General features: G+C 43.7%; 2 protein-coding genes across 3 annotated transcripts; one reads left to right on the forward strand and one right to left on the reverse strand.

Moving 5' to 3' along the window:
* Window positions 1-26,662: 26,662 nt before the first annotated feature.
* GEMIN5 (gem nuclear organelle associated protein 5) lies at window positions 26,663-194,909 on the reverse strand. 2 transcript variants are annotated; one of them, XM_077468384.1, is made up of 29 exons: window positions 194,853-194,909; window positions 187,037-187,192; window positions 177,880-178,034; window positions 166,647-166,828; window positions 159,203-159,354; window positions 152,603-152,719; window positions 147,555-147,687; window positions 144,022-144,184; window positions 141,909-142,121; window positions 137,920-138,005; window positions 135,202-135,284; window positions 134,989-135,125; window positions 132,784-132,857; window positions 121,905-122,086; window positions 116,728-116,867; window positions 95,304-95,475; window positions 94,104-94,322; window positions 81,914-82,084; window positions 75,124-75,249; window positions 73,162-73,251; window positions 71,580-71,717; window positions 71,271-71,418; window positions 58,669-58,788; window positions 57,260-57,470; window positions 56,008-56,265; window positions 48,274-48,436; window positions 46,052-46,472; window positions 36,415-36,505; window positions 26,663-30,091 (listed from the first exon to the last, which is right to left on the reverse strand). In XM_077468384.1, exons 2-29 carry the CDS (start codon window positions 187,179-187,181, stop codon window positions 29,906-29,908), a joined length of 4,476 nt encoding a protein of 1,491 aa, XP_077324510.1. In that variant the 5' UTR covers window positions 187,182-187,192; window positions 194,853-194,909; the 3' UTR covers window positions 26,663-29,905. The 2 variants fall into 2 exon arrangements, with proteins under 2 accessions (XP_077324510.1, XP_077324508.1); XM_077468382.1 differs by having other exon boundaries at window positions 152,603-152,722.
* On the forward strand, window positions 194,868-229,991 carry MRPL22 (mitochondrial ribosomal protein L22). Its single transcript, XM_077468385.1, has 7 exons — window positions 194,868-194,979; window positions 207,902-207,935; window positions 208,908-209,040; window positions 211,785-211,850; window positions 221,019-221,096; window positions 228,027-228,096; window positions 229,664-229,991. Exons 1-7 carry the CDS (start codon window positions 194,958-194,960, stop codon window positions 229,873-229,875), a joined length of 615 nt encoding a protein of 204 aa, XP_077324511.1. The 5' UTR covers window positions 194,868-194,957; the 3' UTR covers window positions 229,876-229,991.
* Window positions 229,992-288,358: the final 58,367 nt, after the last annotated feature.

Genomic DNA, 288,358 nt, shown 5'->3' on the forward strand with positions numbered 1-288,358 from the left:
TTTGGTGAGGCGCTTGACCAATTCATCAAAAAACGTCTTTATTGGAAAAGGATGTGTGTGAGGGGGAGCCTTTTGAAGGCAACTTCAGCTGTTTAGGCTTTTACCCATAGACATCTATGAATGTGAATGGAGATTGCAGACATTCTTAAAAACTAGTTGAGTTACATATTCTAGATCAGGGATGTCCAACTTTGTGACCTTCCTAGGCCACATTGTAAGAAAAGGAAGTGTCTTGGGCCACACATAAAATACACCAACAATAGGGATAGCAGAAAAAGTCAGGCAGATCACAAGTTAACGATCACTGATACAGAAAATGTACCTATCTGAATAACAAAACTTTATTTTTTTGTACTATTATTTTTTATTATAAAAAGGTAAAAGAGGGAAACATAAAACTAGTGTTATGTTTTTTATAAACACATCACTATATAGTTCAATGGATGTAGTAGCAATTATCAAAGAATTTTCAAGGTGCTCATCAGGTATTTTGGTTTTAATTTTGTCCTTTGTGCGCTTCATCCTTGAAAACAGTTGCTCACAAATATAAGTGCTGCCGCAAACCGATGAAATTAATAATTGGATATTTTTCTTTGAGACGATAAAACTTCTAAAAGTCCAGTAAAGAAACACTGTCATATTTTTCTTTGGCAGATTGTGTTCACAAATGGTAAACGGTAAACGCAAAAAAGTTCAAAACATTTTTAGGTTTACAATATTGTGTTGGGTCACATTCATAGCCATCATGGGCTACAGGTTGGACACCCTGTTCTAGGGCATCTACATAGAAAAGCAATGCAGAAGTCAACTGCTGTAATAAAGCACAATCCTGAAACACAGGGTGACATTGCTTATTTATTGTCCTAGTCCAGGTATCTGCAGTTTGAGATACTGAAATTGCAACAAGAGCCGGTTGCAAGGCTGGGCCTGCAAGATTAAGCCTTAAAGTGATTGTAAAGGCTTGTTAAAAAAAATAAACATGTTATACTTACCTTCTCTATGCAGTTGGTTTTGCACAGAGCAACCTGGATCCTACTCTTCTCTGATCCCCTTTTGCTGCTCCTGGCCCCTCCCTCCTATCGAGTGCCCCCACAGCAAGCAGCTCCCTTTGGGGGCACTGGAGCAGAGTCAGAGCTGTGTGTGTCCATTCACACACAGAGCCTTGTCCTGGCCCTGCCCTCTCTCCCCTAATTGGCTGACTGATCAACAGCGACAGGAGCCAATGGCACCGCTGCTGTGTCTCAGCCAATCGGGAGGAGTGTCATGGACTCCTTGGACATCACTGGAGAACTGGGGCTAAAGGTAAGTAATTAGGGGGTGTTGGGATGGCTGCTACACACATAAGGTCTTTTATCTTAAAGCGGAGGTCCACCCTAAAGTGGACCTTCCGCTCATTGGAATCCTCCCCGCCTCCGGCGCCACAATTGGCACCTTTCAGGGGGGAGGGGGGTGCAGGTACCTGTACAGTACAGGTATCTGCACCCACTTCCGGGATAGCTCTCTGCGGAAAGGGGCATAGATTACGCCCCTTTCCGAAAGTCCCCCGCTGCCTGCTGGGAAACACACAGATCCCAGAGACAGCGGGTCCATCCTTATTGCGCAGCGCGACTCGCGCATGCGCAGTAGGGAACCTGGAAATGAAGCCGAAAGGCTCCACTTCCTGATTCCCATACCCAAGATGGCGGCGGCAGCACCCGAGAGACGATCGAGAGATCGGCTTCGGGTGCCGTCATCGCGGGCGCGCTGGACAGGTAAGTGTCACTATTTTAAAAGTCAGCAGCTGCAGTATTTGTAGCTGCTGGCTTTTTATAAAAACGCGGACTCCCGCTTTAATGTAAAAACCTTCTGCCTTTACAACTCGTTTAACCACTTGTCACCCAGGCCAATTCTGACATTTCTCACCTACATGTAAAAAATCATAATTTTTTGGCTAGAAAATTATATAGAACCCCCAAACATTATATATGTTTTTTTTTTAGCAGACACCCTAGAGAATAAAATGGCAGTTGTTGCAATTTTTCGAAAGCATTTCATGCTTTAAAAATAAATAAATAAACAGTAAATTTAGCCCAATTCTTTGCATAATGTGAAAGATGTTATACCGAGTAAACAGATACTTAACATGTCACACTTCAAAATTGCAGACACTCGTCGTGAAAAGGCGCCAAACTTCGGTACTTACAAAAACCCTGTAGGTGACGCTTTAAATTTTTTTTTACAGAGGAGGTCTAGGGCTAGGATTATTGCTCAAACATTCGCAGCGTACCTCACATGTGTGATTTGAACACCGTTTACATATGTGGGCGCGACTTACGTATGCGTTTGCTTCTGTAAACATCCCTTGTAATAGGAATAAGCATGACAGGTCCTCTTTACAGTGAGATTTGGTGTCACCAAGACCCCACATCTCACCTCTAGGCTGGGAAGCCTGAAATAAAAAAAACAATCTCAGCTTCCCAGCCGAGGTGGCACTTTTTTTTTCGAATGCAAAGGCCGGACGTGACATCATAACATCGTACCTGGCCTTTGAACTATCATAGGGACTCCAGGGACCATCTGGTCTGCCCAAAATCTCTATTGTCAGCCTCTGGGCCCGGCAGATCCATTCTCTGACTCACCGATGGTGAGGGCGAGTAGGTAGGAGCAACGGAGGGTGGCGGGGGGGACGTCCCCTCTTGCCGCCTGTAAGAATGATCAAGCGTCTGAACAGCCGCTATGATCATTCTTATGATGTAAGGAATCGCAGGCTCTAAAAGGCGATATCAAACTCAAGGACATCATACAACAGTCGGGAAGAGGTTGAAGTGAAATTAATGGCAAAACTTTTTAAGTTTTGGACAGAGTGGAGATGGATTAGAACACCTATTAGGTTATTATTGCTGTCTGTGCCCTCTTGAGGGAGATTTACCCTCTCTTCTTTGTCCTGTTTACCATTATCATCGAAAGTGAAAGTAAAAGCAAATCTCAAATTTTGTGTTGCCCCAGAAAAGTAATAGAAGGGAAATCATCCAATGGTAACACTAGTTCAAGTGACCTGGGGGCCCCAATGGATTCCCTTATTTTTCAGGGATTTCCTCTGCTTTACTGTTTCGCTTTGGGACAGGAAGCAAAGGTAAATCTCCACAATGGAACACAGATGGTGGAAAAATATCTAAAAGGGGTTATAACCTTCCCTTACTCTATCAAAAAAGATAAAAAGTTATGCCTATTGTTCTACTTTAACCACTTGCTTACTGGGCACTTAAACCCCCCTCAGTCCCAGACCAATTTTCAGCTTTCAGCGCTGATGCACTTTGAATGACAATTGCGCGGGCATACAACACTGTACCCAAATGAAATTTTTATCATTTTTTCCCCACAAATAGAGCTTTCTTTTGGTGGTATTTAGTTACAGCTCGGAGTTTTATTTTTTGCTAAACAAACAAAAAAAGATGCAAAAAAAAAAAATCATGTTTAATAGTTTGTTATAAAATTTTGCAAACGGGTCATTTTTCTCCTTCATTGAAGTGCGCTGATTAGGCGGCACTGATAGGCTGCACTGGTGGGCACTGATGGGCTGCATTGGTGGGCACTGATAGGCTGCACTGGTGGGCACTGATAGGCATAGTTAAGGCGGCACTAATAGGCACAGATAAGGCGGCACTGATGGGCAAAGATGGGTACAGATAAGATGGCACGGATGGGTGGCACGGATGGGCACTGATAGGTACCACTGATGGGCACTGATAGGTGGCTCTGATAGGTGGCACTGCTGGGTGGCACTGCTGGGCACTGGTAGATGACACTGATGGGCACGGATAAGTGGCACTGGGGTGCAGCACCTTTGAGGCAGATTGTGGGCACTGTGGGTGGCACTGCTGGGTGGTACTGTGGGTGGCACTGCTGGGTGGCACTGCTGGGTGGCACTATGGGCACTTCTGGGTGGCACTGACGGGGGGCACTTATATTTTATTATTGTGGCACTTGGAGGGGGCAGGTGGGCACTGGCAGGGGGCAGGTGGGCACAAGCAGGCCTGGCTGTGATCGGGACTGATGTCCCGATCACGACCGCCGGTGATCGGCTTTTTTTCTCTCCTCGCGCTGACAGCGCGAGGAGGAATAATAGCCGATTACCGGCTCCGTTATATCACATGATCAGCTGTCATTGGCTGACAGCTGATCACGTGATAAGGGGTCGGGATCGACCCCTTGCACGGATCGGTGATCAGGCGAGTCTCACGGACTCGCTGATCACAGAGCGCGCCGCGCGCGCCCCTCAGGGGGCGCGCAGGCCGCTCGTGCACGGGACGACGTCGTCCCGGCAAAGGAGATCCGCGCTGTAGCTGTCATTTGGCTATAGCGCAGATCTCAAGTGGTTAAGGAGTGTTTCAAATCATCTTTCTTCAGAATCTTTGAAAGAAGGAACATCTTCAGTAAGAACAGTGAGATGATTATTTAGGACAGGAAGGGCAGGATCAACTACATGAGTTTTCCACCAGATAGAGTTCAGTAAGAATTTTAGGGGGCGTGAAAATCCTTTCAGGAGTGATCCACTCATTATAAACTGCACATTCTATCTGTTTCTGAACAGGAGATGTTTTACAGGAGATTTTAGGTCTCTTTGTACCAAAAAGGGCATATAAAAACAGGAGAGGCAGGTTGCACAATGCCAAGGCTTTTATGGACAGAAGCAATGACTTTTCAATGCCATCAAACACACTCCCTCTTCAATATAGTAACAATCTGGAAAAAAAAAAAAATAGGATTTTTTCACCATACTTACCTGTACAATCCTTTTCTTTAAGTACATAACGGGACACGGCCTCAGGCTAATATTCATTACTTGGTTATACTCCATCTCCAGGTGAATGGACACTGGTAGACCAAAGGTCTTTAGACAAGAAGTGATCCCCTATATAACCCCTCTCACACAGGAAGAACTTCAGTTTTGTAGCAAGCACTGAATCCTCAAAAAAGAGGGGAGGGATCTCTGTGTCCCATGATGTACTCAAAGAAAAGGATTTTACAGGTAAGTAAAAAAAAATCAAAATTTCTTCTTTTTCATACATCATGGGACACAGAGTCAGGCTAATTTTCATTACCTGTTGGGACGTCCCAGAGCAATATCCTTGAGGGGAGGGAAACACCCTGCCAAACAATAGCCATCAGAACTTATACGGCAGCCCGCAGTACACTGTGGCCGAAAGCTGAATTTTGTGAACGTATGCACTTAAGACCAGGTAGCAGCCTTACAAATCTGAGCCACAGATACCCGATGGCGAAAAGCCCAGGAGGTTCCTACACCCCTGGTAGAATGAGCTCTCACCCTAAAGGGAGGAGCTTTATGTTTCAGACCGTAGGCATGAATGATCAATTGACGGACCCTATTGGCAATGGAAGACTTGGAAGCAGCCTGCCCATTCTTGGGTGCTTTTGGTAAAACAAAAAAGGAGCCTGATCTTCGGATCTACACAAATAAACCTCGACTTCCTGGACAACGTCCAATGAATGCAATCATCTCTCTTCCGCTGAGTGAGGCTGAGAGAGAAAAAAGCAGGCAAAATAATGTCCTGATTTAAATGAAAGGCCGACACCACTTTTGGCAAAAAGGGGGGAACAGGTCGTAACATAACCCTGTCATGGTGAAGGAACAAGTATGGTTGCCTGCATGAAAGGACCCCCAACTCTGACACCCTTCTAGCCGAGGTGATGGCCATCAGGAAGGCGAGCTTGCATGACAGCTAGTCTAATGGTATTTCCTTGATAGGCTCAAATGGTTGTTTCTGTAACACAGACAGCACAAAGTTTAAGTCCCAAGGACACATAGGTCACCTAATGGGGGGAAGCAAGCGAGTTGCTCCCTGTATAAAGGTTTGGATCAGTGAAGGGGAGGCTAAAGGCCTTTGGAAGAAGGCTGATAGGGCCGAAATGTGACCTCTGATTGTATTCAAAGCCAATTTGATTTCCACTGCTGACTGTAGAAAAGAGAGAATTCTCCATCACACCAAGCAGTATAAGTATTGCAGACCTTATGATAGATCTTCCTAGTGACAGTGTTTCTAGCATTCACTAAGATAGACCAGAGGTGGGGGACTTGAGTCACATGACTTGACTGAAGTCAGACTTGAGTCACCTGTTTGAGGACTTGCGATTTGCTTGACTGAGTTCAATAAATTACTCGACTTGACTTTGACTTGTCACTACTGACTTGCGACTTGACTTTGACTTGGGCTATATGACTTGGCAAGGTGGCACCATAACACTACCACCCCTAATCGTAACTCCCACTAACACACTAACCACAAGCCGCCGTCTGCCTACCTGATCAGTGTGTCATGCAGACAGACGGCGGACATTGCAGTGTTCAAAAGCCGCGCCTCCTCGTCTGTGATAGGCGGAACACTCAATTTCACAGCAGGCAGTGTTCAGCCTATCACGGACATCCTCATCTGTGTTATGAGGATGGGTGGATGTCCGTGATATGCAGAACACTGAATGCTGGGAAATTAAGTGTTCCGCCTATCACAGACGAGGAGGCAGCGTGGCTTTTGAATACTGGAATGGCCGCCGCCCCCCGGGACGCTGTCGATCAGGTACACGGCTGCCTGAACATAAAGTTTATACTATAATATACTGTATAATTTAATATAAAGTAATAAATATATATAATGTGAAAAATGGACCCTCGCGCCACTAAGTGCTAAACGTGAAATAAATCTAAATACATAAAAAATGGAAAATATATCAATATATAATAAAACAACCAGTGGGGTGAAGAAAGTGCAAGTGCTGCTAAATAATACAAAATGCAGCGAGACAAAAATAGTAAACACAAACTATCGCATCAAATTAATAAAATAAAGAGTCCTTTCGTGCCACTGAAAAAATGGATGATAAATATAAATTATATGAAAAGCAAGAGTCAATAAAAAATCATATAAGTAGACACACCGATGAGTGAAGGTATATGGTGAAAAACAAGAGAAAGAACGGGACCCAATGTTCCAAAATATATAAATCCAGGCTCTCAGAACTCTCACCTCAAGATGGAATAATCAGGCAAAATGAAGATAACCCCAAAAAACTTCTCCTTTACTTCTCTGTGTACAATAACCAAGGAATTGTAGATTAAGCATGTAGTATACACTTCTGCCACTAGAGGGCCATTTCCACCTCTTGTATATAATACTGCAGCTGTAGACTTGTATTTCCGTGGTATAAAACTTAAAAAGAACACAGAGGGGAGGAGAGAAGGGAGAGAGAGAGGGGACTCCAATCGTGTAGTGGTTTCAATAACTAAACAAGTTTATTAAGAGAAAGCAATAGACTCTCACATTTAAAAAAGAAATTCAAACAGATAGAGATCTGGCGTGTACCACCAGTCTTACGCTACTTCCGGTTTGTCCTACGGCCACTCCCTACGCGTTACGTCATACCACGTGACTTCTTCATGGGGATAACGATAGACCGTTCGTAATATACTTATATACGAAGAAACCGGAAACGAACGGAACCGGAAGTGTCCGAACGACCATTTTGAAAGAGGTAAAAAATAATAATATAGGCCGGATGTAGTAACTCCGCCATCTTGCTCCTCCTAGATGGTAAAAAGGAAGTGTATATACCACCATTTTAGACCGGAAATAATTCCACGGCCATCTTAATACTCATAAATGATGTAGAAGGAAATACATATTCTCCCATTAAGGAACAATAGATCCGAACGGAATATTAAATACCAGTAATTTAAAAACACCACATAAAAATAGAAAAAATGAAAAGAAGAAATATATGTATCTGACAGTTAATAGCCTATATTAAAATATACGAAAAAAGGCAGTAAATGTGAATGTCATGATACACAAATAGAGGTATAATGGCAATATGGATAAAAAAAAAAAATTATAGATATATCCGAGCCATTTAAAGTGCTACGTCACTATAATAAAAAAATATAGAATATAAATAGCAACAGTACCAACTCAACAGAAAAATGATTAAAATATATAAAAATATTATTAAAAGATATAAAAAATTGTAGATATGATAAAATATAAAAATAAAACCACCAAAATATTCACCAAATAGAATCACTAAAAAATTATGACATACCGGAAATAGAGCAGGACTTTACATCAATATATCCTATCATAGTAATTCCCACAAGGGGATAAGATATGTAAACAATATAATGCATAAAATTCAAAATTAAAAAATTATTTAAAAAACAATTAAGATCAAGAATTGATTTTACTAGTACCATTACTGGAGAAACGCACGTGATACGTGATTTTATTGGATGCCATACGGAAGGCGTGGTATATTGTCTACAATGTAGTTGCAAATTACAGTATATTGGAAGAACAAAAAGAGCACTCAGGCTGGGTTCACACTGCTGCGGGGGGAGATCCGGATGTGATTCGCACCGCAAATCACATCCGATCTCCGTAGCGCTGCGAGTTCAGCCATACAGATAGTATGGCTGAACTCGCAGCGGTCCCGCAGCAAACTCGCACGGGACCCTTTTTTTCGTCCGCAACAGAATCGGATCGCATGGGCGTTCACACCATGCGATCCGATTCTTGTGCGAGTCGGCAGATCGCACTGCGATATGCGATCGGATCTGGGGGTGTCATTAACATATCATTGACACTCCCAGCCGTTCGCATAGGGCAGTGTGAACTGCCGGCGGGAGTCGTGCGATGCGGGAAAACGCCGCGGATTCGCGGCGTTCCCGCATCGCAGCGGTGTGAACCCGGCCTTAAAGTAAGACTAAGGCCGGGTTCACACCGCTGCAATGCGGGAACGCCGCGAATCCGCGGCGTTTTCCCGCATCGCACGACTCCCGCCGGCAGTTCACACTGCCCTATGCGAACGGCTGGGAGTGTCAATGATATGTTAATGACACCCCCAGATCCGATCGCATATCGCAGTGCGATCTGCCGACTCGCACAAGAATCGGATCGCATGGTGTGAACGCCCATGCAATCCGATTCTGTTGCGGACGAAAAAAAGGGTCCCGTGCGAGTTTGCTGCGGGACCGCTGCGAGTTCAGCCATACTATCTGTATGGCTGAACTCGCAGCGCTACGGAGATCGGATGTGATTTGCGGTGCGAATCACATCCGGATCTCCCCCCGCAGCAGTGTGAACCCAGCCTAAAAGAACATATACAGAATATTTTAAAGGGCTTTCCACAACACAGTGTCTCCAGAGATTTTGATCAAGTCCATAATAGGGACCCCTCCCATCTAGAATTTTGGGGTATCGAAAGATTTAATCCTTCATGGAGGGGTAGCCACAAAATTAGAACCATTAGTCAGAAGGAATCTAGATGGATTTTTACTATGAGATCTTTTTATCCTGATGGTTTAAATGTCGATTTTGATCTTAATTGTTTTTTAAATAATTTTTAAATTTTGAATTTTATGCATTATATTGTTTACATATCTTATCCCCTTGTGGGAATTACTATGATAGGATATATTGATGTAAAGTCCTGCTCTATTTCCGGTATGTCCTCATTTTTTAGTGATTCTATTTGGTGAATATTTTGGTGGTTTTATTTTTATATTTTATCATATCTACTATTTTTTATATCTTTTAACCACTTTCAGACCGGACCATTTTGCTGGTAAATGACCAGAGGTCTTTTTACACTTTGGCACTGCGCTGCTTTAACTGGTAATTGCGCGGTCATGCAATGTTGTACCCAAACAAAATTTGCGTCCTTTTCTTCCCACAAATAGAGCTTTCTTTTGATGGTATTTGATTGCCTCTGCGATTTTTATTTTTTGCGATATAAACGTAAAAAGACCGCAAATTTTGAAAAAAAATGATATTTTCTACTTTTTGTTATTAGAAAAATCCAATAAACTCAATTTTAGTCATACATTTAGGCCAAAATGTATTCAGCCACATGTCTTTGGTAAAAAAAAAGTCAATAATTGTATATTTATTGGTTTGCGCAAAAGTTGTCACATCTACAAACTAAGGTACGTTTTCTGCAATTTACGCAGCTTTTAGTTTACGACTGCCTATCTCATTTCTTGAGGTGCTAAAATGGCAGGGCAGTACAAAACCCCCCCAAATGACCCCATTTTGGAAAGTAGACCCCCTAAGGAAATTGATAAGAGGCATGTTGAGCCCATTGAATATTTTATTTTTTTGCCTCAAGCGATTGAATAATGACAAAAAAAAAAATTTTTTTTTTTTTTACACAAAGTTGTCACTAAATGATATATTGCTCACACATGCTATGGGCGTATGTGAAATAACACCCCAAAATAAATTCTGCTGCTTCTCCTGAGTACGGGGATACCACATATGTGGGACTTTTTGGGAGCCTAGCCGCGTACGGGGCCCCGAAAACCAAGCACCGCCTTCAGGCTTTCTAAGGGCGTACATTTTTGAGTTCACTTCTCACTACCTATTACAGTTTTGAAGGCCATAAAATGCCAAGATGGCACAAAACCCCCACAAATGACCCCATTTTAGAAAGTAGACACCCCAAGCTATTTGCTGAGAGGCATGTTGAGTTCATGGAATATTTTATATTTTGCCACAAGTTGCGGGAAAATTACAAACTTTTTTTTTTTTTTTTTTTTTTTCACAAAGTTGTCACTAAATGATATATTGCTCACACATGCCATGGGCATATGTGAAATGACACCCCAAAATAAATTCTGCTGCTTCTCCTGAGTACGGGGATACCACATATGTGGGACTTTTTGGGAGCCTAGCCGCGTACGGGGCCCCGAAAACCAAGCACCGCCTTCAGGCTTTCTAAGGGCGTAAATTTTTGAGTTCACTTCTCACTACCTATTACAGTTTTGAAGGCCATAAAATGCCAAGATGGCACAAAACCCCCACAAATGACCCCATTTTAGAAAGTAGACACCCCAAGCTATTTGCTGAGAGGCATGTTGAGTCCATGGAATATTTTATATTTTGCCACAAGTTGCGGAAAAATTACAAACTTTTTTTTTTTTTTTTTTTTTTTTCACAAAGTTGTCACTAAATGATATATTGCTCACGCATGCCATGGGCATATGTGAAATGACACCCCAAAATAAATTCTGCTGCTTCTCCTGAGTACGGGGATACCACATATGTGGGACTTTTTGGGAGCCTAGCCGCGTACGGGGCCCCGAAAACCAAGCACCGCCTTCAGGCTTTCTAAGGGCGTTACAGTTTTGAAGGCCATAAAATGCCAAGATGGCACAAACCCCCCCCAAATGACCCCATTTTGGAAAGTAGACACCCCTAAATTTAGGGGTACACTAGTGAGACTAGGTAATAAATGGCGGGTGCCCTGAAACTATAAAAAAATAACTAACCAACCAGCGTCACCTGTAACAGTTATATGGTGATCACTGGTGAAAGGGTTAACTAGGGGGCAATCAGGGGGCTTTATGCGGTAGTATATGGGGGTCCCTGGCGCTATAAAAAGCTGCGGCGAACCTAAATACCTACCTGCCTAACTAGCGTCACCTGTGACACTAATACAGCGATCAGAAAAACGATCGCTTATTAGGCTGGGTTCACACTGGAGCGATGCGGGAACGCCACGAATGCGCGGCGGGTTCCCGCATCGCATGCCTCCCGGCGGCAGTTCACACTGCCCTATGCGAACTGCTGGGAGTGTCAGTGAAATGTTACTGACACCCCCAGATCAGTTCGCATATCGCAGTGCGATCTGCAAACTCGGATCGCATGGTGTGAACACCCATGCGATCCGATTCTGCTGCGGGCCAAAAAAAGGGTCCCGTGCGAATTTGCGGCGGGTGCGGCGGGTGTGGCGGGTGCGGCGGGTGCGGCGAATGGCTGAACTCGAATCGCACAGAGATCGGATGTGATTTGCACTGCAGTGCGGTGCGAATCACATCCGTTCTCATAAACCGCTGCAATGTGAACCCAGCCTTAGTGACACTGGCGACGGGGGGTGATCACGGGGTTAAACCTTTATTGGGGGGGTTAGGGGGGTACCTTAGAACTAAAGGGGGCTAACCCTAACTGCCCTAACAGTTATTAGTCACAAATGACACCCGCCGGGTGATCAGGGGGTTAAACCTTTATTAGGTAATAAATGGCGGGTGCCCTGAAACTATAAAAAATAACTAACCAACGAGCGTCACCTGTAACAGTTATATGGTGATCACTGGTGAAAGGGTTAACTAGGGGGCAATCAGGGGGCTTTATGCGGTAGTATATGGGGGTCCCTGGCGCTATAAAAAGCTGCGGCGAACCTAAATACCTACCTGCCTAACTAGCGTCACCTGTGACACTAATACGGCGATCAGAAAAATGATCGCTTATTAGGCTGGGTTCACACTGGAGCGATGCGGAAACGCCGCAAATCCGCGGCGGGTTCCCGCATCGCATGCCTCCCGGCGGCAGTTCACACTGCCCTATGCGAACTGCTGGGAGTGTCAGTGAAATGTTACTGACACCCCCAGATCAGTTCGCATATCGCAGTGCGATCTGCAAACTCGGATCGCATGGTGTGAACACCCATGCGATCCGATTCTGCTGCGGGCCAAAAAAAGGGTCCCGTGCGAATTTGCGGTGGGTGCGGCGGGTGTGGCGGGTGCGGCGGGTGCGGCGAATGGCTGAACTCGAATCGCACAGAGATCGGATGTGATTTGCACTGCAGTGCGGTGCGAATCACATTCGTTCTCATAAACCGCTGCAATGTGAACCCAGCCTTAGTGACACTGGCGACGGGGGGTGATCACGGGGTTAAACCTTTATTGGGGGGGTTAGGGGGGTACATTAGAACTAAAGGGGGCTAACTCTAACTGCCCTAACAGTTATTACAGTCACAAATGACACCAATGCAAAAAAAAAAAAAAAAAAAAAAAAAAATGACATTGGTGTCACTGTGACTGGGGGGCAGGGGTAATTGGGGGGGTGATCGGGGGGTAAAGGGGGGGTGTGAGTGTGCCTGGCATGTTCTACTGTGTGTGTAGAGTGTTGGTGCAACTCACCGATCCGCTCTCCTCCGTGTCGGAACGAAAAATACCGACACGGAGGAGAGAATACATCACTTCCTCTCCTGTGTTTACATTACAGGAGAGGAAGTGATGTCACGGGGGATTCCTATTCGTCGGGAGCGATCGCGAGGGGGTGGCCATGAACGAATGGCCGTCCCCTCGTCCGGGATCGCTCCCGCACGAATACCGACCGCCGCAGGCACCGGGCGGGGGCCCGATCGGGCCCCCGACCCGCGGGAGGCAAGGGACGTACATGTACGCCAATATGCCTGCCCGTGCCATGCTATCGACGTACATCGTCGTGCGGCGGTCGGCAACTGGTTAATAATATTTTTATATATTTTAATCATTTTTCTGTTGAGTTGGTACTGTCGCTATTTATATTCTATATTTTTTTATTATAGTGACGTAGCACTTTAAATGGCTAGGATATATCTATAATTTTTTTTTTTATCCATATTGCCATTATACCTCTATTTGTGTATCATGACATTCACACATTGATATTTACTGCCTTTTTTCGTATATTTTAATATAGGCTATTAACTGTCAGATACATATATTTCTTATTTTTTCATTTTTTCTATTTTTATGTGTTGTTTTTAAATTACTGGTATTTAATATTCCGTTCGGATCTATTGTTCCTTAATGGGAGAATATGTATTTCCTTCTACATCATTTATGAGTATTAAGATGGCCGTGGAATTATTTCCGGTCTAAAATGGTGGTATATACACTTCCTTTTTACCATCTAGGAGGAGCAAGATGGCGGAGTTACTACATCCGGCCTATATTATTATTTTTTACCTCTTTCAAAATGGTAGTTCGGACACTTCCGGTTCCGTTCGTTTCCGGTTTCTTCGTATATAAGTATATTACAAACGGTCTATCGTTATCCCCATGAAGAAATCACGTGGTATGACGTAACGCGTAGGGAGTGGCCGTAGGACAAACCGGAAGTAGCGCAAGACTGGCGGTACACGCCAGATCTCTATCTGTTTGAATTTCTTTTTTAAATGTGAGAGTCTATTGCTTTCTCTTAATAAACTTGTTTAGTTATTGAAACCACTACACGATTGGAGTCCCCTCTCTCTCTCCCTTCTCTCCTCCCCTCTGTGTTCTTTTTAAGTTTTATACCACGGAAATACAAGTCTACAGCTGCAGTATTACATACAAGAGGTGGAAATGGCCCTCTAGTGGCAGAAGTGTATACTACATGCTTAATCTACAATTCCTTGGTTATTGTACACAGAGAAGTAAAGGAGAAGTTTTTTGGGGTTATCTTCATTTTGCCTGATTATTCCATCTTGAGGTGAGAGTTCTGAGAGCCTGGATTTATATATTTTGGAACATTGGGTCCCGTTCTTTCTCTTGTTTTTCACCATATACCTTCATTTTATGAATAAATATATATAGTAATTTAATATATATATATATAAAAAAAAAAAATATATATATATATATACTAGTGAGAAGTAATTTATTATATAAATAATATATATACTAGTAAGAAGTAATTTCCTTGTTCCTCATCCCTGCCATTTTTATATGGACAACCACCTCTACATATCCTCTTCTTTAACCACTTGCTTACTGGGCACTTAAACCCCCCTCAGTCCCAGACCAATTTTCAGCTTTCAGCGCTGATGCACTTTGAATGACAATTGCGCGGTTATACAACACTGTACCCAAATGAAATTTTTATCATTTTTTTCCCACAAATAGAGCTTTCTTTTGGTGGTATTTAGTTACAGCTCGGAGTTTTATTTTTTGCTAAACAAACAAAAAAAGATGCAAAAAAAAAAAATCATGTTTTAATAGTTTGTTATAAAATTTTGCAAACGGGTCATTTTTCTCCTTCATTGAAGTGCGCTGATTAGGCGGCACTGATAGGCTGCATTGGTGGGCACTGATAGGCTGCACTGGTGGGCACTGATGGGCATAGTTAAGGCGGCACTAATAGGCACAGATAAGGCGGCACCGATGGGCACAGATAAGGCGGCACTGATGGGCAAAGATGGGCACAGATAAGATGGCACAGATGGGTGGCACGGATGGGCACTGATAGGTACCACTGATAGATGGGACTGATGGGCACTGATAGGTGGCACTGCTGGGCGGCACTGGGGTGCAGCACCTTTGAGGCAGATTGTGGGCACTGTGGGTGGCACTGCTGGGTGGCACTGTGGGCACTGCTGGGTGGCACTGACGGGGGGCACTTTTATTCAGGATGGCACTGCAGGGGGCAGGTGGGCACTGGCAGGTGGCAGGTGGTCGCTTGTATTGCTGGCCGTGATCGGGACTGATGTCCCGATCACGGCCGCCGGTGATCGGCTTTTTTTTTTCTCCTCGCGCTGTCAGCGCGAGGAGGAATACTAGCCGATTACCGGCTCCGTTATATCACATGATCAGCTGTCATTGGCTGACAGCTGATCACGTGATAAGGGGTCGGGATCGACCCCTTGCACGGATCGGTGATCAGGCGAGTCTCATGGACTCGCCGATCACAGAGCGTGCCGCGTGCGCCCCTCAGGGGGCGCGCAGGCCGCTCGTACACGGGACTACGTCTATTGACGTCGTCCCGGAAAGGAGATCCGCGCTGTAGCTGTCATTTGGCTATAGCGCGGATCTCAAGTGGTTAATAGAGAGGATATCTTGTCAATACTAGGTTTAGTATATTGTATATGCATAGTATATTTTTATATAGTATCTTTATTAATTCAGCTGTAGTACAATGCACAATCAAAAATTAAAGCCCACATCTTTGGTTCAAAAAGAATCTCACTCAGAATTGTCCATTAGGTCACTTGTTTTACATATGTTAAAAATTGTGTTTTTATATGAAACGTGTACATAAGTACTAGCTGATGCAATCACCACCCTGACCTGCACTGTAAGTAAATGTTATTTTATCAGGGCATAATGCAGAGGATACAACTACCACTGACTATAAATGTATAGGGTGCTATTTACAAAGTATATTAAAACCCTAAAACTGATCCATTGCACGACCCCATATCTGGCATTTTAACCACTTCAGCCCCGGACCAATTGTCAGCCTAAGGACCAGAGGTCTTTTTACAATTTCATACTGCACTGCTTTAACTGGTAATTGCGCGGTCATGCAATGTTGTATCCAAACAAAATTTGCGTCCTTTTCTTCCCACAAATAGAGCTTTCTTTTGATGGTATTTGATTGCCTCTGTGATTTTTATTTTTTGCGATATAAATGGAAAAAGACCGAAAATTTCGAGAAAAAAAAAGATATTTTCTACTTTTTGTTATAAGAAAAATCGAATAAACTCAATTTTAGTCATACATTTAGGGCAAAATTTATTCAGCCACATGTCTTTAGTAAAAAAAATGTCAATAAGCGTATAATTATTGGTTTGCTCAAAAGTTATAGCGTCTACAAACTAGAGTACATTTTCTGAAATTTACACAGCTTTTAATTTATGACTGCCTATCTAATTTCGTGCTAAAATGGCAGGGCAGTACAACCCCCCCCCCCCCCATGACCCCATTTTGGAAAGTAGACACCCCAAGGAAATTGCTGAGGGGCATGTTGAGCCCATTGAATATTTTTTTTTTTGTCCCAAGTGATTGAATAATGACACAAAAAAAAGTTTACAAAAAGTTGTCACTAAATGATATATCGCTCACACATGCCATAGTTATATGTGAAATTACACCCCAAAATATATTCTGCTGCTTCTCCCGAGTACGGGGATACCACATATGTGGGACTTTTTAGGAGTCTAGCCGCGTACGGCACCCCGAAAACCAATCACTGCCTTCAGGATTTCTAAGGGTGCAAATTTTCGATTTCACTCCTCACTACCTATCACAGTTTCGAAGGCCATAAAATGCCAAAATAACACAAACCCCCCCCCCCCCCCCCCCAAATGACCCCATTTTGGAAAGTAGACACCCCAAGAAAATTGCTGAGGGGCATGTTGAGCCCATTGAATATTTTTTTTTTTTGTCCCAAGTGATTGAATAATGACACACACAAAAAAAAAAAAGTTTACAAAAAGTTGTCACTAAATGATATATTGCTCACACATGCCATAGTTATATGTGGAATTGCACCCCAAAATATATTCTGCTGCTTCTCCTGAGTACGGGGATACCACATATGTGGGACTTTTTGGGAGCCTAGCTGCGTACGGCACCCTGAAAACCAATCACTGCCTTCAGGATTTCTAAGGGTGCAAATTTTTGATTTCACTCCTCACTACCTATCACAGTTTCGAAGGCCATAAAATGCCAAAATAGCACAACCCCCCCCCCCCCCCCCCAAATGACCCCATTTTGGAAAGTAGACACCCCAAGCTATTTACTGAGAGGCATGTTGAGTCCATGAAATATTTTATATTTTGCAGGAATATTACAATTTTTTATTTATTTTTTGCACAAAATTGACACTAAATGATATATTGCTCACACATGCTAAGGGCATAAGTGAAATTACACCCCAAAATAAATTCTGCTGCTTCTCCCGAGTACGGGGATACCACATGTGGGGGACTTTTTGGGAGCCTAGCCACGTACGGGACCCCGAAAACCAAGCACTGCCTTCAGGATTTAAATATAAAACGCTACCAAAAAAACCTGTTAACGATCGCAGGGATCAGGCCTGACTCTGCGAATGCAGCAGTTATGTGTTTAGTGTTTTGTAAGTGACAGTGATCGATCGATACTGCACTTGGGTGGGCTGGGCGGAGGGGCAAAACGCAGGTGCTAGCAGGTATCTGGGCTGATCCCGCTAACAATGTGTTTTTTTGGCACCCTAAACTGCTGGGGATGCTAGTATAGATCTGATCAGTCAGATATTGATCTGTTCAGATTCTATACCACTACGGGAGGTTTATGCTTTGCGCGTGGGTGTTAGCGGTACTGGCACTAACCTAGCGCTGCCTGGGGCGACGCAGACCGTGACCCTAAAACCTAATTGATATCACCCGCCGGGTGATCAGGGGGTTAAACCTTTATTGGGTAATAAATGGTGGGTGCCCTGATACTATAAAAAGCAAACTAACCAGAGTCACCCGTAACACTTATACGGTGATCACTGGTGAAAGGGTTAACTAGGGGCAATCAGGGGAACCTAAATAACTAACTGGCTAACCAGCGTCACCAGTGACACTTATACGGTGATCGCTGGTGAAAGGGTTAACTAGGGGGCAATCAGGGGGTTAAAACCATTATTGGGTAGTATATCGGGGTACCTAGCGCTATAAAAACCTGGCGGTGAACCTAAAAAAATAACTAGCTACCTAGCGACACCAGTGACACTAATGCAGCAATCAGAAAAATGATCGCTTAGTGACACTAGCAAAAGGGGGTGAAAGGGTTAAAACCATTATTGGGTAGTATATCGGGGTACCTAGCGCTATAAAAACCTGGCGGTGAACCTAAAAAAATAACTAGCTACCAAACGGCACCAGTGACACTAATGCAGCGATCAGAAAAACGATCGCTTAGTGATACTGGCAAAAGGGGGTGAAAGGGTTAACTAGGGGCAATCAGAGGGTTAAACCTTTATTGGGGGGGGTAGGGGGCTACCCTGGACCTAACACTAACTGCCCTGACAGTTTTTACTGTCACAACTGACACTGAATGCAGTGATCAGTAAATAAATGATCACTGAAATCAGTGACACTGTGACTGGGAGGGGGGATCGGGCGCGATCGGGGGGGGGGGGGGGGGCTGGGGTGTGCCTACATGTCAGTGTAGTGTTGGTGCACACTTACTTTCACTGTTCTCCTCGTAGTCCGGTCAAAAAGACCACCCCGAGGAGAATGACATCACTTCCTCCCTGCCTGTGTATACTTTACACAGCGGGGGAAGCTTCTCATTCGCTAGGAGCGATCGAGAGGGGATGGCCAGAAACCAACGGCCATCCCCTCACCCCGGATCGCTCCTGCAGCGAAACGGACCGCCGCATCCAGTGGGAGGGGGTCCGATCAAACCCCCCACCCGCTGGAAGGAGAGCATGTACATGTACGTGCTTGTGCCTGTCGGTGCCATTGCACCGACGTACATTGCCATGCGGCGGATCTTAAGTGGTTAAGTGGCTATTCTCATCACCATTCAAGTGTCCAAATGTTGGCACTTTGTTGGCATTGTGTCCACTGATTTAGATGTTAAAATACTTTATTAGTTTGAAGTTCAAACTTTGAACTTAGTTATTTTGCCCCTCAGCAAGGACTACATTTTTTCCGGCTTGTTTGCAAATTGCTGAGTGTTCTGCTCCTTATCTGCTGCTTGGGCATTCAAAGGGTTACTTTAATATGCCAAGAAAAAAGCACAAAGCAGTTTTGTTAATGTTGAAAATAAAACAAAACCTTTCCTGGACACTGACTTAACTCATTTAAAAGGTGGAAATGGGGTAGATCAGTATTTTGGCTTGACCAAAATAAATGACTTGACTTGCTTGACTTCTAGCAGGGACTCAACTTGCTTGCTTGCTTTTCGCCACAGTAACTTGGGACTTGCTTGAGACTTGAAGGTTAAGACTTGAGACTTGCACATGTCAACATCAAAGGTCCGACGGAACGATTCCGGCAGACCATTCGATCGTGCTTGGGCTGCAGCAGACTTGATTTGCAAAAGTCTGACAGACTTTAGAAATGGAACATGTTTCAAATTTTTCCGCCGGAACTCCGCCAGGCCCAGTTCCTACCGAGAAATCCGCTAGTGTGTATGCTAGTCCAATGGACAAAAACCGACGCGAGGGCAGCTATTGGCTACTGGCTATGAACTTCCTTATTCTAGTCCGGTCGTACGTCATCACGTTCAAATCCGTTGGACTTTGGTGTGATTGTGTGTGGCCAAGTCCGTTCATTCGGAAAGTCCGTCAGAACTCTGTCGAAAGTCTGTCGGACCTAGTCCCTCGAAAAGTCCGGTCGTGTGTACGCGGCATTACTCCCATGTCTGGGGTAGACACCACTGGTCCTTTAACACCCTGGCTTCAATAGCCATGCCGCCAAATTTAAAGACTGTAAATTGGGGTGGAATATAGGACCTTGAGACAGTAGATCGGGGCGACGTGGAAGCGCCCATGGCCAGTCTATTGTCAGTCTCACAATCTCCGGGAACCAGGGCTTTCTGGGCCAGGCTGGTACCACCAGAATGACTGGAACCCCTCTCTCTGAATCCTGTGCAACAAATTTGGAAAGAGAGGGATCAGAGGGAAAGCATAAACCAGGAAGTACTGGCTCCACGGAACTATCAGAGCATCTGCTCTGATTGCCAGAGGATCCCTTGTTCGGGACACAAATCGCTGTAGCTTGTTGTTGAACCTGGATGCCAATAGGTCAACCTCTGGCCACCCCCAACGCTGGCAAATTTCCGGGAACACCCCTGGGTGTAGGGACCATTCCCCCGGGCAGATCTGCTGGTGGTAAGATAATCTGCCTTCCAGTTCTCTACTCCCGGGATATGGACTGCCAATAGAATCGGCACATGTTCCTTTGCACAGGCTAGGATGTGGTTCACCTCCTTCAGAGCTGAACAACAACTGGTACTGCCTTGGTGGTTTATATGGGCCACTGCAGTGGCATTGTCGGATTGAACCCTGATAGGGCAGTCCTGAAGCTCCACTGTCAAGGACCATAGGGCCAGACTTACTGCCCATAATTCCAAGAGGTTGATGGGCAGGATCTGTTCTGTCCCTGACCATTTCCCCTGAGCTGTGAGCCCTTCTGGGGTCGCTCCCCAGCCTGAGAGACTGGCATCTTTAGTCCTACTCTCCAAGTTACTGGGAGAAAGGATTTTCCCTTTCGCAGGTTCTGATCCTGCAACCACCAGTTTAGGCTTAAGCATGCCCAAAGAGATAAGCACATTGGATAATCCAGGGCTTGTACTCTTCTGTTCCAAGCCAACAAGATGTCTTGTTGTAAAGGCCTGGAATGGAACTGAGCACAGGGCACTGCCTTGAAGGAGGATACCATCCTCCCTAGAAGTCTCATACAGAGCCGAATGGAGGCTTGTCTGGTGCCTCTTATCTGATGCACCTGAACCTTCAGGGCACAGATCCTTACAGGTGGCAAGAATACTCGTGCTTGAACCCCATCTAGGATCAGACCTAAATACTTTAGACCTCGAGCTGGATTCAAGACCGACTTTTCGGTATTTCTGATCTAGCCTAAACTTTTCAAATACTGCACTGTGCATGTTATGCTCTGTTCTAGAGCCTGTAATGAGTGATCTCTAAAGAGGAGGTCATCCAGACACCCAAGCACCAGGATCCCTTGGGCACTTAAAAGACCCAGTACTTGTATTAGGACCTTTGTGAACATACAGGGAGCTGTAGCAAGCCCGAAGGGTAGAGCCACAAACAGAAAATTATATTCCTCTACTGCAAAATCGCAGGAACCTCTGATGAGGCTGAAAGACAGGTACGTGTAAATAGGCATCTTTCATATAGATGGAGGCTAAAAAGTCTTCCATCTGGAGCGAGGCTACAACTCAGTGGACAGACTCCATCCAAAGGGACTGGATTAGTAGATACTGGTTCTGGGATATTAGGTCCAAAAATGGGCTTTGTGACCCCGTTCAGTTTTTAAACCGTAAAACAGGTGCGGATACAGGAACCTGTACAATCACTCCTTGATGCACTAAATGATGTAGGGCCCAAAGAAATAAGTCTCTTTTTGGAGGCTCAGAGGGAACGCTGGTTCTTAAAAACCTCTGAGGGGGAACCCCCACAACTCCAGCTTGTAACCGCGGGATATAATTGAAGTGACCCACTCGTCCTGAATTATCGTTCTCCAAATGTCCACGAAGTGCAGCAACCTTCCCCCCACCCAATGGAGTGGGGGCGTCCCCTCAAAAAAAGGGCTTTGTGCTGGGCTTAGAAGAATCTTGAACCCAGGGCTTTTTCTGGCCCTGTCCTTGTTGCTTGCCCCTGGCCCTAGAGCCCTGTTGGCAGCGGAACTGCCTTGGTGCGGAGGCATTTGAGGAAGCAGTCCCTGAAGTTTTAAACGAGGGACGTCTGGTGATTTTCTTCACAGGAAGTAGAGAACTCTTCCCTCCGGAAATCTTTCGGATATATTTGTCCAAATTATCACCAAATAAACATTCCCCCGAAAAGGGAAACCTGCCACTAACTATTCACAAGGAAGCTCGGCTGACCAGTTTAAGCCAAAAAAGTCTGCGCATATGTACAGACAAGAGAGCTAAACAAAAAACCTGCTGTATTGAATCATTTTAAGGTGTCAACAGCAAAATTACACGCTTGAGGAATACCCATCTTTTTTTTTCACACAGATCTTTATCCTTGTTAGGCCTATCAGGCCATTTGACCTGATCCTTTACTAGCTAGCTGAATAGCTGAACTGGCCAAAGAACAGGAAGCCTTCAATAATGACTCCAATTTCTTGTCAACAGGGTCTTTCAAGCCCTGTGCATTACCTACCAGTCAAGTTCAATTCTTGTTTAAGGAAGAGACTGCAGCATCTAGGGCTGGCGTGCTGCATTTTTTTAAACAAACTTTTCATGGGATATAAAAGGGAAAACCTCTTAAGAGGAACAAAATCCTGTCAGGATGTTCCCAATCAGCATACACCGCCTGTTCCAGCAGGGGGTGTAAGGGGAAAGCCTTTGTGGCCTCAGGGATCCCAAGAGGACCAGGGGGCTCAGTCACCTCTGCAATAGGCAACTTAAAGGCAGAACAAAGAATTTAGGTTAGAGTCAGGATAAAAAGCCTCTGCAACTGAGAGGCAGATATCAACTGGATATCTTTTTGTCCAGATTGCTCGGAAGCAGACTCATCCGCCAGGCCCTGCACAGAATCCTGAGATTTCAGCTTTTCCCCATTCTCAACCCATTCCTGTTTCAAACTAGGAGGCTCCAGGGAGGGATATCTGTCACGCTTCTTGCCACTGTGCAGGATGGAGGCAATCCTGTACTCTAACCCAGCTAGGGCCAGACATAGATTATCCTTGCTGATAAAGGGTGAAGCAGCAGCGTTGACTATAGGTACAATACCAGATAGGCGCAGCTGCTCAGATTGCTTGGAAGCCTCTGGGCCTTCAGGGGATACAACACTAGGGATACGACTAGGCTCATCAGGAACTTCTGCCGACATAGGTGTGACCTTCCCTGTAGTGTTAGTCCCACTCTTTTTTTTTTTTAACACATTTACTAGCCATAAAAAGAGAGTACCTTGGGTGTAGTATTAAAAGCCCTCAGAAGGGAGACCCTTTAAAAGGAGTCACCCAGCCCCTATGCAACAATCCTGCTAAGCACCTTAGCCTGCCAAGCAACACTTGGTAACTAATGTGACCCGGGTAAGGGGATATGAATCGTTGCAAGTGCCTGTTCGGTTTGCTCTGTACCCCACAGCTGCCTTCTGGAAGCACCACATGCTTGGCATATACAGCTTAAATAAGCTGAATGTGCGCCGAAACGTCCTGTGCATGCGCGTGCATGTACGTGCGTGGTCCCGGCGAACAGGCGTGGCTGTATTCGCATATGACGGAAATCTTCGTACGCCCAGATAAAGGATACTGCGCATGTGCAGCGAAGCCGCGTGTGCCATGGCTGCCAAACAACTGCTGAGCCCAGCGGCGCTCTTGTGAACATACGTACACCACGGTGAACCAAGGCAAATTGGCGCACCGTCATGCTCCATCATACAGGTAAAAAAACAGCCAGACACAAGCAAAAAAGGTACACTTTGCAAACACCCACAGCCCAAAACCCCTCCGTATGGTCACCACACACAGTTGTCCAGCCTCCAGCTAGTTTTACTGATTGTTACAGTCACTGGGACATCCCACAATAATAAGTAAAGGGGTTTCACTTACCCATCAGCATAGAAACTAAGAGTCAAAACTTCACCCAATAAGGCGGGTTCCTGTCACTCGAGGACCTTCAAGGACTGGGTACCCTTTTCATGTTTAGGGTGCACTCACTTGGACCTGTACAGCACCCTGCAGGAATGACTTAGTGCTATAGTGTGCAGGATTCCACCACTGCAGGGTCCAGCACCCGGAGGCCGCATTACAGGCAAAACCTTGCAGGATGTTGAGTCATCTTTGTGAGGCTCGGGTACCATTTATCTAAGCATATAAAGCCTCTGTCAAATGGATCCGATTGGTCAATCTCTTGATTCATTTAAGAACTGTTTGTGGGACTAGAGACCTGGAGCTCAGAGAGCTCAAACCAACCTTGCCATCCACCTTGCAGACACTGGTAAAAAATAAAAACTGAAGTGCTTCCTTTGTGGGAGGGGTTATATAGGGGATCACTTCCTGTCTAAAGACCTTCGGTTTACCAGTGTCCATTCACCTGGAGAAGGAATATAACCCATCAGGTAATGAATAGTAGCCTGACTCTGTGTCCCATGATGCATGAAAAATAAATCTTCCATAACTTCCACAAATACTGCCTCAATATCCTCTTCTTTTGTGTTTGGGTCCTTCAGGATTGGCATATCAGGATCCGATCATTGTGGAGAGGTAGGAGAAGCGTGGGGCTTTTGATCCCTGGACAAAAATGGCTGTATTTAGGCCATAATCTTTCCAAGGAAATGTGACAGATGCAGAGAATTATGGTTTAATCAAAAATGCTGTGTGTTGTGTGCCTGAAATAGAGCAATAATCAGATGCTGAGACCAGTGTTAGAACCGGTTCTTGCTCTGGTGCAAGAGATCTATCCTCACTCTGGGGTGGAGTGCTGTGTGGGCCTTCGACTAAGTGAACAGGTGCCTGAGATTTTCCTTTGGCTCTCTTTCACCTGGTTTCCGCCATAGCTACAAGTTAGGGTATTCCCCTATGGGGTACTCACAAGATGAGTTATGGAAAATAAATTTCTTTAAGGCCTCATGTACACTGCTGCTGCTAAGCGGATGTTTAGGAGCAGGTGGGCCTTTTTTTTTTTCAACTGCTCCTGAACGCTTCTCTATTTTATCTTATCAGTACATGTACACAGGGTCATTAACATTAGTTTCTAGGCAGTTGAGTTTAGAGGCTTTTTTTGGAATGTAAAAAATGGGTTCAGAAGCTGAGTTTAGAGGCATTTCAAGCGCCAAACACTTCTAAACGCGGTAACTTGGATTTAGCCATGTTTCGTTGTACAGGTGTTTTTAATTTTTGACCTTTAAAAAAAAGAAGAAAAAAAAAAAAAAAATATATATATATATATATATATATATATATATATATATATATATTTTTTTTTTTAAAACGCTTCTAAATTGCAAACACGGCATGTAAATGCGGCAAAACAGATTTTTTAAACATGGGTTACTATCTGTCAAGTTAAATCATTCAGGAGAGGTCGTAAAAGCGCCCCGCGTACATGAAGCCAAAGGAGTAAGCAGGAAGCAGTGTAGACCATCCTGCAACTAATTCTCATGGCGAAAGGGCAGGGGGTAGTAGCTGAATTCCTTATAAAGGCTCTAGGCAGAAGTGCTGGTAAAAATGTGTGACAAATGGTGTTATGTAGCACTGGATCATCTACCTGAGTTTAAACTGCGAGATGAATACATTCCAAACAAACCATTTTACCCCTCCCCAAAGGGATTTTTAGGGGCAGGCTTCCATAGCTACGGACCACAACCATGGACCTGTATAGCACCCAGCGGCTTGCTCAATGTGTTGCACCAAGTTCCCGAAAATAAAAATAATAAAATGGTTAAAGTGGTTGAAAAAAATCTGACATGAAATGTGAGCAAAGTATATCCCTCCATAATGTGTACTCGTCTCAATTAGGATTACCAAGTGCCATTACTGTCTACTGCTTCGTTCCTTTGACATCAGCATGAATCACTTCTGACAAGTTTCCCTCCAATCAGCTCTCAGAGCTCTCCTCACTGAGCTCTGCAGAGTGTGACTTCAGCTCTCCACCCCCTATTTTCTCATAGCTCAATATTTATACCTTCTGCACTTTGAATGGATATATAGAGAAGCGGATAAACAAATACAACTTATGTAGGCAGATTCCAGAGTCCAGTGGGTTTACACTATATCACTAAACGTATTGGGATGCCTGCCTTTACATGAACATGAATGTCATCCCAGACTTAGTCCGTAGGGTTCAATATTGAGTTGGCCCACTCTTTGCAGCTATAACAGCTTCAACTCTTCTGGGAAGGCCGTCCACAAGATTTAGGAGTGTGTCTATGGAAATGTTTGACCATTCTTCCAGAAGCACATTTGTGAGGTCAGGGACTGATATGGATAAGAAGTCCTGGCTCACAGTCTCCGCTCGACCTCATCCCAAAGTATTCCATCGGGTTGAGGTCAGGACTCTGTGCAGGCCAGTCAAGTTCCTCCACTCGATAAAACACCCTTGGGATGAATTAGAGCGGAGACTGCGAGCCAGGCCTTCTCATCCACATCAGTGCCTGACCTCACAAATGCGCTTCTGAAAGAATAGTCAAACAGTCCCATAGACACACGCCTGAATACTCCACCTTTGTCCTGTACTGTAGAATTAAGATATGTGGCTACCCCTAGCAACCAGCCAAATCATCTTTGACATATATCACGTCCCCAAAATAAAATATGGTTGTGAAGGAATATAGCACCTTGCAACTTATTAAAATCCTGGATCCTGTGTTGATATATGGGGGTGACACCTAACCTGGACAGAACACTAGGAGGGCTCAACTGTATGGCCTTCAAATTGACTTTTTCTCTCCTAGAAAAGGGAACGAGGACAACAAATGAGAAATAATAATGTACAAAGTGCAAAACACACTTATTTTTATAATCTAGTATAATAAAAAAAGAGCAGGTGGTTGTAACCTTAGCATTAGCAAATGAAAGAAAAACATTACAGCAGACATACACTGTACATATATCCTGGATGAAATAATGATATTCTGGCAGCTCTAAATTACAATATATACAATTTTCTGTTACAATAAAGTAATGACTGCAATAAAAGAACTCCAGGAAGAACAATTCAGAGTTAAGTTTTCTGTTCAAAATGACCATCCCTACGACCTACACCACCAAAGTCCCTCTGAGCCCATATTCACATCTTCACATTACAATCGGCAGAAAAAAAAAAACATACTTTTCAACTTGTTTTTACAAAAAACTTTTTTATTTTTTTTTTATTTAAATGGAGTGGTGAAAGGTGGAAACTACTTTTATTGCTCATACATACAAATTCAATGAGTGTGTCAACAAAAACTTACAAGAGTCCAAGGTTTTTAATGATAACATTGATTCATAGCAGAAAAACAAAACACCACGTGTTGGCTTTTTTTCCCAGGTATAGATCAAGTTTATAATTAAAAACCTTGGAAGTTTATTTGCCGCTCTGATTGTATTGTATGTATGTGGATTTAAAAAAATTTTTTCACTGTTCTTGGGGGGGGGCTGTGTTCTCATATTACCCATAGTAATAAAGTGCAAAAACAGTGTTGAGCTATTGGAATTGCAAAATTCATAAACGTAAAAAAATAAATGTAAAAAATTGAAATATATGTGCAAATTCATAAATCCCAAAAAAAAAAAAAAAAAAAAAAAAAAAACACACAATGATATAAAAAGGCACCAAATGCGAATCCAAAAAGAGATTGAATAAAGTCCCTTTAATAGATATTGTTAGGTGTTAATGTGACTTCAGTTACATTTTTTGTATATTGAGACTTGTTTTATACATTATTTTTTTCCTATTTTTAATTTAGTAATCCAATAAGGGTCCGGTCCCTCTGGTAAGGAGATTTAAACTAGCCAGAATATCGCTGTTTTGTTAATGGTGATTTTCCGATGTATGCAAATGTCCTCTTTTATATGAGGCCTTATACCAAGGCTTGGTTTACTTGCTCTATATGTATTCAGAATGAGGCTTGGCCAATTCAATAGCTTTATTACATTGGGATCCAAAATGGGGCTTGGCTTGCGCTACCTATATATAGATCGATGGCCCCTATGCCCCAGAAGACCTCATATATGACAAAACGTGTAGAGAGGAGCCATTTCCAGACATCATTGTGTAACCTGAAGTTAGTTTACTGGTTTTCTGGCTGGACTCTATTCTTTTCAACGTGCAATTGCTTATGGATACATGTAAGTGCAATATTCTATTAAATAAAAGGTACTTGATAATTGAAAACTATATGGGGCATCTGCCTGGAGGAGATGATCCAGGTTAAAATCAGGTGCCTGCTGATTCTGTGGAGGAGTGGAAAGACACAATAGATGCTAATACCATCTAATATGCCATTGTGCAATTTTGCCAGTATTGGTGATGGCTGTCACAACTTTCAAGAACCTTTAGGCGTTTAGTGTTATGTTTACACTTTGTGGAATAAATTTTATTTAATCTATTGTGGAGACTTAATTTATTCACCCATTCTTGTTTTCGTATTTGGTGCATTTTTATTTATTTGGGATATAAACTTATGAATTAGAGGTTTTGCAAAATTTTTTTACATTTATGAATTTTGCGATTAGTTATTTATTGCGGTCTGTGTCCCCGTTAGAGAGACTTCACTTCGTCCTATTGAACTGATCACCAATGTAAGTGGTAATGAAAACAAGGCTAAATCCAAAATTATGAGTTGCAATCAGAACAGGAATAGGAGGGAAAATCTTGTTCCCATGACAACTGCCAAGAGATATCCCTAACATTAGAAAGATATCCTCTCACCATCTGGTGAGTCAACAGGACGAGAAGTGAAGGGAAATCTCCCCAATGAGACATAAGGAAACCTTCCCTACTCTAGCCAAAATGAAAATGCTTTGACTTTAAATATACTTTAATTCTGATTGGCACCCAGAACACTATTACAGTAGCATGGAATGTACCCACAGTGCAGTTGTGTACATGCTTTCGTGTTGGTGCACTGTGTTAATTTAGCACACCCTAATGCACTATGTAGGCATTTTGTTTACAAAGCCAAGATCAGGGGTTACCAAATTCATGATACTGGGCCTTCTGTGTCAACAACCAATTCTATCCCTCCTTGAATGCTCTACTCTCTGTACTAATCAAATGGCATCTGGAACATGATTGGTTGCTACAGTCATGAAAGATAGTTTTCTTTCAGACATTCGGCATTGGAGGCCCATCTCGTTCAATCATTTCATTAGAAACCACTAAAAACTATACAAAATGGAGTAAATTCTGTCTTGATAGGCTGTATTCTGATTTCTAAATAAATTGATGTCTACGGATGGTGGGCACTTTCAATGGAAATCAATACAAGAGAAACATGCTGCCATTGTCAACCTCTCCTGCTCAAAATGGTAGCTACCTGACTGCCATTCCGACCCTCAGATAAGGACTTCCATCTTCACTGATGCTAATCCGCATACCTTTTACAGGTCATTGAGATAAAGTAAGAAAGAATAACAGCCAGGCAGTCGGCATTTTTATAAGGTCAGCAATTGCCAGCATGTATTTCTCACATGACAAGTGTAATTTAAATATGCCAAAAAACTTCACATACCATGTGGGGTTTATGTCCTCACATTACAAAACCAAAGTACAAAAACAAATATGTCTACAAAACAGCAACATAAAGCAATTTCCTTGGCATTATACTGCAGTGCAAACAGCAGAGCTGGCAGATCGCAGGAGCCAGATATCTACAGAAATAAGCTAATGCAAACAGTTCAGCTTTCAAGAATGTGGATTCCATGCACCCCTTGGGCATCATTTATCAATGCTTTAACAGGTAAGAATTGACTCAGAGCTTCTGTGTTGCCATTTGCAACTAGATTCTTCCTTTCAATACACTGAGAGAAGAGATGGGAGAATCTGATTAGTTGCAAAGGAAAACTTAGCCTTCTGCTTAGATGTTGATAAGAGACCCAGCGCGTGTAATATTGTTTCATAATAGCATTTTGCAGCTTCTGGTAGAAATGAAGGCAGCTGTTGGCCAATGGCACTAGTGTGGCGGTTATTGCAGAGCTGGAAGCTGAGGACAGCCCTGATCTAGGCTGTAGGCCTTGGTCTTTATGATGAGGAGGATGATGATGATGAAGATAGGAACTTGCTGGCTACTTTGTAGTGATCAATTGACCCTGAGCTGTGTCTCTGTAGGAGTCCTAATGCTTGGGCTTGTAACTCAGAGGTCAGTTTTGAAGAAGGAAAATGAAGTAGCACCAGACAGCTCTCCAGTACATCGGGAAATGGCAAGACCTGTGAGGGAAAAGATGGCAACTATAACACATAATCAATAATGAACCTGAAAATAAAACCAATTTGTAATGAGGCTTATAGTTCATGCAAAAACTAAAATAACGTGGTTGTACAAGTGTTCACACCCTCTTAAAACTGAGGATGTAGCTGTGTTCAAAATTAAACAATCACATTCAAACTCATGTTAAATAGGAGTCAGTACACACCTGCCATCATTTGACCCCACATAAAAGTTCAGTTATTCTAGTAGTTCTTTCCTGACATTTTCTAAGCCGCATCCTACAGCAAAATTCTTCTGAATAACTCTCTTAAATCTGTTCAAACCAGAGTCTAGCAGACATCCCGGGTATGATAAAGTTTATAATATAATAAATAATAAAAATTATTCAATAATGTAATCAAATCCTAAAACACTGAAAAAGGGACACTTTCTAGTTGCTATGGACAATCTCCAAATTCCAGGCAGAAAAAACAGTATTTATAATATAAAAGTGCATGCAGGGCACTGCACAGACCACTAGGGACAAAGGGGGTGTGTATTTTTTTATACAGTGCTGTGTGCGTTGTGTACTTTTACTTTTTTGAATTGGGCGCCGATCTCCGCTCCTGTGCGCCGTAATGTTGCAGGGAACGGAGCTCGGCCGCATTCGGCACTGTGTGAATCGAGCTGAGGACAACTCGATCACACAGCACGGAGGACATCGCTGGATCCAGGGGACAAGGTAAATAACTTCTCCGTGTCCTCCCTGTATCCAGCGATGCGATCCCGAGTCTGGCTCGGGGTTACCACTTATGATAGTAAAATCCCAACCCGAGCCAGACTCAGGATCACCGCCAGGGAGGTTAAAGGAGCTGCAGGAATATCTGGCAAGTACTGGCTGTGTGGTACATGTGACAACAATCTCCCGTATTCTTCATATGTCTGGGCTATCAGGGAGGGTGGCAAGACGGAAGCCTTTTCTTACAAAGAAAAACATCCAAGTCTGACTAAATTTTGCAAAAACACATCTGAAGTCTCCCAAAAGCACGTGGGGAAAATGGGTTATAGTCTGATGAAGCCAAGGTTGAACTTTTAGGCCATAATGCCAAAGATATTTTTGCTGCAAAAACAACACTGCACATCACCAAAAGAAAACCATACCCACAGTGAAGCATGGTGGTGGCAGCATCATGCTTTGGGGCTGTTTTTCTTCAGCTGGAACTGATACCAGTCAATATTGGCACAAAACATTCAGGCTTCTGCTAGAAAGCTGAACATGAAGAGGGACTTCATCTTTCAGCATACATCTAAATCAAGAAAGAAATTACTTCACCAGAAAATTCACATTTTGGAATGCCCACCCAGAGCCCAGACCTGAAACCCATTGAAAATCTGTGGGGTGATCTGAAGAGGGCTGTGCACCGGAGACGCCCCCACAATCTGACAGATTTGGAGTGTTTTTACAAAGAAGAGTACGCAAATATTGCCAAGTCAAGTTGTGCCATGCTGATAGACTCCTACCCAAAAAGACTGAGTGCTGTAATAAAATCAAAAGGTGCTTTAACAAAGTATTAGTTTAAGTGTTTGCACACCTATGCAACCATATGATTTTAGTCTTATTTTTATTTCCCTCCACCTAAAAGTTTTCAGTTTGTTGTTCAGCTGAGTTGTACAGTTTATAGGTCACATGGAAAAAGGTGGAAAAAGTGCTGAAATGATTTATCTTTGTCTCATTTGTGTACATCACAGGAGGTACCAGGGGTGTTTAGACTTTTTATATCCACTATGCGTGGAGAGATATATGTATACATCTCCACACACATACATATATACATACACAAGTACATAGGTATCGCACAAAAGTGAGTACACCCCCACATTTTTGTAAATATTTTATTATATCTTTTCATGTGACAACACTGAAGAAAAGACACTTTGCTACAATGTAAAGTAGTAAGCGTACATATGTAAATTTGCTGTCCCCTCAAAATATCTCAACACACAGCCATTAATGTCTAAACCGCTGGCAACAAAAGTACACCCCCAAGTCCAAATTGAGCCCAATTAGCCATTTTCTCTCCCGGTGACTCGTTAGTGTTACAAGGTCTCAGGTGTGAATGGGGAGCAGGTGTGTTAAATTTGGTGTTATCACTCTCTCATACTGGTCAATGGAAGTTTAACATGGTACCTCATGGCAAAGAACTGAGGATCTGAAAAAAAAAAAAAAAAAAAAGAATTGTTGTTCTACATAAAGCTGGCCTAGGCCAGGGGTAGGCAACCACGGCACTCCAGCTGTTTTCGAACTACAAATCCCATCATGCCTCTGCCACTAGGAGTCATACCTGTGATTGTCAGGGTCTTGCAATGTCTCATGGGACTTGTAGTTTCACCACAGCTGGTGGGTCGAGGTTGTCTACCCCTGGCCAAGGCTCTAAGAAGATTGCCAAGGCCCTGGAACTGAGCGGCAGCACAGTGGCCAAGACCATACAGTGGTTTAACAGGACAGGTGCCACTCAGAACAGGCCTCTCCATGGTTAACCAAAAAAGTTGAGTGCATGTGCTCAGCGTCATATCCAGAGGTTTTCTTTGAGAAATAGACGCATGAGTACTGGCAGCATTGCTGCAGAGGATGAAGGTGTGAGGGGGTCAGCCTGTTAGTTCTCAGACAATACGTTGCACACTGCATCAAATTGGTCTGCATGTGCCCTGTGCCGGCAGCACTCATGCAGCCCCAGACCACGACACTCCCACTACCATGCTTAACTGCAGGCAAGGCATTCACTTCTGCATGTGAGCACGGAGGGATGGGGGCGCTTTAAATTTTTTTAATCACTTTTATTCCTATTACAAGGAATTTAAACATCCCTTGTAATATAAATAAGAATGGCCTTTCCTCTTTATGGAGAGATCTCTCCTTTACCTCTAAAATCCCTTTTTCTTTTTTAATGCAAAATATATAAAAAAAAACAAAAAACGTTTACTTCCACCCTGGACTGGAAGTGACCTAATGAGTCGCTCCGGTCCTCGAAGGCCATAGAGGTGATCAACGATGATCTGGTACTTTATCACCTCTGTGACCAGCTAGCCGCACCAGTATCTAGCCCTTGGTGCACTAGTCCTCCCAACGGGTGATGGTGCACGCTTCCTCCCACCGACGCCATTGATATGGCTCTGTTCCTCCCACTAACACCGATGTTTACTGACATTGAGGCCGGGGATGTTTCTCCCACTGGCCACATCAAAGCCCCCCCCCCCCCCCAACCCCTGAAGGACACGTGAAAAGATATAATAAAAATATTTACATAAATGTGAGGGGTGTGCTCACTTTTGTGAGATACTCTATATAGGTACAATGAACACCAAGAAGTCATATAGCAGTTGAGGTTCAGAAATACATACAGGAAATCAGAATACAACCCCAATTCCAAAAAAGTTAGGACGCTGTTTAAAATCTACATAAAAACATAATGCAATGCTTTTCAAATCTCATACACCCATATTTTGTTGGCAACAGAAAACATATCAAATGTTTAAACTGAGAAAATGAAAAAAAAAAAAAAAGGGGGCGGGGTTACAGGTACCCGTTTTTCCGCGGTGAACTCAGCTGGAGGTTTGGGCCCCCTCCTCCTTTCACTGCAGCTGGTAGGGAACCGGCTGTAAAGCCGCAAGGCTACACTGCTGGTTTCCCGTAGTGGAAATAGCTAGGGTGAAAACACCGCTGGATTTCTGGACAGGTAAGTATCCCAATATTAAAACAATTCTGTAGTTGCTCTGACTCTTAATTTTTTCTGCAGGAGCCTGGTGCTCCTCTTTATGCTAAATGACAAGAAGTCGGTAACATGACTGGGTATAAAAAGAGAGAGTCAAATTGTATCAGTAGTAAAGATGGGCAGAGGTTTATCAATCTGTGAAAAGCTGCATCAAAAAATTGTCAAACAGTTTCAGAATATTGTTCCTCAGCATAAAATCGCAAAGACTTTAAACATATCATCATCTACAGTACATATCAATAAATGATTCTAAGAATCCTCATCTATAAACCTCTGTGTGTGCAAGGGACAAGGCCAAACTGAAACATTGAATGCCCGTGATCTACAGGCTCTCAGACGGCACTGAATTAAAAAACAAAAACACATGATTCTGTGATGGACATCGCTGCATGCTCTCTGGAATATTTCCAAAAATCACCTCCTGTGAACACAGTTCGCTGTGCCATCAAAAAATGCAAATTAAAACTCTATCTTGCACAAAAGAAGCCATATCTGAACTGGCGTCTTTCCTGGGCCAAAGCTCATTTAAAATGGTCTGTTGCAAAGTGGAAATGTGTTCTGTGGTCAGACCCATTGAAATTAGACATCCTTTTTGGCAACCATGGGCACCACATTCTTCGGACTAAAGAGGAGAGGGACCTTCCAGCTTCTTATCAGCGGTCAGATCAAAAGCCTTCCTCTCTGATAGTATGGGGGTGCATTAGTGCATATTGGATGGGCAGCTTGCACATCTGATAGGTACCATCAATGCTGAAAGATTTATCCAGGTTTTAAAGCAGCATATGCTCCTCCCAAGATGACGTCTTTTTCAGAGAAAGCCTTGTACTGCATATTGCATCTATGACAACAGCATGGCTTCATAGTAGAAGTGTCCGGGTGCTTAACTGGCCTGCCTGCAGTCTAAACCTTTCACCAACTGAAAATATTTGACATGTCTTGAAATGAAAAAAAAAAAAAAAAGACAAATACGACTCAGGACTGTTGAGCAGTTAAGCCCCATACACACTATTAGATTTTCTGCAGATTTTTGTCTTCAGAGTTACCAAAACCATAAAATAGGAGGTCAAACCTTAATAGTTTAAATTTGTATGCAATCAGGAAGGCCCTTGCACTACATGGTTTTGGTAACTCTGAAGACAAAAATCTGCAGAAAATCGAATAGTGTGTATTAGGCCTTAGGCTGGTTTCACACGGATGTCCCTTTTATTTGTCCAGTTTAGTCACTATTTTTTTTTTGTAAAAACAGATACGGATGTAAATTTTTACACCCATTTTTATATTCGCTGACATCTGTTTTTTACCCCCCCCCCCCCAAAAAAAAGTGACTTAGCAACCAGCTATATATATAGTGTTTAAAGTTCAGTTAAGTCACTTTTTTTGGGGGTAAAAAACAGATGTCAGCGAATATAAGAAAAATATAAGAAAAACTGTCCCAAAATAGTAAAAAAATATATTTTTTTTAATTGAACTGTATATTTCTTGCTACTACCATGACCTACCACCAAAAAACAACCCAAAATAAATTCTTCTGCTCCTAACAATCTCAGCAATATCTCATATATGTATGTTAGTTGTTGTATGTACCCATAGTACAGCCCAGAAGCAATACTGCACATTTTTATTTTATTTTTTAACCCTACCTAAAACACACTGACACTAATTAAAATAAATAAATCTTGTCCAAAAAATACACACCCTGGCCTTTGACCTTGACCCAAACACTAACCCTCACACTGACCTAAATCAAACCTTGATCTAGGTATTTTATTTATTATAATTTTTTTCTTCACACTTTTTTTCTCCTCTCCCTGCAATTAGAAATGATACAATGTATCTAGCTTGTCCATTCACAGAGAGAGAAGACACGGGGACGGGCTTGACAGTGACCGATCACTGTGATAGCCAACCAGAGGCGATCACAGTGGTCAGGTGACCTGGAATTGGCCGGTCCCCTGTTCCCTACCTTTAGAACGGGCTCTCAGTGAAACTCCCTGTCTCTGTGCTGGGAGCAGTCCCTTGGAAAAAAGCTTGAAGGGGTTAAACATTTTATATGTTTTCTATTGTGAATAAAATATGGGTTTATGAGATTTACAAATCAATGCTGTCTGTTTTTATGTCGATTTTACACAGCGTCCCAACTTTTTGGGAATTGGGGTTGTAAACTAGTTACGCTAAGATTGTTTTTTAAGTAGGGGGCATGAGGTCCATTACCTTAGGACAATAGCAACAAACAACTTACGGTGTGGGGTAGGTTACTGGGATGGCATCCAGGGGGCATGCCTTTAAAAGCTTTGGCAGTCTCCAATCATCTGAAGGTGAGTCTACAAATACTCAGCCTATATCCTGTACTGTACGATTAAGATACTAAACTAATGTAGCCACTTCATCTAAGGACTGGAAAGCAGTAATATACAGTATTACATTTTTGTTCATTGGTTTAGACTTTAGATACACTGTATTTTTGTAACAGAGTCCCATTAAACTGTTCATTCATTCGTTTGAACTTTAAACATGCATATCCTTTTTTTTTTTTTGTGCTACCATTAACATTCGTGTTGCAACACAGATCTCACCTTTAAATACTCTGGATATTCCGCTAACTTATGGTTTGCAGAGGAAAGTTTCTTCATCAGTTCAGCCAGGGAGACAGGACTTGGGGCAGAGCTAAAGGAACAGACAGTGATCAGTGAAAGCAATGACTATGAATCACTCGACTCAGAACAATCAACCCTTAAGGTTACAAAAAGGATTAAAAGGAGATACTGTATATATACAGTCATGGCTAAAAATATTGTCACCCCCGCATTTCTGTCAGATAATGTACCACTTCGCCCAGAAAAGTACTGCAATTATAAATGTTTAGGCTCTGTTCACATCTTTGTGTTCCGAATCGCATACAGAATCGTTGTGATTCGCCGGGTGCCAATCACAGTAAAATTGCGCAAACAATTGTGGGATGCCTGTCACCCAAAATAAGCTCTTGTACACAGGCATGCCGCGATTTGCCACCATTTCAAATCGTGGGCAGAATTGCAGTGATTTCAGAATGCCAAGATGTGAACAGAGCCTTAGGCATTCGCATGTTTATTTCTTTTGTTTTGTATCGGTATAACATAAAAAAAGTGGAGAAACAAAAAGCCAAATCTGACACATTCCACGCAAAAAAATGGACAGGATAAAAATGGCCACCTTCACAAAATTCGAAGACATATTTATAGGGATGCACCGAAATTTCGGCCGCCGAAACATATCGGCCGAAAATGGTGTTTTCGGCAAAATGCCGAAAGGAAAATCTTGCCGATAATGGGTCCGAAAATGGGGGCGGGGCCTGTGCGGGGCTCCACCCCCTGGTGCTGCCCATTGCACGGGTGTTTTCCTGGCTTGTCCCCAGTCCTCTGTCCTCCGTCCTCCCTCCTCCTTTCCTCCCGCCCCCGACAGTGCGGTGATCTCCGTGTGTCACGGAGCTGTGCATTGAATTGCCCGGGCGGCTGCAGTAACAATGTCCCGCCTCCTGTGACAGACGGTACACTGATCCAATGGCGGGACATTGAATCAGCGTGACGTGATTACAGGAGGCGGGACATTGTTACTGCAGCCGCCCGGGAAATTCAATGCACAGCTCCGTGACACACGGAGATCACCGCACAGATCTGGGCATGGGTAAGGCTGCATTTAGACACTGCATAAGGGGGAAAGAGTGTGCCCAGGGCAAGCATCGCAGAGTTTTGTCCGCAGCTAAATCAAGTTTTTTGTGCCCACAGTGCTGCTGCATCCAAAAGTAATTTGTTTGCCTCTGAGACTATCTACCTCTGGCCACTAGTGTGAATGGAGCCATGCTATATAAACCAGGTCACAGGACAAAGGCTGTACTCACTTGACCATATAAAAAATAATAATAATCTTGATTTTGACCCAGCTAGTTTTTTATCGCCATGTGATAGAATGGGGAAGGGTTAAGTTATTGCTAGTAGAGGTAACGATATGAGCATTCCCAATAGAAGTCTGTTGGAACGGAACCAGGTAGCTTGCTTGGGGCCAGTTCACACCAGATGCAGTTCCGTGTGCTTTTTTTTTTTGCACAAAATGCATGCACAGTGTTTTCCATGTATTCCAATGGCTCTAGTTCACACCATGCAGTCAGTTTCCACACCGGAAACTGACTGCAGGGTGTGAACTAAAGCCATTGGAATACATGGAAAACACCGTGCATGTATTTTTATCAGGCAGGCTGCATCTGAGGGGGAACTGGTGAGGCTGCTTTGATCTCCTGTACCATGCCTGCAGTCTCTGACTATCTCCTGTACCATATCCCCAGTCTCTGACCAGCTCCTGTACCATGTCTGCAGTCTCTGACCATCTCCTGTACCATGCCTGCAGTCTCTGACCATCTCCTGTACCATGCCTGCAGTCTCTGACCATCTCCTGTACCATGTCTGCAGTCTCTGACCATCTCCTGTACCATGTCTGCAGTCTCTGACCATCTCCTGTACCATGTCTGCAGTCTCTGACCATCTCCTGTACCATGTCTGCAGTCTCTGACCATCTCCTGTACCATGTCTGCAGTCTCTGACCATCTCCTGTACCATGTCTGCAGTCTCTGACCATCTCCTGTACCATGTCTGCAGTCTCTGACCATCTCCTGTACCATGTCTGCAGTCTCTGACCATCTCCTGTACCATGTCTGCAGTCTCTGACCATCTCCTGTACCATGTCTGCAGTCTCTGACCATCTCCTGTACCATGTCTGCAGTCTCTGACCATCTCCTGTACCATGTCTGCAGTCTCTGACCATCTCCTGTACCATGCCTGCAGTCTCTGATCATCTCCTGTACCATGCCTGCAGTCTCTGACCAGCTCCTGTACCATGCCTGCAGTCTCTGACCAGCTCCTGTACCATGCCTGCAGTCTCTGACCATCTCCTGTACCATGTCTGCAGTCTCTGACCATCTCCTGTACCATGTCTGCAGTCTCTGACCATCTCCTGTACCATGTCTGCAGTCTCTGACCATCTCCTGTACCATGTCTGCAGTCTCTGACCATCTCCTGTACCATGTCTGCAGTCTCTGACCATCTCCTGTACCATGTCTGCAGTCTCTGACCATCTCCTGTACCATGTCTGCAGTCTCTGACCATCTCCTGTACCATGCCTGCAGTCTCTGATCATCTCCTGTACCATGCCTGCAGTCTCTGACCATCTCCTGTATCATATCTGCAGTCTCTGACCAGCTCCTGTACCATGCCTGCAGTCTCTGACCAGCTCCTGTACCATGCCTGCAGTCTCTGACCATCTCCTGTAATATGTCCCCAGTCTCTGACCATCTGCTGTATGAAAATATTTTTTAAAAACAGTCATTTTCGGTATCGGTGCTGTTTCGGTATCGGTTTCGGCCTAGTGTATTTTTCATTTTCGGTATTGGTTTCGGCACCAAAAAACCCATTCGGTGCACCCCTACATATTTATATATTTATTGGCGTATAAAACTCACTTTTTCAACATATCAGGTGCAAATAGCTGTGCGTGTTATACGCCAATACTTCAATCTTAGCTGCCTCGTAGGCGACAGGGAGGGGGACGGGACGAGCACTGCCATATTACATACAGTGAGAACCTCCTGTTTACTTGGTGGCCTCTGTAATAGGACGTCTTGTCTCCTGGGCTGCCATTGGACCACTGTTCTATCATAGGAGATTTTCACTGTATGTAATCTGTCGGCGCGTGTCCAGCCCCCCTCCCTGTCCCCTCTAGGCTTCAGACGGACATCGATCAGGTTGCACCGATCGCAACGGCGAGGCTGCGGCATTGAAGGCAGCGGCGAGGCTGCGGCATTGAAAGCAACGGTTATAAATTAATTTGCATTTTAATGAGTGAAATAAGCATTTGATCCCCTATCAACAAGATCTCTGGCTCCCAGGTATCTTCTATACAGGTAAGGAGCTGAGATTAGGAGCACTCTCTTAAAGGAAATGCTTCTAATCTCAGCTTGTTACCTGTATAAAGGGCACCTGTCCACAGAATCAATCAATCAGATTCCAATCTCTCCACCATAGCCAAGACCAAAGAGCTGTCCAAGGTTGTCAGGGACAAGATTGTAGACCTACACAAGACAAAAATGCAAATGGAAGAAACACAAAATAACTGTCAATCTCTCTCGGTCTTGGGTTCCATGCAAGATCGCACCTCGTGGAGTTTCAAGAATCATGAGGAATCAGCCCAGAACTACAGGGGAGAATCTTGTCAATGATCTCAAGGCAGCTGGGACCATATTCACCAAACAATTCGTAACACTACGCCATTAATGACTAAAAACCTGCAGAGTCCACAAGGTCCCCCTGCTGAAGAAACATGTACAGGCCCAACTGAAGTTTGCTAATGAACATCTGAATGATTCAGAGGAGAACTGGGAGAAAGTGTTGTGGTCAGATGAGACCAAAATCGAGCTCTTCGGCATCAACTATACTCGTCGTGTTTGCCTATGGCCCCAAGAACACCATCCCCACTGTCAAACATGGAGGTGGAAACATTATGCTTTGGGGGTATTTTTCTGCTAAGGGGACAGGACAACTTCACTGCATCAAAGAGACGATGGATGGGGCCATGAACCAACAAATCTTGGGTGAGAACCTCCTTCCCTCAGCCAGGGCATTGAAAATGGGTCGCGGATGGGTATTCCAGCATGAGAATGACCCAAAACACATGACCAAGGCAACAAAGGAGTGGCTCAAGAAGAAGCACATTAAGTGCCTGGAGTGGCCTAGCCAGTCTACAGACCTTAATCCCCCAAAAAATATGTGGGGGGAGATGAAGGTTTAAGTTACCAAACAACGTAAAACAAAACAAGATAAAGTTGGCGCACAAATGAATGGTCTCTTTAAGAGCGTTTGACTATCTCGTGGGATGTTTGTTTATTTAAATAAATGTCCTGTAGATGGTCTCAATGTGCGGCTGTTAACCCATTATGGACTTGGCAAAAAATGGATGCAGCAGAAAAAATGATCAAAAACAGCGCATCAAAGGGACTAGTAGATTGATGTAAAAAAGACTTTAAAATGTCATTTATTAAATGTAAAAAATAAACACAGACATCTGATCCCTGCAGGATCTCAAACACATAAAAAACACCAATCATAAAACGGACAGATGTTTGATAATGAAAAGCTCCTCAGATCTCTCAATTATAACTTTGGAAAGGTCAAAACCAACGACCAATGTGCACAGCTTTCGAATGCCTAATGAATGCAATCAATCATCTGAAAGAACCCAAAAAGTCAGTGTAAACGAATGGAACAACGTTTCTAGGGACACTCACTTCATAGGTGTTCAATGGGCTGCAGAGCTGATGAGTCCAGTCTAATGACCGAGGGGGAGGTGTTTATTTCAGCTCCATCTGAAGCGTTCGGCTTGGAGGCAGAGGTGTAATGCTGCACGCTAGGTGGTAAGGATCAAGCTTAGTCACCAGATGATATCAGCTGTACACATAGGCAGCTTGGAGAACGCTGCACTGCCTGCAGTGCGGCTTGTCCGAGCGGCTGTGGATCACATGAGAGGCTTGTCACGTGGAAGGCTGTGAAGGGGAAGGTTGCTATGCCGACTCTCCTGCTTACATGTTTCGCGCTCCTGCGCTTTGACAAAGCGCAGGAGCGCGAAACATGTAAGCAGGAGAGTCGGCATAGCAACCTTCCCCTTCACAGCCTTCCACGTGACAAGCCTCTCATGTGATCCACAGCCGCTCGGACAAGCCGCACTGCAGGCAGTGCAGCGTTCTCCAAGCTGCCTATGTGTACAGCTGATATCATCTGGTGACTAAGCTTGATCCTTACCACCTAGCGTGCAGCATTACACCTCTGCCTCCAAGCCGAACGCTTCAGATGGAGCTGAAATAAACACCTCCCCCTCGGTCATTAGACTGGACTCATCAGCTCTGCAGCCCATTGAACACCTATGAAGTGAGTGTCCCTAGAAACGTTGTTCCATTCGTTTACACTGACTTTTTGGGTTCTTTCAGATGATTGATTGCATTCATTAGGCATTCGAAAGCTGTGCACATTGGTCGTTGGTTTTGACCTTTCCAAAGTTATAATTGAGAGATCTGAGGAGCTTTTCATTATCAAACATCTGTCCGTTTTATGATTGGTGTTTTTTATGTGTTTGAGATCCTGCAGGGATCAGATGTCTGTGTTTATTTTTTACATTTAATAAATGACATTTTAAAGTCTTTTTTACATCAATCTACTAGTCCCTTTGATGCGCTGTTTTTGATCGTTTTTTTTAAGTTACCAAACGTCAGCCCCGAAACCCTATTGACTTGGAGACAAAGTCTGCAAAGACAAATCCCTCTTGAAATGTGTGAAAACCTGGGGCCAACTACAAGAAACATTTGGCCTTTGTGATTGCTACAAGGGTTTTGTCACCAAGTACTAGGTAATGTTTGGCAAAGGGGTTGAATACTTATTTCACTCATTAAAATGCAAATCGATTTATAACTTTTTTGAAATGTGCTTTTCTTGATTATTTTGTTGTTATTCTGTGTCTCACTATTAAAATAAACCTACCCTTAAAATTATTAGACTGATCATTTTTTTTGTCAGTGGGTAAATGTACAAAATCAGCCGGGGATCAAATACTTTTTTCCCCTCACTGTACATATACATTGTACATTCACATCAGTCCCTGCCCTTAGGGGGCTTACAATTGAAGGACCCCAACTCACATTTATACATACACATACTAGGGCCAATTTAGACAGGCACCAATTAACCTACTAGCATGTCTTTGGAGTGTGGGAGGAAACCCATGCAGGCACAGGGAGAACATACAAACTCCAGGCAGGTAGTGTCATGGTTGGGATTCGAACCAGCAACCCTTTTGCTACTAGGCAGAAGTGCTAACCTCTACACCACTGTGCTGCCGTATGTATACACACACGCACGCACATTTAAAGTTCATCTCTAACCAAAGACATGGTTAAAACTAATTTCAGTTTTTTGTTGTTGACGGTGTCCCATTGGGTAGATTTCTTGAAACCTCCTGCCCAGTGCCACAACAGAAATAAGAAAATCTTTTCCAAGTGCGGCTACATCCCATCTTAGCAGTTGTCATCAGAACACTTGACCGATTTCTCCTCACTTGTATCAGTGGCAACAGTAAAGTTTCTGTCTGGGAGACGATGGTCACCAGGGCAAACAGGGTGGTGTGAATCTCCCTAGTATGGATACAAACAGCAGTAAATACTTGACGGGTTCTAACCCTGCCCAGCTTATCCAAAACAAAAGGCCAGAGATGCACTTTGAGGATAGTGGGTGTGGAGACATGCAAATCATTTGTTTGTCCTTCTCTACCCAGCTTGGCATCTACTGTATAATTGCTAGTTTACACCACAGACATGACATTATAAAAGGAACAAGTTACCAATTTTACATTCTTATGACCATGGCTTCTATGCAGAAGGGTTTGGAAAATAAAAAGACAGTACCACCAGTATGTTTATAAACTGGATAAAAATGAACAGAATTGAAAGTAAGAAAATACTTCAATATTACCAGGAGCTCTGTGTGCTTTGCTGGTCAGAGATAGAAAAGAAAATTCTGCTTGCGTATAGATCATAATCAAGGTAGAATTATTTTTTGGGTTTGTGACCGACATAAATTTACTAAAACTGAAGCGTGCAAAATCTAGTGCAGCTCTGCATAGAAACCAATCAGTTTCCAGGTTTCATGGCCGAAGCTTAATTGAACAAGTTGAAGTTAGAAACTGATTGGCTACCATGCAAAGCTGCATCAGATTCTGAGTGCTCCAGTTTTAGTAAATCCACCCCATAATTTGATCATTTATACAGTGCAAAAGATTTTCTTCAAAGCTTAAACACTAAAGTTAAAATCACCGTACATCAATTTCTACTTCCAAAAGGAGAATATAATCGTTATACAGACACACAATCACACACAGTTGGCTAAGTTCTGAGTGAAAGGCATCAATAAGAAATGTCACATGAACATGGGGGAAAAACAGAGTTGCTAGTGGCACTGTGTATATACCTTATATTTTATGTGCAGAATTTGCCATATTTGCATAGCCCCAGACAAATGCATAATGAGAAATTGCTTTTATCCTTTTAAAGACTTCACTACGTATGCGTAAAGGAGGGAGAGCCTGTTCATTAAATATCACATGACCAGAGCAGCGGGAACTTTAACTTCTCTTAAAATCGTTATAGAGCTTTACAGCATAGCACTTTAGGCTGCATTCACATCTGAGTGTTTTCAGCTCGTAAAACGCAAGAAAAAATGCCTGAAAAACACCCAACAAGCAAAATCCCATTCATTTAAATAGCCCTTGTTCACATCGTTTGTATCCTGAAGCAAAATGCCCAGAGCTCAAAAAAGTACATGAGCTTCTTTTTGGGCAGATTACAGGTGTTTTTCTGCTTTTTACATTGGTGACCTTTTGACCTGTGCAAAATTGCGTCAAAAAACGCGTTAAGGTCCATTTTACCAATGCAAGACTATAGTAGTAGTCAGTTGCAATGAACTAGACTTTTCTGTATTTTGAAGACATTTCATAGCTCATCCACACCCTCGTCAGGTCTAATGAGTGTCAGGAAAATACCTCAGCATTTGCATCTACACAGATCACACCGACATATTGGTCAATCACCATGGAACGGCAGATGTTATTGTCTAAGGACAGAATGGGAGATATGAAAATTGGGGAACCACCCTGTTCTAATTACATAACCTTACCCTTGGTGTAGGAAGGCTTCAAAATTGTTAATACTTCAATTTACATGGCATTATATGTGAAACACAGACCATATTGAAGGCCCCCACATTTGTTTAAGAACTGTTCCAGTGTGATGCAGATGGGCCTCTTTCATGCCTCTTGTGAACCTGCTGTCCATAATGGACACCTCACTATCCATGAAGGAATGTCCTTTTCGCTTAAGATGTAGGGAAACTGCTGACTCCTGATCTGTAGAATTTGAACTCTTAAGTTAAGCCACTAGTTTGCTGTGAAGTTCCTTCATATTAAAAAAAAAATAATAATTCACAATTTCAGCCTTATAAATAGAAATATTAGGCCCCTTTCACACTGACAAACCAATCAAGACCGCCTGTCATTTTTTCCAGGTGGACCATCCATTGCTCTCTATGGAGCAGCGGGTATCAGACACCCGCCGGCATCCGATCCATTAAAAACAGACCGATCTGTTCCCCACCTGTCCAGTGGATCGAATCAGATGACCGTCTGATGGAAACAGACAGGTGGTCTGTTTCCATCTGACCGCCCCATAGAGCACAGTGGGCTGTCTGTGTCCACTCTGCATAGCGAGCACGGACATGTCATCTGCCTTCTCAGCTGAGCAGACGGATCTGATTGACTGAGTCCACTCCTTCTGAAGGGGGCCTAAAATTTATGAAGCCTTCTTGACACCAAAATGATTTAACTACAACGGGGTGGTTCCGAAATCGTCATACGTCCCATACTGTTCTTTGACAATAGCATCTGACTTTCCATAGTAATTAGATCAAGATGTTTATGTTACCAGTGTGGATAAAAAGCAGGAGTATTTTCCTGAAACAGATTAAGCCTTGCACACCACATTCCTGTGAAAATCACATGCGATACTGTGCGGTGTGATTTCAATCTATTAATTTTGAATAGCTCAAATCGCACCACATCCACATGGAAAAAAAGGTGCGGACAGCTTTATTTTTGTTCACAGTGAAATCTGGTTCAGGCAAACACTGCATTCTGCAATCTGTTTTTGGGGTGTTGTTAACTTTTAATTGACAACTGCAACAGATCGCATGAACACAGTGCGATTGCTATGCAGTGCAGGAAACGGACAGGAATTGAGTTTCCCCACACCACATCAGTGTGAACCAGGGCTAAAACTGAAGAGGCTTGGAGAAGCTAAGAAGAGTCTTTAAATTTAAATAACAAGTCCAGTTTGATGTGAATATTTCCTACTACAAGGGTCTCCAAAACTATGGCCCTCCAGTTGTTCACAAACTACAATTCCCATCATGCCAAGTCATGTCTGCGAATGTCAGGATTTTACAATGCCTCATGGGATGTGTAGTTTCGAACAGCTGGAGTTTGAAGATCCCTGTACTAGTAGATATACCATGACCTCGGTAGATGAGAACCTTCATAGACGGTACAAGACTGTGCTTTTTATTTTTCTCAATAATAAAAAAGGCTTCTACTCACATTTGGCTCCTGCTGTCAGGGCATTCCTCTGGAGATGGGACTGAGCTTGTGTCAGGGTCCTGTTCTAACTCAAGAGAGTTATTTTGGATCTGCTGGCTCCTCTGATGCTGCTGTATCATCTCTCGCAGGGCCTTTTGAACATCTGCAATTTCTCGCTGTGCATTCTGGAAGCCAGCATGCAGTTCTGAAAATAGCACCCCAAAATCAGACATTTTGTCAGGAATGTCCTCTACTGATCCTGAGATGTCCTCCTCTATTCCAGTACAGGTCTCCATCTTGGTCTCCTGCGATTTGCAGCCTGGGTTCCAACTCCACCATAGCTCATACAGCTTCATATAAGCCAAGTACGCCTGTAGACTGTCAAAAGCAGCAGAACTGTGTTTATTGTCTGGATTGAGGTTACTCCTTAGCTCCTCACATCCTGCATATAAAAAAAAAAAAGCATATGCCTGGTGTTAGAACTGCCATTGAGAAAGTCTAAAAGAGAACACCACACAAAATGGTAAAATAAGTACCGTTAAAGCCCTACAAGGCAAACCTGGGTCATAAAGGAGCTGGATGGAGTCTTACGAAATCTAGTGAACTTTCTTGGACTCCTGTATATGTCCACCGCTACCGGCTCTGTTGCAAACTGCCATTGTTATTTTTTTTTCCAGTGATATAAGGAGGACTTGAAGTACAATACCAGAATGTATCATGTAGTGATCAGCTTAGTTGTACTGTGTAAATTCACCTAAAATGTTTCAAAGCCTCCAGTTCACAGTAGGACACCATTTAGTAAGTGCCACATTTTAACATAGCCATGTAATCCTGAGAAAACCTTGGCCCTGCCTAAACTTATTATGCTGTTGGTGTCCATAGTTTTAAGCCCATCCTTCTGGAGACTATTCTAGCACAGACAGCAAATACTATTCCTCTTCCTTAGGAGCCAGTTCAACTTGAATTGCACTGTGCAGCCCATTCATGTCAGAGGGTTTAAATTGCACAAAAAGTCATGCATTCCCAATGCCTTTTGAACACAATGCAGAAAAAAAATGCATGTAAGCCAAGTTTCCTGTCCCTCGTTCTGGTGTGAACCAGCCCTTAAGCTAAAATTTAGGGATTTACATGTTTTTTTTAAATCCGCACCAGTCACAGTACTTACAGTGCCTTGCAAAAGTATTCACCCTTTTGGCTTTTTACCTATTTTGTTACATTACAGCCTTTAGTTCAATTTTTTTAAATCTGAATTATATATGACGGATAAGAATACAATAGTCTAAGTTGGTGAAGTAAAACTAGAAAAATATACACATAAAATTTTTTTCAGAAAAAAAAAAAAAAGATAATTGGCATGTGCGTATGTATTCCCCCCCCTTTGTTATGAAGCCCATAAAAAGCTCTGGTGCAACCAATAACAAAACAATAATAATCTTCCAGGCTTGGGTGCTTAGTCCATGAATAGGAGATGCGACCAACCCTTTAAATTAAACAGTGCCTCTCTTTTTTGCAACTAATTAATTACCTTCAGAAGTCCCATAATTGATTCGGGCAGCCCGACTAGCTCACCAATATTTTAATGATGTCTGAAATTTTAGATTTTCCCTCACCAGGACAGGAAGCAAGGGTGAATTATTACTGGGGCAGCAGCACCTGCAAGAGAAACCTTGTGGTGCTGGCCTTTAAAGTACAGCTATACTTTTAATAGAGAGACCACAATAACCCACCCTCTAGCCCTCCTAAACTAATCTGCACTAAACCTCTACCTAAGCTGCTTACTTATCTCAGTTGGATTGGAGTAGCCTGCTCTAATCTTCCTTACCACTGGCTACATCTGCCCTGGGAAGCAGTGGAGAAAATTTTGGCCTGGAAAGGATGGAGACAAGGAGTGTGACATGGTTGTCCTACAAAGGTAAGCAGCTAGAATCAAATTTTGATATATAGCTGTTCTATACGATAAAATAATTTTAATTGCAAAAAGAGGGTGACCAAAGCAGTTATTACAGCAATCTTCTCTGTTTCTACATGGACCGTACTGTAAAAGAAAAGCAAAAGGTGGGAGGCACCTGTAGTATGTAAATAAAAACCCTGAGATCTCCAAAACGTTTCACTGTCATATTAGGTGCCCATGTTTTCAGTTTTGGATGGAATTTTAGGGTTCTTTTAGGAATCACTGAACACATCCCCATGTCAAGAACAAGATTTCACACTTCAATGTGGATATCCTTTTTTCTGGTCCTTACCATCTGGAAGCAAAAGTCGAGCAAGATCTTGCATTAAAGTAAAATGTCCAGATTGCTGACATCTGTTGAGGCTGCGAAGTAAGGCAGGTGCAGCCTCATCCCAGTTCTTCATTAGATAACTGAGAGCGGACAGTGCCACCTCCTGGGAGATGTGGAGTAGCAGCTAAATGGAAGAAAAAAAAACAGATAAGCAACAAAAATGGCAACATTTTTTCTTTTACATGTTTAAATAATTTACTAAATTTTAGGTGCATTAATCCACTTGCAACAAACTCATCACTGCATATTTCAGAGAAGGCCTATGATTTAATGTGAAACCTGGACATATAATTTGTCAAGCATTTTGATGTTAAGAGATTAAGAGATTTAAGAGATTTTTTAAACAGTTTGCTCAACCTCCTGTTAGAGAAGAAAAGCTAATTTGCAATCCAGAATCAGTCCTGTCTGTGCCCATGTCTGTCCATCCACTCAACTACCTCACAGTAATTGACTGCATATTCTAACAGAGGGCGAAAAAAAAGCAAATTCAATGGCATCATGGGAGAAGAGCTTCTTCCTGCTCAGCTATGAGATGTAGTATTGTAGTGACCACATAAACATCAGGCCGACATTCAGCCTGTGTGTGCCACAACTGGTCCGACAGAAGCTGGCAAAGTGTCCGGCTGTCAAACGGGCATGACCAAAAAAGGTCTGCCGATCGGGCATCCAATCAGCGCATACAGCTAATGGCTGAGAGCGATGACCGGTGTGTTCTGGCAGGGAAGTGGTACGCAATAGCTCAGTGGGGAAATTGATGTACTAACATCGAACTGTTAGTACTGGATATCCTCCCAAGCTTTTTTCATTTTTTTCCCGTTCAGTCCGCTGGGTTAAAAACTGGAAAAAAAGCTGATAGCGTGTACCAGGCTTTAGACGTGTTAAGATACACTCAACAAGATTCCTTTTCCACAAGTGACTTTACATCAGGTAATTATACGGCTGTGATATTATGTCTCTGTTGCCACCTAAATATAATAAAGAAAAGAGAGGTTTAATACTTGTGCTACAACCATGTTGCTGGTCTTTTTGCTTCAGTGTCATTGCATCCTGCTGTAGTGTCCAGTGGGTAGATCTGCAGTGCACATTGAGGGATGCAAACATCCAACACTCTCAGAAGTGGTAACAGTCCCTAAAGCCCAGTTTTGTAGATCCTGGGGGGTTCCATGGATGTTGTGGATCTCTGCATTTCCTACAGAGTTGCCAAAAAGTCTGTTCTGGATTTCCTTCTGACCAATTTCCCCCTTACCTAGCCACTGTGTTTTGGTGGCCAGGCTTCTTCACGCAGAATTTTTTTCAATAAAAGCAGTGAATGTTCCTGAATGTGTCATGGTATCAGGCTGTTGCAGCCCAATGTACAGCAGAGCTCAGGAAGGGGAATGGAAAAACACCAGCAGCCAATCTTGTGCTGTCGTTCAAGTAGTACGCTGGCATGAGGAGAGAGCAGAGTGACTAGAGCTGTGCTCGACAGTCTGCTGCTTCTCCTTTCATTGTTCAGTCACATGGTGTGGGAGGGGAAGGGATTTTTAAGTGAAAGTGAAAATGCAGCAGAAAGAAATTAGCATTATTTTGTTTACTTGTAAAATCCTTTTCCTGGAATACATGACAGAACACAGAGGACTTTATTTTCATGACTATTTGGGTTAGCTACCACCTTAAGGTGAATGAACGAACACCACCAATTAAAAAAAATAAAATAAAAAAAATCCCCACCCAGGCATAACCCCTCCCATCTAAGGTAAGCTTTGGTTTTGTAGCAAGCAGTAAGCTGACTATTCCATCTAGAAACAGTGGATCGAGAAGCAGCCTGACTCTTGAGAGCACCCGCAAGAAAAACACTTTAGGGAATCAGACTGCCAAAATTAATCTATAGACTACATATAAACTAGAGCAGCGAGAACAACAAGAGTGAAGCACCTTTTCTGTAGGATGATTAGGATTGGGAAAAAAGGGCAACAAATTGATTTATTTCGAATACTAACCCACCGTAGGTAACAAGGAGGACCAAAGCCTCGATACCACCTTATCCTGGTGAAGAACCAAAAAAGGTTATTTGCAGATAAGCACAATCAACCCTTGCGACCTTGCAAGCTAAGGTACTGGCTACCAGAAATACAACCTCGTGGATAAGTTGCAAAAAAGGAATCTTTCAAAGAGGTTCTAAAAGGAGGCCAACATCTGTCCCTCATGCTGCGTACACACGATCAAACAAGCGGGTGGAAAAGTCCGGCAAACTGAAGTCCGCCGGACAATCCCCCCCTGTGTGTAGCCTCCGGCATACTTTTTTTGACCCGAAAGTACGGCGGACTTAGAAAGTAGTTTTGCACTCCAATCTTCCCGCCGGACTCGCATTTCGGCGGACAATCCGGCCGTGTGTATGCCAGTCCGCCGTACTTTTGAAATGAGCGGACTTTTCCCGGGTCTCCAGGGCCCGCGAAGGAGACGTCGCTGGCCCCGCCACCTGGTATGGACTTAATAAACGAATAAAATCGGCGTGGGGGTCCCCCCAGGTCCACATCAGACCCTTGTCCGAGCACGCTACCCGGCCGGCCAGGAAAGGGGGGGACGAGTGAGCGAGAGCCGTACCAGGCCGCGTGCCCTCAACATGGGGGGTGCCTTGGGAAAGGGGGGTGCGCCCCCCCACCCCAAAGCACCTTGTCCCCATGTTGATGAGAACAAGGGCCTCTTCCCGACAACCCTGGCCGTTGGTTGTCGGGGTCTGCGGGCGGGGGGCTTATCGGAATTCGGGAGCCCCTTTAATAAGGGGGCCCCCGGATACCGGCCCCCCCCACCCTATGCGAATGAGTATGAGGTACAATGTACCCCTACCCATTCACCTGTAAATAAAGTACAAAAAAAAAAACACAACACACAAGATAAAATAGTTTATTGCACAGCTCCGGGGGTCTTCCGTCTTCGGGGGTCTTCTCGCCGGACTCCTCCGCTATCTTCTTCTAGCTCTTTTGCTAGCGGAGGAGCCCGGCTTTCTTCCTCGCCGCGCCCTCTTCTTCCGACTTCAGGGGTCTTGTCCCCCTCTTCGGTTCTTCTGCCGCCGTCGCCTTCCGTTCTTCTTCTTCTCCTGGAGATGTTGACTCGACGCTCTCTCCGGCCGCAATGCCAGGGACGTGCTGCGCGGCGACTTATATAGGGACAAGGGACGATATCACAGTCCCGGAGGATGCTGGGACTGTCGCCATGTGACATCAACTGATGACCCCACCCCTTGTCCCTATATAAGTCGCCGCGCAGCGCGTCCCTGGCATTGCGGCCGGAGAGAGCGTCGAGTCAACATCTCCAGGAGAAGAAGAAGACGAACGGAAGGCGACAGAAGACCGGGCCACCGCCTGTAAAAGAGCTATAAGAAGGCGCGGTGGCGCGGCAGAAGAACCGAAGAGGGGGACAAGACCCCCAAAGTCGGAAGAAGAGGGCAGCGGCGAGGAAGAAAGCCGGGCTCCTCCGCTAGCAAAAGAGCTAGAAGAAGATAGCGGAGGAGTCCAGCGAGAAGACCCCCGGAGCAGTGCAATAAACTATTTTATCTTGTTTGTTGTGTTTTTTTGGTACTTTATTTTACAGGTGAATGGGTAGGGGTACATTGTACCCCATACTCATTCACATAGGGTGGGGGGCCGGTATTCGGGGGCCCCCTTATTAAAGGGGGCTCCCGGATTCCGATAAGCCCCCCGCCCGCAGACCCTGACAACCAACGGCCAGGGTTGTTGGGAAGAGGCCCTTGTCCTCATCAACATGGGGACAAGGTACTTTGGGGTGGGGGGGCACCCCCCATGTTGAGGGCACGCGGCCTGGTACGGCTCGCTCGTCCCCCCCCTTTCCTGGCTGGCCGGGTAGCGTGCTCGGACAAGGGTCTGATGTGGACCTGGGGGGACCCCCACGCCGATTTTTTTCGGCGTTGGGGTTCCCCTTTAAGTCCATACCAGGTGGCGGGGCCTGCAACGTCTCCTTCGCGGGCCCCGTCTACCTGGAGACGCGCTCGAAATGAGCGGACTTTCCTCCGCGTGTGTGGGCGAGTTCGTTCATTTCAAAAGTAGGGCGGATAGTACGGCGGACTTAGTACGCCGTATTAGTCTGCTGAAAAAGTGCCGTGTGTGGGCAAGTAGCTTCTTCGGAAAGTCCGACGGACAGTCTGGCGGTAAGTCCGCCAGACTAAGTCCGTTGGATAGTCTGCTACGCGTGTACGCGGCATCAGTGGTACTAAGAGCCAGGAACAATACCAAAAGCCAAAATACACCAATGAAAGCCAATGAAACACGCATGTTTTACACCTGGCAAAATAAGTCTTCAATGTACCATGGTACACATTCCTGGAGGTTGACTTTTTTTGCCTTGAGGAAGGTAGGAATGATAGAATCAGAAACACTCCAGACCATTAAAACTTGGCCTTCCACAGCCATGCTGTCAAAGCCAGCAACCACAAAGCAGGATGGAAGATTGGATCCTGCAGCATTAAATATAGCCGATCTGGAAGAGTGCACAGCTTGTATGCCAAGAGGTTTATGACATCACCATACCACGTTCTTCTTGGCCAAGCTGGTGCAATCAGAACCACTGGAATGCCCTCCACCTTTATGTTATGTAAAATAGGAGGAAGAAGTTAAGGTAAAGGGAAAGCATAGATCAGGAAAAACTGGTCCCAAGGAATCACCAGGGCATCTAACACAAACACCGGACCTCCAGGTGAAGTGCCCATTCTCCTATACACAGCTGAGAAAGTTTGCTTGCCAATTTTCCACAAAAGGAATGTGCACAGTGGAAAGAGGCCAGAATGTGAATTCCCACCCAGGATAAGATCAAAGATTCACTTTGCAACATCTTGACCCTCCTTCATGTATGTATAACACAGCCATGGCATTGTCCCATACTGACAGGACACTGAGCTGCAGAGCTCTGGAGTGAAACTGGGCATAGGTGATATTATCAAAAGGTGGCTACAATCTTCCCCAGCTCTTTAATGCATGCCTAAATTGAGGTACTCCGACTTGAGAAATTCCACCTTGGCTTGAAGAGACAGGCATTTATTCGGAGGGAACAGTACTTTTAACCTCAGACATTTCGAGGTTTAAGTCCAAATACTACTCCAGGTGTTGGGTCCAAACCAAGGCCGAATTCTGAAGGTTTAGTATCCTCTCAAGCCTCTCCAGGATTTGTATCATTGGCTGGACATTGGACACCATATTCTGAGCCCATTGCTGCCTACAGAAGCGGGAGCTCCAGAACAGTGATAAACACAATGGGGACCATACACAGGCCAAAGAAGTAACACCACAAACTGATAGTGAAGGGCTTCTGCTCAGAGCCAGAGGCTAGCTTTTACAAAAGGGATTCTTTTTGGATGCCAAAGAATCACTGGTTTCTGACCCATCACCTTCACCTTATTCTTAAAGCAGTTACTACCGTAAAAAAAAAAAAAAAAAAAAAAAAAAAAAAAAGATCCTGTTCCATTAAAGCATGAATAACAGCTCAGCGCTTGTGCTGTGTAATGTGTCATTTTCTATCATCAAACACCTGGCTGATCCTGCCTGGTGCTGCCCTCCCCTCTGTAAACTGACCACGTTTGTCATGGCTGCTGAGCCATGATACCATGGTCAGTTTAGGTGCCTCTGTCCTCTGCTGTATCTCCTCTGTCCACTCTCTCCCCCCCACCTGTCAGCTAGTGTCAGTGCCCGCCCCTCTCCTCCTGCTGCTAAAATAACTTTGTTCTCTTCATACAATCCCCTGTGTTAGATAAAGTTATGTGTCCAAATGTATGTGCTTTATAAAAAAAAAAATTCAGTTTTATACCTTATTTCAGAGCGCCGCTTGGCGATTACGTAACCACCCACCTCTCTCCTCCTGGCTGATGTCAGCAGGGAATTCTCAGCCCCTTCATCAGGAGAGGCCAGAATGGGGTAGTAGAGTGGTGGGCAGTCACATGAGCTCTGAAATAAGGTATAAAACTGCATATATATTTTTTTGTAAAGCACATGCACAGGGTGTTGTATAAAGAGAACAAATTGGCTTTACAACCACTTTAAAGATATGAGCGTGCTCTTCTCCACAATCACCTTCTGGATTAAAGCTTCCAAGCATGGTTCAAACAAGCATTTGGCCTCAAAGGGCAGCCTCCCAATTTGCTTCTTGCAGTAAACATCTTCTCATATGGACATAGTGCCCACCTATCAAAGCTTGTTATGAAGTCTTCCAAAGCATTAACTGAGAAAGTTAAGGCTCTTGGAAAGTCTTTCCAGGAGGTGCCAAATGGCAGGATTTTCAGGGTCTGATTCTCAAAATGGAACATATTCCTCACACTTAAAGGGCTTGGCAAATTCTCACCACAGGCAGAACAGCAGCTCTTACCAGAGAGGATGATGCCTTAAAAAGGACTCTAAACTCTTATCCACAACATCCTTAAAGAATGGGACCTCATGCACGGAGATAATCAGGGTATTTTTTAAGTAGAAAAAAGCCAGGGCAACAGCCAAAATGCCCCACTTCTTGTAAAATTACTTCAAGGGGATATCAACAATCACAATGCTTTGGCAGTGAGAACTTTTTTTCTAGGTGAGCCCAATCAGTATGGACGCACTGGAAGTGACTTTAGAAGAAGAGGGCTCTGGCAGCCATAACTTCAGATTAGTGCAAACCACATCTGTCAGGAAGCCCATTGTCATCTTCTGTGTCTGAAAAAGCCCTGAACCTTAAGATTTGACCTCTTTTCAAACTCGAGGATTTTCCTACAACTTTCTCATCCTCACTCAAAAGGGCAGAAAAGAGAAGAGAACACCCTTGTTTGTTTCTCAGGCATTCCTAACCAGTGAGAACCTCTCATCACACAACCCAGAAATGGCCGCAAAGAAATTCCCCCTTTGGACACAAAAGAACCAGAGGATTGTACTCTTAAGGAGGTGGAAATAGCATATAAGGGCAGGGAATTTGAGATAATCTGATTCCTAGGTTAGCCATTTCAGGGAAAACTGTAGAGGTCCTGCCAGGAGACCTGACAGGGATTTGGGGGTCCAGCCCATTTTCTTTCCTCCCATCTCTCTACCTGTGAGAGGCCATGGCTTGCTTAGGATACGAGACCTTTTGTACCCAAAGGAAGCAGCCCCCAACCTTGAAACCAGCCAAATGCCTCAGTGGCAGTCATTCCTTCAGAACAGCTAAGGCACAGTTATTTTTAAGCAGCTCTGTTCCTGCTGTGGTGTACCGAGGGCACGCACACCATCGTGCTTACACGCAACGCCAGTCTGCTCCTTCTGCAAACTGCCGCAGTGCTCACCTAAGCACACTAGTTAAAAACTGGGGCTTAGCTGGGGAAGTTACACCTGGGCAGGGATTGCTGCCTCTTTTTGGTCAATTTTCATTCATCTGAAGTGGGCAGCATAACCCAAGTAGCCATAAATATCAAGTCCTCTGTGTCCTGTGATGTGTGATTATGAAATCATGTCACCTCCCCTGCTAGACTGGGCTGTACTGTATTTTCCAGAGCTGTATAAATCTCAGGACTTGATGGAGAAAAATATAAATCCTTTGGCAGGTAAAAACCAATCTCATATATGCATTTTATCCGGGTATTTACCCATTTTTCTGGAATTTGGCTTTAAAGACAGTAATTACATTCTTTATAGGCAGAATACATAGAGTAATTAACAAAAGGTTCATTAGCACCATATTATGGCCTGCTGAAAATAAGCCATCCATTACCTGCTTAGGGATGGTATTAGCAGTGCTTGGAGGGGTTTCAGATGAACACAGTTGCTGATAGGCCTCAGTATACTGATCTGCTGTACATACGCCATACTCCTGCCACACTCCAGTGAGTTTACTCATAAAAGTGTCCTCACTGCCGCTGCCAGCCCATTCATGAAAACATGGGGTGGCCTGTGTCTTCCAGTCTATCCCAGTCTTCTCTGCAACGTGACTGTAAAGAAGTTCGCTGGTACACAGTAACAGCCTTTGCCCCTGTAAAATAGGTTATGTGTTTTAAATATTTCCATCTTGAACAATAATCAATCCAATATAAGGGTCTGATTTGCCAATAAATGTTAAAGTGAACGTAGCCTCAGAGATGGGTATTCATTAAATCTTACAGGTGATATCACAAACCTTTTAACAATTCTTTCTGCCTAGAAGGCTGGCACCATCTTTGTTCAGCAGTTATCGGTCAGCATCTACAACCTGGACTGAGGTGCTGCCCCACGGTTAAAACAATCATACAAATTACAGAGCCAAAGCAGTAGTTTTTCGTTCTGGGCTATGCGTTTGCTTTGTCTCTTAAAAACAAAATTCCTGATATTGCTTCTCACCAGGGCATGTCTGAAACATGTTATACCCTAAATATGGGTGTAATGTGTAACATGCTTCAGAACACAAACTTGTCATTTGAGGAGTTGCCACAAACAACTTGGTTTCCACTCCACTAATGCTTTACTTACTATGTAACTGGGTGATAAACTATTGATGGTGGGCATAGAAAATTGATTTATAGAACAAGCCAAATATTTATTCAAGTTAAATCCTAAAAGAACAGTTACTTTCACATGAACCAGTTGCAGATTCTGGGTGTGCTACATGCCCAAAAATATAAAAAAAAGTTATTACTGACTTTTTTTATAGCGTTATAGACTCTCCAGTCAAATACACACTGGAAGCACTGGACATTTTGACCTGCCTTAAGCCAGTCTATATTTCTGGTGAGTTGCTGTGCCTTAAAAGGAGGGTGGAGCCAACCTGACGGTAAACCTGCTCTCAAGGTGTCTTGGCATGACAGTATGACTTCACATACATGTTTGCCAATGTATGTGACAAAAAGCTTGACATTTAATCTAAATATTAGATGGACGTCAAGTTGATTTTCTGTGCCGACTAGATGAATCAAGTGTTGGCAAATGCATGTATAGTTTAAGAACTAGAGAAGAAGGTATAATAAACATTATATATTTCTGGTGGCATTTACCAGCAGGCTGGCATGAGGCTGTAGACACTGCTGGGCCCCAACCCAGTTCTTCACAGTGACATGTTCCTGTGTACAGCGCAGGGCGAAAGAGGCAGCTAGGTCCTTCTCTCCTGCCAGTAATGCTAGTTCAGCTGCAGTGCTCAGAGACAGCAGGTCCCCTTTCTTGGCCAGGACTTTAGCTGCATCATAGTGGGAGGATGCCCCTAAGTAACTGCAAGAGAGGGAGAATGAGAAACAAAATAAAAAAAAAACCTCAAACAATAAGCCCCTTTTTAAAAGGCAACTATACACAAATTACATTTTCAAAAACTGGTGTACAGTATGTAAAAGTTTTCCTTGTAAATGTTTCAGTAGATGATCAAAAACAAAAATATTTGAAATAGCACAGTCATATTTTTAAACATATAACTCAACTTGTCCAGTAATGAAATGGAAAAACTTTATAGCTCAAATGCTTTACTTTTTTTCGTTTTGGACAGAGCTGCCTAGGGTTAGAGTGTTGCTATCTGTGTACCTATTAGGGAGATGTCCCTTAACTTCAGTACAAAAATTTCTTCCACATTAAAAATAACTAAAACCCATTTTTAATGGAGTGGGAAAAGGGTTTTAACTGACAATTTTAATATCTGTTCCTTCTTGTCACAGACAACGAGGGCTCCTTCGATTTCTTCTATGAGCGTAACAGGAATGTGAAGTGAGGAACCTCCCCAATGAGATCACAGACAGAAATAAAAACGTGACAGAAAAAATAAATCTTCCCCACAAATTCTTAAAAAAAAAAAAAAAAAAAAAAAAACATTGGCTAGAGTAAGTGTATTTCTGGGAAAAATAATATAAAACAAACCTATGCAATGTGCATCTCTACAATGCATGCATATTTTCCATGATTTTTCTCTTTAAAAATGCTACAGGTACAGAGAAATACCTGTTGATCTGCCAGAAATCCAGGAAGCTCATAATTTCCTGTGGTGAGCCGACAACGCTGCCTCTGATTGAATAAAATCCCAGGCAATGTTATCAGCCCTGTCTAATACTCCCCTGCCAAACTACAAAAAACAATTCCCTTGAGATTCCCTGGATGAGTGTCATTTGAAAACTCAGCTCGCTTATTGCTGACTCCAGGCGTCTAGCTGTGAGTATATGCCTATGTCCAGATAAGAGTCAAAGTTCTCCCAAGGAAGATATGTTAACTAGTATTCTTAAGAGCTGTGTGTGTCTAAAAACTTGCACTAGTCTATGAATGAAATTTACAGAAAAGGAGTCAAAATATATATAAGCCGTTAGAATTGTTTTACCAAAGCCTTGAGTTTTCGTACACTTCCAACTGATGTTTACCTTATTTAACAGACCTCAGTTCTTTGCCTAGAATTCAACTACGCCCATATCCTTAGGTAGAGTCAGGTACTTACCACTTGGCAGCCATGGCGTAGTGTCCATCCTGCTCCAGCACTGCAGCCCAGCTGGTGTACAGCTCCCGTAACACGGGGTCATCTGAGGGTAGGCGTGCTTTAGCCACAACAATAGCTTCCCTGAAATAAATCAGTAGGGAAATTAGGATCTTTCAGCTTTTGTGCCATTACATGTAAACATATTCCTCGTCTCACTAACAGTCCCTCCATAATCTTATGGGGACAGTAAAAAATCTCTGAGACAGTGGGCTAAAACATGATATTAAAATAAACTCATCAACTGCACAGAACAAGAATGATTAAATTAATAAATTCCCCTTGCTTGTGCAGGGAAAAGCAAAATGGTAATTTAATCCACCTCCTCCCCAGCAGCACCCATGTATATCACTTGCTCTTGCGTCACTCCATTCAGCCACTGGGAGCAAAGTAAAATAGCAGGCACTTTCAGGTATGGGTAAGGCTTCATGTACATGGCTGTGGGTAAACAGGTGTTTAGGAGCAGTTGCCTCTGAAACTCTCTTATCAGTACATGTACACATTATCGTTTATAGTCATTTCTAGGCAGTTGAGTTTAGAAGCATTTTTTGGAACGCAAAAAAATGCGTTCAGGACGGATGTTCAGAGGCATTTTTCATTTTTGGCTATTTGAAAAAATAAATAAAAACTATATACATTTATAAAATTATAATAATAATATAATATATTTTATTTTTTAAAAAAAGCTTCTAAAAATGCAAAACACGGCTAATCGTGGCATATAAACGTGGCAAAACAGACGTTTTAAATGTCGGTTACTATCTGTCAAGTTAAATCATTCGGGAGAGGTTGTAGAAATGTACCATGTATATGAAGCCTAAAATTTCAGCATATTTCATAACTCCTGATATTATAATAGCACAGTCTAGAATATGAACATATTTCATTTCCTCAGGTAATTTGTAATGTTTCAAGTCCAGATACTCCTATGTCAGACCATATGGAGAACCACTGGCACCCCTTATCCCTCCAAGGGAAAGTAGACCTCTGAAACCAGTCACATTTATATTTATTTTGAAGCAAATCTCACGCTAGACAATCTGCTGGTTTGTAAACTGTAGACATTCAGAGATATGAATACTTATCAAAAATTGTATCCAAGACAGGGTCATAAACGTACTTGCCTCCCAGCAACCACCCCTTAGACCAAATAATTGGTCAAATGGTCTGTCAATTCCCCTTTGATCCCAAAGAAAATGGAGATGCCAGAACAGTTTGACAGTTGCATGGTCATTATGAGGTAGCTACCACCCCATTTCCTTTACCAATATTGATATACTGTACATCTTTATTCCAAAATTATCGCCAACAGCTCCACATCCTTTCTTCCAGACTTGATACAAGTGACCATGTTGGGCTCACACCAGATCGGGAAGCCCAAGATAACACCCTCCAAACCATCTATTTAATCGAATATGCCCAAAAGGGCAATATCCAGGCTTGCCTTATATCAGTAGATACTGAAAATGCATTCGACTGGATCCTTTGGGACCCAACATTCTACAAAAAATGTTGGCCCTATACACCAAACCTTCCATGAGAATATGCTCTAATGGCTTTCTCTCAGATCCAATTGAAATGCAAAATCGAATCCACCATGGATGCCCTTTTTCCTTCCATTCTTCACCATTCTTGATTTCTTATCTGGAAAAAATTGGATTTTTGACTTACCGTAAAATCCATTTGAGTTCATTGACAGACAGCGCTGCATTATTCAGAACCATAAGATTATATCGCCCCCTACAGGAGTATGAGACTAGGCAAAAAAATGACTTGGCTACGCCTATGGGCAGTCCTATGCGATATACACCCGCCTCTCTGCTATAGGTCTTTAGTTTAGTAACAAGCAGTGTCAGAAGCATCAAAACTCCTTAGAGGGGCGGGTGCTGTGTGTCAATGAACTCAGAGAAATGGATTTTACAATAAGTCAAAAATCCCATTTTTTCTTTCGTTCATTGACAGACACAGAGCTCCATTATTCAGAACCATAGGGACGTCCTAAAGCAGTGCCAAACATGAGGGGAGGGACAACGAAAAATCCCAAGGCTAAAACAAGAACCAACCAGGTAACAGGAGCTCAACACAGAATAAACTGGAGCCCAACCTGAACAATACCCCTACAAGAGGGACTAGACCCTCTAAACAGCAGCCTGCAACAGCCTGTGGCCAAAAGAAGCATTCTCAGATGCCAGCACATCCACGTTGTAGAATTTTGTGAAAGTGTACACCAACGTCACTGCCCCCATGGCCGCCTAAGTGTCTCTCCCCCCGGTGAGAACTAATAAAGCTCAAGTACCTGGGTGTGCAATGCTCTCGATCCTTTAAAGATTACACATACCTGAATTTAGAGCTCATGTACAACCTCCATAAAAACAAAACTCAAGTCTGGTTCAGACTCCCTCTTGTAGTCATAGGTCGCATCAACTTAGTAAAGATGATTCTCCTCCCCAAGCTGCTTTACTTTTTTGGCATGGCCCCCTGTACATCCCAGCTCACGTTTTTAAATTAATGGAATCTATACTTGACACATTTGTGTGGGGCTCCTCTAGACACAAACTGTCGTGGCAAACCCTGAAACGGCCTGTCCACCTGGGGGGTACAGCTCTTCCCGACCTGGAACTCTACTACATAGCCTCCCAACTGTCCCACTTCTACTACTTCAATCTGGATGATAGACATTGATACTCCACTTTGGTGTGTATGTCTGTCGCCGACGTGGTGACCCACCCCTTTCAGGTACTTTTCTGCAACCACCATGGTCTTCCCCGCCTCTGCGACAGACATCACATGTTACTACACCACTATAAAATATGGCAATTGGTATTAGCTGACTCTGGGACCCCCCCCCCCCCCCCATGCCCACACACCACTTTGGGACTGCCCTCAATTGCCCGAATGAATGACCATCCCCTACCATAATATATGGGTTGTCAAGGGCATTATATACCTGTCCCAGCTTGTTGCCGATGGCATGGTGAGGTCATTTCAGGCCCTTAATGCGGTTGTATACGTTTTTTTTTTTTTTACTTAAAGGTAAGCCTTATTATAGGCTTACCTTTAGGTAAAAAAAATATATCTCCTAAACCTGTATGGTTTAGGAGATACTCCACTCGCAATGAGCCGCTGACTGAATGAGCAGCGGTGCATGCGCACAGGGGATTTTCGGTTGAAAGCCCGGCAGACGACGGACTTTGCTGGAAAGATGCATGCGTGGGAGTGACGATGTGGCGGCTCCGGCCACTCACAGCGCCGGAGCCGCAATACCTGGAAGACGGCGATCGTTCTAAGGTATTTCAAAATGAGCTAGTATGCGGTGCATACTAGCTCATTATGCCTTTTCCCTTGCAAGTCAAAAAATAAATAAAATAAAAGATGTCAGCGGGTTAACTCCCGCTTTAAGGACAAATTTAACCTTCCCAACCATATGCTCTTCCACTACCTCTAGGTCCGGCACGCTCTCCAGTGCCAATTCAGTGCCTCCACCCCCAAGCTTGAGTCGGTGGCCCCGGCAGACTTGGTCCTTGGCAGGGACCCCAAGAAATGAATCTCCTTCCTGTACAATCACCTATTTCCCTCGGCCACCACTCATACTTACCAGCTGAAAACTAAGTGGGAGACGGACCTGTGGGAGATAGAGGATGGGAAAATACTGGAGACTACAGCTGCACGATTAATCGCCAAGAATCCTTATCGCAATTTTTTTCCCCGTTGTGATCTTGATAAAAGTGGTTTCACGATTCTTGCTATGCAAACAATTATCTCTGCTTTTCTGAGGCCACAGTCATTAAAAGAAAGGAAGAAAAACCGGGGCAGTCTGCCAACTATCACAACATTCTTTATCAGTTGAACCAAGTCTAAACATTGTAACAATTCATCAATGGAATAGACTGTGTGTAAATGAATTAAGTTTAACCACTTTTTCTGACATTTGTTAGTTTCAAGTTCAAATTATTTTTTTTTTTTGCTAGAAAATTACTTAAAACCCCCATACATTATATATTTTAGTAGAGACCCTAGAGAATAAAATGGTGATTGTTGCAATATTTTATGTCCCACTATTTGCGGTCTTTCAAATGCAATTTTTTTTTTTTAATTACTTTAATGAATTAAAAAAGCAAAACAAAAAAATAAATAAACTGTTAGCCCAATTTTTTCTGTGAAAGATTTTACGTTGCGAGAATCGTGATCTTTTTATCCTAAGCAAAGAAAAATCGTGATTCTTATTTTGGCCAGAATCGTGCAGCTCTATTGGAGACCTGTTAGAAAGTATCCCCTAAATTATCAGACCGACTCACACACCTATACATCCTCCATAGATCTTGCCTCACCCCCTCTCGCCTCTCTAAATACAAACCAGCCCAACATGCTCCAGATGTGCAATCTCTATCACCCAATATGGTCCTGTCCACCCCTCCAGCAAATACTGGACACAAATTGTCAAATTCCTCCACGACCGCATGGGCTCCCCGTATCACTCTGCCCATGCCAGTGCCTACTAGGCCTCCTCCTTCTTCCAGAGGAAGAGAAGTACTTAACGACATTCTTGCAGGAAACTGTTCATGGCCAGAATGCAGATTGCCCAGCTATGGCTTAGAGCCCCCCCACTATCCAGCAATGGAAAAGGACGTTGAGCGCCACCCTCCCGTATCAAAAAGTTTTGTATTCCCACCGGGGCTGCCCAGGCAAGTTTAATAAAATCTGGGCAAGTGAGTGGATGACTCCTCCACCTGTGCAGATTAGGCATAAACCACCGCTCCTGCACTGGGCTCTGAACATACCCCACGATCCCATTCTTCAACTCCCCCTACACTTTCATGGTACGCATATTATACCGCAGGGTGACTACCTTCCTTCAGCCACATTAAATATGGCTGTTCCTTAAACACAACCACCCACACCTGTTATAACCCTGAGAACTCATGATTATAATTGTACAATAATGACTGCGACTACCTCAACTGTATGTATGACGTGTCAAATGTTTTACCTCTGTTTTACCTCTGATTGGTGCTTGTTGCACCCCATATTTTTTCTGTAAACCCCGTATTGACTTTTATGCTCAAACTTTATTGATTAAAAAAAATTAAATAAAGTATATACCGACGACCAAGTGGCCGTCTTGCAAACCAGCACAGCCGACGCCTGATGATGGAAGGCCCAAGAATCAGCAGGCAGCCCAGTAGAATGCGCCGTAACAGGGAAAGGAGGAACCCAACCCCTGATAGAATAGACCAGAGTCATCATCTGTCTGATCCATCTAGAAAGGTCACAGAAGAAGCAGAGAGCACCTTTTTTGACCCGTCCATGATCACAGAGTCTGATCTCTGAAAAGGCCGGTGACTGCCAAATACACCCGAATTGCCCGAACACATCCAGGGAATGCAAAGTAAATAAATCCCTTAGGACATTTTGACCTGGGACACATGGAAGGCCATACAACGGCCTTAGTCAAAAGGAATCAGAGGAGGGAACCATGGACAAGGGCGAAGAACCACTTCATCTTTGTGGATCACCAGGTAGGAAGTATTACATGGTAACGCCTACAGTTCCAACATTCTGCGAGCAGAGGTGATAGCAACCAAAAAAGCCACCTTCTGGGACAGAGCAAGCAGAGGAACCTCCTGAATATTTCCAACGGGAGGCTCCTGTAGAACCGAACGCACCAAGAGTAGATCCCACGATGGTAGAAGCGACCGCACCGCTGGAGGCAGATGTCGAACTCCTTGATTAAGAGTATGCACCAGGGAGTGCGAGGCCAGGGGACGCCGAAGAAAACCACAAAGGCCGACACCTGGCCCTTGATGGTACTTAAGGCCATGTTCTGCTCAACAATGCTCATGAAGGAAGGTCGAAAATCTCAGCCACCGAGAAAGAACAAGGATAAATGGCAAGCGCCTAACACCAGGTTATGTATGCTATCCATGTCCGGTGGTAAATCTTCCCAGAAGAAGGCTTCCTAGCCTTCAGCAGTGTAGTTAACTTCCGCACCTGGCTCATAACAGCCAGGCCTTCAAAACCAGCAACTGAAGGAAGATCAGCCCTTAGGACAGTAGAACCTCCCTGAGAGCAGTCGTGAAGGGATGTCAGTGACCACGCGCACCAGGTCAATGTACCAAGACCGACAAGACCATCCGGGCCCACTAGAATGACAGGAATCTCTTCGGCCTCGATTCTGTGCAAAGTCACAGCAGAATCTTGAGATGAGGAGAGGAGTAGATCCGACTATACCGGCCCCATGGGGTCACCAGAACGTCTACAGTGTCCACCAGAGGAGCCCGTGACCTTGCCAGAAACCTCAGTACCTTTAAGCCAGGATGCCACCAGGTCTACTTCGGGGGTGCCCCATCGGAGACATATCTGATGAAACATGTCCTGGTGAAGGGACCACTCTGTGGACCAACACTAGCCGACTGAGGAAACCACCTGACATTTTTCCCTTCCTAGAATTCATACGGCGGTGATGGCCGGAACAATGCGCTCTGCCCACCGGAGGATGCTGGCTACTGTTGGGGCTGCCAACACTCTTCGCTCTGCCCTGGTGATTGACATAGACCACCACCACCATGGCATCATCCGACTGGATCTGTACCAGGAGCCCAAAAAGTCGATGTCCATGATCCACACATAGTCTGATCACTCAAAGTCCCAGGATATTGATTGACAGTCCAGATTCCTCCAGCGTCCAACAACCCTGAGCAGAACCCAGTCCCAGGACACTTCCCTAACTGGGCAGACTGGCATTGGCGGTGACCACTGTCCAATACATGGGGAGAAAGGATGTGCCCTGCTGAAATCCCGGAGAGTGAAGCCACCAGACCAGGGACCCCCGGTTTTCTGGCTCAGCCGAATCTGATAACCCAGAGACTTTGGGCACTTAAACGGCAGGATCTCACTTGAAAGGAGCTTGTATGGAACTGTGCAAATGGAACCGCCTCGAAGGTAGATACCATCAGGCCTAACATCCACATGCAGGACCGCAGGGAGGCCCACCTGTGAGACAACAGTAGTTGAAACGCAGCATGCAACTTCTGGAGTTTGTCCAGAGGAAGAAACACTCTGACCAGAGATTAAACCAGAGTCAGGCCCAGATAATAAAATTTTCTGGAAGGAGCTGGAGCAGGCTTCAGGTAATATAGAAGCCAACTGAAAACTGAGATCTGTATAGCGAGCTACAACCCCCTTCAGGGTAGCCAAGGGCTCTGCTCGCAGAAGATCATCCAGGAGCACAATCCCCCGCTGATGTAACCATGCCAGAACTGGGGCCAACACCTTTGTGAGTACGTGAGGGGTGGAGGCGAGACCAAAAGTCAACAACACAAGCTGAAAATGCTTTTCCTGCTGTAAAATGGAAGAAGTGTTGGTGTTGGGCACATATTGGAGTGAATAATCGGCATCCGTGATGTCGACAGAAGCCTGAAAGTCCCCATGATGATGAGGATGGACTCCATTCTGATCTTCTGTACCCACTGGAACTGGGACAAGCACACCCTAAAGCAACAGGGCTTGCACAGCCCCAAGGAGAACTGCCAACTGTCCGGTGACAGATGCCAATTGGGAGGAAAAAACCCTTTTCAGGGTTCAAGGCCGGAACATTAGGACATAAGTGAGGGCACGCCTTCATGCTGAAGGGGCCTTGTCTATGGGCTCGCCAGACCAGGTCCATTGCGTGCTGAGAACAAGGAATGCATCCGCTACAATGCCCTTTTCCTCATTTTAGACTGTGGAAGACATGTACACTTCCCATCTGTGAGACTAGCAACAATGTCATCCAGGGTAGCCCCCAACAGACACTGCTTTGAAATGGTAAATTTACTAGCCTATATGCTTAAGCACCACCTGTGAAAAACGGAAAGAACACAGGGAGGCTGCCGACTGAAACCTGCGACTAGCAGGCCAAAACCTAAATTTTTGGTCACGAGTGTACATGTCCGCAGGGATACCGGACCAGGCTAGAGCGGAGGAAGGAGGGCGGATGCCCGCAAAGGAAAGCGGTGGCCTTGCCGCCAGCTCTAGGGCCGCCACACTCCTGGTCGGTAGGCCACAAAAGGCACGGCTTAAGTTTTCAGCGGCCCGCCACGGGTGCTCGGTAGGCCATGGCCTAAATTAGTGGAGCGCCGTTGCAGGGGGCGTGGATTTGCAGATGCCTGGTCACCCATCCAACAGGTGCCAAGGTGTTACCCCCCCCATAGTGACAACCCTGGGGGGAGGGGGGTATACAGAGTATCTGAAGCACTTAAGCCAGAGGTCTGGGCCTCACCCGGGGAAGGGGGGGTGTGGAGGAGAACCCCAGGAGGCATCAAACACCTCAGGGGAGTACCTGCGCCCCACACCACTCCAGGGAAGTGCATGAGTAACGCTCCCAGACAGATCCTCCTCGTCATTGATGTGGGGGGGCTGTCAGCCATGAGGAATGCTGTGACTCAGGCTGAGACCTGGTCATATGCGACCTCGCAAGATGTTTAACTCGCAGGGCCAGCCCCTGTACAGTGGGGTTGCGGTCTACATGCACTCGCTGGTCAGACTGGGGAGACCACTGGATCTTAGTGTCCAGCCCATCGCCCAGTCCGGTAGTTGATTGTAGATCTCACAGGAAAAAATCCAAGAGAAAAAAAAGTAGTTTAAAAAGCAAAAACAAAAAATTGCCAGGACCAAAGATCCCAGCAGGGAACTAGGTCCTTACTCCTGACTAGGTAGAAAAAAACTGAAGGCATATAGCAGAGAGGGGGGTGTATATCCCCTAGGACTGCCCATAGGTGTAGCCAAGTCTTTTTTCTGCCTAGTGTCCTACTCTTGTAGGGGAGTAACCTTATGGTTCTGAATAATGGAGCTCTGTGTCTGTCAATGAACGAAAGACAAATGAAGATAAACGGCTGCTTTGCCATACCTTGCGGAATGGTACACGGCTTCCCTTGTAGCAGCTGTTAGCTTCCTGTCATAACCAGGTCAGAGCTTGATTGGAATACTCCCAACTCCGACATCACCTCACCACCAACATGTCTACGACTGCCCTGACTGAGATCTTACTGTCGCAGTCTGCAGGCTGGAACACCCCTCATCTCACATATACCAAATATTGCTAAAGGCCTCCCTACCGTATACCCCACAGTTTATCAACAAATGGGAGCAGGAACTTAATATCCCCAGTGAAGACTTGACTGGGACAAAATATGTTTACTTATAAGACTTGCATATCTTCTAGAGCAGAGAGCTTAAAGTGGTTGTAAACCCTCCCCCACAACTTTGTCCCATGTAAATCAGCAAACCTCCTTCGCTACTCTCATGATCCCCAGTTGAGAGCAATCACTACCCTTCAACGAACTTAGAGCCATACACAACCTCCCCTGTACGGCTTTCTTCAGGTACCTTCAGATACGGCACTACGCTTTTACTATCGCCCCGTCTCTACAGTTTTCCATACCTTCCCCATTTGAAAGAGTAGTCCTGTCTGGTCCCTCACAGAGAGGGCTGACCTCAGACATATATAAAATTCTAAATTCTGCTGACAGACTCTCATTGGGAAAACATAGCTACATGTGTATATCGGAAGAAAATCTTGGGGAGGAACGGTCTTCTGAACAATGGAGAGCTGTATGGTTTAAAAGCTCTATATATACACTTTATAAAGAAAACACTTATAAGGTGATATTTGATTGGTACCTAACACTATCTTGCTTACACACTATAGCTGCCATGACACGTTGACGTGATCGACTACGTCGACCCGCGTGCAGGGCGTCGATGCGTCACAGTGGTGGCAGTGCTTAGTATCTACCGCTGCCCTCCGTGCCACCGTCCCCCTCTCTTCTCCCCCTCCGTGCCGCCGTCCCTAGGGGTGCAACGGATCATCACCGATCCGTGATCCGAGCACACATGCCGCGGTCTCGGCCTTAGGAGAGGCCGCGGCTTCGGCCTAGCTCCGAAGAGGCGGCCATCTTTCTACACCCAGGCGTTTACAATGTGATCGCTCCGATGGAGCGATCACTTGTAAACAGACCGGCGTCATGACATGACGCCGGTTTCTCTTTCCCCTCTCTGTACTGATCTGTGCAGTGGAGGGGAGAGGTGGGATGGAAGCAGCCATCCCTCCATACCCTGCCAATACTCTGCCCATACAATACTCTGCCCATACAATACTCTCAAGGTTATACAAAGGATTAATTAACTAATCAAAAAAAAAAAAACACTAGATTCATAAAAAAATAATTGGATAGTAGTTGACTAATCGAAAAAATAATCGATAGATTAGTCGACAGACAAATCGTTAGTTGCAGCTCTATTACACGCCATATACCCATCGACCTTGCATCGCTGTTGGCGATGTCTTCAAGACCAGGCACGCCACTCTATATCTATTGGAACCGCCCAGCTCTCCAGACCTACTGGCGCTCGGTACAGGGGCTTCTCCATCAGCTGTTTGGAGGTACATATTCCCCTCTCCCCTAAGCTATTCCTACTCGGCCTTCTCCCTCCTAAACTCCCCGATTAGCAAACAAACTCATCACACATATACTCACAGCGGCAAGGTGCTTGTTGGTGCTACACTGGAAAAACCGACATCACCCAACACTTTCGGACCTCTTTGCCAGAATTAAAGACCTAGAGCTCATGGAGTCCATGTTGGTCCGCTTAGAAGATCGTATGGCTCGACATACAGCAATATGGGAGGGCTGGTACCTCCGGGTGGAACCCCCTTATTTTCTCTGGGCACAACCCGCCATGTGGGCTGAGTCTGCGCGGGATCCTTGAGTGACAAGTCTACCTGGTTGGAATTACTCTCCTATACACGTTTCCTCCTCCTCCCCTTCCCCCCCTTTTTTTTCCTTTTATCTTTGGAAATGCAGACCACTCAATTATAGGATAATTTTTGTCCTGATAGTACGTTTAACGATTGATCGAGATCCGCTTATAGGTATTACTATTGTGTTATGTTCAGACTCTTCTAGAGCCGTATTTCAACCTCCTTTTATTAATCGGCTATGCCTTATGTTTCATATTTGCAGGATGCATCCACGCCACCTACAGAAGTCTGTTGCTCCATCATTTTCCATTTCTCTCCCCATCTTTATTTTATTTCATTACCTCCTCTTGTACTTGTGCCTTATATTTTTGTATTGAAATGATCAAAAGTTAATAAAAATTGTCAAAAAAAAAACAAAAAAAAAAAAAAAAAAAACTTTGGGATAATGCCCAAAAGATATTAAACAGATGGTACCTTACACCATATATAAACGTTCCAAAATCTAACCATGACTCTCCCCAACTTAGTGGCGATGCAATGAACAGACTAGATCTCTTCTTCATATTTTATGGAATTGCAAAAAATATTAGTCGTTTCTGGAAATCAGTTTCAACATTTATTGCTCACCTCACTGGTAATTTACTTCCCCTTACTACCCCATTGGCCCTTTGAGGAATAAATCTGGATCTTTACACTTTAGAGAGTAGAACAGTAGTAGCAAATGTATTAATAGCAGCACGGTTGACTACAACAAAACTATGGAAATTCAATGAAGCACCGAATTTATCTGATGTGGTTATACAGTTGAATACACAAGCTCAATATCATGTTTGCGTATAAGTTTGAGAAACTATGGCAAATCTGGACTAGTCATCCTAGAGCTTCTACCTCACTCAAAAACATGATCTGCAGTTCTTAAACCATATTTCAGTAATATTCCAGGAGTAATATCAAGGTTTCACAGTTCCCTTTTTCTAATTTCGTGAAATGTCCATGTTGTCATTATATTAGCACCTGTTTACAGTTAGACCCCAATGGGGTAAACAGGGATGTTACTATACTATGTATGCTTTATTTGATCATTTGTATGACTATCGTCCATTACTTTGATTGAGATTCGTATTAAAATGTTTTACTCCTATACTCAATTGTTATATACCAGAACTAGCTTAATATTTCTGTTATTTGTATGGAAATTTCAATAAAAATTCTTTAATGATAAAAATAAATAAAATAAAAAATAAATTCCATATACTTGTCTGTTCACAATCATATTATTGTTACCTTTATGCCTGAAAGAGTTATCCCTATTGCTTACATTGTAGAAAGCCCCTCCGTGTAAATGACGTTTGAGGTTACCCATGTTTTTGGTCTGAGGTATATTTGTGAGACTTAACTCTGTATATTTGTCAGACGATTGACTGCCTCACCACCCTCTTACTAGGGTAGTTACGTTCCTTTGTTATTTACCTATTGGGGATATATCCTGTAATCTTTTGATATGCTTACATACCAGCACGTAAACTTAATTTCACTGAGATGGTGTATTGTGATGAATATGGATACATGTCAGAGCTTTATGTTCCCTTTTTTTCACGTGAACTTGTTATAACAGAAAAAACTGTAATAAACAAAGATTAAACATAAATGGTCCTGTTAAATCAGGATGGATACTCTTGCATGTGGATGGATACTCTTAATCGACCCAGGCAATGCAAATAGGACAACAAAGGTTCACTCTATTTGTCCTGACAAATGACTTGGTCATAAAGGAAAGGCCACAATCATGCCTAAGTCCTACTGTAAAAATGATTTCCAGCACACATACCTATAGAAATGGTTTCCTTGCAGTAGTTGAACAGCCTCATATACTTTGTTAATAGACAGCAGGTGGGAAGCAGCTTTCGTGTATTGTTCCTGGAAACACAGTTGCTTCACGTAGGATTCAACCGCCCAAACCCAGACCTTGTATCCAGCTACAGACAGAATATAAAAGCCATTAGTTTAATGCAGTCCTTTCAAAGTCCAGAATTCAGGACTGCTTAGAGGTAGCTATCTACTGTGAAAAAGGAACCATGTGCTTTTTCAACCGTGGTCAGAAAAGATTGAGTATATTCATTCTGACCCTCTTACCTACCCATGGGAGACAGTGCCACCAGTTGGTCTGTGAGCTCTCCCCTCTCTGCAGCTAGTTGCAATGTACCCTTCAGGTCCCCTTTCCACAACATGATGTGGTGCTGCAGCTCAGGGTGTCCACCCTCTAGATGTGCTTTTCCTATCAGAAAAATATTAAGCAAAATTAATTAAAAAAGGCAATGCATAGTTATACAGAGAACTACAACAGTTAGCATTAAGAACATAATCTATAATGCATTTGTTTAACTGTTGTCAAAATTTCCCTGCCAGCTTCCGGCAAAAGTGACTCGAGTTTAAATGCTTTAAACTGTTTTTTTCTTTTTTGATAGAATTCCACTCACACTTTACATTGTTGCCCGTCTTCCTGTAGTGAATCTTTCTTCATGGTGAATGGGCTGGAGGAAGCATAGGAGTACTTTATAAGGCCTCAAGGCGGAGGTGGTGTTAAAGTGTGTGACCAGTGGTGCGATGTAACAACCTGGTCATCTACTTGAGAGCTCCCAATGGATGAATTTAGTGCCAAATTTTAAAGGTTTGCACCATCAAGTGAATACATTCCAAACATAGCCCCCTAATATACTGTATTGGTCAATTATACAGGGTGACCCTTTTTATCTGTTCATGACTCTGAACTGTATATACAGTGGGTAAAATAATTATTGAATACGTCACCATTTTTCTAGGTAGATTTCTAAAGGGGCTATTGACATAACATTTTCAGCACATTTCAGTAACAACCTATGCAATTCATACTTACAAGTAAACCAAAACAAAAACGTTCAGAAATGAAGTTATGTGTAATAAAATGGAATGACACAGGGAAAAGTAATAAACACGCTAACTGAAATGTATTTATCGACAAAGGATTTTGTACTATGTATTAATGACAGCTTCAGGACCACTCCTGCATGGAGAAACTAGTTGCATGCATTGCTCAGGTGTGATTTTGGCCCATTCTTCCACACAGTCTTTAAATCTTGAAGATTTCCATGGGCCTTTGATCTTTAGTTCTTTACACAGATTTTCTGTTGGATTCAAGTCAGGTAATTGGCTGATGTTCCCATCTCCAAACATCACTGCTGGTATGGTGTTTTTTGGATGGTGTGCAGTGTCATTTTACCTCCAAACATGATGTGTATTGCATCAAGGCATCCAAAGAGTTCAATTTTGGTCTGAGGAGACTATATTCTCCCAGTATTTCACAGGCTTGCCTAAATGTTGTGCAGAAAACTTTAAATGAGCTTCAACATGCTTTTACATCAGCAATGGAGTCTTGCGTGGTGAGTGTGCATACAGGCCATGGTGGTTGACTGCATTACTTATTTTGTTTGAAACAATTGACCTAATTCCAGGTCTTTCTGAAACTCTCCACAAGTACTTCTTGGCTCTTGGACAACTCTTCTGATAATTATTTTCACTCCTCTGTCAGAAATCTTGCGAGAAGCACCTGGTCATGGCCGTTATATGGTGAAATGTTATTCCTGCACTGTAAGCTAAGAAGTTTATACAATGAACCCGCCTATTGCTCAAATAGTATGTGGTCAGATAAAAAAAAAAAAAAAAAAAAAAACTGTTGTACAAACCCTCTTCTTCCATGAGCCGATGCAGAGTACCTCGATCACTGTACAGGCCAAGGTGAACAGAATCTTCCAGCAGGGCATGGGATCCCTCAGCTACAGGAAATAAATAGCAATACACAGGAATATTTTATAAAATCTCAGACTGAGTGCCAGCATTCAATAGTGAATTTGGGAGTTGCCACTGAAATACCCATTAGCCTTATATATTATGCTTAATGCAAGTCTAGTTTTGGATGCATGGGAAGGTTTAGAACATGTCAGGTTTTTATTGCCAGGTCAGTTTGTGCTTTCTTATTTCCTTATTGCTGTGTGATATTATTGCTATTTGTATGCCTATTGGATAGGAAGGACCAACTTCCCTAAATGTTCTGGTAAACAATTTTCTGAAAAACAAAATATGACCATCATTGAAACAGGAACAGGAGGGGCAATCTCTCCAATAAGAAATACCTGTTCTAGTGACAACTGTTGCTTTAGGAAGACGTTTACTCACTTCCTGCTGCATCTCTTGGACAGGAAATGAGAGCAAATTTCCCCAATGGGGGCACAAAACAGCAACGATAAAAGCTGGCAGAGATTGAAGTTTACGTAAACACTGAAAAACTGATTTTATCTACTCCTTGGTCTGAACAGCTACTTTTTTTTTGTCAGACTGAAATATCAAACAGCCAGAAATCTTGTGAGCTGATGGCTTCCTGCATGCTCTGCCTCTGGAATGCTTTCAGTTAGCATTTTCCCTACCATCTCTATGAAAAAAATAAAAATAAAATTGATGCCCTGTTACAGAGAAGATGGAGAAGTGTTATGTAGTCTTTACAGTGCACTATATTAATGCAGTCCTATGACACTATCTGTCCTAGGATGACAACACAGCTCAGTACATTTTTCCACCTAGGGCAGGTGGTCAGTTGATAGCACAACTAGGTAAAAGGACAAGGTGTGATAAAAGAAAACAAATGCAACCACAACATCTAAGAAGAGGTGACAGGGAGAGAAGGCTACTAGGGAGATGGTGGATTTTTAGATTTAAAAACTAGATTGCCTCAGGGGTTAAACCCGAGGTGGGATCTTGACTTGCACTTACATTAAGAATGCCTCTCCCCAGAGCCTCCTCCTGCGGTTAATTAAGACAATCAATGGGTGGGGCCTGTGATCTTTATAACTACTATTTATGTCAAAGTTTTATGTCTGTAATGTGGTTATGACTAAGGCCTTATAGGCTGAAACGCATCAACTGACTTAATCTGCGTTTGTTCACTGTGGCTATTCAATAAAATTATGAAATTTTCAGAGCAACAACCAGAGTGCGGATCATTTTTTCCACATCTACTCAGCCAGCAACTGTGGATCGGGCACCTGGGAGCTCTGCTAACTATGTTTTGTATGAGTAGTAGCACTGGCTTTTCTGTTTATACTTACAACATCTAAGGACCAGTAAGCTGCAACACTATCAAGTTTTGTTCATGCATCTAGATACGCTTTAATTAATGCTTCTGAACTCTTAAAGTTTTGGGAAAATTATCAGCCATAATACTGTAACAATGAAAATGTCCCATGTTAAAAGTTTAGTGCCTATTTACAATTATTCAAATATTTAGCAAACAAAAAAAAAAACTTTCCTCAAAAGCTCCATGCCTAGCTGAAATTTTCCAACTGCCCCAGGATAAATCTGCAGACACCTTTACCTGCACATCTCTGGCCACCCCCTTTAAACATCCATGGTTCTCTCTGATGTCATTTAGGATTCCAGGTAACAAACACACAAGACTGCATGACTGCCAGAGATTTTAAAAAGTGTCTGATGGAGCCGTTTAGTGTCTGCTGTCTAACAAAACAGACCTCTGTCTACACTTTCTGACTTTCACACAAATAGAAATTTTCCAAGCTAGCATCAGAAGCTCAGTGACTTTTGAGCTTTACTGCCTGGTGTTCCTCTGTAATTCAATGGCAAAAGCATCCTCTCACCTCCTTTGGCACAAACCACTGCTGCCAGTTTCACACAATCTCGATGCTGTTCTTCCTTAGACCGATGATCCTTACTGGTACTAATAGGAAGAAGAGACTGAGGTTTTTTCTTTCTTCCACGTGTGTCTGATGAGGAAAGCAAACAGAGAAAACAGAAACTGATATGCCAAGACATTCCAGTAAAAAAAGAGCTTATTCGGTTTTACAAAAATACATATAGAAAGTACAATAAATAACACTGTACAGTAGTACAGAGAAATAACAATGGGGTTACAGAGCAACAAGATAAACAACGTGAAAGAAGAAGAAAGTTAGGGTGGCAACCCATCGAACACGGGCAGGTGACAGGTAGACCACGTCCCTTCCTTGCCGACTGCAGAACCTGGACAGGATCGGGGGTGGCAATTTACTGGAACCAATCCATTGCATTTTCTTCCTGCAGAAGCTGAAAGACAGCAGGAAGGGGAGGAGAAGTTGTCCTCCTGTCGGGTTTACTCTTCCTTCTGCTGTCTGGGGCCCCTGTGTACTTGCCCCCACCCCCGCTGGCTGCTGTGGAGCAGGGAAAGAGGGCAGTAAATATGTCATTTACTGGCCCATTCCTTTTCTAAAATGAGCACAGTGAGTGATTGGATCACTCAGTGTGTTCATTCATAACTGAAGCATAGTAAACAGTTTATTATGCTTCAGCTTGTGAACGAACAGCAAGCTCTGTAGAGAGCTATTCCTGTTCATTCATTCTGTGCAGCTGTGTCCTCAATCTTCTTTTTATGTCTCAAAAGTGAGACATTGGGGGTCTGTTTGGAACCCTAATATTCCAACAAAGCCCCCCCAAAAATTGTAAAAAAATAAATAAAACCACTGACACCGTCCACTGCTCTGACAGACCGTGCCCACTGCCCTCGCTAGTTAATTTCTTAAAAACAAAACAAAAGGGGTGCCGAACCAGTGATCTTTGATCTCTCATGTTGTTCAGGTAATCTCGACCTCTCAAAGTTTCAAAGTGAGAGAGAAGAATGATCCAGAGTTATATGATTATATTCTAGCCACAGGGACCACGTTCCAGAGAAATTCTGGGTATCATTAAGAAATACAATGAAACCACATAGAATTAAAATTGCTCCAGGTAAGTATTAAGCAGCCATCTACTAACCACCCAGGGTGAAGGTGCTAGAACACAAATTTAAAAGATGGATCTCAAACTACTGTTGACTTTACTTTGGGGGTAAAAAAGAAACCAATTGGTCTAGTATAGACAGGGTACCTCCACAACTTAGGTAATTAGTTCAAAAATAATTGGGGAAAGAAACTGGGAAAGGGGCAAGTAGTTAAATGGAGGACAAAACCATGCTATTCATATGCCATATAAACTTTATTAAAGCAAAAAAAATAGGATTTTTATAACAGCTTACCTGTAAAAATCCTTTTCTTTGAAGTACATCACAGGACACAGAGCCATAGTAGTTACTATGTGGGTTATGGGCCACCTTCAGGTGATGGACACTGGCACGCCCTAAATTAAAAAGTGCACTCCCTATATAACCCCTCCCACTGGTGGGAGTACCTCCGTTTTGTAGCAAAGCAATACATGTGTATACCAAAGAAGGGAGGGACCTCTGTGTCCCGTGATGTACTTCAAAGAAAAGGATTTTTACAGGTAAGCGGTTATGAAAATCCTATTTTCTTATCGTACATCATGGGACACAGGGCCATAGTAGTTACTATGTGGGATGTCCCACAGCAATGCCAACTGAAGGGAGGGAGACGCAACAAAAGTAGGGCACCAAGAAACTAGAGGACTCATACTGCAGCCTGCAGTACACTGCGCCCAAAGGCGATATATCCTCATGATCTTTTACATCTACTTGATAGAATCTGGTAAATGTATGGACTGAAGACCAGGTTGCGGCCTTGCAGATCTGAGCCATAGAGGCTTGGTGATGCACTGCCCAAGAAGCACTAACAGCCCTGGTGAAGTGCGCTTTAATATGAAAAGGAGGAATTTTCCGTTTTAAACCATAAGTTTGAACAATCACTTGACGAATCCATTTGGAAATGGTAGATTTCTACGCTGCCTGTCCTCCTTTAGGACCATCTGGCAACACAAACAAAACATCTGTTTTATGAATCTGAGCGGTCACTTTCAATAGACCTTGACCGCCCTCACTACATCAAGAGAATGTAGTGACCTTTCATCCACAGAAACGAAGTTCTGGAAAAAAAAAAAAATGAAGGCAGAACAATATCCTGGTTTAAATGAAAACCCGATACTACCTTCAGCAGAAATTCAGGAAGAGGCTGCAATACAACCTCATCCTTATGAATAAACCAATATGGCTCTTTACAAGAAAAAGCAGCCCACTCTGATATTCTTTTTGCAGAATATATGGAAACCAAGAAAATTATTTTTCCACCATCAAGAGGACCAAGTGAACATCTCGTATAGGCCGTTTCTGTAAGCCGACAGGACTAAAATGAAGTCCCAAGGGTTCAGGGGTGAACAAACTGGAGGATTAATCCGCGTTACCCCCTAAACAAAGTTACGAACCAGAGAGAGTGAAGCAAGTGGTCGTTGAAAAAAAGACCGATAAGGCCGACATCTGGCCTTTGATAGTATTCAAGGCCAGCTTCATTCCTAATCCTATCTGTAGGAATTCAAGGATCCTACCCATTTCCTGGGCTGTCAACCCCTGGAGTCACACTAGGAGACGCATGCTTTCCAGATTCTATAGTATAGGACTCTGGAGGCCAGCTTCCCAGCATTAACCAAGTAGAAACTACTGAAGCTAACAGCCCACAATCTTTCAGAATGTGGGTCCCAATAGTCAAACTGTTAAATGTAGCATTTGTAAGGTAGGATGGAATACCGGACATTGCGAGAGGAGGTCTGGCCATAGCGGTAAGCTCCAAGGGTCCCCTACCACCATCTTTATGATCTCGGCAAACCAAGATCTCCTGGGCCACAAGAATCATCTCCTTCCCTACTTGCTTGATCCGGCGCGAAGGCGCGGAAGCAGCAGAACAGGAGGGAATGCATAGATTAGTGAAAAACTGATCCCACGGAAAAACCAAGGCATCTGTTCCATATGCCATCGGATCCCTTGTCCTTGACACAAAGTTGTCGATCTTGTTGTTCAACTTGGACGCAAATAGATCCACATTCGGAATTCCCCATCTTTGACACACCTGACAGAAAGATGTTGGGGTGAAAGGACCATTCTCCCGGGAACAATTGTTTGGCGACTAAAGTAGCCCGCCTGTCAATTCTCTATCCCTGGAATGAAAAATTTCTGATAGACAAGGAATGTTGTTTTCTGCCCAAGATCAAATATGATTCACCTCTTTCTGGGCCATACAACTTCTCGTGCTCCCTTGGCGATTGATATAGGCCACTACTGTGGCATTTTCAGATTGGATCCTGACAGGACAATTCTGTAGTCTGGGCATCCAGGCTTCGAGAGCCAGGCGTACTTGCCGAATCTCTCGAATATCGATGGGCAAGGTCATCTCTGATTTGGACCATTTCCTTTGGACAGATGCTTCTTCCGGAACTGTTCCTCAGCCCAGAAGGCTGGCATCTGTTGTTACCACTTTCCAGGTAACTGGCAGAAAGGATTTTTCCATTTTGAAGATTCTTGGATATCAACCACCAATTGAGGCACTGACACACATCGAGGGATAAATGCATTGGAAAGTCCAGAGCTTGGATCCTTTTGTTCCAAGTTGACAGGATACTGTTTTGCAGCCTTGAATGAAACTGCGCATAAGGAACGTTTTTTTGTTTTGACCAACTGAATCAGTTCCCTTATGGAACCGATCCTTTCCCGGGGGAAAAAAAACAAACACTCTTCTGAGCTGTGATCAGCCCCAAGTACTGCAATCTCCTTAATGGTTTTAAGGAGGATTTCTCCAGGTTGAGAACCAACCTAGGTATCCCAGTTAGCTGACTGCGGTGACCAAAGTTTGGTTTAAGCGGGCTACCGATTGATCTATTAAGAGAAAATCGTCTAAGTAGGCTAGTATTGTTATACCTTGAGCCCTTAACCCGGCCAAAGGTGAAGTCAGGACCTTTGTAAACACTTGAGGTGCAGTAGCTAAGGCAGATAAAAGCAGCTAAGGCAGTCAGCGGCGCATTGCGAGGGGAATATCTCCTAAACCGTACAGGTTTAGGAGATTTTTTTTACCTACAGGTAAGCCTTATTATAAGCTTTCCTGTAGGTAAAAGTTCCAAAAATGATTATACAACCACTTTAAGTGCAAATATTTTTCCTCTGTGCCCACGTAGGTGTGTCCAGAAAAACACATTAATGGCTTAATAGTTCATTCCCGAGTGTTGAGAGGTCTAAGAGCACTTAAAGATACGCCAAGGACACACACAAATGCAAAACCAGGGACAAATCTGCCACAATGCTCTCAGCTGGAGTTATTCAGACTGCACCAAATATGAGGGGGAACCACAGGGACTTTACTGTGCAGTATTTAAAATAATGCCAATTAATAATAAAAAGAAAGGTACTAAAAAGCAACTCATATATAGACAAGCCTGTAAATTAGCTGTGCTCCCCTGCATTTAGTCACAAGGGACAACATTAAGGGGCTGGTGAATAGCTGCCGACTCACACAGATGCCATATAAAGGCTACACGGGAAAACATCTAGAGAGGCCAGTTTCTTGAATCATTATTCAGCGGAGCATGAAATGCAAGCAGTAAAATTGCTGGAAAGTACAAATACATTTCTCAAGGTTAGGTCATAACCATATAACTGCTTAATCACTATGTATGAATAATTCAGTTATGAATTGGCACTTGACTGAATTACCTGCAAACTTCCTTGCAGTATTGTCACTCTATTAGCCTTGGCTTTACATGTGTTACCAGGGCTTTTTTTCCCCTCAGAGAATAGGTGCTGGAACTCGCCCTGCCCACCCCAACTCCGTCTACAATCCTGCCTCCAGTCAAATCACACGGTCACTAAATAGTGGGTGTGATCATGACTTAGAACGGCGTATCACAGAAGGCGCAAGGTTTATAAAAGTGAAGCACACAGAGTACTGTGCAATGTGCAGTCCAACGTACAAAGTGCAGGGCTCAGGAGTATGCAACATAAAAGCAATTGTACAGAGTGCAGAATTCACAAATCCCCCCCCCCCCCCCCCCAACTCTCTCACCTATTCTCAAATCCCCCCCCCCCCCCCCCAACTCTCTCACCTATTCACAAATCCCACCACCCTCAACTCTCTCACCTATTCAACCCCCCCAGCTCTCTCACCTATTCACAAATCCCCCCCCCCTCCCAGATCTCTCACCTATTCACAAATCCTGACCTTCCCGAAGCTCTCTCAACTATTCACAATCCCCCCCCAGCTCTCCCCTCTTCACAAATCCCCCCCCCCCCCCCAAGCTCTCTCACCTATTCAAAAATCTCCCCTCCCCCAGCTCTCTCACCTATTCAAAAATCTCCCCTCCACCCCAGCTCTCATCTATTCACAATTCCCCCCCCCTCCCCCCAGCTCTCACCCATTTAAAAATCCTCTCCTCTGCACCCCAGCTCTCTCACCTATTCACAAATTCCCCCAGCTCACTCGACTATTCACAAATCCTCCCCTCCCCCCAGCTCTCTCACCTATACACAAATCCCCCCCACCCATTCACAAATCCTCCCCCCCAGCTATCATCTTTTTGTAAATCCCCTCCCCCCAGCTCTCACCTGTTCACAAATCCTCCCCTTACCCACACAAAAAGCTCCCTTACCTATTCAAAGTCTCCTCCTCCCCCACAGCTCTTTCACCTCTTGCAGAATGCAGCAGACACTGCTCTGTGTTTTTTCAAAGCCAGTGATGTTTCCTGCAGCTCTGCCTATATGGAATGTAGCACGGGGCTGAGGAGGCGTTTCACAGCACTGCAGTTCACTGGGCTCCGTGCTACACAGTGGTGACAGGTGGAAAAAGAAGCAGTCTCTCCAAGCCCCAGCCATATCTACAAAAGAATGTAGGCACGTGCAGCGTCAGGACCCAGGACATCCATTCAGCATCATGTGTCCTGGGTGCAGTGCCGACACTAGCATACAGAAGCTGGTGGAGAAAGTACGTCTTCTACCAGCTTGTGTTACAAGACAAGTGGGAGAGGACAGGGCTGCCAAAGGTGGTGGAACTCCGTTCCGGCAGAAAAATTCCCCTGTGTGTTACCATTTAACTCTATATAATGTATGTTTTGATAAAAGCACATGAAAGATACAGCAAACTGGATCTTTTTAACACACTGCATGCCAAGCACACCTAAAATGCATGGGTGTGAGCAATTTATTTGTTTACTGTGTATTGTAGAAGTGTTATTTTGCCATAAAAGATACAATTAGCCAGAAAGTGATTAAACTTGCCAATAAACACACTAAAACAGTACAACAGGAATTTAACTCTTGGTGAAAATGTATTATTCTATACAAGGATAAACTGGGCATAACAAAACTGGAATCCAGGCATGGCTATGCCATCTTTGTTAAGTGGACTTCTCTGTTTACAGCACATGCAGTGCAACCTATGATAGTGTCAGGTCTTCTAACAGAGGTCCTTCGTTGCCAGTCTAGTGGTGAACCACTTTGTAACCATTATGATCCTCTTGTCATAACCAGTAAGAGTGTTATGACAACTACGACTGAATCAAGATCAAGCTATGGAACGTGTTGGAACTCCACAGAACTAACATTTTCACACCTCAATGATTTTGCCAAGCTCTGTAGAGAAGAGTGAGTCATAAGCAGAATATTTAGTGTCTATTCCAATTCTATCACGTTACCTGTCTTTTCTTTTACATGTTCCTTCTTAACAGGCACTCTTTTTATGGTTGGACTCAGACTACGTCCCTCCATTGTGGGCACTCTTTTTATGGTTGGACTCAGACTACGTCCCTCCATTGTGGGCAATGACGGCAAATCTTGCACAGTTTCAGACTCTGTTGTAGCTGTAACTGTAGAGAAACGCATACAGTATGTTATGCCATTACAAATAAAAATTAAATATTTAAAAGATGCATAGATAGGCCCTTGCTCTAAAGTGGAATCCTGCAGTCATGAAAATGACTGCAGGGTTCCTCTTTAGAGGAAATGAAGGCAAATTAGATAATGAAGTGCACAACTTTTCTATCAGCAAAACCTTTTTTTTTTTTTTTTTTATTCCATAGTTTTAATAGGTTTTATACAATATACAAGAACACATTTTAGCAAAGGACATATGGTGACACATAAAACAATTAATAAAAGGCATATGTAGCAATATTGTGTTGTTTTTGGAAAAAGTTAAACATCAGTATCCTGAAAAGTCAGGAAATAGAAACATTTGGTCCCATATGGATATAAAGTAAACCATGTCTTTGCTAGTGCAACTATTGAAAAGACAGCCAATAATCTGGATTGATATATGCAAATCCAGAAAGAACTATAAAGATTCAATTGCAGCACCTACAAACAACAAAAGAATCATATGAGTAGAGAGAGAGGGGAGAGAGAGAGAGGGGAGAGAGAGAGAGGGGAGAGAGAGAGAGGGGAGAGAGAGAGAGGGGAGAGAGAGAGAGGGGAGAGAGAGAGGAACCTCCTGTATGTGATTCGGGATAACCTGTGGTGTCTCCAGAAGTCGGTCCGGGCACATGTTTGCATATGGGGCAGGGACATGAGAGCACATGTGTCAGGGTGCAATAAAACGTATCCTTCCTGTCACTGGACTCACCCTGTTCCCCATGTTCATCAGATCGCCTTCACTATCGGCAGCCTTTGCATTGGCTCTGGGTGAAATCACAACACATGGGGGCGGGCTTCATCTACCAGTCAACACGGCATCCTGCAGTTCATTGGACCAACCATTAAGATGGTTTCCACACATCATCGCTGGTGCGGATCTTATTACTGGCATTACAGTGGCTCGAGGGGCATTGGCTTAACCCGGTTCTCCCTCCATGCAGCCTGGGATAAAGATGAGAGGGAGAAGGCAGTCCGGCAGATATTAGTGCAGAGTCCTGGCATGGGGGACTGGTCCTGCAAATCCGCAGGCAGTGCCATCATTCTTCCCGATGCTGGGTTCTCCCTTTCCTCCATCAGGCAAATTAGGCGGCCGCGAGGCCTTATGCGACCGCCTAATTTGCCTAATTTAAGAGCCGCCTCTGGATACAGCTCACATAATTCAAGTCATGCGTCCTAAATTGTGTAACTTGTGTAGATATAATTCTTGCAAAACACCAGCGTGCTTCAAATTATTCAGTTATTTTCCTCCAGTGAAGACCTGTCACCAGTAGATATTACGTTTATAATAGACATAATACCACCCCCACACAAATTTATACCATGCTCAGTTTAATCATTTGGGGCTGTGTTAGAGCTAAGTCCCCTGGCAAGTACTCAGCAAAGGAACAACTTCATGTATTGGAATGACCAACGGACAAGTGGCTCTCACTTGTGGATCATAGCTCCGATACATCCTCTGCTGGCAGTCCCAGCAATGTTGGGGTGGGATGGAGATTATAGGTCAGAAAAGAGAAAAAGGAAGAAAGAGTGAAGAGGAAGTGAAGGAATAAGGTGGTAAGAGGACAAAGGGCATTGTAGGGACATACAGCCAGACTCCGATGCACTATAGAGCCCACTAGGAATTAGAAGCATTATTATAGTATGTGGTCAAAGCTATAATGATACATAGGTAGATATGGATTTAAATTCTTGGTAGGCTGGAGTATTAGCAAAGTAAATTCAGGAAGCTCAACTGGTTCTAAAGTTTATCTCCGTATGTTTCAAGGAAACGGTTAGGTCTTTTTATATTTGTTTTATGTCCTGTACTTTTTTTGAACCAGAGTGAAATAGTCTGAAATTTTTGTTTTCACAGGGTGGGTATACAGGTGAAAGGAGAGTCGATCAATATCAGGAAAATACAGCATATGTTGGCAAGTTCACAGTGCAATCTTGAATGTAGCCTTTCACAAAGAGGTATCGATTTTAGACAAATTCAGTGCGCCCACTACCACTAAAACCACAGCCTCTTACCAGATCATTATACCCCAAATTGTAGGTGGTCAAACAAGGCATGAAGTTGCATGTATCTTGCTTCAATGATCTTATGGCATAGAAAACACAGGCGGAATTCTGATGTGAGACTCCACTCCAGCCCTCCTTCCTATTCTATGTTAAACTTGACCAGCGAAAACGAGATTCCAATAGTGTGATACAGTCAAATGTTTAAAGAGAAAAACAACCGAAAACTAAACTACTTACAATACTCTGGATGAATAAGTGCATGTAATATTAAAAATGCCGCTGGTGTCGGCTTCAGACAGGTGTGGTTAATATCAACATAGGCTCCACCTCGCCCGGACGTAAGTTTCATCTCAATAGACATTGTCAAGGGGATTGGAATGGATACCAATCCCCTTGATGTCTATTGAGAAATAAATATTAAGCTGACGTTGTTGAGCATTTGTATTTTTATGCTTTCTGAGGCCGCTGTGCAAATTTGATGTTTTGTTTATAGCATTAAGTGCAGTTTTCATATATTGACATTATATGGAAGTAGTAAATGTGAAACTTGGGAGTTGCATCCCGTTTAAAGTGAGTTAATATGGAAAAAGTGTCCCCAGTGGTTCTCCAGCAGGTGCAGTACCATTTCTTGACTCACGTCCAAGAAGTCAGTTATTCTCCCAAAGGCAAAAGTGTAAATGGGTTAAAGTGATTTAAAAAAAAATAACATACATGTTATATATGCATGCTCTGTGTAATGGTTTTGGACAGAGTAGCCACGATCAACTTTTTTGGGTCCCCCATCAATGGTCCTGGCTCCTCCCACATGCTGAGTGCCCCCAATAGCAACACACTTGCTATGGAGGCACTCGAGTAACGTGCCATGTATCCATTCACAAACAAGCATGGCTCGGCCCTGCCACCGCGCTCTCTTTATTGACAGCAGCGGGAGCCATTGGCTCCCGCTGCTGTGAGAGCCAATGAGTGAGAGACCTGGGAGAGACACTACTTTCATATACATCGCTGGATCGAGATGGGGCTCAGGTAAGTATAAGGGGGGCTGGGAGGGAAGCTGCATCCAGTAGCTTTTTTTTTTTACCTTAAAAAATATAAAAAAAACAACCTTTAGAACCACTTTAGATAAATTGCAAGAGACAATTCTTTTGCAGGGGTGTCTGCTTGTAGAGAACATCCCCAGTCAGGTCCTGGATATAGTGATTCAGTTCCTTCCCCCCAGGTGGGCATAAATTATGGGGATAATTTAAAGTACACATCTTGGGGGGAGATACAGGGATAATGGGTGTTATGGGCCTGTAGCAAGACCCTGTACCCAGTGATGAGACCTACCTGAATCTTGTTTTAGATTTGAAGTTGCCCCCAGTAAATGGTTAAAGCATGAGTGATGTGTTTGTCTAGATGTAATGTTTATAGAATAGGAACTATGTGCTATTAGACAAATTATTGCAAGGGAACCCCGAGTCTGAGCACAGGCAGTGGTGATGGCTCATCCTGGAAGTACCTGGAAGAGATGGCCCCATTTGTATGTGATGCCAACAGTACAGATAAGCTGTAGAAGCGGTCTGAGCAGACGTCTTACACTAAGTCTGGCAAGATGTTGAGCAAAACTTCAATACGAGCTCTGTCAAATTCATACACTGTCATTGTAGGCACAGGCTTCCCTTAAACCTTTCTTTTAGAAATAAGAAATGTACATGACACAGGATGTTCCTCAGTGAATTCCAGGTCTGGTTGAACTCTCTGAACCCTGTCTGGCAATGAAATGCTCTGTCGACACAGGCCCTATCCTATAGCCATCAGATTCCACTTTAATGAAGACTCAAAGAGGTAAATTCTGATTGGTTACTTTGTTAGAATTAACGTTTGCACATCCCTATGACACAAGTCCATTTCTGTAAAGACTTCTACAAAAGACTGCTTGTTCATTCTTATACAGAAGCACCAATTAAACACAATTAATTACTAAATAATACATTGTGTTCTTTGATTAATGAACAACCCAACAAGGGACTAAAACAAAGAAAATATAAATATAATTTTTAAATTAATAAACACGGACATCTGTAGACAATAAAACAGAAGTGAGTGGATCCCCCGACAACTTTCTAAAACTTTCAGTCCAGAAACAGGATGTACATCGATTAACAGGCAGAGGTCAGCAGGGGTCCCAAGTACCTGGGGTGTTCTAAATTATTCACAAGTATGCATCATTTATGGGCTAGAAATCATCACAGAAAACTCATTTTGCATTTTGACAGTTCACATACTTATCTTTTTTTTTTTTAACCATACTAAATTATTTATACAAGAAAAGAGCGTCATAAGACATCTCATTAAAATGCAGAACAACATTTCTAAAGTCTATCTGTAGTATCCCTTATCTTCACTGTGAGTTCTTAGTTTCTTGGGAAGAAAACCCGAATATGAGAAGCCCTGGGGACTGGATTGGAGAGCTCTAGCAAAAGAGTTATCAAATAATAGCTTGTAATTGGATTGCTCCTGTCCAATTAAAAGCCACATTCAATATACAACTGTGATCAAGTATGTGTCACCTATATCAAACCTCTAAATTTTTTCAAGATGTGATTAGTTTTGTTGGGACAAGTAAGCTGCTATACAGAGAACCAGTTATTTTTCACCAACCTGCAGAGTATATAGCAGCTGTACTTAGACAGTCCAACCAATATTCACAGCACCTTTTTCAAGTAGGAGGCTGTGAAATCCTGACCATACTGTAAGACCCCATTCACACTGAGGCACTTTTCATGTTTAAAAAAAAAAGTGGCTAAAAAGCTCATGAAATACTATTTCCATTAAAATCAATGAATGCTTTCACACTGGGGCAGTGCGCTGGCAGGCCGGTGAAAAAACACCCCTCTCCATTGAAATGAATGGAAAGCTCTTCAAAGGCGCCTGAAAAGCTCTTCAAAAGCGCTCCGTGTTTTACTGGCAGTTTAAAAGCGCCTCAAGTGTAAAAGGGGCCTATATATTTGCATATGAGGCATCACAATGCTTGCAGGGCATGTAGCAGAGATGAATCAGTATTACAGCCCTAAAAGCATCATGGAGGCCAGCTAAACTCAGTGTAGTATTCTGGTTAGTAAGAACCTAGTTGGATTTAAAGTAACTTTAAATCTTTTTTTTTTTTTTTTATTAAAATAATAAATGTTTTATACTTGCCTGCTCTGTGCAATGGTTTTGCAAATCCCTGATCCTTCTCTTCAGGGGTGCCCTGCCGACGTTCCAGGCTGCTCCTCTTTGGCGAGTGCCCCCATACAAAGCCACTTTGCAAGGGGAGACTTGTGTGGGCTCGGTGCCATCGATCAGCCCAGTGAGGAGGGAGACAGGGGCAAGAGCTGCTCCTGCCATGCACATCGCTGCATCGGGATTGGGTTCAGGTAATTATTACAGGAGAAGTCAAGCCTGAGCTTTTTAGACTGGGCTTCTCATAGGTCACAGGAGTGCAATTTGTTTTGCGCTCCTGTGATCTGTTTTCAGCAGATAGCGGTCTGACGTCACTGGAATCAGTCCAGGCAGCACGTCATGCCGACTTAGGAAGACTGGATCCGCCAGCTGGACCGATGGCAGTCTCAGCCTCTCAGTGAGCCACTGAGACGGCCGCTCCCGCCCCTACACAGCTCAGCGCTCCAATGAGCGTGGAGGAGCAGAGCAGGAGAGAGGCTGACTGACAGGCAGCATTTCTCTGCTTGGGGAGGCGAGAGAACTGAGCCATCGGCGATGTTCGGTGGCTCTGTTCTCAGTGAATCGGTCAGGGGACAGATGCAGCATCGGTCTGATGCTGCATCCACCTAGGTAAGTATGAATAGGCACACACAAAAAAAAAAAAAAACTTTTCTTTTAAAGTGGGGCTTGGGGATGCAGCAGCTCAGAAGGTAAAACAATCTTAAGGCTTTAGAACCACTTTAAAGTGGAGCTGAACTCAAAAAGTAAAGATTTACCATGTTAAACAGATAATTTTGAAGTGTTTACTGTGCCTAAGAAGTATCCTAAAAAAAAATGTACATTTGTCTGGAATTTGTCCTGAGAAATAGCAGTGCAGTTCCTGGTATGAGAGGGTGTCCAGACATGCCTGTACCAACAGCCTCATTGCTATTTAGCTGCAGAATGAGATTAAAGCCCGTACACATGATTAGAATATCGTACAAAAAAAAATACAGCTTTCGAATCGATCATACGATATCTGTAATGACTAAGTGCTAACTTTTGAGCGAAACGTGTCTACCTCTTTGTCCCGTTTCATCTGTCAGCCACTTGTCAACAAAAAGGATTATTGGACGTGCAACCCTCCAGAATCCTTTATAATAAGTTGATCGTTCGTACAAAGCTTTCAACCAAAATTTTCCAAAGGGACAAACACGAACATTTTTCTCGTACGATACCAGATTTTTGTTATGTTAGTACAATTTTTGTACAAAAATACATCACTTCCAAATTTTTATTCTGTCCTACAAGAATTTTCGTACTTTAGTTTTCGATATGAGACTATCATGCAAAAAAACAAAAAACCAAAAAAAAAAAAACAGAAGATCATTCGTCCGATAATCTGATTGAGTATAATTGGCTTAAGGCACTGCTGCTTTTGATTGCTAGTCTCATGAGATCTGGAGTGAGATTTCATGATGTCACTACAGTTCTGTTAACTATTGTTTTTTCTGGAGGCTTTGACATTAAAGTGATACTAAAGTCTAATTCTCTTTTATTTAAAGATAACAAACATGCTCTACTTACCTGCTCTGTGTATTAGTTTAGCACAGAGCAGACCAGATCTCCTCTTCTCGGGTTCCTCACCAGCACTCCTTGCCCCTCCCTGCTGCCGAGTGCCACGCAAACAGCTTGCTATGGGAGCACCTGAGCCGATGCTCTGTGTGTCCATTCAGACATGGTTCGGCACCCGTTCCCTCACTCTTCTCATTGGCTCACTGACTTTGATAGACAGCAGCAGGGGCCAATAGTGCCCCGCTGCTGTCTCAGCCAATGAGATGGGCTCAAGTAAAATATTAGAGGGGCTGAGGGGAGCTACTGCACACATAGAAATGCATTAAGCTAAAAAAAAACTTCTGCCTTTACAACCACTTTAAAGTGGTTGAAAAGGCAGAAGTTTAAAAAAAAAAACTTAATGCATTGTAGGCACTAGGATAAAAGCATTCTATGTGCTGCAAATGTGAATTCTGACTGTACAACTTCTAGGACTGCTGTATTGTGGGGAATTGTACAATTCCCCACAATCTTTTTAGAGTCAGTTAAAGTGGTTGTAAACCTTAGACATGAAACATGAACAAAGCAGCGGATTGACAGCCTTAACTCTGTTTGTGTGCTGTGTGAAGGGAGTGTGTCCCTTCCCTCCAATAAGCTGTTCAAACTTCCCACAGTGTAATTTCAGCTCTCCGCCCCCTTTTTTCTGACCGCTCGAACAAGGCTTACAAATTCTGGACTTTGAATGAATGAAAAGAAGAGAGGGCTGCAGATACACAGTACAAACTATGTGGGAGGATTTGTTTCATCTCTATGTCTGACCTGAGGCCAGTCACTTCACTGGGTGTAAGAGTTTACAACCACTTTAAGGATACATTCACACTACAGTAGTGAGTGAATGTGCAAACCAAAATCATGCGATTTTGTGCACGTTCATAAAGAGACAAACAAGATGCTTGTTTTTGAGAGTGAAAATGTGCGACAAATGCAGCAATACACACTGCAAAAAAAATAAAAAGAGCACAAAAATAAAAAAAGGTACTTGAGTTTCTTTGCCACATTTGTCACATGCAGGGCAGCCCACTGAAATAATCAAGCTGTCCTATGCGCGAAGCACTATCTGCTACAATGTGCTGATACTAAGCATTTGCATGAGTACTCATGCAAATGCTCTGTTACCTGAAACCGATACCTTTGCGGTGTGATATGAGCCCATACAAAAAGAATGGGCTCAAATCACACTGCACAGAATCGCATGCGTTTTTGTACAGGTGAACTCAGGAGCGGTGGGGGAAACAGGACAGAAATCGCACCGCATTATCATTCAAATCGCATGAGATTCTCTGCAGTGCAATTTGAGCCAATTTATTTTGTATGGGTTTAAATCGCACTACACAGGTATCAGTGTTTAGTATCAGTGAGTACTTGACCGAGCGTATGGTACTCGCTGATAAAGACGGTATCGGTGTAACTCTACAAGTTATGAATGGGAGATAAAGCAAAGGAAATTTCAACCAATCGAATGATATTTTATGTAACCAATTTCATTTTTTAGGATGGGACTTTCCACAATCTGACACATAATGTGATTTGTATGCCAATCAACCTAGACTGCAGACTGTATATTAGTAAAGCACATGTAGTAAGCTTTCAGGTGACCCTTCACCACTGACAGGACAAAGTAGTATGATAAGGGTTTATTGAAGAACCAATACCGCCAAGCAGGCGACATGCTGACAAACTTGGAAGTATATATGACAGCATCAGTGATCAGAGTTCTTCAAAATTGTTAATATTTGCAGGTGCAACACATACACCTGCCAGAAAAATATAAAAGCTGTCTTTTTTCCCAATATGCTTTTGCTGTATTTATCGTCAGTGATTTACAGTGTAACTTTAGAGGAAACTTGTTAAAAAAAAAAAAAAAAAAAAAAAGAGAGAATTTAGACTTTCCTGTAAATTCCATATCTTGGAGTACAGTACAGGAGAGGTGATCTATAGTCCTTGACCATGGGTTCTATCTTGCTACCTTCAGGTGATTGGACATTGGCAAAAAAATCTGCTGGGAATGCCTCCTCAGTGTATCTTCATATAACCAGACCAACTCTGGTTATATGAAAGAATAAGGAGAAACACAGAATGGAGGGGAGGGACCCGACTCCAAGATATGGAATTTACAGGCAAGTCAAAATGTACATTATCTTACACGGTTTCACACTGGACAATGTATATCTGTGTATGAGGATAAATATGGAAGTAACTATGATGGTGAGATTTATGCCTTTTGTTGCGCTTTGCACTGTATGGCATGTACCTCCCTTACCGTTAAAGAATTTTCCCCAAAAAATTCCCATTATCTTAATCATACAAGTAAAACGCGTATGAAGCCAATGATTTTTGAAGAAAATGGATAGGGCAGAAATCTGTCCCTTAGGCCCCATTCACACCTGAGCATAGCGTTTTCAGTCAGAAAATCCATGATTTTTGCTGCGTTTTTACCTGTAATTGTGCCACGACTTTGTACAGGTCAAGAGGTCACCAATGTAAAAAGCATAAAAATGCCCAAATCTGACTTAAAAAAAGTTCCAGAACTTGTTTGAGCTTCAGACGTTTTGGAGCTTCTGGCTTCAGGCGTTTTGAAGTGGGGATGTGAACCATTTCTATAGAGAATAATTGATTTTTTTTCCCCTCCAGCATTTTGTATCTTGAGGCTTCAAGCTACAAAACACTCAGGTGTGAATGGGGCCTTAGAGTACCAAGAGAAATATGCTAGAGGAAGGCCAGGATGCGAGCAAGAGAGTATTCCTGAGTGTTGTGGTGCATGTTTTCGCACAGACCAAATTAGGCCTTCCAAGTGTGATGGTAGATTTTATGAGAAGTAGATTTTCTCCCTTTGAGCAATGTGGGAAAGACAGAATCAGCAATGACCCTATCATTTAGGATCATTTTAGCCATGCTTTTAAAGCCAGGATCTGAAACACAGAGTGGAATAAAAGGCCCTGTAACTGGAAGTTTAGCCTACAACAAAATGTCTCCCATCTGCACACTGTCTCAACATATAATGAGCCCCTCTTAGTAAAAAAAAATGCATTCAGCATGGTCTCCTACCCTTTGGAGAACCCTTCTCTAACATGTTTCACCCTCTCTGAGAGTACGTGTTTGCGACTCTAGAAAGCCAAGAGTGTTGGCGCGTAGTTCATTGTTTAAGAGAGAACCAACCTTGCCTCCTTCAGAGCTGCCTGACTTCTAGTTCCCCCTTGGTGGTTTGTGTAGGCCATGTTCATGTTGTTCTTACAGAATGACCATGTGGTAGACCCAGTAGGGTCTACTGGGTAGTAGGGTCCAGTCTAGGAGAACCAGTCGTATGGTTCTCAACTCCAAAGAATTGATGGGGAGTGTTTACTCCTTTGAGGACTAGGTGGTCTGGACAGTTAAATCCCAAATCATTCTGACAGGCTAGCATCTGTCATGCCCATTTCCCAAGGAGAGGGGAGGAATGAATTCCAGGATTCTAGGAATTTCTAGAGTTGGAAATCCACCGTTTGTTACAACATTGTGAGAATGCTGAGCTGCATAGGTCGGGGTGGATGCAAGGCCACCTCCCTTACAGCAGCAGGCATTCTTGTTCTAAACTACAGTAAGTTCCAATTTTCATAAATCTAAGCCATTCTATGAATAGGCCAATCATTGGCAAAGCAAGGAGTGTTGAATATCCACCACCACAAAAAATATTGTATTTTCATAACTTTATTTGGCTAAAACAAATTATAATAATGGAAAAATATGGTATATTACTCTTTTTTTTGTTCCAGGAGCCCCTATTTATATTTTTCTCCATAGTTACTCGCAGACCAAGTTGTCCAGAAACAGTGATAGGAGTTGAGAATATTGCCATAGAGCAGGGCTCGACAAAACCCGGGCGCCAGGTCGCATTTGCGACTAGAATTAGCGAACTGGCGCCTGGGGCAGCACAGCTGGGGGTATGCTGTCTCTGCGGACCCCCCCGGCGCGATCGCGTCGGGCCGCGCCGCCGGCAGCCGGTAATTTAGCCCCCGGCTTTGAGGCCTTCTACGATCCTTTGGTTCCTTCTGGAATCTGGCGCCATCTTGTGGTGACCGTTGGAATTACAACCAGCAATGCTAATGGATGCAATGCTAATTTTCCCTGCCTGCCAGCCTATCTTCCTTCCCTTTACTCAGAACCCCTAAAAATTATATATATATTTTATTCTAACACCCTAAAGAATAAAATGGTGGTCGTTGCAATACTGTCTGTCACACCGTATTTGCATAGCGGACTTACAAGCGCACTTTTTTGGGGAAAATGTATTTAATAAAAAAAAAATAAAAAATAAGACAACAGTAAAGTTAGCCCAATTTTTTTTAATATTGTGAAAGATAATGTTGCGTCGAGTAAATCGATAACAAACATGTCATGCTTCAAAATTGCGCCCGCTCATGGAATGGCGACAAACTTTTACCCTTTAAAATCTCCATAGGCGACATTTAAAAAATTCTACAGGTTGCACTTTTTAAGTTACAGAGGAGGTCTGGGGCTAGAATTATTACTATCGCAGTGATACCTCACATGTGTGATTTGAACACCGCTTTCATATATGCGTTCGCTTCTGCACGCAAGCTTGGCGGGACAGGGCGCGTTTAAAATATTTTTTTATTTTTATTTTAACTTTTATTTTTTTCACTGTTCTTTAAAAAAAAAAAAAAAAAAAAAAAATGTGTGTCACTTTTATTCCTATTACAAGGAATGTAAAAATCCCTTGTAATAGAAAAAAGCATGACAGGTCCTCTTATATATGAGATCTGGGGTCAGAGAGACCTCACATCTCATATTTACACTAAAATGCAATTTAAAAAAAAATTGTCATTTGAAAAAAATAAATAAAATGTCCCTCTAAGAGCTATGGGCAATGACTTGGAGACAGGTGAGGGGCTTGGGGCTATCTTCCCCTCACTCGTCTCCATGTCAGGCCAGGGACAGGTCCAGATCGCCGTCACGGACCCGGCTCCTAACTTTTTTAGCTGGCTCCTAGATTCCAAGCAAATTTGTCAACCCCTGCCATAGAGACTTACAATGGTTACTGCAACTACTAAAGCTGGGTGTGTTTGTGCCAACCCATGTAGCTCTTGCTAGACAGTTTGGTCTGATGTCAATTTATCTTTGGCATCTATGAGCCACAAGCACTGACACTTCCAGGTCTTCTCTAACCATCCAAACACTCTACCAATCCACATCAAACATTACCTTCCTGTGGTGTAATCTTTTCGGTCACCATTTCAACAGAGCCCTGTTCCTCATCTTGATCCGATGTCCCATTTTGTGCTGGAGTGAGAGGTCTTTCACTCTCTTCTCTAACTGCATCACCTCCAGAGTCCTGATTAGGACTGTCTATCTTCTTCTTTTTCTTTGCCTTTGGTTTGGGCTGCAAGCATCTTTTCTTTTCCAGGTCAACAGCTTTCTTTCCTATCGAAAAAAAAAAATGTAAAAGAAGCCCATCAGGGCTCTTTGCACAGGCTTGGGTAGTGAGGTTTATTTTGCTTAGCTAACCCACTCTACTACTACTACTGCTTTCCTAGGCTACCTCTTTTCTGCTATATTTTCTTTTCTCTCAACACATGGAATGACTTGAATCCTGCTGAATCAGGTTGCAAGATAGGTAATGACCCCCCATAGGCTCTTGGGGTAGTCTGGCGGTTATCAACTAATACATCATAAGTGACATTATGATGTTCCATAACTACAACCGTTACTCCTCTGATTGTAAAATTTGCAATTTACCTTTACTAACTAAATAAATAAAAAAATAAAAAAACTTTGTACTTTTACATTGATTCCTGTAATCAACCACAGAAAAGCATTCAGATTCAAAATAGGTGGGACAGCACTCAGAGCTAGTCAGGGCTCTATTGCTTTGCACAGTGCTGTTAGTCAAACACAGAAAAATACTTACAGGGGGGTGCCATACAGGATGACTAATGCGCTGATGCTCCCTCACTGACCAGTCATAGGCTATGGTGCATCCCAGATCAGGTTAGTACTATTAAGCTAAGCTGCAGGGCCAAAGTATACTGCCTGGACTGGGTACCTGGATCAGAAGAACTGGCTGAACAGATTTACTAATACTTTGGCAGGTACAACAGTTCACAAATATATGATTCAAACATGTATTTAAGTGCTGGTCTGATGTTCAGCTTTAAAGTAAACTTGTCATAACAGAAATAGGGTTGGTGCCATTGTGGACCCATTGACTTTTATGCTTTCATAATCACTGCTCAAGAACAAATATGCAGGTCAGGAAAGTCAGATACAAGTCACAAGTTCATATCTGCATAACAGTTCTGGGGAAGTGGCTCAAAGTATTGAGGAAACATGCTGAGAAAGAAGTTAAATGAAACCTACATGAATCTCTAAACAGATAAACAGGCCTGGAGAATGGTTACTGACCTTTCGGTGGTCGGCTGTGCTGCTGCTTGGATATGGACCAACTGTGCAAGCAGAAGTCATCTGCTCCCGTCCACACCTGGTCTGGCTCTACTGGAGACCATTGGACACAGAGAAGCCTCCCCTTGTGCCCACGATAGTTACTGAGCGGTTCTTCCTGTAGAACATCCCAAATCTAGAACAGAACATGATCAGTTCTTTAGCAATTCCTGCACTGATAAGACTGGTTATGTTTTTAAAGCCCTCTTTTCTCCAGCTTTTATAATTAAAACTCTGATGTCCCAAATTCACATTAGTCTTTTAAATAAACATGCTCTATGTTACACTATTAAGACGGACAACAAAAGATGCTTGAATATAACCTTATTAGCTTGAAATTACAGATTGCAGGTCTATGTGCTACTAACGGTCACCCCCTTTGCAATGAGAGGACTTTTTTGACTTTTGAGGCACTTTCCTTGGACAGTGGAATGGCAGATGGTAGTGCTTAGACATGAGGTTAGACTCCATTAATTTCAAATCAGAGGGGTACAGATAATGCTTTTGTGCCTGGCTACTAGTAGTTCGTCAAATTCAACAATACTTGTTCTGTAATTACAGTTTGCAGCGTATCCAGACCACTTCTTCAGTTCTTTAAAAAGAGAAAATAAAAAGCTAACTTTATTAGCTTTTTTTTGGCTGACAGGTTTGTTATATTGCACTTCTATTACCAACTACAGTATATAAGAAACAAGTATTTGTTTTTAAACATTCTTCAGAGATTATTTTAAGTGTTTATAAAAGCATAAACTTATTTTTACCTTAACCACTTCAATACCAGGCACTTTCCCCTCTTCTTGCCCAAGCCAATTTTCAGCTTTCATCGCTGTCGCTTTTTAAATGACAATTGCGTGGTCATGCAACACTGTACCCAAACTAAATAGAGCTTTCTTTTGGTGGTATTTGATCACCTCCTGGAGGTTTTTATTTTTTGTTAAAAATGTTATAAATAATAAGATTGATTTTACAGGTAAGCTGTTATAAACATTTTCTTGGAGTACACCACGGGACACAGTGCAGCATAGTAATTACTACGTGGGTTATAGGCCAACTTCAGGTGATGGACACTGGCACACCCTAAACAGGAAGTTGCCTCCCTATATAACCCCTCCCATATTGGGAGTACCTCAGTTTTTGTCGCAAAGCAATATACATAAATCTTAAAAGAGGGGAGGGACCTCCATGTCCCATGATGTACTCCAAGAAAAGGATTTTACAGGTAAACTGTTATAAAAATTATATTTTCTTTATCGTACAACACGGGACACAGAGCAGCATGGTAATTACTGTGTGGGACGTCCCAAAGCAATGCTTTGTGAGGGGAGGGAGACACAAATAAAAGCAGGTAGCCATCAGACATGAGGACCTATACTGCTGCTTGCAGTATACTGTGCCCCAAGCGTGGTATCCCTTTGCCGTCTTACATCCACCTGGTAGAATCTAGTGAATGTATGTACCGATTACCAAGTTGCGGCCTTGCAATCTGAGTCCTAGAGGCTTGGTGATGCACTGCCCATGAAGCACTCACTGCCCTGGTAGAGTGCGCTCTAACTTGAAAAAGGCAGAACCCTTCTTTTCAACCATAAGCCTGAACAACCACCTGATGTATACATTTTGAAAAAAAAATTTATATCAACACTGCCTGTCCTTTCCTACGGCTTTCTGGTAGCACAACAGAGCATCAGTTTTCTGTATTTCTGTATCTGAACTCTTCAGATAGACCTTAACTGCTTTCACTATAAGGAGAGAATGTAATTACTTTGCTTCGACAGAACGATATTCTGAAAAAAAGGAAGGCAGGCAAACATGTTGATTCAGATGACATTAGTTATCTTAGGCAACAAAAAGGTTGGGTGTGGACTCGACACCACTTTATCCTTCTGAATAATTAAGAATGGCTCTTTACAAAAAGGAAATTGCCAAACTCTGAAACTCTCTTGCGGAGGTTACCACAACCAAGAACACCAATTTCCCTGTCAGAAGGAACAAGGGAAAAAGGCCGGCTAAAAAGTTGTCTTTGTAATGCCGACAAAACTAAATTCAAATCCCACGGGCACAAGGGTGACCTAACTGGCAGATTTATACGCGTTACCCCTTGTATACAGGCCCAGTGCAAAGCAAGCGGCCTTCGGGGGGGGGGGGGGGGGGGACACTGACAAGGCCGAGACCCTTGATAGAACTCAAGGCTAGCTTTATTTCCTGTCCTAATTGTTAAAAAGGCAAGAACTCAACCTATGACATTACTTCTGAGGATGTCATCCTTGGTTTCCAGAAGGAACATAGGCCCACTAAACCCTATAGTAAATGGTCCTAGAGGCCAGCCCTCTTGCATTAATCAGAGTAAATACCAATGACCCTGAAAGCCCCCGATTCTTTTAGAATGTAGACTAAATAGTCAAACTGCTAAATTCAGTGTTTGCAAGGCAGGATGGAATCCCGACCCCTGCGAATGTAGGTCTGGACGAAAAGGAAGAGAGTCCATGGAACCCCTACTGACACCCTCATGATCTCTGCACACTAGGATTGTCTGGGTAATGCCGGATCTTCTAGGATTACCGGCTTCAGTCTTTGATCCTACATAGAAGCCGTGGAAGAAGCGGCACTGGGGGGAATTAATAAATTAGTGAAAACTGAACCTGCGGAAATACTAAACACATCTCCAATATGCGGACAAATGCTTTGCCTTTAACGAAAAGTTGTCTAACCTGGTGTTAAACTGGACACCAATCGATCTATGATCGAGACACCCCATTTCTGGCTTATGGCCAGAAAATGTTGGGCTGCTGAAGTTGAATAGCAAAGTATTGAACCAGGCAGAACTTAAAGAGGAGCTGCACCTAAAAAAAAAATATTAAAAGCCAGCAGCTACTAATATTGCAGCTGCTGACTTTTAATAATATCACACTTACCTGTCCCAGCGATGTCGGCGGCAGATAACGAGCGATCGCTCGTCTCGCTGCAGCCACCGCCGCCATCCTCTGTCAGGGAATCGGGAAGTGAAGCATGAGGGCTTCACTGCCCGGTTCCCTACTGCGCATGCGCGAGTTGCGCTGCGCTTCTCTTATGGTCCCCCGCTGTGTCTCTGGGAACTGTGTGGGTGCCATGCGGGGGTGGGCGGAGCCATGCGGCGGTCTGGCCGGAAGTGGGTGCAGATACCTGGATTATCCAGGTAACTGCACCCCCCTCCCCCCCGAAAGGTGCCGATTGTGGCACCGGAGGGGGGGAGGGATAATACTAGCGGAACTTCCCCTTTAGGGTGAAGAACCGCTTTAAGCAATGCAGGTTTATTAACAGCTGGTAACATACTGGTTTATGTTCAAAGTATTACAAGATACAGGTCTAATTTATACAGTTTCTTACAATGCAAGCATATGAGATATAGACATTCTTATCCTCCAACCAAATTGAAACAATTGTGAATTGTTCTCACCTTGAACCAGAATGGGTCTTTTCTGACAATTCTTGGGAACCCATCACCTGATAGGGACCAGTCGATCGACCAGTGGTCCAGTCCCCTCACGGAGTTCTGGGTTCCAGCTCGACAAAGTTCATGAGGGAAATTCACCTGAGACCACACTCTGGAACAAGTTAAGAAGTCTTTTCTGACTTGTACATGGAGACAAGTTACGGACAGATATTTGGCCATTGGTTCTGACCTCTATGACCCTTGCAATAGGGCAGCATATACAGAGTTCAGCCATTTGAGCTCCTATCTGACTTGTCTGACTAACAATTGTAGGACTTGCATTTACATACCCTTTTTACAAGCCTTATCTGAATCATCTCTCCTACATGTGATTGGTCGCTAAGATCTACGTCAATGAAACTAACCATAAATCGGATACCTGTTCTATAACCAGATAAACTTAATTCTTCTCAGAATTCCTATATGTTCATTAAAGTGATTTATAACTGGTTTTGTCCAATTAAAAAAAACACCTGTGTAGAGACAGTCTGGCACCCAGCTGTTTTATCAAACTCTCCTCATCTTGATAAGGTTTATCTTCAAGAATAACAGATTTACGACTCTGGAACAATGAACTTTCAATAACCCCACCAGATGCGTGTCTTTTCATACATCAGGGGACACAGAGCCATAGTAGTTACTATGTGGGTTAATACGCCACCTTTAGGTGATGGACACTGGCACGCCCTGAAACCAGAAGTGCACTCCCTATATAACCCCTCCCATTACTGGGAGTACCTCAGTTTTTTTGAGGGCGTCTTAAGTGTTGGTAACGAGTAAAGATATGATGCACTGAGCTCCATTGGAGTAATCCTTGCTGGGGCTAGCCATGCTGACCGGATCCATTCAGTGTCCTTTAATGGGCCTAAGGAATGGTACCAGGGCCTCGTGTCCGAAAAAACAAGGTTTTTCTTGCGAATGCTTCTCTTTTTAGAGAGCTGGACCCTGGAATCCAGTACTTTTTGGTAGTAAGGCCATAAAGGTTTTACTGGCAGGGTACTATTGCAGGTCCAGGATTGTGGGTAACTTCTAGGTTCCCCTGGTCGTGAAGGTTTCGGAGCCCACCGTGAAGGGGGAAGATTGGGTTTATCTCAGATAACCCTGCGGCGGGAAGGTAAATGGAGTTTTATAAGAAATATCTTTGCATTTTCTTACGAATTTCTCCTTTAAGTATATAATGTTGTCATGCCTATGTGTCACCACTGGGGGCTGTATTGAGCTCTCCCCGCCTTATGCTGGGAACAGCGCTGTGTAAGGAGCCATCACTTCCTCCTTCTCCAGCCAAAAAGCAGCAGATCCTCCGGTAAGCAAAGGGGGGACTAGGTCTCTCCTCCTGCGCCCCCCTATGTTGAAATGACCCCTTCGGAGGAATTGTATGCCCGGAATCACGGTTTAAAAAAATAAAATAAAAAATGCGGCCGCTCAGCGGTGCTTTTTACCCCCCGCCGTCATATAAGATGTTCGCTGGACACTCAGTCTGCCGCTCGCATGGGAAAGCTCTTTCTTTTGAAACCGGGGGGGGGGGGGGGGGGTTGGGGGGTTCAGGTTTGGTGACACAGGCATTCCCTTTTTGACACATTATTACTTTACCAGGCTAGGCATTAATAGCAGCTTTGTAGTGCTGAAATATAACCTAGCAGTGTACATTCTTTATGCTAGTGCCTCTGCTTTGTGTTTCAGACTATGAGTGGAAGAGGGACCAGGAACTCCTCAAAGGGTTCTAAGGGCTTGATGGTTTCACGACAAGCTAAATCCATCTCCAAAAGAATGTCATCCTCCGAGAGTGATGCGGCCGGTCAGAGTGAGCTGTCAGAGGAGACTGATGTTGCACCGGCGCTAGACACTTCAGCCCCTTTATATATATAATCACACAGGAGGTATTTTCTTCTGCCATTTCTAATTTGGAAAAGAAGATTGATGCTACGATCACTCTCCATAGTGGGTCTAAACGTAGCAGATCCCCATCCAGTGCTCAGGACCCTCATATTGAGGTGCAAGGGGCAGGGGATTAGGAAGATCTTCCAAGAGATTTGGAAGATACGAATGTATCCTCTTCCGAGGATCCTAATATAGAGGGAACAGCATCACAAGACAGGTTGCTTGTACACGCTTACTAAATTGGTTTGTTCAACCTTTTTGCTGTCTGCAGCGCAGGCTCTTGAGGAACCCACCTCTGGTTTGGGATCACCAAAACCGCCCCCATCTGAGGATGCATTTACTATTCATTCACGGCTAAAAAAAAGCTTATTTATTCTGAATGGGAACATCCGGATAAACAGTATTGGCCGCCTAGAAAGTTTTCTACACTATATCCTATGGAGGAAAATTTCTATAAGAAAATGGGGGGTTCCAGCAATTGATGCGGAAATCTCCTCAGTGAACAAGTGTCTCTCGTGTCCGGTGGATAATGCGCTGACGTTAAAAGATGTCCATTAAGGAACAGTTTGTGGAGATACTTAAGATTCTGCCTGATCAGCAAGCCCAGCAATGGGCTGGCGTATCAGACTTACTATGTTTCACAGTAGATGCTATGAAAGATTCGATCATCCAAACCAAACGGCTTATGCTAAGACTAGTGCATTCTCGCAGAGTTCTGTGGCTGAAAAATTGGTAGGGATCCAGAGAAAAAGAAGTCTCTCTTTCTAGCTCTGGATCATCTCTTATCCCAGCTGGTGATATCAGAGGTTTCCTTGGAGGAACAGGGCACAGGTTTTTATTCAAACCTTTTCACGGTTCCAAAACCAAATGGAGAGGTAAGACCCATTCTAGATCTCAAGGATCTGAATCGGCACTTAAATATCCAGTCCTTTCGCATGGAATCAATCCGACCAGTTGTTTCCATCTTGCAAGGAGGGGAGTTTTTGGCATTGATCGTTATCAAGGATGCACAATGGTCCTAACCTTTTTAGACTATCTACTTTTAATAGATCATTCAGTCTCTGGTCTAAATCAAAGATAATCACAGCTGTAAACTACCTGGAATCTCTGGGTTGGATACCCAACCTAGAAAAATCCTCCTTAAAACCATCAAGGAGATTACAGTACTTGGGGGCTGGTCATAGATACCATACAGAAAAATGTATTCTTTCCCCAGACAAGAATCAGTTCCATTATAGGACTAATTCAACTTGTCCAAGCAAATAAAAATCCTTCCATTCGGCTGTGCATGAGATCGTTAGGGAAAATGGTGGCCTCCTTCGAGCCTAATTGGCGGTTACTATCCAGCAACCTCCAAGAGGGGAAATCCTTTCTGCCAGTATCCTGGGAAGTGGCAACAGATTCCAGCCTCCTAGGCTGGGGAGCAGTCCTGGAAGAGGATTCTGTCCAGGGGAGATGGTCCAAGTCAGAAAGGACCTTGCCCATCTTTATTTTGGAGATTCGGGCAGTACGTCCGGCCCTAGAGTCGTGGACGCTCAGGCTATGGGATTGTCCTGTCAGGATTCAATCCGAAAATGCCACGGCTGTGGCTTACAATCACCAGGGGGGCACGAGAAGTCGTGCAGCCCAAAAAGAGGTGAATCATGTTCTAGCCTGGGCAGAAAACAACATTCCTTGCCTATCTGAGATTTTCATTCCAGGAATAGAAAATTGGCAGGCGGACTACTTGAGTCGCAAACAGTTATTTCCGGGGGAATGGTCTCTTCACCCCATCTTCCTAGCGATATGTCAGAAATGGGGTATTCTGGACGTGGACCTGTTCACGTCCAGATTCAACAACAAAGTCCACAACTTTGTGTCAAGAATGAGGGAGGAGGACAGGAGCAGGAGGACCGCTAGCATGTGGAACAGAAGCATTAGTCTTCCCATGGGATCAGTTTTCACTGATCTATGCATTTCTTCCCGTTCTGCTACTTCCGTGCCTTCGCCGCAGGATCAAGCAGGAACGAAAAGGAGGCGATTCTGGTGGCCCAGAAGATCTTGGTTTGCCGAGATCATAAAGATGGCGGTAGGAGTCCCTTGGACTCTGCCATTATGGCCAGACCTTCTCGCACAAGGTGCTGTATTCCATCCTACCTTACTGATACTAAATTTACTGGTTTGGCTATTGAAACCCACATTCTAAAGGACCATGGGTTATCCCCCTCAGTAGTGTCTAGTAGAATCATTTACTACAGAATCTGGAAGGCATAGGTTTCTTGGCATTGATCCAGGGGTTAGCACCCCAGGAAGTATGTCATAGGTAGGATCCTTGATTTCCTGCAAATGGGATTATAAATTAAGCTGGCCTTGAGTACTATCAAGGGCCATATCTCGGCCTTGTCAGTGTTTTTTCAATGGCCGCTTGCTTCTCACTCTCTGGTGCATAGTTTTATTTAGGTAGTAACATGGATTAATCCCCCTATCAAGGCACCTCTAAATCCTTGGGATTTAAATTTGGTCTTATCGGCTTTACAGAATCAGCCTTATAAGCCTTTACAGGATATTCACTTGGTTCTTTTGACAAGAAAAATAATCTTTTTGGTTGCCATTTCTTCTGCTAGAAGAGTATCAGAGCTAGTGGCTCTGTCTTGTAAAGAGCCATATTTGATTATGCATAAGGATAAGGTGGTTCAGCGTCCTCATCCTGAATTCCTACCGAAAGCGGTGACAGGCTTTCATTTAAACCAGGATATTATTCTACCCTCTTTCTTCCCAGAGCCTCAATCTAGGGAAGAGAAGGCACTACATTCCTTTGATGTAGTAAGAGCGATCAGAGTCTATTTAAAAGCGACCACTCAGGTTCGCAAAACAGATGTTTTGTTTGTACTGCCAGAAGGTCCAAAAAGGGGACAGGCAGCATCAAAATCTACTATTTCCAAATGGATTTGTCAAGTGATTGTTCAAGCTTATGGCTTAAGGAAGAAAACTCCTCTTTTTCATGTTAAAGCATGCTCAACCAGGGCAGTTAGTGCCTCTTGGTCGGTGCATTATCAGGCCTCTATGGCTCAGATCTGTAAGGCCGCAACTTGGTCTTCAGTAGGGATGGCCGAACTGTTCACCCGGCGGTCGGTTTGTGGCGAATTTCGCATGTTCGCGATTCGCCCAATCGGCGGACTATTAACGCTGTTCGCCCAGAGGACATATGGACAATTGGACATTTCCCCTACTTTATAAATAGACCTGATCTGGCGGCCATTTTACATTATGTCAATTTAGGGACAGGATGCTGTATGGAGCAGGGAGAGACTGTAGTGACACAAATCGCTAGCTATTAGGTCCACAAAAGTCCTTTTAAGGACTAGTATAGGTGTAGTACAGTATATAGGGTTCAGTGCACTGCTGTGCTGGTGATTGCAGCAGCCTGTCTTTTGTCAGTGTAGGGAGGGATAGGACGCTGTGTGCAGCATGGACAGTCAGTTTAATCACTAGCTATTACTATTAGGTCCACAAAGGTCCTTTTAAGGACTGGTACAGGTGTACAGTATATAGGGTTCTGGTGCACTGCTGTGCTGGTGATTGCTGAGTGCACTGCTGACTGATTCTGCAGCTGTCTTTTGTCAGTGTTGGGACAGGACGCTGTGTGGAGCAGGGACAGTCAGTTTAATCACTAGCTATTACTGTTAGGTCCACAAAGGTCCTTTTAAGGACTGGTATAGGTGTACAGTTTATAGGGTTGTACACGTATAATATACTTTCTTCCAAATATAGAAAGAATATTATACTTAACTACTGCCCAATTCTGCAGCTGTCTTATCAGTGTAGGGACTGAGGGACAGTCTGCAAATCACTATCTACTAGGTCCACAAATGTCCTTTTAAGGACTGGTATAGGTGTACAATATATAGGGTGCTGGTGCAGGGCTGTGTTGCAGATTACTGCCCTATTCTGCAGCAGTCCTTTATCAGTGTAGGGACTGAGGGACAGTCTGCAAATCACTAGCGACTAGGTCCACAAAGGTCCTTTTAAGGACTGGTATAGGTGTAGTACAGTATATAGGGTTCGGTGCACTGCTGTGCTGGTGATTACAGCTGTCTTTTGTCATTGTAGGGACAGGACGCTGTGTGGTGCAGGGACAGTCAGTTTAATCACTAGCTAGCTATTACTACTAGGTCCACAAAGGTCCTAGTAAGGACTGGTATGGGTGTACTATTTGGTGTGCAGTATATAGTGGTGTAATACACGTATAAAATACTTGCACATATAGAAAGCATAGTATAGTGCATTTCCACTGTGCAGCATTGTGACTGCTGAGCGTTTCTGCAGCTATGCTACAAAGAGTGACAAACGTAATAAAAAAAAAAAAATTATAACTGGTGTGATAGACCAGTGGCCCCCAAAAATGACAGATTGAAGCGGGTGTTATATACCTTCTTCCACATACATACTGCACTTCTCTAGAGACTTTTGTCACAGGGTCACTTAAAAAATGACAGGCAGAGGAAGAGGCAGGCCCTTCCACAGGGGTGGTAGAGGTAGGGCAGGAGCAACAGGCTTGAGCCAAAGTGGGAAGTTGCAGAAGGTGCGATTACGACAAAGAACGCACCAGACTTGGTTGAGCGGCTCACTCAGCCTTACTCTTCTGCACCCTCCTCATCCTCTCGATCTGCACCCTCTTCTTCACTCTCTGCTGTGTGCGCCCCCCAAAGACACTATCACCAACACCACCACCATATACCTTCCGCTTGAGTCACAGGAATTATTTTCTGATCCATATCAAGACATTTCCGATGCGCAGCCACTCTTAGCATTGGATCAGGAGGAGGAGGTAGCAACAACCGCCACTCAGCAGTCTTATGACAGTACCCAGATCAGTAAGGAGGAGGTTGGTCCCCGCTTTTGCTGCCTACTCCGAGATCTCTAATTATAGCGGTCGGGAAGTTGACTTCGATGATGACGTGTCTAGTGATGTCACGTGGGTGCCCACAAGAGAGGAAGAGGAGGGGGAGTTCAGAGGGAGATATGGACCAGCAGATAGGGAGGAGAAGCAGGAAGAACTTACATTGCACAGGAGGGACAAAGCAGACTGCTAATGTATCAGGAGCGAGGCATCAACCATGTACGGTCACATCTGGCGCTCCCAGGATGCCGGCACATGGCTCCGCAGTGTGGTCTTTTTTTTTTAACATGTCCGCTGCTGACAATAGTGTTGCCATCTACAATCTTTGCAGTCAACGCATAAGTCGCGGTAAGCCCAACACCCACCTAGGGACGACCGCCTTAAGGCAGCACATGAGCTGCCATCACCGAGCCCAGTGGGAGCAACAGAACGCACAAAGTCACACTCCAGGCTCTCACCATCCAGCCTTGTCTTCTACTTCTCCTTCTCCTCACAATTGTCCTCCACTCCACCTTCCATCACGCCATCCTCACGTTTTTCTGCAAAAAGGCAGGCTTCCGTGGGCCAAATGTTTGAGTGTAAAAAAATGATGACCCCGGATAACCCTCTTGCCCAACGGTTGACGGCTGGCTTGTCAGAACTGATAGCCCAACTACTGCCATATAAACTGGTGGACTCGGAGGCCTTTCGAAAATTTGTGGCAATTGGAACACCACAATGGAAGGTCCCAGGAAGGAAGTATTTCTCACAGAAGGGCATCCCAGAGCTATATGACCATGTTCAGCGGCAAGTGAATGTATCTCTGGCACACAGCGTCGGTGCCAAGATACATCTGACCACAGACACGTGGTCTAGCAAACACGGGCAGGGAAGGTATATCACTTTTACTGCCCACTGGGTGAACCTTCTGACGGCCGTCAAGCATGTAACCCGTGGCACCCGTGTAGATTTGGTTTTACTGCCACGGATTGCATGCAGGCCTGCCTCCTCTTCTCCTCCTCCCTCTCCTCTTTGGCTGACTCCTCCTTTTCCGCTGCTAGCGTCTCTTCAGCTGTGCCGCCCAAGCTTTCCAGAACCTATTCGACATGCCAGGTGAGACGTTGCCATGCTGTGCTGTGTCTGTTGTGCCTGGAAGCCAAGAGCCACACTGGCCCTGCACTCCTTTCAGCTTTGCGTTCACAGGCAGATCAGTGGCTAACACCGCTCAATTTGACAGTTGGTAAAGTGGTGTGCGACAACGGTGCCAATCTGCTTAGCACATTGAAACAGGGCAAAATTACACACGTCAATCTTTGTCGTGCAGCGATTCGTTGTCAAATACCCTGGGGTCCAGGACATCTTGCGGCAGGCAAGGAAAATCTCGGCCCATTTCAGAAGATCTTACACGGCCATGGCTTGCCTTGCTGACATTCAGCGGCGACACAATCTGCCGGTCAGGCGTCTTATTTGCGATTGCCCGATGCGATGGAACTCAACCTTCTATATGCTCGATAGGCTGCTCCAGAAGAAACGTGCAGTTAACATCTACCTGTACGAACTCTGCGGCAGAACAGGTTCTGGGGAGCTGGCTTTTTTTTCACTGCGCCAGTGGCTGCTAATACGCGATGCATGCAGACTTCTGCAGCCATTTGATGAGATCACCAAACTGGTCTGTCGCAGCCATGGCGTCATCAGTGACATGGTACATTATGCCTTCTTTATGGAGCATGCATTGCGTCGTGTCATTGATCAAGCTGTGGATGAGCAGGTGCGGGAAGATGAGGAAGTCGCAATGCTGGATGAATTCCCAGGGGGCTACTCTGAGACAAGTCAACAACAGGAGTCTGAAGAGGAGTCAGAGGAGGATGATGCCGGGGAGGATGAGGAGGAGCAAGAAGAGCATGCTTTAAACCATTCTGGGATCCCTGTTGTTGTGCGTGGATGGGGAGAGGAGAACAAGGACGACATTATCCTGGATGATGAGCAGGAGCCTGGCCACCACACCGCTTCCAGTTTAGTGCAAATGGGGGCCTTCATGCTCCAGTGTTTTAACAGGGACCCCCGTATAAAAAGTATAAGGGTCAAGGACCAGTACTGGGTGGCAACGTACTTAGACCCCTGGTACAAACACAAAATGGCGGAAATGTTACCACCGTCACAGAGAGCTGTCAGAATGGAGCACTTCCAGGCCTTGCTTCGAGAAATGCTGCATTCTGCTTTTGCATGAGCTGGCAGAGGAGGAATTCCCACTCCCAGAGAAAGCGTTGCGGGTACCAATCCAACAGCGCCTGCAAGAAGAGGGCGGTTTGAAGATGTGTTGGTGACTTCTGATATGAGGTCATTCTTTCAGCCGACCCATTGACAGGTCTAATCCGGATCCAGCATCAGGGAACGCCTAGACCGACAGGTGTCCGACTACATGAACCCCTGGACTACTGGGTAGGCAGGCTTGACCTCTGGCCAGAGCTTGCCCAATGTGCAATGGAACTGTTGGCTTGCCCCTCGTCCAGTGTCCTGTCCGAAAGGACGTTCAGCGCAGCAGGGGGGATCGTGACCGATAAGAGCACTCGCCTAGCTCACGACAGTGTTGACTACCTCACATTTCTAAAAATGAATGAGGCATGGATCTCGGAGGAATACATGTGACCAGTAGACCATGTATAGCTCTATAAAAACGATTTATTTAATCGAGCACACAGAACTTTTTACTACATTTGACTCACTTCCTTGTACAAAAAAAAAGCACACCGTACTATATGCCCATACCCTCCTGTTTGAAGAGGTTGAGCGGTGTCATATTTTTGGGGCCCAGAAGCGAGTTGCTGGTATCGGTGCTGGTGTCAGTGCACTCTATCACGGTGCTGGTGTCAGTGCACTCTATCATGGTTTCTCCTTCACTGATGGGCACCATTTTTGGGCACAGAGTGGCATCCCTGGTGGCCTTGGGTGGTCAGTGTGGGCAACCCTGGTGGTATCCTGGGGGGTGGGGGGGTCTGCGCTGATAATCAGTGCATACCCACCTGTCAGGAGAGCAGCTGATCAGGTCACCTCAACTCGCGACACGAGTGAGTGAAAACCGATACACGTTTCTTCCTGTTTACACCGTGATCAGCTCTGATTGGACACAGTTGATCACATGGTAAGAGTCTCCATCAGAGACTCTTTACCAAGATCAGTGTTGCGGTGTTGTCATACTGACATGCCGCACCACAATCGCCCGTGCTGGCTGTTCTCCTCCAAACACAGTGAGTTGAGTTGATGCCAAAGAGCTTGATTTTGGTCTCATTTGACCACAGCACTTTCATCCAGTTCTCCTCTGAAATATTCAGGTGTTCATTAGCAAAATTCAGACAGGCCTGTATATGTGCTTTCTTGAGCAGGGGGACCTTGCAGGCACTACAGGATTTCAATCCTTCACGGCGTAGTGTTTTACCAATTGTTTCTTGGCGACTACGGTCCCAGCTGCCTTGAGATCATTAACAAGATCCTTCCATGTAGTTCTGGGCTAATTCCGCACCATTCTCGTTATCAATAAAACTACACGAGGTGAGATCTTGCATGGAGCCCTAGATCAAGGGAGATTGACAGTATTGTGTTTCTACTATTTGCGAATAATCACACCAACTGTTGTCACCCTCTCACCAAGCTGCTTGGCGATGGTCTTGTATCCCATTGCAGCCTTCTGTAGGTCTACAATCTTGTCCCTGACATCCTTGGAAAACTCTTTGGTCTTGGCCCTGATGGAGAGATCGGAATCTGATTGATTGAGTCTATGGACAGGTTTCTTTTATATAGATAACAAGCTGAGACTAGAAAATGCATTTCCTGGAGAAAATGCGTGGGAATAATGAATAGCATCAAAACTGCCTATCATATTACTCTATTATAAATCAGTACATGGTGTGTCTGTGCTCTCCCTCACTGTCCATCACTGTCCATCACTGTGTATAAGAAGCTTTGGTAGCCATGAAAACAAAACAGACAACAAAAACCTGGATGCCCTAAATTTTCTGAAATGGTCACCAAACTTAAACAGTTTTTTCACAAAAACTGTCAAAGATATCAAACTGAAAAGATATAGCCAGAGTTCAATATTTTGTGAACATTTTAAAGTTTGTTTGGCGTCTGTGGGTGAAAGTATGAAGGAGCTGAAACTTTTGGTAGCAGAAGAAGATTTTACGGATTTTAAGCATGCTCTCATTGACTTCAATGTTAATAAAAGTGTGAAAAAGCTTAATATTGTAAAAAGTATAAATAGTAGAAAAAAAAGTTGAAGGAGAGCACACATCAGCTGAAAGAACTGAACATTTAATTTAAAAGTTGAATGGCTTTAATAGCTGAAAGTATGCATAAGTTACACAGAGCCAAAAAACGTACAGAATAATAAAATTAAAAAGATGATGATGATTAACCACTACAGCCCCGGACCACTAAACACCTTAAGGACCAGAGGTCTTTTTCCAATTTCGCACTGCGCTGCTTTAACTGGTAATTGCGCGGTCATGCAATATTGCACCCAAACGAAATTTGCGTCCTTTTCTTCCCACAAATAGAGCTTTCTTTAGATGGTATTTGATTGCCTCTGCGATTTTTATTTTTTGCGATATAAATGGAAAAAGAGCGAAAATTTTGAAAAAAATATATATTTTCTTCTTTTTGTTATAAGAAAAATTGAATAAACTAAATTTTAGTCATACATTGAGGGCAAAATTTATTCAGCCACATGTCTTTAGTAAAAAAAATGTCAATAAGCGTATATTTTTTGGTTTGCGCAAAAGTTATAGCTTCTACAAACTAGAGTACATTTTCTGGAATTTACACAGCTTTTAATTTATGACTGCCTATCTCATTTCTTGAGGTGCTAAAATGGCAGGGCAGTACAACCCCCCCCCAAATGACCCCATTTTGGAAAGTAGACACCCCAAGGAAATTGCTGATGGGTATGTTGAGCCCATTGAATATTTATTTTTTTTGTCCTAAGGGATTGAATAATGACAAAAAAATTTTTTTTACAAAAAGTTGTCACTAAATGATATATTACTCACACATGCCATGGTTATATGTGGAATTGCACCCCAAAATATATTCCGCTACTTCTCCTGAGTATGGGGATACCACATGTGTGGGACTTTTTGGGAGTCTAGTCGCGCACGGCACCCCGAAAACCAATCACCACCTTCAGGATTTCTAAGGGTGCAAATTTTTGATTTCACTCCTCACTACCTATCACAGTTTCGAAGGACATAAAATGCCAAAATAGCACAAAACCCCCCAAAATGACCCCATTTTGGAAAGTAAACACCCCAAGCTATTTACTGAGAGGCATGTTGAGTCCATGGAATATTTTATATTTTGCCACAAGTTGCGGGAATATTACAAACTTTTTTTTTTTTGCACAAAGTTGTCACTAAATGATATATTGCTCACACATGCTATGGGCATATGTGAAATGACACCCCAAAATACATTCTGCTGCTTCTCCTGAGTACAGGGATACCACATGTGGGACTTTTTGGGAGCCTAGCCGCGTACGGGACCCCGAAATCCAAGCGCCGCCTTCAGGATTTCTAAGGGCATACATTTTTTATTTTACTCCTCACTACCTATCACTACCTATCACAGTTTTGAAGGCCATAAAATGCCAAGATGGCACAAAACCCCCCCAAATGACCCCATTTTGAAAAGTAGACACCCCAAGCTATTTGCTGAGGGCCATGTTGAGACCATTGAATATTTTTTTTTTTTTTGTCCCAAGGGATTGAATAATGACAAAAAATAAAAAAATATGTTTTTTTTTACAAAAAGTTGTCACTAAATGATATATTGCTCACACATGCCATGGTTATATGTGGAATTGCACCCCAAAATATATTCCGCTACTTCTCCCGAGTATGGGGATACCACATGTGTGGGACTTTTTGGGAGTCTAGTTGCGCACGGCACCCCGAAAACCAATCACCACCTTCAGGATTTCTAAGGGTGCAAAACCCCCCAAAATGACCCCATTTTGGAAAGTAGACACCCCAAGCTATTTACTGAGAGGCATGTTGAGTCCATGGAATATTTTATATTTTGCCACAAGTTGCGGGAATATTACAAACTTTTTTTTTTTGCACAAAGTTGTCACTAAATGATATATTGCTCACACATGCTATGGGCATAAGTCAAATTACACCCCAAAATAAATTCTGCTGCTTCTCCCGAGTACGGGGATACCACATGTGGGGGACTTTTTGGGAGCCTAGCCATGCACGGGACCCCGAAAACCAAGCACTGCCTTCCGGATTTAAATATAAAATGCTACCAAAAAAACTGTTAGCGATCGCAGGGATCAGGCCCGACTCTGCGATCGCTGCAGTTATGCGTTTAGTGTTTTGTAAGTGACAGTGATCGATCGATACTGCACTTGGGTGGGCTGGGCAGAGGGGCAAAACGCAGGTGCCAGCAGGTATCTGGGCTGATCCCGCTAACAATGCGTTTTTTTGGAACCCTGAACTGCTGGGGACGCTAGTATAGATCTGATCAGATCAGATATTGATCTGTTCAGATTCTATACCACTACAGGAGGTTTATGCTTTGCGTGTGGGTGTTAGCGGTACTGGCACTAACCTAGCGCTGCCTGGGGCGATGCAGACCCTGACCCTAAAACCTAATTGATATCACCCGCCGGGTGATCAGGGGGTTAAACCTTTATTGGGTAATAAATGGTGGGTGCCCTGATGCTATAAAAAGCAAACTAACCAGAGTCACCCGTAACACTTATACGGTGATCAGTGGTGAAAGGGTTAACTAGGGGCAATCAGGGGGTTAAAATTTTTATTAGGTAGTATATGGGGGTCCCTGGCGCTATATAAAAACCTGATGGGGAACCTAAATAACTAACTGGCTAACCAGTGTCACCAGTGACACTTATACTGTGATCGCTGGTGAAAGGGTTAACTAGGGGCAATCAGGGGGTTAAAACCATTATTGGGTAGTATATGGGGGTAAATAACGCTATAAAAACCTGGCGGTGAACCTAAAAAAATAACTAGCTACCTAACGACACTAGTGACACTAATGCAGCGATCAGAAAAACGATCGCTTAGTGACACTGGCAAAAGGGGGTGAAAGGGTTAACTAGGGGCAATCAGGGGGTTAAAACCATTATTGGGTAGTATATCGGGGTACCTAGCGCTATAAAAACCTGGCGGTGAACCTAAAAAAATAACTAGCTACCTAGCGACAGTAGCGACACTGATGCAGCGATCAGAAAAATGATCGCTTAGGGACACTGGCAAAAGGGGGTGAAAGGGTTAACTAGGGGCAATCAGGGGGTTAAAACCATTATTGGGTAGTATATCGGGGTACCTAGCGCTATAAAAACCTGGCGGTGAACCTAAAAAAATAACTAGCTACCTAGCGACAGTAGCGACACTGATGCAGCGATCAGAAAAATGATCGCTTAGGGACACTGGCAAAAGGGGGTGAAAGGGTTAACTCTAGGGGCAATCAGGGGGTTAAATCTTTATTGGGGGGTGATAGGGGGCTACCCTGGACCTAACACTAACTGCCCTGACAGTTTTAACTGTTACAACTGACACTGAATGCATTGATCAGTAAAGAAATGATCAATGCAATCAGTGACACTGTGACTGGGGGGGGGGGGGGGTTTGTGTGCCTGTGTGTACCTACATGTCAGTGTAGTGTTGGTGCACACTTACTTTTAGTCTTCTCCTCGTAGTCCGGTCAAAAAGACCGCCCCCCGAGGAGAATGACATCACTTCCTCCTTCATGTGTAAACAATACATAGTGGGAGGAAGTTCGTCATTGGCCAGGAGCGATCCAGAGGGGGTGGCCAGAAACCAACGGCCATCCCCTCATCACGGATCTATTCTGCAGCGAACCGGACCGCCGTATCCAGTGGGAGGGGGTCCGATCGGACCCCCCACCCGCTGGAAGGCAGGCACGTACATGTACGTGCTTGTGCCTGCCTGTGCCATTGTAATGACGTACATTGGCAATACGGCGGTCCTTAAGTGGTTAATAAATAAAAAAAACAAACAACAATAGTGGGACTGCTAAAGCATTCCCACTAATAAATTAAAAACGAATAACAATAGTGGGACTGCTGAAGCATTCCCACTAATAAATAAAAAAACGAATAGCGGGACTGCTTAAGCATTTCCACGAAAAAGATTAACTAGAAAAATGCATTTCCTGGAGAAAATGCATGGGAATGCTGAATAGCAGCAAAACTGCCCCATCATATTGCCCCCATCAAAAATGGCCCCATAATATTGCCCCATCAAATCTGCCCCCATCAAAATTGCCCCATCATATTCCTCTATTATAAATCAGTACATGGTGTATCTGTGCTCTCCCCCACTGCCCATCACTGTGTATAAGAAGCTTTGTAACCATGGCAACAAAAGCCTTTAAAATTAAGTTTTCTGAAATGATCACTAAACTTAACCACTTTCAGACCGGACCATTTTGCTGGTAAATGACCAGAGGTCTTTTTACAATTTGGCACTGCGCTGCTTTAACTGGTAATTGCGCGGTCATGCAATGTTGTACCCAAACAAAATTTGCGTCCTTTTCTTCCCACAAATAGAGCTTTCTTTTGATGGTATTTGATTGCCTCTGCGATTTTTTGCGATATAGACGTAAAAATACCGCAAATTTTGAAAAAAAATGATATTTTCTACTTTTTGTTATTAGAAAAATCCAATAAACTCAATTTTAGTCATACATTTAGGCCAAAATGTATTCAGCCACATGTCTTTGGTAAAAAAAAAAAAGTCAATAATTGTATATTTATTGGTTTGCGCAAAAGTTGTCACATCTACAAACTAAGGTACGTTTTCTGGAATTTACGCAGCTTTTAGTTTACGACTGCCTATCTCATTTCTTGAGGTGCTAAAATGGCAGGGAAGTACAAAACCCCCCCAAATGACCCCATTTTGGAAAGTAGACACCCTAAGGAAATTGATAAGTGGCATGTTGAGCCCATTGAATATTTTATTTTTTTGCCTCAAGCGATTGAATAATGACAAAAAAAAAATTTTTTTTTTTTTTTTTACACAAAGTTGTCACTAAATTATATATTGCTCACACATGCTATGGGCATATGTGAAATGACACCCCAAAATAAATTCTGCTGCTTCTCCTGAGTACGGGGATACCACATATGTGGGACTTTTTGGGAGCCTAGCTGCGTACGGGGCCCCGAAAACCAAGAACCGCCTTCAGGTTTTCTAAGGGCGTAAATATTTGACTTCACTCCTCACTACCTATTACAGTTTTGAAGGCCATAAAATGCCAAGATGGCACAAAACCCCCACAAATGACCCCATTTTAGAAAGTAGACACCCCAAGCTATTTGCTGAGAGGCATTTTGAGTCCATGGAATATTTTATATTTTGCCACAAGTTGCGGGAAAATTACAAACTTTAATTTTTATTTTTTTTTCACAAAGTTGTCACTAAATGATATATTGCTCACGCATGCCATGGGCATATGTGAAATGACACCCCAAAATAAATTCTGCTGCTTCTCCTGAGTACTGGGATACCACATATGTGGGACTTTTTGGGAGCCTAGCCGCGTACGGGGCCCCGAAAACCAAGCACCGCCTTCAGGCTTTCTAAGGGCGTTACAGTTTTGAAGGCCATAAAATGCCAAGATGGCACAAACCCCCCGCAAATGACCCCATTTTGGAAAGTAGACACCCCTAAATTTAGGGGTACACTAGTGAGACTAGGTAATAAATGGCGGGTGCCCTGAAACTATAAAAAAATAACTAACCAACCAGCGTTACCTGTAACAGTTATATGGTGATCACTGGTGAAAGGGTTAACTAGGGGTCAATCAGGGGGCTTTATGCGGTAGTATATGGGGGTCCCTGGCGCTATAAAAAGCTGCGGCGAACCTAAATACCTACCTGCCTAACTAGCGTCACCTGTGACACTAATACAGCGATCAGAAAAACGATCGCTTATTAAGCTGGGTTCACACTGGAGCGATGCGGGAACGCCACGAATCCGCGGCGGGTTCCCGCATCACATGCCTCCCGGCGGCAGTTCACACTGCCCTATGCGAACTGCTGGGAGTGTCAGTGAAATGTTAATGACACCCCCAGATCAGTTCGCATATCGCAGTGCGATCTGCAAACTCGGATCGCATGGTGTGAACACCCATGCGATCCGATTCTGCTGCGGACCAAAAAAAGGGTCCCGTGCGAGTTTGCCGCGGGTGCGGCACGAATTCAGCCATACTATCTGTATGGCTGAACTCGAATCGCACAGAGATCGGATGTGATTTGCACTGCTAAAGCAGTCCCACTAATAAATAAAAAACGAACAATAGTTATACATAAAAAGATGATTAATAAAAACAAATAATAGTGGGACTGCTAAAGAATTCCCACTAATAAAAAGATTAATAAATAATTAAAAAAAAATGAACAATAGTGGGACTGCTAAAGCATTCCCACTAATTAGCAGCACTCCCTTTAAGAGAAAGCTGCTAACCTCAGCTCGTAATCTGTATAGAAGACACCTGGGAGCCAGAAATCTTACTGATTGATAGGGGATCAAATACTTATTTCACTCATTAAAATGCAAATCAATTTATAACTTTTTTGAAATGCATTTTTCTGGATATTTTTGTTGTTTTTCTATCTCTCGCTGTTAAAATAAACCTACCATTAAAATTATATCATACTGATCATTTCTTTTTCAGTGGATTAACGTACAAAATCAGCAGGGGAGCAAATACTTTTTTCCCCTCCCTGTAACAACCATGAGTCATGCCTGTCATCTGTGGGGAATTCCCTACTGTAAGCAGAATATAAACAAAAGAGTTAATAATAATAAAAAAATTATATATTTATAAATTAAATTAAATAAATGTGCGAGGTCCGTCCTCTCCTAATCTAAACCAGACCCTTCTGGTATGCATTTTGAGGGGGGCCTCGTGCCAAAATTATTTTTAAAAATTGCATGAGATCCTCCCCAAAATCCATACCAGAGCATGCAGCCCCCCTAAACCACATCAGGCCACATGCCCTCAACATGGGGCAAGGGGCACTTTGCCAGAGGGGAAGCACTATAAATATACGTGTATATTTCCAGAAATACAAAATGATTAAAGTATACAAACTGCTCCGCAGAAAGATGACTTTGTCATGTAGCTCCTCTTACCTGTGAGGTGCCATCATAGCTGGCAGATGCCAGCCTGGCATCATGGTGAGGGCTCCATGAAACACTTGTGATCTTTGATGTGTGCCCAGACAGGGTTCGGTAAGGCTCTGTGATGGTGGTAGGGGTATCAGAGAAGTTTTCTGGGGGAATACAAAATACAAAAAGGTAGAAAAACATTCCTTATTTATTACCCAACCATGCTATGATCTTGGCATCATTCTTTAGAACAGGCAATGCAATGCATGAAGAGAGGGAGAAACAACCATCCTCTGATCTCTTCTGTCACCTAAGAAACCGAAAGCGACAAGGATTTTGTCACTTCCCGTTTCGGTTTGTTTACAAGCGATTACCAGCTTGTAAACAGCTGATCAAACCAATCTTGGTTAGATTGGCTGCTTTGGTGGACAGAGGAGAGATCGGGGGTCTAATAGATGACCTGCCATGGCCCATGCTATCACAAGAGATGTTGTTCATTACTTGCGATAGCAAAAATGAAAAAAAACAGTGTCCAAAAAATAAATAGAAATAAGAGAAGGTAAAAAAACAAACAAAACAACTTTAAGCAACCCCTCCCCCGTTCTCATGAGCAAAGGTGAATGAACACGTAGGTCCCAGATGTATGTAAACAGTAATTGCACCAACCATTTAAGGTATCACCATTAGAGTCAGAGTGAGAGCAATAATTATAGCACCAGGCCTCCTGTTAAACTCTAAACTGTTAGTCTGTAAAGGTTTTTAAATTGTTGCCTGTGGACAATATAATGTACCATAGTATGTTGGTAGTATGTTGCTGTTCCACGGGCGTGTACAATTTTAAAGCGTGACGTGTTAGGTATCTAACAATTTAGGGCAACATCATCTTTTAGATTTTACCAAAAAATGCGTATTATATTGTGCTTGTGTGAATTAAAATGAAAGTGTATTTTTTCTTGAAAATATGCGTTTGATAAACCACTGTCCAATTATCGTGAGACAAATTGCAACACCCATTTTATTCTCCAGGGTCTTTGATTTAAGAAAATATATACAGTGCCTTGTGAAAGTATTCGGCCCCCTTGAACTTTTCAACCTTTTGCCACATTTCAGGCTTCAAACATAAAGATATAAAAATTTTTTTTTTGTGAAGAATCACCAACAAGTGGGACACAATTGTGAAGTGGAATGAAATCTATTGGATTTTTGAAACTTTTTTAACTAATAAAAAAATGAAAAAAGTGGGGCATGCAAAATTATTCGGCCCCCTTGCGTTAATACTTTGTAGATCCACCTTTTGCTGCGATTACAGCTGCAAGACGCTTGGGGTATGTCTCTATCAGTTTTGCACATCGAGAGACTGAAATTCTTGCCCATTCTTCCTTGCAAAACAGCTCGAGCTCAGTGAGGTTGGATGGAGAGCGTTTGTAAAGAGCAGTTTTCAGCTCTTTCCACAGATTCTCGATTGGATTCAGGTCTGGACTTTGACTTGGCCATTCTAACACCTGGATACGTTTATTTGTGAACCATTCCTTTGTAGATTTTGCTGTATGTCTGGGATCATTGTCTTGTTGGAAGATAAATCTCCGTCCCAGTTTCAGGTCTTTTGCAGACTCCAACAGGTTTTCATCCAGAATGGTCCTGTATTTAGCTGCATCCATCTTCCCCTCAATTTTAACCATCTTCCCTGTCCCTGCTGAAGAAAAGCAGGCCCAAACCATGATGCTGCCACCACGTTTGACAGTGGGGATGGTGTGTTGAGGGTGATGAACTGTGTTGCTTTTACGCCAAACATATCGTTTTGCATTGTGGGCAAAAAGTTTGATTTTGGTTTCATCTGACCAGAGCACCTTCTTCCACACGTTTGGTGTGTCTCCCAGGTGGCTTGTGGCAAACTTTAGACAAGACTTTTTATGAGAAATGGCTTTCTTCTTGCCACTCTTCCATAAAGGCCAGATTTGTGCAGTGTACGACTGATTGTTGTCCAATGGACAGACTCTCCCACCTCAGCTGTAGTTCTCTGCAGTTCATCCAGAGTAATCATGGGCCTCTTGGCTGCATCTCTGATCAGTCTTCTCCTTGTCTGAGCTGAAAGTTTAGAAGGACGGCCAGGTCTTGGTAGATTTGCAGTGGTCTGATACTCCTTCCATTTCAAAATGATCGCTTACACAGTGCTCCTTGGGATGTTTAAAGCTTGGGAAATCTTTTGGTATTCAAATCCAGCTTTAAACTTCTCCACAACAGTATTACGGACCTGCCTGGTGTGTTCCTTGGTCTTCATGATGCTCTCTGCACTTTCAACAGAACCCTGAGACTATCACAGAGCAGGTGCATTTATACAGAGACTTGATTACATATAGGTGGATTCTATTTATCACCATCAGTCATTTAGGACAACATTGGATCATTCAGAGATCCTCGCTGAACTTCTGGAGTGAGTTTGCTGCACTGAAAGTAAAGGGGCCGAATAATTTTGCACGCACCACTTTTCAGTTTTTTATTTGCTAAAAAAGTTTAAAAAATCTAATAGATTTCGTTCCACTTCACAATTGTGTCCCACTTGTTGGTGATTCTTCACAAAAAATTTAAATTTTATATCTTTATGTTTGAAGTCTGAAATGTGGCAAAAGGTTGAAAAGTTCAAGGGGGCCGAATACTTTCGCAAGGCACTGTATTTTTGGGGTTTCCAAGTAATTGTCTAGTAAAAAAATAAATAAAAAAAATATGCAGATTTTTACATGTGCAGTGCCTTGAAAAAGTATTCATGCCCCTTGAAATTTTCTACATTTTGTCAGGTTACAACGAAAAACATAAATTTATTTTATTGGGATTTTATGTGATAGACCATTTTCCTTTCACTTTGCAATTATGTGCCGTTTTGTGTTGGTTTTCAAATTTTTTTTACGAATAAATATGTGAAAAATGTGGCATGCATATCATTTATATCCAGCCCCCCTTTGTAGAACCACCTTTTGATGCAATTACAGCTGCAAGTCTTTTGGAGTATGTCTCTACCAGCTTTGCACATCCAGGGAGTGAATTCATTACCTATTCTTTGCAAAATAGCTTAAGATCTGTCAGATTGGATGGAGAGCATCTGTGAACAGAAATTTTCAAGTATTGCCACAGATTCTCTATTGGATTTAGACCTGGACTTTGACTGGGCCATTCTAACACATACCGTATATACTCGAGTATAAGCCGAGATTTTCAGCCTCTTTTTTGAGGCTGAAAGTGCCCCCCTCGGCTTATACTCGAGTCATCGCTGTCTGCCTGCTCGATCAGCGTGTCGAGCAGACAGACAGCGGCCATTCTATTCTAATTCAAAAGCCGCGCCTCCGGCTCCGCCTTCGCCTGTGATAGGCGGAACACTGAATTTCCCAGCAGCCTGTGTTCCGCCTATCACGGACATCCGCTCATCCTCGTACTACGGACGAGGATGAAAGGATGGCCGTGATAGGCGGAACACAGACTGCTGGGAAATTGTGTTCCGCCTATCACAGACAGGGAGGCGCGGCATTTGAACAGGAAAATGGGCGCCGACGAAGAGCGGTGATCCTGGGACGGGACCGGACGGAGGCTCGGCTCGGCTCGGGACAGGACGGGACCGGACGGAGTCTCGGGACGGGACGGGACCGGACCGGACGGAGGCTCGGCTCGGGACGGGACGGGACCGGACGGAGGCTCGGGACCGGACGGAGGCTGGGGACACAGGTAGGCTGGACACACAAGGCCACACACACACACACACACGGATGGACACACACACAGGGATGGATGGATGGATGGATGGACGGACACACACACAGGGATGGATGGATGGATGGACACACACACACACACAGGGATGGATGGATGGATGGACACACACACACACAGGGATGGATGGATGGATGGACACACACACAGGGATGGATGGATGGATGGACACACACACAGGGATGGACAGGCATATCTCACCCTCGGCTTATACACGAGTCAATAGGTTTCCCAGTTTTTTGGGGGTAAATTGGGGGCCTCGGCTTATACTCGGGTCGGCCTATACTCGAGTATATACGGTAAGTATGCTTTGGACCATTCCACTGTAGCTCTGGCTGTATGTTTAGTGTCCTGCGGGAACATGAACCACTGCCATGTCTTGGTAGGTTTGCAATTTTGGATGATGGATTGAACAATGCTCCGTAAGATGTTCAAAGCTTGGGACATTTTTTTTTTTTATATATAACCTAACCTTGCCTTAAACTTCTCCACAACTTTATCCATGACCTGTCTGGTGTGTTCCTTGCCCTTCATGATGCTGTTTGTTCACTGAAGTTCTCTAACAAACCTCTGAGGGTTTCACAGAACAGCTGCATTTATACAGAGATTAAATGAAATACAGGTGGATTAAATTTACAAATTAGGCAACTTCTGAAGGCAATTGGTTCCACTAGATTTTAGTTAGGGGTATCAGAGTAAAGGGGGCCGAATACATATCCACGCCACACTTTTCAGATATTCGTAAAAAAAAAAAAAAAAAAAAAAAATTGAAAACCATTTATCATTTTCCTTCCACTTCACAATTATGTGCCACTTTGTGTTGGTCTATCACATAAAATCCCAATAAAATACATTTACATTTTTGGTTGTAACATGACAAAATGTGGAAAAATTTCAAAGGGTATCAAAAAAAATTTCTTCGAGACACTGTATGTGATAAATGTCAGAATTGGCCAGGATGACAACTGGGTAAATTAGAAAAGAAATGTTAAGGTGGACATGCAAGCAAGTAGGTTTCACTTGGGCCCAAGTCTACAAGATATGTACTGTATTATATGCATATGCCAGCCATGCAAAGTTAATATTGGTTTTAAATTACTTTAAATGTCTCTTGATGTTTCCGATGTCACAATAAACAGCGGCCGCGAGTCATGTGACCAGCCTAAAGACAGCTCTAAATAGGTACTTACAGCGCTAGTTTTTCTATAGGACAGGTACAGTGTGCTCTGCCATGCTCTAATAGAGGTTCTGGCAGAGTTTGAGTTATATGGGCTAACAAACCCTTTAAGGTAGATATATGTAATAGGATCTTTAGCCACCATATAAAAGGTTCCCATGATGTTAGAACGGAAACTTAAACTCGGGCTCAGTATTCTTCTGTCCATGAACAGGCATACCTTTTCTAGCACATGTAATAGCTGTAGGTTGTAAAGATATGTTCTTACCCAGTGCCCCCTTTAGGTTGTGCACATAAACCACAGCGTTGTTGGATCCTGATGCCAGCAGAAAGCTTAGGTTTGGGTCCTCACTGTGGTCATGATGCCAGCGAACAGAATTCACCAGTTTATGATGTTGCTGGATAGTGCAGATCAGTTGAAGAACTGGAGCCCGGAAAATTTCAATACTCCTAAAATAACACAGCAAATATACTGGGAAAAAATTGTGTTGATGTTCTAAGTCAAAAAAACATAAGAATATTGGGGCCATGCCATATACATCTAAAAACTAGTTGTGCATCCGCAAGTAACTTTCTGAACCTCTTTTTAGTTGTGAGCATCCTACCTCTTCATCTGCATGCCTACTTTCTATGGTTTACCGTGCAGGGCATTTAGTAGAAAATTCTCAGCAGTCAAACTATTGACTTCTGTCAAGCCAGAATGAAAAGGCCAAATTTAGAAAAGTGTACAGCCAGCTTTGATTTCACTTCACTATATGACAAAATAAATAAAATAAAACAGTACTTCACATTGTCCAGCCTGTCATGTTATGGTGATCCATTACTTCCAGGGCTCCTCTGCACACACTCGGAGAGAGCAACACAGAATAACTGATATGCCTGGGTATGCACCAATTTAAAAGTCTGCTGGCTTATAAGGAGTTAAGTTAGTTAAACAAGGTGTATGGCATCCCATGGACTTACATCTAGCTTGTGTTGGAGATCACGCTGGACTGACTGGATTAGGCACTAGTCCTGAGTGGGTATTCATGTGGGCAAAAGGAAGAAATGTCTTCTGGGGGCTAGTGCCCAGTGATGGATGGTGGCGATGGGCCCTCTCTGGGATTGGGCAGTAGGCTTTCTGTGTGTCCTTAAGGTCGTTTAATCCTGTAGACTTAGCGTTAGGCTGCCTATACAACTAAAGCCGGCATCTTGCCATTAAGAACCCTTGATCCAACAGAACCACTCATGGGAAAAGTTCCCACCATTCCAAAAAGGTACGCAGCAACAGCCTTGAAGAAGGTGGAGTCTATTCCCTGGAAACTTGGTTTGATTTACTTGTTGCAATTTTTTAACCACTTGCCGAATGCCCTATAGCAGTTTTACTGCTACAGGGCGGCGGCTGTGCGCAGGATCACGTCTATACACACACACACACACACACACACACACACACACACACACACACTCCTGCAATTCTGGGTAGGGGGCATGAATGCAGCCAACGACACCTGCCAATCATCCTGCAGAGACACAGAATGGCAGTAAACAAGGTAGCGCTCTAGTGCTCAAATAACACATGCAATTGAAATTTAGTAATCCATAAAGTAAAAAAAGTGAAATATTAAAAGTGACCAAAGTCCAGAAAAAAATATAACCATTTCAGTGATTCCACAGCTGTAATGGAAACAAGAGGCTCCAAGAAAGCCAGGTGACACTCTTCACGCTCATGCTCTGCTTACCGGATGGAGTGTGACCCCCTAATAAGAGTGGTCAACAAGCAATCTTACTACAATGCCAGTCCAGCATCTCCAGCAGGCAGGGAGGTCCCGCTCAGAATGATGACCAAAACAGCTGCAGCAAGAAGGCAGCGGCAATGAAGGCTTACACACCAGTTCCTTCACTGGTTAGTGTGTCCTCTTTGACCAGCATTAACTGAAATGAAAAGTTTCTGGTAATACCGATTAGTCCCGCTTGGAAGAATTACAGGGAAAGTAGCTTTAGAATGGTCCAGGGGATCATTGGCTCAGTCAGAAGCCAGTGGGCTCACAAAAAAACAAAACTGAGCCAGTGAGCCCCTGGAGACCATTCCAACGTTACTTTTCTCTGTAATTCCTCCAAGCAGGATTAATCAACATTTACCAGAAATATTTCATTTCAGTTAATGCTGGACAAAGAGCCTGGACAAGCCTTCACTGTAGCTGGCTGCTTGCTGGAGCCGTTTTGGTCGTCATTCTGAGGGGGGACCTTCTTTCCTGCCGGAGATGCTGGATTGGCCTAGTAAAAGCACCTTGCACACTAATAAAACCCAGGTTAAGCACACAGTTAACCCTCATATTAACCCCTTCACAGCCAGTGTCATTAGTACAGTGACTGCATAAATTTAGCACTAATGAAAGGAGTTCTGATGATGATATGAAATTTTTAGTGTGCTACATCCCATAGAAACAGGAAAAAGAAGAAGACCCCCTAGGAGTGGGACTGTTAGGGCACTAAAATATCTGCCGTCTTTATCTGTATATATCCTTTAGATTGAAAGTGCTCTTAGTGTTAAAGTTTTTCTCTTCCTGGTTAGCACTGGGAGTGGATTATTGGCATACAACCAAGACAGCTGATTGGTGGAAAGACCCCCCCCACATTGGCAGAGAAAAAAAAGGAATGTGCAGAGGTCTGTTCTTAAAGGGCAAGCTGACTGCTAACCTATTTATAGCAACCTTCCCCGACACACTTCTGTCTTCCATGTCGGAGAACGTGTGACAAGTGATCAGGCTAATAACAGACCTACAGACATAGTGCTTTGAAGAGAGATAAGAAAACACTGCAGATATACAGTTGTGCTCATAAGTTTACACACCCTGGCAGAATTTATGATTTCCTGGGCATTTTTCAGAGAATATGAATAACAACAAAAACCTTTCTTTGACTCATGGTTAGTGTTTGGCTGAAGCCATTTATTATGAATCAACTGTGTTTACTCTTTTTAAATCATAATGGCAACAGAAACTACCCAAATGACCCCGATCAAAAGTTTACATACCCCAGTCCTTAGCACCATGTATTGCCCCCTTTAACATCAATGACAGCTTGAAGTCTTTTGTGGTATTTGTGGATGAGCCTCTTTATCTTCACAGATGGTAAAGCTACCCATTCTTCTTGGCAAAAAGCCTCCAGTTCCTGTAAATTCTTGGGCTGTCTTGCATGAACTGCACATTTGAGATCTCCCCAGAGTGGCTCAATGATATTGAGGTCAGGAGACTGAGATGGCCACTCCAGAACCTTCACTTTATTCTGCTATAGCCAATGACAGGTCGACTTGGCCTTGTGTTTTTGGATCATTGTCATGTTGGAATGTCCAGGTACATCCCATGTGCAGCTTCTTGGCTGATGAATGCAAATGTACCTCTAGTATTTTTTGATAACATTCTGCATTCATCTTGCCAACAATTTTGACCAAATTTCCTGTGCTCACATATCCGCAAAAGATCAGCGATCTACCTCCATACCTTTCATCATAGGCCTTGTTGAATCCTCTCCAAATGTAGCGTTTATGGCTGTGGCCAAAAAGCTCAATTTTGGTCTCATCACTCCAAATGACTTTTTGCCAGAAGGTTTGTCTCTGTGCTGTTTGGCATATTGTAATTGGGATACTTTGTGGCATTTGCGTAGTAATGGCTTTCTTCTGGCGACTCGACCATGCAGCCCATGTTTCAAGTGCCTCCTTACTGTGCATCTTGAAACAGCCACACCACATGTTTTCAGAGTTCTGCACTTGACCTGAAGTTGTTTGTTTTTCTTTGCACCCCGAACAATTTTCCTGGCAGTTGTGGCTGAAATTTTAGTTGGTCTACCTGACCGTGGTTTGGTTTCAACAGAAGCCCTCATTTTCCACTTCTTGATTAGAGTTTGAACACTGGCGATTGGCATTCTCGATTCCTTGGATATCTTTTTACATCTCTTTCCTGTTTTACACAGCTCAAATATCTTTTCCCACAGATCCTTTGACAATTATTTTGCTTTCCCCGTCCAGAATCCAGAAACGTCAGTGCAGCACTGGATGAAAGATGCAAGAGTCTGTCGCAGGGGGTGACCCACTCAGACACCCCTGGGATCTTACAGATATTTCGGTCCTTTTATGCAGACTTGTACTCCTCCAAGGTGCAGCCCGGTGACGGGGAGATTGTGGACTTTTTGAATGGTTGTGATATCCCATGCCTGTCTGCGTCGGATGGGGGGCTGTTGAACGCCCCCATAACGGAGGATGAATTGGCCTCTGCACTGGAACACTCCCATAATAACAAAGCTCCGGGGGCAGATGGCCTCCCATCCGAGGTATACAAGCGTTATGCCGGTGTTCTTTTGCCCACCCTTTTGAAAGTGTTCAACAACGCCCTAGAGACAGGGGTCCTGCCTGCTTCTATGAACGAAGCAATCATAATTGTACTTCTAAAGCCGGGTAAGGTAGCGACTTCACCGGATGCATATAGGCCCATCTCCTTACTCACGACAGACGTTAAGCTATTGGCTCGGGTCTTGGCGACGAGATTGTCCCTGGTAATACACAAACTGATCCATAGGGATCAGTCAGGATTTATTCCCTCGCGTTCCACTGCCCTAAATATTCGCCGCTTATTCCTAAACCTACAGGTCCCTGTGGATAACCCCGGTAATCAGGCCGTCCTCTCGCTGGACGCGGCTAAGGCCTTCGATAGTGTTGAGTGGCCTTATCTGTGGAAAGTGATGGAGCGGATGGGGCTGGGCAGTACATTTATTAGATGGGTCAAACTATTATATGCCAAGCCTACGGCTAGAATTAGAGCTAATGCGGATCTCTCCGACCCATTCGTGCTGTATAGAGGCACAAGACAGGGGTGCCCTTTGTCGCCCCTGCTCTTTGCCATGGCGCTTGAACCACTAGCAGCCAGAATGAGATCGGCTCCGGACATTGTTGGATTCTGCAGGCCCACTGGAATGGATGTGGTATCACTATACGCGGATGACACGCTTATATACCTGGGGGACACACAGGGCTCCCTCACAGCCACTATGCACTTGATTACCCTATTTGGTACACTATCCGGTTTTAAGATTAACTGGGACAAGTCTGTACTACTGCCCTTGTCCCCTTTAACGGCACCTCTACCCCCTTGTGCAAACATGATCCAGACGGTTGCGTCCTTTAAATACCTGGGGGTGCAGATATCACCCGAGGTGACGGAATATGCCAATCTGAATCTTCTGTCATTGTTACTTAAGTTCAGGGATAAGTGTAAGATCTGGTGCAAACTACCGCTATCGGTAGTGGGAAGGGTGAACCTCATTAAAATGGTATGGGCCCCGCAGTTGCTCTACATTTGTCATAACTCCCCGACATGGATCCCGAAACGTTGGTTCGATAAAATTGACTCTCAGTTTAGGGAATTAATATGGTGTAGAAAGACGGCCAGGCTTAGTTTACTTACCCTGCAATATAATAATAAGGACGAAGGGGGGTTGGCACTACCACATGCTAGGATGTATTTTTTGGCTTCGCAGCTCCAGCACCTGGGTGGTTGGGGGTTAGATGATCCCCTGGACCCGATACGTAGGATATTGGATGACACTGTCGCCCGGGACATAGCATTATCCAGGTTGGAGGCAGGCTTCCCTCATATGGCCAGGAGTTCCCCGACCATTATGCTGCTGAATACCCTATGGTCCCATGTTAAACAAATATTACGAATACGTGGCTTCCTTGCCCTCACCCCTATTTGGCGGAATGCTAATTATGGTGAGCTTTTTAAGCTCAAGGGATTTGGTAACTGGAATAGGAGCGGCATCCGGTACCTCTCGCAGCTGTATAGTGGACGGGTACTGAAGTCCTTCATGGAACTACAGGCTGAGTTTAACATCCCACGTAGGGATTTTTTTAAATACTTACAGTTACGACATGCGCTACAGACACAGGCACGAAGTGTGCAGCTTTCCCTAACGGACCATCCTGTAGTACAGGGGATATTCATGCAGACTGAACGTAAAGGTATGATTTCTAGGGGATATGCTATGCTTCTTGACGCAGTGCAGGACCCGGCACGTCTTCCATGTCGGCAGAAGTGGGAGGCGGACCTGGGGCCCTTGGACGCGGAGACCTGGAACCTTTGTTTATCCTCCGCTCCGTTGGTGTCGGTGTCGGCCTCCCATAGGCTCTCCCATCTATACTTGCTACATAGGACGTATAGGACACCAGTTAAACTGCACAGTTGGGGTGTTAGGGGGTCTCCCCTTTGCCCTAAATGTATGCGGGACCATGGGGATCTCATGCATATGTTCTGGAGGTGCCCGAAACTCAAACGGTATTGGGATGGAATCCTTGACACTATATCCTCTGTGTTCTCTGTTGGTATTCCGCGGTGTCCGTTGGTTTGCCTGTTGGGGGCCCTGGATGAAGAATCGTTGATGCCCTCGGTTCATACGGCCATTATTAGGCTGCTATACGTAGCCAGGAAATTAATAGCGCGATTGTGGATAACACACAGGGTTCCCACCAGGCGGCAATGGACGGAACAGGTGAACCAGATGCTGATCAGGGAAAAGATAACATACCAACACAGAAATGCACCGCACAAATTTAATGCCATGTGGGGGGGATGGCTCGAGGTTCCGGGACTAGCTCCCCACCAACTTATACAGGACAGACTTTTACAGGGTTGACTGAAGGCCCAAGGACATGTGCATGGTGGTATATAAACACTTGTGATCCCGGTAAGGGGCTAATTCTATGTCTCTCCCTCACCCGGTATTTGTAGGGGGTGTAGGGAGACACCAGTGGGACTGGGTGGAGGGATGCTGGACGCAGCGCATAATTCTGGTACTTATGTGGTTGTCTCCTGGTGCGGTGTGGTCTCTGAGAGAATGTTACTTTTGTTTTTATTCTTGGTTCCTTTTTCTTACTTTTTTTTTAGTTTCATTGATATTTTCCATGTCTCAGCGGTCTACAAACCGAGCTTATTTGTACTTTGTGTTTCCTGTATACCTTTGGATGTAAAAACCAATGCTGCTGTACGACTGTACTTTACTCCTATGTTTGGTTTGTACCATATGTGTTTTGCAATAAAAACTTATTTGATTTAAAAAAAAAAAAGATGCAAGAGTCTGTCAGGAGTCCAGAAATGAATTGGCCTTTTATACACACACACCAATTACAAGTAAACAGATCACAGGGAGAATGGTTAACTTTAATAGCCATTCAAACCCCTTTGTGTCAACTTGTGTGCATGTTATCAGGCCAAAATCACCAGGGTATGTAAACTTTTGATCAGGGTAATTTGGGCAGTTTCTGTTGCCATTATGATTTAAAAAGAGTAAACAGTTGATTGATAATAAATGGTTTGAGCCAAACACTAACCATGAGTGAAAGAAATGTTTTTGTGTCATCACCGATATTCTCTGAAAAATGGCGAAGAAATTAAATTCTGCCAGGGTATGTAAACTTATGTGCCCAGCTCAAAATTTCATGAATATGGTTTACATCCACTTTACGTCCATTAAGTGACATACACCTTATTTGATGTACCATATTTATCGGAGTATAACACGCCCCGGGTGCCACGGGACAGCACTGCCAGCATACTCTAAAGTTAAGAAAAAAAAAATCACTGCCAGCCACCCCTTCTCGTACACTGCTCTTCCTGTGTCAGTGTCATTGTAAAACAGAGCCTCTAAATACCTCATTAGCTCGGTTTCTTTCCAGCCTCTCTCCTCCTCCCCCTCCGAGTGTAGCTTTAGATTAGAGGAGGAGAGCAGTCACATGACCATCCATGAAACATCACAGGAGAGCAGTCATGTGACCGGGTCAATGAAAGAATGGCACTAATGACAGTGACACAGGAGGAGCAGTGTATGAGAAGGGGCTGGCAGTGATTTCTTCTTAACTTTAGAGTATGCTGGCAGTGCTGTCCCAGGAGACTGGGGGTCTCCTGGGAGTGTAGGGGAGCTGCGTACTGTAAAAGGGGGTGCATAATGTGCAGGGGGCTGTGGAAAATTTTTCTCTGAAAATTCCCCCTTACAATTTGGATGCGTATTATACGCCGATAAATATGGTAACTCCTTAAAAACCAACTTTTTTTAAATTGCTGAAATTCTCAAAATTCTGCTTTAAGATTAAAGACATGCTGACTTGATAAGGGGACTATTTATTATAAACTGTTGCTAGAAGTTAACATTTCACTAACCTTTCTTTCGCTTTGATTTTTACCTGCCCTTTGTGAAATTGGGGAATTTAATGTGGCAATAAGCTCCGAAAAGGGTAAACTGTAAATAGGTTTTTATTGAGTACCAAATGCTACAGCTGCACACATGGCAACGTATGTGAACGTATTCCACCATATTAGAGACCCTAGAAAGCTGTGGGTAGCTGAGCACCAATGGGGAGGCATGGGCGTCCGCAGATAGAGGCAAGGGTGGGTCAAGCCCCCCCCCCCCCCCCCCCCCCCGGAATTGGCAAGGTGTCTGCACACAGACAGTGGTGTCCGCGAGCAGTCCTTGCAGGCGCGGCGGGAAGGAGAGGGGTGCCAGATTATGAGCTGCATTATCACTCAGGAGAAGCTCTTGAGCAACTTGTCCAGCTGTCACACTACCCCATGCTCTGACCTCTGATATAGCCACACACTGAACGGAGGCTGTGCTTGCCTCCTTCTCTGTAGCTGCAGCCGTACCAGACAGGAGAAGGACAATTCTTCCAGGTTTGGCTGCTGTCCAAGTCAGAATGATCATAGTACAGAGCAGCAATGAGGGTGGGCGGAGCAGCAGTGAGGGTGGGCAGAGCAGGAAGATAAAGTTCACTCAGCAGCCACTGTCCAGCTCAACCATCACCAGAGCTCACCCCAGGCCAGCTAAGAAGTTCCTGAAGCCATGGAAGCTGCCATTAAGGTGAAGTGCTAAATGGTATTTGTAAAACAAGCTGGGTTAGTGTCAGCTTGTTCTGTGTCATGGTCTGTCTAATCAGTGCTTGCAGATTACTGTTCAATTATCAGTATCAAGCAACTCTGATAAGACCCCAGACAAGGACAATTCTACTACTTCCCGGGCTCATTACAAATCTGTAATGGACATTTTTAAGGTTACATGTTTTGATTGCAAAGGAGGCGAGTGTCTGCAAGAGTTAATTTCTGTCCAAGCAAGTGATCAGTTACATAATCTTTAGAGCCAGTTCACACTTGTGCAATGCGAGAACCCCGCGATCAACTGCGGGTTCCCACATCGCACCAGGCACGCACGGCAGTTCACTCTACCATATGCGAACTGCTGGGGAGTGTCATTTTAGGTTAACGACACCCCCATTTCAGCTTGCATATTGCACTGCGAACTGACAGATCGGACGTGAATCGGATCACATATGTGTGAACACACATGCAATCCGATTCTGGTCCGACCTGAAAAAAGGGTCCTGTGCGTGTTTGCACCGAATGTGGTGCGATATCAGCCATACTATCTGTATGGCTGACATTGCACCCGCACAGAAATTGCATGTAATGCAAACAGCAGCATTACATGCGATGTCTGGCATCGCAATAGTGTGAACCGGGGCTTAAGATCAGTTGCAAATGTCTAAAAATCTCTCACTCAGTATAAATCATTTTGGGCATTCTGTATGTGGCTGTTAATATGTTCGAAGAAATCTGTATTTTAGGCTAACTAAAGACACCCAACATTAAGCACAGTTTGGCATCTTCGCCCCAGTCACCAGATAAACTTGTTCCGACACTGGGAGCGCTGCAAGGTCAGTGTCACTGGACACAATAGGAGACAGGAGACAGTAGCATTTGTATGGCCAAAATAGTAGAATCGAGTTATACAGTATGGACAGAATATCATCTTTATGCTATTGTGCCTATATAGATGCTGTTGCACCCATATAGAAGCACACCAGCACCTATATGGGCACAAAAGCAGCTATATGGGCACAACAGCATAAAGATGCTATTGTGTCCATACAGATTTTAAAATCTCCACTGTCTTAAGCCAATGTTGCACCATGCAGGTGTATTTTTATTTTTTTGTAATTGATTGATTAATTGTATGTTTATTTATAACTTCAATTGCTGTGGTCACTCGCAGCATATTTTGCATGGTTTTGCATGTGGCTCAGATCGCCACCGCAAAACCAGGAACACTCTCTCCCCCAAACAGTGCCAAATGTGGCAGTGGAAGGGGGGGTGGGGGGTGCAAACAAGTGGAGCTTCCCCTTTTGGGTGGAGATCTACTTTAACACTGCCACAAGCCACCAATAGGAAGGGTAGATTGAAAGTAGAATTCCATCTTGCGCTAGCCTTAAAAACTGCCCCCCACCCCCCGGATCCCTTACCCCTAACACCTATGTGGACTAAACTATTTTCAGACTGTTCCAATCTAGTCATGTTCTTGCACCTGTGTGATCCAGCAGCGTATGCAGGGGAGAGGAGGGACACCAATAACAACTGTGACATGGGAACTTATGGGTGACATCACCTTATCAGGCTTTCAGGCTAAGCTCTTTCTCCCCTGCAGCTGCTGTTGAAAAAAGTTCTGAGGACGCCCATGATGGGAGGAATCATGAAATACTTTTATTATATGTGGTGGTTTTACTATGTTACAAATGTTACCTTTAACTGTGCAGCTCAAAAGCTGAAAAATATTGATTAACAGGTCAGCAAAGTGAACTGGACTATAAACAGACAGTGTACCTGGCTTATGCTGGGAAAACAAATCACAATCAGCAATCAATTGATTACAGATCTAGTCCTTTTAAATGCCCCTTTGGCATTAAAATTATCTTTTCACAAAAAAAAAAAAAAAAAGGATTTGACTGTTCTTTTTTTCCCAGGTTCAATCACTATTTAATCAAAACTGTTATGACCAGTACTTTTTGCGACTGCAGAGACCGCAGAACTCTTCATTGCCAGTCTAGTAACAAAGCTCCATACTGGTTAGGATGTTACAGGCTTTGGTGGACAGTGACTTCTGTTATCAGACAAAGAACATTATATTAAGGGTGCTCTGCTCACTGTAAAATCAAGCTACAGTTGAAAGTTTTCAAGGATGCCTGTCTAGATTTAAATTCCATTTAAAATTATTTATTTTAATATATATCTATCAGAACCCAGACAATATGTAACATTTCCTATTCTTAGAATGGATTGATACAAGTCACTTACCCATCTTCGTTGCCAATGGCTAAGTGCTGTGAATCGGGTTTCCAGCTCAGTTCAGTGTGTGCAGGCAACTTGTGCTGATCAAACAGACAAAACTCATCAAACCAGAAGTACAATATTTACTCAAAGGAAGCACTGTCAACACTAACAAAAGGCACAGTTCAGTGAAATTTGGAAACATATTGCTCACAATACATTAAACTGTACCTGTGCAAACTTTTCAGAAAATTGTATACCTTGGACACAAAATAGGACACAGGCTGGGTATTTACAGACCCTTTGGTTATGAAATGCCACATTCAGGTTATTGAACACTGGCAACGTTTTTGGACATGCACCCTAGGCATATGCCTATAACCCTACCCCACTCTGTTTAGCAAACAATGCAGAGTAACACAGGAACAGAGGGGAGGATGGCCTGTGTCCTGTACTGTACTCCAAGATCTGGAATTTACAGGTAAAGTCATAAATTCTTATTTTAAATCGTACAATACAGGACCCTGACAAAATGAATTGGTGGGGTGGGCAAAAAAAGGCAAACAGAGCAGTGCCAACAAATATGACAACTCGGTGTGCTGCTAAAAGTACCTTGTGACCAAAGGCTGCCTCCACAGAGGCCTGGACATCCACCTGGTAAAACTTGGAGAATGTATGAACTAAAGACCAGCTTTACAAAAGACAACAGAAGCTTGATGTTGGAAAGCTTAAGAACCTCCCACTGATCTTGTGGAGTGAGTAAGTAGAGGTACCTTGTCCTCAAGAGAATAAGCCTTTTTGATGAGTTTTCCACCTAGTAATGGTGAACTTGAGCGCAGGGTGTCCTTGACGAGACATTGTTGGCAATACAAAAAGAGTATGTGGCTGTCAGAAACAACCCGACAGTGCTGACCAAATCCAAAAAACGTAGAGCAATTTCTTTGGAATACTTTGGAGCAGAGCACAAACAAGAAAGGACAATGTCTCCATTAAGGGGGAAGGTTGAGACAACCTTGGATAGAAAGGTGGGTCTTTGAAGCACAACCATTTTACCTTTGTGAAGAATAAAGGAAAGGCTCTTTGAATGATAGAGCTGCAAACTCAGAAACATGTCTGACAAATGTGTTAGCCACCAAGAAGGCCAGTTTACAGGAGAGATTCCCCAAGGAAATATCCCCAACGGGTTCAAAGGGTGGTTTCTGCAGGGCAGAGAGAACCCAATTCGAGATCCCAAGGAAGCACAGGATGCTGTAAAGGGGATTCAATCTGTGAGACACCTTGAATCATGGTTCAAACAAACAAACGTGAGGCCAGAGGCTTCTGGAATAAGGTCTAAACCTGTTCTTTTTGAGAGTTTTACTGCTACAGGGTGGCAGCTGTGCACCGGATAGAGATATATAAATACACACACACACATACAGTATCTCACAAAAGTGAGTACACCTCTCACATTTTTGTAAACTTTTTTTATATATCTTTTCATGCGACAAAGCTGAAGAAATTACAATAGTGAGTGTACAGCTTGTATTACAGTGTACATTTTCTGTCCCCTCAAAATAACTCAACACACAGCCATTAATGTCTAAACCCCTGGCAACAAATGTGAGTACACTCCTAATTGAAAATGTCCAAATTGGGCCCAAAGTGTCAATATTTTGTGTGGCCACCATTATTTTCCAGCACTGCCTTAACCCTTATGGGCATGGAGTTCACCAGAGCTTCACACGTTGCCACGGAGCTGGTGAATGTTAGAGCTCTTTTCCTCAGAGCTTAAGCTTAGGTAAGCCCTTGAAACGTGTCAGCCATCTTGGGATATCGGCTTGATCCCCTCGACATAAGGTCCCGACTTGCCGGTGGTCAGAAAAGTATTCCTGTTAACTGGCAAAGCCTCATGCAAATGCTCGTTTGCAAGTATAAATTTTGCTTTGCCAATGTCCAATCACTTTTAGGTAATTGCCTATAACCCAGGGTAAATGAGTATCCAACCTGTGTCCTGTACTGTACTATTGAAATTTATAATAATTTAAGTGGATTGGCCCTTTAAATTGCTAATATAGGAAATTAATGATAATTTCCAAATATTCTTGCTATACAACATAGTTGTGGATTGAATGCTTTCAATAGAAATGCCTTTATTGTTATTGTAAATTCTGTATTATCTAGCATGCCCCATCAACTTGTCATACTGTAATTCTTCCCCCTAGTGGACTGCGAACGATAATGAAAACTCACCGTAATGTTATTGGTGTCTCGGATCAACTTGTTAATATCTTGAGCCTCCAAGGTAAGTTTCCAGGGATGATGCTGGAAGATGATACCTTCTCCGCCACAGCTGTACAGGGTGAATGAAGGTCCGTCACCTTCTGTTCCTGTAGGTGGTTTGTCCAAAATTAGCTTAATATCACATAATTAAAGATAGGCTTAAGATCATGACTGTAAACTCACCATTAGAGAATGGGGGCAGTGGTGGACCCCAGCACATCGAGTACACAGTCTTTTTATGATAAGTGCTAGAGATCTGTGGGGGCCTAGAGTGAGAAAAAGGAGCAAATTTACAGACAGCAGTCTTCCTCTTGTTATTGTACAGATTAAACATGAACACCAGACAGAATGTAAAATTTAAACAATGAATAAAGAACATTTTATTTACTTATTATTTTCACTGATTTAGAATATTTGCAGCACTACCCCAATTTGGAAAGCCCCACCCACTGGCCATGTACAGTCAGTCGTAAAGGAGACACTGCTAAGAGTGGCTTACGGGCAGCACTCCAGCCTTGCAGTGCTAGGGTCTTTGGCTTGAACCAGGACACTACCTGCATTGAATTTGCATGTTCTCCCTGTGTTTGATTGGTTTTCCTCCATTTACTCTAGTTTTCAAAGACTTGCTGGTAGGGTAATTGGCTTCTAATTTAGCCCTACTAGTTGTATGCATGCAAATTAAAAACCTGATGATTGTAAGCTACTTAAGGGCAGGGGTTGATGCAAATGTACAATATGTAAAGCGCTGCATAAATTTTCAGCGCTATAAAAATATCTGTAATCAAAAAAACAAAATCGGTGGTGATTCTGCATCACCATGCATCTAGCAATGGCCTAAAAATGATCATGTACCATATATAAAATATAGGGACAATGTCATGCATCCCCCCAGCTTTGGAGGATTAAAAAAAAAAAAAAAAAAAAAAAAAAAAAAAAAAGGGGCTTTAACAAATATGCACACGTCACAAGCCTGCGGTGTGGAAGTTCTAACGTCTCACCTCTTAGACCCAATTTTTGCTTGGGGTTTCCTAGGCTAGGGGTTTCTTTACATAGAAGATTGCTTTAGTGTATCAAGGAAGTAACTATTTAATATAGTTTTTGGATTCAACTTTTAGCTACTGCAGAGTTCAGAAATAGTGGCCCTTCACCCACTGCCTTTGGAGGTAACTAAAAACCCATGAGCAACTCTCCTGAAGTGTACACACATCTCATTTAGATACTTTGCATTGTGTTTATTGGCTAGAGGTCGACCGATATCGGTTTTTCTCTGGCCAATGCCGATATTTAGAAATCGCGGCGGCCGATGCCCGATATATCATGCCGATTTTTTTGGGCCGATATGTTAGGCCCGATTTCCCCCCCTCCATAACTTCACTCATCGCTTTCACACTGAGGCGATGTGATGGCAGGACGTTAAAAAGTCCTGCAAGCAGCATCTTTGAAGTGGCGTATACCGCTCCTCCACCACTCCTGCCCAAATGAATGGGCACCACTCCCGAAGCGCCTGCAATGCGATTTGGCAGCGGCACTTCATGGGCACATTTAACCCCTTCCTTGGCCAGTAGCTGGATTATAAGTGCCCCACTAGCAGCTGAAAATGACGGTAAAGCGCCACCAAAACTAGCAGCGTTTTACCATCAACACCTGCCCGCTCCAGTGTGAAAGCAGCCTTAAGTAATAAGCGATACAGAAAATTTCTTACATTTAAACATTTAATAAACAAAACAAACCTCCAATCAGTTCACTTGTATGTATAATTTAGATAAAATAAAAAAAAAAAACACAAACACACACACACACTATATATTAAATACACAAAAACAGGTAATCAAAACTTTTGGATGAAAAAACTGGGCTAACTTTACTGTTTTCGTTTTTTTTTTTTTTTAAATCATTAGTGTATTTTTTCCCCAAAAAATTGCGTTTGAAAGACCTCTGCGCAAATACCGTGTGACATAAAATATTGCAGCAACCGCTATTTTATTCCCTAGGGTCTCTGCTAAAAAATTTTGGGGTTCTAAGTGATTTTCTAGCAGAGCGGATTTTTACTTGTAAGCATCAAGCGTCAGAAAAGATTTAGTCTTTAAATGGTTAAACTGAGAACTCCTACACACAGAGCTCAGTTCATTGATAAATTATAAGCATTGTATCTCTTTGCTCTTTTCTTGGCAGACTGCCCAGAGAGGAGACAAAGTTGTTCCACTGAAGTCTTCAGGCAACTTGCATTGACTTCTATTACAGAAGTAATTTGCAAGTCACGCAATCGATGCTGATTAATTAAAAAACGCCAAATATCGGCCGGCCGGTGTATGGGTCAACCTCTATTATTGACAGAGTAAAGTACCTAATGGCAGTAAGGGGGGGGGGGGGGCTGTTCTAGCTCCTGTTTATGTTCCACTGACCATAGCTGGAGCAGACAGATACTGTGAATGTTTTCTTATGAAACTACTCTTAAAATAAACATGTGCTAAATTTTATATTTTTAAAGTACAAGTCCAGCTTGGTCCGGACACAGCAAGATCCCAACTATTATCTTTGTTAGCTAGAAAAGCCAACTGTGTGTGCTTTCACTGCAGCCTCTGTTTAACTTCATGAATAAACATAATCAATTACCACCCACTGTCTAGTGAGTGTGCCCTTACTTGCCCCTGGAAGGGCAGATGGCATGGCTTAGTCATAAAAAGTCAGGCTCCAGTAACAAAGGGAAACTAAAACACAGAGGGGAACAAAATAGGCCTTCCTGGTTTCAGTCTCTGCATATTTTCGTCCATACTAATATGTATAGTTCATTTGAAATTAGTTCTATTGCATCATAGGCTGCTCAATTCGGAAAGCTGCTTGGAGCCTCCAGCTGTTTGCCTGGATATCCACCCTAACAATAGTCCAGTGCATTTCTCTTACTTGCTTGAGAAGACATCATAAATTCCAACCTTGCCATCATCAGTGCCAAATGCCAGGCTACCCTCTTTGGTGGGATGCCAGGAAAGCTAAAGAAAGCAAGAAAGATAAAAAAGAGAACAGAGAACAAATATGTGACTCATTGTCTGCCGTTAGCTGCCATTTTCATTATCCAACTGTAATTTTCCAAACAGGTAGTCTTTTACCCCATTAAACTCAGGCAATTTTTAAGACTTTACAACAAAAATGTATTAAGTCTTTTACTATAGGTGCTGGAGAAGAAAGAAGAACAACCGATGCCCTGTGCTGAAAATGCGGTAATAAAATCATTCATTCGTTAGTAACAGCCATCACGTTAAAGGCCTACTAGCTGTCAAACCCTTTCTTTATGCGCTTTATACCTACGACTGTACTCCATACTACTGTACAAGTAACATTATTAAATTTGCAGAATATATTTCAGTAGTTACTTGCATTAAAGGAGGGAATGAGGATATCTATAGAGCAGAGGTTGGAAAGATAGAGTTGTGTGCAGCAAATAATTTAACCCCCGAAAACATGAGAAAAACTAAAGAGCTAGATTTAGATTTTAGGAAAAACATGACTGAAATAACTTGACTTTTTATTAAGGTTGAACGTATGTGTATACTGTATATTTCAGAGAATTTTTTTGTGGTCAGTAAATGTACGTGCCGTTAAAAAAAAATCTCAGCAACGATTATACATTTTCAGACTACTAATCTACTACTACTGTTCAAAATACTACTACTCTTTAAATGAGAGTGTATTGGAGTACTGTATTTTAGTACTGTACCCAAATTGTACCGCAGTTAACAGAAACACTCTTCAGAAAATAGTTCTTCCTGCACAGAAAATAGTGTGTTGTAAACTTCCATGCCTAGCAAAAATGTATACTCTCAATGTGTTGGTAGAGCAGAGAAAATATAGGATTTATTCCATCCTTGCATTCACTTACTTGAATTACTACCATTAGGCAGAAGTTACAGGAATATTAAAGTTGGAATAAATAAGTTTAGAGAAATTCTTTATGCGGGCTATTAAAAAGAGAAGTACGTTATTTTTTTTAGAACCATACTTACCCATGTGGATGGAGCATCAGACCGATGCTGCTGCTGTCCCCCGGTGTCTCTGCACTGAGAATCGAGCAACCGAACACCGCCAATGGCTCAGTTCTCACTCCTCCCCGAGCGGAGAGATGCTGACAGACCATATCTCCTGCTCTGATCCTCCTTGCTCATTGGAGCGCTGAACTGTGGAGGAGTGGTCATCTCAGCGTATCGCTGAGACTGCCATCAATCAAGGCAGTTGACAGATCCAGACTTGGGAAGTCGGGATGACGCGCTGCCTCGACTTCAGAGCGCGCTGCCCCGACTTCAGAGCGCTCTCTGCTGAAAACCGGACACAGGAATGTAAAACGAACTGCACTCCTGTGACCCAGAGGAGAAGCCCAGCCTAAAAAGACTGGACTTCTCCTTTAAGGCAATGAATGGAAATATTAAATTCAAGTTAAGTAACAACTAGTTTTTGTATAACGTTTTATGGATGTGCACATGTAGTTTGCCTGTGCTTTTTAAAAATTGTAAGGAGTTACCTTTTCGAAAGTTTGTTGAAGATTTTACTTGCAATGACAATAAATCCTATCTATCCATCTACAGTGCCTCGAAAAAATATTCATACCCCTTGAAATTTTGCACATTTTGTCATGTTACAACCAAAAAACCTAAATGTATTTTATTGGAATTTTATGTGATAGACCAACACAAAGTGGTATGTAATTGTGAAGTGGAAGCAAAATGATAAATGTTTTTTAACATTTTTTACAAATAAATATCTGAAAAATGCATGCATTTGTATTCAGACCCCCCCCCCCCCCCCCCGGAACTACCGCCCCAGTCTCAAGTCTTTTGCAGACTCTTACAGGTTTTCTTATAAGATTGCCCTGTATTTGGCTCCATCCATCTTCTCATCAACTCTGACCAGCTTCCCTGTCTCTGCTGAAGAAATGCATCCCCACATGATGCTGCCACCATCATGTTTCACGGTGATGATGCACATCAGGGCTTTTTTGCTTTTAGGCCAAAAAGTTCAATTTTGGTCTCATCTGACCAGAGCACCTTCTTCCACATGTTTGCTGTGTCCCCCACATGGCTTCTCACAAACTGCACTTCTTATGGCTTTCTTTTAACAATGGCTTTCTTCTTGCCACCTTTTTATAAAGGCCAGATTTGTCCCATGGACAGATTCTCCCACCTGAGCTGTGGATCTCTGCAGCTCCTCCAGAGTTACCATGGGCCTCTGCTTCTCTGATTAATGCTCTCCTTGCCCGGCCTGTCAGTTTAGTTGGATGGCCTTGTCTTGGTAGGTTTGCAGTTGTGCCATACTCTTTCCATATTCAGAAGATGGATTGAACAGTGTTCCGTGAGATGTTCAAAGCTTGGGATATTTTTTTTATTTTTTTTTAAAACCTAACCCTGCTTTAGGCTTCTCCACAACTCTATCCCTGACCTGTCTGGTGTGCTCCTTGGCCTTCATGATGCAGTTTGTTCACTAAGGTTCTCTTACAAACCTCCGAGGACCTCACAGAACAGCTGTATATATATGGAGATTAAACACCACACAGGTGGACGCTATTTACTAATTAGGTGACTTCTGAAGGCAATTGGTTCCACTAGATTTTAGTTAGGGTATCAGAGTAAAGGGGGCTGAATACAAATGCACACCACATTGTTCAGATATTTGTAAAAGTAAATTAAAACCATTTATCATTTTACTTCCACTTCACATTTATGTGTCATTTTGTGTTGGTCTATTACATAAAATGCCAATAAAATACATTTGCATTTATGGTTGTAACGTGACAAAATATGAAAAATTTCAAGTGGTATGAATTCTTTTTCAAGGCACTGTATCTGTGTTGATCATGTAAACACTATGACAAAGAAACAGTGATCAAATACAAAATAAAGGCTTTATTCAGAAATACATGGTTCCAGCTTGCACGTTACATCAACTGTAAAGGGAAGGACACATCTGTTTATTACTGTAACTGTCTGATTCAATGTTAGTAACAAAAAATAAAATAATAAAAAAAATAAAAAGATTATAAAGTTAGGGTCCGTTCACACTAGAGCAGCAACTGGCGTTTTTCCTCATTGGAAGAACACCAGTCACTGCTACAGGACATAGAAAACAATTGTTTACTTTGTGCCCTGTTTTCACTACAACACAGCCCGAGGTGTGATGCAGTGTGGTGCTATAAATTACAGACATGCTGCATAATATCGCACGTCACTGGATGGCACTGCACAACAAGGGAAACACAGTCCACTGCTGTGCCATGAATGAAGTGTAACTTCAAATAAAGTTTCTGCGGGGAAAAAAGGGAGCTGTGCGATTGGATAAAACGGGCATCACATTGCTCCCTGCTGCATGTCAAAGCAGTCCAAAATGAACTGCTGCCCACACACTAAACAATATGAATAAGCCCCAGTTACACATGCCCTCTTCATCAGCAGATGGCTGCTTTTGTTTAGGTCTCTTAACCTAACCATAGATGGGTAGAATTTTGAACAGAAATTCTTAGGCAAGAAACGTTCTAAGAAAGTTTGTTCCTCTAATCATTACTGCCAAATAGATGTTAGTTTTTGATCAGTTATGAGAAGATTTGAAGGAGCAGGATGGAAAAAAAAATTTTTTTTCCAACAAGTGAATTTCTAACAGTGTATATGGTTTTTGTTCAGCAACGTCTTTTCATTCCAAAATCAAATATTAAAAGCAAGCAAAAATTTTTGAACGACATTCGAATGTTCTGAGAATTGTCGCACAAATTTGCCAGACTTTTCCTTCTAAATTCTATCCATCTTTGGCCAGATTTACACATTTTACATCTCCAGTCTTCTCTGATGAACATGCACTGTAAAAAAAAAAAAAAAAAAGTTTGTATGTACTAAATACCTTACTCAACCACTTACTGCAGTGACTTTGGACCTGATGCTTTGCCACAGTGTCTTTACATCATAGGAGTTCACCACAGACATAGTGTTCCACACACGGATCATGCTGTCACCTACTCCAATGGCCAGACATCCAGCAGCCACAGGGGAGAAAGCCAAGTTGTACACAAAGCCACCCAGGGAACTCAATGACCAACAGCAAGAGAGGGAGCCCAGATCCCAACACTTCACCTGCACATAATCCAAGTAATAAAAAAGAAATAAAAATCATGGCATAAAGACATTCCTTTTTATTTTTATGCAAAACAAGTAGAAATAATAATTAAAAGTCCACCCAATACAAATAGTTTCTATTTGAGTGGATACTGCTTGAATTATTAACTTGGTGGCTTCTTATATAACTCAGAAGGTCAAGGCGATCCCTCAGATTTCCCACCCTATGGGTTCACTCCTTTTGCAGTCATTACAAAGCCCAATAAATCTTCCTTCTTGAGTGATTGGTCTCACTCACCAGAGAATGAAAGTGTTGAAAGGGTGCGAGTACCAAATTAGCCTGTACAGCCTTCTAAAGATTTCATTTTGCAACAGCTAACATGTTTCAGGAACTCAATAACCCCCCCCCCCCTTCATCAGAGCTAAAAGCTAGACAATAGAGAAAATACAAAAATCCCCTAAATATTAAATAAGAATTATATATGCCAAATGTGTTCCTATTAAGAAAATAAATAAATCACAACAACACACGGACCATTGAGAAGTATAAAAACTTTTTGGAGTTTCTCTTTGGATTTCCCTGCCTCACTCTCCTCATCTTCCCTTCCAGGCATCAGTTCTACTCACTCTCTGTCCACAATGCTCTCAGTCTAACCTGCCTCTCAACAGCAACCAGCACAAATCTACTGTCCTTCTCCTCCCTGCCTTATTCCCCCCTCCCTTCTAGCCCCCTCCCCGGGACATTGCATTCCTACAGAGACACTCTCTGATGTCAAAATACACCGATCAGGTGCTGCAGCCACTGATCGATAACAGTTTTCCAATGCGGCCAATCTAAGGATCACCTTCGGTCAAGCAGGGGCGGCCACACAGAGATCAAAATGTGGCTGGTCCCTGCTGAATTGCCAAATTTCAATCCATCTATGAACAGCTTAAGAGACAGAGAAGAGCCAGTACAGACCTCCCAGGGAGAGGGACAGAGGGAACTCACTTAGGAGGTGGTTCCATTATTTCACAGCTCAGGTTGGTATTCCTAGAGTGAATTTTTATAATTGTGAGTCTCTGTTTTCAAACTGCCAAGGACAAAAGTAGCTTGTAGGGTTTATTTAAAAGCAGTATACCGTGTCCCTGGGGAAAAACAGAAAGGAGCAGATGCACCAGTTGAAAGCTGAAGAATCAGTTGACTCTACTGAGTAGAATCCCAACCTACCTACCTGTCCTTCCTCCTAAGACACTAAGCTAAAACATTACAGAGGGTGCCACCTACAGGGGGAAGATCAATGCATATTTTTTTGTATAGTGTTTACTCAGTTAGGGACAGGGTTTATATCCCAGAGGTCTGCCGTGCCCTCCAATAAATGTCTAGTGAATATGGCCATATGGATTGAACTTCAGCTGGTCCCTGCTGAACCAGCTGAATTCCGATGCATCCATGGCCAGCTTTGGAGGCATAATCATCCCTTATCTCATAGAAAATATAGAGAAAGGTGTTATTAAATGTTTGTGCACTGCTATGCTAAAGTGGCAAAGCTATGTGTTGACACCTCAGCAGGTCCCAAGCATGTTTGAGAAGAAGCAGCCATCTTTCTCTGTGAGACATCTGTCCATCTTCCAAAGCAAGTATGACCACTCTCAGGCTTAATGCAGACAAGTGTCATTTTACTTGTCTCTTCCATAATAGTTTGTCAACAGACAGATTTTTGAACTTGCATAGAAAATACATCATTACACAGAAAACGACGCTTTGCTGTACTACTGTGAAATATTATTCTGTGCCTCTCTTTCTGCAAAAATTTAATTGATTAAACAAAGTTCCAAGATACTGCATACTTAAGAGCTTCGTGGAACAAAACAATGCTCTAATCTAAAGTAAAGACTTTGTGAAATCCAATTCAGTTACAGTTACTTCAAAACTTACATCTCGATCCATAGATGTAGACAGAAGCAGTTCCCTCCCTTCTTCCGTCACAAGAGAACAAAGATTAAAAACAATTCGGGTATGGTTTTGTCCCTCTGAAGAGCCCAAGATACTCCATTTTTGTTTTCCAGATTTTGCCAGATCCCATAAGAGTAGCTCCCCCCTGAAGATGAAATAGAATACACTTAAATTGCTTTATTCAGATAACATATCCTGAAAATTGGCAGTGCTTTTCCTGACATGTGACCGTGCCTAGGCTTGTGAGTACAGTCTTCAAGCTGTAAATCCTGCTGTCTGAGAGGCACTGCTACCCGAGTTGAGTTGCATTTTTCTTGTCTCACCGGATGTGGAGTGAGATTTGCTGACATCACTACTGTGCTGCTTTTCTAAGTTGCCTTAAACTGTCTATATTGCCAAGAGCAACCAGATCAGGAGTAGGCAATCTCGGCACTCCAGCTGTTGAGAAACTACAAGTCCCATGATGTACTGCAAGACTGACACCCAATGGCATGAGAGTATGTGTAGTTTCACCACAAGCTGGAGTGCGGATGTTGGCTACCCCTGAACCAGATAATTCTGTTCATCTTCCACAGAAAGGCATTGAAAGGAAGAGTCAAATTTCTGCTGGCAACAATCATTTTCTTTAAAGTGGAAAATAAAGTCCTAATGGATAACTTCAGGCTGGCCCCTTTTGCAGGTGTAGCTTTGTAAAACATTAAAAATAAGTGTCTATGATGTTTAAAACCCAGTAATACACTGTCTCACTCTGCACTGCACTGCACATGCTCTGTTGCTCTCCATTTTTAGGCACTGCTGAGTTTGTAGAGACTGATCTGATGACAGACTTAATGTGGAACTTTAGTCAGAAAATTTGGTTCTAATAGATCACTTCAGGCTGGCCCCTTTGCAGGTATAGCTATTTAAAACATTAAAAATAAGTGTCTATACTGGGTACAATTCTGTCTTAACCCACTCTGCACTTGTAGTGGTCGATCTGCTGACAGCCTTAAGCTCACGTTCACATTGGGCCGATTTCCTGTACTACTTTTGACGACTTCGGAGGCGATTTGAATAGACATCTATGCATAAACCGGCACAGATGTCTGTCAAATCGTCCCCGAACTCGGACGGCATTGGCGGTTTGAAATCATCTGAATTTTCACAATTTCTAACCCGCATCAATGTGGACCTGGGCTAAACCAGAATTAAACCCTACCATCCTTTACAGCCAAGGAAGCTTCTGATTGGTCTGCAACTGCCATGGTGCTGCACATGTGATCCTTATAACACCAGCCATTTGGTGGTTTGACAGTTTGGTTGAGTACACAAGAAAATGTGACAGTATGCAATTCCGGCATTCCAGGAATGTACATTTTTTTTTTTTTTTTAAACCATTAAATCAATGGGTTTAGTTACGCTTTATGATTTACTTCTACTCAGGGACTCTGGGCTTCAGCAAAATAGCGGCCTCCAACAAGAACAAACAGGAGCAATGATGGAAGAAATTGACAGCACACACTAATTTTGGTCGCATAATTATCAAATGTGGAATGTATGATCCTCGCAAAGAACATTCTTTTTTATCAAGTTTTTATGGATAAAGTTCCACTTTAAAGCGGAATTACACCCTCCTATCCTTTACAGCCAATGAAGCTGGGAATTACACCTTCCTATTCTTTACAGCCAATGAAGCTGCTTCTGTTTGATCTGAAACTGCCATGGTGCTTCACATGATCATTTTTGACACCAGCCATTTGATGGTTTGAGTTGGTTGAAGACGCAACCAAAATGTGACAGTTAGCAATCCTGGCATTCCAGGAATGTAACTGTTTTTTAAAAACCATTAAATCATTGGGTTTAGTTCTACTTAATGATTTACTGCTGTTCAATGGGCTCTGGGCTTCAGCAAAATGGAAGACTCAGAGCAATGCTGGGGGCAATTTAAAACACCCACCAATTTTGGTATCACAATTAATAATGTGGAATGTGTGTCCCTTTCTAAAGGACATTATTTTTGATAAAGTTATAGTGTATATTAACAGCATGCCCTTTGTTCTGAGATGAATAAACTCTGAGCGCATTCTAAGGAGTTAAGCCATCCTGCCCCAGCCAAAGATGACAAACCTGGAAGAAAATCAGGTAAGGCAAGAGGGAGATTGCAGCTATTGCATCACTGGAAAGGGTGTTTTAGCAAATAAGTCTACTATAATGCTATACATATTTCCACATTGTGGCAAAACCCTGGGCACTAGCTGACCCAACTCAGCTAGTTGGGCAGCACAGTGGTGTAGTGGGTAGCACTCTCACCTAGCAGTCACTGGTTTTGGAATCCCAACAATGACATTACCATGACACTACCTGCCTGGAGTTTCCATGTTCTCCCTGTGCCTGCGTGGGTTTCCTCCGGGTTCTGCGGTTTCCTCCAACACTCCAAAGACATGCTGGTAGGTTAATTGGCTTCTGTCCAAAATTTTCCCCAGTATATGAATGGGAACCTTGGATTGAGGTTAGGGATTGATGTGAGTGTGCAATGCACAGGGTTAGGGACAAGTGTAGACACGCACCCACACTCACTCAGGTTGAACTGGATGGACTGGTGTCTTTATTCAACCTTACTAACTATGTAACTCAGGGCATCTTTATTTTTACAACTTCGGATAGCTCTGTGATTACCTCTGTCATTTAAGCATCAACAATGGGGTTTATTTACTAAAGCTGGTGAGTGCACAATTTGGTTTCTAGGCAAAAGTGAGCCTAGCAGCTTCCACATTTTATTGTTTTTATTGTTTAATTGAACAAGCTGAGGTTAGAAGCCGATTTGCTACCATCCACATCTGCACCAAATTCTGAGTGCACCAGTTTTAGTAAATCTCCCCCCATGTGTTTTATTCAAACCAGTTACAAAATGCACGGTTTAGCTTTCTCTGCTAGTAGAGCAGGAGCTATACTTCCAGCTCCGTGTTGCATCAGAGAAGCTGCTATGGCTCACACCAATAATGATTTTGTGTCCCCAAATGACTGTGTTCTCTTTGACATTAATAAAAGCACAACTTTTGATGTTGTGGCCATTGATGCCTCTCTGATCTGGTGGAGAGCTGAAGTACCGCTCCAGTGGTATTATCTTGAATAGCTAAACAGCGTTTTCAACCAATTTTAATGTCCAAGTGAACCTTCAGTTGAAATCAGCTAAATACATTCCAGGTGCATCAGAACAAAAACTGTTAAAATGTCATAGGCCTCGTGCACACACGTTTTTTTCCTCCTCTGCTCAAGGGGAGAAAAAAACTGGATTAAAATGCGCCTAAAATCACGTTTTGAACACCTCTTTTATGATGCACCTGGAATATATTTAGTGCTTTGAAAGGAAGAACACTACCCAATGAAGGGCAGAAGTACACACACATTACGCTATACAAAACTACGAAATTAAATCTGGAATTTGCAAAACCAGTGAACAGGTTAGCAAATAAGTCACTAATGATATGTCTCATGAAAAATAAATGATTCTTCAAAAAGATCTATTTACTACTAACCCAAAACAACTGGACAGTAACTGAGTGGGATGTCCATGTGGCCAGTAGAGAGTCAGCCATAGGCGCTCCTTGATGCCTGTATCAATGCCACTTCCACGGCGCTTCAAATAGGGTAACTTGAGTGTGGAAACACCTAGAAAAACAACCGAGAAAACAGTAACAGAAAGCGATTAGGCCTCTCTCCAAAGAGAAAACATGCAGCAGATTTAGGGGAGTAGATAAAGGGGGGGGGGGGCAGAGCATCCTGGCAAAATGCACGGACAGTGTCCCTGCCGTTTAGCCTCCGCATCAGCACAGCAGAAGCAATCAGAGTTTGGGTAACAAAAGTGCAGAAATAACTGCACTCCTCCCCAGGAGAAGTACAAGCAAGCGGTATGCCGTCCCTTCAGAGCGCATGCACTGGTGACATCACTGTAGCTTTCCATGTGAATATCTTCTAAACACCACAAGTTTTGGAGAAATTCACTATACCAACAGATATGCGTTATTATAGGCTTACTTGTAGGTAGTAGTTCAAAAGCTGGGTTTACTACAGTTTAAGACAAATAAAAGCCAACCATATTGACCAGGTGTGGTGAGCAGTGCCCAATATTGTTTTTTTTTTCCATCTCTTAAAACGTTTCATAAAATTTCTTAGGACACTTTTTTTTTTTAAGGTTTAAATAAATCACTGAATTTACTGCCCGCCACAATATGTTGCCCCTTGCTGCTCAACTAGCCCAGTAAGGTTAGCTAAAATCCAGTCTTGGATCTCATTCATACATCCTACATGACCATGGTGCAGCAAGTATACTGCAAAAACCTGCACCCGGCATCAGATGTTCTAAAATCTTCTCAGCCTGTACACTGAGTGATGGGCTGAAAAGAGCCAAGGCTGTCTGCTGCTGGAAAGATGTATCCACCTGTATCTGCACATCCGGTGGTTACCTGCAGGTAGGGATACATTTTGGCACTTGGCTAAAATCTCTCCGCATCCAGGGTCAGAAATGTGTCCCTAACAGCAGGTAACCACTGTGACCCACGGTTTATTAGTGTGTCACTCAGGCTCAGTCAATGTGGGGAGTAATGTAAATGATACCGAATGTGCTGCATGAGTGCTGGCGAGGGATGGAGCTCATCTCAGAGAAAAAAAAATCCCTGGTGCCGCACATCCACGGAGTCCTATCCCAATGTGTTTTGCTTTGTCCCTTGGAGCTTAAAGCGGGGTTCCACCCTAAAGTGGAACTTCCACTCATCGGAACCATCCCCCCTCCGGTGTCACAGTTGGCACCTTTCAGGGGGGTGCAGATACCTGTCTAAGACAGGTATTTGCACCCACTTCCAGGCATAGACTCCCATGGGAGTCTGCCGTTTCCTGTCCCGCGGCGCTGTCTGCCAGGACACACACGGGTCCCAGAGACAGCGCGGACCATTCCTAGTGCGCTGAGCGACTCGCTCATGCGCAGTAGGGGACCAGGAAGTGAAGCAGCAATGCTTCACTTCCTGATTTCCTCACCTAGAATGGTGGCGGCAGCAGCCAAGAGCCAAGCGATCGATTGGTCTTGGCTGCCGACATCACCGGACCCCAGGACAGGTGAGTGTCCATTTATTAAAAGTCAGCAGCTGTAGTATTTATAGCTGCTGGCTTTTAATATTTTTTTTGTAGGTGGAATCCCTCTTTAACCACTTGCAGACCGGACCATTTTGCTGGTCAAAGACCAGACCACTTTTTGCGATTCGGCACTGCGTCGCTTTAACTGACAATTGCGCGGTCGTGCGACGTGGCTCCCAAACAAAATTGACGTCCTTTTTTTCCCCACAAATAGAGCTTTCTTTTGGTGGTATTTGATCACCCCTGCGTTTTTTTTTTTTTGCGCTATAAACAAAAATAGAGCGACAATTTTGAAAAAAACGCATTATTTTTTACTTTTTGTTATAATAAATATCCCCAAAAATATATAAAAAAACATATTATTCCCTCAGTTTAGGCCGATACGTATTCTTCTACATATTTTTGGTAAAAAAAAAAAAATCGCAATAAGCGATCGATTGGTTTGCGCAAAAGTTATAGCGTTTACAAAATAGGGATAGTTTTATAGCATTTTTATTAATAATTTTTTCTTTTTATTTTTTTACTGGTTTTAGTAATGGCGGCGATCAGCGATTTTTATTGTGACTGCGACATTGTGGGGGACCCATCAGACATTTTTGGGACCATTGTCATTTATACAGTAATCACTGCTATATAAATGCAGTGATTCCTGTGTAAATGACACTGGCAGTGAAAGGGTTAACCAGTGGGTGGCAGTGTAGGGGTTAAGTGTTCCTAGGGGTGTGTTACTAACTGTGGGGGGGTTGGGCTTTCATTTAGTGAACACTGATCTCTGCTCCAATCACATGGAGCAGAGATCAGCGTCACTAGTTGCTAGGCAGAATGGAGAATTGTTGTTTACACAGCATTTCCTCCATTCGGCGCTCCGTGAGACGATCGCGGGGATGCCCGCGGCGATCGAGTCCGCGGGTCCCGCGACCGGACTCACGGGGGTCCCGACCAGCGCGGGAGCGCGCCGCCGCCGGCGCGCTCCCGATGGCAGGGCAGCATTGAATATTGGACGTACCTGTACGCCAATATGCCTGCCCGTGCCATTCTGTCGACGTACATCGTCGTGCGCTGGTCGGGAAGTGGTTAAACATGGGGACTACTGGATGTGCAGATACATGTTAACAGCAGTGGCTATTTTCAGCCCATCACTCAGGTGAACAGGATGAGCAGCTGACAAAAATTGGAATATCTGGAATCCTAGCTGTAGGTATTCTTGGTATTTTTTCTTTTTTTTTTTTTTTTTTTTTTATGTTTTTTACGTTTTTTTAGTTCAACCCAGCTGGCTAAATTGAAAAAAAAAATTCTAGGCGTTTTCCTTCTTTTTTCCCCACTGTACTAGGGTCCACTGTGTTTTAATGCGTTCCAATGCATTTCTGATTCGTTTACCACATTCCAGTACAGTCTAGTGCAGGAAAAATGCAGCATGTTCTACTTTTTTTCTGGAACGGGAATGCCCTGGCACTGAACGCACTGGTGTGAACTATGCCATTGGAAACCATATAACCTACTTTCTATGAGTTTTTAACCGGTTCCCGACCAGCGCACGCCGATGTACGTCGGCAGAATGGCACGGGCAGGCATATTGGCGTACAGGTACGTCCAATCTTCAATGCCGCCCTGGCATCACGAGCGCGCCCCAGTGAGTCCGGTCGCGGGTCCCGCGGACTCGATCGCCGTGGGCATACCCGCGATCGTCTCACAGGACGACTGAATGGAGGAAATGCTGTGTAAACAGCATTTCCCCATTCTGCCTACCAACTAGTGACGCTGATCTCTGCTCCATGTGATTGGAGCAGAGATCAGTGTTCACTAAATGAAAGCCCAGCCCCCCCACAGTTAGTAACACACCCCTAGGAACACTTAACCCCTACACTGCCACCCACTGGTTAACCTCTTCACTGCCAGTGTCATTTACACAGGAATCACTGCATTTATATAGCTGTGATTACTGTATAAATGACAATGGTTCCAAAAGTTCCGATGTGTCCGCCGCAATGTCGCAGTCACAATAAAAATCGCTGATCGCCGCCATTACTAGTAAAAAAAAAAAAAAAAAATTATATAACTATAACTTTTGCGCAAACCAATCAATCGCTTATTGCAATTTTTTTTACCAAAAATATGTAGAAGAATACATATTGGCCTAAACTGAGGGAAAAAAATGTTTTTTTTTATATATTTTTGGGGGATATTTATTATAACAAAAAGTAAAAAATAATGCGTTTTTTTCAAAATTGTCGCTCTATTTTTGTTTATAGCGCACAAAATAAAAACCGCAGGGGTGATCAAATACCACCAAAAGAAAGCTCTATTTGTGGGGAAAAAAAGGACGTAAATTTTGTTTGGGAGCCACATCACACGACCGCGCAATTGTCAGTTAAAGCAACGCAGTGCCGAATCGCAAAAAGTGGTCTGCTCTTTGACCAGCAAAATGGTCCGGTCTATAAGTGGTTAATGAAGAAAATAAAAACACAAACGACTGCATGTGGTGTGAACTGGCCCTAAAGAGGAACTCTTCCTATGGGAACATTCTGTTCCCTTACTTTGGAAAGATTTCCTATTGCTTCCGGTTGTGTCTATGGGACAGGAAATAACAGGAAATTTCCTCAGGGGTTTAATACTTCCCTACTCTTGCATCGTGGTCACAACAGATACCTTAATTTCTTGTCATTTCTTCAGACTATTAAAAAAAGCCAATGAATAAAAAAAAAAAACGAAACTAAAACTAATGCAGTCACCACATCTGAGAACTGGTAAGCTGCAATATATTGTTCTTGAGTTTTTTTTTTTTTTTTTTTAAATATTCTACAAAAAAGTATAGATTTTCTTTCTGATCTGCACTATCAAATTTGTGCTTATAGATGTGGTCTTGCTCACCTGCAGTGTGTTTTAACATGGCATCAGTCGATTAAATGCTCTTGTAACATGGAAGCAGTTATTTAGTCACTTATTACATGCCTTTAGCCATAGTTTCCTATAAGAGTCACTTACAGACAGTCTCTAGTTACACAGCAGTGATCTTTTGCAATGCCCTGTAGCACATCCCAAATCACTCCCTTGCAACATGGCAGCAATAAACTTGGTTACTGGGTGATATATGGTGGGTTCAACTGCTGTGTTTCATTTTGTGTAAAGGCGACTTTGAAAACGGTTGTAGTTGCAGGTATGAGTGGCATGCAGGTCAATAGAACAGCTCTCATGAGTCACTGGTATTCCATAAAGCTGCTAAGCTAAAAAAAATAACAACCCTAGTATACAGCAACACAGTTTGTAGTTTGATAATCAAGGCATTTTGTTTTCAACAGCTATATCGGTATAAATGTTTTTTAAATTTTTTTGTAATAGTTGTCTAATGACATTCAGCTGCAAACAACTTTATTGTATCAGTGTTAGTATGCAGAAGTCCTGCGCATATATATGGTTTGCATAACAATGCAGTAAGGTATGCTAGTCCCTGGGAGCCCACCTTTTCCTGTAGAGGAGTTCCATATACGGATAGTCTGATCTTTGCTGCCTGAGGCCAGGTAGCAGTCCTTGTTCTCAGTCTCTGGCAGGAGGTCTCCATTGGCTGAATTTTGCTCGGCTGCTGATGAAAAGAAAGAACACAGGCTCAGAATGGGATCCAGCACAGAGGGCGCAAACATGTAGGGAGCCAGACTTTTTTTTTTTAACCAAGTTCTAAAAACCCACTATAGAGGTTAGATGCCTTTAGTGTTTAGAATAAAGCTATAGATTAAATTAAAGGGAAAACTATCCTGTATTTGCAGTAACACATTGTGAATTATTTATGTACACCAAAAAGTACATTTTAACCTTCCAGGTTGTTGCTATTCCATATTTTAAAGCTCAACTGAAGTCTTATACATTTTTATCTTTTTTAGACAGACACTGCATTTCATAATTTGTGCCTGATTTTTCTTGGTACTGCCTTAAAATTATTTTTGTACAAATAGAAAATACTGCTTTCTGCTCTCCTACTCCAATGCTCTGTTCTGGGAAAGCTGCTTAACAGCTCATCACAAGTGTCCTCACACAGACTTGTAAGATGGGAAGGGTGTGGCTGCCTCTGACCAGACCTAGTGCTAAGCGCTGTTTATGGAGTGCAGGTAGGTTTCAAGGTGGTGCTTGTTGAACTGCACAGTCACTAAGACCACCTACATAGCTTCTGTAACAGGAAAGCAAATGTGCCCACTGCCCAGCACTAGATCATCCAGAGCCCCCCAGCCATCTGGGCAATATGGTTGTAGAACAGGGGTAGGCAACCTTTTGAGCACAGTGTGCCAAAAAATGTTTTCAAATAAATTGAGCGTGCCGATTTTATAACGAAAAGATGTCAACTTAACATTCTCAATCGTGAAAAGGATTTTTATAATGTGAATGCTGTAAACTACTTGAGTAGTGAGAAACTAACATCCTGCACTCTCATGCAGCCCCAATTCATGCACCTTCACACCTCAGTTCACTGTCCCCCCTGCACATCTGCCCCACCACTGTACTACCCTGCACATCTGCCCAAATCTGTACTACCCTGCACATCTGCCCAAATCTGTACTACCCTGCACATCTGCCCAAATCTGTACTACCCTGCACATCTGCCCCACCACTGTAACCCCCTGCACATCTGCCCAAATCTGTACTACCCTGCACATCTGCCCAAATCTGTACTACCCTGCACATCTGCCCAAATCTGTACTACCCTGCACATCTGCCCAAATCTGTACTACCCTGCACATCTGCCCAAATCTGTACTACCCTGCACATCTGCCCAAATCTGTACTACCCTGCACATCTGCCCAAATCTGTACTACCCTACACATCTGCCCCACCACTGTAACCCCCTGCACATCTGCCCCACCACTGTAACCCCCTGCACATCTGCCCCACCACTGTAACCCCCTGCACATCTGCCCAAATCTGTAACCCCCTGCACATCTGCCCAAATCTGTACTACCCTGCACATCTGCCCAAATCTGTACTACCCTGCACATCTGCCCAAATCTGTACTACCCTGCACATCTGCCCAAATCTGTACTACCCTGCACATCTGCCCCAATCTGTACTACCCTGCACATCTGCCCCACCACTGTAACCCCCTGCACATCTGCCCAAATCTGTACTACCCTGCACATCTGCCCCACCACTGTAACCCCCTGCACATCTGCCCCACCACTGTACCTGCCTGCACATCTGCTCCACCGCCGTACCCCCATGCTTTTCTGTCTCACCACTGAACCATCTTCTCATCTGTCCTAACACTGAACTTATCTGTTCATCTGCCCCGCCACTGTAACCCCCTTTCTCATCTGCCCCACCACTGTACCTCCTGCACATCTGTACTACCTGCTCTTCTGCCCCACCACTGTAACCCCCTTGCTCATATGTTCCACTGATGTACCTCCTTTCTCTTCTACACATCTGCCCAACCACTGTAACCCCCTGCTCATCTGTCCCATAAATGCACCTCCTTTCACATCTGCCCCACCGCCGAATCCCCCCTGCTCATCTGCCCCACCGCCGAATCCCCCCTGCTCATCTGCCCCACCGCCGAATCCCCCCTTCTCATCTGCCCCACCGCCGAATCCCCCCTTCTCATCTGCCCCACCGCTGAATCCCCCCTTCTCACCTGCCCCACCGCTGAATCCCCCCTTCTCACCTGCCCCACCGCTGAATCCCGCCTGCTCATCTGCCCCACCGCTGAATCCCGCCTGCTCATCTGCCCCACCGCTGAATCCCGCCTGCTCATCTATCTGCCCCACCGCTGAATCCCGCCTGCTCATCTGCCCCACCGCTGAATCCCGCCTGCTCATCTGCCCCACCGCTGAATCCCGCCTGCTCATCTGCCCCACTGCTGAATCCCGCCTGCTCATCTGCCCCACCGCTGAATCCCGCCTGCTCATCTGCCCCACCGCTGAATCCCGCCTGCTCATCTGCCCCACCGCTGAATCCCCCCTGCTCATCTTTCCCACCACTAACACCCTTCTCATGTGGACCAACACTTAACCTCCCCCCCGTTCATCTGCCCCATCATTGCATTGTACCCCCCTGCTTTTCTGTCCCACCACCGAACCACCTTTTTATCCCTCTCACTAGTGTACCTCCTTACACATCTGCTCTACCGCCATATCCCCATGCTCTTCTGTCTCACTACTAAATCGCCATTACATATGTTCTAACACTGAATCCATCTGCTCATCTGCCCCACCACTGTAACCCACTTTCTCATCTGCCCCACCATCGCACATCTGTCTCACCTCTGTACCCCCTACTCATCTGTCCCACCAATACACCTCCTTTCACATCTGTCCCAATGCTCTACCCCCCAACTTTTCTGTCCCACCACTGTAACCCCCTTCTCATCTGCCACATCACTGTATCCCCCCCCCACTCTTCTGTCCCACTGCTGAACCCCCTTCTTATCTCTTCCACCACTGTACCTCCCTTCACATCTGCCCCACCGCTGTGCCCTCCTGCTCTTCTGTGCCACCTCTGAACCCCTCCTGCTCATTTTACCCACCACTGTACCCTCTTCTCATCTATGATATGCAGAGTGGTGAAAAAAGCAGAGATGAGACACATCTACCTGTCCTGGCACACTCATCCTGCTGATCCACCTCTCGCATCTAGTCCATGTGCTTGTATGTGATGTCATATACATGCATCTGGAATGGATGCGCAATGATGAACTCAGGTCAGAGGCCTTTTCTGAAAGCAGTCGGCCTGTGTGCAGGATCATAAGTTGGGCCCCCGCAGCTGAGAAATAGTGTGGTGCTCTGCATCGCAGCAATAGTTGGGTGTGATTTTTGCGCTGAATATGGCTGAGGCTTAAAGGGGCACAGAATGCAGGGGTTCAGTAGTAAGTGATGTAACGATTCAGGAATGATTTCAACAAAGTTCCCAGAAGCTCAACAGTAATTCCACAAACTGTCACCTGATTGTAGTTTTCTCAATCACAATGAAATTTCTTCTTTCTGAGATCGGTAGTGGCAACCAAGCGGGTCATCTTCCTTCAGATGGTGGATGGGGCTACCAGGACTGCGATTGGCTTTAGCAGTGGCCAATGACAGTCCTCCTCCTAGCAACAGGGACTACCCATCCTAGCCGAACTGCACCCGATCTCTTCGCCATCACAAAAGCTGACGATTGCAGCTACAGCAAAGTTAGAGGACCAAACAACGTTTCCCATCTTTTACAATGTGTGGGGGTACAGTGCTTCCCCCTGCAGGTGTAGCGTGGGGAATTCTAAAATTGGAATGCATCAGTGTCTCACTGACCCTTCCCTGCGCTGTTCTGCTGATGGGGAGGGAGTAGATTGCCGGCAAAAGAGGCTTCAGATGCCGCTTTCGGTACCCATGTCCGGGGTTGCCTACCCCTGTTGTAGAAGAGGTGGGAAGAGAGCAAACCCCATATACACACACAATAATAGCCAAAGGGACTGCTCAGAATGAGGGAAATTAAAATAAACACAAAGAAGTTAAACTCCCTTGCCCAACTAACAAAATGGAGCAGGCTTAATCCCACAACCAGTCAGTGTGAAAGCTTGTTCTAGAGAAACGTGAGTGATGGTAGTATAGACATATGCTGTATCCTCCTGTGCAAGACTGCATCAACTAAATAGTACAAGAGGCATCTAGTCTAGAAGCATAAGAAGAGCACAACATTTCTGTTTCTTTATCTTATGTCAGTTGTCCTGTAGTAGGAGAAGGTACCTTGACGAGTAAGGATGCCACTCAGGTCAGCACACTTTCCCGGGTAGTAAAGAATTGTATTTGGCCTGGCTTTTATTTGTTAGTTACTTGTGAACTCCATCTAGATCTACTAGTCCATCCAACACTACCCTCTTCAGACAGTGCTGATGTCCAATGGTCTCTGCTATGCTCCTCCATTAGATAGAAGTGCTGGTCTAAAGCTGACAGATCAAAATTTAGAGGAAGATCTGCCTTAGGTCTTCTACTGCAGGTGAAAAACCAAGAGGCTGTAGACACAGGAGTACCTAGGCAACCTCACATACCAGAAGTACTGCTCAGATGCAAACAACATTTCTAGATGTTCCCTATAACATTGTAAATCTTAACTTTTTGGGTTTAAACGTACCCCATCCCTTACCTAGCAAACACTGGTCAGGCCACTGGCCAGGATATGTTAGAGTTTATAATTTGGCATATTTTTTTCTTGGGAATTTGTAGGCTTAGGCTGCTAGATTGTTTGCATGGCTGTACTTCCTATTTATGATTTGTATGACTGGTGTTTGCTACAGCATGTTTTCTTGTTGTCTTTAGGTTACTAACCATGAGTCCGAGACATCTGCCTCATATTGTATTATCTAGGTGTAAAACATTTTTTCATGAATGGTTTTAAATGTCCTGTTAATATTGTTGCTCATTAAGTTTACAAAATTCTTTTTTATTATCAGCCATATCTTTTGAATATACATGCAACGTGGATCCCGAGGAAGCAGTTGGATGCAAAATACACCGATCCACTGAATGTTAGCTCATGTGTATTATATATTCGATATGGTGACCTTGTGTATATTGATTTTAACTATTTTAATGTAATGTATAAATAAAGCTATATTTTTAAATTTACATTGTTGTGTGGGCACATGTTAAATCCCCATTTTCAGTCCTCCAACGGGTAGATTGGAAGCTTTGCATAGTGAATCATTCTGTCACAGTGCTACTTTAGAACAACAAAGTGTGGAAGTTATGGATAAAGCCTTAGCCTAGTAGTAAATCTGTTTTAAAATATTTCTCTGTTTCAGTTTAGTAATGCCTTTTTTGTGCAAAAGTAATGATAATATTATAAGATTATACTGCATTTGGCTGTCTGAAACGTATTTTTATTTAAAAATTACAGCTCAACTTTGGGCAATCAACTAAAACACAGCACGTATATTTGTAAATGGTTTTACCTGCCAGAGGATTTGTAATCCGGTTTTGTTATTCTACTGTTCTAGCCACCCCTGCCAAACAGCATAGCCAAATCCATTATCTAGAGAGGTTCAGGCGTTTTTCTAGTTTTATGTAAAATGCATTTAACCATATAAAACCATGGACACATCTCCTAATTAGGTGCCTGCAGTTCAGCTCCAACTGCATTTTATGCATTTCTAGTAGACTTATTAGAAATGTATCTCAATTACCGTAATTCCTTGAACATTAGAAAAACAAAAGCCGTAGAAGATACTACATTGCGTTTTTCAAGCTGTGTAGCACAGCACACTGTTGTTAATCTAACATGTTGTAGAGTATTAAATAATATACTGTACATAATTATAATAGGTCAATGTAGGGCCTGACAATTTAGGTGTTGTTTATTTGTTGTCCAATGAGTAAGCTGGAGACAGGGGGTGACAAAGGAAGCTGCTGTGATGAAAAAAAATGAGCAATGCGGCAGGAGTTTGGGAATAAAAAAAAAAAAAAAAAAGTGTCTAAACAGACAAATATTTTGGCAGATGAAATAGTTCACCCACATATACTTTGACTCTGTATTTAGCGGTTTAGACTTCCAGGTGAGGTGCTAAAGCAATCTAGAGGCCAATGCTTAAGTGCTAAACAAGGACAGTATATTTAGATTACGTTACATATTTCTCTGCATGCAGATTCAGCAAGCAAAACTGACTCCTGGTAGCGCAGCATTTTTTTTTGTAAATGATTCCGCGCTGCGCAACCTCCCTTTCATGCACCATGTGTGGCGGCACATATGCAGCAGGTTAACAGAGAACTCACTGGCATGTGTTTGTGTTTCTCTGTTTCACAGGCATTCAATAATAATCCAGCAATTTATCTAGCTAAAATAGGATTAGCACTAGAATAAAAAAATAGTTTCATCCAAAAGGCAGGCTATGTGCCCTTAGGGAGTTTTACTGCAAAGATTTCACGATTGACTGGAGTGTAACTTTAAACAACAATTTCTGAACTGTACAGAATACAAATGAAACAAGAGTCACTGCAGAAACCCTGACACACAGACAGAATGGCTGAATAAATTATGTGTTTTATCTCTGGAAACACATGGTTGTCAGTGGATTTTTTTTTTTTTTTAACAGATTAGCTAACTGATATACCTGGTGCATCTTCCAGCTTTTGATTCAACTCTTCCTCTCGGGGATGCAGGCACCATGCCAGGCAGTGGATCTCATCATCGTGTCCACGCAGACGATGCACCACATCTCCTCTGCGGCTGATATCTATGAGGACGATCATGCCGTCCTTGTACCTGGGAGAGATGAGACACATTACTAATGTTGATCCCAAGATAGCGGCATTTTCTACCAGTCACGTCACGTTCAGCTGCAGCTCTGGGCAGTATGAAAAAAAAAATGGGCACTTTATAGCATTCATCATCCATGAATAGCTTTATCCCTGGTTCAGACAGATGTGTTGTCTGGATAATGCCCATTGTTAGGCTGGTAAAACAAATATAATTGTTAAAAAGTGTCTTTCAAATACAGAGGCCCTCATTTTAGAAGGTGCATAGTCATGTGTAAATTGCAGTATTCTATTGTAACAAATTTCCAGTTACCTTTAAAAGGATAGAAAAGTGAAATGACAAAATATTGGCAATTCTTGTTCAACCAGCAGCACAGTGCTTAAAGAGGAAGTAAACCCTGATGAGTTTACTTCCTCTTTTTTTCCCTGCAAAGGTAAAGCATAATGGACTACTATGCATCGCATTAGTAGCCCATTATGTGTCACTTACCTGACACAGGAGCCAGCGAAGTCGCGCTGTCCCCTGTAGTCCGCCGCATCCATCTTGCTTGTGGCGTCTCGCAGCTCCGCCGCTGTCATTCGGCGAAGCCGCGATGACGTCACTCCCGCGCATGCGCACGGGAGTCGACAAATGCGGCAGCTCCATTTTTGGAACTGCCGCGTTCAGTGCGCCTGCGCGCCGCTGTCTACGGCGCATGCGCTGTGGACAGCGGTGCCTGTGTTCAGGCAAATATCTCCTAAACCGTATAGGTTTAGGAGATATTGCTTGGACCTACAGGTAAGCCTTAATCTAGGCTTACCTGTAGGTCAAAGTGGTTTGTAAGGGTTTACAACCACTTTAAAGTGGTCAGCACCACCTAGCAGCATTAGGGTCGTAGGTTCAAATCCCATCCACGGCACCATTTGCCTGGGGTTTGTATGTTCACCCTGTGCTGGGCCTGCGTGGGGTTCCTCCAGGTACTCTGATTTCCTCCCACACGACACTCCTGTCTAAATTGGCCCTAGTATGTGTATGTATGAAAGTGAGCTAGGGACCTTAATCACTTAAGGACCGGGCCTCTTTTTCAGATTTGGTGTTTACATGTTTAAAACCGTTTTTTTGCTAGAAAATTGCTTAGAACCCCCAAACATTATATATTTTTTTTTTCGAACACCCTAGAGAATAAAATGACGGTAATTGTAATACTTTTTTTCACACCGTATTTGTGCAGCGGTCTTACAAGCTCACTTTTCTGGAAAAAATTTACTTTTTTGAATAAAAAAATAAAACAGTAAAATTAGCCAATTTTTTTTTTTTATATTGTGAAAGATAATGTTACGCCGAGTAAATTTATACCCAACATGTCATGCTTCAAAATTGTGCCGCTTGTGGAATAGCGTCAAACTTTTACCCTCAAAAATCTCCATAAGCAACATTTAAAAAAATTCTACAGGTTGCATGTTTTGTGTTACAGAGGAGGTCTAGGGCTAGAATTATTGCTCTCACTCTACTGATCACGGCAATACCTCACATATGTGGTTTAACCGCCGCTTTCATATGCGGGCGCTACTCACGTATGCGCTCGCTTCTGTGCGCGAGCTCATCGGGACGGGGTGTTTTAAAAAAAATAAATAAATACAATTTCTTATTTATTTTACTTGATTTAATTTATTTTTACACTTTTAAAAAAAATTAAATAAATGGATCACTTTTATTCCTATTACAAGGAATGTAAACATCCCTTGTAATAGAAAAAAGCATGACGGGTCCTCTTAAATATGAGATCTGGGGTCAAAGAGTCCTCAGATCTCATATTTGGACCTAAATGCCAAAATAAATAAATAAGTCATTTGAAAAAAATTGACCTTTAAGAGGTATGGGCGGAAGTAACGTTTTGACGTCGCTTCCGCCCTCCTATGGTATAGAGACGAGTGGGGGCCATCTTAGCCTCACTCATCTCCATACCCAGCAGAAGAAAGGACCCGGCTCCGGGTAAGCAGCGGAGGCGGCGGGAGAGTGGCGGGTGGCACCTCTCCCGCCGCCGATAATGGTCATCTCGGGGCGAACCCGGCATGGAGACCACCGTTATACACAGGACCGCCTCCTGTAAAGAGGGATATCTCGGTTATGGCACCAGCTGCTGCCTTTACTGAGATATCCCTCTTCAAAGTACCGACGTATATCTACATGAGGCGGTCCTTAAGTGGTTAAATTAGAAGTTCCTTGGGGGGCAGGGACTGTAATAGTAAACCACTCATGGGCAAAAGAAACTTTCATGTAAACGTATTCCTGAATAATCATATACTGTCAACATTGCATGCACTAAATGCCTTTGAACACTCAGATATTTCAACTCAGCCCTGGAAGGATTTACCCCCTTAATGACCAGGTCATTTTTTTGCGATACGGCACTGCGTTAATTTAACTGACAATTGCGCGGACGTGCGACACTGTACCCAAATAAAATTGATAACCCCCCCACCACCACAAATAGAGCTTTTTTTTTTTGGTTGTACTAGATAACCTCTGCAGTTTTTATTTTTTGTACTATAAACAAAAGAAGACCTTCAATTTTGAAAAAATAATACATTTCTGCTAGAATACATATGCCAAAAAAAAAAAAAAAAAAAAACATAAAACAAAAACGTTTGCATCAGTTTAGGCCTATATGTATTCTGCTACCTATTTTTGGTAAAAAAAAATCCCAATAAACGCAAATTGATTGGTTTGCACAAAAGTTATGGCATCTACAAACTATGGGATCAATTTGGGACTTTTCATTTTTTTATTGTTTATACTGGTAATGGCGGCGATCAGCAATTTTTAGTGGGACTGCAACAATGTGGGGGGCAAATCTGACCCTAAATTACACTTTTTGGGGAGCAGTGACACCAATACAGTGATCGGCGCTAAAAATAAAATAAAAAATGCACTGATCACTTTACAAATGACACTGGCAGGGAAGGGGTTAACATCGGGGTGATCAAAGCATTAAACGTGTTCTCCCAGTGTTTTTCTAACTGTGTGGGGGGAAGTACTGAGAGGAACAACACAGAGATCACTGTTCTTGATTACTGGGAACAGACAATCTCCCATGTTCCCCCTGTCAGAATGGGAATCTGCCTTGTTTACATAGACAGATCCACATTCTGCCCCTCTGTGAAGAGATCGAGGGTGGCCAGCGGACATTGGGTCCATCCTTCTCCATGCACCAAGCATTACCTATTGCATGAAAACGTTCAGGTACGTTGTTTCGCACAATAGAGCCACCCAGCCGCAGTATGTGCGGTGGGTGGTCCTTAAGTGGTTAAACAAGTAGTAACGATTGGCAGGGACCCAGCAAGACCTCCCTGCAAGACTGTCTGCAGAAATCTACAGGGGGAGGCAGATACAAGACCAGTCTCCCTACACAAGGAAGGAGAGAACAGAAGTAACCAGTCCAATACTACAGGAAACTTCAGCACAGAGGTCAAGTGTACAAGTTGTTTCATGCACATACTAAGCAGATCTGAAAGAAACAAAGGTGTGCACCAAGATAAGTAGGCATGAAATACAAATACATTGCCAGAAGTACTAACCCCTTTGCACTCAAGGAAAATATATTTATGTTTGAGTCCTCATTGGAGAGATTTCTCTTAAAGCAGACGTTCAGTCATTTTTTCAACTTTCCATCTATTAAATCTTCTGCCCTTGTTATTTTAGCTTTGGATAGTAAAACATTTTTATTCTGGCAGTAGATACCTTATATAACCCACTTCCTTTTTCTTGTCTGGTAAAAAGCCTAGGCTTGTGACATCATGCACAGCTCTCTCTCTCTCAGGGGCGTACCTCTGTGTAAATCCAGGAAGTGAACAAGACAGCAGCTTCAGCTGCCCACAGTTAAAATGGCTGCAGCCAGACTTAGTGGAGGGAGATTTCTGCAGCATAATTGGCAAGTACAGAATCACAGTATATATAAAATAATATGCAAAGCGGTTGGAGGGAAGTTTCAGAATGACAAAGATGTTTTTTTTTACAAATTATGTGAGCAGAGTTCCTCTTTAATTTCTTGTCCTAAAAAAATTAGAGGAAATGTTCCTAACAGGGACAGTGTGGTTGATTTACTAAAGGCAAATCCACTGTACACTTAAAGCGGAGGGCCGTTTAAAAAAAAAAAAAAAAAAAAAAAAAGTCAGCAGCTGCAAACACTGCAGCTGCTGACTTAATCAGCCCACTTACCTGTCCAGGGCGCCCGCGATGTCGGCCGCCCGAGGCCGACCCGTCCCTCCGCTCTCGGGTCCCAGCGCCGTACGGCTTCACTGCCCGTTTCCTACTACGCATGCGCGAGTCGCACAGCGCTTTGTGAATGGGATGCGCTGTGTTCTGGAACACACAGTTCCCAGAACACAGCGCGACCCATTACCCAGAAGACGCCGCACGGAGGAGAGAAGAAAGAAGATCTCCGCGGAGGAGGAAGAGGAAGATTAGGATTATGTGCCTAGCAACAGGCACTTCTGGTAAGTAAAAAAAAAAAAAAAATTTTTCATTTTTTTTTTTTTTTTTTGGTAATTTTTCATATTTTTTTTTAGGGTGGCCCTCCACTTTAAAAGTGCAGTCGCTGTAGATCTGAGGGGGGGGGGGATGCATGAAATTAAATATAAAAACCAAAAACAGCATTTTTGCTTGCACATGATTGGATAATAGATAGAAATCAGCAGAGCTTCCCCTCATTTTAGATCTTCCTCTCAGATTTGCAGCGACTGCACTTCCAAGTGAACTTACAATGCACAGTGGATTAGCCTTTAGTAAAGCAACCCCATTGATGGCAATTAAAACTAGATAAAGATTCTAACCTTCCCCTACTCTATCCAAAACGTAAGAAATCAGTTTTGACTGAAGTTGAGCCTCCAATTGATCCAAAGATAGCTTCAGCTGGTTAATTACATGCAAACCTTGACTTTACTTGTTAACCCCTTCCCTTCAAGCCATGGCATTCCTTCAATAGGGTCTGTACGCCGGGAAGGATGGGCAATCATGTAACCACTGTGATTGGCTGTCACATGGTCAGGAGCCAATCCCACTGGCTACTGATGCTAGTGTGGATGAATTCCCTTTTATAGCTTGGTTTCTGTGCTGGGAGTTCACAGGGAGAGCGCTCTCAGTACAGAGATATTGGCTGCCCAGTGACGCATATATGTGGCATGTGAGGATTAACGCTCACCCTTTTGCCGCCACACACACACACACACGTGTTACACTGGTAGCAACAGGTAAAAGTGAAGCTCGGCTTGTCACTTCCCATCTACTGAACTCCATTTTAATTGAAATGGAGTAAGGACTGAAGCTTGCATTTTATACTAAAAAGTTAAGGTTTTGAAATGACGAATCTACCAGGTTAACTTTTACCTCATGTCAACCAGTGAAAGTAGAACAATGTCAGCAAGTGGTTTTAACAGGCTCAGGATTTGATCACTTCCAGGTTCAGAGTTGTCAATCCTTAGGTGTTACAGTCAGGAAAGCAGCCAATCATGTACAAACTGTTTAACCCTTCCTCTGCCAGAACAGTTTTTAGGGCACACAAATATACACAATGTATCACCCAATTTTTTGGTAAAACATAAAAGATGAGGTTGCTTCGAGTAAACAGATACCCAGCTTGTAAATTTTTAAATTTGTGCAAACGACAAACTTCGGTACCCTATATTTTCCACAGACAATGCATTAAAGTGTTGGTAAAGTCCTCCTACAGTTTAATTCTTAGGCCCCTTTCACACATGCCCGGATTTCATCCATCCGTTTGCGGATGAAATACGGACATACATGCATCCCTATGGGATAGCGTGTGTCTGCGGATGCACATCCTCTATTGTCTGATTCTGCAGACGGAGGAAAATCCTATTTTTCTATCCGTCTGCAGAGCGGATCGGATGAACACGGACAGACGGTCCGTGCTCATCCAATCCCTATAGAGGAGAGACCGTGTGCGGAGACCGCCCTGTCCGCTGCCGGCTCAGCGGGGACAACGGAGCGATCCCCACTGAGCGAGCGGATGATCACGGGGTGGATCATTACTGATCCACCCTATGTGAAAGGGGCCTTACTGTGCATACTAGCACTGCACATTATGACAGACTTGCCTGTAAAGTGGATCCCTCCAGTGGCCCAGCGCTGTCAGGGCATCCATCTTCTCCCAGTCTTCTTTTCAGTTTTAAGCGCACCAGCAGTTTGAATGGACAAGCCACAATGGCGCTACTCCTGCGCATGGGAGTGACAATTATGGCACAGCGCTCTGAATAGACGGCACACTCGAATGTGCCGTCCATTGAGAGTGCAGTGAGAATGGATCTGTAATGTCACCGACTGCTACAAACGTGAATATCTCCTAATCTGTGCATGTTTAGGAGATATTTATTGTAGAAGTAAAAAAGCAGACTACTGCTTTAAAAGCCCTTACAGGTCATCAGTTTAGAATTAACGGTGAACAATGGCCCTAGAATTAATGCTGTCACTCCAGCATGCACAACGATGTGTGTCACAGGCAACGTTTTCAAAATGTAGACTACCCCGACGGCAGCATTTATGTATGTGCCTCAAGGGGCAGGGAAAGTGGCACCTGAAATCAGAAGTGACATTTTACATGTTTATTATTTGGGTTCATTCTAGCTAGGAAAGCTACGCAAACGGATGTTCACTGGTCTCCTTCCCCTCCAACCAGAGACACCCACTGTATAGGTCCGGGGACAGCAGAGTTTAGGAAGCATGGCAGGGTGGTTTGGAGGCATGGAAAACAATCTGATGGCTGTGCAGCCATTGGTTAGTTTAATTAGAAAGCCGTCAGCCGGTATGCGGAGTGTAGATACACACTCCTGACAGCTGCCATCGCCATACTGCTGTGCCAATAAAAATGTTAAAGCGCCACCTATGATAAATTTTAGGTACTACACTTTGTCACCATTTCACATGCAACATAATTTTGAATTTTGGCATGCTTGGTATCTTTTTACTCTATGGAACACCGTGTGTTTGTATGCACTAAGATTTATTTTAGTAGATTTTTTGCCAGAAAATCTGTGCTTGATAAACAGTTCCGTAGTTATTGTGCGACATAAAAAATTCCAATATCCACCACCCAGGGCCTCTGCTTTCAAAAAATATATAATGTTTGGGGTAATTTTCTAGCAAAAATGTGGATTTTAATCTGTGTTGGAAAAATTGCCCCAGAAAGTAATTAAAAAAATAAAAATCACATTTTGTATATGGTCAAAAAGTCAATTTAGAAAATGTCAAAAAGGAAAAGGCATTTTCACTGTAAAATGGAAAATTGTGATTAGCAAACATACCCCACAGCCACCAGATCCTCCTGGTGCGGAGAGCAAGAAAGGCAGAATATGGTCCTCGGTTCGGGAAAAAACTGCTGCCCATCATTCCGGTTACTCCAAAAGCAAACCACTATTCCCTTCTCATCCCCAGTCACCAGCAAGTCCTTTACCAGAGGAGACCAATGCACGGCAGAGATTGTGCTCTGTAAGAACAAGAAAAGAAAAAAAACACAACACCATGATCACATTGTTTTCTGCTAGTTAAAAGTAAGCAGACAGAGTTATGTACCTGGTAACTTTTTTCTAAGAAGTCTTCCAGGGCAGCATCCGAGAGATAGGCTCCTCCTTCCTGCAAAATGAAACACATTAGTCCACCATTATAAATTTGTTAGTCTTACCTGTGTGCCTCAGAAGTATTAAAGCACCGAAGGAACACTCATTAAGCCAATATGTCCCCACAATCCTTGGTACTATAACTTAGGGTGGGAACTAGTGCTGTCCTGGAAGACTTCTTAGAAAAAGAGTTACCCGGTACCCAACTCTGTTTTCTCCAATCATCTTCCAGGACAGCATCCAAGAGGATGTATCAAGCAATACTTACTAGGGTGGGGATAAGGCCTGGAGCACCTTGCGGCCAAATGTCTGGTCTTGACTGGACAGCTGGTCAATGCGGTAGTGCCTCGCAAAAGGTACTGAAGCTTGACCATGTCGCTGCCCTGCAGATCTGCTCCGGTGCTGCCTCTGCCTTCTCTGCAATCGAGGTTGCCCAGACTCTGGTCAAGTGGGCTTTGACCTCACTTGGGGGGGGGGGGGCGGCAAGGTTTTGTGCCCGATAGGCCGTTTGTATGGCAATCTTTATCCAGCTGGCCATCGTTTCTTTTCAATGCTTGCTTTCCTATTGACTGCTGCATGGAGGACAAATAACGTGGGCGTTTTACGCCAGTCGTTAGTTGGCAAGAAGACTACTTTATCTGTCTGGATCAGGCAGTAGGGTCCATCAGGTAAAAAAAAAAGCTTGAATTTCACTTAGCGCACTTAGTGGCTGATGCTAGGACCACTAAGAGCGCAGTTTTTAAGTGTAAAGCCCCGTTCACACGAGAGGACTTATGTCCGACAGACTTCCGAAGGAGTTCTGCCGGAGTTCTGCCGGAGTTCCGACAGAGTTCTGAAGGACTTTTCGACTGAGCGGACTTGGCCACACACAATCACACCAAACTCCGACGGATTCGAACGTGATGACGTACGACTGGACTCGAATAAGGAAGTTCATAGCCAGTAGCCAATAGCTGCCCTAGCGTCGGTTTTAGTCCGTCGGAATAGCATACACACGAGCAAATTTTTTCGGAGGGACCGGGTCCGGCGGAGTTCCGTCGGAAAAATTTGAAGCATGTTCCATTTTCTAAAGTCCGTCAGACTTTTGCGAATCAAAAGTCCGTTGCAGCCCACACACGATCGAATAGTCTGACGGAATCATTCCGTCGGACTTTGGATGTTGAAAAGTCCGCTCGTGTGTATGCGGCATAAGATTTTTATCTGGGCACTCCTTCAGTGGTTCGAATGACGGAGAGAGGTATCCTCTTAGCACTGGGGAGGAGGTCCCATTCTGAAGTTCTGCGGACTTTCACGGGTGGTTGACTAACCCTTGTGATATGACGTCTGGTATTTTTAACTGCGGCTGGACACTGAGATTTTTCAAAGTGACTGAACCATGCTCTCTGGGGCCAGTGGGGTGCTACGAGCATCACTGCTGCCCTTTTTTCCCAGATTTTTTGGATCACCTTTGGTCTGAGGAAATGCATAACACAGCTGCTGGGCACTCCCCAGGTTTGCGTGATCCACAAGAAGGTTGCTTGGTTTAGGGACCACTTTATTTTTGGTCTTTTTTTTGGTCTTTCAACATGTTGCCTGGGACAGGGGACCATTAGGTGGATGCCCGAGATCTGTCTGATGTCTATCTTGGCCCATGACAGAATTGCTTGTCAAGCTCATCAAAATGAGGGGATTTTGCCCCTCCTTGCCTGTTCAGGTATGCCACCGTCGTAGCGTTGTCTGACTGAATCCGAACATCTCTGCGCTAGATAGCTGGTTGAAATGCTCTCAGCGCTTCCTCATTCCCTCATATTCAAGGAGGTTCAAGACCATCTAGAGTTCAATTTCCCCTGTGTACAGAGATTTCACATGTGCACACCTCCCCCCCCCCCCCATCCTAGGGTACTGGCATCTGTGGTGATCCTCACAGTGTTGTCTTGCGTCCATCTGCGCCCCTCGAGATAACAGTGGATTGAGCCACCACTGAAGATATTGTTTGACCAACTGAGGCATAGGAATGGACATCTCTGGGGATGATGGGTCGCCATCTCACTGGGTCAAAAAGCTATTCTGTAGAGGCCTCATGTGGAGCTGTGCCCAGGTGCACATGTGATAGCTGGGATTGAGGACGTCATCAGTCCTAGCACTGCCTTGTTCTTTTCTTCATTCAGGAAGGTTTTGGTTACTCTGGCGTCTAGGACATATCCCAAGGATACCACCTCTGGCTTTGAATTAGATGCGATTTTTCTGTACTTACTATCCACCCCAGGTTTTGTAGATAGGACATACTTGTGCAAAGGTTGTTTTCTAGGTTCTTTGCTGTATCTGCAAACAGCAGCAGATTGTCTAGGTATGGTACCAGGCCTATGCCTTGCCATCTTAGGCCCTTTAGAGCTTCTGCCATAATCTTTGAGAAGATCTGGGTGCAGAAGAGCTGCCAAAAGGCAAAAGATGTGTACTGCAGATGCACTGTGGATGTCGGCCTCGTGGATCGTTAACCCTAGGTAGCTTTGATGACTTTTCTTTATCGGCACATGTAGGTATGCGTTTTGCAAGTCTATTGCGTCCATGAATAACACCCCCCCCCCCGGTATTCCTGACCGAATATATGGATTCCATCCTGAATCTCTTGCATCTTATCCTTCTGTTGAGCAGCTTGAGGTTCAGTATGAGTCTTGGTTTGTCTGATGAATATATGCGAATATATATGTGAGTAAAACCCTGTTTTCTCCTCTTCTTGTGGAATATGACAAATCACTTTCTGGGTCAACAGGGTTTCCAGCGACTCTTGAAAAGCCTTTGCACGGTCTTCGTCCCTTCGAAGTGTGGCTACTAGGTACTTGGTTGGGGGGTGGGCGGAAAACACTATTGCGTAGCCCTTCGCTATAGTGTGGCAGACAAATTTATTTTTTGTAGCTTCCTTCCACTGCTGAGCAAAGGCTGCCAGTCTGCCCCTCACCTAAAGACTGGCATTGTTTTTTGTTATTTGGGTTGGGAGGCTTGAGGATAAAGTCTCCGTTGCCTTTCTAGTTTTGTCTTCCCCAGCTCTTTTTTTGCTCCCGCCTGGTTAAATCTCCTGGACTGACGAAAAGGGCACATTCCCCTGCTTCTTTTTAGCTAAGGGGAAGCCTCTGTTCTTCAATGTGGTCCTGTCCAGGACAGTTTCCAGGTCTGGCATAAACAGCAAATCTCACGTGAATGGGATCTCAAACAGCCTATTCTTGGAGGCGATGTCCTCTTCTCATGACTTCAGCCACACATCTCACCTGGCTGAATTCACTAAGGTTGTGGCCCTTGAAGATATTACTGTTTCAGCCAAGACATTGGCTAGGAAAGCTGCCGCTCTGGTTAGTGTGGGAATGGTCCTCACTAACTTTTCCCTTGGCGTTTCTCCTTCTAGCAACTCTTGCAGTTGAGTCAGCCAGACTAACAGGGTGCAAACTGTACAGGTGGAGGCTATCGATTCAAATTCGCCACCTCTGCTTTCCAGTCCCTTTTCAGTAGCGCCTCTAATTTCTTATCCATTGGATCATTTAAGGTCTCTGCATCGTCAAAGGCCAAGTCAGATTTGTCTGACACACGTGAGGGAGGCATCCACTTTGGGACATTTTGCGCAAGTCTTGGCATCTTCCTCTGCAAATAGATACCTGAGCTTGACCGCGGCTGGTATGTAGAACTTCTTTTCTGGCTTTTCCTACTTCCTCTGGACTATGCTTTTAAGAGTTTGATGCACCGAAAACCTTCTGGGCTCCCTGGGCTGCAATCCCTTGTACATCTTGTCGTGCAGGGTAAGCGCTGTGGCTTTTTGCGCTTTGATACCCAGTGTGTCTGCTATAGCCTTTAGAAGATTATCCGTATCTTCTGAGGGAAATGGGATGCCCTCTGATGCCAGGTCATTCTCCTCGGAATACAAGCATAAGCCGTCCTCTGACTCTTGTTTGGGGTCATCCAAATCGTCGTCCTTTTCTGGCTGGTCTGCCTCTTCCCTGCTACCCGAGGGGATACATGCCCTGCTGGTAGATAGGGTACTGGTTTCGCTAGAGCTTACTGCCACATCCAGTTTCTCTATCGCTGAGCATATTGGCCCAACAGTGCTCTTTATTAACTTTTTGAAGGAATTAAGCACGTCCTTAAGGAAGCCTTGCAACTCCTTAGCCACCATTTTGTTTATGTATTTTTGCCATAGTGGCTTTTTCCACTCGGGGGGGAAAACAGGGACCGCAAGAGGTGCATACCTTGCTGCTGGTCTTTGCCCTTTTTTTCCTCTAGTGCCTTTGCCTATAAGTAAGCACAAAAGAACCCGAGTGAGGTGGGCGGTTTACAATGCATCAAAGCAATTGTATGGTTTGTAGTGAGGTAAAGACAGGAGGTGACTTCAGAGTGCTCTGGTTTACCATGGAGCTGTCCTGATATGCAAGATCTTCAGGGCAGGGTGGAGAAGTGTTCGACATGGTCAGCCACCGGGATCCTCTGCTTAGAGGGCCCTTTTATTTGCTTCCAGCCCTGCCCCCAGCTGACCCCGTGTGGGTTGGTGGACACACCTGCACCTGCCATGTCGTCCTTCCTAGAATTCCATTAGGGAGGGAAGCATTAAAGGCCTTTTTTAGTATCTAAAATCTGCAGCGGACCAGAAGTGAACCACTCTAGTGCTTGCCCTAGAGGCACCAGCCTCCACCAAAATGGCCACTGACCAGAACCGCATGACCGGCGTCTGTGCCATCTTGCTACACCTCCCAGGATCGCCGGAGAGGTCTGCGGGAATGTGGGCAGGATAGTCGGCAGCCAGGTTGCCTGGCCAGCGAGGGAACCTCTAAAGCACCTGGAGTGCTGAGTTCGGCTGGATGGCCCTTCACCAGCGAGGAGCGGTAGCTGTGGGGAAAATGCTGGCGTCATGTAGGGCAGCTGGGGGGATAGTTGCATACCCCTCTGTAGGGGCGAAACCTCAGGCGGAGCCCTAGGCCTGAGATTGCTGCCCCCCGGCTCACCCTATCAAGGCCTGCAGGGCTGGATGGGAGGCTGGCCAGGGAGACCCCTGTAGAAAGCACAGAGACTGAAGGAAAAAAAACAAATGTTGCAGCTCCTGTGGGTCCAGAGGAAACAACTGAAGCACACAGGTAAGACTAACAAATTTATAATGGTAGACTAATGTGTTTCCTGTTGCAGGAAGGAGGAGCCCATCTCTTGCATGCTGCCCTGGAAGACGATTGGAGAAAGAGGTGAGGCTTCCAGAAAATGCAGAATCTCTGGGAATGATGGCTGTAGTTACCAAAAGGAATAGCTTTTTTATGTCATCATTTGGTATTCTTTAATGGATTTCCATAAGTAAGATAATTCTCTAAAAGATTAGATGTAGAAAGCAAAAGGTGCCTCCCCAGACTGAACTTTCATGAGTAGGCTCAAACAATACTAATGAGCCACGTGACAAGCAATGCGTTTCAGCTGATGTGAAAATATTCCTTGTAGAAGCTGAAAGCTTTCAGTCAAAAGATTAAAAAGCAGTCCTGAAGTTCAGAATAATGCTGAATTACACATTCAATTTTTGAAACATGGCACTCTGATGGGAAGATCTCCAAGGCCAAGTTCCCAGCAGTGCCCAACTTCTGCATTATAAGGAGGTCACACCTTGATTTTCAAATTAACGGAGTGCAGTATGATAGTACAATGCCTAGCATGGGGCCTCATTCTAACTATGGGAATAGGAATACCTAAAGTGCCAGCTCATTATCACACACAGGAATTTTCAATTTGTTCCACAGATGATTATTCCATCTCAAGTGTGCTGGCTAAGTGGGATGAGAATGCCCAAGTTCTTGAGGACAGGCAGTGATCTCACTGTCCTTTCTTGTCAGGGAGAAATCTCCCTATCTATGGCCATCTTAACATGGTCAATATTAGGAACTTGTACTGACATAACTATGTGAGCCGAGATATCCTGAAAATGTTAGATCCATCACTGTCATGTTGATCCAGTGATCCAAAAAGACGTTTGAAGATGAAGTTCTGACTTGCCTCTGACCTTCGTCAACTTTCCTGTTACAGGATCAGCACTATAGCAGCTTTTACAATTATATTTTTGCATAAAAATACTTCCTTAGTTTAAAAAATGCTTCTATGATGTGTTTGCTGCCAATCATCTGCCCGTCTGTCTTTCTCCTATTTACTGTAATCTGCACGCTTTTGCAGTACCTTTCTGGCCATTGCATGTGATACACTCGTGCCTTCAGAGGACCAAATATTTCACTTTACATTAGCTCAGCTGTCACTGGCTGCCTAAAGTTCATGCATTTTCTAAACTTTTCACCTCTGTCAAACGCAGGGGTAACAGAGGAAGAATCTTTCAAGCGATTTACAAAACAGAAGTATCCTGAAGGTGTTTTTTTATGTTTACTGCCAGTTTTAATTTCGCTGACTAAATTAATACTATTTTAGTAGACTAAAACCAAGACAATTTAGATGACTAAAATATGACTAAACCTAGATTGAAATTTGATGTCAAAATTAACACTGCACTACCACATAAGAGTAAGTATGAGACACCTGCTAAAAAAAAAAAAAAATTATATATATATATATATATATATATATATATATATATATATATATATATATATATATATATTATATATGATTTTTTTTTTCCAAGTTATACTTCCACTAGTCAAAAAGCAATATTTTTGTTTGTTTATAAACCTAAGCTTTTAGGCTACACTTCTCCTATGGGTCACAGGAGTGGAATTAGCACTTTATGTCACCACATTCTAGGAAACTAGTCATTGTTCTACAGGTATGTTTAGCAACTTGCAGAGCGTTATATTTAAAATAACATGCCTAGAACAATGGAAATTAAATGACATTAAATAAATAAGAATTTTTTGGTTCACAAGTACTTTGGTTATGCTGCCACTTCCAGGTAAATGGACACACAAATAAAAAAAAAAAAAAAAAAAAAAAAAGAAGATGGAAGCAAAGGAAGGGAGAAAACAGTGCAGACCTCTGGTGTAGTAAAAGGATCAAAGGGCTTAATTAAAAATAACACATAAATGTACTCACAAAATAAAGAGAGTGTGTATAGTCCACGAGAAAGAGCCCACTCAACACAATAACAAGGAAAGGATGGATGAGCAGTCACAGTGTCCAGATCACTGTGTGGTCAGCTGACAGGTGAAGAGCTGGGATGGATGCCAGAAATCTCTGCTGCTCAAGCTTGGCTCACTCAATCCCAAGGACAACTCTCAGTAGACAATGTCTCCTGTCAAAGTGGGGTCACAGGACAAGTTTCAAGGACTCCTCCTCTTCTTCAACAAAGCTGAAGATCCCTCTAGGGCTGGTTCATACTGGTGCGATGCCAGACATTGCATGTGATTAGTACCACGTTGCTGTGCAGATCACATGCAATGTCTCTGCAAGGACCCTTTGTCTGCACCAGAATCGGATTGCATGGGTGTTCACACCCATGCGATCAGATTCCTGTCTGAATTCACAGTTCGCACTGCAATCCGATCTGGGGGCGTCATTAACTTTGTACTGACACCCGCAGCAGTTCGCAGAGGGCAGTGTGAACTGCCTGCGTGTCAAGTGTGATGCGGGAACTCGCACTGAATTTGCAGTGTTTCCCACAGCGCACCAGTGTGAACTGAGCCTTACTACACCAGAGGTCTGCGCTGTTTTGTCTTCACAGGTGACGTTCCCTCTCATTGATTACAGCAGCACTCCTCCTAGTGTGTAGTAGTTGTGTGTCTAGGTGTTGGGCTATCCGCTCAGTAGTTCACATTATTTATCGATTGCTGTATTTATATTAAAATTTATAATTTGGGATCATATTGATGTCATACATAGCTTTTTGGTTTGTTATGGTCAATTGAGGGAGAGTGTAGCACTGTGAGCCAAACGCCCTCCTGGTGTAAGGTTTTTTGTGTTTTTATGCCAAAAAAAAAAAAAAAAAAGAAGATAGGACAGCCCAAGAAAGGCAAACGATCCTCAGAGTCTGATTCTCTGGGAATGGGAACTGACTTTGCCAAACCCTTAAACTCCCACCACAACTACTGCAGGCTGCAGAGTTGCTTCTACCAGAGAGGTGGACACATTAAAGAGGACCTCTAACCTATTATCTGTGGCCTTTTTAAACACTGGGACCCTCTCCCCACTGGGAGAACACAATGGCTCGGTGGGAGAGATTCCCCTGTCAATACTGTGAAACCCGTGGTTTCAGGAAATAAATTTGCTCCATATATGGCCGGCCCTACTCTTCTTTCTCATCACATTTTCTTCTGATGCTTCGTCTCCCTCAAAAAGGGGAGGAGAGGGAAGGAGAGTGCCAACGTGGTGTGTCCCAGGCATTTCAAGGCTGTGAGAACCCCTGAGAACTAATCACATAGCCCACATATGACTGCAGAGAATTCCTCCCTTGAAACAAAGAGGATTGTTCCCCTGAGACGATGGAAATACTAGATAAGGGCAGGGATTCACAGCTAATCAGACCATTCCGGAAGCTATTTGCAGGATAAACTATGCAGCAGGGTCCTTTCAATTTAAGAGCCCACCCCATCACTCTCACCCCAACGTGCCCCCCTTCTGCCTGAGAAAAATCACTCGATGCGGGTCTGTAAAACTATATAGGGAGAGGGCACCCAACTGAGATGAGTGTAAGCACAAGCAAAACACTGAAGTGGCAGTCAACCCCTCTGATCAAGTGTCTCCAGATACCGCTGGCCGTTTGTCCGAGGGAACCAGAAAACAGCATCTGTGCAATTGCAGAACGCGTGCCATCACATCATTATGCATGCACCTTCTGCTTTTGATCACTGCTATTATGGCGGAGCACTCTGTACCAACAAACGACCAGAAAAACAGCTCAAATGCAGTGGGACACCAAGGGCAAAGACTGCCACCAACTTCACAATGCTCACAGACATTTAACAATCCACGTGGCAGGGCCAACAGTCCCAATTTTTACCATCACAGTGGGAGTGTCCCACAGGACCCTTACGGACACAACACCCCCCCTTTCCAGGACCTATTGAGTATCCCAACAATGGGTTAACCTGGTATACAGTACCATGGAGATCACTACCCAGAGTATCCATCCAGTGATGATCAGTAGCGTTACAGGCCATCCATGCTCTTTTATGCAGGGTCCTGGAACATTCCTTCATGGCATGCTGGCTGTTGTGACCAATACAGATAAATACCACTCCATGTTAGGAATAGGCCAGGATTTATGGAAATCAAAGTCCACAAAATATCTACAGGGAGGCACATCCATCGTATAAAGGACACTGGCTAAAAACTAAGGCTTAGCTGAGCTGGAAGGGGTTATGCCTGGGCCAAGATTCCTGCCTTTATTTGGCCAGTGTCCATTCACCTGAAAGTCACAGCATAACAGTACCATGTATGATTGGGAATTACTTTTATTTTTGACCAAAAAACACTTCTAGAGGAGTTATAGGATTGTATTTTTTGTAGAAAGAAAAACAAGTGCTAAACAAAAAACACAAGATTCAGTAATAAATTACAATAAAACAACTATTTAATAAAAAGGTTACACAATTAAAAAGACACAACAAGCTCTGAAATAATGCATTTAGATGAGACAATGTTGCTGCTCACAATTAACAAAACAAGAAATTCAAATATTATATATTTTTTTTACACACACATTTGAATTTGTTTTGTTAATTGTATATCCTCTGCTCCCCTTGCTCTTTCTGTTGAGGTACCCCAAGGTTCTGTCCTTGGGCCCTTCCTATTCTCGCTCTATACCTCTTCCCTGAGCCAGTTGATAAACTCCAATGGTTTCCAATACCACCTCTATGCCGACAACACCCAGATCTATCTCTACACTCCTCAACTCACCCTCTCAATCTCCTCACAGATCTCCAACTTACTGAATGACATATCAGTATGGATGTCACAACACTTCCTCAAACTGAATCTTTCTAAAACTGAGCTTGTTATATTTCCTCCTTCACAATCCCCCCCCCCCCCCCCCCCGTGACTTCACCATTAATAACAACACAACCATTGGTCCCTCCACACATGCCAGGGTCCTGGGTGTAATCCTTACTCTGACCTCTCCTTCAGCCCCCATCCATATCCAATCACTGGCTAAATCCTGCCGCCTTCACCTCCGCAACACCTCCAGAATTCGACCCTTCCTGACTAATGACACCACAAAGCAACTCGTTCACTCCTTGATTATTTCCCGCCTTGACTACTGCAACTCTCTCCTTAATGGCCTACCCTTAAGCAGGCTATCCCCCCTTCAGTCTATTATGAATGCTGCTGCTAGACTAATACACCTCACTAATCGTTCCATGACTGCTGCCCCTCTCTGCCAATCCCTTCACTGGCTTCCCCTACCCCACCGGGTAAAATTCAAAGCCATCCACAACATCGCCCCCATCTAAATCACCAACCTCATCTGTAGATATCGCCCAAATCGTCCCCTCCGCTCCTCCGAGGACCTCCCGCTTTCTAGCTCCCTTGTTACCTCCTCTCATGCTCGCCTTCAAGACTTCTCCATAGCCTCTCCCATCCTCTGGAACTCCCTGCCCCAGTCAGTCCGATCAGCCTCTACCCTGTCCACCTTTAGGAGTTCCCTAGAAACTCATTTATTCAGGGAAGCCTATCCCACACCCACCTAACAGTCCCCGAGCCACCCTCATCAAATCATTCTCTGCAGCTATTAACTTTTGTACCACCACCCCCTCCCTTAAGAATGTAAGCTCTACGAGCAGGGCCCTCCTGTAGCTTTTGTTTTGTATTGTATTGTACTGTACTGTAATTGTGTTGTCCCTACTATACATTATAAAGCACTGCGTAAACTGTTGGCGCTATATAAATTGTGAATAATAATAATATATATCTCCTGAGGTTGTTTGCCGCCAGTTAATAAACGGACTAAAATTTTCCTTGTTTCATAGAAATGCATTTATGGAGAACCTACCCGGTGGAGTTTGTGCTCGGTCACAGTGCTCTTCGTGTGAGTGTCCCACACCTTCACAGTCCCATCATCAGAGCTGCTGGCACAGATGTGAGCCTGACCAGAGAAGTGGGAAAAGGCAAATCCAGAAACCCTCTCTGTATGTCCAACCAGCTCCCCTGAGACAAGAAAGAAAGATAGATTCCTTATCAAGAGGAACACAACTACAATGGCCATGTATAAATGAAAAAAATAAATACAAATATACACACACAATAATTTTTATAATATATATATATATATATATATATATATATATATATATATATATATATATATATATACACACATACACACACACACACAATTTGTGTGTAGGAAGCACTACTACTTTGGCGGTTCCTGTACTTTGTGAGGCACTTACTTAGGATAAGTACATAGATTAGCACATAGATTAGCAGTGCTAATACCACTCCTAAACTGCATACAAAGTTGAATTTCAGGTCAGTGTCAGCTCTATAATGCTCTTGGTAAGGTCTCCTTTAACCACTTGGGACCCGCGCTATTGCAAAATGACGGCAATAGCGCGGACCCACATTTTCGGGACTACGTCTATTGACGTAGTCCCGGTTACGAGCGGCCTGCGCGCCCCCTGAGGGGCGCGCGCGGCGCGCTCTGTGATCGGCGAGTCCGTGAGACTCGCCTGATCACCGATCCGTGTAAGGGGTCGATCCCGACCCCTTATCACGTGATCAGCTGTCAGCCAATGACAGCTGATCATGTGATAAAACGGAGCCGGTAATCGGCTAGTATTCCTCCTCGCGCTGACAGCGCGAGGAGAAAAAAAAAAAGCCGATCGCCGGCGGCCGTGTTCGGGACATCAGTCCCGATCACGGCCAGCAATTTAAAAGGACACCTGCCCCCTGCCAGTGCCCACCTGCCACCCGCAGTGCCATCCTGAATAAAGTAAGTGCCCCCCTGTCAGTGCCACCCAGCAGTGCCCATAGTGCCCACAGTGCCACCCAGCAGTGCCCACAGTGCCACCCAGCAGTGCCCACAGTGCCACCCACAGTGCCACCCAGCAGTGCCACCCACAGTGCCACCCAAAATCTGCCTCAGGTGCTGCACCCCAGTGCCGCCCATCAGTGCCCAGCAGTGCCGCCCATCAGTGCCCAGCAGTGCCGCCCATCAGTGCCCAGCAGTGCCACCTATCAGAGCCACCTATCAGTGCCCATCAGTCCCATCTATCTGTGGTACCTATCAGTGCCCATCCGTGCCACCCATCCGTGCCACTTATCCGTGCCACCCATCCGTGCCATCTTATCTGTGCCCATCTTTGCCCATCAGTGCCGCCTTATCTGTGCCCATCGGTGCCGCCTTATCTGTGCCTATTAGTGCCGCCTTAACTATGCCTATCAGTGCCCACCAGTGCAGCCTATCAGTGCCCACCAATGCAGCCCATCAGTGCCCACCAATGCAGCCCATCAGTGCCCACCAATGCAGCCTATCAGTGCCGCCTAATCAGCGCACTTCAATGAAGGAGAAAAATGACCCGTTTGCAAAATTTTATAACAAACTATTAAAACATGATTTTTTTTTTTTTTTTTTTGCATCTTTTTTTGTTTGTTTAGCAAAAAATAAAACTCCGAGCTGTAACTAAATACCACCAAAAGAAAGCTCTATTTGTAGGAAAAAAATGATAAAAATTTCATTTGGGTACAGTGTTGTATGACCGCGCAATTGTCACTCAAAGTGCATCAGCGCTGAAAGCTGAAAATTGGTCTGGGACTGAGGGGGGTTTAAGTGCCCAGTAAGCAAGTGGTTAAAGGGCAACTTTCATGGGGAAAAAAATATTGCAAATAAAAATAAAAAAAATAATAATAATAATTAAGCAGATTAAGGCTGAAACAACTAATCGACATAATCGATTTGCAAAATAGTTGTCAACTATTTTCATAATTGATTAGTTGGTCAGCCGATTAGTTGACCTGCATACAGAATGCATTATTTGTTTACATATCAGAAAATACAGTGCATCACACATACAGCTCAGTACACCATTCATACGTTTCAGTATGTGCCTGAGGAACTCCATTATGTTTGGGACATGCCTCATGGGATGGGACATGTAGCCCTGGGCAGGAGAAGGAAGTAATTTAAAGTAAATTCTAAATGCATAAGGTTTTATTTTTCTTTGCTATAGCAGCACTCTATACTATACTTTGTAGCTTGCTATAGGGAAAATCTGAAGGCAGGAGGAGCCCTACCACAAAAACCGCAAAGGCGATCAAATACCACCAAAAGAAAGTTCTATTTGTTGGAAAAAAGGATGTCAATTTTGTTTGGGTGCAACTTCGAACGACCACACAATTGTCAGTGAACGCGACGCAGTGCCTAATCGCCCGATCATTAAGCAGCCAAGTCTTCTGGGGCTGAAGTGGTTAAATAAACTTTTAAGGAAAAGTTAGTTTGTGTATGGCAAGCATAAATGCCAGCAGGAGCAGGAAGTTTGTATACAGCTTCATGCCTATGACAAGGGAGAGGGAGTCATGCATATTATTATATTACAGTCATGTCTGAAAATCCACAAAATAGCATTTTAGGTCTTTTTAAAAGAAAATTTCTTTGAATGACAATTTTGATCTTGGAGGTGGAAGCATCAAAACTGTCAGTCATTAGGCCCAGACAAAGGGAGGGATCATTATTACTACCTGTAAACATCAACCGGTGACCACTCCCCATGCCTATATAAGGCATTACAGCGGGAGAGAGCAGCATGTCAACATCGGAGGAAGAGAAGAGGGAAGAAAATGACACAGAAGACTGGGCCAGCGCTAGCAAAAGAGCTGGAAGAAGATAGCGGAGGAGCCAGCAGAAGAACTGGAGAGCGGGAGAAGAGGCCAGAGAGTGGGAGAAGAACGGGACACTGGGAGAAGTGGCCAAAGAGAGCGTAGAAGTCGGAAGAGAACCCCTAAGTCGGAAGAAGACCCCCAGAGCTGCCTAATAAATTAAATTACTTTAAAAACCTGTGTAGTTTTTTTTAATCGACACTTTTTTTTCCCCTCAGGTGAATGAGTAGGGGTATGATGTACCCCATACTCATTCACATAGGGTGGGGGTCGGGATCTGGGGGCCCCTGCCTGCAGACCCTGACAACCAAAGGCCAGGGTTGTTGGGAAGAGGCCCTTGTCCTCATCAACATGGGGACCAGGTGCTTTGGGGTGGGGGGGCCGCAGGGCGTCTCCCTTCCCCAAAGCACCCCCCCATGTTGAGGGCACGCAGCCTGGTATGGTTCAGGAGGGGGCGCTTGCTTATCCCACCCCCTTTCCTGACCGGCCTGCTTGCTCAGATAGGGGTCTGGTATGGATTTAGGGGGGACCCCCACGTCGTTTTTATAAGCATAGGGGTTCCCCTTAAAATCCATACCAGACCTAAGGGCCTGGTTTGCCCCTGGAGTGGAACCCATGCTGGTTTTTATTGTTAGAGAGGCGACTTTTACTGTAAAGTTGCTTCAATATAGATGGAGATCCGACTTGGAGGCAACTTCCATTGAATTCTATGGGTACAAGTCGCCTAGAAGTCAGATTGAAGTAGCACAGGAACCTTTTCTGAAGTCGGAGCGACTGCAGTAGTGTGCATTAAGACGGATCCATTCACTTACATTGATTTTTTCATGTAGCGCGACTAGGGTTGACTGGAAGTCGGATCCAAAAACTGTTTGAATGGACTGACTATAACTGTATAAAAACATACCTCTAGCATGTGTTTTCCTAGATAAACAAGTATTCACAGGATATACCAGAAATATAATATATAGATATAGATATAGATATAGAGAGATATAGATATATATAGATATAGATATATATATATATATAGATATAGATATAGAGATATATAGATATATATATATATATATATATAACCATTTTATGTGATATTGGTTCCTCAAAATTATACTGAGCGTATTTTATATTGGGCCGAGTACTTAAATAATATATATTCCAGCACCAATATACAAACAGATACACATTATGAAATTAAAAAAATATGTTCTATTTTCATAATTTTCAACAGATAGTTCAGAACACGTTTTTTTTGCCTTCAGACATGCCTAGTGGTTGAAGCTGACATTACCTGAACTCACCAAAGTAAATCATTAGATTTTTCCAACCAATGGAAAATAAGTCATACCTTCTGGGCTGAGATTATTATAATTTTATGAGCTTATTGTCCCAGATAGTAAGTATGTGAGGTGCCATAGAGAGAAAGACTACAGACCCACACACTAACATACACATCGAATATACATCCTTTCCTTTAAACAGTGGTGACATAAAATTATTGATATTTTTGCCCCATTCAAATTGGTAGCTCTGTTAAATTAATATTCCCTTCAAATTGATAATATCCATCTGTTGACTCTGCTAGACATGCTTTGTATTCCTTCCAGCCATAGAAATTCAGAGGATTGTTTTCCCGAGTGACAAGAGATATTGTGTTTTTGAACTTAAGGCGCGATTACCGCCAATCTTTTTAAAATAGTCATTTGGGCTACCCTTGGGTTATTTGTCAAATATTAATGAAAATAGTTTTATTGCCGTGTTGATGTCTTTGGTAGGGTGTATGAAATATTAATCACCAGAAAATTCGGTTCTGTATGAAGTTGTATAATTATACTTGTAAATTAATAAAAATGATTTACTTATTCATTTTATTGGGAGATATATTTATACATTGGTAAGAATTCCCCATAAAATAACGAACTCAGGAAATTATTATGTTACTGATTGTTTGAACAAAGTTCACCTTTTTACCGTAAGGTTGGAGGCACTGTGCAAAACACAAACATTTTAATGTAATTCAAATTCCCCATACGTATTATTAAGATTGCATATCACGCTCACAAAAGGACAGATGCTGCATCCACCTAGGCAAGTAGGAATGGGGGGGGGGGAACCCTTACTTTTCTTTTAAGGATTTCCTAATGTACTAGTATGCAATGCATACTAGCACATTATGCCATTGTCTTTTTTTTGTTTTGTTTTTTGTTTTTTAAAGGTGCGCTTTAAATCCCCAGAACATTATATATTTTCTGAAAGCAGAGGCCCTGTAGAATAAAAAAAGGTGATGGTTGCAAATTTTTGGTTCACATGATATTTGCGCAACTATTTATTAAGCACAAATTTTCAGGAAAACTATAGTAAAATAAATTTTAGTGCAAAAAACACACAATATAATACAATTTTTTGGGTTAAAATATAAAAGATGAGGTTGCATTGAGTAAATAGATACCAAACATTCTATGTCCTAAAATCGTGTAAACCTATGCTATTGCAAAAAAACACCGGTGCCCAAAAATAAATATGGGCGATGCTTTAAAAGCCTTTACAGCTCATCAGTTTAGAATAGTGTTTCTCAACCTTTTTACCTTGGAGGAACCCCTGCCAAAAAGTCTGAGATCTTGAGGAACCCCTGAAATAATGTTCACATCTACAGCTCACGGAACATTGGTATGATCAGCGAGCTGTTGACAACAAAAAATAATTCGTTGAAATAGCATTAAATAAAAGAACAAAATATTAAAACGTACCTATTTAATGTGAAACTGGTGCTTTCTTTTCCTGCAGAGCTGATCCATTCAGAGCATATTACAGGGGACATTACATGCGGCAGGAGACATGAAAGAGGACCTTACATGGGGCAGAGCACATTACAGGGGACAGTACATGGGGCAGAGCACATTTCATGTTCATGGGTCGGGCACATGACAGGGGACATTACATGGGGCAGACTGTTGGGTACATTTCGGGGGGGGGAGGGAACACAGCTGGGCACAGTACCGGCTTCTTCTTCTGGCTTCAGAACACATTTTTAATTTCTCCTCCAGTGACGTGCTGCTTCCCTCACGTGGCCCCTCCTCCTCCTATCCTGTCCAGTGTCAACCACAGATGAGGTCACATACTCAGGAAGGAGAAGAGGGGAGGAGGGACCTGCAGGGAACAGCACGCTCCAGCCAATAGGATGCCAGCCCTATCTCTGCCTGTGTCTGTGCGATCCTCCTGTCAGTTGCCTGACTGACAGATCGCCACAGAACCCCGGTTGAGAACCACTGGTTTAGAAGTTTAGGAGCTCTTGTGCTGGAATTAATTGTTCTCACTCTGACGTTCGCGACAATGTCAGACGTGTGGTGCAAATCCGGTTTGCATACACTTGCACACCTTGGGCTTGCCTATGTGATAGCATTGGACAGGTAACAGATACTCTTTAACCACGTCGGCAGAATAGCACGGCTGGGCAAAGTAACATACCCGTATATTACTTTGAAATTCCCACTGTGCGCCTGCCGCGAGCTCCATGACTGTGCCCGCAGGACCCGTGGACTCGATTGCTGCAGGGATTCCCGTGATCGCATCATGGAGCTCAAGAACAGGGAAATGCCGATGTAAACAGCATCTCCCCGTTCTGCCTAATGACAGGACACTGATTGTCTGCTCCCTGTCATCGGGAGCAGCGATCAGTGTCCACGTCACACAAGCCAATCCCCCAGACAGATAGAAACACTCCCCTAGGGAAAAAAATTTATTAATTAATTAATTAATTAATTAAAAAAAAAACACAAAAAAAAAAAAATCACTGATCGCCGCCATTACTAGTTAAAAAAAAAAAAAAATATTCATAAAAATGCAAAATATAGCGTCCCCAATTTTGTAGACGCTATAACTTTTGCGCAAACCAATCAAACGCTTAGTGCGATTTTTTGTTTTTACCAAAAATTTGTAAAAGAATGCGTATCAGCATAAACTGAGGAAAAAAAATGTTTTTTTATATATTTTTGGGGAATATTTATTATGGCAAAAGGTAAAAAATATATTTTTTTTTTTTTTCAAAATTGGTCGCTTTCTTTTGTTTATAGCGCAAAAAATAAAAACCACAGAGATGATCAAAAAAGGATGCCAATTTTGTTTGGGAGGCACGTCGCAGGGCCACGCAATTGTCAGTTAAATCGACGCAGTGCCAATTCGCAAAAAGTGCTCTGGTCAGGAAGGGGGTAAATCCTTCCGGGGCTGAAGTGGTTAAGGAGACATTGGGGGTCTAATAGACCGCAAAGTCTCCCCTGCCCTTCACGCCATTTAACCAAGTACAGATCGGCTTAGTTAGATGTGCCACCTGGCTGTACTGGCCAGGAAATTGTGCATCTGAAATCGTGACATCACTTCTGGCTTCATTTTTTTACATGGGTCCTACATCGCTCTCCCTCTGGCTCTCTAGCCAGCAGCTGTGTTCCGGGGCTCCCAGTAGCGGTGCTTTCATACCGAGGCATTAAGATTGTTTTAATGGTGTCATTTGGCCGCTAGCAAGGCACTTTTAACCCCTGCTAGTGGCGGTAAAAAGGGTCAAAAATACCCACAAAGTGCTGCTGCCCCATTGATTTCAATGTATACACCGCTCTTACAGCACTGCAAAGATGCTGCTTGCAGGACTTTTTTTTATCATCCTGCAAGCACACAGCTCCAGTATGAAAGCCCTCAGGCTTTCACACTGGAGAGACAGGAGAGGCTCTTTAAAGGCACTATTTTTAACACTGTAGCGCCTGTAAAGCGCCTCAGTGTAAAAGCTGTCTTAGAGAGGGAGAGCCCAGAAACCACAGGAGGAAAGGGAGCCGCCAGCTTTGTGAAAGTGATTGGCAGATATGGAGCCCTCCCATCACTTTCAAGCCAGGAGTCGGCTAAACAAAACCTACACAAGCTGTAGGCTGCTCAGCAGCCATCAGCTTGTGATTCAAAGTTCACTCTTTGGACGCACGTTGTACGTCCAAAGAACTAAACTGAACTGGTGAATAGTTAAAAAAAATTATAAAAACTTAAAACTGTTTGCAAACCTCAGACATGAAATCTTAAACCACATATTTCTATAGTGTTTATTTGGCTCAAGCACTAAGTGTCATTTATCTCTGCTGTCTAATTTATCTGTTATCAGCAGGAGTCACGTTTGACAAGTTTTCCTTACACCAAGAGCTAAAAAAGGTGACGGGAGAGATCTCCAGCACACAGCTTGTGATTGACAGCCACATCTCCATTCCTGTGAGCAGTGTAGAGGGGGTTTCCTTTCTTCCAATCAGCCCCCAGAGCACATGTATTATGTTTAACCGCAGCTCCCCTCCTTATTTTATGGGTCTGTGAAAAATATTTTCCATCTCTGAGATTTACAAGGATGTGCAGGACAAATAGCTGCAAATAAACAGGTATAAACTAATTAATGTAGGAGGATTTGTTTTACCTCTGTGTATCACTGGAGGCCAGTCACTTCACTGGATATAGGTAAGGATTTACATTCACTTTAAGGTTGTACTAATTTTGCTCCTTTGTCAATCCATATAATTTTGAAACAGATGCAGGATTGTGAAAAATAAAACATGTATTGTCTCTCAATATACAAAATAAATTGTCGTTATGTTGATGGGAAGAGGCAATGCGCTTTGAACAGTCATTCAAAACTCATTGATAGGTGCATTTAACAAGATACAAGCCATTTTAACATTACTATAGACTTATAAGAGCAGAGTAGCCGTTCAGATGCAAAAAAAAAACAATCTGTCCACATAGGCCCTTAGGGCCGGTTCACACTGCGGGCGATGCGAGGCGACACGACTTGCCTCGCCGCAATCTGACAAGTCGCCCCCGTTCTGTACAATGGAACCGTTCTGAGAGGAGCGACTCGAGTCGCTCCGACTCAGAAAAAAGGTTCCTGTACTACTTCTGGGCGACCTCGGGGCGACTTGCATTGACTTCTATACAGAAGTCATTTGCAAATCGCCGCTGAGGTCGCGGCGAGGCAAGTCGGTGTCGCCTCGCATCGCCCGCAGTGTGAACCGGCCCTTAGGCTCGGTTCACACAGGGGGCGATGCGAGGCGACACGACTTGCCTCGCCGCGACCTCAGCGGCGACTTGCAAATGACTTCTGTATAGAAGTCAATGCAAGTCGCCCCGAGGTCGCCCAAAAGTAGTACAGGAACCTTTTTTCTGAGTCGCTCCTCTTAGAACGGTTCCATTGTACAGAACGGGGGCGACTTGTCAGGTCGCGGCACGGCAAGTCGTGTCGCCTCGTGTCACCCCCTGTGTGAACCGGCCCTTAATTTAACTATTATATACTGAGTTGTTATAACCAAGTAGGATATTACCATAAAATGCAGGCTCCTGAGGGCTTATTCGCAATAAATACACAGAATTACGAGCTGTAAACCCAAAGAGGCCACCGGCTGCATCACTGGCACGACTGCAGTACCAATTAGGGGATGCGCTAAGCATCCTATCTGAGTTGCCCATCTTTGAGTTACCTGTAAAGTAAGAATACAATAAAAATTACATATAGAATACAAGACTAAACATAAGCAGAGGGATTAAAGCATATTTTCATTTTTTCCCCATTTCCATGTTTTAAATTTGAGAAAACCTGACTATGGGTTTGTTATTCATACAGCATACATAAAAAAAAAAAAAAAAAAAAATAAATAAAAATGTTTCTTACCTTTTAGATCTTTCTAAAGCCCCGTACACACTATCAGATTTTCTGCTGATTTTTGTCTTCAGATTTACCAAAACCATGTAGTACAAGGCCTGCCTGATTGCATACAAATCGACCTCATATTATATGGTTTTGGTAAATCTGAAGGAAAAAAAAAATCAGGAGAAAATCTGATAGCATGTATGGGGCTTAAGGAGAAAGTGCCATGGTGGATTCTAAGGATTTTTAGACACTCTATGTCCCCAGACTATCCCTCAAACATACAAGGAAAGATGGCACTCTCTAAATGTTTAACCCTTTGCTAGGATAGCTTGTTCAAATCTATCTTATAGCAGATAATGAAGAACTGTGAACACTACAGACAAGGTAAATGATATTAAACAGTATTCCAGAGCCTCTCCTAAACATTGCACATCAAAGAGAGCATGCAAGAGTTTTTAAGCAAGTAAAAAGCACCTAAAAAGCTAAGCAGCGATTTTAAATACATGTTTAAGTTAAGCTATGTTAATGGGAACATACACAAAATATAAAAGTATGTGTTATCTCAATTTAGGTGCAAACGTGGAAATACACTTTAGGTTGGGTTCACATTGCTGCGGTGACGAGAATCGGATGCGATTCCCACCGCAATTCAGTGCAAATCACATCCGATCTCTGTGAGATGCGAGTTCAGCCGTAGAGATAGTATGGCTGAATTCGCATCGCATACAGCCCAAACTCACGCAGGACCCTTTTTTTGGTCTGCAGCAGAATTGGATCGCATGGGTGTTCACACCATGCGATCCGATTCCTGTCTGAGTTTGCAGATCGCACTGCGATATGCGAACTGATCTGGGGGTGTCATTAACGTTTCACTGACACTCCCAGCAGTTCGCATAGGGCAGTGTGAACTGCCACCGGGAGGCATGCGATGGGGGAACCCGCAGCGGATTCGCAGCATTCCCGCACCAGCCTTAAAGAACTCAATTTTTCCACACACTTTACATAGTTGGTTTGGGTCAAGCTGGCCCAAACCAACTATGTTCCTCGCTAGCCTTTGAGGCTGCTAGATGTGCGGTATAAACTGTATGGAGCTGCAGCTACATACAACACTGTGTTCCGGGTGCGAGCCGAGACTTCCTGTCTCATACCCGGAACACAGAAGAATCTAGCTCAGTGGAACTCTGCTCAGGGCAAGCTATATATTCTAGTAATGAATACTAAGCTTCCTCTGATTGTCAGAGATTGTGACATCATCAGCCCACCTCTCTGACCCAGCCATCATCGTACTGCTCACCCCCTTCATCACAGGAGGGACCTCTCAAACCTCTGCACAAGTGATCCACTAACTCCTCTGTTGCAGCATCACAGAATTCAGAGCTACTGTGACAGGGGAGAGAACGCATGTGAGGGGGTTTAATTGGCTGGGAGTGTCCTAGCAACAAGGCAGAATAGGATGATGCCATCTCTGGGAGTTTTGCAGCCAGTTTTTGGAGGTACATAAATGGCCTATACCTATAGCAAGGGCATTATTCAACTTCAGTCAAAGCTGTGCAATTTGCTTGTTTTATCTACAGATGCCCCTTTCCTGCACTGACAGATTTTTGGGTAAAGGTGAACTAACTAACCCTTTAAAATACACCCTAGTCTGGACCCACACTCACATATGATCATAACCAAATCAAGGTCAAAGTCTTACCAAGATGTTGGCACTAAAAATGAGCACTCAGGCTTTGGTACACTGGGTATACCAATCCTGAGCAGAAGAGAGTAACAGTAGTGAGTGACTTCTTATCTGATACTATAAAATCTGCTCAGTGCTGGTTCCAATAAAGGTCACTTCTGGCTCAGATCACCACAGTATATCTGACCAGCTAGTGGGAGCAGTTAAACCCCCCCCCCCCCCCCCCCAAAAAAAGTGCCAAATGTAGTAGTGCAGGGGTTGGGGGGGGGGGGTGCAAACAAGCGTAACTTTCCCTTTTGGGTGAAGTTCTGCTTTAAGAATTAAAAAATTACTGGCTAAACCCACAACTGCTTTTTTTCATCACTATGTTTCTTTCATACTGGCTTTTTAAAGGAATAATGTGATAATAAGCGAAGTAGTAAAGATTTAGTGCAGTGTAACACGTTTGGCAGATAAAGTATAAACTAAAAGCAAAACTTTTTTTTTAGTTTTAGATGTCAGTTTTTATTGCGGTCTGTGCCCCTGTAAGGCCTCATTCAGATGAGGCGGATCCGCTTGCACAGAGTCCGCCGGCTAACCGGGAAATCTCTCCGTTGATCTACGCTGAGCCAGCGGATGACAGGTCCCTCTCTGCTCACTGTGTGGGGAGGGGCTTGTCGAGCACCACTGGATTCTATGGAGAGATCGGATGAAAACAGACAGCATGTCCGTTTTCATCAGATCTCACCCGATCCAATCCGCCAGCAACGGATCCGGACGTAGGGACATCTGTCTGCTTTTGGCGGATCGGACCAGGTTAGATGTCAGCAAACACGTCACCGCTGACATCCGTCACTCCATAGACCAGCATGGATCGCCCGTTCAGGTCCGCCGTCAAAACTGACAGGCGGACCTGAACAGTCCAACAGTTTTAAAGGGGCCTTAGGGAGATTCACCCTCTCTATTTGTCTTGTTTACCCTTATCATTGAAAGTCAAAGTAAAAGAAAATCCCAAATTTTGGGTTGAAAAGTAATAGAGGGGAAATCTTCCAATGGGGACTCTAGTTCCGGTGACCTGGGGAATTCCCTTAATTTGCAGGGATTTCCTCTGACTTCCTGTTTGGACAGGAAGCGAAGGGAATTCTCCACAATGGGATACAATCAAGGAGCAGTGATGAACTCAGACAGGTTCGGACACAAGTCTAAACACGTCTGAGCTAGCATGTCAGAAAGTTGTCATTCCTTGCCCCTCACATAGACACACCTCTTGCATTTGTGCAGCTGCAAGAGGGAATGTCTCTGCAGCCTACTACTGATTGTCAATTTTGAAGACTTTCCTGGCAGGATATCTGATGCGCTTGAGCACATCATTACTAAAATATGAAAGAGGGACAGTGGTATTTGGTTCAATATGAGGGAGTTATGTTGGGAGATGTGTACAAATACAGCTCATTAGGATGCCAAGCCTTACAGATGCAGCATATTAGAATATTGTCCATATACACTGCATGCATATTGTAGTTGCCAACAGTTCCAAAAAAAATCCAGGGACACCTTTTCTGCTGTATGACCAGCAAGCCATTTTAGATGGAGTATATATAGAGAGGCATGCCATTTAATTTTAAAATACAGTATATACTGAACAGCATGAGGGGAATAGGGATGTAAAGTGGGAGAAAGGGGGAACATGGTTGTGAAGAGAGGGATGGGGAGGTGAGGAGGGAGATTAGTGAGTGAAGAGGGTGGCAGGGTGGTGAAAAGGGGGATGGGGTGGGGGGTGAAGAGCAGTGAAGATGGAGATGGTAAGTGGAGAATGGACAAGCAGCTGAAGAGTGGGATGAGGTGGTAAAACGGGGGACAGAGCAGTGAAGAGACGAACGGAGGGTGAGGGAGGGTTGAAGAGGGGGGTGAAAAGTGGGATGACGCTGTGCAGAGAGGGAAGGGGTAAAGGTGTCCGTTTATGAAGCAGTGGAAAATATCCACTCCTCCGTTCTCCGGCATTAATAGTGGAGAACGTTCTCCTCAAAGTTTATGAAGCGGTGTAGATCGCTTTTCCTTTTGTGAAGTGAAGCAATCGACAAATGCTTTGAACAGTGAAGAACCCCCCCCCCGATACTGGAATGTCGCGAGCAAGGATGAGCTCCGGCGTGTTCACACACTCCCCACGCAGAGCCCGCCAGGAAGTCAGCGCATCGCTAATCACAGGCAGTGAGACATTGCCTGATCTCTGCAGCCACGCATTGGGGCAATGTCTCACTGTCTGTGATTAGCGCAGCGCTGAACCAACTTCCTGGCATGCTCTGCACGTGGGGTATGCGAACACGCCAGAGCTCATCCTTAGTTGTGAGACATAGCGAGTTTACAGTACCAGAAATTCACCGAAACACTTGAGGTGTCCCTTTATTAAGCAGTGATAAAAGATGATGTCAACCAATGACGAAACGCATCAGGGTGGCTACATGACAAGCATTTGAACCAAGTGAGATCCTGTGAATGAAACACCTTGTGTCCGTATACAGCGCTGAACGGCTTAAGGGTTACTATCATCGGATTCTGACAGATATTATGTTGTTATATGCCTCTTATACTCTGGAAAAAGTGCAATATTGTAAAAAGAGAAATTGTGGGATAAACTTTTGAAACAGTATTATGCTATGGAGCCTGTGTTTTTGTTTTCCCTTATGTGAATGAGCCCATAGAGTAAAAAAGCTGTTCATCCCGCTGGCAGTCTGTCCTGGTATATAAACAATTGGAGTTGAAATCCGGAACCACGAATGATCCAGTGATACATGCCCAAGTTCCAGCACAGTCTGGTAAGAATTTAATCTATAGAGGGATATAATCTCCATGTTCCAGGATTATAGAGTGGTTGGAAGGAATTTTCTTATTTTCAGGATAATACAAGCTAACTACCTGCATTTTTGGACTGTGACACTTACATAGTTTATTACAGTTGAAGTGATCTTTTATTCATCTGACTTCTATTACAGTCATTTTTTAGTAATTGAACTTTTGCTGCAGTGGATTACTGTTTGATGACTATTATTTCCAGCGCTGCTTACTCGCTTTGATTTAATTGCTGTGTATATATTGTTACATTTATGTTGAAGCTTGCCTTGAGTAAGCCTTTTTAGTAGCAGCTGGGAGAGCCTTAATAGGCTATTATTAATGACTTATTATCTTATCCATTTCATAAGTGCTTGAATTTGTAGAAAGGGGTGTTAGGGATATCTACAACTGTTTAGTGATAAATTATCACTGCTCAGTACATGGGCATTCCCGGAGGAGCCCGCCCATCAATTAATAAAATAATTAGTTCCCTTACATAATTTGTAAAATTATATATATATATATATATATAACAGGGGGACATGGTTACTGTCCTGGGGGGGGGGTCTGATCGAGGTATAAGGAAGTCAATAATCTTCCTTCTCAGTTCACCCCGAATTCTCTCTGCACTCCCCAATTCACCACCTCTGAGCTGGTGAATCTGGGAGGGTGAATTCTGACTCAGATCGCACCTTCATAGACTGATCGTTTCTGTGTCAGTCAATGACAGCTTCTCTATGTGCGGAGATGATTGGCGGGAAACATGTTCTCCCCTGGTCATCTCTGTTTCATAAACCATTAAAGGGGTTGTAAAGGTAAATATTTTTTCATCTTAATGCATTCTATGCATTAAGGTGAAAAAAAATCTGACAGTGCCGGCCCCCCCGTTTTACTTACCTGACCCCTCAAAAGTCCCGCGCTCGCCCCCGACGTCCTCTTCGCCACTCAGCCTGGCCGCTGATTGGTTAGAGTGGATGGATTGAAAGCAGCACAGCCATTGGCTCGCGTGGCTGTCAATCACATCCAATGATGCAGCGCGCCGGGGCCGAGTGATACAGCGAGCGGCTATAGCCGCCGGCTGTTTCACGGGAGTGCGCCCGTAAGTGCTTCTCACCATGCAAGGGAGCTCACATGAACGTGAGAAGTACTTGCGGGGGGAAGCCGAGAGAGAGGGCAGTGAAGAGGTTGAAGAGGACAGGGGGGTGAAGAGTGGGATAAGACCGTGAAGAAAGGGAAGGGGTAAAGAGGGGGACAGGACAGTGAAGAGGGGAATGGAGGGTGAGGGAGGATTGAAGGGGGGGACAGGGGGTGAAGAGTGGAGCTGCACATTTAATTGTTAAAAAAATTAAGATTTCGATTCAACCCCCCTGATGATCTCTATTGCAAAGTTTGCGGATTCTTTCATATAACAAGTGGAGAGACTTATCCAGCTCACTCAGTTGTCAAAAGTAAACATCCTGGCAGTCTGCCAAGTTTTTAAAGCGGGAGTCCACCGGGACTCCGCGTTTTTTTTTGTTTTTTTTTTAAAAGCCAGCAGCTACAAATACTGCAGCTGCTGACTTTTAAAATAGTGACACTTACCTGTCCAGCGCGCCCGCGATGTCGGCACCCGAAGCCGATCTCTAGATCGTCTGTAAGGTGCTGCCGCCGCCATCTTGGGTATGGGAATCAGGAAATGGAGCCTTTCGGCTTCATTTCCCGGTTCCCTACCGCGCATGCGCGAATCGTCCTGCCGCGCTGTCTGCTGGGACACACACGGGTCCCAGAGACCGCGCGGACAATTCCTATTGCGCTGCGCGACTCGCGCATGCGCAGTAGGGAACCGGGAAGTGAAGCCGATTCGCTTCACTTCCCGATTCCCTCACCTAGAATGGTGGCGGCAGCAGCCGAGCGATCGGCCTCGCTGGACCCCAGGACAGGTGAGTGTCCATTTATTAAAAGTCAGCAGCTGTAGTATTTATAGCTGCTGGCTTTTAATATTTTTTTTGTAGGTAGAATCCCTCTTTAAGGTAAAAATCAATATTTTTTTTTCTAGAAAATTACTTGGAACCCAAAAACATTATATATATTTTAGCGGAGATCCTAGGGAATAAAATGTCAATTGCTGCAATATTTTATGTCACACTGTATGTGAAGGGGGTCGGGAGGGGGCGAAAAAGTGGGTTAAGAGTAAGGTAATAAGTGGGGCATGGGGGGGGGTTAAATAGGGTTCATGGGGAGGATTTGCTGCTCTTAGAAGTAGACAGCTTGTGGCCACAAGTCACTTGCCCAGTGCAGATAGGTAGGTAGTTGAGAGCAGATCCTGAGTGCTCAATCCGCTCTTCTTCCACCACATACAGTGCAGGGGTAGCACTGAGAGCAGCGCCTTTGCCTGTGCATTCTCCGACACTCGCCCACTGCTGCGCTCTACATGCTCGTTGGCCTGTACAGCCTCACAATAGCTGGTGATTGGTATCCCTTGGCCTGACCACTTGTCAATGCAGTGAATCCCAGGACACAGATTGGGACGCCAACATATCGGGACAAATAGACAAAAATCATTACTGTCCCAGCAAATACAGGACAGTTGACAAGTATAAGCAATTTTAGGAGATTGTGTATATTTAAAGGAAATCAGCATAAATGTCCATACACTGCATATCACAAAGTTGTTCACACTACAGTATTTGGAGAGTGTGTGTATATAGATAGTTATATACACATATATATATAGTGTGTTAGGATACTGTCTATTCAGTATATGCTCCATATACACTGTACATTAAGAGACATTATACATACTGCATTTTATGATTGTGTGTATGTATATACTCTCATGCATGAGACATTGTCCATGTATGTGTGTGTGTGTGTGTATATATACACACAGTACATTAGAATATACTCCATATATAACGTGCATTAGAATATTCTCCACAAGTACAGTGCATGTAGTACATCTTCACCAGCCCCTCCATGCCGTGTCAGCATGGTGTACAGAGATACCCAGCCTTCCTCTTACCTTCTCTGCAGCAGTCACTCCACACACCGCTGGCTGTCGTAAAGAGCCGGCTGTGCCATGTGAGCGAGGAGTGCGGGGGAGGAAGTGCCGTAAAGTGAGTCCAAGATGGCGGCGGCCATAACTGCGTGTAAGTAGATGAGAGGGCGAGGGTGTCATAGGGAAAGGGTGACTCTGCGGGTCGGGAGGATAGGAGAGCACTGAGTGGTCTGGTACTACAAATTCCAGCTGGTCCTGGGGGGTGTCTGCAAGTCAAACCTTACACTGGGGCTGAGAGAAAAGCATTGTTGTTGTCTATAGCAACCAGACGAGTATGAAGTAGGGGAGGCTGGTTGTTATGGGCAACAGGTATTGTTCCCGCCAGCTCATTTCATATGCAGGTCCTAATAATAACTGTCCTGGAGAATGTCTATCCTTCTAAGGATCCCTAGGCTGCTGCTGTCATATACAGGAAGAGAGAATGTATGTGTATATAAGGGTGTGTATATACCGATCAGACAGAACATTGTGTCCACTGCCAGGTCGAGTGAATAACATTGATTATTATGTTCCATTGCCATCTGAAAGTGAGTGGCGATATATTATGCAGCCATTAAAGCGGTAGTAAACCCCACTTGGTCAGGTACAGTAAGCCTATAATAAGACCTACCTGTAGGTAAAGATGAATATCTCCTAAACAAGCACAGTTTAGAAGATATTAACCCTACATGCGGCTGGTGACATCACTGGCGCATGCGCTCTGGAGGTCCAGCATACCTTGCTGGAACTTTAGAACTTCGTGCCAGGACCATGGGCTTTCCGCACGCATGTGCAGGAGTGACGTCATCACGGCTCCAACCAATCACATAGCCAGAGCGCTCGACTCCTGAGAAGAAAGACAGGGGAACATGTCAGCCTTCTCAGCAGTGATAGTACAGTGCTGGAGGGCTTTCTTCCAAGGTGAGTATTTCATAATGTGCTGGTAGCACATTGTGCCATTGCCTTGAAGGCGTTTTTTATTTTTAAGATGCATTAAGGTGAAAAAACACAAGTGTTTACAACCCCTCTACAGAGGAAACACTCAACTCCCTGAACAGGGCATTGCTGCAATCAGCAGACTCGGTAGCACCAAAATGCAGGGCTCTCATCAGGAAGAAAAACTCTGGATGGTTTAATAGCTCCCTCGCCGTACTAAAGCATTGTGCGCTATACAAGTATTTCATTCATTCATTCACCCCTTAAATTGAACAGATGTGGTTGCATGTTGCAGCCTCTCTCGACATTCCCTGGCAGACCCTTTTTAGAATATAATTTAATTCTTTTGACACCAGAAAAAGTTGTGCTCCTTCCTCTGTGACATAAACACGGGCCATTTTAAGTGGACTTTCGCCCTAAATGTCATCCTGCCTCCTTCACCACCACTTTTTTTTTTTTTTTTTTAACTTTACTACTGCCACGTTTCTCACCTAGGTAAGACTCTCACCCCACCCCTTGCACAGGGCATAGGCCTAAGAGGGCCTAGCAACACATCTGGGCATGTGCCAGTTTCCTTAACCATCCACGCAGGGTTTTCCACACACGTACAAAGATTAGTGCCAGGTAAGTACAATACCTTCCCTGTCCTTGGCCTGACCACTTGTCAATGCTGTGAATCCCAGGACACTGATTAGGAGGCAGACATGCTTATGAAAATTCCCCTGCATGTGTGCAGATGTGCCACTGGCTCTGCTAGGACCATGGCATGTGCCATATAGGTAGCACCCAGGGGGAAGGGTGGAGCCACCCGAAAGGCAGACTGAAGTTCTGCTTTAACCACTTCAGCCCCGGAAGGATTTACTGCCTTAATGACCAGGCCATTTTCTGTGATACGGCACTGTGTTGCTTAAACTGACAATTGCCCAGTCGTGCAATGCTGTAGCCAAACAAAATTTATGTCCTTCCCCCCCCCCCTCCCCACAAATAGAGCTTTCTTTTGGTGGTATTTGATCACCTTTGCAGTTTTTATTGTTTGCACTATAAACAAAAAAAAGTGACAATTTAAAAATAAAAATAAAAATTTCTCTATCGTTCATGACGGACACAGCACCTCATCTTGACCTTAGGGTTATATCGCCCCTTTAGGAGAGGACTAGGTGGAAATTGTTAAAAACAGCAACACTTGCACAGTACCGCCCAGGGGACCTACTGGGGGACCTACTGGCTAAAACCCCTCTAGGGCCGAAACAACTAATTGCAGAAACACACTACAGTTCATTTACATGGTTTCCTATGGGACATGTTCACATCCATGGTTTTTTCAGCTGCTGCGTATTTGCAAAAGTCAACGACTTTTTTTAACGCAAAATGGTGCTATTTTGTTTTTTTTGGTTCAATATACTTCAATGGAGAAGTTGCAGAAAAGCATGTAATAACACAATTTGTGTTTTTTTTAATCTGCCCAAAAAAAATTGGCCAAAAGAAATGTAAAAATGCAAATCGCAGAAAAATTTCTTTTTTTTTTTTCTAAAGGTTATTAACCAATTAATCGAATCAATAATCGATTATGAAAATAAACGTTAGTTGCAGCCCTAAACCGGTCACACTGCATCCAGCAGCTCAGTTTCTTTCAACCTAGTGTAGGAGAAGGACCTGGCACCTGGTGGGACCATTGGTCCTGGGAATTTTTTTATTTTCTCAGCATTTTTGATTCCTGTAATCTACAATCAACAGCCGGGCTGGGTGATAGGCTGGATAATTTAGATCCTTGTAGTCTCCCCAGCCTGGCCATCAAGCGTGAGCAGGCCCCAGCTACACGCTGGGTCGGCCACGACATGCCTCTTCTAATCCATGGGTGGCCGGTGAGCTATATGCTCCGGGGCACACATATGACCGGGCTACTGCTGTCTGTGTCACAGTGTACCGTGTGCAGCAGCCTCCCCATACTGCTCAGGTGATGGGTCTGGAATCCATCCAGCAGTCCCTGCAGGAGGCTCAAGTATGATTCCACCTGTCTCGGCAGGATGGAGCAGCTGGGCATTCCCTGAGAGGTCGACTAGGGAGTCTCCCACTCTCCCTTTGTTCTTTCTGTCCCTTCCCTCCTCCCCATGCTATGAGGCGCTGTGTGACTGGCCACATGGGGGTGCGGTGCACGTGCCTGGCTGGGGGGTTTCTGGCTCCTGCACAGGAGGCTGCGCTGCAGCCATTTTTTTGTAGCCACAGACAGTTTTTTGCCTTTCAGCCATTTTCTTGGCGTCCTCAGATGTTTTTGCTGAGGCGACCATTTTTTTGGTAGCCTCAGGTAGTTTTGCCTCTAGCGCTGGGTGCTTGTTTCCTTCTAGAACAGTGCGCTTTCCACACAGACACCTCATGCATGACAGGGATGGGTAGACAGCAGCAGCACAGCGCAGTACCTGGGTCAGGGTGGTGAGTCCTGCCGGGGGGCCTCAGTCTGTGGCAGCTAGGAGGGTGGACTTTTTGTGTGACTTGCCTTAGGTCCCTAAGTGGTGACAGGTGAGTGTGGGTCAGCATGGCGTCAGAAGCTGGTGCTACTTCTTTCCCAGACATCCCTGTTATTGCAACTGGTTCTCCTGCACCTGCGGTGCCCATGGACGCTCTGTCGGCAGTCCTGGAGGCCTCTGCTGCCAGGGTAGAAGTGGCGTGGGGGCGTAAGGGGGTAAAAAACGCCCCCTCCCTCTTCTGGGGAAAGCTCTGATTCAGACACGGGCCCTGTTGTGACAGGCGGCCCCTGTTCTGATGTATCAGAGGATGTGGACCAGGACCGTTCAGACAGTGAGGATGACTCAGTGTCCAGGTCAGCGCAGAAAAAGGTGCTTGTAGGAGCACTTATTACAGCGGTGCGGAATACCCTAAAAATGGAGGATACGGCGGGGCATCTACAGAGGTGTCGATCCCTTTCAGGTCCCACAAGCCGGCCCACACGGCTAAGGTGTTTCCTTACCCAACTTATTTTGCTAAGTTTATTTACAAGGAGTGGGGAAAACCGCAGTGGGCCTTTTCAGTCCTGAAACGCATGGTGGTGCGTTACCCCTTTTGAGGAGTCTCCTGAAGAAATGGACATCTTCGATTGTTGACCCCCCTGGTATCCAGGTTAAATAAGGTAACCATGATTCCGGTGGAAGGGACTCCTGCTTTCAAGGACCCTGCTGACAGAAGGGCCGAGGCGGTTGCCGGTAAATGTTTACAGTGGTGGGGTCAGCATTGCGGCCAATGTTGGCCATGGCCCTGGTGTGAAGCTTACTGAATGGACAAAATTGTTGCACCCTGAATTGGACTCTCAGGTGGGGGTCGTCTTCAGGAGTTTTCAGCCCAGTGGACCTCCCTACTTTCCGACCAGTGGGTCTGCGAACTGGTTTCCTCAGGGTACAAGATAGTTTCTTTCTTGTCCGTCAAATAGATTTTTTTTCCCCTCCAACTTTCATCTTCTTCTGGCTTGTCGGGAGGCCCTGTTTGGGGCAGTACAGGACCTGCTGCTGCACGGCGTGATAGTACCTGTAGAGACGGCGGAAAGGTTTCAGGGATTCTACTCCAATCTTGTATTCAAAGTTTGATTCTAGCCTCCATCAACACCAAAAAGAAAAGCACCTCATCCCAATTAGAATATTTTAGATAATGGAGAAGCCAAAAGAGAAAGGGGATTTTTCTGGCACTTAATTATTTTAAGTAGAACAGCAGAGAGAGAAAACAGTACATAGGAAATATAAAAACAATAATTTTAATACATGATAATGAAATAAACACATGACATGTGTTAAGTAAATATCTACTTATACAAAAATGACATGTAGTAACTGGTCCACATAATGAACAAATAGAAGGTGCTTGTGCTTGATTATTCCGACATGTTTCGCAAAAGCTTCTTCAGGGGATACACAGGCTAATGGTAACAACATCAAAGACAGAAATTAGTTACAAACCATACATAATACAAAGGTTATGATTGTTACACACATGGTTTATACATCATTTTATTACAACTTCCACACTTGGAGCTTTCAAAAAGGCGCTTACTCTCCCTCTATTTCTGCCGTCTCATGTAGGAGCCCCAATTATGGTGTAAAGAGGTGTATGTCAATCATCAAGGAGGAACAAGGAGCTTGACTGCAGTACTGGAGGACATTCACATCCTGTGGTGGGCAGAGTGGCACGTGCCAGCTCTGTCGGCCATGTACATTCCGGGTGTAGAAAACTGGCAAACGGACTATCTAAGTCGTCAGATACTGGACCAAGGGAAATGGTCGCTACATTCGGATGTATTTTGGCTCCTTTGCCTAAGGTGGGGAACGCCAGATGTGGATCTCCTGGCTTCTCAACTCAATCGGAAGATACAGAGGTTTGTGGCCAGGTCAAAGGATCCCTGGGTGGATGCGCCAGATGTGTTGGTGGCTCCATGGGGGCATTATCAACTGATTTATGCTTTTCCCCCACTCAAACTTCTACCACGTCTGCTTCGCAGAGAGGGGGCTGAGGGGATTCCAGTAATTCTGATTGCCCCAGATTTGCCTCGGCGTCCGTGGTACACCGTCAAAGTACGAATGGTGGCGGATGTTCCTTGGCAACTGCCGATGCGAGAGAACCTTCTGTCGCAAGGTCCAATACTTCATCCTGCTTTACCGTCACTGGCTTTAACGGCATGGCTGTTGAAAGCCAGGTGCTAAGGGACCAAGGTCTCTCGGATTTGGTAATATCCACTATGTTGAGGGCACAGAAGTCATCTTCTCTGAAGATTTATCATTGTAAGTGGAAGGCCTACATCTCCATGTGTGAGGAGATGGGGTAGCGTCCACGTACGAATTCAGTTTCCAGGATCCTGCTGCTTTTGCAGTGAAGAGTGGATCAGAAGCTTGCATTAAGTACCATTAAGGGGCAGATATCAGCTTTGGCTGTCTTTTTTTCAGCGTCCCTTGGCGACTCATTCATTGGTGAGTACGTTTGTTCAGGGGGTTCAACATGTGGCCCCTCTGGTTCGACCACCGCTACCTCCATGGGATTTGAATCTGGTGCTCTCGGTGCATCAGAAACCACCGTTTGAAAACATTAGGGAGATTCCCTTATTGGCACTCTCTCAGTAAGTATTCTTTCTAGTGGCCATTACATCTGCCAGGAGGGTTTCTGAGTTGGCGGCCTTGTCTTGCAAGTCTCCCTACTTGATCATCCCACAAGGATAAGGCAGTGCTGCGTCTGCAGCTGTTGTTTCGGCTTTTCATCTAAACGAGGACATTGTGCTTCCGGCTTTATGTCCTCGGCTGTCAAACTCCAAAGAAGTTGCTTTGCATTCCTTGGAGGTGGTCTGGGCTCTGCGGGTGTATCTGTCTGCTACGGCTCCTTTTTCGGAGGGCGGACTCGCTGTTTGTATCGGTGGCTGGTCCGAAGAAGGGACTGGCAGTCTCATCGGCCACCATCTCTCGGTGGATCAGACAGATTGTAGTTCAGGCTTATGCCATAAGGGGACGGGTGCCCCCCTTTCCTGTCACGGCACTTTTCTACCAGAGCAATTGGTGCCTCATTGGCTTTCCGACATCAAGCGTCTGTTTCCCAGGTGTGTAAGGCGGCGACCTGGGCGTCCGTTCACACTTTCACAAAATTTTACAAGGTTGATGTGAGCTCATCTTTGGATACTTGCTTCGTCCGGAAGGTTTTGCAGGCGGCTGTTTAACCAGTTGCCGACCGCCGCACGCCGATGTACGTCGGTACAATGGCACGGGCAGGCATAAGGACATACATGTACGTCCCTTGCCTCCCGCGGGTCGGGGGCCCGATCGGGCCCCCGCCCGGTGCCTGCGGCGGTCGGTATTCGTTCGGGAGCGATCCCGGACGAGGGGACGGCCATTCATTCATGGCCACCCCCTCGCGATCGCTCCCGACGAATAGAAATCCCCGGTGACATCACTTCCTCTCCTGTAATGTAAACACAGGAGAGGAAGTGATGTATTCTCTCCTCCGTGTCGGTATTTTTCGTTCCGACACGGAGGAGAGCGGATCAGTAAGTTGCACCAACACTCTACACACACAGTAGAACATGCCAGGCACACTCACACCCCCCCTTTACCCCCCGATCACCCCCCCAATTACCCCTGCCCCCCAGTCACAGTGACACCAATGTCATTTTTTTTTTTTTTTTTTGCATTGGTGTCATTTGTGACTGTAATAACTGTTAGGGCAGTTAGAGTTAGCCCCCTTTAGTTCTAATGTACCCCCCTAACCCCCCCAATAAAGGTTTAACCCCGTGATCACCCCCCGTCGCCAGTGTCACTAAGGCTGGGTTCACATTGCAGCGGTTTATGAGAACGAATGTGATTCGCACCGCACTGCAGTGCAAATCACATCCGGTCTCTGTGCGATTCGAGTTCAGCCATTCGCCGCACCCGCCGCAAATTCGCACGGGACCCTTTTTTTGGCCCGCAGCAGAATCGGATCGCATGGGTGTTCACACCATGCGATCCGAGTTTGCAGATCGCACTGCGATATGCGAACTGATCTGGGGGTGTCAGTAACATTTCACTGACACTCCCAGCAGTTCGCATAGGGCAGTGTGAACTGCCGCCGGGAGGCATGCGATGGGGGAACCCGCCGCGGATTCGCGGCGTTTCCGCATCGCTCCAGTGTGAACCCAGCCTAATAAGCGATCATTTTTCTGATCGCCGTATTAGTGTCACAGGTGACGCTAGTTAGGCAGGTAGGTATTTAGGTTCGCCGCAGCTTTTTATAGCGCCAGGGACCCCCATATACTACCGCATAAAGCCCCCTGATTGCCCCCTAGTTAACCCTTTCACCAGTGATCACCATATAACTGTTACAGGTGACGCTGGTTGGTTAGTTATTTTTTTATAGTTTCAGGGCACCCGCCATTTATTACCTAATAAAGGTTTAACCCCCTGATCACCCGGCGGGTGTCATTTGTGACTAATAACTGTTAGGGCAGTTAGGGTTAGCCCCCTTTAGTTCTAAGGTACCCCCCTAACCCCTCCAATAAAGGTTTAACCCCGTGATCACCCCCCGTCGCCAGTGTCACTAAGGCTGGGTTCACATTGCAGCGGTTTATGAGAACGGATGTGATTCGCACCGCACTGCAGTGCAAATCACATCCGATCTCTGTGCGATTCGAGTTCAGCCATTCGCCGCACCCGCCGCAAATTCGCACGGGACCCTTTTTTTGGCCCGCAGCAGAATCGGATCGCATGGGTGTTCACACCATGCGATCCGAGTTTGCAGATCGCACTGCGATATGCGAACTGATCTGGGGGTGTCAGTAACATTTCACTGACACTCCCAGCAGTTCGCATAGGGCAGTGTGAACTGCCGCCGGGAGGCATGCGATGCGGGAACCCGCCGTGCATTCGTGGCGTTCCCGCATCGCTCCAGTGTGAACCCAGCCTAATAAGCGATCGTTTTTCTGATCGCTGTATTAGTGTCACAGGTGACGCTAGTTAGGCAGGTAGGTATTTAGGTTCGCTGCAGCTTTTTATAGCGCCAGGGACCCCCATATACTACCGCATAAAGCCCCCTAATTGCCCCCTAGTTAACCCTTTCACCAGTGATCACCATATAACTGTTACAGGTGACGCTGGTTGGTTAGTTATTTTTTTATAGTTTCAGGGCACCCGCCATTTATTACCTAGTCTCACTAGTGTACCCCTAAATTTAGGGGTGTCTACTTTCCAAAATGGGGTCATTTGGGGGGGGTTTGTGCCATCTTGGCATTTTATGGCCTTCAAAACTGTAACGCCCTTAGAAAGCCTGAAGGCGGTGCTTGGTTTTCGGGGCCCCGTACGCGGCTAGGCTCCCAAAAAGTCCCACATATGTGGTATCCCCATACTCAGGAGAAGCAGCAGAATTTATTTTGGGGTGTCATTTCACATATGCCCATGGCATGCGTGAGCAATATATCATTTAGTGACAACTTTGTGAAAAAAAAAAAAAAAAAAAAAAGTTTGTAATTTTCCCGCAACTTGTGGCAAAATATAAAATATTCCATGGACTCAACATGCCTCTCAGCAAATAGCTTGGGGTGTCTACTTTCTAAAATGGGGTCATTTGTGGGGGTTTTGTGCCATCTTGGCATTTTATGGCCTTCAAAACTGTAATAGGTAGTGAGAAGTGAACTCAAAAATGTACGCCCTTAGAAAGCCTGAAGGCGGTGCTTGGTTTTCGGGGCCCCGTACGCGGCTAGGCTCCCAAAAAGTCCCACATATGTGGTATCCCCGTACTCAGGAGAAGCAGCAGAATTTATTTTGGGGTGTCATTTCACATATGCCCATGGCATGCATGAGCAATATATCATTTAGTGACAACTTTGTTAAAAAAAAAAAAAAAAAAAAAAAGTTTGTAATTTTCCCGCAACTTGTGGCAAAATATAAAATATTCCATGAACTCAACATGCCTCTCAGCAAATAGCTTGGGGTGTCTACTTTCTAAAATGGGGTCATTTGTGGGGGTTTTGTGCCATCTTGGCATTTTATGGCCTTCAAAACTGTAATAGGTAGTGAGAAGTGAACTCAAAAATGTACGCCCTTAGAAAGCCTGAAGGCGGTGCTTGGTTTTCGGGGCCCCGTACGCGGCTAGGCTCCCAAAAAGTCCCACATATGTGGTATCCCCATACTCAGGAGAAGCAGCAGAATTTATTTTGGGGTGTCATTTCACATACGCCCATAGCATGTGTGAGCAATATATCATTTAGTGACAACTTTGTGTAAAAAAAAAAAAAAAAAATTTTTTTTTTGTCATTATTCAATCGCTTGAGGCAAAAAAATAAAATATTCAATGGGCTCAACATGCCTCTTATCAATTTCCTTAGGGGGTCTACTTTCCAAAATGGGGTCATTTGGGGGGGTTTTGTACTGCCCTGCCATTTTAGCACCTCAAGAAATGAGATAGGCAGTCGTAAACTAAAAGCTGCGTAAATTCCAGAAAACGTACCTTAGTTTGTAGATGTGACAACTTTTGCGCAAACCAATAAATATACAATTATTGACTTTTTTTTTACCAAAGACATGTGGCTGAATACATTTTGGCCTAAATGTATGACTAAAATTGAGTTTATTGGATTTTTCTAATAACAAAAAGTAGAAAATATCATTTTTTTTCAAAATTTGCGGTCTTTTTACGTTTATATCGCAAAAAATAAAAATCGCAGAGGCAATCAAATACCATCAAAAGAAAGCTCTATTTGTGGGAAGAAAAGGACGCAAATTTTGTTTGGGTACAACATTGCATGACCGCGCAATTACCAGTTAAAGCAGCGCAGTGCCAAAGTGTAAAAAGACCTCTGGTCATTTACCAGCAAAATGGTCCGGTCTGAAAGTGGTTAAGGTTGCAACTCCTCCGTTGAGGAGCTCAGGTTGTTATGGGTGGAGTTATTGTTGTTTGCTGTTCCCACCCCTCGTTTCTTTGACCCTGCTTGGGGACGTCCCTAAGGTCAAGATGAGCTGCTGTGTCCGTCAATAAACAATGGAGAAAATAGGATTTTTGTACTAGCCGTAAAATCCTTTTCTATGAAATTCATTGGCGGACGCAGCACCCACCCCTCCTATTTATGTTTTGTACTGCTTTTGACGAACTGAGCTGCTGGATGCAGTGTGAGGGGTTATAGCCAGTAGGACCGCCCCCACTTTCTGCCTAGTCCTCTCAAAAAGGGGCGATATAACCCTAAGGTCAAGATCAGCTGCTGTGTCTGTCGATGAACTTCAGAGAAAAGGATTTTATGGTGAGTACAAAAATCCTATTTGTTTCCTTTTTGCTATAATACATATCCAAAAAATATATATAAAAAAACTAATTTATTGATCAGTTTAGGCCGATTTGTATTCTTCTACATAGTTTTGGTAAACAAAATCACAATAAGCATATATTGATTGGTTTGCACAAAAGTTATAGCGTCTACAAAATAGGGGAAAGATTTATGGACTTTTTTTTTTTATTTTTTTTTTATATATACATTTTTATTTTTGTATGTGTGACTACGGCGGACAAATCTGACCCCAAGTTACACTTTTTAGGGACCAGTGACATATTACAGTGGTCAGTGCTAAAAAAAAAAAAAAAAAAAAAATTCACTGATCAATGTATAAATGACACTGGCAGGGACGGGTTACCACTAAGGGGCGATCAAGGGGTTAACTGTGTTCCCTGGGTGGGTTCTAACTGTGTGGGAGATGGGCTTACTGGGACAACACAGAGAACGCTGTTCCTGATAATTAGGACGCACACAGCCCGGATTGTCGCTACAAAAGTTGTCAAAAGTATTGGGACACCTGCCTTTACAAGCATGTGATCTTTAAAGGCATCCCAGTATTATTCCGTAGGGTTCAATATTAAGTTGGTCCACCTTTTGCAGCTATAACAGCTTCAACTCTCATGGGAATGCTGTCCCCATGGTTAAGGAGTCTGTTTATGGGAATGTTTGACCATTCTTCCAGAAGCGCATTTGTGAGGTCAGGCACTGATGTTAGACAAAAAGGCCTGGCTCGCAGTCTACGATATTTAATTAATCCCAAAGGTGTTCTATCAGGTTGAGGTCAAGACTCTGTGCAGGCCAGTCAAGTTCCTACACCCCATACTCGCTTATCCATGTCTTTATGGATCTTGTTTTGTGCACAGTCATGTTGGAACAGGAAGGGGCCATCCCCAAACTGTTTCCACAAAGTTGGGAGCACAAAACTGTCCAAAATGTCTTGGTATGCTGACACCTAAAGATTTATCTTCGCTGGAACTAAGGGACCAATCCCAACCTCTGAAAAAACACCACACCATAATCCCCCCTCCACCAGTCCTTTAAAGTGTCACTAAACCCACATCTTAAAATAATATCAATTAATGGTGTATTCCATGCTGTTCATACTTGCCCAGTCACTATGAGATTCATTTTCTGTGTTCTGCAAAAAAAACAACTGGTTGATCCTTCTATTGTCTAGCTCCCACTTCTGTCCATGTCCCCAATTCAGCTAGGGATTTTGCAGTGTTGGTAGCTCTGCACATGCTCAGTTTTCAGTAAGTTTCTATGCTGAGCATTTCGTCCTTAGCCCATCTGACTATAGAGTCACACATGTGGGCATATACATAATGGTAAACAACAGCCCACTCCCCCCCCCCCCCTCCTGTATGCCTGCTAACTAGCTAAACACATTGGGGGCAGGGTATTACATGTAGATTGGTGGAGGCTTTGCCACCCTGTTATTCTAAGACACAGGCTGGAGGGGTGTGATGCAGCCTGTGACTGGCAGAAATCCACCCACACCATGTTATTGCCATAAACGAATAAAGATGTAATTTCAAATACATATTTGTTCGGCAATTAAAAACAGTTTATTGCTATTAATTATTTTTAACCTGTATTCCAAAGGGTTTTATTTATTTATTTTTGAACACGTGACTAGCAGCAGAGGACTAGAAGCACCTCCCCCTGCTTACATTTGCACACAGTCTGTGAAAGAGGTGGGTCATGTGACAGCTGTATATCGATTAGGAAAAAGGTAACTCTTTTTATTCAAATAAGTTGAGTGCCATCATTCACATACATAAAGAGCAGGGATAATGAAAATGAATCCGTGTGTGCTTACTATCGCTTTAACCCTTTCGCTGCCAGGTCTGTATGTCATACAGATCTGACAGCAGGGGGTATCGCACACAATACCTGTGGATTTCTGCCTGTCAGGTGAAAGCATTCGGTTGGTAGCGCTGCCACCCAATTGCTCACACAGTCTCCCGGTCTTTTAAACCCTGCATGTCTCATTAAAGAGAACCTGTCACCTAAAAATCATCACATAGGGGACAAAATATCCCCTATCTAATGAAAACCAATTATGTAAAAAAATATTATTTTACACCCAGGCACATAAAATCCAGCCCCCCCCCCCCCCAACAAAAAAAAATGTTTTTTGAGGGCACCTACGAGGGCACCTACATGTGAAAACGTTGATTGCGATGCATATGTTACATATCAAAAAACGCAAAAACGGCTCTGGCAGCGAAAGGGTTGAAGCGCACCTGAAGTTAAAAAAAAAAAAAAGGGCTTTGGATTTGCTGGCCTACTCAAGGAGCAATGAAAAAATTAAGTTTTTTTTTTTTTTTTTTTCCCACAGCATTATGGGGGTCATTATTCCGGATCCACCGAGGGTGAGTAAAGCATCTTCATTTTTTTTTGTCAGTAAAAATCTTTTTTTGAGGTTGTGCACAGAATACGGGTCAAGCCCAATAGAATATATTGAGTAAATATTGACAGGCACTGCGGTAAGAACAGCTCGTATATCCAGTACATTAGGATTATATATAATAGAACAAGCTGCATTCTTAGTCGTATCATGTATATCTCATCCGAGAGGGGGCTGGGAGTAGGGGAAAAGGTGCATAGAAACAATAATACAGCAGGACATTCATTTTTTCAATAACATTCAATTTGATTGGTCTTGCCCTATTTGCAGAAAATGAAGATATTTCACCTGCTTCTTTTGCACATGTTCTGTAACTAGGATAAGACCAATCAAAATTTATGTTTGGCACCCTACTGAATTGTCTCTATGCGCCGGCTCCTATGTCACCATTGTGACCAGTGAGGGGAGCAGAAGCGAATTGGAAAATCAGCATTCCTAGAAGTATTGATTTCTGACTGCATTTGGCAAATTTCCTACATTATTGTAGCATTCAACAATGCAGGCAACAGGAGAGGTGAGCATTTATATTTTTGTTTTATTTACCAAAAGAGTTGCCTTGGGCTCCATTTACACTTGTGCGACTGCAAGTTGTTCCCCATGTTTTACAATGATAACCATTCATACTGTATTGCAGCGACTTAAAAGTAGTTTTTGTACTACTTTTATCCAGCTTTCTTGCAACTTTAGGGCCATAGACTTGTTAACTGTCAAAAGTTGCATCAAAGTCATGCTCGAATATTATACAGTGCAACAGTTGTGCATTATCACCGGTCAAAGCCAAAGTCGTATCCAAGTCGCACCCATCCAAAATTGCGTAAAAGTTGGACAAGTCATACAAGTGAGAATGGAGCCTTAAGGTTAAAAGTTAATAGAGTACGCATTTACAAACTTGTCATATACGTATATATTAATCTAATGGCAATGTTTTGTCCTTCAGAGTGTCCGCTGCTGGCAGCCTGCTTTCTCAGAGCTGTATCCACACCACTGCTGCTCTGGAGAGACCTGGTTGGGAGATGAAAAACAGAGTTGTGTATCCACCTCAACTTTCTGATGAGCCTCGAAGGCCAGCAGTGAGTCCAGAACATGACCATATAAGACTTTCTAATGTGTTATAATTTATAAGTTATCTGTTAAAGATTAGTTATACTCTTTTCAATGTAAAAAAGATATTTTAAAGGTAACCCTTTCTCCATCCTTACTAATACTGACAGAAGGCACCACAAGCTGCCTGCAATTACCACTCTTGTCAAGGCTTCATAGCAAAGCAAAATCATCTTCCTGGATGAAAAAGGTGTCTTTCTTTCAGGTTAAATAAAAACAAAGCAGGACTTGCTTGCTCTTTAACCACTTGCTTACTGGGCACTTAAACACCCTTCCTGCCCAGACCAATTTTCAGCTTTCGGTGCTCTCACACTTTGAATGACAATTACTCAGTCATGCAACACTGTACCCAAATGAATTTTGTGTCCTTTTTTTCCCACAAATAGAGCTTTCTTTTGGTGGTATTTGATCACCTCTGGGGTTTTTATTTTTTGCGCTATAAATGAAAAAAGACCGAAAATTTTGAAAAAAAACGCATATTTCTTTGTTTCTGTGACAGAATTATGCAAATTATTAATTTTTCTTCATAAATTTTGGCCACAATTTATACTGCTACATATCTTTGGTAAAAATAACCCAAATTAGTGGATATTATTTGGTCTTTGTGAAAGTTAGAGAGTCTACAAGCTGTGGTGCGAATCGCACAAAATTGATCACATCTGATGTACTGGTGGCCTATCTCGCTTCTTGTGACCCAAACAAGTCAGGAAAGTACAAATACCCCCCAAATGACCCCTTTTTGGAAAGTAGACATTCCAAGGTATTTAGTAAGAGGCATGGTGAGCTTTTTGATGTTGTCATTTTTTTCCCACAATTCTTTGCAAAATGAAGATTTTTCATTTTCTTTATTTTTCTCCACAAAATTGTCATTGTAATAGGTTATTTCTCTCACGTGGCATGTGTATACCACAAATGACACCCCCCAAAAAATTCTGCTACTCCTCCTGAGTATTACAATACCACATGTGTGGGACTTTTTCGCAGCCTGGCCACATAGAGAGGCCCAACATGCAGGGAGCGCCATCACGTGTTCTAGGAGCATAAATTACACATCTAACTTGTTGACTACTTATTACACTTTTGAAATACCAGGACAATGACACGTGACACTGATGACAGATGGCACTGATACGTGGCAATGATGACACTTATACGTGGCACTGATGACACGTGGCACTGATGACAGATGACACTAATATGTGGCACTGATGACACGTGGCACTAATACGTGGCACTGATGACACGTGGCACTAATACGTGGCACTGATGACACGTGGCACTAATATGTGGCACTGATGACACGTGGCACTAATACGTGGCACTGATGACATGTGGCACTAATACGTGGCACTAATACGTGCCACCGGTGACAGATGGCACTAATACGTGGCACCAATGACACGTGACACTGATGACAGATGGCACTGATAAGTGGCATTGATGACACGTGACACTGACAACAGATGGCACGTGACACTGACAGGTGGCACTGATGACAAATGGCACTGATACGTGGCACTGATGACAGATGGCACTAATACGTGGCACTGATGACAGATGGCACTATGTGGCACTAATAACACGTGGCACTGATGACAGATGCCACTTATACGTGGCACTGATGACAGATGGCACTGGGGACAAATGGCACTGACAACAGGTGGCACTGGGGACAGATAGCACTGCGGGCAGGTGGCACTGGGGTGGGGTGGATGGCACTGGGGTGGATGGCACTGGGGCAGGATGGCACTGGGGCGGATGGCACTGGGGCAGGATGGCACTGGGGCGGATGGCACTGGGGCGGATGGCACTGGGGCAGGATGGCACTGGGGCAGGATGGCACTGGGGGGGGGGGGCATGGCACTGGGGGGGGGTGGCACTGGGGGAGGATGGCTCTGGGGGAGGATGGCACTTTTTATTAAACTTTTTTTTTACTTTTTTTTTTTTTTTTTTCTTTTTTACACTGACGGCTGCTGCAGCCGTTCTTCTCTCCCCTCTCACACGCTGTCTGTGTGAGGAGGGAGAGCGGCGCTGAGAGATGATCTCATATGTTTACATATGAGATCATCTCCCATTGGACACGCCGATCACGCTGTAAACGGCCGCTGTGATTGGCCGTTTACAGCGATCTGTGTTTGCCTGTCCCCGGGGGACACGGCAAACACAGAACTTCCGCGATGCGCGCCCGCGGCGGCGCGCATTGCGGAAGTAAACACCAGGCCGTCCAGGGACGGCCAGGCACGGGAAGCCGCCCGCCCTAAGGCCGTCATTCGGCTATAGGGCGGGCAGGAAGCGGTTAAAATGATAAATCCTTCTTTAGTTTAAGTAATTCTGTCATTTAAATAATAAAAAAGAGAGTAAATCACTCCTCTTGTGGCCTGCGCTGCCACATTCCGCTTTGATAAAGTGAAAACCGATGCTTATGGTATGCCGACTTTCCATATCCCCACTTTGTTCAGTGGTGAATCAAGTCGACCCCTACTTCACTACTGGATACATGTAAAAATAACCACAGAGCACACAGTATTTACCCAGGGAGAGCAGGTCCCAACAGGTGGGTGGAGTTGAGAACATTGGTACAGAGATCTAGGTACTCAAAAATGAAACTGGATTGAGTATGTCGGCACCAAATTTGCTCACAGGGTTTAAATTCAGATGATTTTACAGCAAAGACCAGTATAATGTTTGTACCATTTTTTTTTTTTTCTTAAAGGAGGTATTCCACTGTCGGAGGCAGATCAAATACAGCCCAGATAAGATGTGGTATTTGGCCAAACTGGTAAGCTCTGTTTCCTGCTCATCACCTAGCAGCCAAGTATTACATGCATCTTTGTAATTTATTCCTTGTATGTATAGTTATTAAAGTAGACCTTGCATCAAAATGCAAGTTCTCCTTAATTTTTTTTTTTACCACCATGCAGAGAGAAAGCACCTCATTTAACACTGCTACATTTGGAGAAAATGAAAGGGAAAAAAAATAATACAATTACACCCTTGCCTCCACCCATGGCTTCTAAGTAAGAATGACAAGCCTTCCGGCGAGCTGGGAATTTCAAATTCTAAAAGCAAATGTTTTAGTACTAAGCAGGAGTGTCTTCTTGTGACACTTAAAGGGGTTGTAATTATTATTATTAAATTAATAATCGGGTACTGTATATACTTGCATGCTCTGTGCTGTGGTATTGCACAGAGTGGCCCCAATCCTCCTCTTCTTGGTTCCCCGCTAGTGCTCTGGACTCCACCTCTTTTCTGTGTGCCAGCCACCATAGGAATCAGCTTCCTATAGTGTTACATGTGCTGGCATACTCCCAAGCCCTGTTGTGTGTGCCTATAGACACACGCAGCGTGGCTCTGCCCCAAACCTGTTCTCTGCTTACAGGGTTTGATTGACAGCAGCAGGAGACAATTGGTGCCCACTGTTGCCTCTGTCCTGTGAAAGAGGGGTGAGGGGAGAGAGCCACGGGAGACAGGTACAGTGCTGGATGGAGTAAGGACTTGGGTAGTAATGTAGGGGGTGAGGGGGCAATACAAATACTGGGAAAATGTTTACTTTAATGCAAGACATGCATTAAGGTAAAAAATATTTTCCCTTTAGAACCACTTTAAGATCTCGGCTTTCTCTGGATCTTTTTGGAAGGCCTGATACATCAGCCTTGCCAAGGTGCTGCAGGCAAGGGTGTGAAGGAAAGTTAATATTTTTTTTTTTTAACAGATGCCAATTTTTGGTGCCTAATATGGGAGGGGGTTCAAAATAATAAGTGAACCTTGCATTTTGTGGCAACATCTGATTTGAGCTGTTACAGTTTCTTATTACCCTGTTGACTTAGTTATACACTTTGGTTGTCTGAGGGTGACCTTTCCACTGAAATTTGAGAAAAGTGGGAAAAATAGCGCCAAACCCATAGGGTTATCTGACTGGTATTGCTGTATTCATTTTGATGTTAGTGATCTGGTTCCCAGGCAGGCAGCTTCTACATTCCAACGGATCTCCATGGCTTGTAGTGTAGTGTAATGTAACGAAAATTTAAGTTGAAGCACCACACCACTGCTAAGAGATTCAGCTACAACTTTATTCCAATAAAAGGAAACAATCCCAAATGTAGCCAGTGTATTTTAGTGGTCCAAGAGCACCCCCCTTTATCAGGACTCGATTGACAACAGTGTGAATAGACTAGAAGTGAACTGGACATTTTAATGTAAATTTTTCTAGTGTGATTGCAAGCACAGGCCTTGTCAACAGATCTTTGTGTACCAAAATTCAAGATGGATTAAAGAAGATCTGTCATTGATTCTCTCAGGCTAGGGGAATTTCTAGCATCAGTAGATATACAAGGTTCCTGTCTACACATCCACATCTTGACCTCACATCAACACTTTCTGTGTCTTGCTGCAAGAGACCAATACTTCCAATTTGTAGCACTGCCATTCAGGTTCTCCTCTGCACCCCAAGTGTTCACAAACGTGCTTGCCTTCTTCTGGCTGTTTTGCAAACCCATGGCATTCATGTCAAAGGATACTTGGACAACCTTCTACTGAAGGACTCCTCCAGCACAACCATGTCTGCCAACATCCAGAGGATGATTCCGTTCCCTCCAACCTTTGTCTGTATATTCAACTTACCAAAGTTATGCTCACCAGCTGCCCCACAGTTTAGATTACCTGGGCCTGATCTTGGACAAACCCAGAGTCAGAATCTTCCTTCCTTAGTGGAAAGTTGCTTCCCTAAGGTCCCACGTGAGGATCCTCGTGTCAAAATGGCACACCACAGTTCGCTTCTGGGCTTAGCCTCTGAGGCAGTTCCCTTTCCACAGTTTCACTACAAACCTCTTTGATCCATCATACTCACGATGTGGAGCAAGCAAATTTACTAATTTAGTGCTTCTATCTAACCAGACAAAACTCTCTCTGGCATTGTGAGTATCAAATTATGCTCTGGAATTGTGAAAATCTTGCTTCCACTTCCATTTTATATGCTCTAAAGGTGGAGAGAATGCCTTCCAGCCCTATAGGCTGGTGCAGTTTACAACTCCCTAACTATCCAGGGGACATGGTACCAAGATTGAAAACTCCCCATCAATATTCTGGACCTGAGAAGCATCGCATTAGCTCTACAACAGTGGACCTCACTTTTGCAGGGTTGCTCAGCGAGGGTGCAGTCGAAACAATGCCACAGCAGTGTCCTACATAAACCATCAGGGAGGCACCAAAAGTCAAACTTCTCCTAAGAGAAATTTGTCTGCTACTAGGTGGACATTTTCATTCCAACTTTCTAGGTGTCCACATCTTTTAAGAAGATAATTGGCAAAGCAGACTTTCTAAACCTCCAACGCCTCGACCCGGGGAAGTGGTCTCTGCACCCTGGGATCTTTCAAAAATCTCTGTATAAAGTGGAAGCAACGAGAAGTGGACATTATGGCCTCCAGGTTCAACAACAAGCTGGATGCACTGTATTTGTTCAGCTTGTTGTCACAGCACTTCACTTTTTCCACATTTTGTTATGTTACAGCCATATTCCAAAATGGAATAAATTATTTTCTTCAAAATTATACAAACAATACCCTGTAATGACAATGTGAAAGAAGCTTGTTTGAAATCTTTGCAAATTTATTAAAAATAAAAAAGGTAAAAAAAAAATCACATGCACATAAGTATTCACAGCCTTTGCTCAATACTTTGTTGAAGCACCTTTGGAACCAATTACAGCTTCAAGTATTTTTGAATATGATGCTACAAGCTTGGCACACCTATTTTTTGTCACTTTCTCGCATTATTCTTTGCAGGGTCTCTCAAGCTCCATCAGGTTGGATGGGGAGCTTTGGAGAAGAGCTATTTCCAGGTTTTTCCAGAGATGTTCAATTGGGTTCAAGTCTGGCCACTGAAAAACATCCCCACAGCATGATGCTGCCACCACCATGCTTCACTGTAGGGGTGGTCAGTTGATGAGCGGTGCCTGGTTTCCTCCAGGCATGACGCTTGCCATTCAGGCCAAAGAGTTCAATCCTTGTTTCATCAGACCAGAGAAGTTTGTTTCTCATGGTCTGAGAGTCCTTCAGGTACCTTTTGGCAAACTCCAGGCAGGCTGTCATGTGCCTTTTACTGAGGAGTGGCTTCCATCTGGCCTATCTGGGAATTCCCATGAGGTATTGCAAGGCTGGCAGTTACAATTACTCTCAGAGGCATGATGGGACCCAGATTGCCTACCCCTGTTCTAGAAGGTTCTCCTCTCTCCACAGAGAATTGCTTGAGCTCTGTCGGAGTGACCATTGGCTTCTTTGGTCATCTCCCTGACTAAGGCCCTTCTCCTCCCTATCGCTCAGTTTGGTCGGGGGGCCCGCTCTAGGAAGAGTCCTGGTGGTTCCCAACTTCTTCCATTTATGGATGATGGAGGCCACTGTACTCGTTGAGACCTTCAATGCTGCAGATCCTGCAATCCCTTCTCTGAGGTCTACAGACAATTCCTTGGACTTCATGGTTTGGTTTGTTCTCTGACATGCACTGTTAACTGTAGGACCTTATATGGACAGGTGGGTGCCTTTCCAAATCATGTCCAATCAACCCAATTTACCACAGGTGGACTCCAGTCAAGTTGTGGATACATCTCAAGGATGATCAGTGGAAACAGGATGCACCTGTGCTCAATTTTGATTGTCATGGCAAAGGCTGTGAATGTGTGTTTGTTTTTTGTTTTGTTTTTTGTTTTTTATAAATTTGCAAAGATTCCATACAAACTTCTTTCACGTTGTCATTATGGAGTATTGATTGTTGAATTTTGAGGAAAATAATTAATTTTAATCAATTTTGGAACACAAAATAACAATGTGAAAAAAGTGAAACGCTGTGAATATTTCTGGATGCACTGTACATAGCCAAGACCAGAGATCCTGTAACCTTGGACTCACTTCAAACTGGTTTATACCTTCCCTCGGATGAAGATCCTCCCTCGGCTTCAGCAAAGATAGAGGAGGAAAGTGTCCTGGTGATTCTCATTGCACCATATTGGCCTTGAAAAACTCAGAGCTTGGACCTCTTCCAAACAGACCAGACATACTAGCCCAGAGCCCCTATTCCATCCCACTTAGTCACTGGCTTTAACGGAATGTCTGAGATAAAGCCCTAAATTGGAGGTGCTCAACCTTTTGAAGAGCAAGGGCCACTATGGTTTTTTTTTTTACCACCCCCCAAACCATAAATGTAAAGAAGCCCTTACTGTGCTGAGCCCCCTTTTTTAAAGTGGTTGTAAACCCACAAAAAAAAAAACCCTGCAAGACAAAGGCATAATGAGCCAGTATGCATAGCATACTAGCTCATTATTAAATACTCACCTTAAATAGAAGCCTCCCCAGCACACAGCTCCAGCTGGCGGAGTTACTTCCAGGTATCACGGGCCCATGCGCGTAGAAGTCTTTGGTAACAGCACACTAGCTGGGGCATTACAATCCACTTTTTACCACAGGCTTACCTGTAGTAAAAAGTGGAGTGTAATGCCCCGTACACACGATCGGACATTCCGACAACAAAATCCATGGATTTTTTTTCCGACGGATGTTGGCTCAAACTTGTCTTGCATACACATAGTCACACAAAGTTGGTCGGAAATTGCGAACGTCAAGAACACGGTGACTTGCAACACATACAATGAGCCGAGAAAAATGAAGTTCAATAGCCAGTGCGGCTCTTCTGCTTGATTCCGAGCATGCTTGGAACTTTGTGCGTCAGAATTGTGTACACACGATCGGAATTTCCAACAATGGATTTTGTTGTTGGAAAATTTGAGACCCAGATTTCAAATTTCGTGTCGGAAATTCCAATGAAAAATGTCCGATGGAGTCTACACACGGTCGGAATTTTCGACAAAAAGCTCCCATCGAACATTTTCTGTGTACGGAACATAAGGGTTTACAACCACTTTAAGGCTGCTTTCACACTATTGAGTTGCGGCTTACCCAGCAGCGCAGTGCACCTGCTGCTTTCCTGCGTGTTAGCTGTGCTTTGTCATTGACTTCTATTACATCTTGCGGGTGTAGAGTGCACCAAACCTGCAGGATATAATAGAAAGTTATGGCTGGGTGCCACTAACCCACAGGAAAGTCACAGAGGCGCTGCGCTGCACCTGTGGATCAGTGTGAAAGCAGCCTAATAACCGTTTTTTTAAGCACTAATATGCCCAGTGGTGATCTTTTAATACTGACCTTTTCCTCTTCCAGCTTCTGCTGGGATTTCTCCTCGGGCTGCTAGAAAATTCCCTGGCGAAGTGCACTTGGTATCACTCCAGCTGGCACAGGATTCCCAGCTTCAGAGGAAGTATTGGCTTATGCAGCTCCTGCTCCCTCAGCAGCCACCTGCTTCCTCCGCTGTCAGGTCCAGGTACTGCGATGCTCTGGGACAGCGGGTCGGCAACCTGTTGATTGCGATCTGGGCTTTCCGACCCACCATCCCAGTGCATGGGCGTGCGCTTCCCTGGTTCCAGGTCATGGGCCACAGGTTGAGCACCCCCATCCTAAAGGATAGGGGTAGTTCTGATTCTTATTCCCATGTTACTCAGAGCAAGAAAATCCAGCTGCTGCAAGATTTACCATTGCAGTTAGAAGGCTTACTTACATGCTGCAAAGACAGATGGCCGAACCATAGGGAATGCTCTTACTCTTATTTTGGCTTTTCTTCAGTCTGGCCTTGACCAGTATGAATTCATGAGAGTGCTACGCTACTAATAATATACTATATTTATAAAGTCCATATAATCAGTGTTGTACACATCCAGAAAAAGTATTTCTATGAACGTAAACCACCGCTGTGCTCCAATTTGCTGTTATCAGTGCTCTCTGTCACAAATATTTATTAAAAATGCCCCTTGTTAAAAACACTTACAAGAAAAAAAATGCGTAAATATAAAAACCATCAGCTAGCTCGCCCCTCTGCTCAGTACGCGGTGGCTGTGTGATGTCAAATGGCTGGACTCCTCCTCCTAAACACGTCGCCCTGTGATTGGGCTTCTTGAGTAGGTCTCTACTCAAGAAGCCCAATCATAGGACGACATACGCGTTTAGTAATTTTGTATAGTCATGTTGTTTAAAGAGGAAGTAAAGGCACTTTTTTAAATTTTATTTTTTAAATGCAACCTGCAAGGCAAAGGCATAATGAGCTAGTATGCATAGCATACTAGCTCATTATGAATAACTTACTTTACTCCTCCTCCTTTATTTTCACCGCTGCCATGTATCCCGGAGTGACTTCCGGGTCTCGCTGCTCTGGCGCTGTGATTCGCCGGAGCTGCGATGAAGTCGCTCCCGCCCATGCGCACGGGAGCCGACGCGAGCTGCATATTGCTGTGATCTGTGGCGCGCTCAGTGCGCCTGCGCGCCGCTGTCTACAGCGAATGCTCCATAAACATTGGTGCGTGTCTTTTTGTAAATATATCCTAAACCGTGTAGGTTTAAGAGATATTTCTTGGACCTACAGGTAAGCCTTAATCTAGGCTTGCCTGTAGGTCAAAGTGGTTTGTAAGGGTTTACAACCACTTTAATAACGCTGATCTTGAGGTAGCACTGATTGCACTTCTTTTATTGGTCTTGACCAGTGTCTGGTCCTGTGTACCCTCAAAGGACAGGTTTCTGCTATATCCATTCTCTTACAGAAGCCTCTTGCCTTGCAATCCCTAATCAAGAGTTTTCTTCAGGTTGTTGCCGATATACAAATCCTCCAGTTCTGGATTTCAACCTTGTGCTCTCTGTCCTTCAGAGTTCCCACTTTAAACCAATTAGAAACTTTCTTTTGGAGGACCTCACATGTAAAGTTGCTTTCCCTGTCACTATTATATCTGTTAGATGCATTTGAGTTGGTAGCTCTTTCTTTTAAAGAGCCCGCTCTGGTTTTGTGCAAGAACAAGGCTGTCGTAAGACCAAAACCTTCCTTTCACCTAAGGTGGTCTCTCTTCACCTCCATGGTGACATTCCTCTCCCTTCCCTTTGTCCTGCCTCAAAACCTGACAAAAAAAAGTTACCCTGCTTGCATGTGGTTAGGACTGTCAGGGTCTACCTAGAAGTTATGGCCTCTGTTCTGCTCATAGGTTTTCCTGATCTGCAGTTACCAGGTGGATCAGACAACTTATTTCCCCATGAGAGCTCATTCCACCAGGGCTGTTGAAGTTTCTTAGGCTTTTCAGCGTGAAGTATCTGTATCCCAGATTTGCAAGGCCACCACCTGGTTCCCTGTGGAAAACTAGTTAAAAAAAATTGTAACTGATGTTCCATGTTTTAAATAAAACTGAAGTTGGGGGGGGGAAGCTTTTTCTGGTACAAAATAGAATCTTTATTCTTTAGTTAGTCACAGCCACCTGGCTTTTCACAGAATGTGTAGTAAGCTGCATATTTGCAGCTCCAGCATACATTCTTGGCATGCCTTGGTGTCAGAATGAATCACTTTCTGTACAAATGTACAGTATCTACCTTGTCCCACACCATCCAAACAATATGGCTGAAGACCCAGAAGAAGCCAAGGAGAAGATGTCGGCACAGGCAAGGGAGCTCACCGACGCAACATCGCTGGAATGATGTGTTTGCAACATTTTTTTTTTTATATAGCTTTAAGGCCTAACTCCAGTTTAGAATAAATCTCCTTTAGCTGAATTATACACATATATTTTAGTAAACCTTTCCTAAATTCATATTTTTTCTGTTTGTTTCACCATGTCCTTTCTGTTGGTTTCTAAAGGTCAAGGTCTGCCTTCAATATAACCACCTTAGCAATCTTTAGAATTGCATGAGCCTTAGGTCTAGTTCACACCTTTGTGTTTTTCAGTGCGTTTTCAGTTTTGCGGAAACGCACTTTTCCGTCAATTTAACATGGTTTCCTAAGGGTCACATTCACCTTTTGCGTTTTCTATTGGTGCATTTTTTGGAACGTGTCGGGGACTTTTTTTTAGTTTGAATATGTTTATTATTAACATTTTGGAAGAAAAAAAGCAAGCATAGAAAAATAGAGATAATTCCACATCACAGAAATGAGGCACCATATACTGTATATCTGTAATGACAAACCAATAATCTTCTAGAAAAAATGTAAGACTTAACAGAACCAGGTAAAATGGACAGTAATGCAATGGTGGGGGATGGAGAGGTGGACTCATCGTAAATCTCATTATTCACCTGAAAAATCGTGGACCAAAATGGTCTCGTTAGGTCAGAGTCCCACCAGATATGCAAGTACGTACTCTTAGCTGTACAACAATGCCAGCAGAGATCCAAGGACATCAGGAACTTTTTTCCCACAGCAAGTTTCATTTTTGGTTCCATAGACTTCAATGGAAACACATCAAAAACGCAGAGCAAGTAAGCAACACTTTTTTAATTTTATGTCAATTTTGGGAAATTGCAGCATCTGCAATTTAAAGTAAAAGGTAGTTTTCTTATGAGAAAACATTGTTTTTATACACATTAGAAAATCTACATGAGATAATGAACTCTTCTGCTGCTCGCGGGTGATTGTTATTGCTGGTTCGTTAACCCCTTCACAATTCTCAAGTATTTAGCATCCCTTGCAAGTATCAGGCCGTTTATGGTGCCATAACACTGACAGCAGCTGCTTGGAAGCCTCATTCTTCTACCAAGGCTCTGCCTGTAAATTAGCATGAGCTGTTTGATTAATTCTGTTAAGCAACATTTTGTAAATTAAATCTTTGCCGGTTCCTCGTGATTAATTCCCCAAATTCAGAACTTTGACTGGAACCGCAAACAGACGTCTGTAAAATGAGTTTCTTGGTCATCAAAGTGAAAAAGGAGCAAGTTATTAATTCATCTAGATGGTGGTTGGAGATATGTAAATGATTCCATATTCTCATAGAATGTCATTTTATGGAGGGAGCTGTACAGCCCTGCAGGGCCTGTTGAGCACATGAATAATAACAGATGGGTCACGTGATGGTTTAAGATTAACACTTTCCTTCCTCTTATAGATCCGAGGGATGTCTATAGACCAAGCTATTGCTCAGCTGGAATTCAACGACAAAAAAGGAGCAAAGGTCATGAAAGAGGTAATATGCTCATTGCCATCAGGGAGAAATTGCATCAGCTGGTTTAAAGAGAACCAGCCTTAATTAGGCTATATGGAAGAATCAGAATCACCACTCTTGTTATAATAATGGGTTATTATTAGGTTATAGTTAGTAATACAAAGTTATACTAGTGCACCATTGCCTCTCTAGAGTAGAAGTCTTTAAGACTCCCATGGAGGCTGACCTGCCTGAGCCCAGGGCTTATAATTGTTGGATGAAGGAGAGAATGTGAATTAGAGCAATTCATTTTCATTCATGAATACTGATGGCACCATTGTTATATTGTTTTTGAGTCTTCTCCTGAATCAGAGAAAATGCATGTACATAATAAAATAGAATAATCCCTGAGAGGTGAAGCTGTAATATTCTAACACTTAAATAGTGAAGATTAAAATGATTACCAATGCTTATTGATAACTGGTCCTCCCCCCTTAGGTGAAGGAAGTGACATTGTTATTTTCGGCAGCACTTCTCAGAGTCACTTATTGAGAAAATTGTATTTAGCCTAAAGAATCAGTACACCCGTGTGCGAAGCAAACACCAGGCATTACCTTTCATGGCTCCAAAATTAAAGTGTTTGTTAAAAAAAAAATCATATCCTGGTCCCTTAAAGCAGGTTACATAGCACAGTGCTTGTGCTATGTAAACTGCCCCCCTCTAAACGGTAAAAAAAAACCCTAAACCTACCACTTCCTGTATGCCCCTCTCTAAACAGACCACGAACACCAGGGCAACTCCACCCTGATCACTGTGGTCAAAGTGCCTCCCTCATTGATAGGCTGCTGCCCCCCCTGCTCTCCTCTCTCCCCCCTCACCCCCTCCTTCCTCCCTGTCTCCACTCAGCCCCCCCCTCTATTATTTAAAAAAAAAAAAATATATATATATATATATATATATATATATAATTGTCACTGTCACTCTATTAGAGGCTGGTATAGCACACTGTGTTAAAGCGGGAGTCCGCTTTTTTTTTTTTTTTTTAAAAGCCAGCAGCTACAAATACTGCAGCTGCTGACTTTTAAAATAATGACACTTACCTGCCCAGCGCGCCCGCGATGTCGGCACCCAAAGCCGATCTCGATCGTCTCTCGGGTGCTGCCGCCACCATCTTGGGTATGGGAATCAGGAAGTAGAGCCTTTCGGCTTCATTTCCTGGCGGTTCCCTACTGCGCGAGTCGCGCTGCGCAATAAGGATGGTCCCCGCTGTCTCTGGGATCCGTGTGTTTCCCAGCAGGCAGCGGGGGACCTTCGGAAAGGGGTGTAGATTCTGCGGAAAGGGGCGTACCTTCTGCAGAATCTACGCCGGAAGTGGGTGCAGATACCTGTACTGTACAGGTACCTGAACCCCCCTCCCCCCTGAAAGGTGCCAATTGTGGCGCCGGAGGGGGGAGGGTTCCAATGAGCGGAAGGTCCACTTTAGGGTGGACCTCCGCTTTAAGCATTTTTTAAAACAAGTGTTGTAAATGCCGATTTTTAGCTGTCTTCAGGCCAGTTACGTGGCCCCTTCACAGCTATGAGACAGGGATTCTGCGGAGGAGAGGAGTGGTCACGTGATCTCCCTGACTGACGTCAGAGGGAGATCATCACCCCTCTCGCAGAAGCCACTTATCAGAGATGGAAAGCGGCCGCAAGTCATGTGATCGGCCTGAAGACAGCTAAAAATCGGTATTTCCAACACACATTTAAAAAAATGCTTTAACACAGTGTGCTATGCCAGCCTCTAATAGAGGGGCTGGCATAGACTTTTACAAATAGGTTCACAAACCCTTTATGGTGCCCGAGTTGAGTTTTAAAATATTATCATTTCCACAGTGTAAAGCCTAATTCCCAGGTTTTAATGAACATTAAATACTTTTTAAGCCCAAGCTGGTCAAAATGAACTACTTGGTTTAGCAACATATGTGGTGACTGACAGTGCTTTTATAAGCTGTACATACATATACAGTAAACAGCGCTGTGTTCTGGCAGCCTGATGGGAACTTCCTCTCCCTATCTTGGAATGAAATCAAAATGGACTGAGTGCTCAGTCATTCACAGGAAGCTTTGTAATTTCTGAATAAACACAAAGCTTCCCCTGATTGGCTGTGGAGGAGATGTTGACATCATCTGCATACCTCAGCCAGGAGGACATTTTCATTCAGAAAATACAAGGCTTCCTGTGAATGGCTGAGCAACGCTCTGCTTGACTCGGTTATGTTCTGGGACAGCCATTGCATCTGTTAGTGAAAACAAACTTCCAAACAAGTTTTAAAATGACAAATAACGTGGAGTTAAGCTTTAATATGTTTTCCCATCAGTAGCACCCCCCATGCATAATCTGACCTTTATTTATTGGATTATACTCTGCTAACATCTACTGCATCCATAGTGAGGTGAAGGCATACAGGGCCTGTAGCAATAACAATATAACATGAGCCAACACCTGAAACAAAAGGGGTGAGAAGAACCTAGGGAAAATTGGGAGAGGTAGCTAAATGACAGTGTAGATGGCATAGATTAAGAAATATTTGATGGGAGAAGTTTGCTACTGAATTAGTTATCTGCCTTTCAAAAAGGTATGATTTATAGGGTGGGCTTCCAGTGACGTTGAATGCCTTTTGGCACACAGAAGGGAGTCCAGAAAATAGGAGCAACAGGGTATGCAACGGTCAGTAAATTCACAGACCGTTTGTAAAATCCATGATTTTTCATATCTCTCGTGAATGTCCATTATGGACATGCTATCTGCATGTCCGTTGCTGACAGATGAAGATCATGGATTTCACAATCTGTCCATCAATTTACTGACCATTGGAGGAGGAGCATGGTAAAAGTCCTGGTGGTGTGGGCAAAATCGGGGAGGAAGAGAGGTATAGGGCAAATGATTATTTACTAGTCACAATTGTTAAAGGGGAAAAAAAAGGTCCTATTTAAAGGCAATCTGTTGTGAGGAAAAAATTTAAGCTATCCTGCTGATTAGAGCTACAGGATTAATTGTTAAAAAAATCACAATCTCGATTCAACCCCCATTACGATCTTAATCTGGCATTTACAAGATTCATGTAACAAGTGCAGCGCCTTTCTCTGCTCAGAGCTGTCAAAAAATAAAAAATAAATCCGGCAAAGTTTATCACAACATTGCTCAGTGCTGAGAGATAAAAAGAAACATTGGGGGTTATTTACGAAAGGAAAATCCACTTTGCACTGCAAGTGCACTTGGAAGTAAAGTCGCTGTAGATCCGAGGGGAACATGCAAGGAAAATTAAAAAATAGCATTTTAGCTTGCACATGATTGGATGATAAAATAAGCAGAGCTTCCACTCATTTCAGATCTACCCCTTAGATTTAGAGCGACTGCACTTCCAAGTGCACTTGCAGTGCAAAGTGGATTTGCCTTTCGTAAATAACCCCCATTGTATCAATTGGTATGTGTGTGTGTGTGTGTGTGTGTGTATATATGTATGTGTATATATATTTATTATAATGTGTATATGTATGTTTTTTTGTTTGTTTTAAAAAGAGACCCTAGAGAAAAAATGGCGATTGTTGCATTATTTTATGTTGCACTGTATTTGTGCAGCGGTCTTTCAAATGCAATTTTTGGGGGAAAAATACACTTCAATGAATTAAAAAAAAAAAACTAAACAGTAAAGTTAGCCCAATTTTTTTTTTGTATAATGTGAAATATTATTATATGTAGAGAATCATGATTTTTATTCTAAGCAAAAAAATTGTGATTCTCATTTTATCCAGAATCGTGCAGCTCTACTGCTGATACTTTTGTTTTTTGTTACTTTATCATTTAAGTTGCTGAATGACCACTAATATCAAAAGGGAATTCTGCCTTTTCTTTGACTTCATATTTTTGCATGCTTGTTAGTAACTTATAGTATTAAAACCAACACAGCTAGCATTTCATTAGAGCAGGTGATGTTCACCTATTCATTGAGATATAAATGAAAAATATGTATACATTTTTAGTTTTTCAGGTTTTCTGTTCTGGGTTCCCATTGGGAATGTTTTCCCTTATTTCCTGACCCAGTTATATAACAGAGTATAATCTCTCTGTTGGCTGCTTTCACCAAAAAAGATGTCGATTATAGGAGATTTCCCTTCTATTCCTGTTCCAGTAAAATATGAGGTTACCACTCAATGTTTGTTCCTTGGTACAGGACGTAAGGGGAAATATCCTCCCAAAAGGAGGCACAAGCAGCAATAACAACATGAGGGATTTGGATGGTCCCCAATCTATCCAAATTTTTAAATCGTTTTGGCTGGTGTTATACTTTAACTGTAGTGGCAACTAGCATATAAACAAAAAATTGTAATAAAAAAATAAAAATAAAAAATCGGTTAACATGGCAGTGAGGTTACCTTGTCACTAGATGGAGCTGCTGCTTGTATAATGAAGAATCATAAACTATTCATCTATTCATAGCAAACCTTGATTTCCCTTGCCTGATAAGTAATACTAAGCTCATATGTGGTCAAAGTATTTAAAGGTGAACTCCAGGCAAAAAAAAAACACATTTATTAATAATCGACAGCTGCTTATTTATGTCAGGATTTTCGTTTTGGCTGCATTTTTTAACAGTAAAATGAATGACCTACATCAGATTTCAGTCCATTACATCTGCAATTTCCTGTTTGTGTTCAGGTCAACTCTAACCACTGCAGACTGTATGATCTGAGCTAAACGTATATCCACCCAAAGGAAATGCAGGGAAATGTATTAAAAAATAAATAAAAAACAAAAACATGCAATTAAGGTTTATGCATAATATCTGTATTTATCAGTTTTCCTGGAGTTCTACTTAAATGATGGTGATCAGTGGACGTAACTTGATGTTGCAGAAATTTACTGGAAACCTTTTTATTTGTCTAAAAGTCATTCAATTTGATCATGTAGTTAGCTTCCAGAAGCCTTGTATCTTAAAGTCCTCTTGCTATGGGGATAACTCGAGCAGGTGTGCTCCTGTGTATGGACATTGTCAATTCACACACAGAGCGTGGCTTGTCCCTGCCCTCAGCACCCTCCTCATTGGCTCACTGGCTGTGATTGACAGCAGCAGAAGCCAGTGGCTCCCACTGTTGTGTAAGTCAATGGGCAAAGAGAGACCCGGGAGAACTGTTGCTCTCATACACATTGCTGCATCCAGGGCTCAGGTAAGTATAAGGGGGGGGGGGGGCGGGGGGACGCTGCACCCAGAAGGTTTTTTACCTTAATGCATTGAATATATTAAGCTAAGAAAGCTTCTGGCTTTAGAACCACTTTAACTTTATAATAAAATGCTTCATAATTTCCAATGCTATTCTCATGCCCATAAAGCACATTTAGATCATTTCTTGTGGCTGCTTTTGTTTGAGAGCACCAGAGGGTTGCTTGTGGCCGCTTTTATGTGGAAGCACCAGGGGGAATGTTCATGGTCTGCTTCTGTTTAAGAACAGTATGGCCACCATCATAGCTCAGTTCTCGGCCACACACCATACCTACTTCATTGTACCTGTACAGAAAACAATAGTCACCAATATCTCTACCGAGTCTTATTGTGCTTTAATGAGCACTGACAACAACCGGACAGATCTGTACTATGTGGTATTTCATATATTTTTTGGTCTCTTTGCCCTTTTTGTTTTACCACCACTCTCTACGCTGCGACTTTTAGGCTTTGCCAAATCCCTTTCCCAGAGCAGCTTTGTTATTGCTACTGTGCGGCTGCAAGACTTGGCGAGATGCTGTTTCGTATTAGTAATTAAGCATGTACTGTAAATGGATAGAGGGCGTCCTTTTCACATTAACCAGCAGCTGATTGGTTGCCAGGCGGTCCTAGCAACCAATCACCAGCTTTATAATGTAAAAAGTTAATTCCGGCAGCTCCCGCTCCCATCCTCTATACAGCTCTGTCATACTTCCTGCTTTCCACTCTGCTATACATCAGTGTAAGGTAGGAGAGCACTACCTACACACTGGTGTGAAGGCGACTAAAGACACTACGGGAGGGGGGGGGGGTTGTGTAGAAGACATTGCATTGGGGGTGGGGCAGAGGACACTACAGTGGGGGCTGGTGTGAAGGGGAGAGAGGACATTGTTTGAGGGGGGAGCAGAGTACACTGCAGTGGGGGGAGGGTGTGAAGGAAACAGGATATTGCTTTGGGGGGGAAGAAGCAGAGGACAGTATGGTTGGGGGGGGGGGGGGGTGAAGGGGACAGAGGACACTACAGTAGGGGGGGAGGGTTTGAAGGCAACAGAGGACATTGCTTTGGGGGGAGGGGGGCAGAGGACAAAGGACATTGCTTTGGGGGGGGGGGAGGCTACAGTGGGGGTGTGTGAAGGGGGCACAAGACACTACTATTGGAGGTGCAGATGACACTACAGTGGGGCAGGGGGGTTGTGAGGGGGAAGGAGACAAGAGGACATTACAGTTGGGGGAGGGTGGGTGATGTGAAGGGGGACAGAAGACACTGCTTTGGGGGTGGGTGGCACAGGATACCAATAGTATGAGGGGCCGAGGTGTAAGGGGGTAGAAGACACTGCTATGGGGGGGGGGCAGAGGACACTATAGTGAGGGGGGGGGTGGTGGTGATGTGAAGGGGGTAGGACATTGCTATGGGGAGGCAGAGTTCCCCCCTACTGTGGGAGAGGGGTGGGGCAGAAAACTACCGTGAGGGGGATAATATGAAGGAGAATGGAGGACCGGGGGGGGGGGGGGGGCACAGGGCACACTATGCTGTGTTTTTTATTAAGGGCGCATCTTTGATTTCCTCCATGTTGTCCAGGTAGATCTCAACCTTTTGAAAGGTTGCCTACCCCTTATCTAGTCCATAGTTTTGGAATGACTATTGGATTAAAACAGATTTATTTTGTGTACTGGTTCTTAATTCCTTTAACAAATAAAATTCCATAATTTTTGTGTTTCATGAATAATATAGGTCTTGCTTGAAGCCCAAGACTTGGCTGTAAGAAATCACCATGTGGAGTACAGGTCCAACCTCTATATAGGTAAGGTCTTCAGGGAACAAAATATGTGATTACTTTTGTCTTTGCATGATTTCCTTTGAACAGTGGAAAGAACAGTATGGAAATACCCTTTTGAAGAGGACCCACAGGCATTAATACTTCATTATTTCAATAAACCATCCAAGATTAGCATTCAGAGCTCTCCCTACTTTTATTCTCATCTGTTTACCTGCAGTATGCTAGAAAATTCAGGATGGTTGTCAGCAAGTCGTTAGCCAATATACTTTGTCTACTTCCATAAAGTTGCGGTCTTATTAGACTCTGCATTTTGATTGGTTGATGCATGTATATGTGATGGCAGACTGTCTCTGTTGCTTGTCTTTTGGTGTTTGTTACCAGCCTATCTTTTAAAGGCATAGTGCAGACTGGCCGGAGGTATGTGTCAGCTTATTTAGTCAGGTGTAGTAATAAATATATATGTTTGGGGCTCCTCTTCAAGGAGACCCTATTGCCAGACCATTTAATTCTAAAACAATCTTCCTCTAAGATTATTTTTAACGTGTTTTAGGCTTTTTTTTTTTTTTACCTATAAAAGCCCCCTTTGTGTATACGTTAAAAAGCCCTGAGTCTTCCCAGATATATCAGCAGCCCCATCATGCTTGGAGCTGTCACTCTTGAAGCTCTGAAGTATTCCCCCGTTACTCGTTCCCTGGTCACATAAAAGGTTTTGTAGGGAGGCGAGGAAAGAGGCAGAGGAGTTGGAACAGCACACACAGTATTTGGATGCTCCCAGCAGAGGAGAGGGCTAAAATGTTCAAGGAGGGAGGGGGGATGTGCTAGGGAGTTGACAAGTTGACACTTTTCAGAGTGTCAATACTCTAGCAAGCTCAGATGCATATATTACATGATTAAAAAAATTATTTATGGGAAGGATAATCTGCAAGTAAGCATTTAAAATACGAAATTCTTCTGTGATTTTAGCTTCATTTTTTAAGTTGATTGGCTCTTTAAAGCAGAACTGTATAGGTTTAAAGTACAATTTACTGATTTTACACTCCTTGTTGTGTTTATGCTTACTCTGACTGACTTTCTGTAGAACAGGATACTCGAGGAATCCAGTATATTCTGTAATCAAGGCATTGCTTGGTCACTAAGCTCAAACCCATCACACTTTCACTTAATGCATTTTTCTAGCTAACCATTTGTGATGGGCAGCTTCACTAACCAATAAGAAAGCACGTGGCAGAAGGGGATTAACTGGACCTAGCAACCACAAATGGCATTTGCATTAGGGCTTGTGTAGATGGGCAAATATATTATGCTTTTAGGTGCATTAAGCTTGCATTTTAAAATGGCTGAAGGTGCTTTTGAGAATATTCTAAGTTTCTTTAGATGTGCTTCTCATCCTCCTAAGCTGCATGAAGCTAATTTAGCATTTTATCAACAGATATGGTTAGAGACAAACGCAGTTTAGAAGTAAACAAATGCCAGTAAATACAAGCCATAACACAAACCCCCAGGTTTTAAATCTGTCAGGGCATATAACAGCGAGTCATAGGACATCACTTTAAGAAGTATTGCCACTAACACGTCTCTGTTTCCCTTTTAGCTGAGTCGTTTTCTAACAAAGGAACATATATAAAGAGGATTCGTTACCACGCACGAGGCAGATTCGGCATCATGGACAAGGTGCACTGCCATTACTTTGTCAAGTTGGTGGAGGGTCCTCCACCTCCTAAAGAACTACCAATTACAGGCTTCGATCAGGCTAAGGACTATGTTCAGCAGCTGAGAAACCGCACGATCATCCACTCCCTGTGACACAGTCATTGCAGATATTTGTTGGAGCAGCAGTGCACTGCCTTCTTAACCCATACTTGTGTTTATAAAATCCTATCTACGAATGACCTGTGTTATTAAAGCCTTTCTGTTTTTCAGTGTTGTGTAAAGATTGGTAAATGAGACAGCAAAGGTTCTGAACTGAACATATTTGATGTAAAAAAATTTTACCGATACACCATGGTTTTCAATGACCCTTAATCTGAGTCTACAACAGGGGTGCTCAACCTTTTGAAGTGCGAGGGCCACTTTAGGGATTTGGCAACCAGTCGTAGGCCACAATTAAATGAAAAGGTTCGGAATTTCAAATTTTTCATTTTGAATGACATAATGAACATTTTCCTCTTGCATCTGCTGAATGCCGGTGGAAGAGATGATGAGAAGCCAGCTTTCAGCATATACAGGAGGAAAATGGAGAGAATACGTTTATGTATATGCCACCCCTCCAGTCCAACTGTATAACAAAATGCAACCACCCACCCCCAAACCACAAATGTAAACGAGCCCCCTATAAGGCTGCTTTCACCATGATGCGCTGCAGTTTACCCACACATAAGTGCAGAGCAAGTGCACCTGTGGCTTTCCATATTTTGCAGGTATGATGCACTTTCTGAAAGCGCACCAAAAGTCCTGCATTCAATTTGAGGTTGAGGGCCACATCAGAGGGCTCCAAGGGCCACAGGTTGAGCACCCCTGATCTACAAGATAGGAGATTAGGCATTTTTAGATAAATGCATAGAAAAATGTGAAAGAAGTCTGCAGTCCCTCACAAAAGCACTGTAAAATGTTGCAGTGGATTATATAACAAATGTAAAGAACCAATCCAAAAATGTCCTTTTAAAAAAAAATTATATATATTTTTTTCAGCTTGAAGTAAAACTATAGTTAAATTATAGGATACACCACACATATTGGTGAGAGTGGTTTTTGAAAGTACCTCAATTTTTTTTAAATACCTTTTTGAGATTTTAAAATCATTGCACTGATTTCCACTTTGGATCGCAAAGATTTTTTTTTTCTGCATCAAAAATGCATGGAAAGTAGGTTATATGGTTTTCAATGGCATAGTTCACACCAGTGCTTGCAGTTACAGAATTAGAACATTCTGCTTTTTTCCTGCACTAGACTGTACTGGAACACTGAAAAACGCATCAGAATGCACCTAAATGCACTGGAACACATTTATCCTCATTTGAGATTAAGAAAAGGGGGGGGGGGAGCACTGGACTGCATCAAAAACGCACTGGAATGCATCAAAAGCACATAAAAAAACATGCATGCACAAAAGCATCTGGAACGCATCCAGACTGCATTTCTATGGTGTGAACTGGCCCTTATATTGGGCAGTTTTCCAGTCCTATAGGAGGATGTTGTTTTAAGACCTTTTTAATGGGGTTTGAAATAAGAGGGTTGGCTAAACAGCTAAATAAACAGATAGGTCTGTGCATGAAAAGATGGAGAGAGTTTAGTGAAGGGGGGAAATAGAGTGAGAACTGGCAGGTGGAAGATATCAGGTAAAGCCAGGGACAAAAACAAAGGGCGAACGTCAGGGTGGGGTAATAAAGGCAATACGAGGGGGGAGGGATACAACGGAGTGTATCCCACATGGACTCAGGCTAAATTAATTATATGTAACTTGGACTAGAAGAGTTCAAAACATGATAAGGTGTAAGCAGGTCAAACAAATGGTCCCTGACCCCAGCTATCACTGGCCTTTGCAGCAAGAAGCACATGGCAGGGAGACGCATGTCAAACACAATCAAAGAAAATTCCTAGCTCAACTTACTGACCAGCCTGCAACCAAATTATCCTGTCTAACAGTATGCATTAAAAACTGATTTAGTTTGCAAATACATGTGTAGGCTACAGAGCCACATCATAGCACCCCAGTATTATTTGCAGTCCTAACTTTATATATTTTTGATGTGCCTCCATAGTAGAAGCACATGCATAATAATGGATAGATGGAGAAAGTGAGCCATCTGCCATTTTTAGACTGGTAAAATGGCAGACGGATCACTTCCTGTTTGCAATTTCTCTAAGGAGACACTGATTTGAGCAGTTTTGAGAGGCTGTATAAACTAGTTTGACATCTGACACTAGAGGACCCCTTGATAACATCCTATTGGATGAAACGCGTCGGAGAGGAGACACTAGTGCTGACGTAAGGTCACTGTCTGATACCGGGTCGGCAGTGGCACCCATTGTTCTATGTCTTTATGATTCATTTTATTTTGGCTTTTAACATGCAAATCAAATAAATACTATAATATTATAATATAGACTTCATCTGGCTCCCGGTGAGCTTTATTTACTACAACTACATCTGGATGGTGCGAGTTGCTGAACAGCCTTCCCCACAACAGATGGCGGATCTACACTGAGTGCGTGTTTGTTGCTGTAACGGCAGCCAGCTTTTCCGGTGAGTGTCCATTATACAGCTTATCCTATTGTGGGACTCTGCATTAAATCTATCTATTTTGTTCACTTTAACACTTTTTTGGACTTGATTTCAATGTGCTGTCCATTTATAACACAGTATTCACATTTCATCGCTGTTCATTTACTTCTGGAGCTACACACTTTTTTTTTTTTTTTTTTTTTATAATTAAACGTTTTTATTTCTCATAAAGGTATACAATTTTCCAATGCACAAACATTTTTCTTCGTTCAGTACAATCATTCCAAGTATATCAAATATTGGTAACACATACATTTCCTGATCGATTACAGAGACTTTTGCTAAGTAGTATATTTTGTTTTAGTTTTTGTTTTTTGGGTATCGGCATACTTTTTCAATTATATGTACTTTAGGAGAGTGGTATACATGACCCGGGCCCAGCTGGGCGGTACATGACAGAAGGAGGCGTATTCTGTAGTGATATACACATGTGTCAGATACATTAAGCCAGCGGTCCCAGACCTTGTTAAATTTTGCAGGGCACCCTCCATTAGTAGATGAACTTTTTGTAGGGCAATGTGATGTTTACGTCCATCTTGCAGTCAGATAGTCTGGGTGGAGTGTGCCTCATCCAAAGTTTAGCGATTGTTTTCTGGGCAAGAATAGCGTCTCATGCATAACATTTTTTGTATATTTATCGGTGTCGACATCTAGGAAAATACCCACTAGGCACGGTTTGGAGTCTAGAGTCAACGGGGTGTTGTCATGAAAGAAATCTACTTGTTTCTAGAATCCCTGTATGTATGGGTAGGCCCATAGGAGGTGGTAGAATGTGCCTATTTGCTACACACATTTTCTTAAGTAATATACCAAACTTATAAATGATCTTATCTGTGTCAGCTGCCACCCCACCACAGCGCTACATCTTTTTTATTTTTTATTTCATACACTCAGGCTTACTTATGATACTCCATATAAGCAGCAAACATGGAAATTGTCACTTTAATGTGGTAGTAAACCACATTTTTTTTTCCAAAACCCTGTAAGACTGTTGCATAATGCGTTAATGTGTTAGTATTCTATGCATACTATGAAATACTTGCCTTAGAATGAAGCCTTTCCCGCTGGGTGCTGTCACTGATTAAGGCGCCTTATTATAGGCTTACCTGTAGGTACAAGTAAAAAAAAAAAAAGACATTACTTCCACTTTAAGGGATTCTGTGATGATTTTGTGTAGCTTGAAACCTCAATAAAAATGTTCGCTGTTGTCCAAGATCCCACTGCATCGGGTGAGAGGGTGCGCAAAATTGTATCAAATATTTACAGTCATTTTCCTTTCTTGGCACTAATTTATGGCAACATACTACTACATGTATGTTGGCACCAGGAAAATGATTTATGTTGGGTTGGCCCATGTGATAACAGTTCATGTTGTTAAAAGCAATAATGCTTTGTGACTGGCCTCTCAGGCATCAAGTCACATGAGGGTGGGGTGAGGCTCCTGTGTAAGCTTTTCGTGCCTAGTGGGGGAACAAATGGAAGGTAGCTATACGTGGCTGGTGGCACTGCCATTAAAGGGAACCTGTTCATTTGCTCAGTGTGGTAAAATTACTTCCGGGTTTTTGTTTTTTTTCCATAACCTTTATAGAATCAACCTCCAGTGCTACAAAATCTGTAGAGATTATTGAAGTTTCAAGAGCTGATACCTTCCATCATGAGGGTTTAAGTAACAATTTCTTTGAGGTAAATGAGTTTGCAGTGTTATACATCTGTTCTGAGTAGGAGGGCCTTTTCATCCTCTCTGAGTGCACTGCCTGGGCATTTTTCATTCATGAAACCTGTAATTACACACATATATGTATAATATAAAAAAAATATGTACAGTAATTAGTATGTACGGTGGCGGAAGCCAGAATCAGGACTCTACTGAGCAGCTTTATTAGCTGAGAGACGTTGATACTGATAATTGAAGTAGAACTTCACAATGACATTTTATAAACCGCATAAATTAGAGTTACGATAGTAGCACAATCTTAGATGAAGAAGCCTATAATTAATCATCCTCTCACACTATTATGCAGACATTCCCGCTGTGTGCCTCCTGATTTGGATCTGTTGGAAGGTCTAAAATGTTCCGAAATTAAGTTAATACCCTTTTTTTTTTTTTTTTTTTGACAGGTTCTCTGAATTGGTCACACCTCCACCCTGATACCTTTACTTTCTACATTTGTACTCTGGTTGCCTGCAGAAGAGCCAAGGTTAAACCCTACGAGAGCTCCATATCAGTGTTAGAGCTTACACAGGGTTTATGACCTGCCCCCTCTCCCATGTGACAGTGTTCAGGCATGATGGTTGGCCATTCCAAGCACTAAATCCTAGAAGGAAGGGGAGAAATTCATATGCACCTATGCTTAGAAGTACTTGGAATTACTGGATGTGAATATGGTCAGAGGCTGCGGGCATTCTCCACAAAATGGTCAGAGACTGTGCTCATACTACAAGAGCTAGTCAAAGAAGGCAGAGATGCCACAGAAAAAGTCAGAGATTAGAGACATAACAGTACAAAAACAAAAGGAGATAACAAAACACTTTCAAATGTATATCAAGCTGACTAAAGGAGAGAAAATAAGCATTCATTGTCAATGTATGGGAACTTAAAAAAAAATTATGTTATGCTGGTATCTGACACCATACTGTATATCTAAATTTGATTCTAATATTTTCCCACTAAGCTGGAGAGTAGGGATGAGCCGAACACCCCCCCCCCCCCCCGGTTCAGTTTGCAGCGTAACATGCGAACGGGCAAACAATTTGTGCAAACACGTGAACACAGTTAAAGTCTATAGGATGTGAATGTGAAGTGATAATTTTAATGTGCAAGTTATTGCCATAAAAAGTGTTTGGGGACCTTTTAAAAACGTCAGTTTATTCAGGAGCAGTTACATAGTTAGTAAGGTTGAATAAAGACACCAGTCCATCCAGTTCAACCTGAGTGAGTGTCTACCATTGTCCCTATCCCTGTATATTGCACACTCACATCAGTCCCTACCCTCAAGGAGCTCACAATCAAGGTCCCCATTCATATACTATAATGTATTGTTGGATCCTGGCAATAAAAATTATTGAAAAAAACGCGTTGGTTCCCCCCACAGTCCATTCCCAGGCCCTTTGGGTCAGGTATGAATATTAAAGGGAGCCCAACGCCAAAAAATTAAAAAATAATGGTGTGGGGATCCCCCAGGCACTAAATACTCTGAGCAGCAGTATATATACTATACGGACTGCACTATATACTGTGCAGAAAAATTGGGTGTTGGTGGTGCCAGAAAACTGTAACCCCTCACAGTTACTCTTGTTGGATGCAGAAACAGGCCCTGCTGTGAAATATTATATCAAAAATTGTAATTACATGCCCTGTTAGACAGTGGCAGAAAAATTGGGCCTTTGGTTTTGGTGGCGCCAGAACACGGTAACCCCTCTCAGTTACTCTTGTTGGGCACAGGAACGTGCCCTGTTTAACTATTATTTAAAAAAAATTAATTGCATACCCCTGTTAACCAGTTCCACGACCAGCCACCGCAGTTGTACTGCGGCAGGTTGGCTCCCCTGGGCGAGCCACCGTAACTGTACATCGGCCTTTTAAGGCACTGTAGGGCGCAATCGCTCGTGACAAAGAGAGAACCAGAATTTGTGTGTAGCGTGCGTGTAGCTGGGGCCTGCTCACGTTTGATGGCCAGGCTGGGGAGACTACAAGGATCTATATTATCCAGCCAATGGTCCCACCGGGAGCCAGGTCCTTCTCCTACACTAGGCAGAAACTGAGCTGCTGGATGCAGTGTGAGGGGTTATAGCCAGTAGGACCATCCCCTGGGCGGTACTGTGCAAGTGTTGCTGTTTTTAACAATTTCCACTTAGTCCTTTCCTAAAGGGGCAATATAACCCTAAGGTCAAGATGAGGTGCTGTGTCCGTCATGAACAATAGAGAAATTATTTATTTATTTATTTTTTTCAAATTGCCGCTTTTTTTGTTTATAGTGCAAAAAATAAAAACCACAGAGATGACCAAATACCACCAAAAGAAAGCTCTCTTTGTGGGGAAAAAAGGATGTCCATTTTGTTTGGGTACAGAGTTGCACGACTGGGCAAATGTCAGTTAAAGCGAAGCAGTGCCGTATCACAAAAAAGGGCCTGGTCATTGAGCAACCAAATATAGGCCTTGGGTGGTGGTGCCACAACACTGTAACCCATCACAGATACTCTTGGGCGCAGGAACGGGCCCTGCTGTTAAATATTATATAAGAAATTGTAATAACATGCCCCTCAGGGGCCAAAAAATTGGGTCTTGGGTTGTGGTGCCCTAAAACAAAAATATTGCTGGAAGCTAGCATCTTCAAGATTGATGGGGAATAGGATAGGTAGCATAGACAGTCTACAAGGGATCCCAGATCTATAGCCAATACATCAGCATCAGGTGCTTAATAGATGCTGATCCGGGACTGATTCATTTTTATAAATGTGAACCTATCAATGGAGTCTGTGGACAGGTGCACTATTTGATCAGTTACAAACCCTCCAGCAGCACTGAATGTGTGTTCAGAAAGCATGCTGGATTCAGGACAGTAGCTCGATTGCATATTGAGCAGGTTCTGGCCAGTGGTCCGTCCTCAGGACCCAGTAACCCAGTGATTGCTCTGTTGGAAAACTCTCCAAGTCTGCTCTTGCCCCTAGATGCACCATATAATGCAGACGCTGGTGACGATTGCTTGAACCGATCAGACCTTGGTGCTGAGTACTGAAAATTGTTTAAAGGCATCGGTCAGCCGGCCACCTTCTCTACTGCTCTTCCTCTGACTGAACGAAGACTCTGCAACACATTGTTCAGCACCAGGAAATGGTAACCTCCCAGGATCTCTAAATGCGTTACACAAATCTTTCTTCAAGGCCTCCTGAAGATGTTTCATTCTTTGCGAAGGCAGGATGAGTTCTGCAACTTTACCCTTGTAACGTGGATCAAGAAAGGTTGCCAGACAGTAATGATCTCTCTACTTGATACCAAGAATCCTAGGGTCCTTTTGCAGGCATTTCAGAATCAGGGAAGTCATGCAGCGTTAGTTTGCAGAGGCATTTGATTCTGAGTCCTCTGGGTCACCAAGGATCACATCCGTAACTACCTCCCAGGCCCACTGCAATGCTATCTGGATAAAGGGGGCTTTGAGAGGAAAGGAAGTTTTCCTCTTCCTCCCGCTGTTCTGCCTCAAGTGCCCTGTCCATGATTCCACAAAGCACATGCTCCAGCAGGAAGACTAGAGGGAGAGTGTCACTGATGCATGCATTGTCGCTGCTCACCATCCTTGTGGCCTTCTCAAATGGAGAGTGCAGGCATCCTTGATCAGTAGCCACTGGCGTGGTGAAAATAAACCAAGCTCCCCTGATCCTGTCCTGGTGCCATACTGTTAGAATATTTTTCCAGATTCATAATTTGGCACTTATAGGTGTTATATTATATTTATGGCAAGCTTGCAAAACATATTTGGTTTTATGATTAATCATAATAAATAGTATGTGTGAATGACCTTGATCAAATGTTCAGTGAAACATATCCTCATCTAAAGCTGAGCATTGCAGATGTTTCTGATGTGGCAAAATTGAGTATGACATATATGGTATCTTGGTACAGAATATCATGAGAAGACAAAAATAGACATGTGTCTACATAGCTAAAGCAATAATACATTGTGGATTATATCCTGTTAAAATAAATTTAGAGTAGTCTCGGTCATATCAATAAGTAATACATTAAGTATATAGTTACTTAATGTAAAGTTGCTAATATATGTTCATATTATGTAAATGTTTGGTTATATGACATTACATGATCAGCACATTACTTCAAGTATGGAGTGTTACATGTGGGCTTGTCAATCAAGCTCCATATGACTCTCTGAGTTAGTATCTACTTTTATATAGCATATTTCTGAAGTTAGCAGAAATGAATGTGTGCCACACAAGGTTCTAAGTTTGTGAGGTTATGACGTTCACATGTAACATATAAGCCAACATTTCCAGATTGAATACATACAGACACACACACACACACACAACTTCTAGGAGATGACACTGACATATTCACACAGAGATTGATAAATTGGGACAGCTGAATTCTGCCAGAAGTCTAAGCACGTCATTTCCTGCTTCTTCTTGGACAACACAAGACAGCGTGGAGGCAGAAGACAGCTGCCATGAAGCACACATGCTTTCATAAGCTTATTACAGCTTTATGACTATTTTATTTCATATATTTTTACCCACACTGTACTGAACTATTATACTTTTTACATTGTATTTATGATGCCAACTGTGTGACAAATAAACTCACACTTTGTTTTAAGTCAGTTTGACTATCAATGCTATTCATCTGGAAACGCTTCTGATATACAAGAATATTAGATATTAATAATATTCTTCACATACTCACACAGGTACTCATTGATGGCCTCCTGCTGTGTGTGCAGCTGCTGCAGCATTGCCAATGTTGAGTTCCATCTGGTGGGCATTTCGCAAATGAGGCAGTTGGTGGGTAGGTTGCATTCCCTTTGAAGGTCAGCCAGCCGTGCACTGGCATTGTATGACCAGCGGAAATGACCACAGACTTTTCTTGCCTGCCTCAGGAGATCTTGTAAGCCTGGGTATCTGGTTAAGAACCCAAGAACCACTGCACTACCAAATTCAGGATGTGTGCCAAACATGGAACATGAGTCAATTGACCTTGGGGGGGGGGGGGGGGGGGGGCAGAGAGAAGGTTGGTACCATTGTTGCATACAACCATTCCTGGCTGAAGCTGGCATGGCGTCAACCACCTCTGAGCCCGCCATTGCAGAGCTGACAGAATCTCTGCCCCAGTGTGGCTCCTGTTCTCTAGGCAGACCAACTCAAGCACCACATGGTATCTTTTAGACTGACTGCTTGCGTAGCCCCTTGAACGCTTATGGAGCACTGCTGGTTCAGAGGACAAATCTGCATAAGAAGCAATAGAGAAAGAAAAAGAGGGGGTTGAGGAGAGAGCTGTGGCAGAATCAGCACTAGCTTTTTGGAGGCGTGGTGGCGGAACAAGCTCCAACAACACTGAACCCTGTCTTGCAACTTCCCAGCTGCCAGCAGAGTTACCCAGTGTGCCGTGAAGGAAAGGTAACATCCCTGCCCATGCCTGCTGGACCATGAGTCGGCAGTAATATGAACCTTACTGCTGATCACCCTGTCCAACGAGGCCAAAACATTGCCTTCAACATGTTGGTAGAGAGCCAGAATGGCCTTCCATGAAAATAAATGGTGTTTTGGAACCTGCCACTGTGGTACAGCACATTCCTTAAATTCACAAAAGGGGCAGAGTCTACCAGCTGAAAAGGCAGCAGTTGCAGTGCTAGCAATTTGGCCAAGCTAGCATTTAGACGCTGAGCATGTGGATGGCTGGGACCAAATTTCTTTTTATGGTTCAGCAACTGGGGTAGGGAAATTTGACTTCTAAAATCAATTGGTGGTGTACTGCTGGCAGATTGGCTGCAAGTTCTTGGGACACCTATTGCTATACCTTCATTCCTCTCAGTGAAGGTTTTTGAGAGGACTGGAGGTATAGCAGGGTTAGAGAACCCAGATGAGGAGCAAGGAGAAGCCCGAATTTTTCTATGATGTGGGTCTTTCAAGTGCTGTTGCCAATGGACTGCATGGCAGGTCACCAAATGTCTGGTCAAGCATGTGGTGCCCAAGTGGCTGCTGTTCTGGCCACACTTGATCCGCTTCAGACACAGGTTGCAAATAGCAATGGTGTAAGCTGCTGCACACATGTCAAAAAAGGCCCACACCAAGGAACTTTTAAAAGTCAGCGACGGAGCTCTGCGGTGTGATGCAATAGGGTGGCTGCCCTTAAGCTACACCCTAGAGGATATCCTGCTTCGGAGTTGTGCCTCCTCTTCCTCTCAGGTATCTAAGTACAGTCAGTGGCCTCATCATCCCCTCCCTCCTCGTCACTGGAGCAAACTTGGCAATATGCTGCAGCTGGGTGAATGTGACTGCCAGTTTCTTGTCCTTCTGTGACACCCCCTCTCTCTAGGCTCATGTTACTCCCTTCCTCAACCTGTGAACCAACATCGGAACCTTCAAATTGCTGCGCATCCTCCAGTAGCATGTAACCGACACTGATCAAATAATTCCGGGGACTCCTCCATGCATGATGGTGGGGCTACGGAAGGAGTGACTGTGGACAAGGAGCCAGTGGAATAGGCGGCTTTGGCAGCTGCGTTGGAAGGCAAACTACTCTGAGCCTGGGTGACAGGATGGGGAGGTTGAGGACAGCTTCAATATCCACTCCACCAACTCTTCTGCATGTTGTGACTCAATAATACAGCCAGCAGCAGAAAAAAAGGACAAGCGTGCCCCACAGCCACCTGCAGAGGATGTACCATGTCCATGACCACCACTTTTGACTGTAGACACAGAGGCTGCTTGCCCTCTTTTAGTGGCCTGTGAGCGTCTGCATCTCCTTGGTGGCCTTCCGGACATGTATTTTTTGTTTTAGAGCACCATCCTACACTGTATTATATACTGCGTACACCACCTGAAGTGTATTATAAACTATACACCACTGAATATACTGTGTATATATAAATATATATATATATGCTACGCTGCTACTCTCTATCTCAACTGCGCCATTTTTAAACTGCAAGACTGCAATGACAAGGCTACACTGACAAGGCTGCAAATGACACTGGGGCAAGACTGCAATGACAGGGCTGCAAATTACAAGGCTATGAATGACACTGGGACAAGGCTGCAAATGACACTGGCAAGGCTGCAGATGGACACTGATAAGGCTGCATTGATGGGCATTTAACTGTAAGTTTTTTCCTTAAAATTCCCTCCTAAAATTGGGGTGCGTGTTATACACTGATAAATATGGTATATAATATAGTAATACACTGCCTGAAGTGTATTAGAAACTTTACAATGGCTGCACTGTATTATATACTGTGTACACCACCAGAAGTGTATTAGAAAGTATACACCACCGAATGCACTGTATATATAGGTTACACTGAATGCAGAATGTATGTGTGTGTGTGTGTATTAATATATTAGACTGTGTGTGTGTATACATATATATTACACAGCCTGACGTGTTTTAGAAACTGTACACACTCTATTAGATACTGTGTACACCACCTTTCATTAGATAGCATACACCACCGAATGCACTTTATATAGGCTACACTGAATGCAGAGTGTGTGTGTGTGTGTATATACTGTGTACATTGCCTGCGCTGTATTGTCAAATGTACAATGGCCGCTGTCAGGAACTTACCAGCGATGGACAGGCACAGCTGCATGCACACAGGCGTCGGCGCGTGTTTCCTGCGCGTTCGCGTACGCGTTCGCGTGCGCGTTCGTTTACGCGTTAGTGTGCACGTTCGTGTGGGCGTTCGTGTGCGCGCTCGTTTGCGTGGTCGTGAGTGGTGTGCGTGCGCTACTTGCCGCCACTGAACACTTAAAGGTTCTCCAAGTGCGCTGGTGCGGCGCTGTTTCGTCTCAGCTCCTGTGTACCTGAATACCTGATCCTGAACCTGATTACCTGCTACCGCTACCGACCCGGCTTCGCTTGACTTCTCTGCCTTCTCCAAACCCGACCCGGCCTGCCTGACCTCGCTACCTCTCCTGCCTGTGATTCCGTTGCCGACCTCTGCCAGTTTTACCGACTCCTCTTTTGTCTACTGTTACCACCTGTCTGCTTGCCTACTGACCCGGACCGTCTGACCCTGCTCCAGCCTGCTGCCTGTTCAGTCCTCGGCTTTTGTAGCTGCTACTTGCATTTCTCAGCCTTCTAGCAACCTCAAGTCGCTCAGCCTTCCAGAGGAATCTCTGCTCTGCTATCAGTCCCAACGGCCCTATCCAGCAGGCACTCCTACCCACTGTGCTCTCGAGACCGCTGTTCCCATTCCAGCGGCTCCTGAACCAGCGTTGTAAGAGAGGTCTCCTCCTACAAGTCGGGCTTCAACACCAGGACCCTAACAGCCACACTGTTATATATACTGTGTACACCACCAGAAGTGTATTAGTGCACACACTGTATTAGATACTGTACACTGCTGAATGAAATATGTATATATATATAGGCTACACAGAATGCAGAGCATATATATTAATACATTGCCTGCACTGACAGAATATAGAGTAAACACTGAATATATAGTCTATGCTAAATGCAGAGTATATATACAATATCTCACAAAAGTGAGTACAGCTCCCACTTTTTTGTAAATATTTTATTATACCTTTTCATGTGACAACACTGAAGAAATTACACTTTGCTACAATGTAAAGTGAGTGTACAGCTTGTATAATAGTGTCAATTTGCTACCCCCTCAAAATATCTCAACATACAGCCATTAATGTCTACACTTTTGGTAACAAAAGAGAGTACACCCCTAAGTTAATATGTCCAAATTGAGCCCAAAGTGTCAATATTTTATGTGGCCACCATTATTTTCCAGCACTGCACTAACCCTCTTGGGCATGGAGTTCACCAGAGCTTCACAGGTTGTCACTGCATCATGGTTATGCAGTAATCTTCCTCTGTTTGCCTACCTCTCCTCATGTGTTCAGACTAAGAGGCCAACCACTTCCACTTGGTGCTTTTTATAACCTCTCTTCTAAGCATGGCTCCACCCCAGGCCCTATCAGGGAACCCTATATTAACCTGTGCACTGCAACCCAGCAGTGCTGATCAACCATTGTGTATTCGGCTTCCTGTTTGCGCTATGTTTGTCTCTGTTACTGGCCTTGGCGTGTTCTCAATGATTCCTGTCTGCTTGTGACCTTGGCCTTTTGGCATGTCCCCGACCATCCTTGTCTGCCTGTGACCCTGAACCTTCGGTGTGTACTCTGTTGTTCCTGTCTGCTAGTTGCCCTGACCTCTGCTTTATCCCTTTATTATGCTTGTTGTTCCAGCCTGTTGCTTCCTTCTCCTGTAGTGTACTGTGAGTGTGAGCTGTGAGACCCTAGGGGCCGCGACCTGGAGCCAGACTGCAGCGAAGTCCATCCTCACCACTGGAGGCTCTGGCGAACACATGCTGGCTCTTAGACTCCGCGCCCCCCGGGGGAATCTATGCTCTAGCTCCCATTGGGATCTGTGTTGGTGATCCAGAAGACCTGTGTCCTGAATCTCCCTGGGTACAATCCACAGCAGCCAGTCCTAAGGTGCACTACCTATCGGTGCACTTCCAACTCCTACGGAGTGCATCTGTCACCTGGTCTCAGGTGGCCTGACACACTGGAGTCCTCTTTCACTCCTCCATGATGACATCATAGAGTTGGTGGATGTTAGAAACTGTGCGCTCCTCCACCTTCCGTTTGAGGATGCCCCACAGATGATCAATAGGGTTTAAGTTTATCTTGGTCTCAGACCACAGGACATGGTTCCTGTAATCCATGCCCTTAGTCTGATTTTCTTCAGAAAACTGTTTGCAGGCTTTCTTGTGCATCATCTTTGGAAGAGGCTTCCTTCTGGGACGATAGCCGTGCAGACCAATTTAATGCAGTGTGCAGGGTATGGTCTGAGCACTTGACAGGCTGACCCCCCACCCTTTCAACCTCTGCGGCAATGCTGGCAGCATTCATATCGCTATTTCCCAATGACAACTCAACTTTTTTTGGTCGACCATGGCCAGGCCTGTACTGAGAGTAACCTGTCCTGTTAAACCTCTGTATGGTCTTGGCTGCCGTGTTGCAGCTCAGTTTCAGGGTCTTGGCAATCTTCTTATAGCCTAGGTCATCTTTATGTAGAACAAGTATTTTTTTTAAATCCTCAGAGAGGATGAGAGATTGAGAGCGATGAAACCAAATTTAACACACCTGCTCCCCATTCATACCTACGACCTTGTAACACTAACGAGTCACATGACACGGGGGATGGAAAATGGCTTATTGGGCCCAATTTGGACATTTTCACTTAGGAGTATACTTACTTTTGTTGCCAGCGATTTAGACATTAATGGCTGTGTGCTGAGTTATTTTGAGGGGAAAGAACATTTACACTGTTATACAAGCTGTACACTCACTACTTTACATTGTAGCAAAGTGTAATTTCTTTACTGTTGTCCCATGAAAAGATATAATAAAATATTTACAAAAATGTGAGGGGTGTACTTACTTTTGAGAGATTCTGTATATGAAATGATTAGAATGGTACATACACATTATACATACTGTGCAAAACTATGTTGGCTTTTTGTACTGGGAACTATTCCTGTGCCTCTGCAATATGGCAGCTGTGGTCTATTTGGTATAAGACTAATCACACAACCTATGACTGAATGCAGCAACTAGCTCCCTATATATGTTTCTTTAATGCCGCGTACACACGATTAAACAATCCGGTGGAAAAGTCCGCCAAACTCAAGTCGGCGGACTAAGAAAGTATTTTTGCACTCCAATCTGTCCGCCGGACTCGCTTTTCAGCGGCAGCTGTGGTCTACTTGGTATAAGACTAATCACACAACCTATGACTGAATGCAGCAACTAGCTCCCTATATATGTTTCTTTAATGCCGCGTACACACGATTAAACAATCCGGTGGAAAAGTCCGCCAAACTCAAGTCGGCGGACTAAGAAAGTATTTTTGCACTCCAATCTGTCCGCCGGACTCGCTTTTCAGTGGACAGTACGGCCGTGTGTGTGCTAGTCAGCCGTACTTTTGAAATGAGCGGACTTTTCCCACATGGAGAAAAGTCCGCTCATTTTGAGCGCGTCTCTAGGTACCGGTACCAGCGAAGGAGGCGTCACTGGCCCCGTCACCTGGTATGGAGTTAAAGGGCAATCCCTATGCCAAAAAATCGGTGTGGGGGTCCCCCCCCTAGGTCCATATCAGACCCTTATCCAAGCACGCTACCCGGCCGGCCAGGAAAGGGGGTGGGGACGGGCGAGCCCCCCCCGAGCCCTGCCAGGCCGCGTGCCCTCAACATGGGGGGGTGCATTGGGGAAGGGGGGGCCGCGCAGCCCCCCCACCCCCAAAGCACCTTGTCCCCATGTTGATGACAAGGACAAGAGGATGCTGGGACTGTGACATCATAATGGGCGGGAACATCATCCGGCGATGATGTTCGCCGCACGCCGCATCCCCGTCATTGTGAGTGGAGACAGCGACGAGGCAACATCTGAAGAGAAGAAAAGAAGAGAAGAAGAGAACAGAAGACGGCGACAGCGGCGACAGAAGACCGGGCCACCGCCTGTAAAAGAGCTAGAAGAAGGCGCGGTGGCCCGGCAAGAAGAACCGAAGAGGGGGACAAGACCCCTGAAGAGGGGTACAAGACCCCCGAAGTCGGAAGAAGAGGGGGGCGGCGGCGAAGAAGAAAGCCGGGCTCCTCCGCTAGTAAAAGAGCTAGCAGAAGATAGCGGAGGAGTCCGGCAAGAAGACCCCCGAAGACGGAAGAAGACCCCGGAGCTGTGCAATAAACTATTTTAACCCTTGTGTGTTGTGTTTTTTTTACTTTTTTTTTTACAGGTGAATGGGTAGGGGTACATTGTACCCCATACTCATTCACATAGGGTGGGGGGCCGGTATGCGGGGGCCCCCTTATTAAAGGGGGCTCATGGATTCCGATAAGCCCCCGCCCGCAGACCCCGACAACCAATGACCAGGGTTGTCGGGAAGAGGCTATCAACATGGGGACAAGGTGCTTTGGGGGTGGGGGGGCCGCGCGGCCCCCCTTCCCCAATGCACCCCCCATGTTGAGGACACGCGGCCTGGCACGGCTCCGGGGGGGGGCTCACCCGTCCCCCCCCCTTTCCTGGCCGGCCGGGTAGCGTGCTCGGACAAGGGTATGATATGGACCTGGGGGGGACCCCCATGCCGATTTTTCGGCGTAGGGATTCCCCTTTAACTCCATACCAGGTGACGGGGCCAGCGACGCCTCCTTCGTTGGCCCCGGCTACCTGGAGACACGCTCAAAATGAGCGGACTTTCCTCCGCGTTTGTGGGCGAGTCCCTTCATTTCAAAAGTACGGCGGATTAGACCGCTGAAAAAGTGCCGTGTGTGGGCAAGTAGCAGTGGACAGTCCGGCGGGAAGTCCGCCAGACTAAGTCCGCCGGATAGTCAGCTACGTGTGTATGTGGCATAAGAGATACCTGCTGCTTAAAATAGTTTGACAGTCCTATCTGTATTTATTTTCTTTTTTTTCTCCTCTTTGTTTTTTCTGGATGTTTTCTTTTGCGCTGACATCTTTGTATTACCATATGTCTTCATATTTATATGCGCATTGCCCAATACCGATAATTACCATTGCATATTATTGTTATCTGAACAATACTCGTACATACAGTATGTCTTTTCGACCTGTAAGATCATTCAGTATGTTCATTGTATACCTTTGATAAAAGCCAATAAAGATATATTAAAATGAATAGAAATTAATTCTTAGGGTTTACATACCTTTTTATTGGTACCACAATGCACCTGCATTGTAGCACACTGCAATGCATGATAATGCACTACTGTGCACTGCATTGTAAAAAATTCTGCATGTCCAGTATTTAGTGAAGTGTAGTATATTGGCAGCCGATTGGAATGAATGGGCAGCCTTAAGCCTCATACACACGATAGGACTTTGTACAAACTTTCCCTTGGATTTTTGTACAAAGGGCGTCGGCCCTGAACTTGTATTGCATACACACAGCAGGACTTTTTCAGCCAACTTTCACCAAATCATGTGGTTTTTCTGCTCTTTACCGCCACCTTTGGTTAACTTCTGTATTGTTGTCTGATCTTTTGCATTGGTTCTGAGCATTCCTGTTTCTACTTTGTACAAAAGTCCTATGGTTTTCTGTACACAGGATCAGACTTTTCTCCATCGGACTTTTGTTGCCAGAAAGTTTGTCCATCCGCACAGCCAACAAAAGTCTGATGAAAACCAAAAAAGTTTGTCCGATGGAGCATACATACGGTCGAATGTTGCTCCAAAACAGCTAATTTGCATGTTTGTTGTCAAAAAGTCTGATTGTGTGTATGGGCCTTTATATGCAATGCACGTCCAATTTGTAGTCCATCCAAATAAATTGGCTGCATTAACGCAATTCACTTTAAGGCATGCTAAAGTGGCCTCCCTATTATTATATATCAGTTTAACTGCCTCAAAGAGGAACTTCCATTGTCTTTGTTTGTCTTTTTTTATTTTTTACTGTGAATACTGTAGCTGCTTACTTTTCAAAATTGGGTACGTACAAGTGCCCGAAGTTCTTACCACTGTGTGTCCCTGGTGCCACGATCTTGGATATGGGAGACGGCGGTGGCTTTTTAAGGAACCACAGCTACACAGCTAACTACCCACTGCACAAGCTTGAACATGTGACGTGTAAAGATAAAAAGTTGGTACTCTATGCAACCCCCCCCCCCGAATAAAAAAAGATAAAAAATCCTCCATCTCAGCCACAGAATCTGTGAGCACAGAAACGTGTTCAGGTTTAAAGGGATGAGGTGGCAACCCTAAAGGCCCGTACACACGGTCGGACTTTTTGACAACAAACATGCAAATTAGCTGTTTTGGAGCAACATCCGACTGTGTGTACGCTCCATCGGACAAACTTTTTCTGTTTTCATCGGACTTTTGTTGGCTGTGCGAACGGACAAACTTTCTGGCAACAAAAGTCCGATGGAGCAAAGTCCGACTGTGTGTATGCAAAAGCATCGGATTTTTGTACAAGGTACAAACACGCATGCTCAGAACCAATGCAAAAGATCAGACTACAATACAGAAGTTGACCAAAGGTGGCGCTGGAGTCATTGAACGTCCTCTTTTGAAGCGGCGTCAGTACGTTGTGACGTCATTACGTTCGTGTTTGTTGTCAAAAAGTCCGACCGTGTGTATGCAATAGGGCCGACGCCTTTTGTACAAAAGTCCACGGAAAAGTTTGTACAAAGTCCGACCGTGTGTATGAGGCTTTAAGCCTCATACACACGATAGGACTTTGTACAAACTTTCCCTTGGATTTTTGTACAAAGGGCGTCGGCCCTGAACTTGTATTGCATACACACAGCAGGACTTTTTCAGCCAACTTTCACCAAATCACGTGGTTTTTCTGCTCTTTACCGCCACCTTTGGTCAACTTCTGTATTGCTGTCTGATCTTTTGCATTGGTTCTGAGCATGCCTGTTTGTACTTTGTACAAAAGTAAGTCCTATGGTTTTCTGTACACACGATCAGACTTTGCTCCATCGGACTTTTGTTGCCAGAAAGTTTGTCCGTTCGCACAGCCAACAAAAGTCCGATGAAAACCAAAAAAGTTTGTCCAATGGAGCGTACACACGGTCGGATGTTGCTCCAAAACAGCTATAGGCCCATACACACGATCAGACTTTTTGACAACAAACATGCAAATTAGCTGTTTTGGAGCAACATCCGACTGTGTGTACGCTCCATCGGACAAACTTTTTTGGTTTTCATCGGACTTTTGTTGGCTCTGCGAATGGACAAACTTTCTGGCAACAAAAGTCCGATGGAGCAAAGTCTGATCGTGTGTACAGAAAACCATAGGACTTTTGTACAAAGTGCAAACAGGCATGCTCAGAACCAATGCAAAAGATCAGACAACAATACAGAAGTTGACCAAAGGTGGCGGTAAAGAGCAGAAAAAGCACGTGGTTTGGTGAAAGTTGGCTGAAAAGGTCCTGCTGTGTGTATGCAATACAAGTTCAGGGCCGAAGCCCTTTGTACAAAAATCCAAGGGAAAGTTTGTACAAAGTCCTATCGTGTGTATGGGGCTTAATTTGCATGTTTGTTGTCAAAAAGTCTGATCGTGTGTATGGGCCTTAAAGGCCCATACACACGATCAGACTTTTTGACAACAAACATGCAAATTAGCTGTTTTGGAGCAACATCCGACCGTGTGTATGCTCCATCGGACAAACTTTTTTGGTTTTCATCAGACTTTTGTTGGCTGTGCGAACGGACAAACTTTCTGGCAACAAAAGTCCGATGGAGCAAAGTCTGATCGTGTGTACAGAAAACCATAGGACTTTTGTACAAAGTACAAACAGGCATGCTCAGAACCAATGCAAAAGATCAGACAACAATAAAGAAGTTGACCAAAGGTGGCGGTAAAGAGCAGAAAAACCACGTGATTTGGTGAAAGTTGGCTGAAAAAGTCCTGCTGTGTGTATGCAATACAAGTTTAGGGCCGACGCCCTTTGTACAAAAATCCAAGGGAAAGTTTGTACAAAGTCCTATCGTGTGTATGAGGCTTAAGAGGGAGAAAACCAGCAGTACTTCACTTTTTAGCCTCATACACACGATAGGACTTTGTACAAACTTTCCCTTGGATTTTTGTACAAAGGGCGTCGGCCCTGAACTTGTATTGCATACACACAGCAGGACTTTTTCAGCCAACTTTCACCAAATCATGTGTTTTTTTTGCTCTTTACCGCCACCTTTGGTCAACTTCTGTATTGTTGTCTGATCTTTTGCATTGGTTCTGAGCATGCTTGTTTGTACTTTGTACAAAAGTCCTATGGTTTTTTGTACACACGATCAGACTTTGTTCCATCAGACTTTTGTTGCCAGAAAGTTTGTCCGTTCGCACAGCCAACAAAAGTCAGATGAAAACCAAAAAAGTTTGTCTGGTGGAGCGTACACACGGTCGGATGTTGCTCCAAAACAGCTAATTTGCATGTTTGTTGTCAAAAAGTCTGATCGTGTGTATGGGCCTTTTGAGTGATGTTCTGCTTTAGAAACCATTACTGCTTGATGGATAAGGATCTTACCCTTTTAACCACTTGACCACTGGGCACTTAAACACCCTTAACCACTTCCCGACCAGCGCACGACGATGTACGTCGACAGAATGGCACGGGCAGGCATATTGGCGTACATGTACGTCCAATATTCGTTGCCGCCGTGCCATCGGGAGCGCGCCGCCGGCGGCGCGCTCCCGCGCTGGTCGGGACCCCCGTGAGTCCGGTCGCGGGACCCGCGGACTTGATCGCCCGGGCATCCCCGCGATCGTCTCACGGAGCGGCCGAATGGAGGAAATGCTGTATAAACAAAAATTTTCCATTCTGCCTAGCAACTAGTGACGCTGATCTCTGCTCCATGTGATTGGAGCAGAGATCAGTGTACACTAAATGAAAGCCCAACCCCCCCACAGTTAGTAACACACCCCTAGGAACACTTAACCCCTACACTGCCACCCACTGGTTAACCCTTTCACTGCCAGTGTCATTTACACAGGAATCACTGCATTTATATAGCAGTGTTTACTGTATAAATGACAATGGTCCCAAAAATGTGTCAAAAATGTCCGATGGGTCCCCCACAATGTCGCAGTCACAATAAAAATCGCAGATCGCTGCCATTACTAGTAAAAAAAAAAATAATAAAAAATTATTAATAAAAATGCTATAAAACTATCCCTATTTTGTAAACGCTATAACTTTTGCGCAAACCAATCAATAATCGCTTATTGCGATTTTTTTTACCAAAAATATGTAGAAGAATACGTATCGGCCTAAACTGAGGGAAAAAAATGTTTTTTTATATATTTTTGGGGGATATTTATTATTACAAAAAGTAAAAAATAATGCGTTTTTTTCAAAATTATCGCTCTATTTTTGTTTATAGCGCAAAAAATAAAAACCGCAGGGGTGATCAAATACCACCAAAAGAAAGCTCTATTTGTGGGAAAAAAAGGACGTTAATTTTGTTTGGGAGCCACGTCGCACGACCGCGCAATTGTCAGTTAAAGCGACGCAGTGCCGAATCGCAAAAAGTGGTCTGGTCTTTGACCAGCAAATTGGTCCGGTCTGAAAGTGGTTAATAACCAGACCAATTTTCAGCTTTTGGTGCTCTCACATTTTGAATGACAATTACTCAGTCATGCAACACTGGACCTATATGACATTTTTGTCCTTTTTTTCACACAAATAGAGCTTTCTTTTGGTGGTATTTAATCACCTCTCAGTTTTTTATTTTTTGTGCTGTAAAAGAAAAAAGACCGAAAATTCTGCGAAAAAATGAATTTTTCTTCGTTTCTGTTATAAAATTTAGCAGATTAGTAATTTTTTCTTCATAAATTTTGGCCAAAATTTATACTACTACATATCTTTGGTAAAAATAAGTACAAATTGGTGGATATTATTTGGTCTTTGTGAAAGTTATAGAGTCCACAAGCTATGGTGCCAATATCTGAAAATTGATCACACCTGAAGGACTGATGGCCTATTTCAATTCTTGAGACCCTAACATGCCAGAAAAGTACAAATACCCCCCAAATGACCCCTTTTTGGAAAGAAGACATTCCAATGTATTTAGTAAGAGGCATGATGAGTTTTTTGAAGTTGTCATTTTTTCCCACAATTCTTTGCAAAATCAAGATTTTTTTTCCTTTTTTTTTTTTCCACAAAATTGGCATATTATCAGGTTATTTCTCACACACAGCATATGCATACCACAAATTACACCCCAAAACACATTCTGCTATTACTCCCGAGTACGGCGATACCACATGTGTGAGACTTTTACACAGTGTGGCCACATACAGAGGCCCAACATGCAGGGAGCGCCATCAGGCGTTCTGGAGCACCCAGGACAATTCTGACATTTCTCTCCTACATGCAAAAATCATCATTTATTTGCTAGAAAATTACAGAGAACCCCAAAACATTATATATTTTTTTTTAGCAAAGAACCTGGAGAATACAATGGTGGTCGTTGCAAATTTTTATCTCACACGGTATTTGTGCAGCAATTTTTTGAATGCGTTTTTTTGGGGGAAAAACAGTTTTGTGCTTAAAAAAACAGTAAAGTTAGCCCAATTTTTGCATAAAGTGAAAGATGAAGTTATGCTGAGTAAATAGATATCAAACATGTCACTCTTCAAAATTGCACATGCCCGTGAAATGGCGCCAAACGTCATTACTTAAAAAATCCCCATAGTCGACGCTTTAATTTTTTTTTACTGGTTACATGTTTTGAGTTTGAGTATGGCTGGGTATCTCCGAGTATGGCTGGGTATGGCAATTTATGGCAGGGTATTGCGGGGTATTGGCGGGGTATTGGCGGGATATTGCAGAGTATTGGGGGGTATTGCAGAGTAATGGGGGGTACTGCAGAGTAATGGGGGGGTACTGCAGAGTAATGGCAGGGTACTGCAGAGTATTGGGGGTACTGCAGAGTAATGGCAGGGTACTGCAGAGTATTGGGGGGTACTGCAGAGTAATGGCGGGTACTGCAGAGTAATGGCAGGGTACTGCAGAGTAATGGCGGGGTACTGCAGAGTAATGGCGGGGTACTGCAGAGTAATGGGGGGTACTGCAGAGTAATGGCAGGGTACTGCAGAGTATTGGGGGGTACTTCAGAGTAATGGCAGGGTACTGCAGAGTAATGGCAGGGTACTGCAGAGTATTGGGGGGTACTACAGAGTAATGGCGGGTACTGCAGTGTAATGGCAGGGTACTGCAGAGTAATGGCGGGGTACTGCAGAATAATGGGGGGGTACTGAAGAGTAATGGTGGGTACTGCAGAGTAATGGCGGGTACTGCAGAGTAATGGTGGGTACTGCAGAGTATTGGGGGGTACTGCAGAGTATTGGGGGGTACTGCAGAGTAATGGGGGGTACTGCAGAGTAATGGCAGGGTACTGCAGAGTAATGGCAGGGTACTGCAGAGTATTGGGGGGTACTGCAGAGTAATGGCAGGGTACTGCAGAGTATTGGGGGTACTGCAGAGTAATGGCAGGGTACTGCAGAGTAATGGCAGGGTACTGCAGAGTAATGGCGGGGTACTGCAGAGTAATGGTGGGGTACTGCAGAGTAATGGGGGGTACTGAAGAGTAATGGCGGGTACTGCAGAGTAATGGGGGGTACTGCAGAGTAATGGGGGGTACTGCAGAGTAATGGCAGGGTACTGCAGAGTATTGCAGGGTATTGCAGAGTATTGCAGAGTATTGGCAGAGTATTGGCAGGGTATTGAGGGGTTAAATTCGGTGAGCAGTGATGTGGGCTCTGCAGATGCAGCCCACATCGCTGCTGACACCGATCTCTTTCCCCTCCGCTGTACCCATCGGTACAGAGAGGGGGAGGGAGGAACCGGCGTCATGTTATGATGCCGGTTTGTTTACAAGTGATCACTCCGTCATTTGACGGAGCGATCACGTGATAAACGGCCGCGACGAGTGGACCCAGCGGTCACGGATGATCTCGTGTGCACGCCCCAGGGGGCGCGCGAGAGCAGAATTCTGGGAGGCCGTTAATTAACGGCCTCTCAGAGTTAAACAACCGCCCTGAAGCCATTAATCGGCAATGGGCGGTTGTTAAATGGTTAAGGGATGATATTTTTATATGAATGGGAAATGTCAAGCTTTAGGTTCTGTGGAAGTGTGTTAATGTTTAGTAAAGTCCATTTTGTTACCCGGAGCCTGGGGATTTCTTAGAGATCTGGGTGGGATGAAATCCCTAGTCCTGGGTCCGGGTTTTGAAACTCACTGGCACACTGATTGTTCAGGTGCGTGCGTGTGGGCCTGATAGTAGAGTCAGGACCATGGTTCTGAGCTCCATCCTCCCGAGGAGTCCAGGCTTGCAAAGGAAGAACCCAGAGAGTGCAGGTGTGCACTGAAGAACCCAGAGAGTGCATTGTGTGCACTGGAGAACCCAGAGAGAGTAGGTGTGCACTGGATTAGCCAGAGGAGACCCGGGCATGACAGAAGTCAAGAGGGCTACGTGTGGGAGCCTGAGCAGTGGTGCTGCTGCTGAAGAGAGCCAGGTGGCTCGGTATTTATATTTGGAATTTTGCATGTTCGAGCCAGGAAGCTGAACATACTATCATTTAATGCTGATGGTGAAAACCCCTTGCGGGGGAAACCACTTTTGTTTTCATTTTTGGAACTTTCATATTCTTTAACAAAAGAGGGCCAACAAGCCCTGCAAAGGAAACATTTGTGTGGACTGTTCTCGCTAGCAGGTGCTGCACTTGAGCTAAGCAACCCCCAACTTTACAGTTAGTAAATAGTGCCTGTAAGTGCTTCTGGGGAAAAAGTTTCCGATTTACCCTGAATACTTTATTCCCTATTTAAGTCTTTTTTTAATAAGTAACTTTTTATTAATGGTTTTCCAGAAAATACATGGTGTACATAGCAATCACTGAAGTGTCAATATCGTGGAGGAGATTAAACAAAAGTATAGATGTTGATCACAAAATGATGGTACACAAAGACAATGAATAGGTGACAATACCATTCCACAAAAAAAGCAAATCCACTTGAGCTAAACATTTATAAAAACTGGAATCCTACAGTATATTAACAATAAAGCACAAAGAATCTAGTACTCCGAGTGGTAAACACAGAAAAAAAAAAACAATAGAAAAGAGGGGAAAAAAGGGTGGGAAGAAGGGGAAAAGGAATTCAGCTCTCTCCATCATCAACCTACATCCCAGTAGCCAGATTAACTGATAAATAAAAAAATAAAATAAAAAAAAGGTGTAATCGTGGTGGATCCTCCTGAGATGGCACAGTTCCCTCACTTTATTATGTTTTTCCAGAGTATCGTGTATACTAGCAGTAAGCTCTTCCATTAATTCTACATTCTTAATTCTAGTATAGAGCAATATATATTGGGGTTCTCTTTTTTTTCCCAATGGAGAGCGATCCTATTAAAGTCTTAAAGTAGAACTATAGACAAACAATTTTTTTTCATTTTATATAGTCAGATTTCTTTTTCACCATCTGTGCCCAATTTTGGTGATTTCCCTTCACTTCCTGTCCTATATCCAATCAGGAAGTGAGAGGAAATCCCTGCAAATTAAGGGAATTCCTTGGCGAACCCCAGCTCACCAGAACTAGTATCCCTATTGGAAAATGTCCCCTTTATTACATTTCTGGAGACAACCCAAAATTTGGAATACTCTTTTACTTTCACTTCCAATGATAATAGTAAACAGGACAAATAGAGAGGCGGAATTTCATAAAGGGGGGCACAGACACAAATAAAAACTCCCTATAAAAAAATAATATAATAAATATAAAAATAAATCCCTCTCCACTCTATCCAAAGCTAAAGAATATGTTTTGCCTTTAGTTATACTTTGTGTGAAAATCTGCACACCTATCCATTAGCATGTGTCCATATGAGTGTCTTATGTTGATCTCCATTTCCCCCAATACTCTATTACATATATATCAGTAATGGGTAAAAGAGTTTTTGTTTAAAAAAAACTTTAAAGGCCGCCATGACTCAATTATAAAGTCTATATACTGCTTTGCCTTCCATGGGCTAAAGGTCAAACCCCCGTATTACATTAGCAGAGACAAAAGAGTTACATTGGATCCTAGCAGAGTAAGTTGACTTTCAGTGATCCCCTGCACTGCGTAGAGAATACTTGATGCTCACAATTAAAGCCACTTGCTGGCGTCTCTAGATCCGTGCCCGATACCCAGATGAATGTTGCTGCAGACTCCTTCTGATCAGCCTGATTACAGGATTACAGTAATGTAGTGTTTAGAGCTTTGTAGCTGCAAGTGTTGCCAAGTCCTTGTTTCCAACGGATTTGTGCTCTAAGTACCATACAGCAGAGGGAGCTGCAGAATTTCAAACCAAATCTCACAAACCAGAGCGTGTAGAGACTAAAAATACAACACAGAGGACAAAAGGCTGGGTAGACTGTTCAGAAAGTCACCCTCATGGGAATGAAAATATAGGACATGTTCCTAAGGCAAAATTAGTATGAGTTTTATTTCAAATTATAGTAGAAAGAGCAGAGGTGTGCAGTCAATGAGAAGTCACCTTCTATGAAAGGGGCCACTAACTGTAAGGCAATGTTATACTAAAAAAAGTGCTGCTTCCACATGACCATTTACCCAACCCTAAACTAGGCCTTAATCCTTTCATGCCCAAGAGAAGTAACCTATATAGAACTAGAATACACAGTATTTAGAGTCAATTCACACTGTTGAACTGCGGTAATGCATGCCATTTTTAGGTGGTTCTAAAGTCAAAATGTTTTTTTTTTACCTTAATGCATTTCCCTGCACTGAGGTATAAAAACGACCTACTGCTTTTTCTGCCCCCCCCCCCCCCCATCACAACACATTTATCTGTGTATGGCATCCAACATGGTTCCACAATATTCCCCAACCTCCCACAGTACCCCGCAGACCCTTCCTGAAACCTCATCCCCCACAGGGCCACCAAGTCTGATTCAGAGTCCCCTTACCAACCTGAGAATCCCCATCGTCCCACAGTGACACCCATTCCATTCACACCTCCCCTTTCTATCCATATGAACCTGGTGGCCTCATCTGTTCACAACACCCCCATTTTTTTATCTAGTGCTTCTCCTCATGGAGTTTCTGTTTACCCTATTTCCAGAGTCACTATTGCCCCACCACCATGAGACAGCTGGGACATATTAGGGACTGACCTGGTCCCTTATTCCCCCCTCCACAACTCTCCAAGAGGACAGTATGGACCATTGGGCAATTTCCCCTGTTTCTGCTGTGTTTGTACCCACATTTGTGAGGCTTATGCTAAAAAATTACCCCACGCAGAAGAAATCTTTTTGACCAAATACGGATCCAAATTGAATATTTTGTTTGAACTGTAAGTATTTTTGCACTTTGCTTGTACAAACACGTGTGTGGGTTTTTTTGTTGTTGTCTTCTAACAACCTGGTCTCTGCTTTCAGATATTTAGATATATTTCTGCTGAGGAAGCGAGTGTTATCTTGCGAAACGCGTTGAGATTCAATTTATAGACATCTATTCCCTGGGTCACCAGGCATGTTATGGTTACCTTATGTGCATCTATTTGGAAAATGTGTCTTAACACTCTTTAATGTGATTTAAAAAATGTTTTTAGATCTTGAATTTAAAGAGGGAGTCCACCTAAAAAAAGATATTAAAAGCCATCAGCTACAAATACTGCAAGTGAAAAAAGGAAAAAATACTGCACCCCTACCTAACTAATAATAAAGTAAAAAATATAGCAGCAGCTACTATGTATGATACACACAAAAATACAATAAAATAAGAAAAGGTAGCTGCGCTGACAGTGATACCCCGTTATTAAACCAGAGGAAAAAAATTCAAATAACTGAATACGGTAGATGAAATAAATATATAGACAATCAAATGTGAAATGCCCACAACCAATATTGTATAAATAAATAAAAATATTATCAATGAAAATTAATAAAAATATATCTTGAGTGATAGTAAAAAAGTTCAAATATTAGTCCAAATAATAAGTGAATGTGATGAATTCATGCAATCTTCCGTCACCAATAAGTGTTGACCACTATAAAGAATGCACGCTTACCAGATGCAAGCATCAACCAGCTTGCAATCAACACCCGACAGGGTCCCAATGGCAGATCCCATGTTTACAATTCAAAGGACAGCAGGTCAGGGACACACACCCCCCAATGGTTAACCGAGGAGACTCCCAATCGTGGATGGAGTAAGCGGGCTGAGAGGAGAGAGAGAGACCAAGAGAGCCAGGGGAGGAGGTGAACTCAGAGCACAGCTTGGCTTCAGTTCAGCAACACCTACACTCTGTCTAAATGGTATAAAGAAGTTCTCCACTATTGTTTTGGGTGTAGAAGGGGCCTGTTGTGAACCTCTGACATTTCTCACAGTGACCATTGTCTCACCGCCGGGACTCCGTGTTTTTTTTTTTTTTTAAAAGCCAGCAGCTACAAATACTGCAGCTGCTGACTTTTAAAATAGTGACACTTACCTGTCCAGCGCGCCCGCGATGTCGGCACCCGAAGTCGATCTCTCGATCGTCTCTCGGGTGCTGCCGCCGCCATCTTGGGTATGGGAATCAAGAAGTGGAGCCTTTCGGCTTCATTTCCCGGTTCCCTACTGCGCATGCGTGAGTCGCTCTGCGCAATAAGGATGGACCCGCTGCCTCTGGGATCTGTGTGTTTCCCAGCAGGCAGCGGGGGACTTTCGGAAAGGGGCGTAATCTACGCCCCTTTCCGCAGAGAGCTATCCTGGAAGTGGGTGCAGATACCTGTACTGTACAGGTATCTGCACCCCCCTCCCCCTGAAAGGTGGCAATTGTGGCGCCGGAGGGGGAGAGGGTTCCGATGAGCGGAAGGTCCACTTTAGGGTGGACCTCCGCTTTAACCATTGGGGGTGTGTGTCCCTGACCTGCTGTCCTTTGAATTGTAAACACGGGATCTGCCATTGGCACCCTGTCGGGTGTTGATTGCAAGCTGGTTGATGCTTGCCTCTGGTAAGCGTGCATTCTTTATGTTGGTCAACACTTATTGGTGATGGAAGATTGCATGAATTCATCACATTCACTTATTATTTGGACTAATATTTGAACTTTTTTACCATCACTCAAGATATATTTTTATAAATTTTCATGAATTTTCAATTTTTATTTACACAATATTGATTGTGGGCATTTAACATTTGATTGTCTATATATTTTTTTTATTTTTTTTACTCTGGTTTAATAACGGGGGTATCGCTGTCAGCGCAACTACCTTTTCTTATTTTACAAATACTGCAGCTGCTGACTTTTAATAAATGGACACTTACCTTTCCTGGAGTCCAGTGATGTTGGCAGCCGAAGCTATTGCTCGGCTTTCAGCTGCTGCTGGCGCCATTCTCAGTGAGGAAATCAGGAAGTGAAGCATTGCAGCTTCACTTCCCGGTTCCCTACTGCGCATGTGCTAGTTTGGCAGCACAATGAGAATGGTCTGCGCTGTCCAGGGCCGCTGATAGGCCAGTACAACTGGCCCTGTTGTACCGGGCCCGACCAGCAGGGGGGCCCGGGCAACCTTAACAGATAAGCAATTTAATGTAAAAAAAAAAATCATCCGCGATCAGAGTCCACCTCCGACAATCACTATACCGCCATACAGAACACAACACCGCCCTATACTCCTGCCACCCACCCCCCACGCATTACATTTTATTTTTTTATTTTTTGCTGATAGACATGTTCGTGATTAGGTGGAGGCAGGGGAGGGATTATTTCTTGTATTTTGGGCGCGAAAGAATACCTATTCTGCACCCGCTCCTCATCCTGGCCAGCGTGTCCTCTGTAGTGGCAGAGCGTGCTGCCCCCCCTGGTGGTGCTGCGGAGTGATACCTCTCTCCGCATGAGAATTAGCAGAAGTAGCACTGGCAGTGAGGTAACAGGCGAGCAGCAGCGGAAGACGGAAGAAGTCATTGGCAGAGGCATCCCATCTAACTAGTTCGTGGACCCTCAAGTCCAGGCAGCAGCAAGATCACGGAGGAAGTGACTCCTGGGGCCCAGCTAACAATTATACAGGTGTGTGCTTGGTTGGGGGGGGGTAGGGGCTTCAAGATCTACTACTACTGCAGCAGCATCTATATATTATGGCATTGGCGGCATGGGTGACACTGTCTGCAGGTATCACATGCGTTATGGCAGGTATCACATGCGTTATGGCAGGTATCACATGCGTTATGGCAGGTATTACATGCATTATGGCAGGTATCACATGCATTATGGCAGGTATCACATGCGTTATGGCAGGTATCAAATGCGTTATGGCAGGTATCACATGCGTTATGGCAGGTATCACATGCGTTATGGCAGGTATTACATGCGTTATGGCAGGTATCACATGCGTTATGGCATCGGTGGCACTGTCTGCAGCAGAATATCGTATTGGTGGCATGGTATGGGTAGCATTGTCTTTGCAGTACATTATGGCATTGGCATGTCCCTCTGTCAAGTCGCTGATTGCCACCATTACTAGTAAAAATAAATAAAAAATACATAAATACATCAGATTGTAGATGCTATAACTTTTGCGCAAACCAATCAATAAACACTTTTTTTCGATTTTTTTTTTTTTTACAAAAAATATGTTGCAGAATACATATTGGCCTAAAATATTGAAGAAATTTGATTTACATTTTTTTATTGGATAAGTTTTATTGTAGTAAAAAATATATTTTTTGTTTTTATTTTTTGTTTAGAAAAGCAAAAAGTAAAAAACGCAGAGGTGACCAAATACCACTAAAAGAAATCTCTATTTGTGAGGGGAAAAATTACATACATTTTATTTAAGTACAGAGTCGCATGACCAAGCAATTGTCAGTTAAAATAACAAAGTGCTGTATCGCAAAAAATTGCCTGGTCATGAAGGGGGGTAAATCTTCCAGAGGGCAAGTGGCCTTCCTGGGTTGCTGTGAGAAAAATAAATATCACTTGTAGACAAACCTGCACTGTGTTTTAAGGTGGGGTCTGGGGAGGGGCCAGGGGAGGGGCTGAAGAAGGGACCAGGGGCGGGACCGGGGTGGAGCTGAAGGGGGCCCCACTAATTGGGCTGTACGGGGCCCCATGATTTCTATCAGCGGCCCTGGCGCTGTCTCTGGGACCCATGTGTGTCCCAGCAGACAGCGCGGCAGGACAGGAAGCGGCATATACTCCCTTGCCCAGAAGTAGGTGCAAATACCTGTTTTAGACAGGTATCTGCACCCCCCCCCCCGAAAGGTGTAAAATGTGACACCGGAGGGGGGGAGGGTTCCCGAAAAGCGGATGTTCAATTTTTGTGTGAACCTCTACTTTAAATTATAAACTATACTATTTAAAAATAAAAAATAAAAGCTTTGTGTCTCCTAAAGTCCTGTGAGCACTTTTGGATTGTATTTGACCACTCCATTCGGAGTCTTCCAGCATTGCAGTACATGTTTAGCATTTCCATATTTTCATTGTGGGAGTATAAACTTTATTCATTACTATTGTGGCATGGAAGGTGTATATAACCTGGTCTGAAAACAAATGCTTATTTTTCCATGGTCTACCCCTTAAAGATTGTCCAAGTACAGAAAAAAAAATTTCTTGCATTTTTATAGATAACGTATTTTATTACATAGTGGTGATATTATTAGAAAGGGGGAGGTGCAGTGTAGCACCAGATTGGCTCTGATTATATTTCCTCATAGTTATTTGCATTGTTGAAAATGCTATATTTGACCACTATGTTGTATTGTAGATGTGTGTTTTTCATTCAGTTATATCTTCATGATGTAATTGTGGTGGTGGCAGGTACTCATTACCACACAAAAAACACAACATAGCGCAGGATCTATATTCTATACAGAAAAATAACTGTTGATGTGCCAGAAATATTATGTGCTCATACCTCCCTCTTTGACATGACAACACAGCGTATTTTGGCTCTGAATTCCAAAGCATGTGGTGTCAGCCTGCCTACTTTATTTCTGATGTATTAAAAAGAACAAAGACTTCTCTTCATCTCCCTCCCACCTCCTATAACTGTACACAGTCAGAGAGCACAGGAAGTTATCAGCTCACAAGATTTTTGGCAGGACCAACAGGTATTTTTTTTGCACTTCTTGAATTCATGAAAGTTTACCTATGCACCCATTTACCAAACAATAACTTAAAGCACATATATGAAGCCTTCATTTAATAATTGGTTTTTAAAAGTACTCAAAGTGTTATTGAACCCAGGAAACACAATTATTTTAGTAAATATAAACTGCGAAATACCTTTTTTCATCAGCAGTAGACTTCTATCAGTATCCGGTTAAAGCTTGTAGGAGGACTTTTCATTTTCCTCTGACTGTCCTATGAGGCTGCAGGACCCCTGACCCTCTGTCTTGACAGTGCTGATTGGCCCTGTGCTGATTACATGCACCCTTCCAAGAAAAAAAAAAACTCTCTAGCAATACACACCAAAGTGAGCATGTGCTGAGTGACTCCAAAGGCGTGTCTTATCAGGAGATGGATTGGGGACAGTGGAAGGGGAGGATCAGAGAAGACAGGATCAAACAGCCTTTTTACACAATGAGTATAACAAGCATGCTTTGCTGCATATACAGATTGATTTTTACTGTTGTGGGTTTAGTTACAATTTAAATGAAGCGCAATAAAGGAAAAACATGCAAATAAATGCAGTTCTAGTTTTTTATTGCAAAATGTCTTTTGTATAATTATTACTATTCAAATATTTTCAATTGTTGTTTTATCCTAATTATCCTGAATGTAGAGACCCCTAAATACAGTATGTATACTGTGTTGCAGCTGGTTGAGAATCAAGGGGGTATATTTTTAGTTTTCTAGATATTAAGCATTTCCAGCACTGTGCTCTGTGTTCAATGGCTGTAATTTACTGATAATTACCAAAAATCCTAAAAAAATTAATGATTTGGCCTAACACTAATTAACTAACTCATCTGTTGTAGATAAAACACTAACCCGCTAACAAGCTGACTTAATGTAACCTAAGTTTATTATTTTAATGACTTTATTAGTTTTAATCTTTATTCTTTTCAATATTTTACATTAAAAATTACCTTTACACCGTGCCTGCTGTTTCACAGATCTTGCCTTCTGACAGCTGTAGCTACTGGGAGAGGAGATATAACATGGCAGTTTGTTTACACACTTTTATCTCTTTATTTCGTTAATTTCTTTCTTTTTAACAATATAGTTATCGTACACCTCTGTGACATTACAGGGGAGATCCTGGGAACACCTGGGGATCACAAAGGAAGAGGCCCCACCACTCCATCACCAGAGATTAAAGCCAGCCAAAGATGGAGCGATTTGCTTTCCTGCAACCATGGATTGCAGAAAAAAAATTTGCTAGATTCCTCCATCAACACAATTATCCCGCGTACACACGAGCAGAATGTCCCACAGAAAAAGTCCGACTGGAGCTTTTCATCATGTATTCCGATCGCGTTTATGCCCCATGGGACTTTTTACGTCGAAAATTCTGAGGGACCTAGCAATAGAACATGTTCTAAATATTTCCGGGAAAACCGCTCGTCTGTATGCTGTTCCGCCGGACCAAAAACAACGCATGCTCTGAAGCAAGTACGAGACAGAAGCCATTGGCTAGTGGCTATTGAACTTCCTTTTTCTAGTCCCGTCGTACCTCACCGCATTCTTGACAATCAGACTGTGGTGTGATCGTGTGTACGCAAGACAGTTTCAGGGGAATTCCGTTGGACCTCCATCGGGAAAAACCTTCAGAGTTTATTCCGACGGGAAAACCGGTTGTGTGTATGTACAGTGCATCAGTGTTGATGGGGGAATACATTTAGCTGAGCCATTGTGTTCAATATAGTATAATAGCCACTAGCAATAATTGCATGTAAAATCCAACAGGCTGGTTGTACAGATTTTACAGAGCCTTCACTGCTGGGAGAACACAGTGATTATTTCTAACGGCTATAGCATGCTGTCGATCGATGGATCGACTTTGGGACAATCAGCCTGCCCATAATTTGGTTTGAATCCCAGCCAGTCCCTGTCTATGGTCAGCTTTAGAATTCTCAGCATTCCCATGATCTCATCAGAAGGCCCATGTCACACTCATCTAAGTGCCATGGACGGATGTCAAGGGCCAAGGTAATTTTATTTTTGTAACTTTTCCCCTAATCTGTTTCTTTACAAAGGCAGCATTTTTACAGTAGGTTAACTAAAAAGCACACCTTGCATTCTGATGAAAGGTCAACTTTAAGACTTAAAGTGGCTGTAAAGGCTCAAAGATTTTTATGCACGAAGGTAAACAACCTTCTGTGTGCAGCAGCCCCCTAATACTTACCTTAGCCCCATCTCAATCCAGCAATGTGCACAACAGTCTTCGGGGACTTTTGGCTCCCCCTGCTATCAATCACAGCCAGTGAGCTAATGAGAAGAGAGAGGAGTGGGGCAGAGCAGCGGCTCCATGTCTGAATGGACACAGAGCAGTGGCTCTGAAGTTTGGGTACCACAACAGCAAGCTGTTTGCTCTGGGGGCACTTGGCAGAAGGGTAGACCCAAGTGCAAAAAAAAAACAGGGCACTCCTAATGGACAGGCCACCCCTGCCAAACCCACAACAGTAAAATCAGACACAGTTACAACCTTTTGTACCACCTGCCCCAACCTATTAGATTGTAAGCTCTTCTGAGCAGGGCCCTCTTAATCCTCTTGTATTTTATTGTATTACAACTGTATTATCTCCCTTTTATATTGTAAAGCGCTTCATAAATTGTTGGCGCTATATAAATCCTGCATAATAATAATAATAATTGGGTTCAATGCACTTGTAATTTCTACATGATTGCAGTGCTTGCAAGTAACTTTTCTTGTCTTCACATGGGGAGGTTTATATACAGAGGTCATGGTATATAGATGAGGGAGGGGAAGTATATACAGTGCCTTGCGAAAGTATTCGGCCCCCTTGAACTTTTCAACCTTTTGCCACATTTCAGGCTTCAAACATAAAGATATAAAATTTTAATTTTTTGTGAAGAATCACCAACAAGTGGGACACAATTGTGAAGTGGAACAAAATCTATTGAATAATTTAAACTTTTTTAGCAAATTAAAAACTGAAAAGTGGTGCGTGCAAAATTATTCGGCCCCTTTACTTTCAGTGCAGCAAACTCACTCCAGAAGTTCAGCGAGGATCTCTGAATGATCCAATGTTGTCCTAAATGACTGATGGTGATAAATAGGGATGAGCCGAACACCCCCCGGTTCGGTTCGCACCAGAACTTGCGAACGACCCCCGCGTTCGTTACGAACGTTCGAACCCCATCGAAGTCTATGGGACTCGAACGTTCGAAATGGAAAGTGCTAATTTTAACGGCTAATATGCAAGATAGTGTCCTAAAAAGGGTTTGGGGACCTGCCTCCTGCCTCAGGGGACATGGGTCACTGCAAAAAAAAGTTTTAAAAACTGCCGTTTTGACGGGAGCACTGATTTTAATGACGATTACAGTGAAAAAAAAAGGTGAAATATTCCTTTAAATATGGTGCCTGGGGGGTGTCTGTAGTATGCCTGTGAAGTGCCACGTGTTTCCCGTGTTTGGAACAGTCCCTGCACAAAATGACATTAAACGGAAATAACACCATTTAAAACTGCTTGCGGTTTTAATGTTATATCTGGTTCCTGCAATATGGTTGAAAATCATTGAGAAAAATGGCATGGGTAGCCCTCCCTGCCCATTACCAGCCTATTTGGGTCTTGTACGCATATTAAGGGGAACCCCGTACCCATATTAAAAAAAGGAAATGCGTGTGGCCCCCAGGCCCTATATACTCAGAACAGCAGTATACAGGCGGTGCAAACAAGACAGGGACTGTGTAGGTTTGTTGTGTTAAGTTGAATCTGTTTGTAATTTTCAACCGGTACATTTTTAAAGTGTAGCTCCAGTCAAACAAACTATTTTTAAGCTTTTTGGAAAACATAGGGAAGGGTTATCACCCCTGTATAATTTGTTTTGTCGTCCATCTTTTTTCATCTCACTTGCTGCTGTCTCCTTGCGTTTGCAAGTAGGAGATGTTTGTAAGTTGGATGTTTGAAAGTAGGGGCCTGCCCTATATTATAGCGGTATGTACTGGGTACAGAGCACGCAGACAGCACGCACTATCTCCTAACACTACTGACTGCAAGCTCTATTATTAACCACTTGACCACTGGGCACTTAAACACCCTTAATAACCAGACCAATTTTCAGCTTTCGGTGCCCTCACATTTTGAATGACAATTACTCAGTCATGTAACACTGGACCTATAGGAAATGTTTGTCCTTTTTTTCACACAAATAGAGCTTTCTTTTGGTGGTATTTAATCACCTCTCAGTTTTTTATTTTTTGTGCTATAAAAGAAAAAAGACCGAAAATTCTGCGAAAAAAATGAATTTTTCTTCGTTTCTGTTATAAAATTTAGCAGATTAGTAATTTTTTCTTCATACATTTTGGCCAAAATTCATACTACTACATATCTTTGGTAAAAATAAGTACAAATTGGTGGATATTATTTGGTCTTTGTGAAAGTTATAGAGTCCACAAGCTATGGTGCCAATATCTGAAAATTGATCACACCTGAAGTACTGACGGCCTATTTCCTTTTTTTTATTTTTTTTCCACAAAATTGTCATATTATCAGGTTATTTCACACACACAGCATATGCATACCAAAAGACCCTGGAGAATACAATGGTGGTCGTTGCAAATTTTTATCTCACACGGTATTTGCACAGCAATTTTTCAAACGCGTTTTTTGGGGGGAAAAAACAGTTTTGTGCTTAAAAAACAAACAAAAAAAAACAGTAAAGTTAGCCCAATGTTTGCATAAAGTGAAAGATTAAGTTATGCTGAGTAAATAGATATCAAACATGTCACTCTTCAAAATTGCACATGCCCGTGGAATGGCGCCAAACGTCGCTACTTAAAAAATCCCCATAGGCGACGCTTAAAATTTTTTTTACTGGTTACATGTTTTGAGTTGCAGAGGAGGTCTAGGACTAGAATTATTGCTCTCACTCTAACGTTCTCGGCGATACCTCACATGTGTGGTTTGAACACCGTTTTCATATGTGGGCGGGGCTTACGCATGCGTTCGCTTCTGCATGCGAGCACATGGGGACATGGGCGCTTTAAAAAAAATTTTTTTTTATTGTTCATTTTACTTTATTTATTTTAGTTTGACATTTTTTTCCCCAAAAATATATTTTTGATCACTTTTATTCCTATTACAAGGAATGTAAACATCCCTTGTAATAGGAATATGGGGTGACAGGTCCTCTTTACAGTGAAATCTGGGGGTCAATATGACCCCACATCTCACCTCTAGGCTGGGAAGCCTGAAATAAAAAATAAAAAAAAGATTCTGGCTTTGATCGTACTGGCGAGTTGGTAGAAGCACCGGAGGGCGGTGAGGGGTGGGGGGCGTCTATGGCTGGGTATTTCAGGGTATCACCGAGTATGGCTGGGTATCTCCGAGTATGGCTGGGTATGGCAATTTATGGCAGGGTATTGCAGAGTATTGGCGGGGTATTGGCGGGGTACTACAGAGTAATAGCAGGGTACTGCAGAGTATTGGGGGGTACTCCAGAGTAATGGCAGGGTACTGCAGAGTAATGGGGGTTACTGCAGAGTAATGGGGGGTACTGCAGAGTAATGGCAGGGTACTGCAGAGTAATGGCAGGGTACTGCACTGCAGAGTAATGGCGGGGTACTGCAGAGTAATGGCGGGTACTGCAGAGTATTGGGGGGTACTGCAGAGTATTGGGGGGTACTGCAGAGTAATGGGGGGTACTGCAGAGTAATGGCAGGGTACTGCAGAGTAATGGCAGGGTACTGCACTGCAGAGTAATGGCGGGGTACTGCAGAGTAATGGCGGGGTACTGCAGAGTATGCACTGGTATTGCAGAGTATTGGCAGGGAATTGAGGGGTTAAATTCAGTGAGCAGCGATGTGGGCACTGCAGATGCAGCCCACATCGCTGCTGACACCGATCTCTTTCCCCTCCGCTGTACTGATCGGTACAGAGAGGGGAGGGAGGAACCGGCGTCATAACATGACGCCGGTTTGTTTACAAGTGATCACTCCGTCATTTGACGGAGCGATCACGTGGTAAACGGCCGCGACGAGCGGCCGTTTACCGTGATCCGTGATGCGCCGGGTCCTGTGGACCCGGCGGTCACGGATGCTCTCGAGTGCGCGCCCCAGGGGGCGCGCGAGAGCAGAATTCTGGGAGGCCGTTAATTAACGGCCTCTCAGAGTTAAACAACCGCCCTGAAGCCGTTAATCGGCAATGGGCAGTTGTTAAGTGGTTAAAGCTAGATCACTAGCTATATAGGTGAGGTGAATATAGTGGTGTATACTGCGGTCAGGGCACAGACAACAACCACTACACAGCAGCAAGATAGGAAATCAGCCAAAAACGATCGGTGTGTACTGTGTTGAAGGTACACAGAACACCCACTGCTTCAGATGCTAACACACTACACGAGGCCGCCTCAAAGGCGGCCTTATATAGTGTGGAGCGTGCACTACACAGCCTGAGCTATGATTGGCCACAGGCAGGATGCCTGTGGCCAATCATGGCTCTCCTCGCTGCTGGCGCTACGATTGGCCAAGCATGCGGGGTCACAGTGCATGCTTGGCCAATCATGAGCCAGCAATGCACTGCCCCACCGCAGTGCATTGTGGTCCGCGCGCGCCACTCGAATTTTGACGCGAACGGCCCAAACGTTCGGAATTCGCCGAACGGCCGAACAGCCAATGTTCGAGTCGAACGTACGTTCGACTCGAACACGAAGCTCATCCCTAGTGATAAATAGAATCCACCTGTGTGTAATCAAGTCTCTGTATAAATGCACCTGCTCTGTGATAGTCTCAGGGTTCTGTTGAAAGCGCAGAGAGCATCATGAAGACCAAGGAACACACCAGGCAGGTCCGTAATACTGTTGTGGAGAAGTTTAAAGCTAGATTTGGATACAAAAAGATTTCCCAAGCTTTAAACATCCCAAGGAGCACTGTGCAAGCGATCATTTTGAAATGGAAGGAGTATCAGACCACTGCAAATCTACCAAGACCTGGCCGTCCCTCTAAACTTTCAGCTCAGACAAGGAGAAGACTGATCAGAGATGCAGCCAAGAGGCCCATGATCACTCTGAATGAACTGCAGAGAACTACAGCTGAGGTGGGAGAGTCTGTCCATAGGACAACAATCAGTCGTACACTGCACAAATCTGCCCTTTATGGAAGAGTGGCAAGAAGAAAGCCATTTCTCAAAGATATCATTAAAAAGTCTCGTCTAAAGTTTGCCACAAGCCACCTGGGAGACAAACCAAACATGTGGAAGATGCTCTAGTCAGATGAAACCAAAATCCAACTTTTTGCCCACAATGCAAAACGATATGTTTGGTGTAAAAGCAACACAGCTCATCACCCTCAACACACCATCCCCACTGTCAAACATGGTGGTGGCAGCATCATGGTTTGGGCCTGCTTTTCTTCAGCAGGGACAGGGAAGATGGTTAAAATTTAGGGGAAGATGGATGCAGCCAAATACAGGACCATTCTGGATGAAAACCTGTTGGAGTCTGCAAAAGACCTGAAACTGGGACGGAGATTTATCTTCCAACAAGACAATGATCCCAAACATACAGCAATATCTACAAAGGAATGGTTCACAAATAAACGTATCCAGGTGTTAGAATGGCCAAGTCAAAGTCCAGACCTGAATCCAATCGAGAATCTGTGGAAAGAGCTGAAAACTGCTGTTCACAAACGCTCTCCATCCAACCTCACTGAGCTCGAGCTGTTTTGCAAGGAAGAATGGGCAAGAATTTCAGTCTCTCGATGTGGAAAACTGATAGAGACATACCCCAAGCGACTTGCAGCTGTAATCGCAGCAAAAGGTGGCTCTACAAAGTATTAACGCAAGGGGGCCGAATAATTTTGCACGCCCCACTTTTCATTTTTTTTATTAGTTAAAAAAGTTTCAAAAATCCAATAGATTTCGTCCAACTTCACAATTGTGTCCCACTTGGTGATTCTTCACAAAAAATAAAAATTTTATATCTTTATGTTTGAAGCCTGAAATGTGGCAAAAGGTTGAAAAGTTCAAGGGGGGCCGAATACTTTCGCAAGGCACTGTATACAGATGTGATGGTATATAGATGCTGGAGGGGAGGTGTGTTTTTGTGGTGCGAGTTGCTTAATTACATCATCAACAGCACCGCCTCCAGCCCCGCCCCTAACACGCCCCTAGCCTGCTCTGGAAAAGGGGACGGGCCCCCTTGCAACATAGCACTGTGTATATCAATGGGACAGAGGTCGAGAGAAAATATAGAGCTGCACCGTATCAGTGCCCAACATATGCAGCCACTTACCGAGTGACGGAGCTTCCTCCTCCTCTACTGTAGCGACGGCTGTGGCTCCTGTGTCCACTTGGCCACTTTGTGCCCATCATATGCAGCCATTTGTGCCTGTCAAATGCAGCCACTTGTGCCCGACATATGCAGTCACTTGTCCCCATGATATGCAGCCACTTGTACCTGTCAAATGCAGCCATTTGTGCCCAGTATATGCAGCCACTTGTGCCCATCAAATGCAGCCACTTGTGCCCATCAAATGCAGCCACTTGTGCCCGTCAAATGCAGCCATTTGTGCCCATCAAATGCAGACACTGTGCCCTTCAAATGCAGCCATTGTGCTCACCATATGCAGCCACTTGTACCCACCATATGCAGCCATTGTGCCCATCATATGCTGCCACTTGTGCCCACCATATGCAGCCATTGTGCCCATCATATGCCGCCACTTGTGCCCACCATATGCAGCCATTATGCCTATCATATGCTGCCACTTGTGCCTATCATATGCAGCCATTTGTGCCCATCATATGCAGCCATTGTGCCCGTCAAATGCAGCCACTTGCCCTCCGCCATATGCAGCTACTTGTGCCCATCATATGCAGCCACTTGTGCCATCATACGCAGCCATTTGTGCCCTTCATATGCTGCCATTTGTGCCCATCATATGCAGCCATTTGTACCCCTAAAATGCAGCCACTTGTGCCCATCATATGCAGCCACTTACCGAGTGACGGTGCTTCCTCCTCCTCTTCTGTAGCGATGGCTGTGGCTCTTGTGTCCACTTGGCCACTTTGTGCCCATCATATGCAGCCATTTGTGCCTGTCAAATGCAGCCACTTGTGCCTGCCATATGTAGACACTGTGCCCATCATATGTAGTCACTTGTCCCCATGATATGCACCCACTTGTACCTGTCAAATGCAGCCATTTGTGCCCAGTATATGCAGCCACTTGTGCCCATCAAATGCAGCCACTTGTGCCCGTCAAATGCAGCCACTGTGCCCTTCAAATGCAGTCATTGTGCTCACCATATGCAGCCATTGTGCCCACCATATGCCACCACTTGTGCCCACCATATGCAGCCATTGTGCCCATCATATGCTGCCACTTGTGCCCATCATATGCAGCCATTTGTGCCCATCATATGCAGCCATTTTGCCCGTGTCTCCTCTTACGCCAAAGCGTTAGGCATCCAATAGGATCACCTAATGCTTTGGCCAGTCGGGAGACAGGTCTCACTGACCTGCCTGCTGATTGGCAGGGAGGAACATGTAAAAATAGCGAAAATGTATTTGCTAAGCCACACAACAGGGTGGGATCGGGACGCAGGGTGGGATCGGGACACTATTTTGAAGCCTATTAGAGCTTTTCCTCCAAGGGCCAAAGAAGAAGAAGAAGCAACTTTACCTGTAGCCTTCACACTGGAGACTTGTACACCATCATCATGGCATCCCAGGACTGTGTTCGACCCACTTTGGGGTCACTGGTGGGTTAGGGAGAAGGAGAGGGCCCCTGGGTGTACATAGGAGAAGGCGATTGCTCCTGGGTGGGCGTGGTAGAAGGAGTGGGCTCCTGGGTGGACATGGGAGAAGGAGAGGGCTCCTGGTTGGACATGGGAGTAGAGGGCTCCTGGGTGGACTTGGGCGAAGGAAAGGGCTCCTAGGTGGCCAGGGGGAGAAGGAGAGAGCTCCTGGGTCACCGATGGAGAAGGAGAGAGCTCCTGGGTGGCTGGTGGAGAAGGAGAGAGCCCCTGGGTGGCCGGTGGAGAAGGAGAAAGCCCCTGGATGGCCGGTGGAAAAGGAGAGAGCCTCTGAGTTGTCAGTGAAGAAAGAGAGAGCACCTGGGTGTTTGGAAGAGGAGAGGGCCCCTGGGTGGCCATTTAGTCAACAAAAGGGCCCCCTGGTGGCCGTGGAAGAAGGAGAGGGCACCTGGGTGTTTGGAGGAGGAGAGGGTCCCTGGGTGGCCATGGGAGAAGGAGAGGGCTCCTGAGTGTTTGGAGGAGGAGAGGGCCCCTGGTGGCCATGGGAGAAGGAGAGGGCTCCTGGGTGTTTGGAGGAGGAGAGGGCCCCTGGATGACCATTTAGTGAAGAAGAGGGCCCCTGGGTGGCCGGGGGAGAAGGAGAGGGCACCTGGGTGGTTGGCAGAGAATGAGTGAGCCCCTGGCTGTTTGAAGGAGAAGGAGATGGCCCCAGGGTTGGCCAAAATTGGAAGAGCTGGTCCTTGGGTGGTTAGAGGAGGAGAGGGTGCCACCCTTGTCCCCAGAGGTAGGGGACACCCTTCTCTCCCCCGGAGGATGGGGACACCGTTCTCTCCCCGGAGGACAGAGGACACCTTTCTCCCCCAGAGTACTTGGTAGCTGACTTTATCAAGCAGTGTGAAGACAACAGTCTGCCATGAGCAGTATTGACAAAAGGGTGGACTGTCATTGATTGGCTGACATCATGCATACCTAGGAAAGATCGTGTTGGCTAAGTCTGTAAACATCTGATCAGCCTTGGCTCTTAAACTTGGATGAAAGGAAGTGATGGCAGAGTCAGACAACAAGAATGTGAATTAGAAGTGATGATTTCTGTGCCTGGGTGTTTGTGTCTACATAATGTGTAAAGTAAGAGCAGCAACATAAGTGTTTATTGTACATCAGAACATCTCCACATACATGAGACTCGATGTTAGAGAAGAAATGAAATGAAGAGGAGTAAACCTCAGGCTTCCCCCATGCTATATACTGGCGATCTCATATCTGAATAGAGGGGGAGAATGTCACAACTTACGGAGACACAACTGAGCTAGGTGTGGCTACAGGAGCGGCACCTGTAAGTACAGTCCTTGATAGTCGTGTAAGGGGAGCACACAGAGGGGTCAGTTCTCTCCGGGGGAGACAAGGGTGTCCCTGTCCTCTGGGGGAGAGAAGGGTGTCCCCATCCTCTGGGGGAAAAGGGTGTCCCCGTCCTCTGGGGGAGAGATGGCTGTCCCCATCCTCCAGGGAGAGAAGGCATCCTCCGGGGAGAGAAGGGTATACCCTACCTCCAGGGAGAGAAGGGTGTCACCGTCCTCCAGGGGAGAAAAGGGTGTCCCTGTCCTCCGGGGGAGAGAAGGGTGTCCCTGTCTTCTGGGGAGAGAAGGTATCCTCCGGGGAGAGAAGGGTGTCCCCATCCTCCGTGGGAGAGAAGGGTGTCCCCGTTCTCCAGGGAGAGAAGGTGGCCTCTGGGGAGAATAGGGTGTCCCCTAACTCCGGGGAGAGAAGGGTGTCCCCATCCTCTGGGGGAGAGAAGGGTGTCCCTGTCCTCCGGGGAGAGAAGGGTGTCCTCGTCCTCCGGAGAGAGAAGGCATCCTCCAGGGAGAAAAGGGTGTCCCCTAGTTAGTGGATCATTTCTATACCTTTCCCCTTTATTATTTGTAATTACATTTGCCATCACCTCTGTATATATACCATCACCTCTGTATTTATACCTCCCCTCCCTATCTATATACCATTGCCTCTGTATCTTTACCTCCCATCCCCCATCTATATACCATCCCCTCCCCGTCTATATAGCATCATGTGTGATCCCTCAGTGGGTTCCATAACCTAAGTGTGCTACATAACCTAAGTCTGGAAAGGAGTACTGGGGTTGTAGGCACAGCCTGGCCACCACAGAAGATTGACACTTGTCATCCTTTTTTCTTTTTTCTTTTGGTCTAGGATTGAGTGTGCTACATACCCTATGTCTGGAAAGGAGTACTGGGGTTGTACATACGGCCTGGCCATTGCAGCTGCTTGACATTTGACATCCTTTTTTTTTTTTTGGTCTAAGATTGAGTGTGCTACATACCCTAAGTCTGGAAGGGAGTACTGTGGTTGTATGCATGGCCTGGCCACCGCAGTGGCTTGACACTTGTCATCCTTTCTTTTTTTGGTCTGGGATTGAGTGTGCTACATACCCTAAGTCTGGAAAGGAGTACTGAGGTTGTACGTACAGCCTGGCAACCGCAGCGGCTTGACACTTGTAATCCTTTTTTCTTTTTTTTTACTCCGGGATTGAGTGTGCTACATACCCTAAGTCTGGAAAGGAGTACTGGGGTTGTACGCACGGCCTGGCCACTGCAGCAGCTTGACCATTGGTGGCCCCCGGGCGCTGAACCCACCCCCCCTTTCCTGTGTAGTCAAATTTTTTTTTTTAAACTGCCCCTTTAAGAAAAAATATAAAGAAAAAAATCCTTTAAGTAAGTGCACTGTGTTCGGACACGGTGCACTATGGGGAGCGCCACGTCTATGCAATCACAAGATTGCAGACGTAGCGCTTCATTTGCGGGTGTTTAGCCCGCCTTGCAATGCTTTCTGAAGCGCCGAATAGCTTCCGCCCAGCGCTCATAGTATATATTACTATGGCCAGCTGGTTTGATTGACATCTGTGTTAGATGTCACTTCCTGTTTTTGCACCTGAGAGAGGAAACAGGAAGTATGAGGAGCAGACTCCATCGCCGCTGGAAAGAGACACCGCAGAAGAGGAGAGGACAACACAGTGAGCAAGGTAAGTGCCACTGCAGATCTGTGCTCCCATGGAGGGGGGGGGGGTGGTGGGTGAAGACTGGCAGCCTAGTCTCAGCAGGGCTGACCCTATGGTGGGAGGTAGACTGATCCCCTGGATAGTTGGTCCCTGAGGAGGATAAACCTTCTATTGGAGTGAAGGTGAGCAGACACAGCAGGAGGTAACAGAGTCCGGCCCTAGCTGACAACAGATCCATCATTCTGTAGATGTGTCCTCTATGGAGAAGGATCAAGTATGTTCCCAGTATATTATCTTTGCACTGTGCCAAGCTCAGGTTAGCAGAGCTGTCCCTGACTTCCTTCCTCCTGTCCCTATACTCATTACACTAAGAGCAGGTGCTGAGCACTGCAAGAGCCACCCATAACCTGGCACTCCTCCTCCTCCTTGTCATCTAGTCCTACCACAAGTATGACTGTAAAGAGCTGCATGGATCAGGACTGTCCTAGGTATAAATCTACACAGATCATTATAAAAGAACAGTCCTGGGTACAAGACATGTACAGAGCTCATTATATAAGGCCAGTCCTGGGTACAAGATATATACAGAGCTCATTATAAAAGGGAAGTTCTGGGGGGACGGGGTAATTGTGCAGGATTTGTGAGAAATGCTATATGCCAGGCTTTGTGAGAAATGTTATATACCAGGGTTTGTGAGAAATGCTATATGCCAGGCTTTGTGAGAAATGCTGTATGCCAGGCTTTGTGAGAAATGCTATATGCCAGGCTTTGTGAGAAATGCTATGTGCCAGGCTTTGTGAGACATGCTATATACCATGATCTGTGAGGCTGAGCTATATACTCTGTCCTGTGATGCTGGGGCTATATACTCTGCCCTGTGATGCTGAGCTGTATACTCCTGACCCTATGAGTGGAAGCAAGTGGAATACAGGGGACGAAGTGGGTGGGTTCTATAAGGGGTGTGGCTTATGAGAAGTGGGAGGGGGCAAACCCAGGAAGGGACTTCACCAGCTGCCACTGGGCTTGACAATTGTCATCCTTTTTGTTTTTGGTCTAGGATTGAGTGTGCTATATACCCTAAGTCTGGCACAGTCTGGCCACCACAGCGGCTTGACACTTATTATCCCTTTTTTTTGTCTGGGATTGAATGTGCTACATACCCTAAGTCTGGAAAGGAGTACTGAGATTGTACGCAAAGCCTGGCCACCGCAGCGGCTTGGTGCTTGTCATTCTTTTTTTTTGGTCTAGGATTGAGTGTGCTGCATACTCTAAGTCTGGAAAGGAGTACTGGGGTTGTACGCACAGCCTGGCCACTGTAGCGGCTTGACACTTGTCATCCTTCTTTTTTTTGGTCTAGGATTGAATGTGCTACATATCCTAAGTCTGGAGAGGAGTACTGGGGTTGTATGCATGGCCTGGCCACCACAGCGGCTTGACGCTTGTCACCCTTTTCTTTACTTTTTTGGTCTAAGATTGAGTGTGCTACATATCCTAAGTCTGGGAAGGAGTACTGGGGTTGTATGCACTGCCTGCGCACTGCCTGCGCACTGCAACGGCTTGACACTTGTCAGGCTTTTTTTTGGTCTAGGATTGAGTGTGCTACATACCCAAGTCTGGAAAGGAGTACTGGGGTTTGAAAAATAATGGAGGATTGCCCATGGGGTTATTTATCAGCAAATGAGAGTCAATAATTCCTTATCAAAGGACGACTGAACATGAATCAAGTACAAAAGTTAAAATATCAGCTCTGGTGTACTTAAGGGGAAACAGTTTGGAAAGAACATACATCAAGAGATGGTTCCCTGTGGTATGATAAAATTATACATTAGAAGATAGTTCCTCTCAATGACAATAATCACACCATTCGATGTATAGAAATGCTCCAATGCATTTCGACCTTAAGGGTTATGGTCTTCTTCAGGGAGTTCTTACATTTCTATAAATACATCAAAAGGACAGGTTTCAATATTTTATATGATATGATATTTAGTGTTCAGTACAATGACATTTCAGTATACATTGTCATATGTTGAACTTTATAATCACAGTATATTTACCCTTTCTGCCAAATGGGCTCCCTTAACTAGATACTTCTTTAAAAACCAGAAGATTCCCTCAGAAATGATCCCGGACCCCACTATGGAATTGTCCACATCCCCACCCCAAGGGGGCAACCCCTGTCTGTGGCGCTTACAAGTGGTCACACAATTGTAGGCCCCCCAAGGTGGAAGGGCAAGAACACCTGAAATCACAGTTATACACAATAAGCACATCAAGGAGGGAAGGGCGGACATTTAAAACTACTTCAAGAGAGGGAATCTCAACAATGGGAGTCCCCCTTTTAATGCTGATGGGAACAATAATTTAGTAGTATTTTAATACGCTATGTGTAATTCTCCATGCTCGTGGACCCTCATATAGAGACACACATGGCCAATGTATATTATGAGTGAGGACTTAATTGTTAACTCTTAATATTTAGTAGATTTTTTAATACATTTTATAAAGTGTGGATTATCTTAGTGATCATCTTTGTATTCAACATACGACAGATGAACACAGTGCATTATTGTGACTTGAAAATAAAAAATAAAAGAAAGAAAGTGCATGTTGAGTATGTCGCTCCACTTTTGGCGACCAAATGAGTATAGTGCATCAAATAGATTCATATCATGAGAAGAAGCTTTTGCATATACATTGTGTGGATAGTGTGGGGTATACCCACCAAAAATAAAAATAGAATTAAAGGGGAGTTTGGCCGTTTAAAATAAAAAAAGCCAGCAGCTACAAACACTGTAGCTGCTGACTTTTAATAAGGACACTTACCTGTCCACTTACCTGTCCAGCGAGCCCGCCATCCTAAGGGAAACAGGCAGTGGAGCCTTGCAGCGGCACAGAGCTTTGTAAATGGCCTAGTTGTTTCCTGAGACACACACATGTCCCAGAAGACAACGGGGCCACTCGCCGAGGAGGAAGAATTTAAGAAACAGCACCGCGGAATAGGAAGAGGCGGATTAGGAAGACTGCCTAGCAACAGAGGTTTCTGGTGAGTAAAAAATCAATTTTTTTTCAATTTTTTTTCAATATTTTTTTTAAGAATAGTAATTACGTGACAGGGGAGGTGAGAGGTGATGTGCACATGCCGCGGGGAATTCCTCCGCAGTGTGTGCAGGGCCATACTGCGCATGCACGTGCATCATCTCTCCGTCCGACAGAGATCACAGAACACTGCCAGCACAGTATGAGCTCCCCACAGTGGTAGATATTGAGACTGCGGGTGTTGAAAAGGGAGATAAGTGATGAACACGTCTCCCTACCGTGCCGGGAAGCTCGACCGACCAAAGGTATCACCCACCAGGGTGAGAGGCAGACAAAGCAGTGGTGATTCAATGGATCTATGGGGGGGAAAAAAGAAAAAAAATATATATGGAAAAATAATTTTATACTTTACTTTGAATTTTACTCATAATATCTCTATATATATGATCATATTTCTTGATTAATTATTTGTATTGAGCAAGAGGAAGTGGTACACTGAAATATGTAGCAGACAGTAAAGGCATTGGTATAAGGTATGTTTTCCTTAGACCCAATTCCAAGGGATGCAGACCAATCAGGAATGAATAGGCACGAGAGCAGAGCTTCTGTTCCTAGATAAGAAAAACAAAGGGAGGACAAAAAGAATTCTGTTGGTTACCTATATTGGTCTAAATCATTTTATTACCGGGAGAAAAGGTACTTTCATACCAGAGGAGAGGAATAATGCCTCAAATATATTATACATACCAGGAGATGCAATCTTCACAAGGAAGTAATGTCTAAATTCGTATTGAGGGGAGAACAATTTCCCACCTTCTCCCTTTGTGTCAGTGCTCTCATGGCCCAGCCATCCTAACTCGTCTTCCCTGAATTGAAGCCCTTTAGAAAGGGTACATATGAAATAGACTCATTAAGGCCAGGGTATATTGTGGCCTGGAGTCTATATATCCATTTTTGTTCTAATTGCAGTTATTTTTTGTTCCAATCGTGGCCTCGACCCGGAATGTGAATCCAGTCTAAGGTGGCAAAGGAAATTTTTGGCATTTTATAGTGGTGCTGTAGGACCACGTGTCTCCCTAGGGGAAGATGGATGTTACCTATTTCCATGCTGTAGACATGCTTGGACGTTCTGTATCAAAACCTCTGCCTCGTTTTGCCCACGTAAAATGCGCCACATTCGCAGGTCATCAAGTAAACGACTCCACGGGTTTGGCAATTTAAAAAGTGTTTTGGTTTGAACACCTGACCATCCGGGTGGGTAAATAATTTCTCCTTTCTAATTAATGGGCAGTGGGCACATTGTCCAAATGGGAACGTGCCATACACCGAGCAATGTTTTTTGTTGAACTTATGGTACCAGTTTGTCTTTAAGGGACGAGGCCCATTTGAAGGTGATAGAGGGGACTGGTGGTACGAAATGCTTCACTTTGTCATCATCTGTGAGGAATTAATGTGCATCGAGTCAACCTTTTTTCTACTTTTTGTTTGCTGCCTAAAAAGCAAAGTTTCTCAGGCTTGTTGAATTGTTTGATTATATGCCTTGCGCAAAGAGCAATGGCTATAACCCCGATCTAGAAGACGAATTTAGAGCTTACCAGCTTCCATTTTAAATAGTGTCTCATTGGAACAATTCCTCCGCAAGTGGAGATATCGTCCATATGGAATAGAGTTCTTCAGGGTAGTTGGATGGAAACTATCGGCATGTAAAACTGTATTCCCTGCTGTAATTTTCCTATATAGCGTGCTAGTTAAGTTGCCTTGTGTGTGTGTCACTCTCTAGCTTTACGTCTAGGAAGGTTATGGACCTGACATCATAGCTCATGGCAAATTTTAGATTAAGGCTGTTTACATTTATAAGATCAAAAAGTTGAATAAGGGCTTCCTCAGAGCCTTCCCAGATGAGGAAGATGTCATTGATGTACCTGAGCCATGTAGTGACATGGCTCAGGTACTCGTCGAGGCCCTCATCACCAAAAAGAGACTGCTTCCACTCCCCCAGGTAAAGATTGGCGTAGGATGGGGCACAACATGTCCTCATCACTACATCCTGCACCTGGAGGTAGTGGGAGCCATCAAAGGAGAAACATTTGTTATTCAGGATATGGTCAAGTCCATTAAAAAATAATAATTAAGGGCCCCGTCATAATGAGAGACCTGTTGTAATACATTCTGGACAGCCAATAGTCTTTAACCATGTGGAATTGAGCAGTATAGAGCCTCAACGTAATTTGTGACTAGGGATGAGCCAAACACCTCCCGGTTCAATTCGCAGCAGAAAATGCGAACGGGCAAAAAATTTGTTTGAACACGCGAACACCGTTAAAGTCTATGGGACACGGACATGAAAAATCAAAAGTGTTAATTTTAAAGGCTTATATTCAAGTTATTGTCTTAAAAAGTGTTTGGGGACCTGGGTCCTGCCCCAGGGGACATGTATCAATGCAAAAAAAAGTTTTAAAAACTGACATTTTTTTCGGGAGCAGTGATTTTAATAATGCTTAAAGTAAAACAATAAAAGTGAAATATTCCTTTAAATGTCATACCTGGGGGGTGTCTATAGTATGCCTGTAAAGTGGCGCATGTTTTCCGTGTTTAGAACAGTCCAAGAGCAAAATTTAATTTCTAAAGGAAAAAAAGTAATTTAAAAGTACTCGCAGCTATAATGAATGGTTGGTCCCGGCAATACACATAAAAGTTCATTGATAAAAATGGCATGGGATTCCCCCACAGGGGAACCCCGAACCAAAATGAAAAAAATAAAAGCGTGGGGAACCCTGCGTAAATTTTTTTTAAAAAATGCCATGGGGTCGCCCCAAAAATCCATACCAGACCCTTATCTGAGCACGCAACCTGGCAGATCATAGGAAAAGAGGGGAGGTGAGAAAGCCCCCCCGAACCGGCTTGTCCCCATGTTGATGTGGAGAAGGGGCTCATCCCAACAACCCTTGTGGGGGTCTGCGGGCGGGACCCCCAGATCCCGCCCCCCCGTGTGAAATGGTAACGGGGTACAAATGTACCCATACCATTTCACAAAAAATGTGTGAAAATTAAAAAAAAAACACAAGACACGGCTTGGGACAAGCCCTTTATTAAAAAATAAATAAAAAATAAAACTGTCCCATGAAGTCTTCTTCTTCTCTTGCTCCGACGGACCGAAAAAAAAAAAAAGCCACACGCCGCCTACGAACTGCCTCCATGGAAGGCACCCGCTGTAATGACTGGTCATTACGGCAGGTGCCTCCCATAGAGGGTCTGGTATGGATTTTGAGGGGGACCCCCACACCATTTTTTTAAATTTTGATGCGGGGTTCCCCTTAATATCCATACCAGACCTGAAGGGCCTAGTATGGAATTTGAGGGGACCCCCACGCATTTTTCTTTGAAAATTTTGGTTTGGGGTTCCCCTGTGTTGGAATCCCATGCCGTTTTTATCAATGAACTTTTATGTGTATTGCTGGGACTGACAATTCATTATAGCCGCAAATACTTTTAAATTACTTTTTTCCTTTAGAAATTCCATTTTGTTCTCGGACTGTTCTAAATACGGGAAACATGCACCAGTTTACAGGCATACTATAGACACCCCCCAGGTATGAAATTTAACTGGTTCCCGACCGGCGCACGCCGATGTACGTTGGCAGAATGGCACGGGCAGGCATATTGGCGTACAGGTACGTCCAACCTTTAATGCTGCCCTCGCGTGCCGGTTGGGACCCCCGTGAGTCCGATCGCGGGTCCCGCTGACTTGATCGCCGTGGGCATACCCGTGATCGTCTTACGGGGCGGCTGAATGGAGAAATGCCACTGTAAACAGCATTTCCCCATTCTGCCTAGCAACTAGTGACGCTGATCTCTGCTCCATGTGATTGGAGCAGAGATCAGTGTTCACTAAATGAAAGCCCAGCCCCCTAGGAACACTTAACCCCTACACTGCCACCCACTGGTTAACCCCTTCACTGCCAGTGTCATTTACACAGGAATCACTGCATTTATATAGCAGTGATTGCTGTATAAATGACGATGGTCCCAAAAATGTGTCAAAAATGTCCGATGTGTCCGCCATAATGTCGCAGTCACAATAAAAATCGCTGATCGCCGTCATTATTTGTAAAAAAAATTATTAATAAAAATGCCATAAACTATCCCCTATTTTGTAAACATTATAACTTTTGCGCAAACCAATCAATAATCGCTTATTGTGATTTTTTTACCAAAACTATGTAAAAGAATACATATCGGCCTAAACTGAGCAAAAAAAATTTTCTTTTTAATATATTTTTGGGGGATATTTATTATAACAAAAAGTAAAAAATAATGCGTTTTTTTCAAAATTGTCCCTCTATTTTTGTTTATAGTGCAAAAAATAAAAACAGCAGAGGTGATCAAATACCACCAAAAGAAAGCTCTATTTGTGGGAAAAAAAGGACGTCAATTTTGTTTGGGAGCAATTGTCAGTTAAAGCGACGCAGTGCCGAATCGCAAAAAGTGGTCTGGTCTTTGACCAGCAAAATGGTCCGGGGCTGAAGTGGTTAAAGGAATATTTCACTTTTATTGTTTCACTTTAAGCATTATTAAAATCACTGCTCCCGAAACAACGGGTGTTTTTTAAACTTTTATTTTTTATTTTTTTTGGGCAGGGCCCAGGTCCCAAAACACTTTTTATGACAATGCCATGCATATAAGCCTTTAAAATTAGCACTTTTGATTTCCCCCATAGACTTTTAAAGGGTGTTCTGCGGCTTTCGATTTTGCCGCAAGCACTCCAAATTGTCCGCTATTCGGCAAACAGGCGAACACCTTTGACTAGAATTGAATTTTCAGATAATGTTAGTTTGTTTATTGTCTGTAAGAAGTGAATGGTGTCTTTTGTGAATCAAGGTAACACTACCACAAAAGGTTGTAGATTTCAGAAATTCTGCCATTTACAGACACTATTGGTCTTCCTGTTGGTTGGGTAGGTTTTTTGTGAATTTTAGGAAGACTGTAGATTGTAGGCATCCTAGGATGCTTGGTTCTAATGAAATCATATAAGTCTTTGTTGATTGTCCCATTTTTATGGGCATTATTAATCAGACTGTAAAAGGCCTGATTAAATTTGTCTATGTGTCTAATGTGGATGGTTTTATACCATTCCCTATTATCAAGGATGTTTCAGCAAATTTTTTTTGTACATTATGTTGTCCATTAGGACGACATTGCCTCCTTTATCTAATGGCTTAATTATAAGTGAGTCAGTCATGCGTAGGGATTCAAGTGCCCTACTTTTGTTGGCCGATAAATTTTGTGGAATATCGGTACTACGGGAAATTTTGGCAATGTCTTTCAAAGTTGGTCTTACAAATGTGGCTATACTTGAATTCGTTTGCAATGGTGGAAATTTGGTTGAAGGTTTTTTAAAAAGGGTCACTGGATTATGAGTGGACTTATTAACCTCTTCAAACAATTTATCTAGATCCAATTGATCAATTAGTGCGTCTGAGTTACTCTCTTAAAAATAACAAGATTAAACGGTATATTTAGATCAATCTGTGGTATCTGTGTCCTTGTGTGTTGATTCATATTGCCATTTTAATAATAATTTGTGAGCAAAGAGGTGCAGGTCCGTGACTAGTTTGATCTAAGTTGATAACATTTAGGGGTTGTGTTGAAAACAAATTACATGTGGGTCCATCCCTTTCCCAATTTTGTTGGATTGTGGGGAGCTCACTCCCCGTATAGAGTTTAAAGTTTCTGGGATGATGAGCATTTAAATGAGCACAATGATCGATTTGTAACAATGGTGGTATCCGATGAAGACGATTCAGATTCACCTGGTGCTGTATAAGAGGCTTGGCCTCCTCTCGACGACATAGGGAAGCATTCACTTGGATTTCTTTGCTGGATATAATCGGAGTCAGTATTTACAGTATGTTTCTTCTGGTCCTGTTCTAGAGAACCCCTGTTGTTCCTACTTAAATTTTGGCGTACTCACCCTCTATTGCTTGTATTTGGATTATATGGGGGCGGAGGTGAATTAGAATTCGATTGGGGGTGATCCCGAGCATACCCTCTTGAATAGGATTTGTTGCTTGACCATTTATAGTCTTTGCCCTCTGAAAATTATGTTCTGTCCCTCCAAAATTTTGCTTCTTTATTTTGGAGAATATTGTTATTGAAAACTGACAAATGCTCCTTCAATTTCATTTGCAACTTTGAGTTGGGCCAGCTGTGTCTCCAAAGTGCTTATTTCTAAATCAAGTTGAGCTATTTGTTTGATATATTCTTTAGTTAGTGTTGTCATCATTACTTGTGAGCAATTTTGCAAATTACTTTCCCACTCTTTCTTACACTCCTCACTAATTAGTTCCAGATTTGGGAAAATCTGAATCCGTAGCCCATATGGATTCATTTTTTCTTTTAAATATCAATCAAACGATTTGGTGTGCCAAAACAGAGCGGGTTTTTTCTCCAAAATCCTACAGAATTTTTGGGTAAGGGAAAAAATCTGTGTTTCTACCTGGTCCCCTTGTTTAAAGTCAGTTTCATAGCCAGACATTAGATTAGTCCATTCCTCACCCTGGAAATCACTCATTTTGAAAACAGGAAAAAAAAAAACAATGGAAAAATGTTTCAATTAGTGATATCTTAATCCACATGGGGGTTATGATCACAAAACAATATATCCTATGCTCAGTGAATGCTCACAAAAAAAACACAGACCACAGACATGGACCAAAGCTCATATTTCAGCTCTCATGTGTCAAGGAAGCGGGGAAGGGGTGTTTAACAACCCAAAAAGAAAAAACTCTAACATAGAAATGACACATGGGTGGGAGTCTGATAAGGCTGCACACCCCAATACAAGTATTTGAAAAAGAATGGAGGATTCCCCATGGGGTTTTTTAGCAGCAAATGAGAGTCAATAATTCGTAAAAATCACAATTTTTTATTATCAAAGGACAATTGAACATGAATCAAGTACAAAAGTTAAAATATGAGCTCTGGTGAACATAAGATGAGACAGTTTGGACTTAGGAAAGAACATACATCAAGAGATGGTGGTCCCTGTGGTATGATAAAATTATACATTGGAAGATAGTTCCCTACAATGTAAATAATTACACCATCCGATGTATGGAAATGCCCCAATGCATTTCGACCTTAAGGGTTATGGTCTTCTTCAGGGAGTTCTTACATTTCTATGAAAAAACATCAAAAGGACAGGTTTCAATATTTTATATGATATGATATTTAGTGCTCAATACAATCACATTTCAGTATACATTGTCATATGTTGAACTTTATAATCACAGTATATTTACCCTTTCCGCCAAATAGGCTCGCTTAACCAGAGACTTCATTAAAAACCAGAAGATTCCCTCAGAGATGATCCCGGACCCTGCTAAGGAATTGTCCACGTCCCCACCCCAAGGGGGCGACTCCTGCCTGTGGAGCTTACAAGTGGTTACACAATTGTAGGCCCCCCATGGTGGAAGCGCATGGGCAAGAACACCTGAAAATTACAGTTATACACAATTAGCATATCAAGTAAGGAAGGGTGGACGTTTAAAGCTACTTCAAGAGAGGGAACCTCAATAATGGGAGTCCCCCTCTTAATGTTGCCGTAAACAATAATTTAGTAGTATTTTAATACACCATGTGTGATTCTCCATGCTCGGGGACCAGTAAAATTTTACTTGATCCCCTCATATAGAGACACACGGTGCATCTAAATTAAAACAATTTTTAGTGAGCTGATCAATGAAGAGATTCACAATAATGAAATCCAGCAGTATGCTAGTGTACAGCCTTACCCGTCCATCTTAAAGTACATACCACTTTGCTCTCACCGGGTATCATCTGAGGAACCCTGGTGAACAGCACATCTTAAATACCTTAATAAAAAAATCATTGACAGTTGTATGTAACTTCGCCCATATGTATCCCCCCTGGGAGATGGGGCCATTAAGCTGCTAATCACGGCCCTACTGTGGCCACCTTGGTGTTCCGGAATGCAGGGCTGCCCCGGTCTCCTCCATTGCCTCTTAAGTAATTACATGACGGAGGAGGTGAGGCGTGATGTGTACGTGTGGCAGGGAATTCCTCCGCAGTGTGTGTGGCTGCCATACCGCATATGCGTGTAACGTCATCTCTCTGTCCAACGGTGATCACAGAATGCCGCCGGCACGGCATTAGCTCCCCACAGTGGTAGATGTTGAGACTGCTGATGCTGAAAAGGGAGATATGTGATGAACACGTCTCCCTACTGTGCCGGTGTTCTGCCATATAGTGTCCGGCCATCAAATAGTGTCCGGACTGTACTGCGCATGCGCAGTAAGGAGCAGACGAAGCTTTGGAAAATCTCCGAAGCTGCAAGGCGCCTGCGCCGTGAGTGGAGGTGGTAGCCCCACCATCCATAGGGACATAGGGTTGTGAATATTAGAGGGCCCCTCGCGGACGAGCTTCTCTCGCTACGCTTCGGGCTCGGCCTCGCTGCGCTCGGCTCTTTTTTGTTCCTACTCTATGTCCACTTGGATAGTGGGGATAGAACCTGGACTCACGGCGCAGGCGCCGTTCATCCTCGGCAATTTTCGGAATCTGTGTAGCTGTGTACTGCGCATGCGCAGTACACAGCGGACACTATCGGATGGGGGACCTTATATGACAAGACACCGGCATGGCATTAGCTCCCCACAGTGATAGATGTTGAGACTGCTGATGCTGAAAAGGGAGATATGTGATGAACACGTCTCCCTACTGTGCCGGGAAGCTCAACAGACCAAAGGTATCACCCCCCGGGGTGAGAGACGGACAAAGCAGTGGTGGTCCAATGGATTTATGGGGGGAAAAAAAATATATATAGAAAAATTATTTTATACTTTACTTTTACTTTTACTTCTACTTTTTTTTGGTCTAGGATTGAGTGTGCTACATACCCTAAGTCTGGAAAGAAGTGATGGGGTTGTATGCAAAGCCTGGCCACCGCAGAGGCTTGACACTTGTCATACTTATTTTTTGTTTTGGTCTAGGATTTAGTGTGCTGCATACCCTAAGTCTGGAAAGGAGTACTGTGTTTATATGCACTGCCTGGCCACTGCAGAGGCTTAACAGTTGTCATCCTTTTTTTGGTCTAGGATTGAGTGTGCTACATACCCTAAGTCTGGAAAGGAGTACTGAGGTTGTATGCACGGGCTGGCCACTGCAGCCGCTTGACACTTGTTATCATTTTTTTCTTGGTCTAGGATTGAGTGTGCTACATACCCTAAGTCTGGAAAGGAGTACTGGGGTCCTAGGCACGGCCTGGCCACAGCAGTGGCTTTAAAAAATTCTTTATTTTCACAAAGAACATATTATATTTCACACAGAACATACATCATCTCTTTATGATATCTCTTTAACACTGTGAACTATCTATGTCACCCTACTACTTTAACAGTGTACACTATGTGATCCGTATTAAACATTATAATCCAATCAATAACCAAATATGATTCCTTTTTGATTTTTCCCCCTTCTTTTCCCCTAAACATAAGAACCTCATGTTTATAAAAAAAAAAATATTCAAGTTCCTCCCCCCCCCCCACTCCCCAACCCCCCACTCCCCTACCCCCCACTCCCCTCTCAGGCGACTGCACAAACATTTCTACCCATAATCACCTACTTTCTTTAATAGACACACCTCTAATTTCTTTAACGGTTTCTTCAACCATTTTCCAAAACTCCTTGATTTTCCCACATTCCCAGAATATGTGCAATATAACGCCCTCTACCTCATGGCACCGCCAGCATAAATTTGAGACCTGGAAATATCCGATGCAATACCATTGGTGTTCTATACCATCTGGTAAGAATTTTATATCCTCCCTCCTGATATCTAATCACCACTGAGGCCTTATGAGTAGACAGTACGATCCTGTCCTTCTGCCTTTGGGAGAATGTAATCCCCAAATCCCTTTCCCATGCCTGAATAAAGTTAATATCTTGTGGTGCCTCCAATCCTGCCAATACAGCATAAAAATATGACAGGGTATACCTCAATATTTCCCCATCTAAGCATATCCGCTCAAAGCAGATAGTACCCATATTTTTGGATACATATTTGACTTTGATCGGATAAAGGCCCCTAGTTGCATTGCCCTAACAAAATCCAAATCTGGTACTACCTCACATTTAATCTCAATTCATGTCATTAGACGATTATCTATTGAAAATGTATAATCCTATTTTACCCCTTTGCTTATGGGTTTGAATCCCAAATCTGTCAGGCCAGGCTGAAAAGCCAGCGTACCTAGAACTGGGACCATAGGGCTCAGGCAAATTGATATAGTCGTATTTTTGAAAATCTTTTTAATTGTGCGTAGGGTTGCGCCTACCGTTGGATGTCTCCTTACTGCTATTGGAAATATCGGTTTCTGGGACCCATACCAACCCCTCTAGGGGAATAACAATCGTCGCCTGTTCCATTTGTACCCATGGTTTACTCTTTTCGATCACACACCAATCCACTACTCTAGCCAGATGCGAGGACTCCCGATATCTAACTGGTTCCCAGAAACCAATCCCTCCTTTTTCTTTAGAAAGCGATAACATGCCTCTCTGTACTCTTGCTGGGTTCCCAGCCCAGATAAACCTCAGGAACCTTCGATCAAAGATCTCTTAGAAAATTTTAGGGGAGCCTCCCATTCATCTTTATAATATTTGTCCTCCCAAAGCATGTAAAGATTTCCTTATCCCATCTCTGAAAATCCAATTTAAACTGTATCACCATTGGGGCATAATTAAGTTCAAATACTTTGTTCAAATTCTTTGGTATTTTAGTCCCTAGATAACTTATGTGAGATTCTGTCCATCTGAAATCAAACTGCTTAGTTATCTGATGTAATAGGGATGTATTCATTTCCA

This window comes from Lithobates pipiens, unplaced genomic scaffold (assembly GCF_037356315.1).
Source record: "Lithobates pipiens isolate NorthernLeopardFrog02 unplaced genomic scaffold, aLitPip1_a1.2 Scaffold_8, whole genome shotgun sequence".
Taxonomy (NCBI): Eukaryota; Metazoa; Chordata; class Amphibia; order Anura; family Ranidae; genus Lithobates; species Lithobates pipiens.

What these genes read in the sequence shown, in the direction of transcription:
- GEMIN5 (XM_077468382.1), bottom strand. Translation starts at nt 187,181, where the DNA reads ATGGGCAACTCAGATAGGATGCTTAGCGCATCCCCTAATTGGTACTGC. An exon ending in GAGACACCAATAACATTACG is followed by an intron (nt 132,858 to 134,988) that starts GTGAGTTTTCAT and finishes CTGTTTGATCAG; the next exon opens with CACAAGTTGCCTGCACACAC. An exon ending in CCTGACAGCAGGAGCCAAAT is followed by an intron (nt 36,506 to 46,051) that starts GTGAGTAGAAGC and finishes CTGTTCCTTTAG; the next exon opens with CTCTGCCCCAAGTCCTGTCT.
- MRPL22 (XM_077468385.1), top strand. Translation starts at nt 194,958, where the DNA reads ATGGCGGCGGCCATAACTGCGT. An exon ending in TTATTCCGGATCCACCGAGG is followed by an intron (nt 207,936 to 208,907) that starts GTGAGTAAAGCA and finishes TTTGTCCTTCAG; the next exon opens with AGTGTCCGCTGCTGGCAGCC. An exon ending in TGTGGTATTTGGCCAAACTG is followed by an intron (nt 211,851 to 221,018) that starts GTAAGCTCTGTT and finishes TTCCTCTTATAG; the next exon opens with ATCCGAGGGATGTCTATAGA.